The sequence below is a fragment of the Equus caballus genome, chromosome 5 (assembly GCF_041296265.1).
Source record: "Equus caballus isolate H_3958 breed thoroughbred chromosome 5, TB-T2T, whole genome shotgun sequence".
NCBI lineage: Eukaryota > Metazoa > Chordata > Mammalia > Perissodactyla > Equidae > Equus > Equus caballus.
The window spans coordinates 14934770-15223127 of NC_091688.1; the positions used below are offsets into that span (position 1 = coordinate 14934770).

Sequence of the window (288358 nt, forward strand, 5' to 3'; positions counted from 1 at the left end):
TTCCCAATGTTTTTTAAAACAATTTTTATTTGTTTTTTCTGCTTTATAAATGAATGTGCTCACTGAGGAAAGTGAAAAAAGCAAAAAGAAGAAAATAAAAATACTCACTGTACAGATAACCACTTTTATATTTTATCACATTTTTTCTATGTTACTTTTTTAGGTAATTGTTCTAAAGTTCATACTGTTTCATATTCTCTTTTTTTCTACTTCGTAATACATCTCAAACACTTTTCTACATTATTAAACGTCCTTCTGTTGTATTTTCTAATGACTATATAACATTTCATTTTATTTACTCTAACTTATTTAATAATCCCCCATTGTTGGATATATAGGTTATTCTCTTTTTTAAATGTTATAAACATCCTTGCAATTATATCTTTATAAATAATCTTGATTATTTTCTGTGGATAAATTTCTATATGGATTGGGTCAAATCCATCACATTCTTAGGCTATAAAACATATTGCCAAGATGCCCTTAGAAGACACTGTTCCTCTTTGTATCCCCACCAGAAAACTTTTTTCTAATTTCCTCACACCCTAGTCAACAATGGGTGTTATCACTGCTTTTATCTTTGACTAACATTTTTACATACTTACAATCATACAATATTGCATCCTGCTTTTTTAAAATGTGTTATTTCACAAGCATTCCCATATTGCTAGGTTTCATAATTAGTTTCCATAATTGTATAACATATGACCAAGCAAATTTAATATACTTCACTAAACCACTTTTGTTGCATATGTAGGTTATTTTTCTCCAAAACATGACAACAAAGAAGATGCTGTAATAAGCATCCTCACGTAGGAAACTTTTTTCCAAATTTTATTTCCATGGAATAGACACTCAAAAGTGGAATTACATGAGCTAAAGGGTATGAAAAATTTATAGGTTTGATACATATTGCCAAATTGCTTTCCAAACGGATTTTAGAGTTGATAAGCACACCAGCAATATTTGTGAGAGTACCAGTTTCGAAGCACCTTCACCAGCACTGAATGCTACGATTTTTACCCCGAGTTGGTCGTTTAACAAAGAGGTATATACTGAGATGTTTTGTTTTGCATGTCTTTGCTAACAAGGCTGGCATTTCGTCGTGTTTGTTTACTAGCTATATCTTTGTAGAAAACATTTTGTCAAACACAGAAAATATCACCGGGTTCTTTGCTTTTTTCTGGCGCGCTAGAGTCAGTTCGCAGGTAAACAGGGGAAGAGATGATGCCAACCCAGTACCAGGACACACAGAAGTCACTGTGACTTCACTGAAGACAAATTCTAAGCGCAGAGGGCCACGCCATCCTCCCCCACCCTCATGGTCGTCCTTCATCAACCCTGGGGGTCCCTATTTGGGGACAACGCCAGGGGAAAAAGCAAGGGAACGCTGGAATGCCAGAGAGGGCACACAGTCCCCCTTCCCATCCGAGCTGGACCCCACTAGGCTGGGAGGACACGTCTGTCTAGTCTCTGGAACGAAATTCAGGATGGGGGTGTCGCGAGGACTAGGAGACAGAGAGCCACTGGGGTCTGTGGCAGGGGGGATGGGTTTCCTGCTCCTGCAGTCGGGCGGCGTCAGAGCATCTGTGGAAGCATCAGAGAACCTCCGCGGAGACCTGTCCCGGCGGTGGGCCTTCTGAGTTATTTCCTCCAGGAACTTGCGTTGAGAATTTGTTTGTGTGTGTCTTGTAAACAAAATAAGCAACACCCGTCCCTTCGCTGGTTAGCTCCGGGTGTCCGAGAGAGCGCTGCCGTCCACCACGCACGAGGTCGGGAACTGTTCGAAGTGCCCGCGGTTGCAGCGGGCGTGGCAGAGCGGTCTCTGGGGATCGAGGGCACGACGGAGTTGAGCGGACGCGGGAAGAACCGCCCGGGAGGCCCCGCCGGCGAAACGCGCGAGGCCCGGACGGGGCGGAGGAGGAGGGAAGAGCGGACTCAGGGCTGCAGGCCGCGGCGTGCGGGGGCGCGCACAGGGGGCCCGCGCCCCGCCACCTTCGCGCGCAGCCCCTGGCCGCCTTCCCCGGCCCGCCGCCGCCCGCTGCGTGACTCGCGCGTTCCGGACCGAGTACGGGCTGTCCCTGGCCCAGCCTCAGCCAGACGCGGGGGAGAGACAGCAAGGGCTGGGAAGCGCCGGCGGGAAAGGAATTGGCCAGAGGAGAAGAGGAGGAGGATAAGGATGGAGTCATCTGGTTACGGAGCGCGCTCGGTCCGGCGGAGAGAAGCCCGGGACCGAGAGCGCGCGAGGGAAAGACACCGCTGGGCGGCCCGGGCCTCGGGAGGGTCTGCCCCGCCCTTCCTCGCCTGTTGGTCCCAACGGAGGGGCGGGGAGGAGAGCCGCTGGCTGGAGCCAGAACCCCCAGACGACCGCGGAAACCTGCGGGCGCCGGGCGCCGCCGTCCCGGACCGCCCGCTGCCGCGGCCGAGCCAGCCGCAATATTTATACCGGGGCGCGAGCCCGCACCGCGGGCAGCCGGGGAACGGGCGCGAGGCCCCGCCCCGCTCCGTGCCGCCCCGCCCTCCTGCGCGGCCGGCTCCCCTGGGGCTCCAGGACCCCCTCTCCGGCCGGGGTCCGCCGCCCGCTGCCGGGTCGGGGGATTGGCTGAAGGGCGGGCCTCCCTGCGGAAAGCGACGTCACGGCTGCTCCTGCAGTGTGAATGAATCAAAATGCCTGGGTGACCGCGGCCTCCCCGGCGGCCGGCACGCGAAGGGTGGAGGGGGAGGGGGAGAGAAGCGGGCGGGGGAGGGAGGAGGGGAAAAAAGCCAGAGCTGCAGCAACGGCGTCTCCTCAACCCGGGATGTGCACCAACCCGGGAGAACGAGATCAAAGGGATTTGAAACAGACTGAGGACTGGCGGGGGGAGGGGGCCAGCCAGCCTGTGGAATCCTCCCGGAGAGGCGGAGGGTCCGGCTTCCACCGTGACTTCGGCGGCCTGGTTGGGTTTTTTATTATTATTTTCAAATTTCTGAATCCAGCTTGAGCAAGAGAGCAAGAGATCTCCGTAGACTGCGACTCGCTGGCTCTCGCTCCGAGATGATGCAGAGCGCATCTGTCCCCGCGGAGGGGGCTGTCAAGGGGCTCCCGGAGATGCTTGGTGTGCCGATGCAACGTAAGACTCCCCCCTTTCTCGCTGATTTAATTTGATAACAAGACAGCCAGCACCCTTGGCCAGTGCGGGGCGAGCCAGTTGCTGTGCGGAGCCTAGACCGAAGGGGCCGGGTGGGGCGAGGGGCCGGCGGCCTGGGGGCAGAGGCAGTCAGAGGGCAGGGGCACCGGCCAGAGTGTGTTTGAAGGCCCTGGCTCTTGGCTTTTGGGGCCGAAAGTGAAAGCCTTGCGGATCATGCTCGAGGCGAGCCAGGGGTACCTCACCCCGCATCCCCAGCCCCATGGCTTTTCTAGGAGCGTTGGGGAGAGTGCTGTCTGGGGACACGAGGGGAAGGAGCTGCAGGCCAGGCCTGAGGGCTGGGGTGGTCCCCCCAAGTCATTCTCCCCCTCCTCCTCGGGGCTACGGTCAAAGCTCCCAGTACCGCTATGCAACTTCACCCCAGCTGGCGGGAAGTTGGAGAGCGCGTCCCCCGCCCCCAGGGCTGGCGGCGCGGAAGCCCAGGCCACACGCTCTGTCCCCGCGCGCAGGGCGTGCGCGCCTGGTGCGTCTTCAGCTGCTGCTACCCGCTGCGCCCGCCGCCTGCGCCGCCAGGGACTGCCTGCTCCTAGTGAGAAAGTCCACTCGCCATATTCCAGCTAGCCGAGGAATGCAGGGGAGGGAGAAGAGCCGGGACGAAGTTGTGAACTCGGGGTACAGCCGTTGCGCAGGAGAGGGCAGGTTCTCAGGATGGCTTGAACTCGGAAGGGGAGAGACAAGGATGCGGGGCGCTTCAGTCGCCCGCCCGCCGGCTTTCTTTCCCGCGTCCGAAATTAGCAAGGCGGCTGCAGCTCGGGGAGTGTTTATCCTCAGGTCTCTGCGTTTGTGTGGGTGTGTGCGCGCAGGGGTTTTTTCAGAGAGAATCTGTCTCTGTCTCTCACTCCGGAACAGAGTCTCGGATGGAGAATCTGCGCCAAGCAGGTCCGGGGGCGTCGCGCGCGCGTGGCGGGCGCCGCGTGTGTCCTGCGCGTCAGGCTCGCGGGCTCTGCGGAACGCCCCTGGGCACCGTGGGGAGACGAAGGGTTCCTTCACTCCGCTTGCCAAGGGGCCGTGCTTCTGCCTGGGACTTCTCTAGTGGAGCGGTCGCTACACCCTCGAGGTTTAAGCAAGGATCGGCTCATCCACGGAGGTGCCTACCTTCGAACTAGGGCGCACGAGCGCGCCCTCCTTCGCCCCGGCTCTCCAAGGCAGGGTTTCTGCCCTGGCCGTGTCTCAAAAGGGCAGGCTGGCGAGCGTGCGTCCCAGGCTTCCCTGGGAAGTTTTTGAGAAGGGACTAGAAGAGGACAGCTTCACCCAAACCTATTTAGGTTGTTTCTTGATTCTCTCCTGCAGTTATCTTTTGTGTCTTTTTCTGTCAACTGTTAGCAAACAGTTCCACGGCTGCGCCATGCCTTGGGGAGTTTACTGCTGACTAAGATGTGTTCGTAGAGGACGTTGGGGGTTCACTGCCCCCTTACGCCCCCCCCCCCCCCACACACACACAGGCAGGGAGGGAGCGGGCTCTCAGCCCCTGCAAGAACCAAAACACAGACTCTGGCAAAGGGGCTCCAAGTCCTTAAGCTGACTGTGGCTCTGCTCGAGTGAGAGGGGTGTGTGAGTGGGCGCAAGGCGTGTGTGACTCCAGTCCTTGTTACGCCGTGCGTCTCTGCGTTTACAGTTGTGGTCCGTAGGTGGCCTGTTAGGACTGCAACCAAGGATGCTGTGCTCTGCTCCGACGGCCTTTCTTGGGATGCAGACACACTCTCTCAGATTGTCACTTTTTGCTTCTCTTACTCAGAGACAACTTTGATTTCGACGTCGGGAACGCGATTTCCTAAAATGCCTAGAACTCGCCTTCAGAGCTACATTGCGCCAGGGCTCCCAGTCTGGGTTTCTCCTGTGGAAAACTTAATGAGGTAGAGAAGGGGACTCTCGTCCCGTCGGCCCAGGGAGGCGAGGCCGAACCAGGAGCAAGTGGTCTGTCCTTCCTTTTGTCTTGCCCTGGTTCTGTGGCCTCGAGTGGAGGAGGCACCAGCCCAAACTGAGGGACCCAATGCCTCAAGACTTGGGGATTCCCATTTGTTTTCCTTTGGGGATGTGTGTGGGTTGCACTCACCCCCTTGCAGCGGATGTGGCCCCTGGCTGTTAGGGTGTTGGTGCTGGGAACCAAGTAGAGGTGGGGTGTGCTTCCCTCACATACACATACAGCCATTCATTTTCTGGGACATGGGGCCCAGTGGCCTAAGAACTCCATGTGGGGGTGGGGATGGGGGACAACCCTTGGGCCTCTGGGAGGAAGAAGGGTACTTTCAGGTCTGCCTGTGTTTAAACCTGGGCAGGGGGCCAACAAAAATTCTCTCCCACCGGGGTCCCACCAACCTGCCAACTGGAAGTTTTGAGTTGCCCCCCCCTCCTCCACACACACACATGTTGGGCTTCTTCACTATGAGCCACCACAAATGGAGCACTTGGGGCGCAGATCTAGGGATCCCCTAACCTCGGTGCCTCTGGTGCCATGGCCTCTAGGGGCATTTTAGAAGGAGTTTGAATCCAGTTTGTTTCCTCGGCAGTCAGAATATTCTTTTGCTTATTTGGGGATGGGTGAGGCGCATTCCCTCCAGGAAACCGGCAAGTAATGTAATAATTTCTCTCTCTTGCCGGCCTTCTCCCTTACACTCTGGCCCCCGCCGCCCCCACTGCTCGCTCCCGGGCAGACTCGTGGTCAGCGCGGTCGCCCTCCTCCTGCTTCACCCCGCAAAGGTTGGGGGCCGGGCCGATCCTCGTGGTTCCAACAGCCCCGGGGCGGCCCGATCGGGCCCGCGCCCTGCTCGGACTTCCCGGGACAAGCTTGGGGGTCTGCATCGGTTTGAGGGGCGTCGGTCTGGGCAAGAAGCTCGGGAAGAATCGGGCGGGAGGAGGCTGGGAGCGATCCTGAGAGCATCTCGGCGTAGAGAGGAGAGCACCACCCCCTTGCTCTCGGACCCGACAGGGCAGCCGGGCAGCTCCGCTCCCGCCTCGGGTTAATGTTTTCTAAGGAATACAAAACTCTGGCTTCTTGCCCTGAGTGGCAGGAGGTGGCACCCTCGGGGTCGTGTCCAGCACGGGCCTCGGACCCCCTTGAAAGAGTTCGGTGGTTTTTTCCGGCCGAGTGGATAGGTTCAGAAGGAGACCTCGTCCTAAGCTAGTGGGTGCCGGCTACTCGGCCCATGATTTAGGGTCGCGGATCTTTCCCGTTTTGGGCACCGTCTGCCTCCGCCCGGGTCGACTTCTCCGCCTTCCTCGGGGCTGCAGGAACGCCAAGGTCCGAGTCCGCACAGCGCCGGACCCCGGGCAGCGCTGGTGCGGTGAGTGCCTCCCAAGCCCGCCCCGAAGTTCTTTCCTCCCGGAATTCAACAATCTCCTCCCCACCCCCGTTCCCGCATCTGGGTCCTGCTGGCCCTCTTGCGGGCCAAGACGACTCTGAACCGTGCGGGACATACCGGGAGGTGGGCGTTTTAGCTGCCCCTTGCCCTCGGTTTTGGCCCATCTCCTACGTAGTCTCCCGGGGCACCGAGGGAAAGGACGACCGACAGCGGCGGCTCCCCGAATTGCTGGCTGGAGAGCGGGCTGACTCGAGCAGGAGGAAGGAGCCACCCGCTCGCTCGGTCCAGGCTGGGGGTGGTAAATGGGGAGCAGGCTTAAGGCGTCTCCTGTTCCTTCCTTGTCCCCTAAAATATCTACTTCTTGCAGCTCTTGCGAACCCCGACGCTGTGGGAAATGGGTATTTGATTTTGTATTTGGTAGAATCTGGGTGAAGGACTTCTCTGGGACGTCCCACTATCCTTTCTTCCCTTCCTGGGGCTCCTGCGGGGTGCATGGGGTAAATTTCCCAGCTCCGTTCGTGTCAGAATTCGCGGCCCCGATGTTACCACCCTCTTACAGGCCGTTTCTTACCTGGTGGAATGGACTCATTTCCCGGACCGAAAGTTTTCTCAAACTCTGGAGCAGCGATTCGCTGTTCTTTCCATTCTTGCCTTTTCTCGTGATGCCGGGGGTAAAAATGAAAAAATAGATATATATACACATACACAAAGAGAGATACTGAGATTCTAGCAGATTCCCATCCAGAAATTCAAACAGCAGCCCCCAAAACTGCAAACCTCCTTCCCCGCATCACAGAAATATTTTTAGGCGAGAGCCAACTTTTAAAGGTCAGACTGGCTGTCCCCGCTAGTACATTAGGGCCTCGCAGGTTGGGGATTCGGATTCTCTAAGCGCGAGGATCCAGCCCCAGTCTCGGGCCAGAGCTGCGCACCACCCAGAAAGCAATTTGGAGAAACCCGGGTGACCGCGGCAACGCCACGCTTGGGGCGGCAGATGGCCAAGGGCGCCCGCCAGGCGAGCGGGCTCCGGCCTCCTGCGTTCCACTGCCTCAGATCAGAGAGGGCAGTGAGGGTGGAGGGGAGCCCTCCTGGGAAGCCGCAGTCCCAGGGCGCTCAGGGCGCGGAATTGACGATTTAACCAGGACAGGAACAGGCAGGTGGGGCGGGGGAGGGGCGAAGGTCTGCATCGAGTGGTCCCCAGTGTCCAGGGAATACGGAAAGTTGGGACTGAGAAGAGGAAGGAAGACCTAACTTGAGTTGGTCGTGGTCCAGCCTGGCGGAAAACCAGAGCCAGGCGGGGCTGGGAGGGAGCGGCGTCCACGGGTCTGGGAGCGCGACCTGCGTGACCTCGCCGCGACCGGGGCAGAGGTCCTCCTCCGCCCCGCGGGCAGGGGCCGGCCTGGGTGGCCCGGACAACTGCCGATGAACCCCTTCAACAAGCGTTTGCTGCCCACCTGCCGGCGGCGCAGGGTGCTGAGCGCTCGCTCGACGCGCACCCTGGGATTTTGAGGTCTTGCCGATGGAGGCAGGTGCGGACAGGGCGGCTTTTCAGGGAGAGCCGGCTTTGCGCACACCGCCTCCCGCAGCCCAGGGTGGAGGTCGTATTTGCGAAGGGACCAAGGGAGGGACGGCCTCTGCGTCCACCGCGCACATCCTTCGGCATTCCTGCGCCTCGGCCCTTTCCCTCCATCCGCCTTGCCCGTTCCTTTGCTGCCTTACTCTCCTGAGCGCCACTGAGCGAGCTGGGATAGGCCAAGCCGGGGACCCGTTTCCTGCCCCTTCGGAGAGGTGGCAGACTTTTTCCGCGGGGAAAGGCGCGGTGGGCGCGAGCGCGGACAGCGCGCCCAGAGAGGGGAGGCCGGGGTGAAACCTCCCTTCCTCCCCAGACCCATTTCGCGCCAAGCTTTTGGGAAGACAAAACTAAACCCCAACGCCGGCGGCACGAGCCTTTCGGTGACTTTTTAACCCTTGGAAAGCGGTTCTCGCATTTTGGGAGCGGCTCCTGCGCACAGCCTGGAGGCAGCGAGCGGGTCCGCGCGCCCTGCTGGAGTTCGAGCCTCGGCTCCCGGCCCTGCTTCCAGGGCTTGGCGGATCTGGACGAGCGCGCGAAACGTGGCAGGCTCGGGAGCCGAGGTCTCTACCTGGGCAGCCGAGGAAGTAAATGAAATTCGACCCGGGGAGGTTGTTGATGACTGTGCGGCCGGGAAGGCGAAATGGCGCGGGCCGCAGGTTGCGCCCGCGGAACACGGGAAGCCGCGGCTGGCCTGGGACCCAGGCGCTCAGAGGTTGGCTTCTTCCAGGATGGGGTTTTTTCTTTTTTAAAACTTGTTTTTAGAGGCCAGGCGAATGTCGTTTAAAGGGATCTGAAGAGTGAAACTAAGCATGAAGGAGAGGAGTTACCAGGAAAGCCAGGGCGGGATGAAACCGGGAGCGGCGGGAAGTTACAGGAGGGAAGAGCAGAGCTAGGTGTGCCTGCCTCCCGACACGCCACAAACAAAGCGAGGTTAAGGCAAGAATGTGGGCTGAATGCTCTGGGGATTAGAGCGACCGACGCGAGTCCTCAAGACGTCTTGGAGACTGCGTTTTTAAAAATCGAGTCCTGCTGGCGGTGAGGTGGGGGTCGAGGGAGGCGGAAGACCGGCAAAGCAATTTCTTCCCATTGAGTAACAAAAACACGGCCACGGGAGCTTCTTGGATTTTGCACAGTGACCTGATGACCCCGCTGACCAGGTGTAGACAGCCTCAAGTCCTAAATATTTCCATTGTCCTAACTTCCCATTTACCTCGGATTTTAGTGCCCTTTCACTCTGCGCTAGCGTCAATTAGTGAGGACTTAGCCCCGCATTAGCAGACAGAACCCGGAGAGGCGCTGGTGCTGGGGAGGCGGGTGGCTGAAGAGGAGGGAAGGTCGCACCTGCAGTTGTCCAGCGATGGAAAGTCAATGAACAGGGGCTAACCTTTCTCTCTATCACGTTGTTGGGAAATCTCCTTTGAGCCCCTTGTTTTGGTCAGGGGTGCGGGATATTTGGTGGATTTCTCTGGCTGGGAAACTAGTCTCCTCCAAATTGAAGAGTCGTGGATGGCGGAGGGTTGGTGGAGTTGGATGGAGGGACCTTGTGTCATTTCTTTCAATTAGGGAAATTTATGGGGATTCCAGCTGAGAAGCTCTGGGCTGTACAGAGACCTGGAACCAGTTTAGCTGATGCGAGGAGGGAAGGGGTGCTGTTACCCACTTTGAGAAACCCAACGTTGGACAGGGACTGAAGGGGCCGTTTGCTGTGGCCGCACCAGATGCATTACAGTGTAGGGTTTGGGTTTGGAGATGGCGGCGATAGGAGGGTGCAGATTTAGTTTTGTAATGATTTTCTGCCTTTTCTCCCTTCCTGGAGTGAGTGTTAACAATGCCCATAACACAGATGTGAGCCAACAGCGTCTACAGCTTTTAGGAAAATTCCATCTTGGCTTAAATGTCTGCCTTCTGTCTCTCTTTCTCTTCTTCCTTTCTCCCTCCCTGCTTCCCTCCCTTCCTCTGTCTCTTCCTTCCTTCCTTTGTGAGGTCTTTGTGGGAGGAAGAGGGGTTTGTGCAGGAATTCATTGCACAGGGGTTTCGTTGGGGGTGAGCCGTCAGCAAGCTGCAGGGTGGTGAGGTCCCTCACTCTCACTCTAGTGGCCTGGCGAGAAAAGGGCCATTTCTGGGACCAAGACAGAAGCTGCCTTGGAGCTGGGCTATTGTTGTTTGTGGTAGGAGGAAATCAGCTAAAAATAGATGCCGCTGTGAGGTTTTACCTTTTTTAGTCCTCAATTTTGCAGAGCCCTGATCAAAACGGAGCACAAATCAACCATTTTGAGGCGCTGCCCTTGGGAGTAGGTGGACAGGTTGGGTATAATTGGCAAAATTGGAATTGATTCCCCCTTGGAAAATGTACTTTGGGTTAACTGTATTAGTGGCGGACAGGAAAATCATCTTGGGAGGCAAGTCCTGACTCCTGTTGTTATTTTGGTGGATTTCTTTTCTCAGATCTCCCCACTCCGCTCCCTCTGTCAGGCTGGGTTTAGCCACAGATGTTTTACTGCGGTACCTCACCCCCCAATGCCTTTAAAGTATAATTTGCTTTAATTATAATGTTAGGGGGTTAAAGGATTGGTTCGGGAATAGCTTAATAGAGACAAAACTTGCAGCCAAATTAATTGAAAGTTTCTTCTTATGAGGGAGAGGTTGCCAAACATATGGAATATTGCTACAGAATGAGACATCAGAAAAATACATTGCGAAGATTTAGCAATGATTAAATGTGAAAATGGAGTGGAAATAGAGATGTGTCCCCAGCATTTCCATACACTGTGATGGGTTTGTTTAATGTGATTTTTCTGGTTTATTTGCAATTACTGAGAATATTCAATATTCTACTGAAGATTACTAATTCTGTGTCAATATCTAATCTAGAAGCTAAGCCTATGCCTGCAAACACATATTTACATTGTGTATTTTATTTACTACAGGGACTCCTTCTATTAAATGTTATCCAAATTCAGCCTTAAAATGGTAACATCGAAATTATCTCCAGGATACTTTTGAATTTAATCTTTTATTGAAGAGGTTACTACTTTTCAGCTGTCTAGGCAGAAAAAGAACAAAGGAGATTTTCAAAGGGACCCCCAATCACCGAATGAAATAAATAGTACCTGGAGGAGAGGTGGAGGGGAAAGACAATGTTCCATATGATCATTTCTGATGTGAAGATTTCCTGACTTTTTTCTAGGTATTAGTCATTTGTCAACACAAACTAGAAAAAACTAGAAATTAGATAAGACGGTAAGATGTGTAGATTGATGTATTTTTAAAGCATTTAAGTGAGTATAATTATAGTAGAGAATATAATTTACCTTAAATGTAATGCCAGGTTTTTTTTCTATTAGAGTTTCCCCAATATTTTTGTGGCTGGCCCAGATCTCTATGTTTAGCGCTGTCATTGCCATCACAAAATGCCACAGAATTCAATGTGCCTTTTCTCCTTGTTTTAAAGAATTAATATGGGAATTTTGTGCTTCAGCTGTGTTGTTTATGAGATTCTTCCACTAGGTTACAAAGATCCCTTAAGAGGAAATTTCTAAAACATTTTGGAAAATTATGTTATGGTCTCTTCAAGATACATTGGTTTAAAATAAGGAAAAATATAAAAAAGGAAGCTATAAAATGTTCGGTAAAAAATGAATTGTCTTCAATAGGGAAATGGCAAATAAAGAGCCAGGAGGGAAAAAAACCCCAGACACATCTAGTCGTGATTCGTCATGTAAAACTGCATCCTGGGTCTCAGGCTGACCCTGCGTGTGGGCTGCAGAGATGAATTAGTCCTTGGTTCCTTCACTGACAATTATCAGGTGATTTAAAAGGGGAGTTGTGATCAGAAAACAGGATTTTATTGTTAGTGGTGATGGTGGCGACTTTGAATTGGGAAGTTTTAGTTTTGAAATACGTATCCAGTAATAGGACTTTCAATTAATTTAATTGTAGTTTAACTATACCTCTGTTATAATTCTTAGACTTGGATATTCCAGAACTTAGGCATGAGTTTAGGCAGCCACGGGGCCATACTTGGTCTGTCCTGTGGCCTTACGTTGACACACTTTAGAATTAGTCATTCTGAGACTAAATCCATGAGCCCCCACTGAGAGTATTTCCCCAGCCTGCCTTTTCAAAACCATCTTCCTGCTTACTCGCTCAGGGAGCCTTAGGTGAAGGAGCAGCGATGTCTGCCACTGGCTGTTGTCCCCTCCCCCCACCCCCATATGTGGCAAAGGAATGGAGAATTCCAAGAAAAACATTTGCATAATACCTCAATTGTATATGTGTTTCCTTAAAACCCCGTTTGTCTTCTCCTTTCAGTTTGTAGTCAGTAAAGAACCTTAAATAAATAAAATTACATATTTTCCGAAACATACATTGGTCAAATGTTAAGACAGAGCTCAAAAAACTACTTACTCCTGGGGTGAAGTTACCAGCAAAAGGATTTGGGGGGGGAACCACCAGATAGAGGTGGCTTTGGTGGGCACTGTTGGAAACCATGGTCTTCAGTCAGCTCCGGAATCTGTCCCAGAGAAAAAGAAGGTTCTAGCCCCAGTTTGGCTCCCAACTGTGTGCGCTTAGGGAAGCCCTTTTAAGTGCAGAAGTTCACTTTTCACAAGGACTCTGGGAAGAGTAAATGAACTTGCAGATTGGCAAGTACTTCACAAAGTTCAGAGGGCTGGTGATCTTAAAGACCAGGATCCCGGTCCCCATTTTGCAGATGGAGCTGCCCTGAGGGGGCCGGAGTGCTCCTGGGTATCCCGAGAGGATGGCCAAGCCGACAGGGAGTATTGTGGGGTCTGTGAACAGGGAGCTCTGGAAGCATCTCCCACGGATCCCAGCTCTGTAGCATGAAAGAAGCAAGGAAAACTTTGTCCAGGGCATTAGGTGTCAAGTCAAATTATGAAACAAAAAAAGCAACTGTATTTGTCCAAAAGGCAGTTAAAAAGCAATGCTCCCCAGGACTCCAGGATGGTGCATCAAAGTCCAAATTTTACAAAATATTAATCTGAGCTCCGAGCGTGGTTAAATGAAGATTATTCCTCTCAGTACAAAGTAACTTAATATTTTTAAAAATATTTAAAATTTTAAAAATATTACAGTATTCATCAGCATTATGGTTCCAATGGAAATATCTGAAATTCTAATTCATTTCCCCAGAAAGGTGCACTTTCTTAAATACATTTTAGAAGTCATTGTCAAGTGTGTTGGGTCTAGTGTTAGTCTCTTTAGTGGAAAAAAATTTCTTCCTCACCTTGTTTATTGATCATCTATGACCAAAGAGATAGAAAACACCATTTTTCAAAGAATTAAAATCGATCAAACAAACACACACAAACTGTCTGTGAAATGTGTGATGGTGGTCCCCGGTTCCTTGAGGGCAGTCTCTTGGAAATGAAGAAACTCGAGTGGGGGATAAATATGCACAATGCTTATTATATATCACCACGGGGGGAGGGGCAATTTGGTCTACCACGGACCACATCAGACCTTTTGATCTCTTCCATTTCCTATTTCTCAGCTTTCTGAAGCTTTACTCCTGGAGGAATTTGGGAATTTAAAATGGAATCTATTTCCTGATGGGCCGCTCTGAAAAATAAGCCCTGTGCACCCCCACTGTGGTACTTCAGTGACTTGAGGGCTGGGCATCATGTTGTGGGGTTTATAAGCTTCCTTGATGAAGAAGTAGATATGTCTACAGGCAAAGGGTTTTTAGCCATTTCTTATGAAATAAGAAATAGTCACTTGTCCATTAGGCATTTAGATGTCTCCAAGAAAAATGCCAGAAGCCCCCGATGTTAATTTGAACTCAGTGCACTCTTACCTGAATACATTACAGCAAAAGTGAAGTGAGGTTAGGTAGTTGGTGGGCCCCCCCCCCCAACCATGTCCTCACCATTCACATGGAGGGAAAGGACCAAGGTTTGGCAAATTTGCCCTCATTCTGTGGAGGAAAGAATCTGCCAGGTTCGTTTATTCCGAAAAGACCGAACCTTGTAATGTTTCGTTATCTGTGTTTATACTCTGGGATTATGTTGATTAGAAAGGGGTGTACATCTTCCAGGTGCTTTGGAACTAAGGGGATGGAGGAGAGTTTTGAGTGTTGTGTGCGTATGGGGAGGGCAGTGAGGGAGGGAAAAATTATGTTGGGAAATAATGAAGCATGAAATAATTTTGATACACTTTAAATATACAAATTCATCTGGTTGGTGACTGGCCATGACAGAAGGGAGAAGAGAGCTGACCACTGAGCTTGGACAAAGGTGTTATGAGGCTAGATGTTTTATACTCGCTGTCTGATGTGATCCCACGGCTACCCTGAGTGACTGGATATCCTCATTTTACAGATAAGAAAACTGAGGCTCAAAGAGGTTAAGCAGTTTGTCCAAGATCACATACATGGTAGAATCAGCATCTGAACCCAGGTCTCTCAGACTCTGATCCAGGATTTACTATAAACAATTTGGCAGACCTAAAGATATGAAGATATAAACTCTAAACAGAACTGAAAACTTTCAAATTCCCCAATAGTTTTCCAAAACAGTGTCTGAACAGAATGTTTCTACTTCCTCCTAGCTTCCTATTTCACTCACTGCCCACTCTCCCCACCACTCCAGGGTTGGACAGCTCCCGCATTCGGTGATGGCTTTCTTTCCACAGAGTTTGACTTTAGAAGAATTGGCTTTTTTTTTTCCAGAATGGTGATGCCTCAGCCTGTGTGTAAGGATGTGTGTGTGTGCCTATTTATGTGTATGTGTGAGTGTGTGTAAGTATCTGTGGCATTTGTGTGTTTGTGTACATATGAGTATGTGTATGTGTGTCTGGGTATATGTGAATATGTGTGTGTGTGTCTGTGTGTCTATGTGAATGTAGTATGTGTGGGTGCCTTTGTGTATGTATGAGTGTGTATGTCTCAGGGTGTGTCTTTGTTTATTGGTGATTGTACTTCCCTATGTGTGTCTATGTGAGTGTGTCTGTGTTATGTGTGTCTTTATGTATATTGTAAGTATGTGTGAATATGTGCCTTTGTGAGTGTATGCGAGAGTGTCTGCATGGATAGCAAGGGTGTCTGTATGTGTGCACACAGCTGCTCTCCCTGTGGACTTAAGTCTGTGCCTTGAGCCGTGTCACTCTGCAGGGCACAGAAGATTCTGGTGGATGGGCCCTGCTGAAGGAGAATGTATTGTGCCGCGTCTCTGCAGATTCCTTGGCTGTTCCAGGCGTGTTGCTGTGTTTTCATGCTGAGTTTACTCTTGTAGAGCCCAGCAGAGAGCATCACCACAGGACACTTGTGTGCAGATAAGATACAAATTTTCATTTTAAATGAAATGACTCCCCACGTTGGGAACTGAGTTTATAGATCCAATTTTATCTCAGTGACTCCAAGACTCTGCTCAAATTCCAGTTTCTAAAATGGAATTTCGTATATCAAATGCCGCATGAAATAAGTCGGGTTCACTAGGGATTTGGAAATCGTCTTGCCCCTTGGAAATTTTGGTTACAATTTTATTTCTGGTAGGAGACCTCTGTCCTGTTCAGTCTCTCCAAATTGTAAAAAAAAAAAAACAAAAGCATAATTTATTGGGTGAAAAAAATAAAGACTTTGTTGTTCTTTGAAAAATTTCTGGATAGCTTGCTTACATTTCACACTAATCTAAATAATTGCACAGGGTGCTGTCACCTGAAGTGTGGGGTCTGGGTTCACAAGTCTCCACCCCCTCACAGGCAGGGATGAATCTGAACGTGACAGATGCTGTCCACTAGCTGGCACCTTGCTGCTGGGTGGAGGGGACCAGGGGGACAGGGGCTCCTGCGTCCAGCCCTCCCCTGAGCATTGTGTCTGTCCCATACAACACATGCATACTCTGCCTGACGGATCTAAATCTGTGCCTCAAACATCTCCATTTGCCCAATTGTTAGGGAGTGCAAGCCCAGTGGCTCATGTGTCCCCTCGTCACTGTACACACAGCAGCTTTGAGACTGTCTCTACGACTCCATCTCTCCTCCACGAAATGACAGGGGAGAGCCACCCAGGCGAGGTGATATCTCAGACCCCCGGCTCTCAGGTCAAATTAGCCAACCTTAAGCACAGGCTGTTTTCAAATCTTGGTTCTCCCGCTGTGGGACCTCGGGCACTCTGCTTGACCTCTCAGAGGCTCCACTCCTCATCTGCAAAATGAGGGTGATAATAATACCTTCCTGACCAAGGTGTGTGGATTATTGAGGAAATATACATTCAGGACCTGGCCAGTTCATACCAGGCTCTTGACGCCTGGTTTTACTATTATTATTGGTATATTACGGATCTCTTAAACCATTTCTACATTATCTTTGTTTCAAAAAATGCCCCCCAGGGCTGGCCCAGTGGTTAAGTTCGAGCACTCTGCTTTGGCAGTCCAGGGTCTCGCCAGTTAGGATCCTGGGCACAGATATGTCACCGTGGCTCATCAAGCCATGCTGGGACCGCATCCCACATAGCACAACCAGAAGGACCTACAACTAGAATATACAACTGTGTACTGGGGGCTTTTGGGAGAAGAATTAAAAAAAAAAAAAAAGATTGGCAACAGATGTTAGCTCAGGTGTCAATCTTTAAAAAAAAAAAAAAAGACCCCCCCCCCCAATCTACAGTGGAATATAGCGGGGAAGATTTTATTTTTTAACTTAAAAAGCCCCCTTAGTATGTCTCTGACATTTTTGCCAAACCAGAGGACCCCAGTTTGGTCCCAAGGCCCCTCTCTGGGAAGCCCGAGTTTGGGTGGCCCAGCCTGACCCAGCGGGGAGCATCCCCTGCGAGCCGGAGGCTGAAATGGCTTGTCTGTCTGCTTTTAGTGTTGATCCTTAACGCGAGGCTGTCTCGGCTTCCCAGCCTCCGGAGCTCCGCACCGCCCTTCCCTGCATACATTAGCCTTAATGTATTCTCTCTTGAATACTCATCATATTAAGGCTCCCGGTAGATACCTTGCTCGAAATAAATTTTATGGGCATACATCCTCGCCCTCATCGCCGTGCATTTGTGGCCAGGAGGAGAAATATAGCCCTATCTGTCCTCCGAGGCAAGGCCAAGCAACCATTAGGTGGGAATGGGCGGCCCTCTGGCCCCGGAGGGGGCAGGCGCGGGGAGGGAGCGGGCCCGCCGCCAGGGGCACGCCCAGAGCCAGGCCGGAGGAGCTTCTCCGCCCCGTTCTCCAAGGGTTAATTTGCCTCCGCCGGGTCGGTACCTGGTTCCTCGGCATCCAGCCGTTTGCTCACACAAAGACCCCGTAGCCGGCTACTTCACGGCCCGGGGTCTGGGGCGGGCACTCGCGGCCGGTGGGCACAGGTCCCTGCGGCTTCGGCCCCGTATGTCCACAAACCACGTCCCTGAGCAGGAGGGCATCTTGTTTAGGGTATCCTTCCCCTCCCACGCAAAATGATGCCAGAGCTCCAAATGCGCAGGCATCCAGAAAAACCGCACCCCCTTGCCCTTTAGGACTCTTTTACCTGAGATGTCCCCCAATTTCCAAGTCCCCTAAGGCTGGGCTTGTCACACCACAGGAGCTCCTGGTTGTCCACCCTCACGCCTCAGAGTCTCACCCCCTGCTCGCGGATGGTCCCTGGAGAGAGGCAGATGTGTGGCTGAGTGAGCACCTACCTGGAGCAGGGCAGGCTGGCAGACAGGCGTGCCCCTAGGCCCTCTGCAGGGTTGCTGTGTGACCTGCCACTCTCTGAGCCCTGTAGGAGGGTCATGCCATCTTTGCAGAGATTCTCTAAAGGGTTCAGTAAGATCAAGACCATGAACGTGGGTCCCTAACTTTCTTCTCCCTTAGCCACAGCAACACAACATCTAATGCCTGGTTCCTAGTTATCTTAAATAACTAATAATAGCAAACCCTTATTAAACACCTACTGTATACTAGGGCCTGTCTTACTTGTATTGAGTCCTTCGCTGTTCACAACAATCCTACTGGGTACTATTGTCATCATCACACCCCTTTTACAGGTGAGAAAACTGAAGTAGAGAGAGGCAGAGTAATTTGTTCAAGGTTGAAAAGCAGAGCTAGGATTCACACCCAGGCAGTCTGGCCCCAGCATCCACAGTGTTACCCTGTGTCCTGCCTGGCCCCTCTCACTGGATGGAAATTCCCGTAGCTATTGTGTGCCTAGCAATTTGCTGGGACTCCCTGGTAAGTACTTATTGGTCGAACACTTTCTTTGTCAAGGAGGAAAGCTTTTGAGATGGAAAAAAATCCCATATGCACCGGGACAGGCAGCAGGTTCTAGACCCACACGCAGCCACCTCTGTGTGACTCCTGGTAGTTTTTATGCAGCATTTTGGTCTGAGAAAGGGGTCAAAGGGCAAGGTGTCTCATGGGTCTAACTTTCAGGCAAATGTCGTTGGCTGCCGAGGCCATGAAGGCAACAGGCTGGGGTTGGGGTTTAATTGGGTCCAAGATTGACCCTTGTGTGTACAGCGCAGGTGATGACATTTAGTGAATGTCCCTGTCTGTGAGTTTTAGACACAAATGACTTAGTACTTGAGAAAGCTTTCTCTCTACGTAAGTTTAAGTGTGTTCAAAAATTTTCCCCAGTGCTTTGAGGTTAATTCCCTTATGTTAACACTTTTTAAAATTATATCAAACCAACAAATATGATGGGAACTGAGAAACATGTATGATTCGTGAGAGACTTGGTTTTACTACTTTCATTGACATTTTGGAGCATGACAGAGAAACGAGTGAAGACCTGTTTCAAGGTGACCTTCTTAGGGAGGATTTCATCAATGACTGATTCAGCGATGAACATCCGTGGTTCCCCTGGTGTGTCAGACACTGTGCGCAGCAGTGAGGACCCAAAGCAGGGGAAGAAACACTGTTCCTCTTTCTTTCTGCCTTCTCATGGGGAAGACAGTGTGTGAGCAAACAATTAGCAAAGTGCTATAATAACCGAGGTGAGAAAGCACGGGGCTGCCAGCCTCATGACCTGCTACATCGGAGGCTACCTAGGAAGCCAAACGCCTATACTTTTATGTTTTTGTTCTTAATATTTGTTACCTTCTCATTTTTTGGGGAAGAAGTACAAGGAAAAAGGGCCAGAGATGCTAGCACTATTTGTTCATCCAGCCATGGGAGCCTGACCATTTTGTAGATTTGGAAAAGACTTCAGTGACTCAAAATACTGTCAACCCCCTAAGCAAACCCCAAAGATGGGGTGGCAGAGAAACAGACCTCGGATAGGAAGTCACCAGGGACAGGAACAGGGTGGGGCAGTGGTTAGGGTTCAGTTGTAGACAACCGAATCCACTGTCATTATCTAAGTAGAAAGTGATCAATTATCGAGTCTTAGGTGGCTTTCAACTCCACGAGCCAGCTCTGGACCGAGCTTCAGGGAATCACTCCCAGCCCCCAGATTTCCCCACCTCTGCCCTGATTGATCAGGTCATCACAACCACAGACCCTCGCAGCCTCCGCCGTGCTCCGCACCAGCAAAATGGGAACCCGCCCCTCGGCTGTGCCTCTGTTTAACTCAGTTCTGAATTCAGGTCTCTCCTAAGTGCAACTGATGGGCAGACTCTAACTCACATTTGGGACCTGAGCTGCAAGGGAGTCTGGAAAAGCAGTTCCTAGTTTTCCCGTCTGCAGTACAGGAAGGCACATTCGGAAGGGGTGTTATCAAGCCAATCCATGATATCTGTTGCAGTTCACTAAAATACTCTCAGGAGATTCTCTCAGAATATTGAGATTCCCCCGCAGACCTGGACGTCAGTCACTGCCCACCCCCGACACAAACCATTTGCTTTTTAGGCTAGATGGCCTCTCAGTGCGTGCCTAGCCAGGGCTCACTTTGGGGGCTGATGTTTTTAGCACAGATTCCACCCAGTAGTGAAAATATCATGGAAACAGAGGTGAATGTTGTCTGGCTTTCCTGGCCGCTGGGCTGTGGATTGCAGCTGGCATAAGTTGGGTTAGCTAATGCTGCTATCCTGTGGTACTCTGAGAAACAGCTGACCCTTCTGGGCCAAAACCACCCAAGCTATGTTAGCAAAGCATGGATTGGATTTTAGTCCCCACTTGCCCTCTTGACCAGGCACCTCGGTGCAGTGTACAGCCTGCACAACAATATGTGGCATCCCTAGGGGTTTGGGTTTTGTCCTTTCCCACCACGGGCAGAATGGGAAGGCATCCACACAGGGCCTGGTTTTATCAGCAGTGCCGTCTGGAAGGCTCTCACTGCCTCTCTCTCCTCTCCCCACAGAGATCCCCCAGTGCGCCGGCTGCAACCAGCATATCCTGGACAAGTTCATCCTGAAGGTCCTGGACAGACACTGGCACAGCTCCTGCCTCAAGTGTGCAGACTGCCAGATGCAGCTGGCGGACAGGTGCTTCTCCAGGGCCGGGAGCGTCTACTGCAAGGAGGACTTCTTCAAGTAAGTCGGAACCGGACTGCAGCCTCCCTCTCCTCGCCTTGGTCTGTCTCGGCCTCTCCCCGTGCAGTTGAGGGGGGGAGCTTGAAGTGAGGTGGGGTGAGGAGGGCAGAGGGTTCATCCAGCCGGTGGGTGAATCCTTGTGCTGAGAGGCTGTTCCTCATCCAAGTCCCCCTTCTGATCCTTAGCCCCATCACTGTCTGAGCCCAGGGTCTTGGCCTCACCTGGGCTCTGCAAGGGGCAGGGGTGGGCAGCGGGTAGAGGGCAGGAACCAGGCTTCTCCAGCACAACTGACAAAGGACCCTGGCAAATCCTAGAAGGGGACGCTCTTCCTTGGTGAGTTGGTGCCTCAGGGCGCTCAGCTGTATTATTCCTGAGGGTTTCAGAGCGGGTGCTTTGAGGTTCGTGCCTGAATCTAGAGGAATCTCTGTAGCTGTGTTTCTCTAGGCTGCTTCAATGGCCTCAGAGGCGTGGAAGAGTTGCTAATGGGGGTCAAGCAAGGCTCAGTCAGTGTCATTGCTTTTAACGGGAACATGACGAAGAGGCCATTTCATGTGATGGTTAAGAGTCCAGACTCTGACTGGGTTTGAACCCTTTTATTAGCTGTGTGCTCTTGGTCAAGTTACTTAACTTCTCTCTGTGCCTCAGTTTACTTATCTGTAAAATGGAACTGATAACAATAGTTCCTACCTTAGAGGGCTGTTATTGTCTTTGAAGAAGTCAGTATATGTAAAGACCTTTAGAACAGTGCCTGGCACCTGAGTGTCAACTCTTTAGACTGACCTCGAGTTTTCATTCTGGAGTTGGGTCCGTCAGAAAAAATCCTGTTGGAGCTTTGGGTCAGGGTGAGGGGACCTCCCAGAATTTTTTTCCGCAGCCTTTAGTCTGGGATTCTCTCCCAGAATCTATGACCCAAGGCACTTAGGTTGGCACCTCAGCTGACGTGGACCAGCTGGCCACAGCAGAGCCAAGAACAGGAGGTGGGGGTCGTCCACCAGTGACTCTGAGCCCAGTGTGGGTGGCCCATGGGGTGCACGGAGCAGGGTGGGACTGGCGAGGCGGCTCGCCAAGGCCTAGAACTATTTGGCACAAATGAGCAAGCCCCAGAGAGATGGTGTACGTGCTTCAGAGGCTGTGTGTTCTGGAGACAGGGAGGAGAATGGGGAGAAAGGGCGTCCTGGATACAGAACGCGATTTCTCCCAAATCCTCCCCAAGGGTTAATTGCAGGGGGTGGGTGATTTGAATTTCTGAGGATTCTCAAACTTCATTAGTCCAGTATGAGTTGAAAAGCACATTAAAGGTAATCTTGGTAACTACTTGTGTTCAGAGGGCAGCTTTCCTTGTCACTATCGCACTTTAGTCAAATGTGCACTGCTCTCTCCGTATGTGCGCATGTGCCTGCACACACGTAGGTGTGTGTACGTGTGTGTCTGTGCATCTGCGCTGCCTGAGGGCAAGGGTGGTAGCTAACACAGGCACACTCAGCAAGTCCTGATGGTTCCAGTCGGGGGACTGGCCTTCGGTTCTTGCTCTAGGCCCTTTGTGTCTGCTCCCTTCTCCCAAGCTTCCTTTTACTTCCCACCTCTGACCCTCGCCTTCTTGCCTGTATTCTGGCATTTACGCACTTCCGTCCCCTCCACCACATGCTTTCTCGGTCAGCAACAGAGTTTACCTCTGCCTTCCTCCCTCAGTGGTGCCCTGGCCAGGCACCAGCAGCTCCTACGGGCCCCACAATGGGGTGAATTTCAGTGTGTGTGTGTGCGCGCGTGTGTGTACATGCGTGCACTGTGTACCTCTGTGCACAAGTGAACATGAACATGTGTGTGAGGAAGGCGGGAGGAAGCGGGTGGGCAGGCCTGGCCTTGGGGGTTGGGTGAGCTGGCCCTGCTTCCGGGGTCAGCGCACCGTCCTCCAGTCTGTCCCTGTCCCTTTGGAAAGCCTCGGTGAGCTCCTGGGCAAGGCAGGAGGCCCACTGCCTTCCTGCCCATCTGGGGACAGGTAGGTGCTGAGATGTCACTGGGCCAGAACTCTGGCTGGTCCAGCCTGTGGGCTGCAGGCAAACCCATTAGGGCCGCAGACCTAGGGCTCTGTCACCACAGAGGCGCCCGGCGTGGCCCTGGGCCCATCTGGTGTTTGGACCTTGACTGGCTGGCTCCAAGTTTGGGAAGGGGAGGGGGCGGCAGCACGGGTGTAGGTTTGGGTTTGGGAGAAGTAGTCATAAGGAAAGAGGGTCACTCTGGGCCCCTCCTGGGCTAGGGAGGCTGGGCAGGCGGGGGAGGGATTACCACAGGCCTACAAGCCATATACCCAAGACCAGAAATAACAAGGACAGTTACCCAGGCTGCTGCCCCCGACCCCCTGCCTCCATGGCCTCCCTATGCCGTGGATCCTTCTGGGGCCTTGCTCAGCGTTAACCTCCTGACTGATCCACCCACCCCCTCTAGCCCACACGCCTCCCCTCCTGACCCCTTCTACCTCACAGCTCAGGTCCTGACCCCTCCCCTCAGCTCCTCCAGCAGGGCTTCCTCTCCCACAGAATTTGCCAGATGCCTTAGCTCCATCAGAGCCTGCTGCCCTGGGCCCAGCCTCCCTTCCACTCCAAGCTCACTGCCTTCCTGGGGTACCTGACACCTTCCAGCAGGGTCCCCCTTTCCCAGGCACGCTCTGCCTTTTCACACATCCACACCCTGGCCCAGGCGATTTCACTGTCAGGGGGGTACTGTCCACCCTCTCAAGGCCTCCCCAGCCTCCCATGGCGGTAACGGGCTCCTCAGTGGGCGGGTGCCCTGCGGAGGCACCGCCATCCTCTCCCTCTCTCGAGGGGCCTCCACCTGAGCTGCCTTGCTTTGCTCAGCCCTCGTGCACCTACTTTGACCTTCCTCGTTGGCTTGAGGACAGGCGCATTAGTTGTTCCTTTTTCTGTTCCCGGCACACGCACCTGGCCCGGAGCCTTGCCCAAAGGCCGTCGCTGGGTTTGATGCAACAAAAAGTAAATCACACAGTGAACTGACAACGCACCTTGGTGACCAGTTGCTTTTGTACATGGCACGGTGTCCTGTGGGTCCCAGAGGCCCAGGCTGCCTGGGAAACGCCCAGGCTGTCATTCGGCCACGGTTGTTCTTGTTCCCCGGGACTGCTCTGCTTCATAAAATGCGCCCCTCTGGGGCTGGGTCCTTTTGTGAAGCAGGGCACCTGGCTACAGATTCCGTGCTGGATCCAGGTCAGTAACTCTGTGACGGTGCTGTGTGGGGAGAAACTGAAAGCTGAAGTGATTCACCCCATTGCCAATGGAGGGCCCATCTGACAAGGAGACGGGGCAGGTCTGAAGCCCCCAGGGAGGACCCTTGGATTTCCAGGCAGTCAGCTCTTTGGGACCATGGCTATTTGGTTCAGGAAGACATGGTTGGGACAGCAGTCACAGCTCGAGGTGGGGACAAGGAGGGAGGGAGTTGTCCAGGGTCAGAGTGGCTTCACCTCCCATCCCTAAGGGTCCTGGGACCCGCTGCCTGCTTAGGGCTCAGGTTGTGACTTGGCCAAAGAGCCAAGCAGTCTGCTGCTCGTTGCAGCTCATTCAATGCCGCCAGGCACCTGCTTGGAGAGGGCACGCCGGGGCACACGTGCACTGGGACGCTGCAAGCAGAGAGAATGTGAGGCAGGCCGGGAGTGGGCAGGGCAGTCCCTGGAACCCCGGTCCCTCCCTCGTCCCACCCGAGGCTGCAGGGGTCACCTGTGGTGGCCTTCTGAGAGGGCTGGCAGGTGCCGCGTGCTTGAATCCACTCGTGAGACCTCAGAACGTTTTCAGCCGTGGGATATGGAAGATGCCTGTTCAGAGCCAGGAAGGATGCCTTCTCTGTGCTCCTGGAAGAAAAACAAAAAGGAGAAAACAGGAAAAGCACTGTCCTTTTCTGGTACCTGCCCCATAGCCCTGCTCAGAGGCAGAGGGTGGGGTCCCTGACCTCACTCATTGGCACTGGGGTGCTAAGTTCCAGGGTCCATATTTTAAATCTCTTTGCCCATAACGAGGGGCAGAGCCACTGCTTAGCACAACTCCATGGGGCATCCTTGATTCCTGTGTGACGTTTTACGAATCAAGACGGTAATGTGAAGAGTGCCCCTGTGGCGGTGTGTACTGCCTCAGAAGTCGGGGAGGCCCCAGGGACAGCTGGAGGTCGGCCTTCCACCAGCCTTCAGCCCAGGAGACATGGAAATCCTGGTGACGGGCAGCAGAGGGCGATGTTGGTGTGTGCACAGACAAAGAAGTATTGTTGGAAGGTTGTACTCTGTGGTTGTTGCATTTTTCTTTCAGGGCTGTCGAATTCTGTCTCGCTCATTGATGTCAGCTGATTTTTGCTGGTTTTGCCTCTTGGGTCCTTGGCTCCCCTTTCTCCAAAGGAAATACAATTCTGAGGCCCCGGTTGATTAAAGCAGCGTAGTTCCAAGGCTATTACAATTTGAATCCCAAGTTGAGAGCCAACAACTCCTTGCATTGCATTTGCTGAGCGGGTCCTTCCTGGACTGTGTGCCCAGCATGCTACAGGTCCCTGCCTCCTTGCAAAGGGACCAGGGCCTGGGGAGAGCAGGGGTCTGCGAGTAGGGCTTCTGGGTGTCCTCCTCATCACTGACTGGGTCCTGGGAGGAGCCCAGTAGCTCCCTTACTCTGAAGTGTGGTGAAGACAGGACTGGTCCTCAGCTCCAGGAACTGGTTCAAGGGCGGGCTCTGTCAGCACCAGCTGAGTGCCCTTAGGCAAGTTCCTTAACATCTCTGAGCTCCAGTGTTCTCTTCAGGAAAAATGGAAATGCTACTAGTGCCTGCTTTAGAAGATCTGGGACATGGGAGCATTTACCCAAAGGGGGTTATTTTATGGGCAGAGTGGTTTGGTGAACCCAGAAGGAGCTTGGTTGAATTCCTGTCCTGTCTTTTACCAGCTGTTTGTCAGCAAACAAGTGTCTAGGCCTTTCTGAACCTCATTGCCTTATCTGTTATGAGGCGCTCATTCTGACACACAGAGTTGCTGTGAAAGGAGAAGATGACGTGTAAACCTCGTCCAGCGCAATGCTAGAGGCTCTGCCAACATCTCCGGTTTCTGGCCCTGACTGTGGCCGCTTGACTTCAGCCCTGAGGGCTAGCTGTCAGAGCTCTGCTCAGGCTGGGCCTGCACGGGCTTCTCCTGGACACCCCACCCCTGACCCCCCTGGGCTCTGAGACCTTCCTGTTGAGATGACCTTTAACGGCCTAGAACTCCTCAGATGGAGGTAGGGGTAGCCTGGTGGAGCAAGGAGGGCACACGGTATTGTGCTGGGGATAAACCACAGGATAAAGATGCCATGTTGATTTACATGAAGATTTGGGAAATAAAGCAGCGATTGTTATAACATGAAAACAAACATAGCTATAGAATCAAAGAGAACGCAACATTCCTACAAATTTTTAAGGTAAAGCACAGCCTTCCAGAACATTCCAGGTTTGTGGGGAGCTTCAAGCTGCGCCCCTGGCCCCCAGGGTCCCACCTGCCCATAAGAGGGGTCCTGTCGGGAAGAGTCGGAGGCATTCTGAGGGCGACTGCCACTCCAGGGGGTCCTGTCTAAGATGTCATGCTTCTCTGGGGGTGTCTCCCAGCCTGAGGCCCTCACCCCACCCAGCAGGCAGAGATGGGCACTGCGGGGACCAGGAGGGAGGGCTGCTGTGCCTGTCAGTGGGAGCACTGTCCCCTCCCCGCCAGTCCATCTCCAGCAGGAGCGCTGTCTGTCGCCAAGGGCAGGTGAGCGGCGTCCTTGGAGCTGAGCTGAGCTGCTGATTTATCCCTGCGGTGCAGAACAGCCTGTCTCAGCTCTGGTGCGCTCGGCGCCTGGCCCAGCCCCGGGGTGGTTCCGCCCTTGGCCCTAGTGATGGCTTCAGTGACCAGGGCCTCCATCCCTCAGCTGGGCAGATGCCCGCAGGACTCCGGGTCACAGCGGGAGAGGCCCGCTCAGCACCTCTGCGAGGTGGGCTTCTTAGAGCGAGCGGGCGTCGGGTTTGAACCCGGGCTCAGTGTGCATCTGGGGCATGAGACCTCCCTGAGCCTCACTCTCCCATCTCCAAAAATGGATGAGAATAGAAATATCCCCTTTTTTGATTACTCTGAGGACTGAGTAAGATGGAGGGAGTAAGTGCTTAGTAGTTGTGGTTATTAGGAGCTCTTCTTGTGAAGGTCATGACAGCGTATCTACGTATGGAGGAGGGAAAAAGAGAGCAGGGGCCTGGGGCAGAGGCTGCTGCAGAGGCCTCGGGCAGGACAGCAGTCCTAGGGGGGAGGTGGGGCCTGGGTCCAGCGGCAACGCAGGTCGGAAGGTTGGAACAACTGTCCTCTCGGATGAGGGGGTGAGGAGCGTCATGAGTTTCTGCACAGGATGCCATCCCTCCCTGTAGGGTCCAGAGCTCGGCAGCAGCACCTGCAGCACTTGGCCTTCACTTCCCGGAGCAGGGTCCCAGCTCTGGCCAGAGGGCCCAGCCTGTGCTTGTGTGGCCACCTCTAGCCAGCTTGCACCCTGTTGCCCCAGGAAGAGGCCCCTTCCGTTTGGGGGTTGGTTGTGGGTCCAGTCTGGGGCCGGGTTCTTGCCAGATCACTTGTTATTTCTGATGACTATACACCTGCTGGGCCATACACACATACACACACGCACACTTGATCTAGCAGAATGCGCTTGAGGAACTCACAGGGGGTGGGTCTCTTTGACGTGTGACTTTCCATAATTTCTGAATAGTTTATAGTCTAATTCCCTCGCTAAGCAAATTAAACCTTTTAAGGTAACGATCCGATGGTCCAGATAGTGGCTGTGCGTGTGGACATTTGTAAGATTCAAACACACTGGTGGCCCAGGCCCACAGTCATTTGCAAAGGCCTGTAATCAAGACAGAAGCAATTACTTAGCCGAGCGGTCTCCCCTGGGACCTGCGGCCATATATCAGGCGGTGATGAGGCCAGGGATGTCTGTCTGCCCGCCCCGCCCTGGAGCGCCCGGTCCTCGGTGCCTGCCCACCCTCCCGGAGCCCAGCCTCGGGCGAAGGACTCCTGACCTCCGAGAAACCTGCATCTCAGGGACTTTTCTGAGCTGAACCTGTGGGGAATCTGGAACCAAGTGATTGCAAGTCAGCCTGGGAGTCAGACGGCATCTGGGCTGTGGAAACATGGTCCCCAAGCAAAGAGGGAGCTGGGTGACGTGGGAGTGGAGGTGTGGAGCAGCTGTTCACCGCTGAGGCTCCACCTCCTTCTCTCTCCTTCACCTCCCGCCCCCCTGGTGCTATTCAGGTACCAAGTTATGGGCTCCCACGTCCCAAGTGCCCTCTCTTTCCATTCCCGCTGCCTCTATCCTCTCTCAGGTCCCTGTCACCACGTCTCTGCCCCGCTGGAAGCTTTTCCAAACAGCTGTCCTGCCCCCTGTTTCCTCTCAGCCAGTCTATGTCTTCCTGCCCTGAAACCCCTGAGCCAGCACTCAAGGGCCCCAAATCTGGCTCCACCTCATTTCCTGCTGATTCTCCGGCCAAGGTCCCGCTAGAGCCAGTCTCTGGCTTGTTGCTCTGGGGATCTGTCTGTGCCCCTGGAAGCCCCACTTGGGCAGAGTGGGGTTCTGTGATGGGCGTTTTGGGTGCGCACAGCGGGCTAGCGGGCTGTAGTGTGGGGGGTCCGTGCTGCTGCCTGTCACAGCACCTGCCACACCACCATTGAGAATGAGTCCTGAGGTCTTGAGGGACTCAGGAATCAGCCATCAGTCTGCAGAGGCCCCAGGGGGGCCAAGAGCATCCGTTACACAGGCTTTCTCAAAGACTGGTCCATGCAATGGCTGCACCGGGGGCATCCGTGGGGGGCTTGTTAAAAGGGTGGGTTCTGGGCTCAGAATCAGAAGTCAGGGAAGGCTTTTCTGCTTTTGGGCAAACATCCCAGGTGGCTTTTCTGGGCAGGGTAGTTTGGTAAGAGCTGAGCTAACACCTTGGCAGAGAAGAATTAGCCTGGAGAACAGAGGGCAGATTAGGTGTTGGGGGGAGAGGAGTGAGAGGAGGGAGAGTGTTGCTGGGCCAGGTGGTGGATTGCTCCCAGCCTGTCTGGGAAAAGGGACTACTAATGCTACTGGAAAAGCTTTACAACCGGTGACCTAGTCCAAACCCCTCATTTAATACAGAAGGAAACTGGGGCCCAGAGAGGGGTAGTGACTTGCTCAAGATCACACAGCTCATTTAGTGGCAGACAAGGGGCTAAAACCCAACCCTCCACGTCCCTCAGCCTTGCTCCCCTCCTTCCCTGATGGGGGTTGATTAAGCTCCGAGTAAGGGCCGTTGTGTGGTTTCTATGGGATAGCGCACATGACGTTGCCTGGTGTATTCAACACGCTGGATGCATATTTACAAAAATCAAGGGAAGTGGGCTCTGCAGGAGAGGGTTGGGTCCTCCACATCCCATTGCCTCTTGGGAAGCAAATCAACCCCCAGCAGGGAAGGAGGGGAGCAAGGCTGAGGGACGTGGAGGGTTGGGTTCTAGCCCCTTCTCTGCCACTAAATGAGCTGTGTGATCTTGAGCAAGTCACTGCCCCTCTCTGGGCCCCAGTTTCCTTCTGTGTTAAATGAGGGGTTTGGACTAGGTCACCGGTTGTAAAGCTTTTCCAGTAGCATTCATCTCAAAATAATGTTGAATGCTCATTAAAAAGAAAAACATTATATTAAAAATCCCAAATAAAAAGCAGAGCCCTGTGGCAGTTCTGGTGGACCTGGGAGGTCTCTGTGTGAGTGTGTGCATGGCAGCGCCCTGTGTCCCTGCTCCCCGAGGCTCTCACACTCTCTGCTGTCAGGCCTTCTCCAAATACGGCCCCTGTCGATGGCTGGAGGAGGCTGACCATTCCCGGGCAGAACTTTATGTGCCTGTGACATGGCTGTGGTGGTGATATATGTTGGAAATATTGGTACATACAGTAACAGTAAATATCAGCAACTTACCTGTCAAGTGTGGTGATAGATAAAAGAAATACACGTAGGGAAGTGTCAGCTGGGAAAAAAATATACGGCCTGCAGTAAATCACCGCCAAGCAATTAAAGCATAAAATTAAGTCATGAAGTATTTTGTTTCCTCTGCACAGTGCACTGTGCCATGGCAGCTCCCATGCACCAGAGGCTGGTGTGGGCCTGGGCCGGCCTCCACTGACTGCCTTCCACTGGTCAAGAGTAAGGAAGGACATTGGGTTCAAATCCCAGCTCGACTGTTTATGGCTGTGAGGCCTCTGGCAGGTTACCTACCTTCTCTGAACTTGCTTCCTCATCTACAAATAGGGAGACGTGGGTCACTCATTAGTTATTCACCAGATATTCACTAAACACACAACCTGGGCCAGACACTGCTCCAGGCACTGGATTCAGCAGTGAACAAAACAGATACAGGCCCTGCTGTCATGGAGCTCGCCTTCTAGAGAGGGAGACAGACAATAAACAAACAAGACATGCCCAGCACATCCCTTGGACATGAGTACTTTGGAACAGGGAAAGGAAGTGCTGGGGGATGTGGTCAAGGAATGCCTCCCAGAGAAGGCGACATTTGAGGGGAGACCTGTGGAAAATGCAGGAGTGAGCCATGCAGTTATTTGGGGAAAGAGCGCTCTAGGCCGAGAAGCCAGTGTGGCTGGGGCGAGTGGACAAGCAGAGCGGCAGGAGACGAGGCTGGAAGGTCATGGGGCTGGATGGTGTAGGGGCTTGTTGGCCATTTATTCTGAGTGAGAGGGGATCCACTGGAAGGTTTCGAGCAGGGGAGTGAGATGGTCTGACTGCGGATCGCTGGGACTACTGTGTGGAGAAGAGACCTTGGGCAAAGGCTGAAGCCAGAAGACCCCTTAGGGGGCCGTCATGGGCCAGCGGTGATGATGGCCTGAACTAGGGAGGTAGCGATGGAGATGGCGAGAAGTGGGCCAATTTGGGTAGAGCCGAGAGGGTTGCTGACAGATAAGATGGGGGTGACCAAGGCTTTTGGCCTGAGTAATTGGAAGGATGAAACCACTGTTCTCTGAGACGCAGAAGGCCATGGGAGGGGCAGACTGTGGGGAAGATCAGGAGTTTGGTTTTGGACATCTGAGTAGAGAGGCTGAGGGCACTGGGATACACCAGTCTAGGGTTAGGGGAGAGGTCTAGGCTGGGGATGGAAGTGAGTCCCCAGGGTGGGGGGTGAGTAGATGGAGAAGAGGTGTGGGAGATGGAGGAGAGGCTGCCAGGAAGAGGGGAGGAGCAGACCCAGGAAGAGCTGGTCCTGAGGCCAAGCGAGCGCAGGGTTCTAAGGAGGAGGGAGAGAGGCGATAGCGTTGACAGGTCAGGGAAGAGGAGACCTGACCGCTCAACTCAGCAACGCTGGGCTCATGGTGACCTTGTCCAGTGCAGTCTGGGTTGTTGCTAAGCACCCTGATTGGAGGGGGTATTATTAGTCAGGGTTCTCCAGAGAAACAGAACCGACAGGATGTGTGTGTCATTAGAGATGTGTGCATGTCTCTCAATAAAGAGATTTATTGTAAGGATTGGCTCTCGTGATTGTGGAGGCAGAGAAGCCCCAAGGCCTGCAGTCAGCAAGAGGGAGACCCAGGAGAGCTGAGAGCCGAAGTTCCAGTCCAAGGTCAGCAGGCTGGAGACCCAAGAAAAGCCAACATTTCAGTTCAAGTCTAAAGGCAGGAAAAGACCCACGTGGCAGCTTAAGGCAGTCAGGCAGGAGGAGTTCTCTCTCACTTGTGGGAGCATCAGCCTTTTTGTTCTATTCAGTTCTTCAACTGATAGGATGAGGCCCACCCATATTGGGGAGGGCAGTCTGCTTTATTCAGTCCACCAGTTCAAAGGTTAATTTCAGATACACTCAGACTAATGTCTGATCAAATATCTGGGCACCCTGTGGGCTAGTCACATGGACACATAAAATTAACCATCAGAGTGGATTCAAGAGAAGAACGGGAGCAGGGGCATTAGAGATCCTACATATAGACCCCTCTTTTGAGGAGTTTTGCTCTAAAGGGTGGTAGAGAAATAGAGAAATGGGTGGTAGATGGAGGGAAATGTAGGGTCAAGAGAAGGTTTTTCAAAGTGGCAGAAGTAATGGCATGCCTGGACGCTGCTGGGTAGGAGCTAGTAGAGAGGAAAAATTAACGATGTGGGAGGCAAAGGGCACAGCTGCTGGAAGGCTGATCTGATTAGGGAGAAGGAACGGCCTCTGTGCCCAGGTGGGGGCCGGCCTTGCGCAGGTGCAGGGCGGGTGCAGCTGCGGGAGCGGAGAGGGGGCGGGGCAGGCGGGGCAGGCGGGTGGGCGGAGCGGACAGCGGGACAGCGGGAGCGCGATGGACGGGGCTCCTGAGAGCTGCTTTTCTCAGGAAACGGGAAGCCGGGCCTCCAGCTGAGACCGAGGATGCGGGCTTGAGAGAGAGACGGCACCTGGGAGGGCGGGAGAGCGCGTGGACCAGGGAAGCGGACTGTTTCCCAGGCGCTCTTGAGGTCCCGATCATAAATTTACAGTGAGCACCGTCAGCCAGGTGGTGTGTTGCCCTCGCTGTGTTCAGACCCCAGTGCTGGGCAGGGGGTGGAGGGTAGAGAGCGGGCAGGGAGTTGAAGGTGTGTGCAAGGGAGGGGTCAGTAAGATGGACCGAAGAGTGTCTCCTGGGTGAGGAGGCACGCGCCGCCGCCAGGGGAGTGAGGGACGGTGAAAAGGATTAACTAGTTGCAGGATAGTGGGAGTTGGGGTGCTGCAGGGAGCGAGCTGGAAGGACAGGGTGTGGTGGCTGGACGGTGGAATAGTTGGAAATTATTCCCAGAGGAGCTGCAGTTCCTGGTGACAAGGTCTGGGGCAGACCATGGGAGTGAGCGACTCAAGAAGGTAGAGGCCATGACCTTCAGGAGAAGTCAAAGGATTGAGAGGGCAGGGCAGGAAGGACTGTGTGTGCATGTTGAAGTCACCACGGGTTATGGCGGGAGGGTCAGTGAGAACGATGGTGAGCCAGGAGCTAAACTCGCCAAGGATGGGGGCTGATGTTGGGGTGGCAGTGACTGGCCCAGGAGGGTGGCAGGGTTGTGGCCCCGGGGGCTGGTGGTGACGGTTAAGTGAGGTTAGGTACACACAGGGGCACGCAGTAGGGCTTGATAAATGGGAGCTGCTTTATTAGTTGTGTTTTAATGACCAGAATATGGTCCCTGGCCTGACTAGAGGACAGAATTTAAAATCAGGAATGTGCCAGAACATCTGTGGTATAGGATTTATGTGTACCTGTTTCTAGAAGGTATGGTGCCTGCAGGGCCTGCCTGCTGCCCTTTCTGTAGGATCCAGACACCCCCCAAGTTTGTCCCTGCACTCAAGAGCAGTCCCACCAGGCCTGTCACGAGCAGCCCTGGTGGACAGATAAACAGGCAGATGGGAACTCAGGCTGAGCACTGGAGCAGAGCACTGGACCAAGGACACAGGCCTGGCCGCCTTCCCAGGGCCAGGGGCAGCCCCAGAATGTTGGCTGTGACGTCTGGTGCATTTCCACAGCGAGCAGGCCCAGACCCCGCGGAAGGGTGGTGAGCAGGGTCAGTCCGCGTGTTGGGGTGGACACCCCTGCGGTGAAGGCTCCCAGGATAGCCCCTGCGGTGCGGGGCTGGGAGCCTCCTGCGTGCTGGCTCAGAGCAGCTGGGGATGCTTGAGGGGGCCAGGGCCCCTCTGCCCGAGCTCCATTCTAGGGTAGGGGCACCATGGTTGTCTTCTCAGTGGATGTTTGCTGCCTTGATGCCAGCTGTGTTGGCAGAAGCACCCAGTACAAACCCTGGTTCCCTCACTTGTTGCCTGTGTGAGCTGCGGCCGGCACCTCACCAGCCGAGCCTCAGTTTCTTATCTGTTAGAAGGTATCCTAACACCCACCTTTCCAGTTTGGGCGCTCAGGAAACATCTGTGGAATGAGTGTGGTGATGACAGCAGAGTCGGATGGAAAGTTTCTTGTTTTAGCAAACTGCAGGCCTCATTTCAACCGGGTTCAATTCCCTCCTTAGAAGAGCCCTCCACAGGAGCTGCTGTTGGTTTGTGTTGACTGTCCTCTCCTGACTGCAGTTAGTGCATAAGTTCATCCCTTGAGCGGTCGGTCTTGGTTCACTCACCCGTGGGCCTTTGTTGCCTGCCTGCGGCATGTAGGCGGGGGTGAGAGAACTGCCGGTGATGTTGGTCTGAGGAGGAAAGTAACGTAAGCCATTAGCAAGTCCTTCCTTGCATTTTCTTTGTCGTTTGGATTGGCTCCAGCTGCTCTCCCTGGGGAGACCAGCCGCCCCTGGAGGCCTGGCCAGGCAGGGCTGACCAGAGAGATTGTCCTTCTGGTGAGCGAGGTCAGTGCGGTTTGCAGCTGAGTGGGCAGGGCCCTGCACACAGTAGGCGCTCAGTGGTAGGATGAAGGTGCCTGGAAAATCCCTCAGAAGCCTCTTCCTTGGCCGGTGTCCAGCCCCGCCCCTGCCCCAGCATCCTCCAAATTTGGTCAGGTTGGTTAGACTTATTGCCTCTCTGTATAGCAGCCAAATTCACAGCTTTACCTCATTCTGGACCAGGGAATTGTAACCATGGCCATCTCATTCTTGCCTGTTGCAGAACAAGTTGTGTGGCCTCTCCAGGCCGTGGCTTGCTTGTCTGTGACTCTGCCTGGTCTAAGGTGACTTCATCGCACATACACTCCCGCGAGACAGCACCTTGTTCCCAGTCCCCTGGCTCTGACCAGAAGTGGGGGTGGGGGTGCCCCTCAGGGCTGGGCGATGCTGGGGGAGCCCTGAGAGCCAAGGGGATGCACACAGTCCCCTCAGCGAGGGTCCCCTTGGCTGTGCTCCAGGGGAGAAAGGTAGTAAGGAGCAATGTCCACTTACCATCGGTATAAATCCCACAATCAGGAAAATTGCTTCAATTGCTAAAAAACGCTGGTGGGAAAGTCCATTTATTTTTCATTTTTCTTGTGCACTTGCCACCCTCGTGCATGAATCACTGTCGGTATGTAGATTAAATTTATACCCCCGTTATCCTTCATGTCTCTGGGGCTCTGGTGTCAACTGGGTTTCTGGTTACTGAAAGCCACTGTCTGCTTTTTAGTGGTGAGAGGGATGTGGCCCTCTCTGTGGGAGAGGCCGATGGAGGGCCCGCGCTCCTTCTGGAGTCTCCCCTCAGCCCTCCGCCTCCTCCCCTCCCTGCCCCCCTGTTTTGGCCGCAAGATAGGACTTGCTTTTTGGAAAACCCTAGTTCTTCTCTGGAGATGCGTCTGCTCCAGCATTTGCAGCAAAAGACTTGGACACTCCGGAGTTTGCGTGGCTTATTTGGGAGGCTTCGCAGGGAGCGTGCTGAAGGCATTGTCTCATTTCCGACACCTGCTTTACGAATTGGCCTGGACTGGATAGAAAAAACTACATGTATTTAGAAAATACACTCTAGTACCACATATACAGGCTTCCTTTCTCTTTGTCCCCCAAGCACACACTCACAAACACACTCACTCACACACACACACTCACAGGTTGGGGCTGTGTGCCTGCCTGCCTTCCTCTTTGATACAAGTGACGTGGTTAGATAGCAGTTTCAAAGAAGGCTGGTTCTCACCTGTGTTCTGGGAGGGACAGAACCATCTAGAACTGACAGTATACTTTGTTCTCCATCCTCAGATTCAGCCATCTCTGTGCACATCCTGTAAAAGCATGGTTCTTTATTCACTCATATATTTGTTCAACAAATATTAACTCTTCATTTGTGGGTTCTGGACCCCTTTGACAATCTGATGGAATCCGGCCGCACTCCTGATGCACGATCTTGAACCACTCGGCGGTGGTTTACAGTGTCCGTCCTGAGCCTCACAGACCCAAGAGGCCTTCCAGGAGTCCAGAAGTCTGGGGTCCTTTGGAGCCAGATCCCTCAGTCCCCCAAACCCAACTCCCTTCTCAGATCTTGTCTCAGAGAGCAGTCCCCTGGGCCACGCTCCTGGCTCTTTCGGGGTTACCCATCTCGTCTTAGACACTCCCCCACTTCTCTCTGTGACACCGTGTCCCTGGGAGGGGGGACTTCTGAACCGCAGCTGGCCACGCCTGCTCCAGGCCCCTGCAGCCCCCCAGCAGGTATCATTACTGCATAAGAGACCCATCATTCTGCATTAATCTGGGATTCATCATGATAGCCATGACCATAATTAATTTATTTGGTATTAATGTGGATGAAATATGTACTGTCCTTTCAGGGGAAATCAGGCTGCCTATAAGCATTAGTTAAAAGGACCATTAAAATCAAACCTTCCCCAGATCCATTAGGCGAAGCCTTTCATCCTGAAGAAGATAAAGTTCTGCTGTGTGAAATGTCATGAATAATTAGGTTGATTGCTGTTTTAAACTCTGCCCCTGCCTCCCCAACCCCTCCCGCCTCCCTGCTGAGCGGGGAAGGCTCACCTGCAGTGGGGCACCCCCTTCATTGCCCACGTCTACACTGGCCGCAGATTCCCCTCTGGCCTCTACGGCCACTGGTGTGGCTCTATGTCTACGGCCAGAATGGGGAGAGGGGCCTAAATGACCGCACTGGACTATATTTTCAATGTGTCTGCTTCTCCTCCCTTCCTGGCCTCGGCCCAGGGTGGCAGCAGGTGCCTTCCTCCTGCCTCTGTCCTGGTCCAGAAAGGTGTAGACAGGGAGAGGTCTGAAGCAGCATTTTTCAAACTGAGGTCTGCAGACTCCCTGCCCCGAGTGGCACAGGGGCGTGAAAATGCAGATTGCTGGGCCCACTCCAGATCACCCTGTCTCCGGGGCTGTGCATGGGAAGGGGCTCCGGGGGCTTTGGTGTGCCAGTCGGAGGGGCAAGGCAGGAGAGAGAAACCCTTGGGAGAGCCCTGCCCTCCTGCCGAAGTGAGATTTCTCCAGAGCTCCAGTGTGGACATTGGCACCTGTGGGCCCAGGTGGATTCCTCCTGTGGGAGCACGTGAAGAGGTGTTTTGCTGGATGCTGTAAGCACAAAGCCCATGGACACATGCAGTTGCCCTGTGGGGCTGGTCCTCTAGGCCTGACCATAAAGTTGAAGGAACCAGGAGGCGGAGGGTGGAGCAGGTTGCTCAGAGGGACTTAGAAACTCCTACAACCCTGGGTGAATTGATGGGGTGTTCATCAGGCAATTTGGAGCCCTGGGTTGTCAGCCTCGGAAAAGGCCCCGGAGACTTGAGTTCTGATCCAGCCCCTTCCTTTTGTGGTTCAAGAGCCCAGAGCACAAAGCAATCAGGCTGGTTGGAGGCAGAGGGGACCAGATGGCAAGCACTGGGTGACCCAGGGGTTGATGCCCATGGACATGCTGGAATGGTGGGATGGGAGAGGGGCCAATGGGAAGTCGGGGGAAGCCACATACCCCCTGTGCTCTAACCCTTTCTTGCTCCCCTGACAGGCGCTTCGGCACAAAATGCACGGCCTGCCAGCAGGGCATCCCCCCGACCCAGGTGGTCCGCAAGGCGCAGGACTTCGTCTACCACCTGCACTGCTTCGCCTGCATCATCTGTAACCGGCAGCTGGCCACAGGGGACGAGTTCTACCTCATGGAGGACGGGCGACTGGTGTGCAAGGAGGACTACGAGACGGCCAAGCAGAACGGTAACCAGCACTGCCCTGCACGGTCCTTCCTCCAGGCCTCGTTCAGGCCGGGCTCTCTGCCTGAGGCATCCTTCTGCCTGAGTCCCAGCTGTCCTGCCTCCTCTGAGAAGCCTTCCCAGATTTCTACAGGGAGAGTTAATTCTCAACCGCCCCATTAATCAGGTCATGGCTCCTGAGAGCACCCTGTCTCCCTTACTAGCTGGTGGGCTCAGAGGCAGCCAGGGACCTTGTGCTCATCATCTTGCCTGGGGCAGGGTGGGGAGGGTGTTCTGTCTACACTGGACGCTTGGGGTTGCGCCTTAGTCCTGTATATCGGGGTGCCCTTTGACCTCAGCACCCCCACACCTCACAGGCTTCATCAGCAAGAGCCCTCGCACTGGCCCCAGGTACCCTTATGACGGTCCGCTGGTGTTTCAGTGAGCTGTGCTCTATTTCCTTCTCAGACTGCGGGGCTTCTCGAGGGCAGGGACTCAGGGGGGATGACTCCTGTGTCTCCTGAGGCCCTGGATGTGGGAGCAAGCGTTCGGCCACTCTCCACAGGCAGGGAGACTCCAGCTGAACCCTAGGGCTGCCCACCTGCCCACCACCCTTCCCCAGACCACCCGAGGGCCACTGGCCACAGTCTGCAGCAGACACCCCTAGCACAGGCAGAGGCTGGTGTCAGGCCCCAGCGCACAGCAGCCTCCCCTGCAAAGCCTGCCTGCACAGGCGCAGCCCCGGCAGCAGCTGCTGCTGCCCTCCAGTGCCATGCTCTTGGGCAGCCCCGGGCCTTTCCCGGGCCCGGACAGGGATCAGATCCCCCAGTCCCCCCCAACTCCCCTCAGGAAGGCCCAGTCCAGCTCCCCCCTCCTGCAGCCCTGCCTCGGGCTCCACATGCACAGCTGGGTCCACAGGTGTGTGCCCTCCGCCCTGGCTCCAAATTCGGCAGTTGGCCAGACTCAACCAGGAACTCTCAGGCGCACAAACTCACAAAACATCAGGGTCGTTTGCCTTTGACTAGAATTTTTATCAATTCAGGGTGTTCCTGCGGAAAGTCGCCCTCGTTGATAGCTCTGGGCTTGATGAAAGAATTTCACGTATCTCCTTCCAGATCTTTCCTGGGCCCACACACATATGTTAGATGGATCTGATCAATACGTGGCGAAATTAGTTTTTCTCTAAATAAATGCAGTTTACAATCCAGCGTGTGTGGTGGTGGGGAGGCCCTTTTGGGGTGGCAGCGGGAGCCGAGCTTGGCTCTGGGGGGAGGTGCGAAGGGTGGCGCTGCAGGGGTGTCCGCGTCAGGGGCTCCAACTCTCTTCTCCTACCACCCCCACAGCTCTGGCCTTTCAGGGTGAACAGGCCTTCGGTCGGTCTCCTCCTCTTCCCAGGGCCTCTGCAAGCGCATTCCCAGGCTCTTTGCCTTAATGTATTAATCTGCTGTGGTTCCTTAAAACTCACTCGATGCTGTTGCTTTGGAGTCAATTATGATGTCACAGAAGATTAGGGCGTCTTGTCAGGGATAAACCATCAAAGCAGATGGACTCAGAGATCCAAGCTGCCTTTGGAGCTCTGATGCCCTTCACCAGAGATACTAAGAACACATGGCTTCCCCCGGGGCCCGCGGCAGTTTCTCATTGTCCAAGGCTCCTTTAGACCCTGAACATTCGCAGCCTGGCATCCGCTGCTGCTGTGGATGGTTCAAGAGAAGCTGAGACTAACTGGGGAGGCAAGAATGACATAGTGGGGCTAACACTTTCATCATGGATTATTTGCACCATAGCAGACCTCTGGAGGACAAAGGACAGACACTGGATTTGGCATCAGAGCCTGGTGGGCATCTCTGTTCAGCTGCTCACTAACTGGAGGGTCCCCTGGCAAGTTGTGTAACTAGTGGAACCTTGGCTTCTCAGCTCTGCTATTATCTCGGGGGGATAATAGCACCTGTCACATAGGGCTGTTTCCTGAGGTTTAAATAGGCCGATGCTTGTGCAATGGGATTTTAAATGCGGGTGAGAGCAGCGTGGAAGTGGAATGCAAACAGGGAGATGAGCTCTGCTTTAGGTTTCCAAGTAGCTGAAGGTTACACGGTATTTCTGATGTGTTCCTCCCGCTCCTGGCTGCCAGCAAGGCAGGGGCCCCTCCATCCTGTGAAATCTGGGTGATCCGCGATGTCTGCTGTGGGGCATCCCGCTCCGTCTTCTTATGTTTTAATTCCTGCCTGCTAATCCAAACCCTCTTTCAGGCTTACAGTTCCCTCCCTTGTGCTACACAAAGGATCTAATATCAGCTATTTGGACCTTGGTGTGAATGATTTTGTTCATTTGTTACATCTCCTTGGATATTTGCATTTTCAATATAATGAGGTTGCATTTTATGCCAGGGACCAGGGCTAGGAGACCCTGCATAATTCAAAACTAACATATTTTAAGACTAATTTCCCCATAGGAATTAATATAAAAAGTAGGGGGGGATGTTTTCTGGGAGCACATAAATCCATAAGCCGTGAAGTGTATCTTTGCCTTAATGTTACTTTTTATTTTCTCAGCACTATCTCTAATACTGTGCAGAAGGCTCTCTCCTAAATTAACAGCCCAGGGTATCATGGTCTTGCTTGGCCTTCCTCATAGTGTTTTATCACATTTAACTTCCGTACCAAAGTTATTGATTTTTGGGTACATTTTTCAGCACGAGCACTGCCACCACTACTTAATGAATACTTGGATGACATTGTTATAGGATATAAAAAAGATTTTAAATTATAATAACAGTGAATGTTAAAATAACAGCATAATGGTCTCCATAGTCTCAAGAAGAAAGTCCTGTGCACAGAGACAGCCGTGTGGAACCAGTGGGCCACCAACTCAGGACGACAGGTGTGTGGCCCAGTGGCGCTGCCATCTGGCTGTGGTGAAAACAATTTCTAATTCACTAGGCCAATCTCTTTTGAAATTAAGCAATTCTTGATGAATTAAACTTCTTTTGGTGGTTTCATTATTCCAAAGTTTATATATGAAGACTGTAGAGGTATTTTCAAAGTGCAGTATTTCATATTTGCATCAAACGCTGTCACGCTATAATCTCTGCAAATATGGGCTGAAGGGACTGATTCCTTCTAACAGAATTTAAAGTGAAGAATGTTGGAGGTCTTCCTCGGTGTCTGCTGCAGCGGCTCTGGAACCCTTCTGCTTTGGTTCCAGGACTCCAGGAGGGAACTGGGTGGCAGGGGTGCAAGGATGACAGTGGCTTTCCTGAAGAAGGAAACAGCTGGAGGAGAAGAGAGGACTTGGGCCTCGTCCCCTCTCCGCTGTGTGCGTGACCAGTGCAGACTCGGGCTGCACGTGACTTAATTCCTACAACATGCTTCCCCCTCAAGGCAGGCGATGTTGCCCAGGCTTCAGAGTGGGGAAGTAACTTGCCCATGTCACTCACTCAAGAATGTTGAACCCAGGTCTTCTGACTCCAAGAAAAACCCTTTAGAATTGTCCTGATGATCATATGCATGTAGAGCTCTCAGATACATATGTGCTCTCCAGGCACATAGGAGGCACTTAATAAGTGTTGGCTGTTATTATTGCTGTTCCTCAGAGAGGGTTTTCTTGAATGGAAAGGAAGGAGAAAAGAAAGAGAGAAAGGTAGGAATGTAGCAGAGGCAGTTTAAACGACACACATAGAGGAGCCCAGAGAACGTAGAGAGCCAGGATGACAGTTGTTGGCTTGACTCCTGGTGACCGCAGGGGTTGGAGAATGCAGAGAACGGAAGTCTGAGTGCTGGGAGAGGACACGACCACTGACCCCTGGCTCTGTGCTCCTGAACCAGCCAGGTGCCTCTCCCTGTGCCTGACTCTGCCTGAGAACAAACCAGCCTTTGACTAATAGGAACTTGAGGCTTGTCTGCATAGAATTCATTGAAGACTGTTGATCAGGCAGCATGTTGTCCTAAACACTCTTCAGTTTTTTTCAAAAGTTTTGGCTATGATCTACAGTAAGAAACTCATTTTACGTTTCAACTCAGCACACATATTCATACAGCAAGCACTCAACAAGTTTCATGAAACAATACTTGCCTTCATCTATCCCATCCCATCCCATCCCTCCATCCCATCCCATCCCATCCCATCCCTCCATCCCATCCCATCCCATCCCATCCCTCCATCCCATCCCACTCCACCCCATCCCTCCATCCCATCCCATCCCTCCATCCCATCCCATCCCTCCATCCCATCCCATCCCTCCATCCCATCCCATCCCATCCCTCCATCCCATCCCACCCCACCCCATCCCTCCATCCCATCCCATCCCTCCATCCCATCCCATCCCTCCATTCCATCCCACCCCACCCCATCCCTCCATCCCATCCCATCCCACCCCATCCCTCCATCCCATCCCATCCCACCCCACCCCACCCCATCTCATCCCATCCCACCCCACCCCACCCCATCCCATCCCATCCATCTTATTTTCCTCATTTAGTTTTTGATCCACTAAATTGACTTTACAACCCACTAGTGGGTTTTGACCCATAATTTATGAACATTGCTTAGACGACTAGTGAGTGTGCAGGTCACCCCTACTCTGAGTCCAGGGAGGCCATGGCAAAGGCAATGAGGCCATGAGTGGGACCAGGGGAAAATGGGACCTCCTGAAGGGAGGAGGGGCAGGGGCATCTGGGGCAGTCCAGAGCACAGATTTCATTCTGGCTTGTTCACCTTCACAGCCCTGGTAATAACTCACGAGGATGTCCATCCAGAGTGTCGTGACAGGGAAATGCATGGAATTGTACACCTTCGGTCTGATGGCAGCCCCGTGTATCTGGGCTGGCAGGGGACGGGAGAGGCAGGAGCTGCGGGAAGAAGTGGGGCAGTGGTCCTCACTTTTCAGTGCTTCGAGAAGGCCTGTGGTGTGGGAGTGGGCTCCATGGGTGTTGGGACTGCTCCCCTCTGATGTTCCCCATTCCTCCCCACTGCTCTGCCCATAGCGGGCAGGATTACCTGAGGGAAGGGGGATGAGACCCCGCTGCTTCAGACAGGCCAAGCCCAGTGAGAAGTGGTTCTCATTGCAGACGACTCAGAGGCCGGAGCTAAGCGGCCCCGGACCACCATCACAGCGAAGCAGCTGGAGACGTTAAAGAATGCCTACAAGAACTCCCCCAAGCCCGCCCGACACGTGAGGGAGCAACTTTCCTCGGAGACGGGCCTGGACATGAGGGTCGTCCAGGTGAGACACCAGCTACCCCAGGCTCCAGGACTCCTTTGCTGGCTAGGGTCCCGGGCCCAGGCCACTCCTGACAGGCCTGGGGCCAGAGCAGGGATGGAGGGTGTCCTGGGCCGGTCACTGCGCACAAGGGAGGCTTAGGGAGCGATAACGGTGTCACCTCATCAGCGCTGTCACTGATCCCCTTGGAGAGTTGGACTCAGGGCCATGATCCCAGGAATTTTCCAGAATCAGAGACAGATTTCTGATGCCCAGGCAGAGGGAGTAGTGGGCATGTCACACTCCTGGCCCTGACATCTCCTGAGGCTTCAGTCCCTGTCTCCAGCCACCTGTCGTGGGGACCTCGGGGCTTTGGGTTGGTGGTGGACACCCCGAGTGTGTCCCTGTGCTTGTGTGGCAGGTTTGGTTTCAGAACAGAAGGGCCAAGGAGAAGCGCCTGAAGAAGGACGCGGGGCGGCATCGCTGGGGCCAGTTCTACAAGAGCGTCAAGAGGAGCCGGGGAGGCAGCAAGCAGGAGAAGGAGAGCTCTGCCGAGGACTGTGGGGTTAGTGACAGTGAGCTGAGCTTCCGAGGTGAGCAGGGCTGGAGGGGTGAGGCCGAGGCCTTAGGAAAGGCCCCTGGGAAACAGTAACCCTTGACACTCAGGAGGGATCTTTCTTGAGGCCTTGACAACTCCCTCCTGAACACGTGTTCTTCCCTGCGACTTGCAGTAAAGGATGGGGGAAATGGTAGTGACCCTTCAAGATGGGACAAGGAGTAGAGAACAAGAGAGCTCTGCTGCTGAGAGTGGAAGCTGGGTTCCGGGGACCACAGGCCCCAAGGCCTCCCCTCCTCTCCTGCTGACTGGGGGCTCCCTCACCAGCCCGTGTAGCTGTGAACAGATAGCTGTCTTAGCCTCGTGCCCCTGGCCCCCTTTTGCATTTCTGCCCTTTGCAGGGGCACTGGCCTCCCTCCTGTGATCCCCTAGAGTGACCCCGTTCTCCCCTCGTGGTGGTGGGGAGGACATGCTCAACAGGCCCTCGGCCCTGGGAACTGAGTCCTGTGAGTGCATGTGAGGTGGGGACTGGGCTCATTTCTGAAATCCCTTCCCCTACTGCTCACTCATCCTGTCCCCTGCACATAAGCTTTGCAGCATGCGCTACACTCAAATTTGTGCATCAGCAAAATTGCAAATTACTGCATGTTTTGGATCTTTGGGTTGTTTGCAAATAGCCGTAACTGTTCTCATTTGTTGAGTGCTCAAATGTGGAAGGTCTTCTGTTGTCGGGGGAAGGGAAGAGTACTGAGCTGGGGCTCAGAAATCTGGTTTCCAGTTGTGGCTCTGTCAAATGGATTCACTTCTCTTGAGCCTCAGTTTCCCCATCTATAAATGGGGAATAACCACATCCTTGCCCATCTCACAGTGTTGTTATGGAGATCAGTGAACACAACTGACTATGGATGTGTTTGGGGAAAGCTCAGCACATTTTTACACTTGGAAGACATGACTGTCCCCACAGTGGCTCCCACAGAGGGCCCTGGTCATACGGGATGATGGGAATAGGCAAAAGGCCAAATAATGGCCCTTTACAGAGGAGCTGAGCCTTCATCTTCCCGCCCCCTGTACAGGGCATGAGCTCCCTTCCCCGCTTTTCATGTTCATGGGTGACCCGGGGGCAGGCCTAGGGCAGGTTGTCAGCAGGGATCAGGTGTTGAAGTCTAGTCTGCAGAGGCCTTGATAGGAATTGATGCCCAGGCCCAGGTGGGAATAGAAAAGGAAGTGTGTGGGGCAGAGGATGGAACAAGCCGCCTGCCAGGAGCATGATGCCCTGAGAGGATGGTAGCTCAGCCTAGAGCTCTGCCCTGTGAGGCCCTGGGGAGAGCTCAAGGGCCTCATGCTCACCTTCAAGGCCTCTTGGCGGGGTTGGGAGAGCCACTTAATCTCATTTGAGCTGCTGAAATCGACGTCTGGAAGATACAGGATTACGTCTTGTTTTGTAGCTCCTTTCTGTTGAGTGCAAGTGGGTCCCCAGGTTGACATATCATTGGTGTCTCCAGGTAATTATATAATCCTTTATTTCTTAAGACTAAAACTGCTCACCTCTGTTAGAGAGATGAATTCTTCCAGGTGCAAAGATTCCATTAGATCCCCTTAATGAAATTCTTCAAGAAACAAGAAGGTCCGTTTGCCTTAATCAAGTCAATACTTGGTCCCTAGTGAAGAGCTTATTTGATAGAGAAACCAAGTCCTTTGATATTGAACTGCTTTTCCAGGTAGACCAGGAGGATTTGGTACACATATCTAAGAGTGGTCCTCAGCTCTCCTTACATGTGGGCCTGCCTATTTCCCAACCAACTAAACCAAACACTTTTCATAGCTTGAGAGCTTTCAGATTAAATCTTGTCAACACGTAATTTCCATGTGATGTGGCTAACACATGACCCACCAAGCCCCAGGCATTCATATTCCTCAGTATAGCTAGAGTATCATAGCACATCAGCCACATGGGACCAACAAGCTCATCAAACATTTGCCCAGCCTTCTGGGACCTGGGCGTTTAGTCTTTGCAGGTGTTCCTTCTGTTTTTCCCCTTGATGTGGGTCAGTCTCTGGATGTCAGGCTGATATGCTGGTGTCTGACTCATGCTTGGCAGCAAGGCAGCTGCCATGCTGTGGCTTCCTTCCCGGGCATGTGTATTCCTAGGTTGTGAAGAGCAGGGGACCACCAGAGTCATGGCAGCTGACAATAAATCTCCGTTCTTTTGTCCACAGAGGATCAAATTCTCTCAGAACTTGGCCACACCAATAGGATTTATGGCAACGTGGGGGACGTTACAGGCGGACAGTTAATGAATGGGAGCTTCTCCATGGACGGGACAGGACAATCCTATCAGGACTTGAGGGATGGGAGCCCCTATGGAATCCCCCAGTCTCCATCCTCCATATCGTCCCTGCCATCCCACGCTCCTTTGCTCAATGGGCTGGATTACACGGTGGACAGTAATTTGGGCATCATTGCGCATGCAGGGCAGGGAGTAAGCCAGACGCTGAGAGCCATGGCTGGGGGACCCACCTCTGACATCTCCACAGGAAGCAGTGTAGGCTATCCCGACTTTCCAACTAGCCCAGCCTCTTGGCTTGATGAAATGGATCATCCTCCTTTTTAAACATCTCTCCTCCCCAAACTACCAGTCCTTCTGGCTTGAGAGAATATCTTCAAGGTCAAAGGAGACTTTCCTTTCAAGGATCACAATGCACCAATGTGAATTTCCATTATTTTCAATGGAAGTCCTTTGCTGATCCCTAGGAGGTTGCGAGACTGCACTAGGGCGTTGTTTTCCTGGGGAAGTGGTGGGAGAGCAGCCTCCTCTTAGAACACAGCACAGGGGCGTGGAGCCTGGCGCGCTAGGGTGCTGGCTTGTTGGCTCCCTCCCCCGCCCTGCTTACAGGCTTTGGCTGCCCGGTGCTTGGTGGCACGAGGTGACTGTCAGGCCACCCTGGCCTCTGGGAGCTCTGCTCTGACTGGTGTGTCTCCTGAGATGCCTCCCGAACCACTGCTGTCACCAGAACTGAGATTCCCAAAGTAGAGGCATCACATCCCTTGAGTGTAACAAAGTGATTTCTGGACCACCGTTATTGAACTCTTAATTTTCAAAATAAAAAAGTCACTTATTAAAGGTCCGTGAAAACTTTGATGGCCAGTCTGATACTGAAAACATACTCCCCCCGCTTTTCTTTTTTCTCTGTGAAAAATAAGACTTCGTCCCTATCCAGAAGTACAAGCCAGAGAATATTTGTCAGTTTTGGTTTCTAAGAAATCCCATCCATATCACTGAATCCCTGATGGCAAGAAGTGGTTTTCATTGCAGGTGACTCTGAGGCTGGAGCTGAGTGGCCCGTGGTGCACAATGTGCCTTTTTAATTTGCTCGTATCATTTATTCCAGAAGACAGGCTGTGGGTTACAAAATGATCAAAGCTAAAACACGGAGAGAACAGAACGACAATCAGTGAAAATGTTTGTAGACACCTTTGGATTCCAGACTTGCAGTCTGTTTAGCCAAATCAGCAGATACCAGTCTCCCAGATTTCACCGTCCGGTAGGGTGAAAGGATGCTGTGAGTCTGTTTTGAGGGAGTTGGTTTAGCCGAGTTTGCAAGCCCACCCCCACCTGCAGCTAACCCTCCCCAGCCCCTTACAAATGAGAGGTTTCTCTGCTGTGCCAGCTGGCTCACTGGAGTGCAATCTTGGGCTCCTCCAAGTACCAGCAATGCTTTTTGGCCTCTCTTGCTTGGAAGGAATAATTTAGGGAGCAGCCCTAAAATTGTCCAAAGGGTTCCAAGTGGTCCTTGGGCTGCACCTCTCTGGGTGGCTGGCTGACTCGTGCCAGGCCCTGTGGTGCTCCAGTCCTGCGCTCAGAAGGGCAGAGCTCTCCAGCCAAAGGCAGCACAGAGACTCTCGGCTTGTGGGTTTGCAATAGTACCTCACCAAGCCGGAGGCCAACGCAAGGCCGACCCCTGCTTTATGAGCTGCCGCCCCCGTGACAGACGGCACTTCTGTGGGAAATACTATCGTGAATGGTGTTACAACTCCCACTTTATGCACCACGCACCTGTCCATCAGGAAGTGCTCCTGTGCACACTGGAGTTTAGCTGGTGGCATTTATTCCACTCCCCTTGGGAAACTGTGGTTTGCTTCTTCCGGCCTCCCATTCTCTTAAACAAGTTCAGCAGAGTAGGAAAGGGTAAGAAGGCACTGCCCGTCTTCACATGAAACGATGGGGCCAAAGCCCCTAAGGACCCTTCCTTCTGTGAATGGTTCGTCACCTTTTGAGGACTGAAAAGATGTAGGCATGTGGTAGGCAGCCTCTTTGGCTGCTGTATCTTTTGTAAACTCTTTTCCAGGCCTTAACTAAGGTCCGTTAAGCTTCTTTAAAATACATAGTAAATTCCTGGGATCAGCCTTCAGACCGTCTTTTCTCTGATCAATTTTGTACTGTACCCTTATTTTTTGATGTGCTGCAGTTGTCATGACTTTTGCTTCGGGAGCCTGCAAATGTAGACTCTTCTTTTCTTGAGGTTCCAGGTGTAGATGGTTCCAGGTTAAGCCAATTCTGTGCTATTGGGAATTCCTCGATAACGTGAGCATGGTGGGTGAGGATGGGGACACAAGCGCAAGATAAGAAGCCATGTGAAGGGAAGGAAAAGCAGCTGTCTTCTCTGAGGACAGCTTCTTCAACACACTGGTCTTAGCAGGCTGCTTACAATACATGGGAGAAAGACTGTGCTGGGCAGTGAACCAGTTAAAAACGGTCCCACCCAGACCACTGACTCGGCTGGGTCGCTTGGCGTAGTATCTCGTGGGATCTCGGAGGCACTCTGTAGTTTTGGCGAGTGTAGCAGGAGAGCAGGCTCTCTGAAGGGGTGTGCCCCTCCGCGTAGCACTGTTTTTTAAGATCGACTGAAGTTGACCAGTTTTCGTTTTTGTATGCGAGTTAATCATGCTCACTCCCTACTCACTGGTGGGAGAAGGGGAGGCCTTCCTCAGTCACATTAATAACAGAAGTCTCTTGAGGAACTCAGTGAGCAGTGCAGCTGATGTTGGGAGTAGCTTCTTCAGTTTGGAGGGGTGGGCTAGCCAGAAGAGCTCCTGAGAGGGCACTGGCTGGAAAGCCAGGAGGGCCGGATTGAGGCTCCCCAGAGCCACCTCCTCAGAAAGCAGCTAAACACTGGCGCCCCATTTAGAAGCACAGCCACAACAGGTCTCCCATTTTAAGTGGATCTCCTTGCAAGTGGGGTTAGCATTACGGATGGGCCAGTGCCACCAATGAGCCAGTGCATGCCAAGACTGTTCCTTGGCTCTTCTGTGGCTCCAAGATGGAGAAGAACAAAACATTACCGTGAGATTCTCTTCCCGACGCTCCTCTGTTGCTCAGGCGTCTATTACTGAGGTATAAGGTGCTATATGGGAGCTGTTTTCTCCCTTGCAAAAATGACATGGATCAATTTTAAAAATGAAATGAGACCTTCTAGAGTCATTTACAATATTTGGACCTGTCTTTGGCTCTAAGAGAGCAATTAACTAGCAACCATTATCTGCAGTACCTGGCTGATAGACCTTAGGGTAGGAGGCTTCTGAATCCAGGAGCAAATTAATAATAATAATAATTAATAATAACCCCTGCCCCAAGATTCCAGTGGTACCTGGTATAAGCAGAAAGGGGACGTGTGGGGCTATGGAAGAATCTATATTTGCTGAAAAGCAATAAAACCATGAAGGAAATACCAAATGCAAGCACTAAGCTGGCCCACTGGGTAAATCACATTGTTGGGAAGCCCGGTTCCTTTCAGGGACTTGCTGTGCAGCCTGAGGCAAACTCTTTTCTATCTCTGTGCTTTCTCTTTCTTGCCTCATCTGATAGTTATGAATATAATGTAAAATGAAAATCAACTACCATATGATAACATTATTCCTGCAAACTAATACGGTAAAGCATCAGGGAAAGAAGACATTATGACATAAGAAAAGCATTTGGCAGTGTCTTTAAAAGGTTTCTTTTTTTTTTGCCAATGTAAAACATGAAATCTAATAAGATCACTGGGGGCCATTAGATCTTCATAATTAAGTTCACTTTGCAAGAAGTCTAAGAAATCTGTAGAACAAAAGACATGACCATCTCTGAAGCTCAAGCTGGTTATCTTCTAACAACCGCCTCCTCACAGAAGAGGCTTCACGGCTTCAGCGAGGCTAACCACTGGGGGCCATGTGACCCTGCGCTGCCTGGCGCCCACACTCCCACACCTCCCACATGCCACTCCTGACAACTTGGTTATAACCATGGAGATAATGACCATACCTCCTCAGCCAGCAGGGGCTGGAAGGCCTGAGGAGGCTCATTTTTAAACATTGCACTTTAAAAATTGGAAACGGTGAGATGAAGACAAATTCAATTAAGCGGAAATGAGTTTTGTTTTATTGCCTGCTGCTGAAGGGCCGTGGGCACGCTGAAAGCTAAATCAAAAGCACATCACTGGCTCTCTCTTTCTTGGATTGGTCCATTGGCCCTTTTTGCAGGAGTTGCTCCAACTGGTCTAACACGGTGACTGGAGCCAAAAAGAGAGAGCATGGCAGAGTCATCCCACCCACACACGGCTTGGTAGGACCACACTGAAAGCACAGTTTCATGCTGCTAGCTCTGGTGAGGAGACAGCTGCAGGTCTGGGAGGTGCGCCAAGCATTCCTTCGCTTGGGGAGGCAGAGCACAGGTGGACAGAGAAGGACACCCCCATGCTCATCTGCTGCCCACCTAGAGACAAGAATCATTTGTACTTCCCCACTCGAGGACTGTGTTCAGCTGAACGCCAGGTTCGGGGCTGCAGGATCCCAGAAGCTGCTCTGAACTTGAATTCAGACCTTAAAGCCCCAGATCCCCTAAGCTCTGGATTGTTGCCCTCACCCTTCACCGTGTAAATTTTGTACAGTTAAAAAGAAATGGTCTCATTTCCTGAAAAAAAAGAAAAAAAAAAAAAAAGGACCCACCCATCCTTATTTATTGCCATGTGACTTTGGAACACAGATCTGGTGCGTTTGTTTGTATGTGCCTCCTGTGTGTTGGCATGAGATGTGTATGGTAAAACTATGTCAAATAAATATGGAAATTCTTTAGACGCCGATGTGTCTTGCTTTTCTTTTGGTTCTCTGGAAGTTTTTTCTCTTGACATAAATAGAATAAGAAGCTGAGGTAACATGGGATCCTTTCATCATCAGGAGGAAACCCCAAATACAACTCTGAATGCCAGAACTACTTACAACCAGGAAAACCAGATCTGCTCAATAAAGGGCTGATTAGAGGAAGTTCTCTGATCTTTCTAATAGCAATTTTCTGGGGCTGAGTCCTCTGCTCTGAGACTTAGGGAATGGGCAGAGAAAACCCTCTGACCACATCATTTTAGTCACTCTTTGCCCGGTTGCATTTTTAAAGTCCTTCACACTTACACATGTTCCCCCTAGAGAAAGTAGGCGCAAGTGTCTCTATTTGGGTGAGAGGTGGACAGAGGAATAGAGACACCTCATCAGTCGTCAGGGCTCCTGGACAAGCTTTGCCAGGAAAACCTCCATTCAGGTTTTTTCCCTGCACGAGGCTTTATCAGCGAGCAGGACCTGAAGTTTAGCTGGAATGGAAAGAGCAACACAGAGATTCTTTCATTAAAAAAAATAAATGAAACTCATAGGATATCTTTAGACCTCAGGTTCCATCCAGGGAAAGTGAGAGAGGGCTTTTTCCATTAGTGATTAGTTTTGTTTGGTTGAAGAGAAGATCCAAATGGAGGTGCCCTGACCAAATGGTAGCTACCAGCCACACATGGCTCTTTAAATTTCAGTTGATTAATTTTAAACTACAAGTTTAGTTCCTACACTAGCCATATTTCGAGTGCTCAATAGCTACATGTGGCTAGTGGCTACTGTATTGGGACACACCAGATATAAAACATTTCTATCACTGCAGAAAGTTCTATTGGACAGTGCTGATAGAGACCGGCTAAGGAGAATGGGCAGAGAAAACTCATCCATCCCGTTTAGCTCTCAGTTATCCTGGAGTACTTGGTGAAGTATTCTGAGATCCCTTAGACAGTAGTAGTGCCACTTCTCTGCCATCATATTTTGTGTGTGGCACTACACACAAGAATGACTTGCTTAGGTACAGAGCAGGGGCCTGGGTGCTGGGCCTCTGAGTTCTCAGTCTAAGGCTACCATCAGGTTGTGCTGACTCTACGTGAGTCCTAGACCCACTTTTGCCCCATAGTCTACTCACTAAACAGAAAGACACCGGCTCCCAGCAGGATGTTCAGTGAGATTCCTGGAGGGCTTCAAGGTCTTTTAGGGGACACCCAAATCTCTGCTATCAAGGAAAGGGGCTGATGGTCCTTTGCCGTATCATCTTCTGTGGTCAATATTTTACTAGGTTGAGAAAGCCAAAGGACTTTACTGGGTTAGGCACCAAGGAAGGGTGAAGATGAGAGCATCGGATGGGAGTGGGGTGTTGGTAGAGGAACACAGGAGGTGCTGTACGTGAGGACTTAGTTTTTCTTCACTAGCTCAGTCCCTGGCTGGTGGTTAGGGAAATTTGCAAAGTGGCTGTGAAGGGCTCCGTTGCTCCTAAATGTACTCATCTGAGTATCCGTGAGGCACTAATAATGGGGCCTGAGGATTCTGCCAGTATATGCACTGTACGCCATGACTTTAGTCTTCCATTCTCAAAGCCCTCACCAGCAGCCTGTCTATATCGAGTCTTTGTTGTCACTCATAATTGTTTTGAGTACATCAGTCTGACAATTCACTGATCCTTTCCACTTTGTGCATACAGCCCCACCACAATGCAAATCTAGGAACTTTCTGAAATTATAAAATGTGTTCTCGGCTCACAAAGGAAAGAGATGATCTGGTCCTCTTTTTGGTTTGGTCCCTAGAGACCAGCTCCTGAGCACTGTGATTCTCTTTCTGACAGGAGCTTTTCAAAAGGACAGCTGCTTAAAGAATAAAGAAAGAAACCACTGGCCAGAAGAATGAAATAAGACACAAACTCAGGAGAGCAAATGGCGGCTCAACACTCAGTGTTTTAGTGGAAAATTCTCTTAGCCTTCTTTCTTTTTGGGCCAGGACTCTACTCAGCGAAAATCAGAAAAGGGTAGAAAGAGACCAAAGGCAGGTCAGTGTGACATACATTTTAGCCAATGGCCAGGCTAGAAGTAAAATCCTAAGAGAGGTTATCCTCAATGTATCTGAATGTATTTCCTTGGATTTGATAGTTGAGACATAGCTTAAAAATTATCCCTTAGAGTCTAAACGGACAATTGTTGCGTCCCTTTGCCACACCTCTTGAGAAGAATGCTAGTTCAGTTTTATCATTGGAACTCCTGGTGCCTTTCCTCATCGGTCCCCTGCCGGCTGTCGGGGGTGGTGAGGGATGGGGCTCAGTCTGGGTGCTTGTTTGGGTCGTGGCTGCCTCAGGGGAGTCAGCGATGGTCAGCCCTGCTACTGGGGCACAGCGTGAGCTAAGAGGAAGAAAAACACCAATGTTTATAAAATGGGGCCAAATCATTAGGAAGAGAGAATTTTTTATTATCATACTTGTAAAAGGAGTAATAAAAATAACCCAACCAAACGATTAAATAAAGGTCTTCCAAATGATAGCCCCTGCCCTAGGAGAGTACATCCTAGCCTTTCAGAGAAAGTGGGCGTGGGCTTTTGCATGCAACGTTTGTCTCTATGACTTTTTCATTCATTTTCTTCTCTCATTTTTATCCAATGTGACTTCAGGATTTTCCTTGAGAGACCTTTCCTTTGTGATTCTTCCTTTGGCCATCTCCCCCGTTAAACACAAAAAGTGCATTTAAGTATGTTATTAACTGGAATGCTATTTTGTAATGAAATGAAGAAGTCATAGGCTGTCCCTGACAGGATGCACGCTTCCCTTCTCACGGGAGGGGCTCCTGGGGTGTGGCTCATTCATCCTCCAGGTTGTTTAGCAGACCTCTGAACCGGCCAGAGCTTTCAAGGCCGATGTAGGCTGGGCTGTCTCTAGAGCCGGGGAGAGTGTTAAAGATTTATCTTTCTCTCACGTGCTTGCCAGCCTGGACCAGAATCTCCTGTTGGTTGGGAGGAGTTTGGGGATTTTGGAAAGACTGGGACTTGCTTCATGAAAGATAAAATATAGGTCCAAAAAAGTGCTCTTGGCATACACTTGGAGTTGGAAATAAGCAGTTTTTTAAAAAGGCCATTAAAATGGTAAATAGGTTTCAACAGATGGCTTCAGCACAGCAATGGAAAGCCCAGGCAAGGACTTTGGGGTTAAATTTCCTATTTTGGTCAGCTGGGACCAGCTTATTATTCCAGAAGAACAAACATCTATAAAGTTGACAGCTCCCTCCCCTTCTCTAAAGTGGAGCCCGTTAAGGTTGCCTGCTCACCGGCCAGCTAATGGGTGGCTGCCTGCAGACAGTGACCTAGGGAATTGAAAGTCACTTTTTTGACACCTGTCAAACTGCAGGCTTAAAGCTCACCCAGGGTGGAGGAATACGATAACCAAGAACCTGTATTACTGACGGGCCGGGACTTTTATGCTCAATATGTGTGCTGGCTTTATTATTTTTTTAGAATCATTTTAACATTTAATGCTTCTCAATTAAAGTGATTTCCTGGAGTGGATGCCAAGCTTCGTTGAGGATGCACATTAACCACTCTCCGCATCGGTAGTTAAAGGCACTGAGGGATTTAAACAGCAATCCACAGGTCTGTTCAGTCAAGGTTTGGCAGAATAAAGCAGATTATAAACAATAATATATGTCGTTCTCTTCTTTTTTTGGAAGGGTTCCAAACTCACAAACGGAGCTAAAGTGCTATAAACATATCCAGGACTAAGCTTTGGGCTCTACAAATGTACTCCATGAAAGCCACAGGCACTGGCGGTGCCACTTTTTATCCTGTGTGTGTATGTGTGCACGTACTTTAAAAGAGCTTTTTATTACACAAAGTGTCCATCAACTGAACTTACCTTCTAAATATTAAAATGGAAACCAGGATTGCTACGCAAGTGAGAGGAAAAATAAATTCTGGCTGCAGTGCGGGTGATGCATTTGTTGCTGCTGCCTAGGGCAGCCCATCGAAAGGCACCTCTCTGTTCCATAAGGCCCTCACGGTTCCTCCTGTTCAGCTGCTGCATTCAGCAGTGTTAGGTTCAAATGGTCATTTTCCCAACCATAAGAGAAACCCACACCGAGTGCCTGCAGTTCCACCTCAAGGCAAATGCATGTTCCGGGGGCAGCTCCGTGGACGCGCCCCACCTGGTTTGTAACCTCAGTGTTCTCCTGCAAACTCACGTTCATTCCTTTTAAGACACGTGGGAAGAATAGCAGCAGGGAAGGGTCGGTCTCCAGTACAAACCAGCGTGCGCCTGGTGAACATCCCCATCTGGTTTTTGGGGCTGAGAGGCTTTCCGCTGCTGGAGGAAGGAATTCTGTCCTCAGAAGTGACTCCAGTACATGACTCCCAAAAGAAGGGAGAGTAAAACATGTAAAATAATAAGATTTATTTTATAATTGTGCCAAGAAAAAGTGATATAACAAAACATAGGCAAGAAAATTTTGAAGAATTTATATGTAAAAGTAAACACAGTAAGAAATAAAAAGCCATGAACTCCCCGTAACTATGATATCTACACAAGGATCAAGCCTTGAAGTTCTGCTTTTCAGGGAGGAGCATGACAAGAATATTTCAAGGATAAGTGAGTAAAGATGAGGTTAAATAGCTTTTCCTGTTCAATCCTTTAGTGTAATGCCAATTAATGCGTATTCGAGAAATTGATCATACTGGGTGCATGATAAATGTTAGGTGATAAGGATAACAAGGAAGCTTTTTTTTTCTTCAGTCTGATAATCACTATCCTTTGACCCCAAATCTGATGAAGGAACTGTGGTTACTGGAATAATTAGAGATGCTCAAGGTAAAGCTCTAATAATGATCATAAAAATTTTTCAAATCACGCGATTAGAAAGGACTGCAGTGAAGGCTTCTTATAAGGAGGATGTGCAGTGCGCACAGGCAACATCCGTGAAGGGGCTCGGGAACGCATCTCCGAGTGCGGCTGACTTCGTTTTCACTTTAGCTTATCCTGATAATGTGGTGCAGGAAAACTTTTGGCCTTGGTATCACAAAAGGCGTGGATCATCACCTTGATTCTGAAAATAATAAGATGACGTATGTAGAAGTGCTTTATATACAATAAAGTCTATATAAAGATGGGCATTTTTATTCTTTCTATTTGTGTGACCTTGGACAATTTGCCTAACGGTTCTGAGTTTCAATTTCCTCATTTGTAAAATAGAGAAAATGACAATTATTTCTAATTTTACAATTATTCTGAGGTTCAATTAAGATGTATAAAGTCCTGTACAAAAGTATCGTGTAATTACTGTTATGTCATTGAGGTTAAGACATCTTGATTGTAAGATACATTAATTTATGTATCACTAAGAAAGAAAATGCTGTCAATTCAACTATGACATGCCATTGTTTGTAAAAGATGTCCAATTTTGGACACGTTAAAATGTGAAAAAATGTGTGCTTTAGAATTGGTCAAATATAGTGTTATAACTAATATTAAAACATTTCACCCAAAATTTAGGAATTGGAATTTGAAATTCACTCATGCTCAATTATGTTCATTACTAAATTGTGGCTGGTGGGTTACACACCTATTCTGAGATAAACATTTATTTATGAAGGGGATCTTTTAAGGACTTAAAGTTCGATGAAAGCCTTAAGTTTCAACTGTTCAATGTTAAATAAACACTTCAAGGTCTTCCTGGTTAACTGAAGCACGTGCTGGCCTGGGCACTGGCCCCTTCCGCAGCCCAGGCTCAGCTCAGCTGCAGCCACACACCTGGCTCATTAATCCTCAGAAAGGCCGTACTGGACACGGAATAACAACCCATAGCCAAGTAGTTAAACCTGGCAGGAAGCTAAGAAATACCTATTTAATAGAAAGGTTCACTGGATTATGGCAACCTTTTAGCTGGAAAATGCTGAAACATTAAAAAAATAGATAATAGATACGATTCCAGATATTATGCTTTGGTTGTTACTTTTCTACCTGACAAGCATAAGAGAGAACAGTGTGTGGCCAGTTGGCTGACTTCTTACATCTTTATTCAAGTCACAGTTATAATAGGTTTAAAAGATTTAGTTAGTTTTTGACTGGTAATTTATTAATTTCTGTGAGACTTTTCAAGATACCTCATGCCATAGCTTGAGGTAGCAGTGTCTAAGTACTTTTAAATATCCATGATAATGGGAACAGGGAATGACAGCGGCCTAGAACAATGCCTGTCATTTAGTAGGCTCTCAAGAAATACTTGTGCATGGAATGGAGGAAGAGCTGGGGAACTTCACATGAGTCTGCGGTCTCATAGGAAGGACTGAGACTCAGCAGACTTGGTCCTAACTGGGCTCTCCTTCTACTCTGGGATCTTGGGCCATTTAAGTAAGCTGTTTCTGTCCCAGATTCACCCTCATTTAAGTGGCATTAATATTTGCACTACCAATTTATAGGGTTACAGTGGAGAGATGATGAAAGCATTGTGAAAAGTGAAAAAAGCTAAATGCATATAAAAAGCCATCACTAATCACACAGTATCGAACACTCGGGCTCATTTCTGCCCTGCAGCAGAATCAAAGGCCAAACAGGTCTGGGTCCAACTTTTTGGCCATTGCCTCTTTAAAAATTCCCCAATGTGGTGATCAGTGATAAAACTGTAGTCTATGTATATTGTTGAAATTTTGTCCAATGGTTAAAAAAAAAAGTGCTTTTCCCATTCTTTCCAATAGGCATGGCAATACCCCATATATCATCTGGCAGAAGTACTTAAAAACTATGAAAATTGGGTCAGTCAACAAAAGATTTCTCATACCTGAAACACAGTAACAAGGAGCCAGAAAGAAGGGTTCTAAATGGGATTTATAGGTGGGCTTCAAGACATCATGAACTCCTCCAAATTCCATGCACACACTATGCTCCAGGGGAAGCGGCTCTTAGTTTTTCAAAGTGACCTGGAACTCCCCAAGAGTTAGGAACACTGATTTAGTAGATTCAAGCAAGAGTTTTGAAGATAACAGCAGCTCAGATACTTTTCCTTGCCTCCTCTTTAAGGTTTGTTTATATGATCTCTATTTAGTCCTCATTTTTCACTAGTGTGTAGCAAGACTACCACGAAGGTAATCAGGACCTCTTAGATTAGCTGGTAGAGGGCAAAGTAAACGACTGTCATGAATAAATATTAAACACAGAAAGAGTTGTTAGTGTTGTTCTGATCACAATATCTTCAGGAAAGAAAAAAAGAAAAAGCAACAAATTTCCTTTTTCTCTTTCTTAAAAACAGGAAAATAGGGCTAGGTATGTTGTTATGTGTAGAAACACATCTACAAAGGCGGCTGGAGGACAAGACAATACAATAAATGTGGAATTGAGAATGAGGTAGGGTAGAAAGGCAATATATAAACAGTCTAGAAAATGCAGGTGGTAAAGTGACAGAAAGTAACTACTCATAGTATTACTCAACCACTCTGACAAAGGTCTTTAGTTATCCACTACTTTATGACTCCTCCAATGCCACTTGTTTCCAGTTTGAGAACACAGTGGTGACTGAATTTTTAAAATACTCATGTTGGCTAAAAATAAAAAATCAGAAAGTTTAGGGGCTGGCCCGGTGGCACAGCGGTTAAGTTCACACGTTCCGCTTTGGCTGCCCAGGGTTCGCCACTTCAGATCCCGGGTGCGGACATGGCACCACTGCTCAAGCCATGCTGTGGCAGGCGTCCCACATATAAAGTAGAGGAAGATGGGCATGGATGTTGGCTCAGGGCCAGTCTTCCTCAGCAAAAAGAGGAGGATTGGCAGTGGATGTTAGCTCAGGGCTAATCTTCCTCCAAAAAAAAAAAAAAATCAGAAAGTTTGAACCAAAGATGAGGTAAACTGAATTCCAATCCCACTAATACTAAACAAATAAAGCTGAACAACTATTTTGAAGTTCTTAATGAATTATGACCAGCAACGAACTTTCAGAAAAAGGTTTTCTATGATATTTTAAAATACTGATTGGCTTGAACATTACTAATCTGTCCAGGAAAAAAAACTCATGAATAGCAGAACCAAACTTAGATTAAATGAAAGCATGTCCTAGTTTCATCCTGCTGAACTACATGAAAACAGGGTTCACCGTGTATCTGGGGAAGTTAGCTGGCTTTCTGCTGCAGTAAATTTGCATTCTTTCTTGGTGGGAACTCCTGCAGCTTTTGGCGATGGAACTCATGATCTGGCTGAGTGTGACGCGCTACATAATAATTCAGTAATTTAAGGGGAAGGAAAACAAACCACAACCCAGTTTTCTCTGACATTTATGGATGAAATCTTCCTCTTAAGGCACAGGGAGATGCTCCAGAGATTGTTATATGATAGTAAGGGTTTTGAAAATTCAGATCCTGGTGACAAAAGAATCGAGATTTGGAAACTGATTTTAGAATGCACTTGAAAATGTTAAGCTGACTACTGCTTTTAGTAATAGCTTTGAATGTAAATTTGAAACTTTTAAAATAAGATTAATAAAAAGTTGTATTCTTTGCTTAAAAACAATCTGTATAGTTTTAGATGTGGCAAAACAGGCTATAAAAAACTTTCTAAGAAGTATCAAGGTCAGATTACAAAAGAGAGATGAGAAAGGAGCTCCTTGACAGCTTCTTGCTCAGATAACTACCCCGTAAATCTGAAACGAATCAGCACTTTTTGATTTGCTCATGTCCTAAAAATGTACAAAGTACTACCAGTTAAAAGCTGCATGAAACATCTTGGTCACTTTTACTATTACTAATGAATAAGGTTTCTTAAAACACCTTCAATTAAAGTGGAACATGAAAGAGTTTAGCTAAACAATAGGTTGCAATGTAGCTGGGACTGTGGGACAAGAACAAGATAACAAAGAGAAGACTACTAGAAGCACAGTGGCATGTCACTATGTGCTAACACACACGTCGCTTCCACAGATCATTAAGACGTCATTTAAAAAATGAACAGTCTTGGTGAATGGTTTAGGTTTACATCTCAGAAAACAAGAAGTTAGGATAGAAAAATCACAAAATAAGCAGCATTAACCTGCCTCATTTCTGCTCTGAAGGGGCTGTTCCAGAAGGACTGCTGAGCTGGAGCTAGTGAAAATCTTACCCACTGCTGAGGGCTCCACTAAGCAAGTTTATTACTTGTTATCTTAACAGTGACATGTTAGAAAAGTTATCCTCTAAATGGTCATCTTTGCATTGCAACTTGTTTCTTACTTCATTTCTTTTCCTACGACAACCATCTACTTTCCTTATATAATAACAAATGTCAAGGAATTCCCCCAGATGGAGTTCTTGAGGCTTAAAAGGGAAAAATGTAGGGAGCCAGTTTCAACAGGCATAATTGTCTGTCCTTCAAATAAAAACTGTGGCATACTTGTCTATGCTTTTAACAAAAAATAAAAACTCTCCTGGTATCCAGAACTAACTTGTATCATACCTAAGCATTGGGGCATTATAGCGATTTCATAGTAGACCCAAAGAGGCCTAACAGTTTGGGCCTGAGATCCTTTACCAAGACTGCTGCCATACGCGACAGGGACTTACAGCCAAATAAAAGAGCCCGAGGGAAATTCCTCCCTGTTCTGTGAAGGTGGGTTTAGGGAATCCTGACCTAACCAGTGAATTCTCCAGATTGTTTCAATCCTAGAGTGAAGTCACTGAATCTTATTTTAGATTTAAAAAAATTTTTCCTTTTTCTCTCCAAAGCCCCCTGGTACATAGTTGTGTATTTTCAGTTGTGGGTCCTTCTAGTTGTGGCATGTGGGATGCCACCTCAGCATGGCCTGATGAGCGGTGCCATGTCTGCGCCCAGGATCCGAACCGGCGAAACCCTAGGCTGCCAAAGTGGAGCGCGCGAACTTAACCACTCTGCCACAGGGCTGGCCCCTGAATCTTATTTTAAAATGTCCAAGGTTTTGAGTAAATCTGGTTGTTCTTGACTTCTATACCACTTATATGACAAAATTCTGCCCTTTCTCTCTTTTTCTTTCTTTTTTCTTAACACCCTTCTTTGTTCCTGTCTTCCCAATTCTGTCTGCCCAAAGATTAACTATTGTAGCTATCTATTCAGACCAGCTGTACAAAATGACTCAAGATCATTTGATCTCTGCCATATTGGGATTTCACGAAACTCTCCCTAATTATCAGTGTAGTACTGTTGGTCATATTTTGCTTCTGTATGTTTTTTAAAAGAGCAGCCATGTTTAATATTGTGAAATACGATGTGTCTCCTCCTCTCCCCACCCTCTAGAACAGTGATAAATTTCAGAGCGTGCTCAGCAGAATTGGATTGTATTATGCACAGTACACATGATCATCACCAAAACTGTCCTCGCCGGAATGCATGCAAGGAGAATGAATTGCTGAGACTTCAGAATCCCAGTTTCTCAGAACTGATTTTATTAGTCAATGTATACCAAAGATGGGTGGTAAAAGAAGTATTATTTTTGCAGGTTTCTTTCGTTATTGAAGCCCTATGCTGTTATAGACTGTGGTTTTCCAGTCTTCTGATTAAGCTTTGCCAGTCGTGTGCTGCTGCAACACCAAAGAAACCGCTTTGCAACCTGTCACCTCTTCCGGCAGGCAGCCGTCCTGGTCTCGGAGAGTGGGGTCAGCGCCAGACTGGAGCAGCAGCTCCACAATGTCCAAAAACTCACAGGCAGCAGCTGATGGGAAAATGGACAAATATGAAAATCAGGTTACCACGAGACAAAGAGAAACGACGATACTTCAGCAGGAAGGCAAGTAAGATGCAATAAGGAAGCCTGAACACCAGTGGCCGGAGGGGGATGAGAACTGTGCCTTTACAGCGGATCTGCAAGTGTTAGGAAAAGCAAATTTACCTTCTTGGTAGCCCAGATGCAAACAAACAAACAAATACATTTTTTAAATTGTGAGGCTTTTGGACTCTATTCTTTTTTTTTTTTATTTTTTTATTTTTTTAAAGATTTTATTTTTTCCTTTTTCTCCCCAAAGCCCCCCCGGTACATAGCTGTGTATTCTTCGTTGTGGGTTCTTCTAGTTGTGGCATGTGGGACGCTGCCTCAGTGTGGTCTGATGAGCAGTGCCATGTCTGCGCCCAGGATTCGAACCAACGAAACACTGGGCCGCCTGCAGCAGAGCGCGCGAACTTAACCACTCGGCCACGGGGGCAGCCCCTGGACTCTATTCTTAAGGATGGGAAAAGAACAAAATAGGAAAAGAACAAAAATAGAGTTTAAGAATCTATTTGACTTTGATTAGAATAATGTTAAGTTTGTAGCCATCAAAAGGCTAGAAACACCGTCAAAGTCAAATAAAATAATTGTTTTGTCTTTGAAGAGGAGGTAAGTGGATAACTAACTAAACTTTAAAATTTGTGAATAAAAAGAAAGCTGGCCTAGTAATCAAACCATCCCTCTACAGAATTTTTAAAAAATAAAAATGGCAGCAATCACACGAGGCACAGGAAGGGGAAAAGGACCTATATACATGGAGACTTGTTATGAAAATGGTGTGGTACTGCCCCAGGAGGGACAAAGAGACCAAAGGGCTAGGACAAACAGTGTCCTTTCTTTTGCACACATATGGCTACTGGATTTAAGACAACGCTGGCATCGCAGATCAGTGGGAAACAAAGGTCCATTAACTAGATGGCACTGAGACAAGTGGACTAAAGGCAAAAATAGGCATTTCACACAAGGTGAAACATAAGTGGCAATAAACATATGAAAAAATGAGCAACCACATTAGTAATCAGGGAAATGAAAATTAAAACCAGGAGATATCATTTCATACCCACCAAAGAGGTGAAAATGAAAAGCACCGACAATGCCGAGCACTGAGGAGGACTCAGGGAGTCTCCCGGCTAGACTGCGGACAGTGTGCATCAATGCAGTCGCTTTGGACGACAGTTTGGCATTACACGTTAAACCTAAACATATGCAGACCCTCTGACCCGGCAACTGTGCTCCTAGTTATATACTTTATAGAAAGCTTTGCCTGTGTTCTCCAGGAGATATTTGCAAGAATGTGCATAGCACCACTGTTTGTAATAGACCCCAAATGTAAACAAACCAAATTCCCATTGAGAATAACATGTAAAATAAACTATTGCTTACTTATACAATGAAACCCCATAAAACATTGAAAACCAGTGCACTACAGCTTCACACAACATGAGTTTATCTCCAAAACATAATGTTGAAGGAAAAAATCAAGTCAGAAGAATACACTCAGTATTGATCCCATTCAGACAAAATTTTAAAAACAGACAAAACAAAACACCATTGTTCAGAGACACAAATATGGATTGAAACTGTAAGGGAACTCACTAATATAAAACTTGGGATAGTGCTAATCTGGAGGGGGCGGTGTGCAGGGAAGGCCGTGTAACTGAATGGGTGCACAGGGGGTTTCAAAGATACTCGTACGGTTCTATTTTCTAAGCTAGGTGGTGGGTACTTTTTTTAAAGGTACATTTTAAATTCTTCACATACATTTTATATACTCTTTTGTAGTGTGATATGTTACACAACAGAAACAACAAAAGACTTAAAAAAAGGGAAAGAAAGAAGGGTAAGGAGCTTGATGCAATGGCCTTTTTACTGAGTACGTATTATACCAGTCCTATCAAGGATACAGGTAAGACTCCTGCTCCGGGGAACTTCCTAGAAAACAGCTGGGAAACTAATAGGTAAATCAGCAACTCTTAACACAACAGAGTGAACTGTGGCAGACACACACACACAACTGCAAAGGTGGGGGGGGGGTGCAGAAAGTTGAGGGATCAGGAAAAACGCAAGTAGCTGAGCTTTGAAGGCTAGAATAAAATTCCAGGTAAGCTAAGAAAGATAGGCATTGCAGAGTGAGAAACCACTAACAGAGGCACGAGAGCACAGCAATGCTCGGAGAATGGTCTGCCGGCTCAGAGAAGCAATACGGAGCCTGGATTTATGGCAAACTATATAGGGTCTTGAAAGCCATTCTAAGATGTTTGGTTTTGAATGTCATGCTAAGAAATTTGGCATTTATGCGGGGAGTGTCATAATCTGGCCTCTGTGCTGGGATGATAATTCTATAAAGAGTGACTTGGAAAGCCTAGAAATTTGTGGCGGGTAGACCAATTAGAATACTGTGGTAGTACTTTAGGGGTCTTGAAATTAGCCAGTGTCAGCAGGCATATAAAGAAGGGACTGAATAAGAGAACCACTGAAATTCAAGTAGGCGGGATACAGCAAAGTACTGGGTGTACTTTAAAAAAAGTTTGTGAATACCAAATTTAACAATTAATGAAGCTATGTTATATTTGTAAACATTTAATTATATTTTGCAATTTTTTGCTTTCTGGAGCAAAAGTATTTTATTTCAGGTTACAAGTATTTTTTATTTATTTAAAAATTATTATTGAGGTAACTGATTTACAACACTATAAATTTCAGTGTACATCATTATATTTCAACTTCTGTATAGACTACATTGTGTTCACCACCAAAAGTCTAGTTGCCATCTGTCATGGTACAAATGTGCCCCTTTACCCCTTTTGCCCTTCCTACATCTCCTTTCCTGGTAACCCCACCCCTCTCTGGTATCTACAAGTTTGTTCTCTGTATCTACAAGTTTGTTCGCTTGTTTATCTTCCACATATGAGTGAAATTATATGGTATTTGACTTTCTCCATCTGACTTATTTCGCTTAGCATAATACCCTTAAGGTCCATCCATGTTGTTGCAAATGGCAAAGATTTCATCCTTTTTAATGGCTGAGTATTCCATTGTGTGCACACACACCCACCCACCACATCGTCTTTATCTATTAATCTGTCAATGGGCACTTAGGTTGTTTCCAAGTCTTGGCTATTGTGAATAATGCAGTAATGAGCATGGAGGCGCATATATATTTTCGAATTATTGTTTTTGTGTTCTTTGGATAAATACCCAGAAATGGACTAGCTGGATCATATGGTAGCTCTATTTTTAGTTTTTTGAGGAATCTCCATACTATTTTCCATAGTGGCCACCTCAATATACATTCCCAACAGCAGTGTATGAGGGTTCCCTTTCCTCCACATCCTCTCCAACACTTGTTATTTCTTGTCATTTTTAATAATAGCCATTCTGAGGGTAGGAGGTAATCTTTCATTGTAGTTTTGATTTGCATTTCCCTAATAATTAGTGATGCTGAACATCTTTTCATGTGCCTGTTGGCCATCTGTATATCTTCTCTGGAAAATTGTCTGTTCAGATCCTCTGCCCATTTTTTAATCCGGTTTTTTTTTTGTCATTTAGTTGTATGAGTTCTTTATATATTATGGATATTAACTCCTTATTGGATATACGATTTGCAAACATCTTTTCCAAATTGGTAGGTTGTCTTTTTGTTTTGTTGATCATTTCCTTTGCCACGTAGAAGCTTTTGAGTTTGATGTTATCCTATTTGCTTATTTTTTCTTGGTTTCCCTTGCCAAAAGAGGCATATTCCAAAAGATATTGCTAAGACTGATGTCAAAGAGCATACTGCTTATATTTCTTCTATTTTCTTTTAGGAGTTTTATGGTTTCAGGTCTTACACTCAAGCCTTTAATCTATTTTGAGTTAATTTTTGTGTATTGTGTAAGATAGTGGTCTACTTTCATTCTTTTGCATATGGCTGTCCAGTTTCCCCAACACCATTTCTTGGAGAGACTTTCCTTTCTCCACTGTATGTTCTTGGCTCCTTTGCCCAAAATTAGCTGTCCACAGATGTGTGGGTTTATTTCTGGGCTCTCAATTCTGTTCCATTGATCTGTATGTCTGTTTTCTTCCAGTACTATGCTGTTTTGATTACTATAGCTTTGTAGTCTATCTTGAAGTCAGGGAGAGTGAATACATCCAGCTCTTTTTTTCCCCCTCATGATTGCTTTGGCTTTTCAGGGTCTTTTGCTCCATACAAATTTTAGGGCTCTTTGTTCTATTTCCATGAAAAATGTCCTTGGGATTTTGATAGGGATTGCATTGAATCTGTAGATTGCTTTAGATGATATGGACATTTTAACTATGCTAATTCTTCCAATCCATGAGCATGGAATATCTTTCCATTTCTTTGTATCATCTTTGATTTCTTTCAAGAATGTCTTACAGTTTTTCCTACTGTACAGGTCTTTCGCTCCTTGGTTAAATTTATTCCTAGGTATTTTTATTCTTTTTGTTGCAATTGTAAACGGAATTGCATTCTTGATTTCTCTTTCTGCCGCCTCATTGTTAGTGTATGAAAATGTAACCAATTTTTGTTTGTGGATTTTGTACCCTGCAACTTTACGGTATTCATTAATTATTTCTGATAGTCTTTTGGTGGGTTCTTCAGAGTTTTCTATATATCAAATCATGTCATGTGCAAATAGTGACAGTTTTACTTTTTCCTTTCCAGTTTGGATACCTTTTATTTCTTTTTCTTGCTTAACTGCTCTGGCTAGGACTTTCCAATACTATGTTGAATAAGAGTGGTGAGAGTGGGCATCCTTGTTTTGTTCCTGTTCTTAGAGGGATAGCTTTTAGTTTTTCACCATTAAGTATGATGTTAGCTGTGGGTTTGTTGTCTATGGCCTTTATTATGTTGAGGTACTTTCCTTTTATACCCATTTTATTGAGTATTTTTATCAAAAATGGATACTAAATCTTGTCAAATGTTTCTCTGCATCTATGAAGAGGATCATGTGATTTTTATTCTTCATTTTGTTAATGTGGTGTATCACATTAATTTGTGGATGCAGAACCATCCTTGCATACCTGGTATAAATCCCACTTGATCATGATGTATGAACCTTTTAATGTAATGTTGCATTTGACTTGCTAATATTTTGTTGAGGATTTTTACATTTGTGTTCATCAGCAATACTGGCATGTAATTTTCCTTTTTTGCATTTTCCTTGTCTGGTTTTGGTATCAGGGTAATGTTGGCCTTGTAGAATAAGTCAGGAAGCATCCCCTTCCCTTCAATTTTTGGAAAAGTTTGAGAAGGAGAGGCACAAAATCGTCTTTGAATGTTTGGTAAAATTCACCAGCAGAACTATCTGGTCCTGGGATTTTGTTTTTTGGTAGATTTTTGATTACTGTTTCAGTCTCCTCATTAGTAACTAGTCTATTCAGATTCTCTACTTCTTCTTGATTCAGTTTTGGGAGGTTATATGATTCTAGAATTTATCCATTTCTTCTAGGTTATCCAATTTGTCGGCATATAGCTTTTCATAGTACTCTCTTACAATCCTCTGTATTTCTGTGGTATCCATTGTAATTTCTCCTCTTTTGTTTCTGATTTTATTTATTTGAGGCTTCTCTGTTTTTTTCTTTGTGAGTCTAGCTAAAGGTCTGTCAATTTTGTTTATGTTTTCAAAGAAGCAACTGTTAGTTTCACTGGCCTTTTCTATTGTCTTTTTAGTCTCTATTTCATTTATTTCTGCTCTGATTTTATTATTTCCTTCCTTCTACTGACTTTGGGCTTCATTTGTTCTTCTTTCTCCAGTTCCTTTAAGTGTAGTGTTAGATTGTTCATTTGAGATTTTTCCTGTTTCTTAAGGTAGGCTTGTATTGCTATATACTTTTCTCTTAGTACTGCTTTTGCTGTATCCCATAGATTTTGGTATGTTGTGTTTTCATTTGTCTCCAGATAATTTTTGATTTCTTCATTGATCCAATAGTTGTTCAGTAGCATGTTGTTTAGTCTCCATATAATTGTGATTTTCCAGCTTTCTTTTTGTAGTTGATTTCTAGTTTCATATGATTGTGGTCATACAAGATGCTTGATATGATTTTAATCTTCTTAAATTTATTGAGGCTTATGTTTTTCAACACATGGTCTATCTTTGAGAATGTTCCATGTGCACTTGAGAAGAATGAATGTGTACCCTGCTGCTTTTGGATGGAATGTTTTATATATATCTATTAGGTCCACCTGGTCTAGTGTTTCACTTAAGGCTAATGTTTCCTTATTGACTTTCTGTCTGGATGATCTATCCATTGATGTAAGTGGGGTATTAAAGACCCCTACTCTTATGGTGCTGCTGTCAATTTCTCCCTTTAGGTCTGTTAATAGTTGCTTTATATAGTTTGGTGCTCCTATCTCAGGTGCATATATATTAATAAATGTTATGTCTTCTTGATGGACTGCCCCTTTTATCATTATATAATGTTCATCTTTGTCTCTTGTTATCTTTTTCGGCTTGAAGTCTATTTTATCTGAGCATCACTACACTGGCTTTGTTTTGGTTGCCATTTGCTTGTATTATCATCTTTCATCCCTTCACTTTGAGCCTATGTTTGTCGTTAGAGCTGAGAAGGGTCTCTTGGAGGCAGCATATTTTGGGGTCTTGTTTTTTAATCTATCCAGCCACTCTGTGTCTTTTCTAAAAATTAAGGTAACATTGGTTTATAACATTATATAGGTTTCATATGTACCTAATTATATTTTGACTTCTGTATAGACTACACCATGTTTCACTCTGTGTCCTTTGATTGGTGAATTCAATCCATTTATATGTAGGGTAATTACTGATAATATGAAGACTTAACACTGACATTTTGTCTTTTGTCTTCTGGTTGCTTTATACTTCCATTGTTTCTTTTTCCTTGTGTTTCTGTCTGCCATTTCAGTTTGATGGTTCACTGTAATGTGTCTTCTCAGTTTCCTCTTTTTTATGTTTCATGATTCTGCTCTGAATTTTTGCTTTGTGGTTACTATAAAAGATAAAAGATCTCATAGATGAGACAGTCCTTTTTTTGCTGATAGGATCTTATCTTCATTTGCCTATGCAAGTTCCATCTTTTTCCTTTTCTTCTTCTATGTTTTTGTTGTCACAAAGTATCCCTTCTTGTATTGTGAGTTTGTTACCAAATGGAAGTGGTTATAGTTATTTTCAATGCTTTCTTTCCCTTTAACCTTTATGTTATAATTGTTTACTAACCTATTCTGATATAAAATTGTAATTGTCTGATTCTGTCTATTTATCACCTTGCTTAAAGCTTCATATACCTTTGCCTTTTGTTTCAGGTAGGAGAGCTCCTTTCAACATTTCTTGTATGGCAGGCCTAGGGGTGATGAACTCCTTCAGCTTTTGTTTGTCTGAGAAAGCCTTTATCTCTCCTTCATATTTGAAAGATAACTTTTCTGGATAGAGTATTCTTGGCTGACAGTCTTTATCTTATGATATTTTTAATATACCATTCCACTCTCTCTTGGCCTGCAGAGCTTCTGCTGAGAAATCTCCTGACAGGCTAATGGGGTTCTTTTGCAGGTTATTTTTTTTCTCGCTGGCTGCCTTTAATATTCTTTTGTCATCATTGACTTTTGACAGTTTCAATATAATTTGTCTTGGAAAGGGTCTTTTTGTGTTGAGATAATTAGGTGTTATATTAGCTTCATGTCTTATATATCCAGTTCCTCCCCAGGTTTGAGAAGTTCTCAGATATTATTTCTTTAAATAAGCTCTCTGCTCCCTTCTCCCTCTCTTCTTCTGAGATATCCATTATCCTTAGGTTGCACTTCCTAATTGAGTTGGATATTTCTCACAGAATTTCTTTCGGTTTTTTTTGTTGAGGAAGATTGTCCTTGAGCTAACATTTGTGCCAATCATCCTCTATTTTGTATGTGGGATCTCGCCACACCATGGCTTGATGAGTGGTGTGTAGGTCTGCACTGGGGATCCAAACCTGTGAACCCTGGGCTGCCAAAGCAGAGTGCATGAACTTAAACACTACACCATCAGACCAGCCTTTGTAGAATTTCTTAATTTTTTTTAAGTCTTAGTTCTCTCTCCCTTACACTTGAATCATTTCTAGATTTCTATCTTTGAAGTTGCTAATTCTCTCTTTCATATGGTCTGCTCCATTTCCAATGCTTTTTACTTTCTTCTTCAGCTCCATTTATTGAGTTCTTCAGCTCTTTTTAGAGTTTCTGTCTCCTTGGTGAAGTACTTCTTTTGTTCACTAATTTTATTCTTGAGTGCAGTGAACTGTCTTTCTGAGTTTTCTTGTAGCTTGTTGAGTTTTATGACAGCTCTTTTGAATTCTCCATCAGTTAGATCACAATCCTCCATGACTTCAAATTCGGATTTTGGAGAGTTGTAATTTTCTTTTTGTGATACTGTGTTACCAAAATTTTTCATGATGCTAGAGAGTTGTTCCTCCGCCAGTGCATTTGTAGTAGCTAATGCCTTTCTTATTTAGGTAAGGCTTTATTTACTTTGATTCTCAGCTGGTTCTGGTTGTAGTTGAGAGCCAACACTTTCCACCCTCCACTGACTCTGCCAGAGGTGTTGTCATGCCCTTGCTGTGCTGCCTGTACCTCCAAGGTTGTTTGCCTTGCTTGTGCCTTTTGTTGTGATCATGGGTCTTACCTCTGGGGTCACTGGGCTGGTGAGGACCTCTGCTGCTTCTGGAATCACCTGAGTTGTGGGTTTCCCCAATGTGGCAAAGGGGGGAGAAGGGAGGAGCAGGAGCTGGGATCAGGAGTACCGCTGCCACATCTGGAGGGGTTGTCTGGTCCACAGGTGCTGCTACTGGGGTTGGAAGAGCTGAGGTTGTGGGTACCACTGCAGCTGGGGGGCACCAGGGTCACAGGCTCCACTGTTGTTGCTACAAGGTTCTCCATGGTCTCAGGCACTGCTGTGGCCAGGGGACTACTGCCATGCACACTGCCTCTGATGCTGCTCCTGGGTTTTCTGGGGGTGCTGGCACCAGTGCTGCCAGGGACACTGGGTTCACGAATGTCACTGCTGCTACCAAGTGGACCAGGGTCACACCACTGCCATGGGGGGAGCACCTGGCTTGCAGGTGTTGCAGCGGTTCCTAGAGCCTCTGGTCTTGGGCACTGCTGCGATTCCTGGAGACTCCAGTCACCAGAGGCTCCAGGAACCTCAGGTCACAAGCACCACCACCGCTGCTGGGAGCACTTGCATGCAGCCTCCACTGCTGGGAGGGCCAGGGTCATAGGTCCTACTGCTGGGGCAGAGAGCTGGGTGATGGGCACCACTGAGGTTCTTGAAGCCTCTAATTGTGAGTGCCACCACAGTTTCTGAAGTCTCTGGTCTCAGGAGCCACTGCTGCTACTCCCCTGGTTCCACTGCCTCCACGAGGTCCCATCCACCCACCTTCAGATGTATAGATGTATGTATTTCTCAGGTTTTTTGGTGTGCTGTGCAGAGGATCCTTTTGTTGGTCTATGGATGTCCTACTGGTTGTAACTTAGAGGGGAGAAACAAAGGGAGCAACTCACTCTGCCACGATGCTAATGTCACTCTCAAATATTTTTATAGGTTTTGAAAAGCTCATAGGCCCTAGGCCTGTGATCACAATGTTAACCAAATAAAATGACCTGAGTATTTCTATACTTGATATGAAACCCAGACACGATAAAGAAAATTACTGATAAATTTGAATACACAGATACCTAAAACTGATAAATTTTAACACATAAGAATTTTAAATGGCTATACCATACACACACAAACACTATATACAAAGGTAAATCATAAACTGGGAAACACATTCACATACACAAGACAGACAAGAGCTAATATCCTTAATATCTAAAAAGCTTTAACAAATCAGTCCAAAAGAACAATGAGCAAAATAATTAGACGATTCAAAGATGACACCTATGTTTCTAGTCTGAGAGACCACACAGATGCTGGTGACATTATCTCTAAAATAAGGAACCAGAAGGCAGAGCATGAATTTTTGGAGGGGAACAGAAGTAGAAAATTATGGAGGAGAAAAAATAATCTTGGTTTGAGACACGATAAATACATAGTACTAGGGGATATCTCTATTGATAAGTTTAGCAGGGAGGTGAAATTTGAATATGAAAAAGAAGCCATTCCATACATATTGCTATCTCTTTTTTTCTTGTACTACATGACTTTGGAAGACATGTTTTGGGCTCAGTTTTAGCAAATTTTCTGTACACTCTGTTAAATATATTTATATTACATGACCACCTTGGCCAAAGAGCTACCTACCTAAGGTAGTCTCCCTTTTCATGCTGGAGAAACACACTTAAAAGAGGCATAGGGATTATTGAAGATTCCTAATGGTGTCCTTACCAGGAGACACATTTATGAGGCTGGGAAATAAAAAGCTTAAGAGGCAAAAATTGTTAATGCTAGCTATTAAATTTCCACTTGTATTTTTGACTATAATTTACATTTATCCCCTTTGGATTATGCCAGTTAACATATAGAGTGAGACTCCCTGGTTTTTCTTCATTCCAGTTTATTGAGGTCACATTCACTTAAAAAATATTTTATGAATTCTGACAAAACAAAAAGTATAACTATCACTACAATAGAGATATAGGACATTTCCATCACCCCAAAAAGTACCCTTCTGCCTCTCTGCAGTCAATCCTCTACCCATACCCACAGCCCTTGGTAACCACTGATCTAATTTGTCTTTACAGTTTTGCCTTCTGCAGAAATGGAAATCATATAGCATATAGTCTTTTATGTCTGGCTTCTTTTACTTAGCACAATGCTTTCGAGATTTATCCACGTTACTGCAAGTATGAGTAGTTCTTTCCTTTTTATTGCTGAGTCATATTCCATTGGATGGAATGTAGGCATCTGGGTTGCTTCCAATTTTTGGCCATTATGAATAAAGACCTTATGAACACTTGGATACATGTCTTTATGTAGACCTTTTATGCTTTCACATCTTTTGGGTAAATATCTAGGAGTGGGATTACTGAGTCACATGGCAAGTGAATATTTAACTTTATAAGAAACTACCAAAGTTCCAAAGTTTTGTATTCCCACCAGTAAGTATAAAGTTCAGCTGCTTTGCATCCTTGGCTGCACTTATTATTATCATTAAAAATCTTTTTAGTCATCCTAGTCAGGTCTATGGTACCTATTAGGTACTATATAGTACAGTCAGGTATTCTTAGTGTGGTTTTTAATTTGCATTTCCATAGTGTCTAATGACGAAAATATTATGCTTATTTACCAACCATCTATCTTTGGTGATTTATCTGTTCAAATCTTTTGTCCACTTATTAATTGTGTCCTTATAAAGTTACAGTTACTCCTTGTCTATTCTGGATGTAAGTTTTTTTCCCAAATATGTGTTTTATAAATATTTTCTCCCAGTCTGTGACTTGTCTTTTATTTCTTAAGAGTGCCTCTTGGAGACTGAAAGTTTTTAATTTTGAATAAAGTCCAATTTATTTTTTCTTTTATGGTTTGTGCTTTTCATGTCCTATATAAGAAATCTTTATCTCAAGATCAAAGATTTTCTTCTAGTTCTTTATGGTTTTAGCTCTTATGTACAGGGCTCTGATCCATTTCAAGTTAATTTTTGTGAAGGGTACAAGGAAAGGGTTGAGGCTCTTTATTTTATTTTGTATGTGTACATCCAACTGTTCCAACAGTATTTGTTAAATAGACTATCCTCTCCTCTATTGACTTACCTTGGCTTTTCTGTCAAAAATCAATTGACCATTTGTGATTTGGTCTGTTTCTAGGTTACATCATATTTCATTGATCTATACACCTACCCTTACACCAATAGCACGTTGTTCTGATTTCTGTAGTTTTACAGTAAGTTTACAGTAAGTAATAATACACAGAACAAAGGAAAAAATCTCAAGAGAAATTTAAAAATATCTGGAACAAAATACAAATGAAAATATAACATCAAAATTTGTGGGATACATTGAAAGTAGTACTTAGAGGAGAATTTATAGCACTGAATGCATACATTATTTTCACCTTGGAAAACCAGAAAACGAAGAGCAAATTAAATCCAAAATAAGCAGAAGGAAAGAAATAATGGCAATTATAGCAGAAATCAAAGAAACTGAAAACAGGAAATCAATAAAGAAAATCAATAAAACGAAAAGCTGGTTCTTTGAAAATATTGATAAAATCATTAAGTTTCTAGCCAGGCTAACTAAGTAAAAAGAGAGAGGACACAAATTACTAATATCAGAAATGGAAGAGGAGACATCACTACAGGGCCAATGGACATTAAAAGGATAATACAGGAGGGGCTGGCCCTGTGGCCGTGCGGTTAAGTTCGCCCGCTCCGCTGCAGGCGGCCCAGTGTTTTGTTGGTTCAAATCCTGGGCGCGGACATGACACTGCTCATCAAGCCACGCTGAGGCAGCGTCCCACATGCCACAACTAGATGGACACACAACGAAGAATATACAACTATGTACCGGGGGGCTTTGGGGAGAAAAAGGAAAAAATAAAATCTTTAAAAAAAAAAAAAAAGGATAATACAGGAATACTGTGAACAACTCTATGCCCACAAATACGATAACCTAAATGAGATGGACAAATTCCTTGAAAGATACAATTTGCCAAAACTCATACAAGAAGAAACACAATCTGAACAGGCCTATATCTATTAAAGAAACTAAATCAATGATTAATAACCTTTCAAAATAGAAAATACCAGGCCCAGATGGGTTCACTGATGAATTCTACCAAACATTTAAGGAAGAAATTATGCCAATTCTCTACAATCTCTTTCAGAAGGTAGAAGCAGAGGGAATACATCCAGAATTATTCTATGAGGCCAGGATTACCCCAATGACAAAAATCAGACAAAGACATTACAAGAAAAAAAAACCCTGAAGACTACTGTTTCTCATGAATATAGATGCAAAATCCTCAAGAAAATATTAGCAAATTGAATTCAACAATGTATAAAAAGAATTATATAATACAACCAAGTGGGATTTATCTCAGGTATGCAAGCCTTGTTCAACACTTGAAAATCAATTAATGTAATCCATTATATCAACCAGCAAAAAAAGAAAAATCACATGATCATATCAATAGAAGCAGAAAAGGCATTTGACAAAATCCAACACCCATTTGTGACGAAAATTCTCAGTAAACTGGGAATAGAGAAAATTCCTCAACTTGATAAAGAACATCTACAAAAACCCTACAGCTAAAATCATATTTAATGGCAATAAACTCAAAGCTTTCCCACTCAGATCAGGTACAAAGCAAGGATATCTCCTCTCACCACTCCTTTTCAACACTGAACCGGAAGTTCTAGGCAATGCAACAGGACATGAAAAGGAAATAAAAGGCATATGGATTAGGGAGGAACAAATAAAACTGTCTTTGTTTGCAGATGACACGATTGTCTATAAAGAAAATGAAAAAGAACTGACTAAAAAGCAAAAAACCCCTCCTGGAACTAATAAGCAATTATAATAAGATTGCAGGATACAAGGTTAATATACAAAAGTCAATTGCTTTCCTATATACTAGCAATGAACAAGTGGAATTTGGAATTAAAAAGATAGTATCACTTATATTAGCACCCCAAAAATGAAATACTTAGGTATAGACCTAACAAAACACATACAAGATCTATATGAGGAAAACTACAAAACTCTGATGAGTGAAATAAAAAAACTAAATAAATGAAGAAATGTTCCACGTTCACGGATAGAAAGATTCAATATTGTCAAGATGTCAGTTCTTCCCAACCATAATCCCAGCAAGTTATTCTGTGGATATTGACAAACTATACAGTTTATATGGAGAGGGAAAAGATCCAGCAGAGCCAACACAATATTGAAGGAGAACAACAAAACTGGAGGACAGACGTTACCTGACTTTAAGACTTAACTATAAAGCTACAGGAATTAAGATAGGGCAGTATTGGCAACAGAACAAATACCTCAATGGAACAGAACAGGGAAGTCAGAAATAGACCAACATAAACACAGGAACAAAGGCAATCTTTGACAAAGGAACAAAGGCAATACAATGGAGTAAAGCCTGTCTCTTAAACAAATGGTGCAGGGACAACTGGACATCCATATGCAGAAAATGAATCTTGACAGAACTTACATCCTTTACAAAAATTAACTTAAAATGTATCACAAACCTAAATGTAAAATGCAAAAGTATAAAACTCCTAGAAGACAACATAGGAGAAAACCTAGATGACCTTGGGTATGACAATGACTTAGATATAACACCAAAGGCACAATCCATGAAAGAAAAAATTGAGAAGCTGGACTTCACTAATACTAAAAACTTCTGCACTGTGAAAGATAATGTCAAGAGAATGAGAAGATAAACCACAGACTGGGAGAAAATATGTGCAACAGACACATCTGACAAAGAACTATTACCCAAAATATACCAAGAATTCTTAAACTCAACAGTAAGAACACAAACAATTCAATTAAAAATAGGCCAAAGACCTTAACGGATACCTCAACAAAGAAGATATACGGATGGCAAATAAGCATATGAAAAGGTGCTCCACATCATATGTTATCAGGAAATGCAAATTAAAAGAACAATGAGATACCGCTACACAATCGTTGTTATTATGGGCCTTCAAGTTGGCTCTGACTCCTGGCAACCCTATGAACAGCGATGTCCACAATGTCCTGTCCTCAACAGCCCTACTCAGCTTCTACAGACTCATGCCTATGGCTTCCTCTGTGGAGTCAATCCATCTCATATTTGGTCTTCCTCTCTTCCGGTTGCCTTCTACTTTTCCCAGCATTACTGTCTTTTCCAAAGAATCCTGCCTTCTCATAATGTGCCCAAAGTAGGACAGCCCAAGTTTTGTCGTTTTTGCCTCCAGCAACAGTTCAGGCTTAATTTGCTCTAGGACCCACTTGTTCATCTTTCTGGTGGTCCAGGGTCTGTAGAGCTCTCCTCCAACACCATATTTCAAATGAATCATAGAAGTGGGAATATGAGGGTGTGGATAATCTCGGCCTTAGTCTCTAATGACACAACCATTAGAATGGCCAAAATCTGAAACACTGGCAACACCAAATGCTGGTGAGGATGTGGAACACCAGGAACTCTCACTCATCGCTGGTAGGAATGCAAAATGGTATAGCCATTTGAAACAGTTTGGCAGTTCCTTACAAAACTAAATATACTCTTACCATACAATCCAGCAAGTGTGCTTTTTGGTATTTACTCAAAGGAGTTGAAAGTTTAAGTCCACATAAAAACTGCACATGGAAGTTTATAGCAGCTTTAATCATAATTGCCAAAACTTGGAAGCAAACAAGATGTCCTTCAGTAAGTGAATGGATAAATAAACTGTGGTACATCCAGACAAGGGAATATCATTTAGGGCTAAAAGGAAATGAACTCTCAATCTATCAAGGGACATGGAGGAACTTTAAACGCATATTACTAAGTGAAAGAAGCCAATATGAAAAGGCTATATACTGTATAATTCCAACTATATAACATCCTGGAAGAGGCAAAGCTATGGAAAGAGTAAAAAGATCAGTGGTTGCCAGGGGTTGGGGGTGGGGGAGGGATAAGTAGGCAGAGCACAGAGGATTTTCAGAGCAGTGAGAATACTCTGTGTGATACCATAATGATGGATACATGTCATTTTACACTTGTCCACAGAATGTACAATGCCAAGAGGAAACTGCACTGTAAACTTTGGACTTCGGGTAATTATATGATATTAAGATACGATTATATTTCAATGCAGGCTCATCAACTGTAACAAATGTGCCACTCTGGTAGGGGAGGATGGTAATGAGGGAGTATGAAATAACAGAAAAAAATATATTTTGGTCTCTGCCCCCGGTTCCTGGCACAGAGCTCCTAAAACCCTTGTAATCTCCTGGATCATAGGAGTATCCTTTGTTCTCATGAGGTGACTCTTGGTGGTCTCCTGGACAGCTTCACGATGGGAGCTGGTTACCAGAAAGATCAAGCCATGATTAGAAGCTTAGAACTTTTAGCCCGAACTCTCATCTTGTGGGATGGGGAGAGAAGCTGGAAAATGAGTTAAGGATTGATCCACAAAAATCCCACAAGTACAGGGCTCGGAGAGCTTCTGCGTCGCTGAATGCATGGAGGTACTGGGAGGGTGGCGCATCTGGCAATGGCATGGAAGCTCTGAGCTCCTTCCTCCATACCTTGTCCAGCTCATCTCCTCCACCTGGGTATTCATTTGTATCCTTTATCACATCCTTTTATAATAAACTGGTACATGTGTTTCCCTGGGTTCTGTGAACCATTCTAGCAAATTATTGAACCAATGAAGGGGTGTGGAAACCCCAATAGGTAGACGGTCGGTCGTACAGCTGACACCCTGAGACTTGTGAAATGGCATCTGAAGTGGGGGAGGTGCAGTCTTGTAAGACTGAGTCTTTAATTTGTGGGATCTGATCTACCCAGGCAGACAGTGTAAAATTGTAGGACACCCAGCTGGTGTCGCAGAGAATTGCTTGGTGTGGGAAAACACCCCACATATTTGGTTGCCAGAAGTGAAGTGCGGTAGTAGTGTGAGAGTAAAGGAGAAACACAGAGGGAGTACATTTTTTCTGTAGAGGGGGGCTATGCATGCATGCGGAAGTCTCTGTACCTCCCCCTCAATTTTGCTGTGAACCTAAAACTGCTCTAAACGTTTTAATCAATCAATCAACCATTTGTAATTGGGTCTACTTTAGGCTATCTTTTTTTATTTTTAATTGGCACCTGGGCTAACATCTGTTGCCAATCTTTTATTTTTCCCCCTTCTTCTTCTCCCCAAAGCTCCCCAGTACATAATTGTATGTTCTAATTGTAACTCCTTCTAGTTGTGGCATGTGGGAGACCGCCTCAGCGTGGCCTGATGAGTTGGTGCCACGTCTGTGCCCAAGATCCGAACCGGTGAAACCCTGGGCCACTGAAGCAGAGGGTGTGAACTTAACCACTCAGTCACGGGGCCGGCCCCAGGCTGTCTATCTGGTTTCATTAATGTATACACCTATCCTTACACCAATACCACCTTTTCTTGGTTTCTGTAACTTTATCGTAAGTCTTGAACTCATCTTTGTTATTCTTTTTCAAAGTTGATTTGGCTCTTCTGGGTCCTTTGCTTTTCCATATAACTTTTAGAATCAGCTTGTAAATTTTTACAAAAAGTCCTGCTGGAATTTTGATTGGGATCACACTGAATCTTTAGATCAATTTGGAGAGAATGGAGAGTAAACAACATTGAGTGTTGTGATCCACAAGTAACAATCTCTCTCTCCAATGACTTAGATTTCTCTTAATTTCTCTCAGTAATGTTTGGGAGTTTTCAGTATACTCATGGATTTATTTTGATATATCTCTAGATATTTCATGTTCTTTTGAGGTTACTGTAAACAGTACTTTTTAAAATTTCAATTTTGAATTGGTTCACTGAAAAGTATAAAGAAAAAATAATATTTGTACACTGACTCTGTGTTTTTAACTTTAAACTTCCAGTTGTTCATTACTATAGTGTATAGGAATATGGTTGATTTTTGCATATTGATTTTGTATCCTGAAAACTTGCTGAACTCACTTATTAATTCTAATAATTTTTTAAAAAAATAGACTCCTTGGGGTCACCTATATAGGTGGTTATGTCATCTGTGAATAAAGTAAGTTTTACTTCTTCCTTTTTGATCTATATTGCTTTTTATTTCTTTCTTTTGCCTTAATGCACTGGCTAGAACTTCCAGTACAATGTTGAATCAAAGTAGAAAGAGGGGACATCTTTGCCTATTCCCAGACAGAAAGTATTCAGCCTTTCGCCATTAAGGGTGATGTTAGCTACCAAATTCCTCAGGTTGAGAAAGTTCCCTTTCTATTCCTATTTTGCTGTGCGTTTTTTGTTAATCATGAAGAGAAAGTGAATTTTGTCAACTGCTTTTTCTACACATATGGAGATGATCATATACTCTGTTTTTGGTTTTGATCTATTGATATGGTAAAATACAATGATTTTCAACTTCCAAACCAACTTTGCATTCCTGAGATAAACACATTTGATTATGATTTATTATTCTTTTTGTATATGTTGGGTTCAATTTGCTAACATTTTATTAAAGATTTTTGAATGTCTATTCATGAAAGATATTGGCCTGTAGTTTTCTTCTCCTCTAGGGTCTTTTTCTGGTTTTGGTATTAGGGTAATGTGGGCCTCAGAGAACGAGTTGGGCAGTATTCCCTCTTCCTTTATTTTCTGGAAGAGTTTATGTGTAGAATTGGTATTATTTCTTCCTTAAATATTTAGTAGAATTCACCAGTGAAGCAATCAGGGCCTGGAGATTTTATTGTGGGAAAGTTTTTAGCTACAAATTCAATCTCTTTAATAAATATAGGGCTATGTAGGTTATCTGTTTCTTTTTGAGAGAACTTCGGTAGTTTGCATCTTTTAAGAAATTTTTCCATTTCCTGTAAGTTATCTAATTTACTGGTATAAAGTTGTTCACAATGTTTCTTTATTTGCTTCATAATATTTGTAGGAGCTGTGTTGATATCTCTCTTTCATTCCTGAAATTGGTAATTTGTTTCCCCTCTTTTTTTTAATTGGTTTGGCTAGAGGTCTATCAGTTTTATTGACCTTTTCACAAGTTTTCAATGGTTTCGTTGATTTCTGTTCTGGTTTTCTATTTCAATGATTTCTGCTCTTCTTTTTATTATTTTATTCCTATGCTTATCTTAGGCTTAATTTGCTGTTCTTTTTCTAATACTTTCTTCAGGTGGAATCTTAGGTCACCGATTTGAGATCTTTCTTCTTTTTCCAACGAAAGCATTTAATTTCCCTTAAAGCACTGCTTTAGCTGCATCCCAAAATTTTGACAGGGTGTTTTCATTTTCATTCAGTTCAAAATATTTTCTAATTTCCCTTGGAATTTCTTCTTTGACGTATGAATTATTTAGCAGTGTGTTTAAGTTTCCTACAATTGGGGATTTTCCAGGCATATGTCTATTATTGATTTCTAATTTAATTCTGTGATGGTCATAGAGCAAACTTTGTATGATTTCTTTTGTATTTGTTGAAATTTGTTTTACAGACTAGAATATGATCTATCTCAGTAAATGTTCCATGTATACCTAAAACAAGGTGTATTCTGTTTATTAGGTGGAGAGTTCTACAGACGTCAGTTGAGTCAAGTTAGTTGATAGTATTGTTCAAATCTTTCACATCCTTGATGAATTTTTATCTACCTGCTCTATCAATTACCAATGTATTGCTTGACAATGGATTACTTTTGTCTTGCTTTTTTGTATCTCAGAATTTTTGACTGAATGCAGAAGACTGTGTGTAGGAGGACAGTGGAGGCTAAAGTAAGTAATACTATTTACACTCGGAAATAGGTATGCTGCTTCTTCTGCCATGTCATTAGGACGGGTGTTGAGTCAATCTAGTCAGCAGTTGAACTGGGTTTGGGTTTTGTCGTTGCTACAGACAACTTCAGCACATCACATGCTTCAAACTCCTCCAGTTGTGCGATGCTGCTACCTATGTTTAGTGTGTGGCCTAGGGTGCCAGAGAGTTTTCTCAGTATTCTTGCTTCACCCTCAGCTTTCAGTAATCTCTGCATGTCTATCACGGAGGGGGTCTCTCTGCACACTCTCTCTCCTCCCCCACTGATAAGACTGTTGTTGCTTATGACTCAGGGTGGGGCTCATGGTGGGAGTGGGATGAAGTTCTTTGTCTATTTGGGCTGGTCTCAGTCTTGGGCAGGCACTCAGGGGTGGTAATTTCTCAGTGTTCCTGCACCTGCCCCCCAATGTCAGTCAAACTCTGCCTCATATGAGGGAGGGAGAACATGTCCTGAGTGGGCGTTTCCTGCCCTGCCCCCAGTGGTGAGAGACCTCTGCTTTGTGTTAGTGCAGTGTCCTGAGCCCAGCGGTTCCCTGTCCCTCCCGAGCAGCAGACAAGTTTTGCTTTTACTCTTCCTCAGAAGCAGTGGGTATCTGCCTGGGCGCACGGCAGGGGAGGAGAAGAGGACAGAGAAGTTTTCTGCTTCGCCCCAGTGGCTTAAGGATTTTGCTTCATATGAAATAAGGGTCCAGGGAAGCGGCAGGGTTTCATGTCTACGTGCCACTGAGGAGTGCTGTCTCTGTTCTCAATTACTCTTATGAGCACCCAATTAATGAAAAAGAGCCTGTGAGGGAGGACTGCTCTTGGGTGTGAGGCTCCCAGTTATTCTAAAATGTCATACTAGCTCACTTTAAGAATTTGTTAATTTTAGTTGTTTTCTTCTTATCTGCTTTTATGGTGGCTGCCTCTTTCCTGGGTGCTTCACCAAAGGTGAAACAGTTTGTGTGTCCTGTAGGGGCCTGTCACTCTTTGAAATCCAGTTTACTTTGCTGCCAGTGCAACCTCTGCTATCTGATGGGTTCAAGAAAAGTTATGATTTTGTAAATTATCTGGCCTTTTCTTCTTGTTAGTGGGGGAGCAACATTCTCCTGCAGGTTTCTCCATCTTCAGTGGAAGAAGAACTCTCTGGGAGTTGGGTTTTAAGTGAGTTAGCAGTGATATTTCTTCTTTGGATCTCTGCTGGTACTCGGGTAAAGATAAAGCAGCTTCTCTGGCTCCCTTGACTGTTTTCACTCCCCTGGTGGGTGCCTCCAGCTCAGGGCTCCCTGGTTATAAGCTGTGAAGTGGGCACGGAGCCGACAACCAGATTGTGATGAGTTATAAACTTGGGACAGCTTTGATGATCCTTTATAATACCCATCCTGACAAACTCAGATGCCAAACTCTAATCCATAATAGCACAGGCTCAGAGGTGGTTCTAAGCGAACAGAGGTGGAGGGCAGACATTTTTCTGAGCTAAAATCAGACCGTCTGGGAACTCTATCTCTGCCTTCAGTGGTGTGGGATTTCTTAGAAGGCTACCAGGATTATAAATGTCAAATTAATATCTGATGAATGAATGAATGGGGAGTAGGAGGAAAGGGAGAGGGCGGCAGGAATTGCCTCTTCCAGTCCTGGGATGGGTGTTGATGGGCGGAGACCGTGTTTTTGGGTATGCCACAGACAGAGAGGAAGGCAGAGCAGATAGCTTTACCATGGCCCAGGAGTCAACAGAAAGCATTTAGGATTCCAACATCCCTTCGAGAATTTAAAATTATCTCCCCAAATAATACAATGAACATTTTTATTTTACACTTCTGAAAAGTTTTACCATGAATCACTGTACACCAAATTAGATTCCAATGGAAGACAGTCTCTTACAAAATATAACAAAGTCAAAGACACACTGCCTAGTATCAAGTAGCTGGGAGAAGAGGATATTTATTCTGCATAGAACTAGCTACATGACATTTATATTTTGAAAAATAATCATTTAACCTTTCTGCCGCAGTTATCAGTTTCCACTTATTGTGAGAAACACTTAGTTAGGTTTTAAAATTGGGACTTTTAAAGCAGCATCAGAGGAATAAATTTCCCAGCGTGTAAATCCGTAACACAGGAATAATAACTACCATGGTCTGTCAGATCACACAGCTCAAATCTAACCCTGCACTTGAGACTACCAAGCATGAAGATCAAGGCTAAATGGATGTGTACCAGGGCTGAAGACACTAAGCTGGCCAGCTCAGACAAAGGGGCATTAATTTCAAATATGTGCTGTAGGAAGTGAGCCTTCCAGCAGTGAGATATGACATAATCTGTGAGTACCAACCCGGGAACGGAGCTTAAATTTTTGTTTCACATCTAGAGGACGACAGCCGACCAGCTGAGAAAAGGCTAACTGGGCTGTATAACAATCTCCTAACAAATGTGAATGAAACTTTAGCTCAAGTCTAACTATAAAGTGAGATTTAAACTTGGAATTTAGGGTTGCAAAACCTTACTTCAGAGGAAGGGACAAGGTATTCATAAGGAAAGGAGTTTTATTAACAAATGCCTGGGGTTTATGCAAAAACAGACTGATGTGAGAGCATAAGCAATCAGGAAGTTGTAGTAGAGAGAAGAAAAGGAAGAGAAGAGATTTAAAGGACAAGGGGAAGCCACACAGGTGAATCTTACCCGGTACAAGGAGGGCACCTGCAGTACCTCTTGGAGAGTCACTGTTGAGAGGCATCAATTAGGTTTACGGTGAGCATAGTCCCTACTGGCACATATAGGTGCCTAACCAAGTTTTCGAAAACATATGCTTTGTACTCCCAATTAGATGGTGAGTTACTTGACTGGGCGTTTTGTTTTTGTTTTTTTTAATATTCTCCTCTCCATCTAGCACCATGCTGGGAACTTAGTATTTGCTCAAAATTCATTAGTTAATTGATTTCTCTGCCTTTGGCATCTTCAGTGAAGCACAATTCACAAGGCAGAGTCGTCTTTCAGAAATGTGTGAGCTGCCCATCCCCTCAAAATGGACAAAGGCAAAGAAGATGAGAGAGGGATGAAAAAGAAAGGGTGCTAACATTTTACCAAATTAATGAGAGGATAGCTTGGTGCCCACAATGTGCTGGGAAGTACAAAAACAGTCATAAGCCCATCTCGGAAAAGCTTGAGCAAGTCTATAGGGATTAGAACAGTTGCTGAATTTATGGTACCCTGGGAACCTCTATTTGTCAAGTGCCACAGAGGCAGCCCTGACACTGGCACAGGTGAAGATGAATTTTCATTCAGAGCAGTGAGCCTTCTGACTCCATTAATCCTCAGGGTTTTGATGATGAATTTCTTTCTTTTTTTATTTTATTTATTTTCACTCTAATGCCTCCTCCCACTGCCCTGTAAGAGCGTGGAAGGAACAGAACAGATGGTGCTTTACGTGGAAGACCGAGGGCTCATGAGGATACAAAGCCTGCCCACTCTGAAATCACATGACTGCACGTGCAAGGAAAAGCCTTGATTTCCCCTGGGAGACACGGATGCAATGATGTTAGTATTCCTGGTGGAGGGAGAGGAGAGGAGGGCTAAGAGGCCATTTACAAGGAAGACCACACTAATACTGATAAGACTCTTCAGCAAGGACCACGTTTAATCATAAAATCACAGGAGTACCAGTATCTGAAGATTCAAAAACATCAAAGTAAAACAGAGGCAAATGAGGGCTTAGAATGTTGCTCTACAAAGCTGATTTAGAACGAACTGGTGAGGACGCACAGTAGAAGACTGGCCTCTAGTTAACCTGCCGTTGGCTCTGACCCAGTTTTAATCGGAAGAAGCTAGGATTTACAACCTGCTTAAGGATGGAGTTTGACAACTGCTATAATCAGAAGAGCTGTCAACACAAGGACAGCAGTCAAACCAAACCGTAATTCATACAAAATAACAGCTAAGCCCCCAAGACATCCCCAACGTTGTCTGCACTCACTGGATTTAACTATACTTATAGTTTTATGAAACTTCCAAGAATAGGTTAAGGGTTGTAAAATCAACTCAAATCAAATCAACAAGTAGCTATTGAGTGCCTATTAAATAAAAAAGGTTAAATAATATTAAGTGACTAAATGGATAAAATATGCCCAGCAGATTCCCCAGGAGATAGTAAATGCTTAATAAATGGTAATTATCATTATAATTACAAGCCAAACTGTTTTGATGACCTTAAAAATGGCAAAAGTCTAGTGATCTTGTAAAAAAATCTAAATTAAAACTGAATCACTCCTAGAAGTGATTATTAAACTTAAAATATTTATTTCACATAACATTCCTGAGTTGTTAGAATATTTTAGTTTTATATATTTGTAATGCCAAAACCTCTAATGATATTATTTTAGTGTTTAATTGTCTTGATTATAATATATATGGTATTTGTTTTGTTCTTTCTATGATAAATAATATAATCTGAGAGACAAAGATAGGAGTTGTTTTACTAGATCAATTTTGGGCAGGATACTCAAATCAGGGATAATTTTTACTGATGTCTAAACTCTCAGTGAACAGAAACAAGAATAGAAAGCACGTAGGTGGACACAGGTATCGACATACATGTTTACTCATGAGTACATTTTGACTCACTCACCAAGGTGACCAACGATAAACAATTTTCATTTATTTTATTTCTATTAAAGATTATCTTCTGCAAAATAATGTGTTTTAAAAGGATACCAGGACTCTAATTAGTGATGAAATTCTGAAAAGAGGACTAGAAGTGGAACCAGAAGACCTGGACAAGTGTCTAGGCTTTGCTACCTACAACTTGTGTTACCCTGCCGAGGTCCGTTCACCTCTCTGGACTTCAGTTTTTCATCTGCAAATGTAGGAAAACAGGGCCTAGCTCAGAAATTTGTTGAAAAGCTTAAAAGATTATATATATAAAAACAGTAACACCACCACCTTATGTCTGTTCAGGTTTGGACTTTTTTTCTGTGTGTAAACTTTTTTTTCTTTGGTGAGGAAGATAGTTGCTGAGCTAACATCTGTGCCAATTTCCTCTATTTTGTATGTGGGACACCACCAGCATGGCTTCACAAGCGGTGCTAGGTCCATGCCTGGGATCTGAACCTGCCAGCCCCAGGCCGCTGAAGTGGAGCATATGAACTTAACGACTATACCACCGGGCCAGCCCCACGTGAGCTCATTTTTAGCAGGGCTTCCTTCTATAGGAATTTTGTGCTGCCTTAGTTGAGGATGTGTCCCTCAAGAGAAGTTTAGCATTTGCTTCTGCCAGATCCCTCAGGCATGACCAAACTAGTACTCTTATCTTAATTTCCTGACTTGAGGATTTCTGAAACAGAGAGTATAAATGTAAACCTCAAACATGGGTCAGGTGGGGCTTTTTTTCCCAACGAGATTCTGATCAGATAAGCTACTTTGTCTTCCTTTCTTACATTTTATTCTTCTAATCTAATTTGATTTTTTTTTTTTTTTTTTTACTGAGGGTCTAGCCCTTTAAAGGTCCTAGCTTACATGCAGGGTCTCAGTTTCAACTCCTCATTACTTCTGGCTCAAGAAGCATAATTTCCAGGGTTTGCTGACATTGAAACCCAAGCCCACAGTTTTCCCAGATTAGACAGTGTTAGCTCACAAATTTACCACCATGGTTACAAAGTCCTTGTTTATTGGGTGAGAGGTGAAGGACACCCAAAGTCTGGGGACATCTCTTACTTTAAAAAGGATGTTTGGTATATTTTATCCAGCAAATAGCAGGCACTCAATAAATATTTGTTGAATGAAATATAATTAAGAAGGTAAGTCATAGTTACAGTACTAATAGAGCCTATGATACTTAGATTTAAGATAATTTAAATTTAATTTTCGAACAGGTAATATATGCATATGGTTCCAAACAGAGAAATTATTAAAGGGTTTCTAGGAAAAATTTTTACCCTATGCTTGTATTTTAGCCCCACAGTTCCTCTTCCCTTAGGCAACCAACATTAGCTTTTCGTGTATCCTTCCAGACATTTACTAGCAAATATGTACAGATATATTCATAGCAGCACACTGTTCTATACCTTAATCCTTTTACTTAATAATATATCTTAGAGATTTTTCCATATTAGTACATAAGGAAAAGACAGCTTATTTTGAAGTTAGTCAGAAAGACTTTTTGAAAAATCCCAACCTTCCTGCTCTCTAGAAATGCATTTTACATGGCAAACTCAAATGGACATATTCCCACATCCATAAAGGCATTCACCCCTAATGGCTAACTAGGGATGACAGTGACTCATCCACATTCTCAAGGGCACATTCAGTCTAGTTTAGCCGTTTCTATAGCTTCTGCATGGAAAAATAAAAGGAAAACACAACATGCCACAGAGAAGGCACTAAAAACTGTCTGAATGAGTGGATTGAAGAAGGAATGAGCGGAAGGAAGGAAGAACTGATTCAGCAGAGCGTGTGGATGCCCCGGCAGGGGTTGTCGTTCTGAGCTGAGCAGTGAACTCTGGACCTTATGACAAACACTGCGGAGTAAAAGAAAGTTCTCTCCTCGAAGCCAGGCACCAGAAAAAAGAGGCAGCCCTGCATTAAATGCACTGAGGGCCTCGCCGTCACTGTGAAGAATTCCTTCTCTCTCCTTTCTGACTATCTGTGGTTGTCTGACTTGTGCCTGGTAGTCCCAGATTGCCACCACAGTTGTGGAAGTGGCTGAGAAAAGTTTTTTCTGGGTTAAAAATCAGGGTTTAGAATAACCGGCTCTTAGTGATATCAGAGGAGCTATATGAGAGAATCATATAAACATGTTTGAGGAGTGAGAGATGTGAGTGCCGTGAAAGGAGGCATGGGAAGGCGCGTCGTTTTTCTCTCCTTTCCTAGCAAATCTAGAGACATGGGTTTGAATTCCCGCCTCCTTTAGGTAAGTTTATTAACTTCTTTGAGTTTTGGTTTCCTCATTTATAAGGCGGGGAAAACAGTAACTTCATTAGAGGGCTGTTTATAGAAAGGAGCCTAGAGATTATTTTACCTGTATACTGTACCACATATGCACATTTTTAATGACCCATCTTTCAGAAGCATTTGGTAACAGAAAATACGTATGTATGTATATATGTGTGTGTGTATATATGTCATTTTAATTAACAAATATTTTAAGTATGGCATACAGAAGAATATAAAGGCTAATAAAACAAATTTTTGGCTGTTACAAATAACGCTGCGATAAGTCTTCTCCAGCGTGTCTCACTATATGCCTGCTCAGGAGTATTTCTAGGGTGCACACCTACAGTTGGAACTGCTGGGTGGTAGGGTGTGTGTACTTTCAACTTCACCAGATCTTGCCAAACTATCTTCAAAGTGGCTGCATCAGCTGGCACTCGCATCAGTAATGTATGAGAGTTGCTCCACACATCCTTACACTAATATTTATAGACATTTACATGTTGCCAATCTGACCAGCATGAAATTATATCTAAATGTTTTAATTTGCATTCCCTGATTACTGTTGGGAGACAATTCTCCGGGGAGATTCTCATGTTTCTGCACCTCTTTTTTTTTTTTCTGCTTTTTCTCCCCAAATCTCCCCAATACATAGTTACATATTTTTGCTGTGGGTCCTTCTAGTTGTGGCATGTGGGACACCGCCTCAGTGTGGCCTGATGAGTGGTGCCATGTCTGCACCCAGGATCTGAATCAGTGAAACCCTGGGCCGCCACAGCGGAGTGTGCAAACTTAACCACTCGGCCACGGGGCCGGCCCCTCTGCACCTCTTGTGAGCAGACGTAATGACAGCTTTTGTTCTGAACTATTTTTTCAAGGATGTTGGTTTAGTGAATACCTTGGACAACAAAGGTAGTGTTTCCCTCCAGAGTAGAGGGCAGGTTTGTTTACTGTCCAGTATAATAAAGATAATATGTTCTCCAGGACAAAGGTTGGGCAGGTTTGCTTGCAACTCATTATGAAAGACTGGAGTTCCCTTAGTTTAGGATCCTGAGCTATGACTCACTGTGGGTGCAGCTTCTACCTGGGCATCTCCACATAGCTCCTATGGGACTCAAGGGGAAACAACACAAACAGGAAGCTCATCTGCTGGCCGTGCTGTGAATCAGTCTTTTGTCTCTGATTCAGGAGCTTTGTGTCCTTTGCCAGCATCCATGAAACCGTGTTAGGCTAACTTGTTAGCTTGAAAGTAAGGTATAATTTCAGGTTATTCATAGTTCTTGACAGTTATTAGTGAGGTTGAGCACCTTTTCTTATTGTTTATTGGCTATCTGGCTCTTCCTATTTGTGAAATGAATATCTATTTTTTTGGGTCTATTTTTCTATTTGACTGTCTTTTTACTGACTGGGTAGAAGTTCTTGACATATTCTGAATAATAATTTTTACATAGGTTATTTGCATTTTAAATATCTTTTCCCAGTCTGTATCTTATATTTTTACTTTGCTTATACTATCTTTTGTTTTACAGAAGTTTGAAATTTTAATGTAGTTATTAATTTAAATTAAGATCTGTACTTTTGTGTGTTTTGTTAAGAAACCACTCCTTACCCTATATATTTGTCTACAAGTTTAAAATTGTGCTTTTCCCTATTTATGTTTTTAATTCACCTGAAATTTATTTATGTGTGTAGGGTGAGTTGTTTTGGTTATCTATTGTTGTGTAATAAACCACCCGAAATCTCATGGCTTAAATACAACAAGGCATTGTTTTCTTTTTCACAGTTCTGTGGGTTGACCAGGTGGTTCTTCTGCCTCAAAGAACTAATTTTTGGTTTTGCTGATTTTCTCTGTTGTTTATTTCATTTGTTTCCACTCTAATCTTTATTATTTCCTTCTTTAGGCTTCATTTTCTATTCTTCTTCCAGTGTCTTAAGGTGGAAAATTAGGTTATTAATTTGAGATCTTTTTTCTTTCTTAACATAGGCATTTACAGCTATAAATTTCCCTGCAAGCATTGCTTTAGCTGCACTCTCCAAGTTCTGGTAGGTTTTGTCTTCATTTTCATTCATCTCAAAGTATTTTCTGATTTCTCTTTTGATTTATTCCTTGACTCATTGGTTATTTAAGAGTGTGGTGTTTAGGGTCCGGCCCCATGGCGGAGTGGTTAAGTTTACACGCTCTGCCTTGGCAGCCCATGGTTTCGCTGGTTTGGATCCTGGGCGCAGACATGGCACTGTTTGTCAGGCCACGCTGAGGCGGTGTCCCACATGCCACAACTAGAAGGACCCACAACGAAAATTTACGATTATGTACTGGGGGGACTTGGGGAGAAAAACCAGAAAAAAAAAAAAAAGAAGGGTGGCAACAGTTGTTAACTCAGGTGCCAATCTTAAAAAAAGAGCGTGTTGTTTAGTTTTCTCATAATTGTGAATTTTCAAATTTTTTCCTGCTTTTGTTATCTAATTTCATTCCACTGTGGTTAGGGAACACTTTTTATTGTTTCCATCCTGTTAAACTTATTGAGGCTGTTTTATGGCCTGCATATTGTCCATCCTGAAGAATGTCCCATGAGTACTTGAGAAGAATGTAGATTTTGGTGTCATTGGAGGGAGTATTTTAATAATGTCTGTTAGGTCTAGTTGATTTATAGTTGTTCAAGTCTTCTATTTCCTTGTTTATCTTCTGTTTAGTTGTTCCATTCACTATTTTGTCTTTTTTATTTCTTTTTTTTTAAGATTGGCACCTGAGCTAACAACTGTTGTCAATCTTTTTTTTTCCCCCTTCTTCTCCCCAAAGTCCCCCAGTACATAGTGGTATATTCTAGTTGTGAGCGCCTCTGGTTATGCTATGTGGGACGCCACCTCAGCATGGTCTGATGAGTGGTGCCATGTCTGCACCCAGGATCTGACCCAGTGAAACCCTGGGCCACTGAAGAAGAGTGCGCAAACTTAAACACTCAGCCACGGGGCCGGGCCCTGTTCCATTCATTATTGAAAGTGAGGTACTGAAGTCTCCAACTATTAGTTTTGAACTGTCTATTTTGAGTTTTTTCTTTGGTGATGTTCTAGGGTTTATCATACACATCTTAACTTATCAGAATCAGCTTCCACTTTATACTAGCTTAATTCCAATGACATACAGAAACATTACTCTCATAAAGTTCCATTCCATTTTCCCCTCTTTTGATGGCAGTACTGTTATACATGTGATATCTATTAATGTTACAAATCCAACAATACATTGTTACAGTTACTTTAACATCTGTAGTCATTTCCTTAGCCCGTTATAACTTTGCTCTCACTCATCTCCTTTGTGCTGTTATTGGCAAACACACTATACTTCTGTGTGTTATAGGCCCGGGAAGAAAGCCCTCCGACTGGGAGCTGGGAGGAGAGGGAGCCTGTGCTCCTGGCTGCAGTGTCCTGGAAGAGAGCCGCTGCTCTGCTGGGCCGGGAGGGGAAGGAGGGAGTGATCGTCTTTCAAATGCCACAGACTCTTGCCTTCTCACCGAATTCTCACAGATTTTCTTGAAGAATGTTTCTTCATTTGCTGTTTGTCCTTAGGACCATTTCTAGAAGCTTTAGGTGACTGTACTTCAGAAATTAATTTTCACTAGTTTCACAGGGGGGCAGGTCAGTGGAGCTTCTCACACCCGCCACACAGGAGTTGATCTCGGCCTTCATTGCATAGCTTCAGAATAACATCTTGGGCTGGCCCGGTGGCGCAGCGGTTAAGTTCGCACATTCCGCTTCTCGGTGGCCTAGGGTTCGCCAGTTTGGATTCCAAGTGGGGACATGGCACCGCTTGGCACACCATGCTGTGGTAGATGTCCCACATATAAAGTAGAGGAAGATGGGCACGATGTTAGCTCAGGGCCAGGCTTCCTCAGAAAAAAGAGGAGGACTGGCAGTAGTTACCTCAGGGCTAATCTTCCTCAAAAAAACAAACAAACAAAAAACAAAATAACATCTTGATATTTGGAAGAGCAAATCCCTCTTCCGTATTTTTCTTCCAAGTGCCTTAGATAATCTTGGCTCTTTGCTCTTCCATGCAAATTTTAGGACAAGCTTGTTAAATTCCACCAAAAACCTGCTGAGATTCTTATTGAAAATTCTCTGAATTTGTAGTTTAGCCTGGGGAGGATCCATCTTTACAACTGAGTCCTCCTATTAACAAGGATTATTTCTCATTTAGATTTTTTTTTAAAAGTCTTTAAAAAAAGTAATGTAATTTTTTCTATGAAAGTTTTGCACATCTTTTCTTAGGTAAAGTTCTAGGATTTTGCTGCTATTATAAATAATATCTTTAAATTTTTTTATTTTCTACCTTTTTATACCAATGTTTAAGAACATAATTTTAAAAAACTGATCCTGTATTCAGCATTCTTGCTAAACTGTATTATTAGTTTCAATAATTTGACTGTAGAGTCTCTTGGATTTCTATGCAGCTATTTATATTGTTTGAAATGGATGATTTTGTTTCTTTTTATCCATCCCATGAATATTTTATTTCTTTTGCTTTTCTTTTTGTGTGGTCTAGAATTCCAATACAATATGAAAGAGAAATAGCTATGGTAGGCATCTTTTCCTTGTTCCTGATTTTAAAAGAAATGCTTCAAACAATCCATCTTTAATAATAAGGTTTGTACTAAGTTTTTGATATGTAACTTAATCAGGCTGTGGAAGTTTCCTTCCATATCTAGTTTATTAAGAGCTTTTATCATAAAAAATAATATTAGCTAATATTTATTTCATACATACCAGCTGTCAGACATTGTTCTAAGAACTTTACGTGGATTAACTCATTATATGTTCATAACAAATCTCTCAGGTTATTATCCCTATTTCACTATGCGTGAAGTTAAATAATCTGTCCAAGTTCAGTAGTAGAACTAGAATTTGAATCCAGAAGTCTGGCTTAAGAGCCCAGAGTCTTAATCACTTTTCTATATTGCTTCTTAGAATGAGTGTTGAATTTCCTTAAATGCTCTCTTCCTGCATTTAATTTGACCATACGGTTTTTCAAATAACTTGCTAATGTGGCAAATTATATTAATAAATTTTTAAAATGTTAAATCATCTTTAAATTCCTTGGATAAATTCAACTTGATCAAAACATATCATTCTTTTTAAAATACATAGATGGATTTCATTTGCTAATATTTTATTTATGATTTTTACATATACATTCAAAAATGAGACGGACTCACAATTTTCCTTTTCCTGCTGGTTTTGGTACTCAGGTTATACTAGCTAAGCTCATAAATGAGTTGGGCATGCATTTGGTGACATTTCACTCTTCATTTATCAGGCTGATAAATGTCATTAGCACAATAGTTAGCCCAACAGTTTAGACTCCTAGACAATCCAAGCAAATGCTAAGTAGTGGACAAAAGTGCCCAGGGGCATCTGGGCCACTTATTTACAAAGGGCAGTCTAGAATGGCTGAAACTCACAAAACAGCCTGATGAATTCCCTCGCAAAAGGTCCGAAGGTGTCTGATCCCTAATCTGGTCTAAATATTGATGGCTGTCTTTTATTCAACATATCCACACCCAAATAGAACAGAAGTAAGAATACTTTTACTAGTCCCTCACAGTCTACAAATACTTCAATATCTTTTATCTCACTGCAATTACCCCATAGCTCTTTAAGAGCCATATTATTTCCTCCTTACAGATTATCCTGTATTTTAAAGATTATTTAAGTGAACATTACTTAACTAGGCTAATCAGTTAGTAGGGGAAATGAGTTAAAAAATCAAATCTATTTTTCTTCACTTTGATTATATCAAGAAAGCATTTCTTACAGGAGAAGATTCTAGCTCCTACAGTGACAATGATTGGCATCTTAGTTGTTACCAACAGCACCAAGAATGAAATAATAAATTTTCAAAAGGGAGCTGGCAGAGCCTCCATTTCTGTTGATAGTATAGAAATACTCAATTTACTATGAATGTGCTCATAAGAATTATAATATATCTCTAACTTTAGAGGTTATTAATCTATTTTTTAACCAAAAAGTTACTATATCTCTACTAGAGGCCAGGCATTTTTCTAAACACTATGTAGGGTTAGACAAAGTTGAGATAAATAAATAGAGAAAAGTTTCAAATACGATTACTAATAATTTAGAAATATCTTACCATAATGTAGAGCTGTTTGACCCTCATTGTCCTATAAAAGAAACATAATAAATTTTATAAGTTTTAAGTTATTGCAAAAGTATAAAAGCACATAAGCTATAGCAAATATATCTGATATACCAAAGTTCCATAGGTTTATCAGATACAGGAAAAGAAATCAGTTCTTTGAGCCTCACAGTAACTTCTGCCCAAGCCCTCCATCCTGGAGAACGGGAGGATGTTGAATGGTACCTTGTGCACTGCAGCAGCTATAGCAGAGGGACAGGGTAACCAGATCTGCAGATACTAAACCAAAGGGAACCCATTAAAATGTGGCAGTTTGATTACCCAATTAGTGGCAGAAAAACTGACACTGTACATCATTTATCTTGGCTAGCATTATAATATTTTTCTAAGCTTATCCCCAAATCTATGTAAGAAGTCTGTGATTTATAGTAAGAGTTAGCAGCTTTTTAAATCCCTTTTCAAAGATTTACAAATTCCAGGCTCAGAACATTAGGTTTCCTAATCAGATCAAATATCATAAAGAAATGTGATTTCAAAGCACATAAAGTCCTAGAAGTTGTTGAGAAAAATCAAAAGTTCCCACAGACTACTTAGGAAACTCCAACAGTTCAGTTAACTTTTTTTTTCTTTTAAAAATCAAGATATTCTAACTATACTAATTATAGCACATGAGTACTTTTTGGCAATGCTACTTCTTAAACTGAGAGCAGGTGATCACACTACATGAGCAATGAATAACAAAGATTAAGTACAAGTGAAAAATAGAATTTAGTAATTAATTTGATATGAACTCAGTAACATGCAAGGCGATTATGATGCCCCTGGTAATTAAGAATACATGCTTAACCATTATTGTGAATAACTGGCAGAGGGTGGTATTATGACTTACATCAACTATTCCTGGACACACCATAGTCTACCTTTCCCACTTTCTAAAAGCTGAGTTTGGGGGTTGGTTCTCAGAACTTTTTGGCTATTGTTCTCTCTATGTAATCCCTTCAGAAGAAAACTAAAAAGCTGCCACAGGGAACATATTTCTGGTTCAGACAGGTAGTAAGAAGAAGTTTGGTAGGGGTGACAGCTGGTGGGGGTAGGGAGACAACTTTGAGGCAATATAGTTTGATTAAGTTGTCTTCCTACCAGGAAATGGGAGTTCTCAGTGGATCTGGACGGGAGGTGTGGGTGGAGACATGAAAAAAATAATTTTAAGGGACCCTGGAGTAGGGCAGACTTGGCTGAGGTGCAACAGTGGCTAAGTCTGGGATGTCCATTAAGCATCATAAGGATAATAAACTCTAAGAGGAGTAAAAGATGGAAAACAGCACCAAGAAGTCAGGAAGAGAGACCATTTTTGCCTACTTCTTTTTTTTTTTTTTTTTGCATATAAAAAGGTCATTTTGCCATATTTTTTGTTTGGGTATCAGTGCCCTTTAAAACGCTATTATTCAAGCACAAATGATCATGTTTACAAAGTATTTACAATTTCAGTCTTCTTCCTTTATATTTTAAAACACAACAGCTATCCGGTTACAACAGTTAAAAAAAATCATAAAGATTGCAGAAAAGAAAGCATCTGCCTCATTAGGCACCAAATCTGAGCAAGTACCTGCTTGTTTCTTGTCTTTTCCAAAGCAGTCCCTACCTTGCTCCCTGTGCCCTTCCTTTGCCTTGCCCTTAGGGTTAAGGACAGGTAGGGGAAAAGAGCTGAGGCAGCTACAGTAACTAGGATCCAAGTGATGCTTCCGAGGGTGAGCGCAGCAAGGGCAAGCTGTGCTCCAGAGCATTTTGACTTGCCTGGCTGGAGCCAAGGGCAATTTCAGAAGAACTGTACTGCCCATTATGGCTTTAGACTCATATCTCCTTTGCCAGTTTCCAATCTTAATCAGTAAAAGTGTATGTGTGTCTGTAGACACACACCTGCTGGGTTTATACATTCACATTTATAGTTTAAATGTCCAGACAGAAAGCAATTTCAGAAAAGGCTTAATCTATTACTATTTCAGGACTCTACTTATGCATCCATCACGCAAGGTTATATTTTCTACAATTATCCATCTTTAGAAGGTGTGGTTCTCTTGCTATTTGTGCATAACTTGCTTGTTTAATTGCTGTGTTCATAATATACTCAAAGTTCAGTTTCTTTTGATTTCTAATTGCTCATCTTCACTAAGGAGGTGGAAGCATAATTAATTTCTTTTAATTACTTTACCAATAAATACTAAATCTGGATCTCTAGCTCAATTTTCAATTAATTAATTAATTAAAAATATTTATATTTATTGAGCTCCTATTACGTCCCAGTCACTGTTGTAGGCACTTGCTCACTGAGGTGAGCAAGACAGAAAAGGTCTTACATTCTACCGGTAGGGGAAGTAACAAACAAACAAATATACTTAATAATAGGCAGTGATAAGTGCTCTGAAAAAAACCAGCAGAATAGAGTCCAGAGTGATGTGGGGTGCTATTTTAGATAGGGAGGACAAGGAAGGACTCTAAGAGAAGGTAAGTTTACACAGAGAACTGGGGAAGATTCTAGGATAGTCATGTAACCCAAGCTGAGCAAATCAGCACCCATTATCCTCCTGGTCTAAAGTAAGCACGTCACTCAAGCCAAGCCAACTTTAGAGTTTTCTCTCAGGATTTTAAAAAAATGCAGCTAAGGGATGGAAATGTGTGTACAGAGAAGGTCCTTTCCTCTTTGATCAAAAGAAAATGGTATAGTGAAATAAGACAGACACAAGAGGACATTATTCCACTCACATGAAGTACTTAGAGTAGTCAAATTCATAGAGATAGAAAATAGTGGCTACTAGGAGCTGCGGGAGGGAGGAATGGGGAGTTACTGTTTTAATGGTACAGAATTTCAGTTTGCGTTGGTGAAAAAGTTCTGGAGATGGATAGTGGTGATGTTTGCACAACCATGTGGATACACTTAATGCTATGGAATGCCACACTTAAAAATGGTTAATTTTATGGATTAAAGACTTGAATGTAAGACCTGAAACCATGAAACTTCTAGAAGAAAACATAGGCAGTATGCTCTTTGACATTGGTCTTAGCAGCATATTTTCAAGTACCATTTCTGACCAGGCAAGGGAAACAAAAGAAAAAATGAACAAATGGGACGACATCAAACTAAAAAGCTTCTGCACAGCAAAGGAAACCATCAACAAAACAAAAAGACAATCTAACAATGGGGACAAGATATCTGCAAACCATATATCAGATAAGGGGTTAATATCCAAACTATACGAAGAATTCATACATCTCAACAACAAAAAAACCAGCAACCCAATTAAAAAATGGGCAAAAGATCTGAACAGAGATTTCTCCAAAGAAGATATACGGATGGCCAAGAGGCATATGAAAAGATGCTCAACATCATTAGCTAGCAGGGAAATGCAAATCAAAACTACAATGAGGTATCACCTCACCCGGGTCAGAATGGCTGTAATTAACAAGACAGGAAACAACAAGTGTTGGAGAGGATGTGGAGAGAAGGGAACCCTCGTACACTGCTGGTGGGAGTGCAAACTGGTGTAGCCACTATGGAAAGCAGTATGGAGTATCCTCAGGAAATTAAGAATAGATCAATCATGTGATCCAGCTATTCCACTGCTGGGTATTTATCCAAAGAACTTACAATCACAAATGCATAAAGATACTTGCACCCCTATGTTCATTGCAGCATTATTCACAATAGACAAGACTCGGAAGCAACCTAGGTACCCATCAAGGGACGAATGGATAAAGATGTGGTATTTACACACAATGGAATACTACTCAGCCTTAAGAAATGATGAAATCCAGTCATTCGTGACAACATGGATGGACCTTGAGAGTATTATGCTAAGTGAAATAAGTCAGAGGGAGAAGGTCAAATACCATATGATCTCACTCATAAGTAGAAGATAAAAACAACGACAAACAAATACATAGGAATGGAGATTGGACTGGTAGTTACCACAGGGGAAGGAGCGATGGGGGAGGGTAAAAGGGGTGATTAGGCTCACATGTGAGGGGATGGACTGTAATTAGTTTTTGGGTGGTGAACATGATGTAATCTACACAGAATTTAAACTATATTACGATGTACATCTGAAAGCTATGTAATGTTATAATCCAATGTTACTGCAATAAAAAAATAAATAAATTTTAAAAAAGGGTTAATTTTATGGTATGTATATTTTACCACAGGTTTTTTTTTTGGTAAGGAAGATTCACCCTGAACTAACATCTGTTGCCAATCTTCCTCTTTTTGCTTGAGGAAGATTGTCCCTGAGATAACATCTGTGCCAATCTTCCTCTATTTTGTATGTGGGACGCTGCTGCAGCATGGCTTGATGAGCAGTGTGTAGGTCCATGCCCAGGATCCAAACCTGCGAACCCTGGGCCGCCAAAGCAGAGTGAGTGAACTTAACCACTATGCTACCAGGCTGGCCCCATTACCACAATTTTAAAAAAAAGAAAAGAGAAAGTAAAAGGTGTGAGCCAAAAATTGCAAGTGGCAATGCTGCTCACTTCTTGGAGAAAACCAGTCTGCAGTAGAAGAGAATGAAACATTCACAAAGAAAAAAGCAGCAGTGAGAGATGGAGAGAGAATAAGAGTCTCTGGCTCTTGTCATTCCAACTCCAGCCTTGACTTCTTGGTTAGGTGAGCCAACAACAACAAAATGCTCCCTAGACAAACGTGATCTTCTTGTCACTTGCAAACCAGAGCTCTCACTAATACAGAATGCAAGGCAATTTATGACCTGATCCTGGTCATCTTCCTCCCAATTCCTTGTCCTCCCAACTTTGTGACTGCTAATTCCCAATAAAAATACCTATCTGGACTCCCACAGCTGTAAATGCTCTTCACTCTGCTTGAAAACTATCCCCCAACCTTTAAAGATAGTGTCTTGCTCTTTTCTCATATTTTAAAATTCATCTTTGATATATATGAACATTTTAAAAAGACTTATAGTCCCTGTATTTCTTTTATTTGAGTTCACTGAACGCAGACGTGATGTTCTCGTGCTGCCTGAGATCTGCTTATTGTTGATTGCTTCCTGTGTGCTTTATAATTTTGGACTGTAAATTCATTTTAAGTGGGGTTTTATCTGTGAAAAATTCTGTGCTATGTTCCCTGGATTGAGGGTCTGTCCGCCAGAACGACTTTGCTTTTATTTCTGCCAGGCACTGCAGACAGAGCATCAGTCTGAGATCCCGATGTCAGTTTCTCAGCTTGGAGATTTCCAAATACTTAAGTCGCATAAATTGAAAAACAGCAAACCTCTCTCCCACCCCACCTCCCACTCCTGGGCTTGGAGCACAGGCCAAGACAAACTCTCCACGTCAATTCTGTGTTGATGGCAGATTCTTTTAGTCTACTTTTCCCCTGATGGTGGTTGGTGGTCTTTGAGATCTCTACCGCATGGGAATTGAGATTAGCAAATCCTTTCATGGCAGCCCAGTGATGAAATTTATCACTTTCCTTTTAAAGCTTTGGGTTTTTTTTTTAAACTTTAAGGCTTATTACTTTGTTTCTCAGCTGTGCTTGTTTTGGCCCTTGGAAAGTTACCTTGCTTTTATGTAAACTCTGCTATGCATTAAAGAGATGCTTGTTATATTTTATTCTGCATTTCTGGGTATCGTATGCTGGGAGAATTTTCAGGTTATTTAGCGTGTAATCTTATAGGAAAAGGAAATCCCCTCAACCTTTAAGACTCACTTCCTCTTCTTCAGGAAACCTCACTGACTCCTCAGGTGGGGTTTAGGTGCCCCTCTTTTCAACTTCTCTGGCAGAGTATACACACTATACATACTTATCTGTCTCTTCTACTAAGACTGTAAACTTCTTGTAGGCAAGTACCACGTCTTTCATCCAGTGCTTATCACAGTGTCTTGCATATAGTGTGTGCTCAATAAATGTCCATGAAATGAGAGAATGAATATATTACTTTAATCTTTCCACATCAGTTTACTCTTTTTTTTTTTTTTTTTAAAGATTGGCACCTGAGCTAACATCTGTTGCCAACCTTTTTTCTTCTTCTTCTTCTCCCCAAAGCCTCCCATACCTAGTTGTATATTCTAGTTGTGAGTGCCTCTGGTTGTGCTATGTGGGATGCTGCCTCAACATGGCCTGATGAGTGATGCCATGTCTGTGCCCAGGATCTGAACTGAGGAAGCCCTGGGCCACTGAAGCAGGGTGCACTAACTCAACCACTAGACCACGGGGCCGGCCCCATCATCAGTTTATTCTTTAATCCTTTGAACTTTTTCCTTTTCCTGAACTTCTAAAAATAAGTTCCCACACACTTCCTACAGTGTGGAGTATCATGCCAGATGTAATCATCCAATGAGGTCCTAGACAATGATGAACAGTATACTTAGTTTACAGTTAACTAGGTACAAAATCACTACTATTGTCAGTTTGACTCCTAGATTCTTTTTTCTTCAATATATGCACATAACAAGTTGGTCTCTCTTGAATATATACAGATTATTTCTCTCCTCACATTTATACTTCACTAATCCTTTATTTTTGATCATGTAACCATTTTATTAATAATTATTTTCTTTAAGGACTTAGTTTTCTTCTATCTCCAGATTCGGTACTACCCTATATCAAACATAAGTATACTTTTTTATTCTACAAAATGAAATATTGATGAATAATTAATATTTTTCTCAGAACTGATAAACAGGAAACACTGTCTATTTTATCCCTTTAACATTAAGCCATTAATAACACTGCTGTTTTCTGTGCATAAAACTCTGTAGCCAAGTCCTGATTTTTATTCCTACTGCTAAATGCATTTTACTAAACCGAATCAAGAACCATATTTTCAAGTCAAGATATACATATTTTGCAGTCATGGAAATAACATGCTTCCTGATGTTCTCTACGAGGATAAAATCCTCCTGAATGTTACTGGATTTCTTTTTTGTGGCCATGGAACTATTGATACTGTAATTCAACTCAGACTTGACCTACCACCTTTACCAACGTTAGTTCTGCAGATACAGTAGTAAGCAGCACAAAGCACCAAAAGAGTAATAACAGGCTGCATAGAGGGGACGGATTTTCCCATGTGGCTAATGAGAGATTTTGTTCTTATCCAGTAATTTGATATTCAAAATATAAATTTTATTTTAAAAATAGTATTTCAAGTGAATATATGATAAGGGAGGCACTCAAGAAAATTGTGAGGAATTAGAAGTAGTGATAAAAATTATGAGTAATATAATTTTGAATAACATTTAACATGATTTTTAAGCTTAGAATGTATTGCTTCTCTTTATCTATAAGATCTGCAACTCTATAATAGAATATGATTAAACTAATCTGATAATTTAGAAGTTTGAAAATGTACTTTATGATTATTTGTCTAAGAATTTTTCTAGAGACCTGAGTTAAGCCTTCAGTTGAAGGTTACAGACATTGAAGAAAAAAAGAAGTAGGTATAGTAACACCTCACTTGATTGGCATCTTTAGCAAGTGAAAAACCTGTCAGCAGGTTTTTCAAATAACTGCAACATTACCCTTTGAGCATGCAAATATTAAAAACACCACACATATATACCTTCCAAAGTATCTTACTTCTTCTTATTGTTCTACATGAAGAATGTGGAAGAAGATTTAACCTTTCCTTGATTATTCAGAGTTAATATCATGAACTGGTGATGTCCCTCTATGTCTGGCACCAAGTAAATGTCTGGGAACATGAGTGAGCAAAACCTCACTTATTATACATGCTATAACATAAAGGATGCCCTCATGGGGTCTTCATCAAGGTATATACAGCTATTTGGCTTTCACTAAATAGCCCTAGATTACTTTTGCTTTTTGTTGAGTTTGACTTTAGTCTTTTATTTTTAAGAGCTTTTCCTCAGTCATAGGAGTACCAAATATCCTTTATTACTGTCAGTGTGCCTAGACTCCTGACATTTTCTACTTCTGCTGAGGGCTGGTAATCAGACAAGTAAGTTGCTCCAGTTGTGTCTAAAATTAGGAAACAGTCTTTGAGTGATGGTCTCACAACATGATTGGTGGTAAGCTTTATCACAGATTGGTGTATTTTATTTTATCTTGGTTTTGAGCTATATTCTCAATCAGTGACTTTCAATATGTGTATATTTTTTACACTATTGAAGCTTTTGTGCAAATGGAATCTGGAGTGACGAGAACTGAGGCAAATATCAAAGTAGCACAGCTTCGGCTGAGAAGGGCAGTAACGTGGAGCCCCTGAACGCCTGGCATCCTTGCCTCTCCACCAGTTGCCAGCATCATCACCGGAAGTTTGAAAATCACTTTCTAGAGACTTGAGAAGGCTGGGTAACAAGCTTCTGGATAAATTAGATGTGACTGTTTCACTTGCTCTCATTCTGTCTCTGCATACTTGTCTGATCCTCCACAAAATAGTGGAACATGACAAGAAAATGACTAAAAAGAAAACAACCAAAGGTAGCACTTACTGATCACTCATCCCTTTTAAGGGAACCGAGCAGATTCACGTCTACAGAAATATTCTCAAGAACAACTTTGCTTTGGGAGCTAAAGCTAAGATGACTGCATTGACTTCAACATGTTATGAAAATTGCTGGAGAGAGAGGGAGTGGTGTAAAACAGGCACAGTGTAAGTGAGCAGTTGAAACTAAAGAACGGATAATGTATGTGCTGTGCCCACATGGTGGCCCTCTAATCATTCAGACTCATGAGACTACCACTGAACACACCTGGCACCAGTTTATACAGAAGGACTTCAGACAGAAACCTTTCAGAACTTGCCATCAGGGCAATGTCAGACTGGAGTCCTTGCAGTAATTCATGTGACAGCTTGTTTAGCCACCCAGGAACTATCTTCTCTCTAGGAGACACAGCTCAGGTACAAGGAGAAGAGATCCATACTGGTGGATATGGGGTCTATCTTGGCTTAGAAGCCCTGCTGCTAACTATCAAATCCACTGCCTCAGTACAAAGCTCCATCATGTCTACACGGACTAACGCCGTCACTTTGCGTGTGTCCCTCTCCCTCCTCCCACTGCGGGCCACTCCAATCTATTCCTCAGACGGCAGTTAGAGTGACCTTTTCAAAAATTAAATTAGACCACGTCACTATCTTGGTTTAATATCCTCCAATGGTTTCCCATTGCTCTCAGAATAAAGTCCAAAACACTCACCATGACCTAGGACAACAGTTTTTAAACTTTTTGGTCTCAGAGCCCTTTTACAGTAAGTCTTCAAAATTACTGAGGAGCTCATAGAGTTTTTGTTTTTGTTTACGTGGTTTAAATCTATCAATATTTACCATATTAGAAATTAAAGTTGAAAAATTTAAAAACTATTACATGTTACTATAGGTAATTTTTTAAATGAAGGTATATTTTTCAAAAGAAAAGAAAACATAAGAAGAAGAATGGCATTATTTCATTTTTGCAAAACTCTTTAATGTCTGGCTAAATAGAAAATAAGTGGATATTCATATCTACTTCTGCATTCAATCTGTTGTGATATCATGTCATGTGGTCTCTCAAAAATGTCACTGCATACTCATGAGAGAATGAGTGTAAAAAGGGCAAATAATGTCTTCATATCATTATGAAAACAGTAATGACTTTATGGATCCCCTGAAAAGATCACAAGGACTCCCAAAGGTTCCCGTGCCATACTTTGAGAACCACTGGGCCTAAGAAACCCTGTGTAATTTAGCCCTGCCTAGCTTTCTAATCTGATCTCATAAAACGTTTGTCCTGCTCCCCGCACGGCTGGCTCCTCCCTCACCCTTCAAGTCCCAGCCAGGCATCTCTGTAGAGGAAGTCCTCCCTGACTACTTGCTTCAAAGAGGTCGCCTCCTATTGTTACTCCTCAGTTCAATTCCTTGGTTGTTTCTTTCATAGCATTTATTACAACTGTAGTTTAAAAATGTATTTATCTGTCATCTTCATTTGATTACGAGTTCCAAAAGGGCAGGAACCACATCTTACTTTTGACCGTGATATTCCTAGCACCTAGCATAGTGTCTGCCACACAGCAAACACTCAAACACTTTACTGAGTGAATGAATAAATGAATCATGCATTTGTACAAATATTTATCTGCCAAGGATATTCACTGCTTACATTTATTCATTAACAGATATTTACTGAGTACCTACTATGTGCCAGGCACTGTTCTAAGTGCAGTAAAAAAGACAATCATCTCTACTCTAGTTTTGAAGGAGGGGGATATAGAAAATAAAGTAAGTAAAATCCATAAAATGTTAGAGAACGATAACCACTATAGAGAAAACTAAAGCAGGAAAGGAGAGAGGATGCTGGAGGCAGCATAGAATGATTTCAATTTAAAATAAGGTAGTCAACATAGGCCTTACTGAAAAGATTACTGGGAGTGAAAAACCTGAAGGTGGTGAGGGAGCAAGGTGCATGAATATCTGGGGGGAAAGCAACAGACGGAGCAAGATAAGCAAGTACAAAGGCCCTGAAATGGTTAAATGCCTGGCATGTTTCAGAAACTAAAAAGGGGCCAATGTGTGGCTGGAGCAGAGTGAGCAAGTTAGATGAGTAATAGGGGATAAGGTGTGAGAGGCAATAGAGGGCCAGACAGCAAAGGGTCTTGTGGGCCATTGTAAGGATTTGGGCTTTTATTTTGAATTCAATGGGAGGTCACAGGAGGGTTCTGAGCAGAGCAGTAACTTTATTTTCTTTATGGGTTAAGAGGATCACTCCGGCTGCTAGGTTGAGAATAGACTGAAAGGTGGCAGGAAGACCAGGTTGGAAGCTTACTTCAACCACCCAGACAAGAAATGATGGGGACTTGGGCCAAAGTGCTAGCAAAGACAAAGCGAGAAGTGGTAGATTCTGGACATACGAAGGTAGATGGAATAGGATTTGCTGATAGATTGGATATTAATGTAAGAAAAAGAGAGAAGTTAAGGATTCCACCAAGAATGGGGCCTGAGCAAGAACCTGGCCTGAGCAACAGGATGTAATTGCCATTAACTAAGATGGGAAAGACGTGGGGAGAAGCAAGTTTTGTGGGTAAGATCCAGAGTTTGGTTTTGGACATATCAACTTTGGGATGTCTATCAGACATGCTAAGATAGATGTCAAGTAGGCAGTTAGATATCTAGGTCTGAAGTTCAGGAGAGAGGTAGGGGCTGGAGACATAAATTTGAGATTTGTGAGCATATAATTAAAGCCCAGAGACTGGATGAGATTACCAGAGGATTGGATACAGAGAAAAGAAGAGATCCCAGGACTGACTCTTCCACTCTGAGACAACTCTTTCATACTTCCTCTGAAAACGTACTGTGATTGCTGAGCAGCCGTGGGGTCCACTTGAGATGAGTGGTTATAAACCTGAAGTGAGGACAGATGCGTATTTACCTCCTGTCACCTTTAGCAGCATAGGTACAGGCATGGAAGAGTAGGAGAATTAATTTAAACACCTATTTTCTGAAAGCCTACTACAAACCAGGAAGACAATGATAAATAAATCAGTTATAGTCTTTGCCTTCATGGAGTTTAGCATCTAGCTTATATATTGCAAAAGAGAACCACCTAAACATCTTAACTGTAGAATGGCTACAGTATGATACACTTGTATGACAGAATACTAGGCAGCCATTAGAAATTATGTTAAAGAAGACTATCTATGGATATGAAAAGACGTTCATGATAAGTAAATAAAGTTGGTTATAAAACCATCTACAGTATGATCTCATTTTTGTTTTTAAACTATGTTACCTCCCTATAAAAAAAATAAGGAAAGCATCAGAAGTGGTAACAGGGGTTATCTCAAGGGCAAGATTATGGATGACTGAAATCTTTTTCTTTATACTTATTTGTATATTGTAAAAATTTCTAAAACATATTGATATTACTTTTGCAATAAGAAAAAGTTACTATTCTCTCTGAATCTGAATACCAACTATATGTTTACAAACATTTTTCAAAGATTCTAATTATTATGTAGCTATTTCCAATAAAAATTCAGCAAACCAATTAAAACCACGGTTACTTATAAATGGCTCTTCACAATTACAAGCGTGACAGGGTTACCTTCCATGCCCCTGGTCACTTCTTGTTTGCCATGTTCCTCAGATCACCATGCCTAATTTGGGGCTTTGGAGTTCAGATGCTGTGGGCTGAAGTGTTCATATGTTTAACGTGAAATATTGAGATTTTTGATCTTTCAACTCAGAGCATGTCCACCCAGAAATCAATTAGAGCAGGGACCTGAACATAAGAACCATGACTCTAATCACGAAATTGATTGCCAAGTGGGGAATAGAAAGACAGGAGGACGACCAAGTTGTCTTCTAATTCTATTATCTTTTCTGTCTTCCAAGAGTACTAGAGAAAAGGAGCAGGCTTTAAAAAGAAGACATCAAGAATTTTCCTCAGTTCTGAACTGTTTATATGTCTAAGTACATTGATGTGGTCTAAAGAATAGATATTTGGGTAAAACAAGGAAAGGATGACTATTTAAATTACTACTCTAATTAAACTGTAGTCTTTAGGGACCGATACGTAAATTCTTCTCCTTTTATTATCTTTTGTATGCCTAGCACATAACAAGCACTCAAGAAATGTTCAATTACTGAACTCTTTATGACTCACTAACTAGCCTGTTCCGTTTTTAATCACTATTAATAGTTATTTTAAATCAACTACTCTATTATAATATTCTTACTATTATGAGTATGATGCTTTAATAAAACACATCTTGAATCTGCAAAATCTTTACCTCTGTTATTCCTCTGAGTGTTAAAGTGAAATTTGCATTAAAGCAAGAATATGACCCCAAACATTTTTTCTTGGTAACCTCAAGTAGGATGTAGGAACCCAAACCTTAGTCTTTATAAACATTCTGTTTTAAAATATATTACAAAGAATAAATGGAATTGAATGTCAAGAATGAGTAAGTGAAAGCTTTTACTCATCTGGTTTACAACTTATATCAGCTAATTTTTCTAAATTTAAGTTGATTAAATTTTTTGGTTGTTTCATTTCAAATGACCACACCAGAAGAGGGCTGTTTGTCATGGTTATTTATGGTTTTCCTTTCTGTTTTAGCTTAAAAGAAATGTTCAAATTTAATAAATATAGAGTTATTATAAACAGCAGCAAAAACAATTCCAATAAATTCAAATTGGTCATACATTTGAAATCTTTGTAAGGGATTATGCATTGGGCAAAATAAAAATACTCAGTTGAATTAAAAATAAACTCACATAAAGTTAAAATATAGAAAAATGCAACCATGCTTAAAATTCAAACTACAAAACAGAGAAATGTGTAATCCCTACACCGTAACTAGATATCGTTTCTATTTCCAAATAAATAATAAAAATACAGGGGCTGGCCCCAAGGCCGAGTAGTTAAGTTCGCGTGCTCTGCTTTGGCAGCCCAGGGTTTCACCAGTTCAGATCCTGGGAGCAGACATGGCACTGCTTATCAGGCCATGCTGAGGCGGCGTCCCACACAGCACAACCAGAGACACCGACAACCAGAACATCCAACTATGTACTGCGGGAACTTTGGGGAAAGGAATAGGAAAAAAAAAAGACTGGCAACAGATGTTAGCTCAGGGGCCAATCTTTAAAAACAAACAAAAAAATAATAATAATAAAAATACATAAGGCAAATGAATAACAAAATAATACAGGAAATTTAAAGACCCAGATTCTCAAATAAGAAAAGGAAAAATGTGCTGATGATCACTCTGTGGTTCTTTACTGTTACATTACCTATAAGCAGGAGAATCATGGATGGCCCCCTCCAGCTGGCCTGTTCCTGTTCTGACTTTTGTAGGACTCTAAAGTATCATGCACTACTCTGAGACTGGAGCCACTAACGAGGAGCAGCCAATCTTCTTCATAACTTTGGGTAGAACCTGAACCTTCACAATCCTTACTTAACACTTCCTCTCTCTCATGCCCCTTCATGCTTTACCTTGTACTATTTACGAATACGTCTGTGTTCTCTTGCTCTTTTAAAGGTAAGAACCATGGCACAGTTTAACTTTATAGACCCCTATTTTCCTTCATCCCTTGTATCTAGCACAAAACTTTACATGAAATAAAAGTTAAATAAGACTAAAGAAAAATAAACTACTTGCAGGAAAATCAAATATAGTTATACCTCACTAAGCCAGGCACTTGATTTTTTACATTCTCAAGTACTTGGAATACGACCCAAAGTATGGGGAAAAGTGCTGATAAGGACCATATCGAACATATTGTGAGTAGCTGGCTCATTGTATAGAAGCATTCTTCTAGCTGTTTTGAGACAGCAATGAAAGGCCAGTCCTTGCCTATGAAATATGAGATGCAACAGGAGGAGAAGAGATATGGAAAGTGAAAAGTGAAGGAAAGCAAGGAGTAGAGAGCAGAAATAGCAAGAGGGCAGCAGAGCCTAATGGTAATTAGAAGAAAAAATGGGGGCAGCAGTAGCAGCAGCCAGCAGAAATTAGAAGCTGTGACAGAGGTGGCAAGTTGCAGACACTTCAGGCCACGGAGAATAGCCGGCCATAAAAAGCGTTGGGCTGCATGCCAGCCAGTAGATTTTCGCAATCTCAAGAGGGAAAGAGAAGCTTTAGCTTCACACCATCTATAAATACCCATGGTGTAGTATGATTTAAGAAGGAAGCAATGAAGTACAGAATATGTTTTAGAAAAAATATTTCATAGAAAAAGTTAAAAATAAAAAGCAGAATGTAACTGATCAGCTATTTGACACCAACACTAACCTAGAATGTTTAACTTTCCCAAAGGTGCTAGACAGTTGAGAGTTTATTACAGTAAGGAAAGAAAAAGGACCAAACACTGGCTGAATAGCTATTGTTGGATGGAAATTTTACGTTCCTCATTTATTTTAATCCTCACAACCTGCTACATAAATATTTTTATTCCCATTTTCAAGCTGAGTAAAATGAGGCTCAGAAAGATTAAATATAACTTGCCCAAGGTCCCAGGCTCTTTCTGATATCAAAATACGTGTTTTCTCAACCATAATAGGCTACTGAAAAGGGGAAGGGGGAATCAACACAAATAAATACAAGTAAGGAGAAACGAGGTTAAAATTGTAATTTTTGCAGGTTAAACACAATAGGTAGCCTATGTTACAGTCTCACACACAGCAAGCTTGCGTAATTCCTATTAACCATAATCTCAAACATCACAGTCAGAGAGTGACTAATCTCACTCTTAAGACTACACACTCATCTCCACTTCTCGATTGACAGCTGTACTTTTTCAAGTATGCATATTTTGAGAAGCTTAGTCTATATATTTTAAAAAGTTTAAAAAGTTAACTTACTAAAATGGTCTAGCATTCAAAGTTATGTACATAACTGCTTTCTCTTCTGAAGGGTGTCTTGCTTTCTGCATTAGTGTCCTATAATTCTATAGAGTAAAACTCACACCTCAATCCACTCTATTCTAAATCCCTTGTATGATAAATAATCAGACACAGTGGAGAAACCTAAGAAATGATTCTTTCTGTTCATACTATTCACTCTTTACTTTCACAATGAAAATTTTCCTTTTGCTAGGTCCACAGAACAGTTCCCCATCCACAGAAGATGCTATGAAATAGGCCCTTTCATTTGCTGCTGGTAGGAGCATAAAGTAGCATAACACTTAGAAACAGTTCATTGCCTCTGGTTTAGCATTTCTAGAATCTATTTTAAAAAATACTTCAAATATTTCAAAAGCTTTACGAAAGAAGAGTTCATTCCAGTATTATCCAGAATAACAAAAAACTGGGAACAATTTAATGTCCAACAATATAGGAAAAGTTAATAATACATCAGTTGAGTTGATTATTAAGAAGCAATTTAAAATGATGGTCATACAAGAGAGCCAACAACATACAAGGAGAAAGGAAAGTCTCTTCAATAAACGGTGCTGGGAAAACTGGAGAGCCACATGCAAAAGAATGAAAGTGGACCATTATCTTACACCATACACAAAAATTAACTCAAAATGGATTAAAGACTTGAATGTAAGACCTGAAACCATGAAACTTTTAGAAGAAAACAAAGGTAGTACACTCTTCGACATCGGTCTTAGCAGCATATTTTCAAGTACCATGTCTGACCAGGCAAGGGAAACAAAAGAAAAAATAAACAGATGAGACTACATCAAACTAAAAAGCTTCTGCACAGCAAAGGAAACCATCAACAAAACGAAAATACAACCTAACAATTGGGACAAGATATTTGCAAACCATATATCAGATAGGGGTTAATATCCAAACCATACGAAGAACTCATACATCTCAACAACAAAAAAACCAACAACCCAATTAAAAAATGGGCAAAAGATCTGAACTCACATTTCTCCAAAGAAGATACACAGATGGCCAAAAGGCACATGAAAGGATGTTCAACATCATTACCTATCAGGGAAATGCAAATAAAAACTACAATGAGATATCACCTCACTCCTGTCAGAATGTTTATAATTAACAAGACAGGAAACAAGTGTTGGAGAGAAGGGAACCCTCATACATTGCTGGTGGGAGTGCAAACTGGCGCAGCCACTATGGAAAACAGTACGGAGATTTCTCAAAAAATTAAGAATAGAACTACCATATGATCCAGCTATTCCACTGCTGGGTATTTATGCAAATAACATGAAAACATGAATGTATAGAGATACATGCACCCCTACGTTCACTGCAGCATTATTCACAATAGCCAAGACTCGGAAGCAACCTAGGTGCCCGTCAAGGGACGAATGGATAAAGAAGATGTGGCGTACATACACAATGGCATACTACTTAGCCATAAGAAACAATGAAATCTGGCCATTTGTGACAACATGGATGGACCTTGAGGGTATTATGCTAAGCGAAATAAGTCAGAGGAAGAAAGTCAAATACCATTTGATCTGACTCATAAGTAGAAGATAAAAACAACAGCAATCACATAGAGACAGACTGGATTGGTGGTTACCAGAGGGGAAGGGGGAGGGAGGAGGACAAAAGGGGTGATCAGGCACATGTGTGTGGTGATGGATTATAATTAGTATTTGGGTGGTGAACATGATGTAATCTACATTGAAACTGAAATACAATGATGTATGCCTGAAATTTATATAATGTTATAAACCAATGTTATCACAATAAAAATACATATATTTTAAAAAATAAATACATAAAAAAGAAGAAGACAAAAAAAACGATGGTCATAAAGTACTTATAACTTAGAAAATCATCCCAATATTATTAGGGTAATACAGAGGAATAAAAAATGTTTTTATAATAAGATCTCAACTACGTAAAGCAAGCAAAGAAACAAAAAAAAAACCCCATGGTATACTGAAAATATTTTTAAAAATCGACTACAATGTAAATAATAGGTATAGGTCTACACAGTCTTTTTCTTCTTTTTATGTCTGTGTATATTCTAAGATTTCTATTATGAGCAGGTACCATCTTTATAATGGAAAAATAAAACACCATGAATTTTTCAAAGTTACATTCTTTACAATATAGCAAAGTCTGGCCTGTAGCAACTCCCTGAAAACTAGCTGGAAATTTGGAATCCTGAAGCCAAAACTTTAGAAATCCATTTGAAGTTGAGAGATGTGGTAAGTATACCAGGTGAGAGAAACAGGTATCAAATGCTGACAGGCTAGATCAGTTGAATGTAGCAAGATGAGAGAATATAAGATCCTGTACTAAGGACCAAACAGTCACAAACTATAGTGTGGAGGAAACACCTTAGGAGAAGCATAAATAGAAGACACAGGGGCTTTAGTAAGCAGTAAGCTCAGTCAGTTTGATGTAGCTACTCAAAAACAAATTACATTTTAGAAATGTATTAATAGTTGGATAATGTTCGAATGAGGAATGGATAATGTTAGAAGTGACAGGACCTGTGGCAGGCAGAATTCTAGGATTACCTCCAATGACCCATACCCTTGTATAAACCCCTCCTCTTGAGTGCAAGTAGGACCTGTGAATATGATAGAACACACTTCCAGGATGGAGGACAGAGATAGAATGGAAAGAGCTGGCCCTAGAGAAGCAAACAGCCATGTTAGTCATGTTGCGAACTGCCTACAGAGAGGGATGTTCTCTAGGAGCTGAGGGCCTCAGTCCTACAACCACAAGTAAGTGAATTCTGCCAATAATCTGAATGAACCTGGAAGAGGACATCAAGCTCCAGATAAGAACCCAGCATGGCTGGAACCTGAAAGACCCTGAGCAGAAGACCCAGATAAGCCATGCCTCAACCCCTGACCCATGCGGCCTGTAAGACAATAAACATGTACTGTTTTAAGTTGCTGAATTTGTGGTGATGTGTTATGCAGCAATAAAAATCTGATACAGTGCTATTCTCTGTTCGGGTCAGATGATTCTTGCAGTGTTTGTAGTATTGAATCTGGGTGAAAAATATCGTAAAAGGTATAAATAAAGAGCTTGAAAAAGGCTTTGGTTGGATGGTGAAATAATTTTAAATCATGTCATGTTAGGTATGAAAGAGAAAATATCTGAAAACAGAGGAATTAAGTTTTCTTTTATATGGTTCCACACATTGTAGAAGCAGGAAGTGTGTGAGAAAATTAAAGGAGTCAGATATTTAATTTTCTAATAGAAAGACGTTTCTAAGTGTAAAAAAGCTGCTTTAAAATTCCTTGAACTCCCTATCCCTGAAAGTTTTCACACTTAGAAAGATGACTGATTAGTAGGCACAGTATAGAGAGAATCTAAGCATTTCTAAGTGGTCTGATTAATAACCTTTAAAGACTGTCTCTTTCTCAGGCATTTGCATCTTTAAATACTGTATGTAAATAAAAAGGTACTTTCTATTACAGTTCGAAAATATGCAGTGCCTGGTATATTATAGGCAGCTAGTAAATATTTGTTGAATGAATAAATGAACAAATGAAAAAATAATGAAAGAAAGAGGTGAAGATATTAATATGGTAAGACCTAATTATCTTTTAATTTTTGGGGGGGGTAAAATTAAAAATAAAACCTTGATGATAATGAGGGAGGCAGCAGCTACCTCTGGAAGAAAGAGCTACAGTAGTCCCCGCTTATCCGCAGTTTCGCTTTCGATGGTTTCAGTTACCATGGTCAACCACAGTTCGAAAATATTAAATGGAAAATTCCAGAAATAAACAATTCATAAGTTTCAAATTATGCACCGGTCTGAGTATCGTGATGAACCTTGTGCCATCCTGTCCGGGATGTGAATCATCCTTTTGTCCCGTGTATCCATGCTATAAATGCCACTCACCTATTAGTCACTTCGTAGCCGTCTCAGTTATCAGATCTTCTGCAGCAGTACTGCAGTGCTTGTGTTCAAGTGACCTTTATTTTACTTATTAAAGGCCCCAAAGCACAAGAGTAGTGATGCTGGCAATTCAGATACAACACAGAGAAGCTGTAAAGTGCTTCCTTTAAGTGAAAAGGTGAAAGTTCTTGACTTAATAAGGAAAAAAAAGTTGCACGCTGAGGTTGCTAAGACCTACAGTAACTTTTATTATAGTACATTGTAATGATTGTTCTATTTTATTATTAGTTATTGTTGTTAAATCTCTTACTGTGCCTAATTTATAAATTAAACCTTACCATAGGTATATACGTGTAGGAAAAGACAAAGTACCTATAGAGTTTGGTACTATCGGAGATTTCAGGCATCCAGTGGGGGTCTTGGAACGTACGCTCCATGGATGCAGGGGGACTACTGTATGTTTTTCTCTAGCAAACAAGACCATATAGGAAAACGGAAACAGCCCTGGACTGTGAGTTGAAAGATCCACTTTTAGTCTTGGTGCCACTGCTCTCACTACTCTTGGTTAATAAGGTAAATTGTGAAATGATTAATCCTCAGGTGCAGGCCGAGTTGGGAGGCATGTTAAGGCAAGAAGTGTAGGATCAGGACTGAGGGAACAGGAAATGCTAAGAATTAATAATCCAGAGAAATTTCAGAATTTGAGGTCTTGACAGGACCTTGAGGATGCAAGGTCCAAGATATTAGTGTACAAGTAAGTTAAACGGAGTATAAATGAATGTTGCCTGGGTTGAGAGGTTTCACAAACTGAGGCCGAGACTGGTAGGTCTCAACGTGAACGCTGAAGTGCCTGAATACGACAGCACAGGATAGAACGGAGAGAGAAATTGTGAGCCACACTCTTACCCCTTCCATTAACTACAAAATTCAGTCCAAAAAGCTATCAAGCTTTAAACAGTATATATATTTTTGATATACAAACATTGCTTATTTCTCGTCAGCTATATTCCACAACCTTCTAAAACATTTAGTTTCTACATTTATTCCACTGCTTATAATAAAAACTTATGACAGACTTATTGAACAATATATCAACACATAAAACACAAATAAGCTTTCTTTTTGCTCTTACAATTATTCATTTTATTTTTTTAGTTCTCAAGTTAATAGAACAAAACATATATATGGAATCAAAAAAATATTTGAAAATTACCCTTACACCATAAGAAGACTGTTATTCCTATCATTTATGGGTGAAGAGGCAACATATTTTCTGAGTTTTTTAATCTGCTTTAGGATGTTGCATGAGCAATGTCACTCCCACTTAACTTATTTTCTAACTTATACTTAATTTTAATTAATTCATTTCTTATGTGAAGTCAGCTTTTAAAAATGAGTCTAATTCTTCAATTAGTATCTCCTCATTTATGAGTGAGCTTCTCTTTCATCTCATTTTCCCCTGAAATAAAAACACTTCCTATTCTTTTTAGCTCCTCTTTTTATCCCTCACTAAGTTTTAATAATACCTCAAATTCTCTTCAGCTTTTCCTCTGAATGTCACTATAAAACTGATTTTTATTTTTGAAGTCAAGTCTTTAAGCTTTCTTAAAATCATATCAAATATTTTCCTATTTGTATTCTCCTCATCCCCCATTCCCTCTCTCCCAAAACTGAGTAATTCTGATATGATCAACCAGGCTATATAATAATAGTGCAACCAAAACTGTTTCAATCCTCCTCAGTGACACCTAATTTTAATGTGTCCTCTTAGCACTCCTTAACTCACCCCATTACGGAACCCTAGTGCAAATCTTCCTTTTGGTATCTGGGAAATAAATTCATATCTTCCACTGATGTAAACTCAAATACAAATCCTTTATCAATTCATATCTGAGTTGACACAACGGTGTCTTTGCCGCTATTCCCCTCTACTGCCTTTCTCCCTAGTAACAGTACGCTGTCACTGGATTAATCACTCTGAAAAAATCCATTATATTACTCCTTTTTAAAACACACACACACACACACAGGTCCAAATTCCTTAATCTGAGCATCATAGCTTCCATGTTCCGGCTCCACTGTATCCAATTATTCTTCATTACAAACACGTATTGGATGAGCGTTTCTGCTGCCTATCTCTATCCCCACCTCATGGCCATCAAATATCACCCAGCCTTTACAGTTCACGATAGGCCCCAGTTCCCTCTTAGATGTCTCTGATGACTGTGGCTCATTCTAATGTCTCCCTTTGCCCCCATTACCACTCCCAAAGCACTTTCAGAGTTCTCTCTCATTATGGCACTTGACTACATTGTGGCTCATAATTGTTCTTGTTATTTAATGAGCTTCTTATTGTCTCAACAGTAAGCAACCTGAGGGCAGGGACCATGGCTTATACTTCTTTTGTGCCTCCTAGTGTCTCGTAGCAGGCAGGTCATGGAGTGAGTATTTAATAAAAATATCTGAGTTGAATTTAACAGTTTCAGGGTTGTTAGTTTTCCTCTGTTTGTCTTGTTGATTTCATTCCTATGGTAGTCTGTGTGCTAAATTTCTAGTAATTACTCTCTTAACAATGATAAACAATTCCATGAAATATACAGATGAGTTGAAGGTATCTATTCCCATATAAAACTAAAATAATGAGTAGGTTTATTCTCAATCTAGACATTTTTATTTTATTCTATGGCTTACATCATTTGTTAGGCATCCCTTTAATCTGAGTGTTTTGACAGTGATCTGCTAGGTATTAAAATTTCCTGATAATGCACTGAGATATCACTTCACACTCATTAAGATGGCTATTGCCAAAAACATAGAAAATAATGGGGCTGGCCCCGTGGCCAAGTGGTTAAGTTCGCACGCTCCGCTGCAGGTGGCCCAGTGTTTCGTTGGTTCGAATCCTGGGCGTGGACATGGCACTGCTCATCAAACCACGCTGAGGCAGCGTCCCACATACCACAACTAGAAGGACCCACAACGAAGGATATACAACTATGTACCAGAGGGGCTTTGGGGAGAAAAAGGAAAAAAATAAAATCTTTAAAAAAAAATTAAAAAATAAACATAGAAAATAAGTGTTGACGAGGATGTAGAGAAATTGGAACACTCGTGCATTGCTGGTGGGAATGCAAAATGGTGTAGTTGCTATAGAAAACAGTATAGCAATTCCTCAAAAGATTAAACAGAATTACCATATGATCAAACAATTCCACTTCAAGGTATATACCCAAAGGTAATGAAAACAGGTACTCAAACTGGTATTTGTACATCCACGTTCATAGCAGCATTATTCACAATAGCCCAAAGGCAGAAACAACATAAATTCCATCAATGGATGACTGGATAAACAAAATGTGGCCTATACCTACAATGAAATACTATTCACCCTTAAAAAAGAACGAAATTCTGACACACGCTACATCATGGATTAACTTTGAAGACTTATGCTAAATGAAATAAGCCAGGCGCAAAAGGACAAATATGGTAGGATTCCACTTATATGAGGTACCTAGAGTAGTCAAATTCATGGAGACAGAAAGTAGAATGGTGGTTTGCCAGGGGCTGGGAGGAGGAGAGCATGAGGAGTTAATGTTTAATGGGTATAGAATTTCAGCTAGGGAAGATGAAAAAGTTCTGGAGATGAATGGTGGTGATGAAGGCACAACAAATGTGAATGTACCGAATGCTACTGAACTGTTCACTTAAAAATGGTTACAAGGCAGGGCTGGCACCGTGGCCGAGTGGTTAAGTTAACGCGCTCCGCTTCAGCGGCCCCCTGGGTTTTGCCGGTTTGGATCCTGGGCATGGACGTAGCACTGCTCATCAGGCCATGCTGAGGCGGTGTCCCACATAGCACAACTAGAAGGATCCAGGACTAAAATATACAACTATGTACCAGGGGGCTTTGGGGAGGAAAAGGAAAAATAAAATCTTAAAAAAAAAATGGTTACAAGGGTTAATTTTATATTACGTATATTTTACCACAATAAAAAAACTCTTTTCTGATAACGGACATAAAAAAAAAAAAACCCACAAAGCCTCCAAAATCGTATGATGTGTTAAATTTGTAGGGCTTACCTTACTTTTTATTCCTTTCCCTCTGTTTACTTTCTGCTTTTTTACTTTTTATTTTGAAGAGCTATTGATTACGAGTTTAAAAACTCTCTTTCACATCTAACTTAGTTCTGAACTGTCTATACTAACACAAATACAAGTGAAGGGAAACCTTAGTGGCCTTGCTGTCCTTTGCTACACAGGGAGATGCTTCATGGTGCTTTAGAAGAAGCTGTACTCTAACTGGTAGTAAGGGCTTCAGGTTTATTTTTTCAGCTATAGTGAAGTCACTCTAGAATTTCACTAGAGGCACTGTGCTGGGGGCACTTTTGTGACTTTTGGCTTTAAAGTGATTGGTGCTTTTAGTCTAACAGTACTAGCAGGAAAGCCTTGGTAAAATAGCTTTAAGTTTTTTTATTCTATTTGATAAACCATCATATATTTGTATGTGTCTATATGTGATTGTTTACTAATATTCATAACCAATACAAAGGACTGATAAAAAATTTAGGAAGAAGAACTTATATTTTTATATGCTTTATGTTTGCCAGGAACTATGCTAGGCATTTTCACATATATAATCTAATCTTCACAGAAACTATCTGAAGTATGTATTATTATCCTAAATTTACGAAAGTAGAAATGAGACTCAGAGATTATGTAATTTGCCTAAGTCACACAGTTAGTAAGCAGTACAATCCTGACTTGAACCTGCATCTTTCTGACCCCAAAACCCACACGAAAATGTCCAAAAATCTATTAGAAAATATGGATCTGGAGTTTAGGAGAGACGTCTGAACTAGAGATAAAGATTTGAAAGACATCAGGTCAGAGAGAATAATGGAAATTAAAGGTGTTAATGGTAATCTTGAGAAAGTATATAGTGAGAGGAGGGGTGACGGGCGAACCTGTTGTTTAAAAAGAGCAGACAGAAGAAACTGAGCCTGATAAGGAAGGATCCAAAAAAGTGGGAGGAGAACCAAGGCTGATGGCAAGGGAGGAAAGTATCAAGGAGATGGCCTTGATCAGAGGCTAGCTATACAGCAAATGCTCAAACGCTGCCTGAATGAACGGGCCCAGGGTGCTTAACCCCGGGAGGGAGTATTGAACAGGACAGAGACCAGAGTTCCTGCCTTGGGATCAGAAGCTAATACTCTGGCTGACAATCCAAAGTTCCGGATGTGAAGCTCTGCTTTAGCTAACTTCTTAGCCTTCCTGAATGTCATGTACCTGACAGAACCTTTCCTGCTTAGCTGGATTCCTGGTTCTGGTCCCCACAGCCAGCCTTGTCCTGTGTTATCTGTAGTTTTGAATGCTATATAGAAGTGCTAAATATTTGAAGGTTAATATTGGATGCTAAACGGTTGGGGAGGAAGATCCTTTAACAGGAAACAAGTCACTGTAAAAATAACAGTAAGTGTTAATGGTAACCGTGACAATAATTACATTCATGAGCCTGACTAATTCTATCAGAACGATATTGCCCTTTTTCCCCACAGATATATGTACAAATATGTAATATACATTTGGTAATAACACCCAGATTTATTGAGTCCTCATGATTTTTATTATAAACATACTACTATGTATATTTCCACTTTAAATTATTTATATTTAACTGTACAGTAACTACGGTGTCTCTAGACCTCCTAGCAGACCAGTTTTTTCCTTAGAGGATGTGGATTGATCCCCACCCTCCACGCGCATACCTTTGGCTGTTCTGCAAAACATTAAGGTAAAAATTGCTTAAAACTTCATTGTATTAAGAAACCAGACAATGAGTACTTTTCTAAAAATGTGAATATTCTACGGGCTAGACAAATCCTAACGATGAAGTGAAGACTTCCTTCAGTGGAGCACAGCATTTAAAACTGTGGAACAGTGTCCCAGGTATTAGAAGTTTGCCTCATTTTATGCAAAAGATCCTGAGAAGTCAGGTGCATCTCAAATCATACTCTAAACATGATGGGGAATTATGGTGCTCGTGTACAAATCCTTTTAAACAGTATCCTTTTACACTTGATCTTCGCCAAAAGGCCAAGGAGCAATAGAAGCATCTTTGTATAGTGTGACAATATCTTTTACTTTATCAGTTTGGAAGGCGAAATGGTGCAGTACTGTATTTCTCAACCTTTGCATATTCCCGCTCTTTTCAGATAAACACGAAAATCTCATGCCCTTTAAACATTTTATATGGAAAATTTCACATACACACAAAAATAGAAAATATGAACTTCCATATACCCATCTCCCAGACTCAACAACTATAATGACCTTACTGTTTGCTTCATTTATTCCTTTTTTTCTTACTGAAATAATTTAAAGCAAATTCCAGACATTATGTCACTGCCGCCCATGTATCTCAGTATGAAACTCTAAAATGGGGGAATTTACTTATATAATTACAACATGAAATTTTCCTGATTGTGTTTTTAAAATGTCTTTTTACAGTTGATTTGTAGGAATGAAGATCCAAACAAGGTTTACATGTTACATCTGATTGTTAGATCTCTTAACTAATCTTCCATGTAGAGCTGACCCACCCTCCCTTTTTTTTTAACACCACTGACTTACTATAGGAACATTTAGTTGCTTAGCAGAATGTCCCACAGTCCAGATTTGCCAATTTACTTTCTTTTGATGTCATTACAACACCATCATCTGTATTTTTTATAGGTTTTATTAGATTTGGGTCCAAGTTTTTTTGTAAGAATAGTTCATAAGCAGTACTCTGTGGTTCCTACTGAGAGGGCGCCTTGTAGAGCAGATGGTATTTGAGACAGTGGGGAAGGAAGTATGCGTGAGAGATTAAAGGTGAACGTTACAGGCCGAGAAAAAACAAGAGCAGAGACACAGATGGAAGTAGGTAAGTAAAGTACGTGATGTGTTCAAGGGAAGACACTATCTACACTAGTCAGAGATAGGTGTTCAGTACTATTCATGGCATTGTATACACAGGTTCCATTCCATTTGGCCCTGCTGAATCAGCATTTCTAGGGAGAGAGGCTCAGCTATCTTTATTTTTACAAAGTTCCTAAGAAATCCAGATGCTTTGCCAGGTCTGAAACCCACCAGTCTGGAGAATAGTGTACATATAAGTAGTCTGTTCTCGGTCTATCAAACTCTTTCTTGTGTCAGGGATGTTTGTCATGATTTAGAGCAACTTCTCCGCACAGAAGCCTCAGTTTAACTACACCTCTTCAGTAAAGTCTTACTTGATCACTCTGTTCAAAGTAACCAACCTCCTTGCTTATTTCTTAGCAGTTATGTGATATTGTCTTACTTGTTTATTTGTTTTTGTTATGTTTCCCTCATTAAAACGTATGCTCCCAAAGAGCGTGGACCTTGTCTGTCTTGTTCACTGTGGTAATTTCAAAGCTTAGAAGAGGCCTGGGTACAGAAAAGGAGCACATTAAATATTCACAGAATGAATGGATAAATTTGGCAGATTTAGGAAATTCTTTTGGAACACTCACGTAGTGTATATAGAAAGCAATAAAATTATCCTTTAAGCTTGTCTTCACTAAGAATGGGATAGTAAGTACCTTCTTTGAGAATTTCTCCTTGTCCTTTTGGATATTTTGTTTTATGATAGCTCATGTCACCTTAGTGATGAAAAGGAAAAATTTGGGACAGCATTTCATAGAAGATAACTGCAACTCTGAACGTCTATCTAATCAGTTCAATAATAATTTCCAAATGTACTTAATGGACTATTAAATCAGTAATTAGAAATCAAATTTTGCTACGCTGCAAAAGATGTCAAAATTATGTATGCTCAGTCTAAGATATTTTAAAATTAAAATTTTATTTAATTAGCATTCCTCAGAGAAAGATATTTTAAAATTAAAATTTTATTTAATTAGTGTTCCCATAATCCATATTAAAATTTATTTGTATCCTGCTGACTTATAAATGGGCAAGGCAGGATCAACAGACAGAAAGAGCTCATGGTGGTTAACAATTCAGTGACATATGACAGTTAAGAACAACCAAAAAAAAACAAAACAGCCCAGCAAAAAAAATTATTTAGGGTTTAAAGAGTAGGAAAAAATATGAATAAAGTGAAAAAAGTTTTAAATAAGTTGTTTTGTGGAGTGTTTGGAAACAGTCCTTCCTTTCACCCACACTTCTGCGAGTTAAAGTTAATGGATTTCTATTGCTTTCCTATTGTCACTATTGCCAAATGCTTTCATATGGATAAGGCAGATACCTGGTTATTTAAGGAGCAGGATAAATGGGCCAAGACAGCTTTCCCTATCCCCAATTCACCAGGGAACGTTTGAGAATTCCACCTGACATGAGGACAGCACTGTGCTCTTAAACAATCTGCAGTTTGATCCGATTGTTCCCCAGTGGGGGAGGTAGGCCACAGCTCACTCAAGAGTCATTGATTGGATTAACAGCCTAATTCCCAACAGATGAATAGAATACTGATGTCTTGTCAGCCCAGATCACAAAAGGAAAACACAATCTGCTTCTACAGCTCAGAGATTTAACCCTGTATTTACCCTGAAGCTACAATTTCAGTTTTCAGTTCTGTAATTTCTTCAGAACTGTGTGCCTATAAATATTATCAAATGGTGATTTTTATCACCATCCACACACTTTCATCCTCTTTTAGGGTTATTTTCTTAAATGTTTAAAAACATGGACAGATTTTTACTTCAGTTTTTACTGTCCACATTAGTCCTGCTGTCTAAATTCTTTCCTGGGTTTCCTAAAGAAATATTAAATAAGCTGCTTTCTTTGGGGACCCAATAAAATAAGACATACCCTATGGTAAGAAAAGTAACAAAATCCATACAAAGATAAAACTATTTTAAGCTATTTTTCTAGCATAATCAACTGATTTTATTAAGGAGAAGGAATGATTGTATTAAGCAGAATAGAGTCTCAATCAATTTTAGCTTTAGTTTATTCCCCTACTCCACCCCTACTTCCAAGCCCTACTGTGATTTAATAACTTTTGTGTTCGGCTGTACAACTAAGAATCCAATAAAAAGGTCTTAATTCTAATACAGGTTTTAAAAATAAGAACAAAAGACTTCATTCAAGTCACCTGTGATTTAGAATTCTATAATAAAGATACATGCAACATCTTCCATAAGCAGTAAAACAAAGATGCACTATTCCAGGCAACTTCAATGATGCTTTATTTTGTATGCTTTCCTGCCTATAACCTGCCAATCTAACAAGAAAGACTGATTTTAGTCTCTTGTGAGTAAAAACAATGATGGTAGTGGTGGCACCGAGCAGTTTACATGTGTTCTCTTATTTAATCCACCCAACAATCTTATGAAGTAGGTATTAAATTATCTCATTTCACAAATGAAGAAACCGAAGCTTAGTTAGGTTAAGTAACTTTGTCTGAAGTCACATGATTTCTAAGTGGCAGAGCCAGAACTTAAATTAGATCTCTGGCCCTAAAGCTTATGCTCTTAAACACAACTACTGGGACTTTATGGGTTTCTCTATGTCTTCATATTCACGTGGAGATTTTTCAGTATTCTGAGGTGTCAAAATTAAGATTCAGCGCTCTCAAAATCTGTTATTATTCCTTTGGGAAAACATCTCAATGTGGACAAATGTGGCCTCACTGGCTTTTCTTTTTTTTTTTAGGACTTTTTTGTTTTTTTCAAGGATTTCATTATAATCCCCTAAAATTAGCCATGTCAACAACAGAAATCTTTTCTTGCCCATGGCTTTGGAGTCATATTCAGCTTCTACCCTTTTTCCTCCTCTCTTACATTGTCTTTCATCAAGTGAGGCTGATGGAGTTTTTCTGTACTGTATCTCTGAGTCTTTCTTTTTCCACAGTAATGGGTCCTATCCAGGTCCTAACCGCCTAACCCACTAATTCCTAAGGAGCCTCCCTATTAATTCATCTGGTCTCTTGTCCCTTTTGCAAGCACTGTCCTAGGCATACTAGTCTTCTATTCAAAACCTTGATGCATATTCTAATTGTCTTCAAGTCAGATAAAAATTTCTAAGAATTTCCTTAGCCTTGAATAGAATTTGACATATTGTTATGGTTTTAAAAATTAACATTGTACACATAGGAAGCTTAGATCAGTTCAAATATGAGAATATATTATATAATGAATACAGATTGTTTATGTTATTAGGTATTATAATATTACATTAGATTATAATCTAGTTCTTTATTGTAAACTATGCTTCCATAATAGCCATTAAAGGACATTTTGGAAAAATAGTTATAGGGAAGAGAATACATTTTTTGGAAAAAGCTTGAGTAACACCAGTTTTAAAAACCATTCACAAAATATGTATGGCATAAAAGACCTAGCCTCCCATAGATCTTTCTTAATTCAGACATGCTTTTCTTTCTTTTAAGAAAATAAAAATTTACACTTGTATATCATTTTACAGAATGCTTTCATATATAGTAACTTATTTGAAACTAACATCCTGAAGTAAGTAGGATAGGCACTAGTTGCTCCATTTTATAAACAAGGAAACTGAAGTTCAGCAGGGTTAAATGACTTGCCCAAAGTGATACAGTTAGCCAAACAACACAATGAGGACTTGAACTTCAACTACACAAAAGGAATAAGTAAAGAAGTGGGAAGTTTTGTGATTTCAATGTCTAATTCCCACTTCTACAGCCCAAGCAATAGTTATCATTGAATTTGGATAACAATACATTAGCTACTAATATTTTAGCTACTAAGGTCCCTCCTCTACCCCCAAATACGCTGTCAACGTTCATCAGTTAAGCATGAAGAAACCTGAACAAGAGGAGAAAGGACAGTCTCAGTCACTGAAAATGGTAACTTTAGACTAAAATGAAACAATCTAAAACAAGTTTTTAGAAGATACAAATATCACGAACACATCCCAAATCAAGACAGGTCCTACGAGAGGTTCCCTAGTAGCTGGAAGACCTTTAGGGGGATGACCCCCAAAGCACTCCTTTCCTCAGTGTTTGAAAGCAGGGCAAGAGAACGCACGAGGCGGCCGCACTGCCGCCTTGCACGTTAGAGACTTAGCAGCACTTCCACGGAGGCTGGAGACGAGATGCTCCACTGCCACAGAGGACAGCTCACGAGCTCGCGCCATTTGTTCTGTTCCTTCATAGCGAGTGAACTCAGATTCAGAAGAAATTTTTATAGCCTTCAATAACACAAATTGAGGAGGCAGAAATCTTTGCTCTGGATGGTCAGGCACACAGCTGACAACGCTGGAAACCATGGTAGGCACGTCTACTATGGTAGGCACGTCTACTAACCCATCTTTAAAAAACAATACCTTGAAAGGCAAATTGTTTTTAATAATACCTGAGGTTTTCACATTCTACATCTTTAGATTTCTATCATGTAAGACAAAAAGAATATTTTAGCAAATATTCTAAAATAAGTGATATTTATTCTTTCAAAAAATAGTAATGTTAACAATGTCAAGCAGAAACCAAAAACTAAAACCGACCTAAAATCCAAGCAACTTTAACAACACGGCAAATCAAATCAATGGTGTATCCTTTGTGGTGAGAGAGATACACTTGTCTGATTGTGGAAACCAGGTTAAAGACAAGGGCTGGGACAGTTGTGCCTCAAACAAGCAGACTGCAGGTTTTATAAATACATACAGAAATAATTAAAATATAAGGGGTTTAGAGGGATTAATCTCCTTTAAATAATCTCTGCCACAAAGCCTGTAAAGACACTGCTGGCACCAGGCCCATGTGAGACCAGCTGTCGGATATCAGAGCAGCAGAGATTAACTGCTACCACTTCTGCACTGCCCTCCTTCACGCAGCCTTCTCTAGACTCCATCTTCAGCCTCACTGCACCACAGGGAAAGGTCAGCAGAATAAGCCCTGGGACAATACAGAGCATAACCATTTGACTTGATTACCTATCCTCAGCTGAGGAAAAAATCAAAAAAACAAAACAAGAAAGTTGGAGTTGGAAGGGAATCACAAAATGTAGGGCTCAGAGGACCCTGGGGAAATGCAAGAGGCTCCAGAAAAGTGCTGATTGCCTGATTCCATTCATTTAACCCACGGCAATTTCAAAGTCACCTTTAATTATTTTCAAACTGAGTTTTAAGCAATGCAGATAGTACTCTTCCTCCCAAAGGAAGCACAAAGCAAGTGATAACTCTTTAAAAACAGTAACATTTACTTTGTTTCAAAGCTAGCCACAAATTCAACAAATATTTTTAAAAGGTGACAGTGCCAATGAATAAAATGAGAATATTTATAATAAACAGTATTCCTTCAATCAGATACATTTGGGGGGGGGGCTCTGTATTTCTATTTTATAGTATTTCCATGACTTTAAAAGGAAACCATTAAAAAACAGACAAACAATAGCTTTGAGGATGACATGAAATCAATGTATGTAGAAGTTCTTTTAAAAATATAAAGTGTTATGCAAATATAAGATATACAAATATATTATTTTATGGAAAGAATTTATTCAGATGGAATTTACTTGGACTGACAGAAGAGAACAGAAATGTGAAGCAGAAGAACATTATGCATCCCTACAAAGCACTTAGACACTGCACGAACGGAGACACCTGTCCTCAGGGTCATATGTATTCTTCCCCCAGGAGACAATGAGACTGGGTGCTGGACCACCCTCTTTAAACAGGGTCTGTCCAAGGTTTCCAAGCCTTTTTTATTCTAATTTTGCTCCTATGATTTTTAGATGTAAACAAATTTCTCTCTGCTATAATTTCTTCTTGTTAAAAAGGTGACTTTTTTGGTCTTGTATTTAATACCTCACAGGAGCATTTCAAGGACAAGCAAATAAGTAGTATCTGTCTAACTCTCCAAACTCTAGAGTAAAAGTAGGCTATTACATTAATTCCAAGTATTTCAAAGGAAATACTGCTGATATAGCCAGAGTGAAATATTCTGGATAACACAGTTATCATGTTTCTTACACAAAAATGATCAATTTTCAAAGAATGAGAACATCAAATATAATTTACTTTTTTGTTAACGAGTAAGAAAGTGCTTTCAGTTTTTACATGGTTAAAGGGCAGAAATTCTTGTTAAAAAGAAAATTTTAAATATCAGGATACCAAAAACAACAGCTTCATTCTATTATGCAATGGGTCAGAGAAAAAATTATGTTCAGTTTCTCTTATTTTTTTTTTTAAGATTTTATTTTTTCCTTTTTCTCCCCAAAGCCCCCCCGTACATAGTTGTATATTCTTTGTTGTGGGTTCTTCTAGTTGTGGCGTGTGGGATGCTGCCTCAGTGTGGTTTGATGAGCAGTGCCATGTCTGCGCCCAGGATTCGAACCAACGAAACACTGGGCCGCCTGCAGCGGAGCACGCGAACTTAACCACTCGGCCACGGGGCCAGCCCTTCTCTTGTTTTTTTTTTTTGGTGAGACAGATTGGCCCTGAGCTAACATCTGTTGCCAATCTTCCTCTATCTTGTATGTGGGATCCCACCACAGCATGGCTTGATGAGTGGTGCTAGGTCTGCACCCAGGATCCAAACCTGCAAACCCAGGGTTGCCAAAGCAGACTGAACAAACTTAACCACTACGCTACGGAGCTGGCCCCCTAGTTTCTATTCTTTTAAATAATACATAGGCACCCATACTGTTCTCTCCTGCACCACCTCTAAAATGAAAGCTGTCTTCGTATCATTTCCCCCCTTCAGAGTGTTTTAAAGACTACCAGTGAGGAGGCCAAATGTCAAACACATGCCTGTCCACTTAAGACTATATTGCTATCCATCAACACATTTTTCACACATCGCAGTGCTCTCAGATATTAATAACGTTCACACTAAATGATTTGATTCAAATTTTGAACCAGTGATCCAGAGTTATGTCTTCTTACAGATTCCCTACCAGTGGTTCTCCAAGTGTGAGTCCCAGGCCAGCAGTATCAGTTTCACCTGGGAACTTGTTAAAAATGCAAATTACCAGACTCCCCAGACCTACTGAACCAGAAGCTCTGGGGGGTGGGGCCCAGCGATCCATTTAACAAGCCCAGGTGACTCTAATGCTAGTCAACATTTGAGGATCACTACCCCATGCCGGCATATTCTCTGTAAATGAGCACCATCTTTTGGACAAACAGAAGTAAATATCATCTGGAGTGAAATTATTAAACGTAATAAAAAGTTTACGAAAATATTACTTTAAATGATTTATCTTTTCCTTAATTTTTAAATTTAAACCTACTTGACAGGATTTCTTTTCAACTTCCAGTGAAGGGCTGCCCATCAGAGAGACCATTATAGTCTGGTGCACTGTTTTTATGGTTCTGTAACATAAACTGACATTTATTGGAGCTCCACCTAAGATTTTTCCATCAACGAATGTGTTGGATGAGCAATAACCAAGTATGCTGTGTTGGGCAAATACCTACACATAAGGACACTTTTCAAAGCCATCAGGCAAAGGGGGTCAGTTGAATTTTTTTTACTGCACAGGCTAATGCTTTAAGAGTGTCTTGATGGAATCAAGGAAATTGGATTGTCCCCCCATTTGCTGGGCTAAAACAAGCCTTTTTTATTTATCCCATTAGAGGAACACAAGAGAAACCTTTTAAATGTCACTAAAAATTTCCCTGCATTGCAAAACCCAGTCAAAAGGGTTTCAATTTTCTCTGAGAACTCTTAAGTAATGCAGTATGTCAAGGTTTAATAAATTGTAGGTGGGGACAGTTTTCGTTACAGGCAACTTTTTTTTTTTTAAACAGGTGCTTAGACATGCTTAGGCTTCTCTCTATCGAGAGAGGTCAGGGCACTACCTCAAACAGCAGAGTACTCAACTTCGGTCCAAATAACAAATGAATGAACCATAATGAAATCTGTAAAATATTTGAAACAAATTTTAAGGACACTTTTTAAAAAGAAAATATTTTTAAACGTACTGAAAGTGATCGTTAATCTTCTTATAAGCAATATTTTTCTGTTGAGCTTCTTGAAAAATTTCTTAAAGAATCTGGCTTTGAACAAAGCCAACCCCCAAGGAGAGCACAGAGATGAGGCACCAACAGTCTTGCAACAGAAAGAGGGACTGCACAGCAGGGGGAGACACTGTGTGTTCCCAACCTGTAATCGGGAAAACCCTCACATTTTGTAACTTTCAAAACACTACAGAAACATCAAGTAATAAAAACAAGTTGATTTATATGTTGTATGGATTGTATACATCTTTAGAAACATAATAAGGAAGTAGTCTGTATCTACCTTCTATGACCATATACTTATTTTGGTGTATTTGTTGAATAGATATAGCCATTAAACATTCTGTTTTTTGTTGTTGTTGTTGACCTTTCCTGCTTCAATAAAATATTATAAGTACTTCCAACCACAGAATAAAATGTTATAGAGGGGGCCGGCCCAGTGGCCGAGAGGTTAAGTTCGTGTGCTCCACTTCGACAGCTCAGGGTTTCTCGGGTTCACATCTTGGGCACGGACATGGCACCGCTCATCAGGCCATGCTGAGGCACCGTCCCACATAGCACAACCAGAAGGACCTACAACTACAGTATACAACTACGTACTGGGGGGCTTTGGGGAGAAGAAGAAGAAAAAAAACAAAAAGAAAATTGGCAACAGATATTAACTCAGGTGACAGTCTTTAAAAAAAAAAAATGTTACAGAGGAAATACCAGAATGGAGGACTTTAAAAAAAAAAAAGGCTATCCATTAATGAGGGTGGTTCCTTTCCTGAATCATCATCTTAATAGAAATATTTTTAACTATACTCAAATGAGAATTGTGTACCTTACTCTATCCCCTAGCTCCCCATACCAAAAAAAAAAAAAGAGAGAGAAAAGAAGCTATACCAAAGACAAAAGATAATATATCTATCATTTTGAAATGGAATAATTAATAACTAAATTATGTCAACTATTCCTCTCTTATTACCTGTTTTTTAATAAAAACACTTTTAGCTCACACAAAAGCCAGATGGTGTGGGGTTCAACAATGAGCTGCTAGGGCCACTTCCCTAACTGCTGTGTCCTGAGTCTACCCCATGATCACAGCTGTTCCAGAGGCAGCCTCAGGGAAGCACCAGCTGACATGTGAAGCAGGCTGGGAAAAGAAAGACTACCCTTTTTCTCCTGTACAATCAGCTATCCCTATACTTTCAATAAATATGCTTTAACTATTAATTAAAATTAGTATTTAAAAGCTAGTATCCTGTTTTATGGAAACTCCAGCTTTATTACTTAAATTCCTAATAATGCATTTCATTATTAGTCATTCTATCCTTTATATATAGGGAGAGGCGGTTTTCCTTTTTTAGCTGCTTTTTAGCAATAACAACTTAAGCTCTAGATGAAACTCTAAGTTGTTAGGCCTTGAAAGTTGAGTGGTTGTAAGACTTCCAAATACTGTCAACACTGGTAAAAGAACTATCAATTATAAAAAGACAAACTAACAAGCAACCAAAGGGAAAAGAAGTCGACAAGGGAGTAAGGCTGTATATTAAGAAATTCTATAGTGAATATTTAATCATTAAAAGACCCTGCTATTGGCTTGACTTTACTGCTGTTTTCATAGGAGAACCTATGCTAACTCCAAATCCTGACATTCAGGTGAACAGAAGAGTTGAGAAGACCCAGTGGTCTCTGTGCTGGCATGCACGGATTCTTAGAGTCCTACGACACCCATGGAAGAGATTCATCAAGTGTATGAACCTATTAAAACTGGCAGCAAAAATTCTACACACAAGTCCTTTCTCTCTGGTGTTTGTTGCTTTCCTCATATTCTTCCTAAAAATGCAAGAGATAACCACTGTATGGTAGCAATATAGATTAAACAGGTTTGGCCACAAATTGGTAATTGCTGAAACTGGGTGATGAGTACATGGAAGTTCATTATATTACTCTAATTTTGCACATGGCTGAAGTTTTTGAAATTAAAAGGTTATTTTTTAGAAACTGCTGTAAAAGAAATTCCTAATGGACAAACCAATTCCTGATAGAGGACTGTGGAATTATATCTGTCAATCTAAGTGAATTGCTAATATAAGTGATAATTGTATCTTTCCTTAGGTCGTAAGTTAAGTCAAAATGAAGGTAAGGAATTCGGAATTCTATAAAATACGAGTGTAGTAAACATAGGTATGGAAATCTTTCATGCCACAACTTTCAATGATGCAAGTTAGGTTACTTTTGAATTCCTTATTCTGTTTCAAAATGTCAAAATTTGACACAAAATCAGGAAAAAAGAAGAGAGAAAAGGTAACTGGTAAAGCAAAGACTGCTAAGACAAAGAAGGTGGAGGTTTGGTGCTTGAAGGGGAGGGGAAAGGGGAAAGTGAAAGGAATAAAGTGGAGGGTCTAATCAAATCACTCTAAAAAGCTCAGCCTCTCAGAGTTAACCTTGCCAATCAGAGTGAGCGGGAGCAGCAGCAGAAGCATGTTTGTGCACATTAAACTTCACATGTGTCCTTGAACCCAGGGTGCACTTTCTCCTCTCAGGCAGCCTGAGAAGGCTTCGTAACGCTCACCCTTAGAGAGAACCTTGAATTCCATTAGAAAGCACCACAGGAAGGAGAGACCCTCAAGTGGCAGCTTGAACCACACAGACAGCTCGTAACCTTTACTGATATTAAAAGTGAGCTCAAGGGATTAAGTCTGCAAGTCCTGGAAAATTAAAAAGTATGAACACACTGACCAACGCCTTTATACCAACAAGAATACAAGATATCTTTAAATCTTCTTTCCTTTTTTTTTTTTTTTAAAAAGGCAAATATTTAAAACAATGACACAGTCAAGTCTAGTTAACTAAGTCTACAATGAAACTCTATAACTGGTCTGGCTAAAACCCAACTAATATTGTAATAATATTTACATCCATGTAGTGCTTTTCTATAAAATCATTTACCCATCTGACGGCCTAGCACATTTTACACACAAACTACACTTTAAAAAAAAAGGAAGAATGAAGGTAAATACCTTGTGTTTCATGTCACGTCTACTAAGGTATTATAGTTCTCTTCTGTACTAATGAGAAGACCCTTATATAACGTACAGTTTTAGTATTACGTCTAGGCAGACTTAGGTTCAAGACATGGGAGCAATTTCTAATAATTAGAGCTTTCTAAAATGGAATAGGCAGGGCCGGCCTGGTGGCATAGTGGTTAAGCTGGCGTGCTCCAGCTTCGGCAGCCTGGGGTTCGCAGGTTCAGATCCCAGGTGCGGACCTAGCGCCGCTCATCAAACCACACTGTGGTGGCATCCCACATACAGTGGAGGAAGATTGGCACAGATATTAGCTCAGTGACAATCTTCCTCAAGCAAAAAGAGGAGGTTTGGCAATAGATGTTAGCTCAGGGCCAATCTCCCTCACACACACGCACACACACAAATAAAATAAAATGGAATAGGCTACTTTGCGAAGTAAACATAAATGTTCAAATGGAGGCTAGCTGGATTAACTACTTTTCGGAAATTTAGCAGAGAATTCCTGTATTAGGTGGGAAGTTGAACCAGATGATGTTTAAACTCCTTTCTATCTTTTTTACAAGATTTTACAATTATGCTTTATTCAAGGTCACAGTTAATGGCAGAATACAAACTGGAATCTAGGTAACTTGACTGCAAACCTAGTCTTTCCAAACACAGGGTTATAAACCCTTCAAATGTCTTCAGGCAGTGAATGTAAGAGCAAGGTTACCTGGATCAGGGAAGCAACAGTGAGGTGATGGGGAAGTGGAGAACTCAGGGCCTGTCAACAGAGGGCAGTAGCTACTCAGCTCTAGCTGATTGTGGCCATAGGGGAATACGCCCAGGATTGCTGTATTTTCAGATTCTTCGAGAGAATCCTAAAATTTGTACTTTTATGTAAAAGTAATTGGAAATTAATTACAAATAAACTATGGATAACATGATAGGTGCCAAGCAAAGACAGGTCTTTGGGCTGCGTATGACCCATGCCAGTTTGTGACTGTGAGACTTTCCTCAAAAACTCCATTTCCAAACTTTTGATTTTTAAAAATCCTTCTCTAGATTCTTCAAATTTATCAACATCCCTTTTGAAATACAAAAATCTAAACTTTATGCTTTACATTAATTAGTCTGCCATGTATATAACAGTACTTTGCTCTGGCTTTTAGAGATTATATTCCTGTTCTATGGAGGCAGCATTAAGTTGGCTTCCGTGAGATCAACACTACATTGCAGTCTCATTGTTCACCTATGGTCCACAGTAACCACCACATTTTCTAGAAATGATATTTGTGCATAATCAATCTCTATACGTGTGTATATGAATATGACCCACAAATATTCTACAGCACTTATAAGAAAAGAGCACTTTTCTTTGAAGAGTCATTTTTTCCCCTGAATTATCTATTCTCATCCTTCAGGCATTATTAACCACTCTGTACCAGCTTGATCATCAAGAAAGTAAGCCTTTCTTAAATGGAATAGGCAGGGCCGGCCTGGTGGCATAGTGGTTAAGCTGGCGTGCTCCAGCTTCGGCAGCCTGGGGTTCGCAGGTTCAGATCCCAGGTGCGGACCTAGCACCACTCATCAAACCTCAGCCTCTCAGAGTTAACCTTGCCAGTCAGAGGGAGCAGGAGCAGCAGCAGAAGCATGTTTGTGCACATTAAACTTCAAGTGTGTCCTTGAACCCAGGGTGCACTTTCTCCTCTCAGGGCCTGGCCTGGTGGTGTAGTGGTTAGGTTTGTGCGCTCTGCTTCAGCAGCCTGGGATTCGTGGGTTCGGATCCCAGGCGTGGACCCACACACCACTCATCAAGCTGTGCTGTGGAGGCATCCCACACATAAAATGGAGGAAGGCTGACACAGATGTTAGCTCAGCAACAATCTTCCTCAAGTAAAAAAAGGAAGATTGGCAACAGATGTTAGCTCAGGGCCAATATTCCTCAACAACGACAACAAAAAAAGCACGCTTGACCATTTCTAGACTTTAATCCTGTTGACTCATTTGGGAGCATTTGGTGACTTTGTAAAAATCCTTCATCCTTAATTTGTTCTCATACTGTGACATTTAGGAGAACATTCTAGACTCAATAACACTAAACACAGCCACCAAATATATTTTATAACATGCATACATTTAAATGATAAATCTCAGATATCATCAATGAGCCATCATTTCAACATTCAAACAAGTTAGTTCCTTTAAGGCAGATAACTGATCCATTTCTTGAGTTCAAGGAGGAAGAATTGGCTGACTTCTTAAAAAGTTATAGAATTATAGAATTAATCCAACTTTGAGGGCACAATCAACTTGAAAGTGTAGAAAATGTTATGATTCAGCTGTAGGTAGCTAAGATGTTCAGAACCTTTTAAGGTGATGAAGGTGGTTTGCCTGGGGATAAAAACCAGTTCTTTTGTTTTCAAGCTCACGATAGCGTAAGATGTCAACAATTTCTAGTTTACAGCAACAGTAAGAGAGAATGCAGCCAGGGGACCATTAAGAAGGAGCAATCTACTATACCAGGTCATAACATTCTGACAGTGTCCTATAATTCAGTTAGATGTAAAAATAAGATGACACGGGGTGTTCTCTGAACTCAAAGTAATTCGAACTTGATTCACACTGTACTGTGAGCCAGTTGTTCATTCTCAGATACAAACTTAGCAAAAGAAGTGACTATTCAATATAAAAATGACACAAAAAAATAACTTATTAAAAAAAATTGTGAGCTGTGAGGACAGGAACATGGATTAAAAGTCACACTGAAGGGGAAAACCTGGTGAACAAAATGATGTCTACATATCAGAATTTCACTACAAATAAGAAAATATTAAGGACATGAAGAACTTATTACTATAATCCTCATAAAGTGTATCTGATGGCTGTGAATTCTAAAAGCACTGAGTCAGTGTGACAGAGTATGATAGCAGCATAATGCAGGAAAAAAGCATGGAGTCTGCAGTCAAAATACTGAAGTGTGAACTCTGGTTATCCTACTTACTATTACTAGCTTTGTGTCCTCAAGCAATTCACATAACCTCTCTGAGCTTTGATTTCCTCAACTGTGAATTAAGGACAATGCCACACAAGACTCCTGTAAGGATAAAATGAGCTAATATATAAAAATGCATTTTGTAGAATAGAAAAAAATGACAAAAATATTTGATCTTTAACTATTGGTTTAATCATCTTTGTTCACAATTTTCAGACTTCTTTTGCATTGACATTTGTCTTTCTTTTTTAACCCAGAAAATTCTGCCTACATTTTTTTGGAGAATTAGAGATTTCTTTGCATAAGGAGATGAATACCTTGTTTTATTAGCCAACAAATATTTAAAAAAATACCTCCAAAGCTCCCAGGACTTAAATAACATTAAAGTCTTGGTACAAAGTAAGGACTAGACTTGGTCTCTACCTTCATAATCCATTATAGGGGAACTCTTCTTTAAAACAAAACTTTACCCAGAAGCCTAAGCTAAAAATAGGTAAAAGTTGAAAAGGGAAAGGAAACTTCCAGGAGCCTCTGTGGGGATTCCCAGAGTACTCTGAAAACCACCAAGCTGGTAGGTGGGCCTCCGCCAACGTTTGTGTGTACCTGGGGCAAGAGTACAGATGGAGATCTCCAGAACCCCTTCTTTTCCCACCCCTGGCTCCATCCCACATCACAAAGGGCCTCACATACACGAGTACAGATACTTCAGTTCCCATGTCCAGGCTCAATCCATTCCCCTACCTTCCCTTCACTTGCCCCTTGGCCACCCTTCAGGCCTAAGGGCAGACAAACCAGCAGCAAGATCTGCCCTGGGGTTGGATCCTGGAAGTGAGCTGGGCCATTTGGACTGGTCTCTGTAGAAGCTAATTGCATTCCTGGTGGAAGATATGATTTAAAAGTACAAAGTGGATGTAAATTTTATATTTTGGGAAGGAGAAAAGAAAAGATGGAGATATGACTATCTTACACCTCAGCTCCTTCTTCTTTCTACTCTGGTCATAAACAAAGACCTTCAACCACAGTTTTAAGAGATTCTCTATATTTCTTTCAACCCACTGTTTTAAAAAGTACGTTAAAATAAGAAATTGCATTTCTAAAAAAATAAAGAGCTGTTTGAAAAAGATAAGTAACAGCTACATGAAACAAAATCAGTCCACTGCCAAGATATTTGTCAAGAGCAATAAGTCACTTCAACGTGGGCATTGTGGTCTCATAATGTATAACCTTCATTTAAGAGTACATCCAATTTATCTTTAGAACAAAGTCTGTAGCATCTACCGCTCAAGAATGTCTATCTGATATATGTGTTACAGCATATTTGTTTAGGCCTGCCACATTCAAACAATTCTCTACACAACAAATAAGCATATTGACTGGATGTGTCAAGAAAGTCATGAAGCATTCAAATAACCTTGTTAAGATCCAGTTTTCCTAATCTAGTTTCTTTCCTTGTCTTCTTTTCATAAATTTTTAAAATACATTGTTTCTTTGAGGCATTATTATTTCTATTCTAAATCTTTATTCTTTGTTTATATCAAATACTTAGTAAGTGATATCTCAAGTAATGTGTTAGGAGTTGGAAATAAAACATATCAACATTTTTACTCTCAAGGAGCCTACGGTCTTACGAGTGGAGCTAATTATAGTGAGAACGATAATTTCTCTCACAGATGCAGACCAAGTACAGGAGCACAGAAGAAGGGTCTGAAGGGAGGCTGTGGGCGAATGAAAAGGAGGGGAGCTGGGCAGAGTCTTCCCAAAAGACATGATGCTTTAATGCAGAAAGCACAGGGAAAAGGGTTGTGTGTGTATGTGTGTGTGTGCACACATGTATGCAAATACATGTGCGTGTGTTTCAGGCTGGGGGAATATTTATCTACAAGGGAATGATCATTTTTCAATATTTTATAATATTTACTGAATGTGTACTATATATCAAACATTATGGAAGAGACCACTAGGAATATTAAAGAAAGAGAAAACATGATTCCTGCAATCAAAGAACTCATAATCCAACTGGAGAGACAACACGAGGTGGACAAAAAAGTAAATACAATTAATATAATAACACTAATTAAACTATTGGAGAATATTCTATGTATATATTGGCGTTTTCTTGAGAACTGAGGTTCCCTTTCTTTAATTTCATCCTCCTTAGTTAGGAATTTTTCTACCATGCTTTCTAGAACTCAGAGTAGACAATCTCTGACTATATTTGCCTTCCAAATGACCCATTAAAAAAACTACACCTTTGTTCCCTTTTGCCATCAGAGAGGAGTTGTTTTATTATTTATTTTCATGTGTACATGAACTTATAGAAAATATGTGAGTTTCAAAACAAAGGGCAGAAACTGTAGAAACATGCTGGAAAATGACCTTCTGTTGGACTGCCTTGTTTATTTGTTCTTTTCTAAAAAGCCTCAATGTTTTCACTGAAAAATTAGCAATCAGAGATTGTTTGTTATTGGACAACAGATTTGAATCTTGACGTTGCAGCAACTATGTGACTAGATTATGTGGAAATTCATTTCACAGCATCATCATAAGGAAAAAGAGAGACCAAATATGTAGACATATCTTGACAATTATTTGAAAAATAGCAAGTGCTCAGCCAACAGAATTATATCTAAATTTGCATCCCTCCTTTAGAACCGCAACCTCATAGCTGGAAATTCTAAACAGCTGTTACTGATTAATCACAGGAACGAATGTGTTTAACCTGATTGTTTCTGTCCTAACTCCTACTTGAGACAGGTAGCACCAAAGGACCGGTAGGTGAATACAGGGTTTAGAATTACAAATCTGACACTACAGAATTACTTGCAGACATTTTATAATTTTGAGATTCTCATCTTCCTAATACCCCCTCCACCCCTGACTCACAATTTCTGGAGTTGAGGCTTATTTTTAAAAACATCTATAGTTGATTCTGGTGATCCAGGTTTTGGAACTTCTGGGATATACAAAGTGAGCTACCAACTTCACAAAATGAGAAACACTGGATAACACAGTTTGGTCATAGAGATGGGGCTTTGAGAGTCAATCATAAAAGTTGAGAATTGATTCATTGATTAAAAAAAAAAACCACTAGAGGTTTTGATCATAGAATCGTTTAGGTACTGAAGTGGCATTTAGATAATGATGTTTAAGGAAGATTAATTTGTCTTAAATAGGTAGGATCAAAAAAGTCACATTAATAAGTTGCCACAATAATATACGTATAGAAGAATGATAGTTTGGACCAGAGACGTGGCAATGGAAATGGAATATACACTATAGAGCTTTTCATACCTTACAAGGCCGACAACTGTAAATCTCAAGAGTTCTTTTCCCACAGTCAGATGGTAGTTGAGTCTGAGTGGCAATAATGTTATTAAATGATGAGTGAAATGCCAAAGTCTTGTACTAATGAAGTAATTATTGTTATTATGGATAAACAATAATACAATGCATAAAAGAACAGCCAAGCTTTTGAAAACTAAGCAGAAATTAAAAGTAGGAACAGAATGGGACAGAGGGAAACCTTTCCTGGTAACACACTAGCTTAAGGGTTTTATTCCACAAGGTTTTTTATTGTTATTTTTCATTAAGAAAATATTGCTATACATAAAAAAGTAGAGACTCATTACTGATATTGAACCATTGTTAACATTTTACCATCTTTTCTTTCTTTCTTGTTGAAGTAGGTTAAAGAAATTACAGACATGATGACATGTTGTCCCTAAATATATCAATGTGCACCTCAAAACAAGGAAAATTCCTACACAACCACAATACCATTATCACACTTAAAAGAGTTAACAGTAACTCCTTAATGTTAACGGAATAAGATCCTCTTAATTTTTACAGTTACATGCAAGTCAAGACAACATGGGCTTGTGTTATATTCTTCCCTCAAAGCAATTCTATACATTCTTTATGAATTATTAATGGTAAAGTTAGCTCTCAAGATTAACCAACTTTGCAAATCCTTTGGATCTTACTGGAAATGTGATAGAAACTCCTCTGTCCTTTAAAAAAATGTATCATTAGAGAATGTTCATTTGATAACAAACAGAAGTCACTTGGAGTTTCATACATAAGACTTCCAAGAGTTTTGAGACTATCACTTCTTTCCAAGTGTCATGGGTATGGATTGAACATCAGCAAGAACCATGGCATGCTCAAGACTTTGCCCTTAACAGAACCAAGACCTCTGGCCACTGTCAGATAATCTGTCACTATAAGCTACTTGTATCCAAGCCAGATATTTATTGCTATTGATCTGCCTGGTCCTAGCAAAAGACTTTTGTTCTCCCAGACCGGGACTTTGACCTCAATTAAGTTATGAATTTCAATCCGATAGACTGCTCCACTTACCCTACTGCTCTCCCTGACTGGATTAATTAGAATTAGCTAGGCCGAGAGTCACCCCAAGCTCCTCATGGATCTTGTTATTTTAATAATAAATAAAGGAATAGCAGCAATGTACAAGAAGTATTTTGAAAGATTGCTCACCTAGGAACATCATTCAGAACCTGCCAATATCAATTTCTCTGACTTTGATTACCTCATTTACTTTTTATTTCTTTTCCTTCCTTGGAATTTCCCCTTTTATTTCAGCTTTCTAAACATGTTCTTTGCATAGAGAAATCAAAGAACTTGCCATTTTAGCTCTTTGCTACTATTTTAGGGTTTCATTACAGAGTAACTCATTGAAGCAATCATTTGCAAAAGTCTAACTTAAAACATTCAGTAATCTCAGAGCATCAAGGAAAAACCCTAGCATCATGCAGCAAAGATACTAGTCTTTAGCTAAATGCACTCTCCCTATAGCTGGTTAATGCATTAAAAGCAGACAAATCAGAATGCCACTGAGAAGCAATAGCCAACCTTGCAAAGAATACAAATATGCAAATATATTTATTTTTAACCCATAACCCATTGGGACAGATTACATATTGGCCAATGAGAATTCTAAATCATGCTGATGTCAACAACAGTCAGTGGGATTGGGATTTGCCAAACATACTGTTCTAGCTTTATGACTTACCCTCTAAATATAAAAAGTTATTTTAAAATGTAAAGCATATTATATAAGAATGTTCATGTCCCGCGACATAGTATTTGGTATTTGATACTGAAATTGTAATATTTCTAGAAAGCATAAAGAGAATCTTAAAAACTGTATACATTATCAATTGATGTTTCTGACGTGGTAATGACCCTTTTACTTCTTTGATTATTGAAACTTTGTGTTTTGATTGGCTCTAGGGAACATAAAGAAAAGATTTAATTAGAATGTCTAAGTATAGTAGTAATTTCAATATGAAAAGTAATGCAAAATTAAAGCACAAACTCTGCTTTCAAAAAGCCAAGAATTCCACGTATATTTGGAAGGCACATTCTGAGCATAAAAGGATACGCCATAACATTATAAATCAGTGATTTACCAAGCCTTTACAAATAGAAGTGTTCTTATCAAATAATCTTGTAGGAAAGAAATAGGTACACATGAAAATGATTCCTGTAATAAAAAATAAAACAATTATGTATTTTTAAAGTACAGCTATTGGATTTCATCTCCATTCCCCCACATCCTCCTCACTCCCATACACACACTCAGTTGGGTTCTGCAGATTATGTACAACTTCATTCATTTCAGAGAAGCGTTTTAGATCCTCCCACGGAGAGGTTCTGAGCTCACTACTGGTAAACCTTTCTTCCTCAGCACCCAAAACCTATAAATAATCTAGGAAGAAAGTAAAACTGGTATGAGGGCTGGACTCTTTACAATGTGTGAGAGAACCGAGGTTTAAAGAAATAATTTGAAGGCAAAGGCTTTTTTCATAATAATCTACTCAGCAGGAAAAGAAGATCAAATGGCAAAATGTATTGTGTTTCGGCAAAGAGCGTCTGTTTTCACACCTGACTTTCATTAAGCTGCATATTCTTAAGTGGAATTAAAACAATTCTCCAGCAAATCATACAGGTGATTTAACACATTAGCCCAGACTTTTCAAATGACCCCTTAATTAGGGTCACAAGGACAATGTATGAGGGAAAACAGGAAAACTTAACATATTTACGCCTTCACTTACAGTTGAAATATTTGAAACGTAGACAATGACATAACATCATATGAATGATATGGGAACTACATTGAAGTTTAAAACATTAAACATCTCAAACATTATTTGAAAAACTTATAAACAGTAAACAGTTTATAGCAACAAAGAAGATTAAATATTTAAGAATAAATTTAACAAGAAACGTGCAAAACCTATATGAGGAAAAATTTTAAATACTCTAAAAAGACACAAAAGTAGACTTGATCAAATGGAAAGACATCTCCTATACTTAAATAGGATGACTCAACATCATGAATATGTCAGTTTTCCCTAATTTATAAATTCAATGCAATCCCAATAAAAACACCAAGCTATTTCATAAAGTTACACAAATTGATATTAAAATTCATATAAAACAAACACACAAGAATAGCCAAGAAAACATTTAAAAAGAAAAACTATGAGGGAGAAATAGCTGTTCCAGACATTAATACCTACGATGAAGCCTCTTTATTAAACAATGTGGTACTGGTACATGAATGGAGACCAGCTGAAAAGACCACAAAGTCCAGAATTAGACCCAAATACATATGGAAATTTAGCAGATGATAAAGGCGGCATCTCAAATTACTAGGGGATGCACTTCTAAATACATGATGCTGGGACAACTGGAAGCCATTTGGAAAAGGACAAAATAGGTCCGTAGCTCACACCATATATTTAGGGATCTAAAGGTAAAATGAAACCATATAAGTACTAGAAGAAAACACAGGTGAATTCCTCTTTAACCTTGGTATAAGGAAAAGCTTTTAACCATGACATAAAATCCAGAGGCAATAAAAAAAAGACTGAGACATTTGACTACATAAACATAAAAAATTTTTCTATGACAAAAGATACTATAAACAAAGTCAAAAGACAACCGAAAAACTGGGGAAAATAGCTGCAACATATACCACAGAAAAAGGGCTAATACCCTAACATACAAAGAATTCCTGAAAACTGAAGTATAATAGGCCAAAAACATGATAGAAAAATGTGAACAGACAATGCACACACAAAAAAGAACATAAAAAATGGCCCTGAAACATATGAAAAATGTAACAACTCACATACTAAACTAAACTAAAACAACATTGAGATACCATTTCTTTACCCAATTGGCAAAAATTTGAAAATATGAGAGCACACCTTATTGACAAGGCTGTAAGGAAAAGGCACTCTCATATATTGTTAGTGGGAATGCAATTCGGTACAACCCCTCTGGAGGGAAATTTGGCAATATCTAAACAAGCTACATAGGCACTTACATTTTGACAGTAATTCCACTTTAAGGAATCTGTCCTGAAGGCACAGGTCCAACAATATGAAATACATATGCACGAAGTTATTAGTTGCAGCATTGTTTGTAACTGAAAATACTAGAAATGACCTAAACGCCCATACTTAGGAAAGTGGTTGAATAAACTACAGCACATCCATGCAAGGGAGTACTATGCAGCTATAAAAAAGGGAGGAAGATCTCTATGAAACAATATGGAGTAGCTTCTAGGATATATTATTAAATGAAAGAAATAACAATGCAAAAGAGTATGCCATAGTATGCCATCTTTCATGAAAATTAGAAGAGGATATGTGAAAATGTACATGTATCTGCTCATTAGTGCAAAAGACATATGGGAAGGATAAGCCAGAAACAAAAGAGACTGGCTACCTATAAGTGGTGGTAAGAAAGTAGTGGAAAGAAGAGGGGGAAGTGGGTTTGGAGTAGCAGGGATGAGAAGGAAGTGACAATTTTGTGTATATCTTTTTATATAGCTCTAACTCTTAGAACTACAGTAATATTTCACATAACCCCAAAATCAACAAAAATTAAAACCAACCAATATATGAGGAAAAACCTAAAATGGTATACAAACACTGGCAAATGAATCTGACCAGAATAACATGATCATACTGAAGGGGGCAGGGAAGAAAAGGACTAACCTAAGTAACTTTGGAAAACATATCTTGACTGGATACTGTAAGGCTAATAGCAAAACGAACTGTGCATAAATGTTTTAATCTAGTTAGTAAATGTGTTTCACATAGGTACGGGTTACTAATTCTGAAACTACTTTACGTGTACACTAGAGTTGAACAGAATAAATTATGAGAACTGAGTTTTTCATTGTTGGGGAAAAAACTACAAATAAGAAAAGGTTAAACTAAACCCTGTTGTGTTGGGCTGCTATTGAAAGTTATCAGGATAAACACATGGTATTCAACACACATACAGACAGATACAGAAATATAGTGTAGGTACAGGCATGGATTCACATACATACATATATTTCCTAGCTCTATCTGCTGAGAGAACCAAGAAGCAATGACATTCCAATAGAAATGAGCATACCCAGTGCCCAGATCTTGGTTTCTAAACACCATTCTTCAATAAAAGGAACCAAACATCCTTGGAGAAATGGTTGATTCCAGGGCTGGGGTAGGGAAAATATAAGATGAGCCTGGAGAGGGGGAAAAGGGTCACTTCCTCCTTACAGAAGAATTCCAATTAATAAATGCATAAGAAAAGAGGAAAATAGAAAATCACCATTAAGAAAACACTGTAATAATAACTGTTGCAGACAAGATCTACTGATGGATGGTAAAATCAGTGGCACATGTTTGAGGAAAAACAGGATTTGCATAGTCTCAAAGTATGTCCCTCAGGATATTTATTAACTACAAAGGAAACACAGTAACTTTACAGCAGAGAAACCAGACACTACGTTAACAAAGTGATCAAAGTCAACATCACAGTAATAAGACTTACAACATTATGAACCCCTGAATACATGTACTGAGACAGGCATATCACTTCTGTGATATTCTTGCCAAAAATGCATAACTTAATTCCAATCAAGAGAAAACAATGGACAAATCTAAACTAAGGGAGATTGTACAAAATAGCTGATCCACCCCAGTCTCTTCAAAAGTGTCAAGATCATGAGAGACATAAAAAACCTGAAGAACTGTGATAGATTGGAGGAGGCTAAGAAGAAATAACGACTAAATCCAAATTGGGTATGCTCTGAAAACATTTTCAACAACAGTAGGAAAACTGTTGAAATTCAAATAAAGTCTGTAGTTTAAATAACAGTATTATCCAAAGTTAATTTCCTGGTTTTGACAATTGTATTATGGATATGGAAGATGCTAATATTAGAGAAATCTGGGTGAGGAGTATACAGGAGCTCTGTGCTGTTTTTGCAACTCTTAAGCTATAGAGTCTAAAATTATTTCCAAATAAAGAGTTAAAAAAAAATCTAGCATAAACTGCTCATGTTGGTGTTAGGAAAGGCAGTCTCGTTTGAGCAGTCTATACCCCCACCCAGCCATATAAGAATGGGCCTTGGGCCTGGAACACTTCCTTACCAAAAGACGAAGAGCCACACAGCCTACGACGGGCTTAACACCCGTGTGGGAATATCTTTCCTCGTTTCAGGTTCAATAAGTACTCTTTGATCTCTGCTTAAGGCGTGTATGTCATACGGCACCTAGTCAACACATTACCATATCCGTTTTCCTCTGGTAGGGGACGGGGTTCCCTCCAGGAGAGGCGTGTGCAGAGGCAAACTGCCCTGCATCTGAGACCTGCGGCCATGGGGGACCAACACCCAAGACAGAAGCTGATTTTGCTCTATGTTTTAAATGGCAATTAAAGCCAATACAACAACGAACGTAACTCAACTGAAGCCACAATATTAGTAACTAATTAGACTAACTTCACTCAAACACAGGCAATGACAACTATATTATTTGGTTAACAGTGATTTTAAGATACATTTCAACTTTAAAAATGTTAAAATGGAAAAAATTCATCTTAGAATTGATTTAATGTGACAATTAGATTAACATCATTCCAACAAGAATGCGATGGCCTCAAGGTTCTCTGCCATCATAATAATTCTAAGACTCAAATTTTAGCTCTTATGATTTATAACTTTTCTAGATACATGTCAACTATATATATATTTCTAAACGGGTTTACAAATGTATAAAAGAATCTAAGAATCTGAAAAAGTAAATAATTTAAATATTTTTGATAAATTTACAAAAAAGATACACACTTGGGGCTCGCCCCGTGGCCGAGTGGTTAAGTTCGCGCGCTCCGCTGCAGGCGGCCCAGTGTTTCGTTGGTTCGAATCCTGGGCGCGGACATGGCTCTGCTCATTAAACCATGCTGAGGCAGCATCCCACATGCCACAACTAGAAGGACACACAACAAAGACTATACAACTATGCACTGGGGGGCTTTGGGGAGAAAAAGGAAAAAATAAAATCTTTAAAAAAAAAAAAGATATACACTTGCGTCATTTATTCATATATTCTACATTTTCTTAAACATCTAACCTTTTCACTCTAATTTAAATATTTACTTTAATAATGCATGTCTGGGAACAGTGTCTCAATATACAACAAAGAAAAGGCAGTAAAGAGAGCAGGCAAGCCTTTTCTATCTCCTAAGGAGGATCTTTTTAAAGGCAGACAAAAAAAGAGAAGATCAACACATGTCTCCAAAAATTAGAAAATGAGATACTCAGTGATATTTATGTATCTGAACACTAAAAAGAAGGGAAGAAAGGCAAATCTAAACTAAAAACTACTTCCTTTTGGGAGAAAAGTTGTAGAAAAACTGGAAGAATACCATAAGCGACTGCACGGCCTTGTTGAAAACAAAATCTCTTTGAAGTCTTATTTTATCTAAGTAATTTGTGTGCATTTTATATCCTATTCCATAATTACATATCTATATTTGTTTACGTATCAAATGATTTTCAGAGATACTTCTAAGTTAAATTATTTGTATTCCCCCAATCTTCAAGGAAAATGGATACTCTGGAAAGATGCACCACCTTTATCTCATCGTTTCTCATATATTCTCGCATATACCAAACGCCCCACTGCTGCCAGGGATGTAAAGCCCTCAGTTTGATAAGCTATAAAGAACAAAACAATAAAAAACTTTTTGAAAAATACTGAATGACATGGGAAAACGGTCACTGCATAATAATAAGTGAAAAAGAAGTACAAAAACCATATATATGGCTGGTCTCGTTCCAGGTAGGATGGAAGAAGATATAACAGAGTGACTTTCCCAGTGCAACAATTAACAAAAATTGGGTAAACTGAAAAAAGCTGTATTTATAAAGACATTTAAGAGTCATGGAAGTAAAAAGGACTGAGACACTAAACCAGAGAGCTGTTCAGAGGAGAGCAGGCTCACTCCTGCTGCTTTCTCACCTGGGGGCATTTGCTGATTTGACACACAGGCTGAGGACTGAGAGTGAGTCAAGTGAAACGATGACACTGAGGAAAATAAAATCAGCAAAACTTTTGGAGGTTGTGTGGGGTTGGCTCAATAATTCAAAAACTTCAGAGGTCCCAAACACAACGTGCTGTTCTCCCACATGGTTTATTTTCTGAATTCAGGGGCTGTGTGGAAAGCCAGAGTTTCTGAAAAAGCACACAGGACTCTTCTGTCGTCTTGCAGTATTTGAGAGACAAAGTCGTGCTTGAGGAAGCTGGCCTGCCTCAAACAACAAATCTCAGCCTGAACACATTCACCAAAATTTGGAAGCAGCGTGAGGCAGGAAGCTGGAAAACAAAGCTCAAAGCAGAAAGAATAAGACTGAATCTTCACCAGTCTTTCAAGAAAGGGAAGCAGAGACCCACAGTGTCACAAGCAAAAGACCTAAAGCTTCTCCCCCAAGACATGCAGAAAAGCAGAAGTGAACTAGGTCCGGGTAAAGCTCCAACCCTCCCCAACCTAGCTCAACCCTCAGCAGCCTGAGGCGACCAGCCACTCAACCCACGGATCTCACAGAGGATAAAGGCTGCTCTCTCGGGGAAAACAACACTGACTTCAGTCTCTACAGTCCTTTATACATAAGGTGCAAATACCATAAAAAATTATGAGACACAGCCCTTCCTCTTCCTTTCTTAAACAGTTCAGGTTTAAAGCCACAAGGTAAGGCTGAGTGAGGTAAGTGTGTTTGTGGGAGTGGGAGGGTAAAGAACAGGGAAGTTACAGTGGTCCAGAGCAAGGTATTAGAGCCTAACTGGGATGAGGAGGGCGTCCACCTGGAGTGGCAGCAGCCTCGTGTGAGGTGTCAGGGCTCAAGCAGGATGAGGAGGATGTCCACATAGAAAGATTGCGCAGTACAAAATGTTAGAGATCAAGTGGAGTGAAGAAGACATTCTCACAAAACGCTGGCAAGGTATTGAATGTTGAAGGCTAAGCTGAGTGAGGAAGGCACTCAGATGGGAAAGCAACCTGGCTCAGGGTGTCAGAGACCAAGAGGAGTGAGGAGGGCATCCTCCAGAGAAGCAGTCTGAGCAAACTGTCAGAGCTTCCTATGACGAGGGCATCCACACAGGAGATGGGGTAGCAGCAGCAATGAGAGATTGATTACACACTGGGAGATTGATCAAATAAGTAAATACGATAAGGTAATGGAAGCTGGGTTTCTCACTGCCAGAGAAGAAAGTTACAAATACAAAAAGAGAAAACTGAATGAATGCTGTGGCATTGAACTGGAAGTAGACAATTGGTGTGAACTTATGGTATATACACACACAAAGATGTAAGTGTGTATGTGTGTGTGTGTATGTGAGAGGATCTGGGAAGAGTGAACAACAGCAATGAACACACTTAGTGTTCAGATCTTGGTTTCTAAATATCATTCTCCACTAAACTGAACCAGCGCTCTCTGGAGAAACTGCTATTTCCAGGGCTGGGAAAGGGAAAAGTTCAAGATGAACCTGGAACTTGTTATGCCAGAAAGTATGGAACTTCTAAAAGAATTATGGGCACATGTCAAAAGGACACAGAAGCCAGCCTGAAGTGGCTTCCATTGGCCAAATCTGGAATAATAAGAGCGCAAAATTAAATAATGACAATAATGCACTGAGTAACGTAGGGAATCATAAATCCAACCTGATGCAAATAAAACCATGAAGAAATTGAAATTTTATGAGGACAGGATATTTACGTAGCCTCCAAGTATCTCCCCACAAAACAGTAATGAACTAAAAAGGGACAAAAGTAATTTTACTGTGTAATTTTACAGACACCTTAACCAAGGGATCAAAATAAACAACATCAGTAATGGAGTCAATTGAAAGTATGTGCCATCAGATAGGCACAATGAGAATACAGTATCACTTCTATGAAATCCCTGCTAAAGATACACAACATAAACATAAGAGGAAACATCACACAAACTCAAATTGAGAAACCTTCTATAAAATAATTGATCTGTAATCTTCCAAGGTATCAAAATCATAAAAATCGAGGAGAAACTGTGTAACTGTTGCCAACTGAAGGAGATCTTTAGTTTCTTCTTTTAAGCTCTTTTAGACATGATAACTAAATGCAACGTGTGATTCCAAACTGAACCCTTTTGTTATAAAAGACATCCAGGGCAAATTGGCAAAACCTGAATGATGTATAAAGATTAGACAGTAGTAATATATCAGTGACAATATCCTGATTGCAATGGTTGAACTGTGGTTATATAGTAGAATGTCCTTATTTGTATAGGGGTGATGGGGCATAATATTGAGAAAACACTCTTCTAGTTCAAGGTTTAAGATTCAACATACTCTTATTGTTTGTATAAATTTGAGATTGCTTCAAAATAAAAAAATGACTTTTAATTGAGACATGCGAATAAGCAGGAAACTGTGATCCATAAACAAAAGAAAAAACAGTCAAAAGAAGCAGCTTCAAAAATGATTCAGCTATTTGAATTAAGAGACAAGAACTTTAAAATGATCATGACAAATATGTGAAAGAAAAATGAGGAAAAGACGGAAATTTTCAACAGAGAAAGGCAATAGGTGAAATTAACCGATCGTCATTCTAGAACTGAAAAATCCCAAGGTCTGTAATTAAGAACTCAATGTGGAGTCTTAACAGCAGAAGATAAGATTAGCAAAGACAAAGACACGTCAACAAAATTGATCCAAACTGAAGCACAGAGAGAAAAACTAAACAGCAAAAACAACCCAGATGAACAAATAAAAACAAAACAAACAAAAACAATAAAACAGAGTACATGACCTGTAGAATTCCTGTCAAATGGTCTAACATACCAGAACTGTAATTCCAGATGAGAGAAGAGAATGGAGTAGAAGTCATATCTGAAGAAATCATCACAAAAAATTTTGTACAGTCAACAAAATCTATGTCAAAATGTTCAGCAGACCCCAAGTAGAGTTAAAAAACAAAATAAAACAAAATACAGCCCCAACTGGAAAACGAAATATATAGGGAAAATCTTAAGCGCAGTCAGAGCAAAAAAGGCATTATCTTAGAGGAATAAAAATAAGAATTAAAGGCAACTTCTCAAAAGAAAATATGAGAACTAGAAGACAATGAAATGACAACGCTAAAGCGCAGAAAGAATAAACTGGCCAACATACAATTCTCTATCAAACAAAATTATCTTTCTAAACTATGAGTGAAATAGATATGTTCAGAGAATTATAGCTGAGATTATTCACCACTAGAAGCCAATACTATAAGAAATATTAAAGTAAGTTCTTTAGGCAAAGGAAAAATGCTACCAGATGGAATCAGGAAAGTGCAAGAAGGAATGAAAGAGCATCAGAAAGAGTAAATGTGTGAATAAAGACAAAAGACTATTGACTGTTTAATGTCGAAACCATATCCTCTGAGGTATGGAGCAAATACAGAAGTAAAAATATATCACAATTATAGCAACACAAGCAGGAAAAAAACAGAATTATACAATTTTAACATTTTTATGCTGTTCAGGATACAGCAAAAGTATTAATTAATTAGTTGATCTAGCCAAAGGAAAGCTGATGTGGCTCCATAACATTGAACAAAGCACACTTTAAGGCAAGAAGGATTAATAGATTAAAAATGGCCATTTCTCAATGATAAAAGGGCCAATGCAACAAGAAGATAAAATAATCTTAAATTTGTATCTAACAATATAGTTTCAAGATCCATAAAAATGAACACAATCAACAGGAAAAACAGATAAATCATAATTGGAGATTTTAACACAATTCTCTCAGTAAGAAACACAAAAAAAACAGTAAGAATACAGAACACTTGACTAACACTATTAACCAACCTCATCTAAATTATATTTGTAGAAGACTATACCAAATAACTGCAAAACACACAGTCTTTTCAGGCAAACGCAACATTCCCCCAAATACACCATACAGAGGGCCAAAAAGCAAGAGTTAATTTCGAAATATTGAAACTCTCCAGCGTATGTTCTCTCAACATAATAGAATCAAACTAGAAATGAATATAGAAAGATAACTAGAAAATCCCCAAATGTTGGGCAATTAAACACATATCTGGACAACAGATGATTTAAAGAAAGAAATCAGGGACCGGCTCCATGGCTGAGTGGTTAAGTTCGCGTGCTCCGCTGCGGGGGCCCAGGGTTCGGATCCTGCTCGTCAGGCCATGTTGAGGTGGCGTCCCACATCCCACAACTAGAAGGATCTGCAACTAAGATATACAACTGTGTACAGGGGGGATTTGGGGAGATAAAGCAGAAAAAGAAAAAAAAAAGAGTGGCAACAGTTGTTAGCCCAGGTGCCAATCTTTAAAAAAAAAAAAGAAATCACAGTGGAAATTTAAAAATATTTGACTAGAGGATAATAAAAATATATAAAAATTTGCTAAATGCATTTAAAGTAGTGCATAAAGACATTTCATGTTCATGGATCAGAAGACTTAATATTTTAAGATGGCACCACTCCCCAAATTGATCTGTAGATTAACACAATACCTATCAAAATCTCACTTGCTTCTTTTGGAGAAATGGACAAGCTGATTCTAAAATTAATATGGAAATTTAAGGGACTCAGAATAAACAAAGCAACCTTGAAAAAAAGAAGAAAGTTGGAGAAATCACATTTCTCAGTTTCAAAATTTACTACAAAGCTACGGTAAACAAGACTGTGCAGTACTGGCATAAGGGTTAACATATCAATCAATGGGACAGTAGTGAGGATCTACAAAGAAACCTCACATTTATGGCCAATAGATTTTTGACAAGGGTGTTACAACAATGCAATGGAGGAATGAATAGTATTTTCAACAAATGATGTTGAAACAACTGTACATCCACATGTAAAAGAATGAAGCTGGACACCTACCTCACATCACATCACAATTAATTCAAACTGAATCAAAGACCTACATGTAAGAGATAACACTATAAAACTCTTAGAAGAAAAAGGCTTAATCACTATGATCTCTGATTAGACAACAGTTTCTTAGAAATGACACCAAAAACACAAATGATGAAATTAAAAATATAAATTGAGCATCATCAAAATTAAAAATTTTTTGTTTCCAAGGACAGTACCAAGCAAGTGAAAAGACAAGACAATCCACTGAATGGAAGAACATATTTGTAAATCATATATCTGATACGGGGCTTGTATTTAGAATATATAATAATGCTCACAACTCAGTAATAAAGAGACAAATGATCCAATTTTAAAAATGGGCACAGGCATTGTTAATAATAACAATCTCTTCGAGATGTTTGAGGGACAGAGACCCCCATAGAATTAGATGAAACCATGAAATTACCCTAGTCCCTGTTCTTTATGAGGGTCTTTCCTAATGGTGGCTGGGAAATTAAGAGAAAAATGCTAAAAACAAAATAAAAGATGTGATTCAGGCAGTCACCTCATACATGCCCCTACTAACACCATTACCTAAGCAAAGCCCCCAACCTACTCCCTTGACTCACCCCCTTCCGGCTTCTGTTGTGACATATTTTCCCTCTGAAGTCACCAGTGTTGATCTTTTCAAAGCTGATTTACCCAGGTGAGTATCTCAGAACGATGAGAGGATGGTAGCATGAGTCATAAATGATGATTTGCCTCAAAAGGGCTTGCCCTGAGTCCATTACATCCCTCAATAGATTTTGCTTCTAAAGAGCCTTACTGTGCTTTCCATGGTCTTTTTTTCACCCAATTAAAAAAAATGGGCACAGGATCTGAACAGACATTTCCCCAAAAAAGATAAAATCAAGGCCATATGAAAAGATGCTACATCATTAATCATCAGGGAAATGAAAATCAAAATGACAAAGAGATACCACAATGAGATACAGTAGGATGGCTATAACCAAAAAGATGGATAATAACAAGTGTTGACAAGGATGTGGAGAAACTGGAGCTCTCATACATTGCTGGTGGAAACGTAAAAAGGGGCAGCCTCTTTGAAAAACCATAAGCAGTTCCTCAAAAGTTTAAACACAGAGTTACCATATGACCCAGCAATTCTACTCCCAAGTATATACCCAAGAGAAATGAAAATACATGTTACATGTCCGTGTTCAAGAATGTTCACAGGTGCTTTATTCACAGTAGCCAAAAACTGAAGGAAAAAAGAAAACTAAAAATTAAATGTCCATCAGCAGGAGAATGGATAAACTGTGGTATACGTACACAGTGAAATGTTACATAGCAATTAAAAGAAAGGAACAAACGATATATGTAACAACATGGATGACTCTCACAAATGTCACATTGAGGAATAATAAGCCTGACCTAAAAGAATATATATTATATGATTCCAAATATTTGAAATTCAAGAAGAGGTAGAACAAATCAAAGGTGATAGAAGTCAAAATAACAGTTACTTCAGAGTGGGAGTGGGAGGACTGATATTGACAGGAGGTAGGTTAAGGAAACAAACCTTCTAGTGGTTCTGGAAATATCTGAACTTGACAGGTGGTATTTGCACAGGAATGTATGTATGTGTGTGTGTGTATTTACTCTCTCTCTCTCTCAAATGCATTAAGTTGTATCCTTAAGATTTTTGTACTATACATACCTCACTGAATGTATTTTATATCCCAATTATTTTAATTAATGAAGGAAAACTACTCTATGTACAATACTGTACCAACTATTTTTAAAAATGTTATGTACACGTAATTAGAGAAAATAAAGATGAGAACAAAATGTACTCAGATTTTACAGTAGAGAAGTTAAGGATTTGGGCTTTGAAGTCAGAATGACATGTTCAAATCTAGACTTTGTCACTTAAATGCAGATAATAATAAATCTACATTATAGGATTGATATGATGACTGAAAGAGACAACACACATAAAATGCTTGGTACATAGTAAATACTAAAAAACTTTTATATCCTACCTCTCCACACACATGTAATAGAATTACACATGCTTTTAATTACTCCTTTATACTTTTCTCACCTTTTTCCTGCGATGATGGAGACCTCTGAGTTAAAATCTACAGAGTGGAATTCATCCTATGACAGTGCAGCCATGGGAGAGCTCTGACCAGGCCGACGACATAACAAGCAGCAATGTGGGGAAGACTCTGCCGGCAGCAGCGTGCTTGGTGGCCTTGGGCAGGAGGGGCAGACTTGGCCTGGCCGGCAGCAGGACAGCCTTGAGGTAGAGGGGTTATTGTTGTCATTTCAAGCCTCCCAACACCCTGGAGAAATCTACAATTGTCATTATTCCCATTCTTTTTTTTTGAGGAAGACTGCCCTGAGCTAACGTCTGCCATGAATCCTCCTCGTTTTGCTGAGGAAGACTGGCCCTGAGCTAACAGCCGTGCCCATCTTCCTCTATTTTATATGTGGGATGCCTGCCACAGCATGGCTTGACAAGTGGTGCCATGTCCATACCCGGGATCTGAACCTGCGAACCCCAGGCTGCCGAAATGGAATGTGCAAACATAACTGCCGCACCACCAGGCTGGCCCCCTTTTTAAAAAAAAAATATTTTCTATTTATTTCATAAAACTGTATATGTATATAGAATTTCTTTTTCTTTCAGATTCATTTATTTATTATTTCATTCCACAAGCACTGTTTTGTTATTGAGGTATAACTGACATATTATATTAGTTTCAGGTGTACAACATAATGATTCTATATTTGCATATATTGCGAAATGATCACCACACTAAGTCTAGCCAACATCTCATGTTTTCCCATGTTTCTGAAATCTTTTACAACACAGATATTCACCAAGGTATTCACTGAGCGGGCATGTTGCTCCATGCCATTATATAAACCACAGGTTTACGTAATTCATAAATCACCAAGTCCTGAAACATCAGTACCGCTCAAAGACAACATTCTCCTTTTGAACTGCTTAACATTCAGTACAGGGCGCAGACACCTAACACCACAGATGCTCCTACTCCCCCCTCACCCTGTTTATTTCCTTAATGTTACTTTACAAATAAATCTGAGAAAATCTAGCAATAAATCTTCAGCATTCAAATACTTTTAAATGTGCTTTTGGGGATACTTTTAATCTTTCTCCAGGGCTTGAAAGATCAAAAGGGTCTGTGGGGTGTCTGTGTGTGTATTTAACCCATATTCTAATTTCAAATGTGGTTAAGAATCTAACTCCCAGAGTTGAACTAAAAATCAATACCAAGCAGTGCAAGAGACAAAACTGTGTCCACAATACAGCCAGATAACAAATGAAATCTATAAAGGATCTTCCTTAGAAACAAAATAAAAAGTTCCAATTCCATCAGAGTCACAGAAGGTAGAAACTGCATTGCAACAGAAGTATACATGAGATATACTGAAGGGTAAAAATGACAGGAAAACGCAGAGTGGACTTTGACATATCTCTAATTACTACTTTGTTTCAGGCTAATGGTAAAAATTAGTCTTCAGATAGCTGATAACATCAGCTTGTCTCTGCTGGGTTAGTACCAAGATCTGTGGCCAAGCAAATACTTCTAACAAAATTGATTTTCTTTTTGGCAACCAATAGGCCAGTCAATAATAATGTTGTTTAAGGAAGATTGAGTCATGAGGGAGAGGAACCTTTCCTTCCATTTATTATGTTTGTATTGTCTATATTTGAAAAGAGTTTTCAATAACGAAATCAAAGAAGAAATTACAAGGGGATAGCTATTCTGAGAGCTAATCTCCAGAAGCCCTCTGACTTGGAAGCATGCTAGCAACCCAACCCAACAAAGCCAAAAGCCTTCCCTTAAGCTGGATCATCCAGATTGGGATCGCCAATACCAAAGGACAATCGAGGCGAGGGGCAGTATTGTGGTCATGTGAGCACAAAAAGGGCAAGAAAAACACTGGCCAGGCATACAGTCCCAAGTGATCCATCCCAAAATCCTACACAGAAGTTTGACTTTGCATTAAAGCTGGTATTCAGCCAAGAGTGTTCTATAAAGCCACATAAGGCAGTTTCTGGATTGTCTTACATTACCGAAACAAATAGAATACAAGAAACCCATAGGCAAAAACCTCAGGCTATGCCTAACTTGGGGACATTTCCCTCCAAAATACCCCCTAACAATCCAAACCAAATGAAAGGCACAAGTCACCAATAGTTTGTTGTTTCTGTTTTTGTTTTTTAACTTAGTGATGGTGGTGGTGGTGATTGGGGGAAGCAAGGGTTGGAAAGATGATTTCAAAGTTCACACAGAAAAATAAACAGCAAAAGTAACAGGAAAAATTCTGAGTAAACAGTGAAGGAACCTATCCTACCAGATATTAAAACATATTTTGAAGCAACAGTATTTAAAACAGCATAGTACAAGTACATGAACAGAAAAATAGAGCAATGGAATAGAACAGCAACAGAAGTAGACAGGGGAAGTGAGAATATGAAAAAGAAGACACTTCAAATCAGTAGAGACAAGATTATTCAACAAACATTACTGAACAACTGGTTAATCATGTAGACAAAAATAAAGTTGGCAGATCCAGACAAAAATAAAATACCTATTACATACATGTGTCACAAATTAATTCTAGACAGATCAAATAAACCATGAAATGAAGAAAGTAGTAGAAGAAAACAGGGGAAAAGTTTTAATAATTATATCACAAAGAAAGTGCTAATTTTCCTTAATATATAAAAAGTTCCTATAAATTAAGAAGAAAAATACCATCAATCCAATGGGAAATTGGGCAAAAGATATGAACATATGGTTCACAGAAAATAACATATAAACGGTTCTTAGTTACATGAAAGGATGCTCAATATCATTCTTAACAAGAGAAATGCAAATTAAAAATATGATATACCGTTTCTCATTCATCAAACAGGCAGGGAACAAAAAGTGCTATAACAAACTATTTTGGTAAGGGTGGAAAAATAGGAATTCTCTCATACATTGCTGGAGGAAGTATAAATTGGTACAGTCCATTTATATGGTATTAGTTAGATAAATTATGATACATCTCTATAAAAGAATATTATGCAGCCATTAAAAAAGATAAGGCAGCAGTATCTGTACTGATACAGAACAATCTCCAAGATAAAGAAAGCAAGTTATAGAATACCATGTGTAGTTTGCATCATATTGCTATTGGATAGGCTTGCATAAACATAATATATCCTGAAAGGACATACATAAAACTGGTAATAGGTACTGCCTCTGGAAAAGAAAATTGAGTGGCTGAGAAACAAGGATGGGAGAAAGAGTTTTAAAATATTAGTCTTTTGCATTTTTGGAGGTTTTTTCTCCTTTATATATAAACTAACTACTCAAAAAAAAAAATCAGTGAAATATATATATTTCAAGGCAAGCTTGTGGCCTAAGGCTATGATTTGACCTATGACTCAAAGCTAGGGAACTGGCCCAAGAAGAATGCAGACATGTCTAACAGGGAAGAAAGTATTTCTTCTGATAAAACAACAAGAATACACAAAAGGTTCTGGTAAATGCTTAGGTCCTTTCTGGTTCTCATGTTCTATTTTTCTAATTTTTTGTCAACTTCTTTACAAGTTAATATTACTTTATTCAATAATTACTGAGCACCTACTATATTCAGATATGTGAGACACTGGTGATACAACCAAACTCTGGTACCTCTATATGGTAGTGCTGAGGACACAGGCATGTACATAGCCAATCAGAACACAAGGTGATCACACTGCAACGATTCCTTGATGGGCTTAAGAACAGACAACTATAAAAGATAGGGGGGTGCCCACCTGGTTAGAGTGAAGGACGGCTTCTGGAGGAAACAACGTGTAAGCTGAGGCCTAGGAGGGCGAATGAAGGAGAAAGAAAATAGTATACACGAAGGCCAAGAAGTGAGCAGCATGTCCAGTTCTTCAGAACTAGTGGAGCTTAGCGTACCAGGGGTGGGGCATACACAGGAGAGTGCTAAGAAGTAAGAGGAGAGGCCAGCAAGGCCCAAATTGTGAAGGGCTTTAGCGGGCAAACTAAATTCAGATTTTATCTTAGAAAAATAAAAGTAAACAAGACAAGATTTGCAAATTAGCGTTACAGAAAGACTCTCCAGATGAAAAGTGAAAAATAAATTGAAGGATGTCAAGATTAGAAGCAGAGATATATTTCAGAGCTGCTGAAATAATTTAAGAAGCTTGAACCAGTGAACTGGCAATGCTGAAATAGAGAAGTGGACAGATTTAAGATATACTTTGGAGACAGAACCTATAAGACTTGAATGGGTGTGAAAGTGAGAGAAGAATCAAAGATGACTCCAGGAAAACTGGTTAGATAATGGTGCCAAATACAGTGGGAGTAGTTCTTGAGAGATGGTAGGTTCAGTGTTAGATACTGTGAGTCAAATGTCTGAGGCATATCCAAGAAGAGATAAACATTTCTGGTACTACTGGCTGAGATCTGGGTTGGTGATAAAGATTTATTCTATTTTCTCTGTGAAATAGGAGATAATCTGAGAATAAGAAAGACCATTAGATGTGCGAGGCAAAACTAAAGATGGATACCATGACTTATGATAATATCAGGGTTGTGTGATTTTTTTTTTTTCTAGCATTGCCCAGAGCCCAGGTGTAGATGTATAGAAGGCAGGCAACTGGATTAATCAGAATTAGAGCTTTGCCAAGTGGCCACAACAGCTGAAAAACAGGGAATGGGAATGAGGATGAGCATAATAGCATGAGAGCGGATGAAATGAGCTGAAATGGGAGAAGGTAGATCTGTCAAGGCACTAGGGATTTTCATAAGGTCAAATAAGAAATTTAGAATGAAATGAATTGGAGAGTGTAGTTACAACTGAAAAATTAACTCTAAGTGAGTCAAAGATCTAAACATAACATAAGAGTTAAGATTACAAAATTCTTAAAGAAAAGCTTTATAACATTGAAAAAGAGGGGAAAACCTTCATAACATTGAATTTAGCAATGATTTCTTGGATATGACACCAAAAGCATGGCAACAAAAGAAAAAAAGATAAGCTGGACTTCATCAAAATTTAAAACTGTTGTGCATCAAAGGATACTTCAACAGAGTGAAAGACGATGCACAGAATGGGAGAAAATATTTGCAAATCATATTTCTGATAAGGGACTGATATCCAGAATATATAAAGAATTCCTACAACTTAACAACAGAAAAACAAACCACCCAGCTGAAAAATGGGGAAGGGACATAAATAGAAATTTCACAAAGAAGATACACAAATGGCCAACAATCACATGAAAAGATGTTTAACATCACTAATCATTAGGGAAATGCAAATCAAAACCACAATGAGATACGACTTCATACCCATTAGGATGGCCATTATCAGAAACACAGAAAATAACAAGTGTTGGTAAGGATGTGGAGAAATTGTAACACTTGTGCATTGCTGATGGGAACATAAAATGGTGCACTCACTGTGGAAATTAGTACAGTGATTCCTCAACATATGAAACAATTACCACATGATCCAGCAATTTTACTTCTGGGAATATACTCAAAAGAAGTGAAGGCAAAGACGCAAACAGACATTTGTTAGCCATGTTCATAGCAGTATTAATCACAATAGCCAAAAGGTGAAAGCAACCTAAGTGTCCACAGACGGATATTTGCATAAGCAAATGTATATGTGGTATACATATACCATGCAATATTATTTAGTTTTAAAAAGCAAGGAAATTCTGACACATGCGACAACATGGATGAACCTTGAAAACATTAAGCTAAGTAAAATAAGCCAATCACAAGAGAACAAACACTGTACAATGCTACCTATATGAGGTATCTAGAGAAGTCAAATTCATGTGGATAGAAAGTAGAATGGTGGTTGCCAGGGGCTGGGGAAATGGAAAGATGGGAAGTTAGTGTTTAATGAGTACAATTTCATTTGGGGATGATGAAAAAGTTCTGGAGATGAATGGTGGTGATGGTTGAACAATGTAAATGTACTTAATGACACAGAACTGTACATCTAAAACTTACCATTTTAACTATTTTTATGTTATATATATTTTGCTACAAAGAAAACATAGGGGTAAATCTTAATGACCTTGGATTTGGCAACGGTTTCTTAGGTATGACACCAAAAGCACAATCAATATAAGAAAAAACAAATAGACTAGACTTCACCAAAATTAAAAACTTTCATGCATCAAAGGACACTATCAAGAAGGTGAAAAGATAAACCACAGAAAGGGAGAAGATATTTGTAAATCATATATCTGACAAAGGTCTAGTATCCAGAATACATAAAGAACTCTTACATCTTAACAACAAAAAGATAAATAACTCAATTTAAAAATGGGCGAAAGACCTGCGCAGACATTTCTCCAAAGAAGACTGCCAAGAAGTACACGAAAAGATATCAACATCCTTAGTTATTAGGGATATGCAAATAAAAATCAAACCATGATAAGATATCACTTCGTGCCCATTAGGATGGCTATTAAAAAGGAAAATAAGTATTGGTGAAGAAGTGGAGAAATTCCCTCACGTATTGCCGGTGGGAATGTAATATGGTGTAATTCATTTGGAAAACAGTTTGGAGGTTCTTAAAAAAGTCAAACATGAAATTACCACGTAACTCAGAAATTCTACTCCTAGGTACAGAACCAAAAGAAGTGAAAACAAGTGTTTAAGCAAAAACATGTACACGGATTGTTCACAGCAATTCTTCACAATTGCCAGAAGGTGGAAATAAGCCAAGTGCCCATCAGCTGATGAACTGATAAACAAAAGGTCATATATCCGCACAATGGAATATTATTTACTCACAGACACGAGGGCCACATATTTTATGATTCTATTTATATGAAATATCCAGAATAGGCAAATCCATCAAAACAGACAGCAGACTGGTTGTTACCAAGGTCTGGGGTGAGGGGGAAATAGGGAGTGACTGCTTAATGGGTACAAGCTTTCCTTTTGGGGTGATGAAAATGTTGTGAAACAAGACAGCAGTGATGGCCATACAACACTGTTAATAAAGCGGTTAATACGGTGAATTTTGGGTTATGTGGATTTTACCTCCATTTTTCTCAAAAAGCTCCCTCTTCATCATCACTCTTACCTGACAGTTAATATCAGCTCTATATTGTAGCAACACTGTGACTAGCTCCTTATGCCCTCGGTCACACGCCCAATGGAGTAGAGCTCTGCCCTAAAAACACAGAAAAAGATAAATGAATTTCTTAAGCCAGTTGTGGGGCCATATAAAAGATAAAATGTTTTAAGAAAGAGAAAGTAATATATAAAACTGTAGGTTAATTATTCTAAGCATGACTGATATAAAATGCTCAGGGAAGAGCAGTAGACTTTTTGAAATCAATTGGAAATCCTGAGTTCTACTTCTGGAATCCATTATGGACTAGCCCAATGACTTATTTCAGCCCTATCGGTTTCCTCACCCATAGAGCCGAGATAAGGGTAATACTAACAACAATAATACCAATAACTTTGGTTGAATGAATGAGTTATAAGATAATGCTTTGTAAGTGTTAAGTACTTTATGAATGTAACAGATAGTTTTCTTAAATTATTATGTTTACTTCTGGTGAAAGAAATCTTAGGGATGAAAAAATAAGTACTTAAATCTAGGTAGAAATCATACTCTAAATGTAATATATCTAAATTTACTCAAGTTTATTCCTTAAAACGTAAGAAAATTTAATCAGTTTGAAGCTAAGCATTTCTGTTTAATACCCCAAATTTACACTGTGAAATATCTCAAAAACACTAGTACAGTCTACTAGCATCTATCTTCAAACGCTGACTGTGAAAGCCACTTGTAAATCAGAACAGATGATTAACTGTTAGGAGACAAAGTACTAAACGTGAAAACGTGAGGCCTACTTGGTCCAAAGAATAAACAAAACCCCCAAAGCGAAGGGCTTTTCTGAAGAAATGAGTGATGTAGGGCTTAACACCACTTTTTGAGGGTGGTGGCGATGTTGTCATTTTTAAAGAATGGAATGTTTTTCCACTTTAAGTTGAAATCCCTGCTTTATGTCACTTTAGAAAAGATTTAAGTAGAAATAAGCTGGGACAAAGATGGCTTTAAAGTAAAAAAACACCTTTCAAGAAAGCTTTTCTAAACCCACTTACACTCTTTATCTTTCAGACTGTCTTCACACACCTATTAGTTCAACTAATTAAAGCAGGATCTATTCTTGAAGCAAACAAAAAAACCCAAAGTAAGACAATTTCTTCCCTACAATGTGTCTTTTTCTTTCATTTGTTCAATTTATTTTTATTTACCTGTGAATATATTTTCCAATATGCTTACACAAAATCCAAAGAAGAAAGGAAACAGAAAATTCAAAAACGTGGGCAAATCATTCACAACTCATCATCGTAGCAAAAGCATTTTGTTCAGGGTCCACTAGGAATTTTTGAAAATGGACACAATTCTAAAAGCCAAGTAAAAAATGTACAGAGAGCAGTTTTACCTATGTTACAATTTCTGTAGCTCTAATGTGTGCTAACCTGCTGTTACTACGGCACTAATTCCAAAAAGCTCCATATGAATAGGAGATATTTTAATAAGACTCTCAGAACAATTACCAATGTATAAAATATTCTATAGTTCAATGTAACCGTTTTACAGCTTTTATATTAAAAGAATCAGATAAAATTTCAAAGTCTCTACCATTTTTAGTTCTAATTTTAAATGTGCATTTTATGGCTAAGATAAGCTATTAACAAGAATTACTACAGAGTTAAAATGATGTGTGATATACTTACACAAGGCACATACCAGAACCACCTAATAGTTAAGTAAGAAAACATAATATTAACATATCTACACAAGATGTACAGATAATTTCTACTTCTCAACCAGGTTCCTGTTTAACCCAATAGGGTGCCATCAACTAATGCTAAAGTATAAATCCTTAGCTGTTTCGATGGGAAAGCAGACAAGCAACACATTTTACTGTTAATGGGAGTTATATTTTAAATTTCCCATATGTGGTGCCAAAAATTTACTTTAGGGGAAACACCTATGACTGGACCTCAGCAGAGATTTTCACTTGGGATATATTTTCCTGAAGGGTGGCACCACAGAGCAATGTTAAAGAGGATGAGGTGCTCTCAGACATTTACACTACGCTTTTTAACAGGTTTTTTGACCTGCGATGTAATTAATTTTTGTAACACATTATTTTAATGGTACACTAATTAACCTTGAATTAGAATGATTTTTCTGACAATGACTTTCCATGGAAGCACTGAAGATATCTACATTAAGACCATCAAATGATTAATATTTTTATACAGTATTAAGAAGCTCAAAAACAAGAGCAGGATGAAACATACTGGTAAATAAGCATAGATAAAATAAACCAGGCTTTGGAATTTTTGCCTTCAAACTGTTCTATATTTAAATGAACAAAGACCAGTACAACTAGGTGTCTGAATGTCCTAACTCTTTACCTCTTCAAATTATAAGGTTCCCGTAAACATGCTCTAATTTAAGATGAATTATTAGTTCAAGTAATAACATAACTAGTAAATTGCAGAGATGGTATCCTCATACCCATTTACGACAAAACCAGGAAATAAATACCTGTGGTTTCTTTCCTTTCTTTTTGTTAACCACAAACATAGCTGTACCAATACAATGCAATTATTAAATTATTTTAGATACAGGATTCCATAATCTCTCCTTCAGAAGGAAAACCAGGAATTAGGTGCATGTTAAAGTTACATTTGCTTAAAGACTTTATCCAAATTTAGGAATTATTTCACTATTTTTATAAATAATTGTTTTAACTCCTACGAATGATATAATCTCTTACAAATTTTCAAGTTAAATTTATTTTTACTGCTACTACAAAAGCTGACAATTCTTTGTTTGTCTGTTTCTAGTTTTAACAACTCTTCTGAAAAAATACCCCAGAAGTAGTCAGGAGAGAAGAGGGGAAAGCCATTAATAAAAGGAATCTTTGTTAGGCCATGAGAAGACCACAAGCACTGTTTGGAGAACTCTGGATAAATTCCGGAATTCAAATACAGTAAAACACCGCGGGGTAAAAAAGAGTTCTCATCTATTAACCAAGGGTGCACATACTGTCCCCTCAGACAGATGAATGACTCTAAAGTGCTTCGAAAGTGCAGGCTGGCAGCAAACCTATTAAGTGGTATTACTTTCACACCTTCTGGAAAATACAAAGTGGGTCTTAATATTTTAAATGCTTCTTTGATATCCTAAGTTACTTGTCCTTAACCATTTCGAATTTTTTTAAAGTTACATTTTCTCCTGGATATTACAAATTAAATGAAAAGAGACTGTATTTTTTTAAAATGAGTCTTGATGTTCTTATGGTATTTTGAGAACAGATACAAAGCTCATACACCATACATACAGAAGACAAAAATATGGCAAAGATGGTATGTTTAAATTTTTAAGAGTTGTCACTTGGCCATTCTATTAAAGATGATATGGTAAAGCACTGTCTAATTAACACATGAAACTGCAGACAGGTTGACTTGAATTTCTCTCTGCAAAAAAACTGGTTTCAACTTACAACTGTAGTAGAGATTGACATCAGCTACCAATACCCTGTAAGGTCTCCATCCCCTCTCTCCTATCCCTATGTCCTACCCTTTGCCGCTGTGCTGCTGTAGCAGCTGGCTACAGCGAGAACTCCCCACCTGCGACCACCAGAAACTACACAATGCCTCCTATTTCCACCTCTCTCTCAATAGTGAACTAACAATGTTTCAAAAACTTAAGGACAGGAGTAGGACTGGGAGGCAGTTTAAGATCTCGAGATACACCTAGCATGGAAGCCAGTGGCTACCTATGGGATAATTTATTTACCAGCATTAAAAGAAAACCACATGCCAATATGCGTGATACACTTTAAAATCACCAACTACTTGATCTCTTTCACTGGCCAAGTTCTAAGGTAAAGAGAAATGGTGTTGCTGAGTTATCAGGGAATTGAGAAGGATTTTAAACATACTACTTTTAAAAATCCCTTCATGTGGGGGCCGGCCCTGTGGCCTAGAGGTTAAGTTTGGCGAACTCCACAGGTTTGGATCCTGGGTGTGGACCTACAGCACTCCTCAGCCATCCCGTGGCAGCAACCCACATGAAAACTAGAGGAAGACTGGTACAGACGGTAGCTCAGGGAAAATCTTCCTCAGCAAAAAAAATCTCTTCACAAGTACTTACTAAGCCATAATGTTAGTGCCTTAAAGGTGAAGGAATAAGCAAGGGAAACACTACTCCATCCTGCATAAAATAATAACAACAGCATTAATAATAAGTTGCCATGAAAACAGCCCAGAAGTCCATCATAAGACAATGGATAAATAAATGACATACTTATCTTAAAAGAAAAACCAAACCAATACTGAATTTTAGTTGATGTGCATGCTGAAGCATTTAGAAGGAAGTGTATTATCTGCAAAATACTCTGAAATGCATCAAAAATAAGACAGATCGATGGATGGATAGAGATGGATAGTGATAAAGAAAGCATAGTAAAATATTAGTGGTAGAATCTAGGTGATAGGATATAGATGTCCACTGCAAAATTCTTTCAACTTTTCCATTATGCTTAAAATTTTTCAAGTATTGAAAAAAATCAAACAAAAATTTGTACACCCATGTTCATAGCAACATTATTCACAATAACCAAAATATGAAAGCAACCCAAGCGTCCATAGACGGATATTTGGATAAACAAAATGCAGTATACTCACGTAATAGAATATTCTTCAGTTTTAAAAAGAAAGGAAACTCTGGCACATGCTATAACATGGATGAACCTTGAAGACATTATGCTAAGTGAAATAAACCAGTCACAAAAGGACAAATATTGTATAATTCCATTTATATGAGATATCTAGAGTAGCCAGATTCATGGAGACAGAAAGTACAACAGTGGCCACCAGGGGCTGGGGGAAGGTGGGAATGCGGAGTTAGTGCTTAATGAGGACAGAGTTTCGTTCTGGGAAGATGAAAAAGTTCTGGAGATGAATAGTGGTGATGTTTGCACAACAATGCAAATATATTCAGTGCTACAGAACTATACATTTAAAAATGGTAAAAATCATAAATTTTATGTTATGTATATTTTACCACAATAAAAAACAAACAAAAAATAGTTGCCAGAGCTCATAAGATTTCAACTACTTTCACTATTTTCTGATTTTGTATTAAATATGAGTTTCTGATGTAAAGTATTACCATAGGCTTGATTTTTAAACAGTGCTGACTGTATTAAAGCAAATGAGCACAATTTGACAATTTAGAATGCATTTCTCAATTATTAATGTGAATGAACAAAGTTCTTTCAAATTAATAGTATAGTCAGCTACACAACCAAAATAAAATACACTCAAACAGAGAAAGTTAAAGAGGATGGATTTTTTTTCCTTTCTCAAATCTTAAATAAAAGCATAAATTTAGCCTCAGTATATTGATTCTGCCTCTTAAACCTTCTGATTCTTTGTTAGGTTAATACTCAGTTTCGCCACATTTTACAGCAGTTTCTCAAGCCAAAAGCATGTAAATTCTATTCTGACATGAGCCACAGATTTAAAACAAGGCAAGAAGGGAAAGGAATGGAGTCAAGAGAAAGGTGATCTCCTTCAAAGCATTTGAAAAAAATCAATAAACATACGGAAAATGGTATAACAATTATACCTTCAAAAGGACAGAAATGAAAGAACTAAAGAAGCAGCTCAATTAAAGAGGAATTTGAGAGTCATACGATAAGAACCTATGAAAAACCAATGAACTGTTTAAAGGCTTTTGGGGGAACTGATGACAGAGAGCTGCTTCTTCAAATATTATTACACTGCTACATTTGTTCTAAAGTTTAAATTAATGGAAAGATTTAAAAGACTTTAAATACGGTACCATCAATAAGCATGTATTTAGTGTCTACTGTATATGTCACTCATCTGAGAAATAATGTGTCTGACAAGAATAATGCAGCCATAATTTATATCTGATCATTGATAAGAAATGTTCCGCTCATATCTTAAATATATCTTACAAATTATTTAAATCATTCTTTACTCTTAAAGGACATTTTCTTGGAAAAACTGTAAATATTTGGCCCGTGTGAAGAGCTTTTTAAATATGGCTCAAAGAAAAACTGAACCACCACTTAAAAAATTAATAGGCTTTGAGATCTTCTCCTTCACATTTCTCTTCATATTATCTACCTCAATTTGCAAACGTTTCTGCAAATGGCTAAAATATAATAAAAGTTGTAATTTAAATAAAAAATGAGTACATATAACACCATAATGCTATAAGCTTGGACCTTGAAACATCTGAAATACAGTTTCCTGAATAGTGAGTATAACTACAAAACTTTTTTATATTGTGTGAAATACAGACAATATCCTAATTACTACATCAGTAGGAAACACCAAGTAATTTTTTAAAATTAGAAATACATGCCTTACTATATTAGTAGTAATTACAACTTGAATAAATAAAAAATATATGCCAGGAACTATACTTATGCATAATAAAATAACTTCATTATGAAATATAAGTATTTTATTTAAAAGACACTTTATATATAATCATGTGCTATGATAGTTACAGATACAAATACATGCACTTCAGGCAATATAATAATTCTGTTTATTTCAATATGTGGGAATACAAATGTGGCTTATCATTTTATGACTATAATTAAATTTCTTTATATGCTCATAGCAAATTTTAAGTGCAATAAATGTAAATTTTAATCATCTAAGGGCAAGACAGAAATTGGATTGAAACTGCTGGATGAACATTTAAAGAAAGTCCTAGATGATCCCAAAGAATAGTAGGCAATCAGTAGTGAAACATCTGAAGTTCAAATATCAGACAGATAAACACAAATAAGAACTGGATGTCCTTTCAAAACTGGAATTGCTACTCAACTCATTATAGTAGGGAAATGTCTTTCTTCTGATAAAAGGTTAAAAGTATTTAGCTAGAAACTTAATTTTGAGGTTATATACTTTTAGTCCATCATCAAGGTTTACCAAGTTGTTGTTTTATTTGCTAGAACTTTAAATGTCATGAAGCAGTACCATTTATTTTACTTAGGATGTTAAGTTTGATTCTAATTTTAAGCTCCCATCTCCCTCAAGTTCTTAAATTAATTCGCACAAATTAATAAAAGGGCTTGCTATCAGTATTCAAAGCCCAGCCTGAGTTGTCATGGCTGAGAGGACAGAAATCTGCTTGGAGCAATGAGAGAACCCAACTGAATTCTTGGCGTCTCAGTCTATGAATGTGTAAACACTTCATCTGCTCATGGAAACACCGTGTTGCGGCAGGCTGGGGGTACAGGTAGCTGCCTGGGTAACAAACGGGAAGACCTGGGAAGCTGTACTACATCAAAGCAACAGATGACAGAAGCGGCACGTTTTAAAAGGGTTCCTTTTATTTTTCACCAAAAAAATGTGGTATTTAGTGTAAGCTATTCGTGTTCTGACCTTTACTTTATCCCTATCGCTGCTGTCCAACGGTCTCTGCGAAGGTCACGTGTGGATCTCACTTTCAGTACTGTTTTATAAAAGAAATTGCCGCAAATCAGAGCATAACACTAGCAGAGCCAACTGGAAATTTCTTATCCTTCTTAAATCCAGTGGTGAAAAGAACACTCTTTCAGACATGCATTTCCACCTAGTAGTTGTCTGTATTTGAACAAATAATATGAACTAGTTCCTGCTTGTAAAATGAAGACAACATCGACCTCAGAGGGTTGTTGTGAAGATAATATGGTAATAAGTGAAAGTACTCTGTAAACTATAACACACACAATATAAAGCATTATTATTTGAAAGACGGAAAATTCTAATAGGGATCATAAAGTACATACATAATACTTTCCAGTGAAAAAGTGACCTTGAAAAGTTAACTGGGCTTCCAGTTCCAGTGTAAGGAGCTTAGAAGTTGTCACTCCATCTAAACAACCAGCAGAAAGCTGACAGACTGAAAAATCAACTGTTCTTCTTGGGTTCATAAAGGAGGGGAGGAGACAGGGCCACGACTGCCCCACGACTAGAGTGACAGGGGAACTTGACTTCCCAGAGAAGAGCCTCACAGGGGGAGCCACCGGAACCAGAGCCAGGTAGGAAAACCCGACTGTAATTGACAAGCTGCTGGAGGCTCAGTGGCGACAATGCTGAGAGCTAAAGGCTCCAGGAGGATCTGGTGGTAGGGTGGACTCCTTAACATTGGAAGATTTACCTCCAGGAGCTTGACCAGGTTCCCACAGTAAACATCAGAAAAAAATCTCCTTGGGCTTCTGGTAGATGGAGGGGGAAATGAACCATTTTGAAATACAGTCGTGCTTTGCTTAAAGACAGGGATACATTATGAGAAATGCATTGTCAGGCAATTTTGTGAGTACGGGAACATCACAAAGTATACTTACACAAACCTAGATGGTATAGCCTACTACCCACCTAGGCTATATGGTACTAATCTTATGGGATCACCATTGTATACGCAGTCTGTCCTTGACCAAAACATGGTTACGTGGTGTCATGACTGTGTTCCAGAACGCTTGGTTCTTCTTAACAGGGCCTGCCCTCATGGCAAAACTAGTTCACCAGTGCTTAACCTGCTGGGGTGTTATCAGAGCCTAATAAAGGGCTTATTAGCAGACTGAACATGGGTGAGGAAAGAATCTCTGAGCTAGAAGATGTATCAATAGAATCGTCGAAAACTGAAAAGCAAAGAGAACAGAGACTGAGAAAAATAGAACAGTATCTCTAAGAAGTGTGGGACAATTACAAAAGGCATAATATACACAGAATGGGAATACCAGAAGGAAAAGAAAGGAGAAAGGAATAGAAGAAACACCTGAAACGATGACTAAATTTCCCCAAATTCATGCTAGACACCAAGCCACAGACCAGGAAGCTCAGAGAACACCAAGCAAGATAAATGCCAAAAAAACTACACCTAGGCATATCATTTTCAAATTACAGAAAATCAAAAATAAGGAAAATTCCTGAAAGAAGCCAGAGAAAAAAAATCTTACTTATAGAGTAACAAACATAAGAATTATATCAGATTTCTCCTCAGAAATCATGCAACCAAGAAGAGAGTGGAGTGAAATATTTAAAGTGTTGAGGAAAAAAACCCCACCAACACAGACTTCTGTATCCTGAGAAATTATCCTTCAAAGGTGAAGAAATAAAGACTTTCTCAGACAAACAAAAATTGAGGAAATTTGTTGCTGGTAGACCCACTTTGCAAGAAATGTTAAAAGAAGTCCTCTAGAGAGAAGGAAAATAATATAGGTCAGGAAGTTGGATCTACATAAAGAAAGGAAGAGTACTGAAGAAGAAATAAGTGAAAGTAAAATAAAAACTTTAAATTTTCTTATTTTTCACTGATCTACAGGTAACAGTTTGTTCAAAATAACAGCAACATTTGATTATATGCTTATGTATCTATCTTATGTATACATAGATATGTATACATACACTTTATATATGCTTATATAGAAGTGAAAAGAGTGACAGAAATGATACAATGGACAGGAGGGAGGAAGTAGAATTATTTTGTTATCATTAAGGAACACTACTTGTGAAATGGTATCATGTTATTTGAAAGTGGACTTGGATTAGTCATAAACGTATATTGCAAACTCTAGGGCAAACACTAAAAAAGGTTAAAAAAAAGGCTAAGAAATGAGAGAAAACAGAATACTATAAAATGCTCAGTTAAAACCACAAAAGGCAGAAAAACAGTCAAGAAAAAACAGGATCAAAGAACAAGGACAACAGACAGAAAACGGTAAGAAATATGCTGGATATTAATTGAACTATTTCAGTATTCCCTTTGAATGTCAATGGTCCATAGGTATCAATTAAAAGATTGCCAGAATGGATCAAAAACACAACCCAACCATATGTAGGCTACAGGAAACCCACTTTAAATATTAAGATACGTATAGATTAAAAGTAAGTGGATGGAGGAAAATATACCAACTAATACAAATAAAAGAAAGCAGGAGTAATCTTATTAATTTCAGTCAGAACAAACTTCAAAGTAAGGAAAGTTATTAGAGATAAAGAAGGGCATTACATAATGATAAAGGTGTCAGTTCTCCAAGAAGACATAACATTTCTTAACACGTATGCAGCTAACAATAGAGCATCGTTCATTGCTGGTGGGAATGCAAAATGGTACAGGCATTTTAGAAAACAGTTTGGTGGTTTCTTATGAAATTAAACATACTCTTACATACAAACATATGATCTTGCAATCACACTCGGATTTTACCCAAAGGAGCTGAAAACCTACGTCCACACAAAAACCTGCATATGGATGTTTATAGCAGCCTGAAATAATCCTCATGTCAAAGAAACACATTTTGGGATGACAAATTTTGTTCCCCTTCAGTATACTCTGATGTTCGCGCAAGGACGAAATCGCCTAATGACGCATTTCTCAGAACATATCTCCATCATCAAGTGACACGCGACTATAAATGTTTTTAGCCACTGAAATTTTGAGTTGTTTTTTGCTACAGCAAAAGCTCACTAATACACACTGTACAATCCATAGCTTAGCAATGAACAATATTTACATAGTCACAAAAATGTAATTATATTATAATCATATTATAATTAACTATATTACATTTTTATTATAATTAATTATACAATACACATTGATTCAATAGAGATTCAATCAGAAATCTGAAACTAAAAGTTGTGATATAACTATGTTAGGAGGGTGGGGAGTGAGTTTGAGGGGAAGATGAGTAAAACAGCCAAATCCTAATATAACAGAAGAAAATAATGTCTAAAGTTGGAAAAATCAAGAGATACAAGTATATTATTTAGAAATACGTCAATAAATTGCAAAAGAAACAACTAAAAGGACTGAAGGTTTTGCCTCAAGGGAGCTAGAATCAAATGTGAGAAGGACACAGGGAGGGAGTACTTTTTTGTTATATGACTAACAGTACTATTTGATTTTCTTGGAACTATCAACATGTATTAATTTTATAAAAATCTTAACTCACAAGCACAAAAATAAAAAACAACGATACAATCAAGGGAAGATCATGCCTGATTTACTAAAAATTTCTGATCCTGAAAAGCAAAAAAAAAAGAACTCTAGTTGGAATCAGAAGACCTGGTTTTATTATTTCACCATCTGGCTTCTACTTTTCTCTAGCTACATCTTTCCTGGCTCTGTCTCTTTTAATACTTAGGGGAGAACAAACAGCATTACTGGTCCCCCCTTACTGTAGAATTATAGTCTTATATTTTCAGTTCCAGATGTCACTGACAAAAAATTACAGGAAAGATGCTGCCTAAAAGCGAGATAAGATAATATTAAGGGCTAACCTGTATAGAGAGCTCTCAATTAATACATAAGTTGATTATTTATCTGCTCTACACATTATCTACGATCACTGCATGTCCTCTTCTTAACAGGTGCCACCTTTTGGTCATCTCAATCATCTTTTACTGCATTATCAAAGAATGAGAAAAATGATTAAAAGTAAACTAGTAAATGTTGCTCCTTTTTTAACAATGATAATTCAGGGACAGTTTAAACTCGGTATGTGAATGATTTTACTCACAAAACAAACAAATTAAGTAGTAATATATTTTACAAAATAATTTAGTATAAGATCCCTTTACACAGTGGGCCCACATTTAAATTATTGGATTTACCAAAATTCTGACACAGTTTTCCAGAAAAATATTTACTGAGCAAAGGACAAAACACCTATCTAAGGTACAATGATAGAAGACACTAAAGCTATTTATAAATATTTTTATATTACCTATAGATTTCGCTTATTATGTTAATAGTCCTCCCTTTAATATGAACAAATAGAGTTATGTGCTGCAAGTTTCAGCTAGTAACTTCTACAACAGGGACTGAAATATGAGGAATGCAGACACAAAGTATCTTAACTGGGTTTATTCTGATATACTCTTAACCATATTGTACTTTGAGTTATAGTTCATAGGCCTGCCATGTAGAGGTTAAGTTGGCATAGTCTGCTTCGGCAGCCTGGGGTTCACAGGTTTGGATCCTGGGCGCAGACCTATACATCACTCATCAAGCCACGCTGTGGTGGGTCCACACACAAAATAGAGGAAGACTGCCACAGACGTTAGCTCAGGGTCAATCTTACTCACTGAAAATAAATAAATAAATAGGCAGTACCGTTTAAAAGAAAAAGAAAAGCAAAAAGTATTGGGGCAGAACAAGAAACCACAGGAAAACAATGAACAGGGTGTGTTTTTCATACCTCTTCATCTTTCATATTCACATCCACATTTTTCGATTTGATGACTTTGGTTATATGGTCAATGTTGTTTTCCCTGCAGTAATCAAATATGTTTTTGTCTTCTTCCCTAATTAGAGTAAAAACAGAAAAAGTGCTTACCAGGTAATATATAAAAGTTACATATTTTTAATACAACCTGTTTGCTGCTTACAAACATTAATGGAATCTGTTTTTATGAAGACTTTTACATGAAAAATAATGGATTTTCGATAAGATAACACATGCAACCTCTGAAAAGACTAAAGCTCTTAGTAACAATGGTAGGGAAGAGCTTCATCTGCTTTAACGAGCTACATTAGTCACTAATATACCATCTTGAATAGATTTTCTCAGTGCTTTCTCTCCCCAGTTACCTTTACACACCGGCAGCACACATTTCCTCTGACTCACAATTTTCAATTGTAGCACTGCAGTAAAAAGGTCACTTACTATTGTCTGTGCAGAGGTATCAAAAGATGAGGACACAGCTTACTACTTGTCTCACAGGATAACAGAATGATAAGCTGCTTGCTACCCAAGTGTAAAATAGATATACTAAAGTAATTTTCTTAAGGGTAAGATAATTATAGCATCACAAAATTCAGAAATCCTTCATGAGCTAACAGAAACAAAGACTGGGAACAAAAACTGGGAAGCATACTATGTACCCAGCACTATTCTAAGTGTATCAAGGTACTAATTCATTTACTCTTATCCAACAATTTCGCTTCAGACAAAGAAACAGGTAAGGAGAGATTATATGACCTGCGAAACGGCACTGCATTTATCAAAGGTAGAACAAGAGCTAGGATGCACTCAGATCAACTGGTTTTGTATACAGTACATTTTTCTATCATATCAAGCTACATCTTGACTAATCAGCTGTCATATATACCAGAAGCTAACACAGAAGTTCTTAATATAAGGTCTATGAGTTCTCTAAAATGGTATAGAGAAGTATCTGTGTAAACGCACATGCAGTTTTGAGTGTGTTGTATGTGTGTGTGTTGGAGGGGAGCTTCAATTATATTCTCAAAAGGATGGAGACTCCCAAAAGGATCAGTAATTTGGAATATTAACAATGAAACCATTCTATACGTGAACAAGCATTTTCTGGACAGGCATAAAAGAATGCAACCCGAGTTCCAAAAATTATAACTAGTGTGTTTTATAACGTGTACAAGGCCATAGCTTCCCTTCACCAGAAATTAACGCACCTGGCCCAAGGAGTTAATTCCAGTGAGAGGTAATTAACTTAAAACACACTATGTTGGCATTAACCACCTAAGCTTTCTCTATGCAGCTCATGTATTTAACTGAGCACCTACTATGCAAGGCACTCAGCAAGATTCTATTGACAACAGATAAGAATAAGCAAGAAACGTTGCATTCAATACATGTACAGTATAGTTGAGATGATAAAATCTATCCACCATTAACATCAGGCAAAACTGGATCTTTAAAAAGGCCTGTAAGAGTACAAAGGAGAAACAGCCTGCTTCAAGCTGGAGGAAATGAGGTAGGCTTCCAAGAAGAAATCATGTTTAAAAGGAATATATGGTCTCTTGAAAATGTCCATTTTGCAAAAGAGAAAATGCTTTCCCAGATCACTTATTTGGAAAGAAAACGGAATAGTCTGAGGCCAAAACCCCAGAAAGGAGAAGTCTAACTTTTGAAATTAAAGCTGCATATAATACCACTTTAGCTGTATTTAACTATCATAAAAAACACACTATCCATGAAAAAGTGCATTCAGAATTCCCACTTGGGAATAACAGGGATCCATTTTCCTCCAACCCAATAGCAGAGACCCTTCTAATTCAAGCAGCAGCAACTTCAAGTGTAAGAGAAAGGACTGTGTCATTTTAAATCATAACGAAAAAATATACTATTCACCAATTGTTCTGAATTTGAAAATAATGGGGAGTAGGTGGTGGAGCACAGAAAGACATGTAAGGAGGACTCTTGGGATGTGAGTTATCCACACCCAGTAATATGTAAGGGTTTTTTCATAGGTGAGAGGACCTTCTGAGTGGTTCCTCTTCCTGAATCCCAAATGTGTGTGCATACCTACACCATAAGCTGTAAAAGAGTAAACACAGTTAAAACATTTAAATTTTTAATTTTGCTTAATATATTTTCAATGTTTCTTATACACATTTGTATCAATTATTTTATTTTGGCATGTGAATTTTTTTGAGGGCGGGGGCATTTTTTCATCTGAAAACCTGTTTATCATCTGTAGTTTATTTATCATCACTAAATATGTCAGGCACATAGAGGTATTTATTAAATATTTCAAGGTAGAGTACACAATGTAAATTAAATACCAAAAATAAATTCAATAAGGTCACCACAAGTGTGCTACAAAACTGAGTGACTAATATAAAAAAAAACTAAGTGATACTCCTGCACTTAGTTGTTAAATATAGTTATCTACCCCGACTCCAAGTTTTGACTATCTTACTTGCCAGCAACCAAGCTGTCTTTATACAATGTCACCACCTAGTGGCCAAAATGGAGAAACATCTGGAGCAACATTTTCCCACATCGCTTTCTTGTCCCCTAACAAGATTAGACGTACAACATACAAATCAAAATCTCTTCTCCCCTTGCGGTGCCCTGTTCGTACAGCCTTCCAGAGGCAATATCTCCCTCCATATCCATACTTAACTTAAACGAAACGTGCAAATTAATTCAACCATTACCAAATATGGTAGAGCCTTAAGAAATGTTAGTGCCTTTCTACATCTTCTTACTTTATCTTCCTTTCTTATGATTCTTGCCCAATTATCTTTCTCCCTCTCTTTGCTGAAAGTGAGTGATACAATTACCATATCCATTCTCTAGAGACGAGTATAGCTATGTTTGTGGTGCTACCCTCAAGGATGTCCCACATTCCCCTTAGCACAAGACAGAAAGTCTCTCTTTAGATTACTCCAAATTTTCTGAAATGGACAGAAAATACATTTATGTATCTGAAGGAAAAAAATCACTGGCTTTCTTTGAAATTTTTTTGAAATATAAGGACACATTCCTACAGAAAAGAGTGATGGCGATTAAGTATGTTTGTCCTTCTACAGGAAGAGTAGATCCTTGCCTACTCCTAAAAATGCACCACTGTCTACAAAGATCGCATTTTCCTATCAAAAGAATATGTCAAATAGTTAGGTTTCATGGCAAGCCACCTAAAGTCCATTTAACTACTATTTCATCTACCTCATAGAATTAAAAAACACATTTATGGGAGTAGCTCAGAAATCTAACTATTTAATAGGTACATTCAATAAACATTTCAATTCATATATTTATCAAGCAACTGGCAATCAGATACAAAAACAGTATTCCAGTAAAAAGTCAATAAAACATTATTTATTGAATGAATGAAAACACAAAGAGTAAGACAATACCTACACAAATATAAACAAATGCCACTAATTCCTCACACTAAGGAATGTATACTTGGGGCTCTGGGGGCACACAAAGACCTGTAAAGGGGTATGCAGGTACGGAAAATTTTAAGAGAATCAATTTCAGCTCAACTTCTAAATAAATGCATTCTTTCTCAAACTGATCTACCTGAAAACGCTCCTGTGGTAAATATTTCACCCCCATTCTCCTTTTCAACATCCCCTCTGCACAACCACTCTGCTCCTTTACAAAAGCAAGGCACACAGCCCTCCCCCTACTGTGGTCTATTTCCTGGAAGTATAACCACAAGACTTCACTAACATTTAGTGAATGATTATTAATTAAACCTGTTACTCTTTTGCTTAAAAGTACTGTTTAATATCCTAGGAAAAGTTTGGGGAAAAAATTAACCCCAGGTTGCACTGCCCCAAGATATAAAATATTCCATGGTACCAAATAAAGGGAGAATTTTGGTGAAAAATTGGCGTTGGGAAGTCTCTCATAACATAGGTCAGATGACAAAAAACGTGAAATAAACAAAACAAAAAACAAACTTGATACTGAACTCTCATTCTAACAAAAAATAATTATTTTTAAAAGCCTTATCCATCTCATTAAGGCACATTTCCAATAAAATTTTACTTATGTTTAATAATTATTTAACAAAATTTATAATGTATGTTGATCAACTGTATAGAAATAATAATTACAATGACAACTCAAATGAGAAAAAATTTAATGCTTAAAGCTTCTGGGTCAACAAAAATTAAAATTTTTAAAATTCCAACTTATATACATAGTTTTGTTACAGAGAAGTATGATAGTGTGAAAAGACTACACACAAACATATTACTTAAGATAAAATGTGGGAGAAGTAGAATAAAAGGAGAAAAAGGAATGATATAAAATTTCTGTTAAAGATTTTCTTCATATATTTTTCAATCAAGATCAGAATTTTATTTATTTCAATTAAACTTTTTATTTCAAGACAATTGAAGATTCACATGCAGTAGCAAGAAATAATACAGAGAGTTCTTGTGAAACATTTGCTCAGTTTCCCTCAATGATAACATCTTCATGTATTCCAGTGGATACATCTAAAAAAGTGATCTGTTTATTTTAAAATTTCAATACTTACAAAATGCCAGAAATTACACTCTTTGCTGTGATTTAAACTTTTAAATAAAAATTTTAGATGCCATCTTAAAAATGCAAAAGGGAACATAGTCTTCCAAAATTCTCTTAGGGACTACAACAGCAAAAAGTGTTTTTCTGACTATCACTGTTATAACCCAGTATTAAAGCAGAGACCCAGAGCAAGGAGTGGACCACTCAGCTGAGGATGATCAGAGAAGGCATTCCAGAAGAGTTAACATTACAACCTAGCCTTGAAGGATAAACTGACTGCCCAGTGAGGCAACTGAAGGACTCTGAAGAACAGAAAGAAAAGGAAAAGCATTAACAAAAAGCTGTTCAGGGGAACTACGAGCAATAGGTTATGGCAGGGTGTTGGGAGACAAGGGGTAAGCCGAACACAGACCACAGCGCCTTGGCACACCGCATATAACGTAAGTCACAGGTTATTTGGGGAACAAAATAGTTATCCACCTTCCAAACCTGGAGTAAAGGGAAACAAAACTGCCCTTTTAAAGCTAAACAAACTGAACAAGCTACTAATGAGAGGAAAAAAGAATGTCTCCTAGATAGACTGGAAGAGCTACTTGACTCAGACACCAACCTAACACATCCGAAAAAACAAAAACAAAACAGAGACAAGTATCAGTAGCAAGAGGTATGGTTACCAACGAAGCACGAGGGGATGGAAGAGTCAGCGAAGCCAACTTTGAACACCGACCAAAAGAAACAGTCTGAGGCAAAAAAGCCTTCTGAGGTATTTCTCTGCTGGGAGACAGTTTGTTCAAGGTTCATTAGGACCTTGGGTAAAGCAACTCTCAAAACAATTCTCCTTCTCTTGCTTTATTTACATGTGCACAAATGGTCATCCATTAATTTGTCCTTCTGGGTTCCTCCACGCTCGGACCAAGGGTCCCAGGGTACCTAAGCACTTGGATCACTGCAAAGATAGAGGCCCCTCGGTAAATAAACAAACTTGCTAGCTCACGCCTCAGTGCCAGGTAAATTTTATTATTGCTGCTCTGTCTCTGAGGGTCTGCTCATCTATGTGCCTTTTGTCTAAATCTTTGAGGCTGAAGAATGACCCTGATCTATGGTAAATTCACCAAAGAAATCATTCTGTGAAGCTCCTTAGGAGCCAGTGTTTCCAGGATGAAAGCCTGCACGCTCCTTAGAAAATTCAGTAGTACTGCTGGTGAATATTACTTCTTCGTATGAATTTAAGTTCCTAATTTATTTGTTAGATATATGGACAGACGTTGTCAGTCTGGAAGGTAAAGGTTGCTATCTGTCCAAATATAATGTTAAGAAATGATGTCATCTCACTCTCACTTGACTATGATTTCCAACATTCTGCAATGTATGCCAAATACAAAGCCCAGAGTTTAATGCTGATTCTTTTTTACATAAGCTTTACATAGAGATATATTAAAAAATCTTTATTTTATATTATTTCTATATATAATCTTTGTATAACTTTTTTTTTGGAGGAAGATTAGCCCTGAGCTAACTGCTGCCAACCCTCCTCTTTTTGCTGAGCAAGCCTGGCCCTGAGCTAACATTGTGCCCATCTTCCTCTACTTTATATGTGGGACGCCTACCACAGCATGGAGTGCCAAGTGGTGCCCTGTCCGCACCCGGGATCTGAACCGGCGAACCCCAGGCCGCTGAGAAGTGGAACGTGTGAACTTAACCGCTGCGCCACCGGGCTGGCCCCTGTATAATTTTTAATATGATTAAACCATCAATATTTTAGAAGTTGAGATAAAATGTCTACATAGAAATTAAGATACTCTCTGTATTTAAAAAAAAAAAAGTACGTTTTAATTCACAAATATAAAAATATTATACAGGTATATTTTAATTTTACTTACAGCTTCTTCTCTCCCTGAAAGAATGAATCTTTTCTTACACAGGGGATGTTAATGAAGCAGGTGTAAGCCTTATCTGGCAGCAGCAAAATAGGCAGTCCACTCCTAAAGCAAGGATTAAATAGTAGTCATAGCTGTCATATTTAGAACATTAAAAATCCTCCCGTTGGGGCTGGCCTGGTGGCGCAGTAGTTAACTTCAAGTGCTCCGCTTCAGCAGCCTGGGGTTTGAAGATTCAGATTCTGGGTGCAGACCTAGCACTGCTCGCCAAGCCATGCTGTGGCGGCATCCCACATACAACAGAGAAAGACTGGGACAGATGTTAGCTCAGCAACAATCTTCCTTAAGCAAAAAGAGGAGGACTGGCAACAGATGTTAGCTCAGGGCCAGCCTTCCTCAAAAAAAAAACCCAAAAAACAAAAAACCCACTTTTAATATCTAATTTGAATTTTAGATGTTAATGTCACCTAGTAGAAACAGTTTTCGAATCTCAATCTTACCACAGACCATAAATGAGTCGACACTACGATCCTCAGGTAAAATCTTACGGATAGCACCTCCTTTCTGAAGCACCTTGGTCCTACACCCTGAAGGAGGCAAAACTCTGCTTGGGCAGGAGCCATGCTCAAGAAGCCCAGCTTCAGATCAAAGCACTTCAGAAAGTGCTTTTTTGTTGATTGTTGTGTTGTTCTTAAAATAATTCTTGAAATCCTAGGTGACAAACAGACATTTCAAAATTGTTTACTAACTTGCCATATATCATTGATCCTAAAACACAAATTTTTTCCTATTCTGACACCTCTGATGAATCATAATCTGTAGTATCTCACAGTTAATTAGCGGCGTGTTTTTTTTCTTAACAGTATTTAAATAATGGTGTTCTAAAACTAATGCTGTTTTAGAGTTGACAAAGTAGCAATGTAGGTTCAAAATACACAGTGCCAAGTGGACAAGGCGATGCATGAAAGAATTCACACACAGCGCATGGCAGTCCTCCCACTCAGAGCGCTACTATAGCTGCGGTGGTTTCAGTTACAGGAAATAACCAGTTCCTTTTCCCCCTTCCTATTATGTGGTAATGGCAACATCTTCTTGCCCCAAATAGTAAAATTTTTAGACTGAGTTCTCTATACAGTACATTTACTTCTAGACCAGAAAATTCTTAAAAGCCTCAAAAAAAAGTTTTATGTATTATCTTTTTTATGTTGATATGGGTCCCTTCAAATGAAACCACTTACATTTTAACATATTTTTCTCACATTTTTTTCAAGTAAGCAATGACAAAGGAAGATCAATGTCCCAGGTATTTCTTGTAGATAACTTGTTATAAAAGAAAAGTTATTTAGCCATGATTTATAAAGATACCAGTTACTAAAAATGCATTTTTACCTCTTAAGACCTGCTAAACTCTAAAAGAGTTGACTGAAAATTTCTGACACTTTAAATGCCTATAAGAAAAAACAGTTCAATTCTGATCAATCCCTGGAAAACCGGTGGCCACATCAGACAAATCTATAGAATCCCTCGGCTAACAGGCTCCACAGAGCTGAGTTACATTCTCAACCATTAAGGTAAGTCCAAAATCAATAAAAACAATTAATCCAAAGGAAACATCATCATCAGTATATCGACAAATGGAAGACTAGTCTCTAATTTTACCAGTGAAGCACATTTTAAAAAAACACTAAATGGAAATGAGATTTAATTAAAAAATTTAAACTGAAGATACTCACTATGTTAATATAACTACTATCAAATTCAATTTCATTAATTGGAGATTACAGTGATTCCTCAAACATCTCAGGAGCAGTACAGTACAGTAATTAAAGCAGAGTTACTAACCATCTGACCTTGGGCAAGTAACCTAACCTCTCTGACTCTCAGTTTTCTCATCTGTAAAATAGGGATGTTAATAACACATATATCTCACAGGATCATTCTGAAGAGGAAGTGAAATAACATATATAACACATGGTGTATGGTTACTAGCATATAATAAAGAGGCCAATAAATGTTAGCTGACATTATTACTACCTGACCATTTTAGCGTATGTTGTAAGCTGGAGTCATTTCTCATACCTTTATATAACACTATCAACCAATTCGTCTAACAAACATTAATTAAACCTCCAAGGAAATAAAAATAAGCCAATGTGGTTAGAACAGAGTGAAAAGGCAGGCAAGGAAATTGGCATTAGATGAGATGGTGAAGTGAGGGGATCTGTAAGGCGTGTTAAGGATTTTTAAATTTTATCCTAAGTGCTATGGGAAATCATTAAAGGGCTTTAAGGAGAAGAGTGATATGATGAGATGTGAGTTATAAATCTGGGAAAGAGACAGCAAAGGAAGCGAGGAAAGCAGTTCTTAAACCAGTCTGTAGTGTCCCAGCCAAGAGATAATGATTGTTTAGAGGGGCGACGGTAATGTAAGAAACATGAGCGTGGCGATAACGAAAAGGAGATGAATTTGGATTACTCTGGAACATGAAGAACCAGGATTTCTGCTATGTTAGGGGATGAGAGAGAGGGAAGACCAATACGACATATAGACCTACGAAAAACATACTTTACACAAAATACTGTTAGAAATACTTACCTAACATATATATAAAATTTTATATCGGGTAAAATTTTAAAAATAAAACCATGTAATTAATGTAATAATGCCTTTCTCACACAGAATTCAAACTTCAATAAACACCATTTATTAATATGTACAATGCAATCAGCAAAGTCCTCATAAACTGAAAATCAATGAAATGAACCAAAATTGCTTGTGTTCAGTGCTGAGAGAATAGCTGATAAAAAGTAAATGAGAATTACACAATGCTAACATCTATGCTAACATTTTAAAAATATCTTTCTTTAAATATATCTGTAAAGCATTTTAAAAGAGGAAAATACTTATTTATATTATTTTTAATACATATACTACCTTTAATGGATATAATATACCCCTATCTACATACATCTTAATACATGCATGCACACATACACATGCTCAACTTTGTAACACCGCCTAGCATTTCACAGGTACTACAAACAGATAAGGATATAAGAATGAGAGAAGGAAAAGACTAGAGAGAGGGTAGACACAAAAGAGAGAACAAAGTGGGGGAAAGGAAGAGGGGGAAGAAAAGGAGAGAGGAGGAGAAGAAGATGGTTTTGGTTGACAAACGACCTCTTGGTCAGAAAGGGCTGCTGATCTGCAAACAGGTGGCTCTGCCTGTATGCTTGGTTGGCATCATGACACAGAGCACACAGGAGCTAAATAAAGCATGTAAGAAAAGGGTGGATATGAGAGCCAGGAGACTCTTACAACCGTTACTGTTTATGTCAAGACCTGCTTGTCCCAAGGGACCCATTTTCACATAATCTATAATTATCTCTTTGCTTTAATCGCCTTGTCATTCCTGAGGCTCTCCTGGGCACTGGAAGAGGAAAAGCTCATTAACTAAACCTTTTCTCCTCTCTCCAGCCACCCATGGCTTTTAATTGCTTGGTGTGTTATTATCTAGGAGTGCAACTGGGATCATTTTCATAAGAAAGGGAGGTAGAGAGGAGGAAGGGAGCCATGATTCCCTGAGGTATGAAACACAGACAAACCTTTGCTTTCTCAATTATTTATGCCAGCTGAGGTTTTACAGGCTGAATAAATCCATAACTCAAGTTCATTCTGAGCAGTCAGATTCTCAAGGGGGAGCTGCCCACTTGCCTAGACACACTTGTGTAGTCCTCAAAGAATAACCAGAATGTAACAGGACATATGTCATCCAATTTATCACCTATCACCAAAGTGTTAACACAATGTTGATCATAAGCAATCTAGTGAACTAGGGAAGGATTTCACACTACCACCAGCCAAACAGATGGAGGGAAGCAGGATAACCTTTTGGTGCTAAGGGCAGTGGTGTCAACAGGACAGTAGTGTCCCAGAATGACTTAGCCTACTGAAAGTATAAGAATCCAAATACTCAATTTTTAAAATAAAAAATATGTATAACACATACTCTTAAAGTTTCAGAGTCTTAAACAGATTTGTTGAAAACAGTTGCTATCTAACAATGTAAAGCTTGGAGTAAATAAATAAATGGAATTTAATATCATGGGATTTTATAAATCTCTTACAATAAAACAATATATGTTGTAGCTTTTTCTCCAGTCGTACTTTTCAGGAAAATCTCAGAGTACAATTTATGTGCAAGTGACAGGCTTTTATGCTTTTATTCCAGTTCATCTTTTTACCAAAAACACAAAATTAAAGCATAAAATAATCACTTACATTCTTCCATTTTATAATCAGGACTAGAGAGCAGCCAATGAAAAAATATTTCTAAAATATTTTCCAAGTCCATTATTGTCTAAAAATTTTAACTTTATAAGTCAATGATGAAAGCATCTCTTTAAAATTCTACAGGCTTTTGTGTCTGACCACAGCAGTGACCTCTGGTATTTTCTGCCAAAACAGTTCATTTGTCTCACAGAACAACTAATCAATTCCAGAGCCCATCAATCATTTTAGTTGTATCCTGGTCTGGTCTTGCTTAGAGAAGGTCCAGATGGCTGCCTGTGTAAGTGGGATTAATAAAATTCTGATAGATTACATAGCATCAAACTATAAAATATAACAGGGACGATCAAATCTTATTGCAGTGTGGGATGGATACCATACATGCTTCATTTATTATATTTTTAATTTTTGCCCTAATTTCTCAATTTATGAGCCAATCTCTAGATAAAACCTTCTCAGTATACAAGTCACCAAAAGCGATTTCTTGTTAAGTGAGTCAGTATATGGAGTGCAGAACCATTTGACTCTTTGCAAAGCCTTATACTTATTAACCCAAGCTTTTTCTGTCCATCGGCAGAATAAATGAAACACAACTGATGTCAAGCCTAGAGTAACTGTCCATGAGTTACAAGATTTGTTATTCTCTTGCTTCTATAGTTCCAAACACAGACCTAACAGCACTGACTCTCCTTTCCCTGTTTTCCATTTTCTTCTGTGAAAGCAAACAGTCTGTAACTTATTCTATAACCACACTGACATGTGATTTTGCCCCCTAACATCAGCCCGTGCCCTGGTCTCTGCTGTGGGGACTCTATGCTAAGTAACAACACTAATAAAGCTAACAGTTACACAGTAACTTATTTTGTGCCAGACACTGTTCTAGAATGCCTGTGTGTATGTATTCATATGAGCCACATAAATGCCATATGAGAAAGGTACTATAATTACTCCCATTTTACAGATAAGTAACTTGTCCAAGGTCACAGAACTAATAAGTGGTGAAACCAGCATGCGAATTCCGGCAGTTTGGCTTCACAATTTTTTGTACTTATTTAGCCTCACACTGTATCCCTTCCATTATACTACAGAACAATTAACTAGCTTCAGAATGAGAAATTGGTGTCAGGGCTCTGGAATATTAACAGAGATCTGTACCTATGACATTATATTGTCACTTTCTGTGACAGAGTGGAAACAAAGGTCAGACCAAAACAGGCAGGGAGCAAGCTCAGAACTGGCCCCAGTGGCCCTTGGCTCAAGAACATTTACAATAAAACTAAAATGGGCCCTTAACTCATCGCCTACAATGCAAATTAGTCAGGAAAGCTGCCACAACAACGGAGCCCAAGCCTTATGGGTTTATTGGATACTGATTTGCCTGATCTTTAAAAATGTGAAAAAAAAATTAGAGGTTTATACATTAAAGTATCCAAAACAGACCTTCAAAATACATTTTTTATGTTCTTTTTAAAAACGATGGTTCTACAGAAGAAAACTTCTCCTTTCATCCAGGTTTACCATTTGATGTTTCTAAAACTCCAAAACCTACTGTCACTTTCACCTCAACTGAACAAAATTCCGCCAAGAAACTGCAATTAACCTCAATTAAGGCACAACTTTCTCTTGGAAAAATAAAACACTGGATACTGTATTACACCAAAGTACACACAAAATCTGATTGTACAAATTTCAACAAATGGCCTGTTATCACTGTTGCAAACTGCATTTTTATGCTTAAGAAAGCACAGGGACTCCATCTGGGCCTTTCCTGGAATAATCCAATGTTTCAGCACAGAATAATTTTTATTTACACTGGGATTCTGTTCAATTACATACGAATTCTCTAACATAAGAAAATGACTAGTTGCTGTGATTTCTGATCTACTATAGTGGGAGCAAAATTACTGTTCATAATAGTTAGAGGGCTTTCAGTGGCTCTCTCACATTCTTGTTTCTTACTGTTCCATAACTTAACGATATGTTCCAGAATACAGACTTAGATCATATCATAAGAAGACTAATACTTAGATGACTTAATGAACTCAGGCCAAGACTAACCAGTGTGCCCACAGCAGAGGTTCACATTGCATTTGATTAACTGATAATGCTCGTTAAACCTGCATAAGGATGCCAAAATACTAAGAACAGACCATTTTCAAAAGTAAAGAAGTTGAGAAGCACAAATATCCACAATATCTTGTCTGATAGATTCATAATAAATGTGTGTTGAGTTGAATTAAAATCTCTATGAAAATAAGCTACATTATTTTGTTATTGTTTCTCACAATCAAAATTCTAAATATTGATTTAAATCCAAGAGTCATTTCTTCAGGAGTTGGGTAGAGGATAAGCAGATACGTTAACTCTTTCAATGCAGTTCAACCCTATCTTAGGAATACCTCCAATTACCCAGCTGTCCACTCTCGCTTCAGCTGGAGCACACAGGATGTGCTTTCTGTTCTGAGAGCTACTGCCAGCAGTCACGTCACTGGACATTCCAAAAGAAACTATATTCAGCATGTCATTTTGAAAAATACTAGAGTCTGAGTATCCTTAAAGAAATCAGCACACAAAATAAAGAACATTACTATGTACTGATAAGTGATTGATATTGTTAGAAAGTTAAGTAAAGTGATTTTAAAAAAGCAAAGTCAAGGGGCCAACCCAGTGGTGTAGCAGTTAAGCTGGCGTGCTCCACTTCGGTGGCCGAGGGTTTGCAGGTTTGGATCCCAGGTGCAGACCTATGTAACGCTTATCAAGGTATGCTGTGGCAGGCACCCCACATATAAAATAGAGGAAGATGGGCACAGCTGTTAGCTCAGGGCCAATCTCCCTCAGGAAAAAAAAAAAAAAAAAAGGATTGGTGGTGGATGTTAGCTCAGGGCTAATCTTCCTTAAAAAAAAAAAAAAAAGGCAAAGTCAAGGAACTATCTGAATTTATTTATCTCACTAGGAAAGGAAAGTAGCCTATACATACTTTTTAATTGTTTAGGAAAAGAGGTGAGGATGGGAATATCACAGGAAAACCAAACCAGCAGCTCTCTGCTGTGATAGGGCCACCATTTAACTCCATGTGAGCAACACTCACTAACTGTCGGCTCCTCGAGGGAAGCAGCCATGGACACTTCTCGAGTTCTGGGTACTTTTACTGGATACCTACTAAGCTCTGGGAAGTTCTTCAGATACTGAGAATACAGAGCTGGAAAAAACTGATGTTTGGCCTCCAAAAACTAAAAGTTTAGTGAAAAGAATAACGTTTTGGTTTTTTTACAATGATAATTCAACATGGTATGACGTGATAAATGCTATAACAAAAGCGTAAACAAAGGACCACGGGAAAACAGAAGGAATGACTAACCTCTCCTCCTATCATGTAGAAAAACTACCCTAAAGGTTTACTGACCTGATTTGAACATTTAATAAACTATGATTAGGAGGGTTAAGGTTCTAAGACGCCATTTTTTAGAAGACTCTAAAGACAAAATATACAATTAAGAACCCCCAAAATACCTCTTAATATATAAGGATTGAGGGGAAGGAGGGTTACATTCAAAATATTTTTTAAACTATGCTTCCTCAAAATTGAGTGGGCTCCTCAGAGTTCTCAGGGTCCCTACAAGTGATCAGGGTGGCAAATGTACTCCAGGCCAGTAGCAGCCCTAAAAGGTACCTTTTTTTCTCCTCAAATCTCCATCAGCCTTCCCCTATCCCACCCCAAATAAACATTTAATCTAAGTAAAAATGGTGTGCTTGCTATGCAAATAGATTCAAGACAGGATCCTCGGTATTAACTGACTGGTCATTAACTGGAAACTATGAGTGTTTAGTTTTTGCTTCATAGCGGTATCAATAACTTTCCTCCTAGAACGATGCTGTAAGCTCTTATCACCACTTCTTTATGTGGTAGATAACGTCAGCAAACTCTTCTACAAGAGTGGAGCATACATTTTTGGTACAATTTCCTCTGCACTCTATGAAAATAGATATTTCCCCCCCAATATATTTAGGTGAACCCAATTTTCCCCTTGAAAATTAGAGCCTATTTATTTCATGTTAATAAGTAAAGTTTAGATAACTCAAAAAGAATAAGAGCAAGAGAGATTCCTATTTCTTGTTTTTGTAAAGCAACAATCTTAGAAAAATGTGTACATGACTTTAAAGCAAGACAGAATCCTTTTCCTGACGTCCACAAACACAGTGCTGAAAGAAAACGATGACCCTAGAAATTTTATACATAACATACAAAATTTAAGACCTTTGTTAAACAATACAAAATAACCTTTAATAAACTTTTAATCACGGTTAAAAAACCCCATATAACATAAAATTTACCATCTTCATCCCTTCCAAGTGTGCGGTTCAGTAGTGTGAAGTACATTCGCCATTGTTGTGCGACAGAGCTCTAGACCTTTTTCATCTTGCAAAACTGAAACTCTATACCCGTTAAATAACAACGCTCCATTTCCCACTCCTTCCAGATCCTGGTAACCACCATTCTACTTTCTATTTCTATGAGTCTGACTACTCTTGATACCTCATCTAAGTAGAATCAGAGAGTATTTATCATCTTGTGACTGGCTTATTTCACCTAGCACAATGTCCTCAAGGTTCATCCATGTTCTAGCATGTGTCAGAATTTCCTTCCTTTTTAAGACTGCATAGTATTCCATTATATGTACACACCACATTTTGTCTATCCATTCATCCGCTGAGGGACACTGGGTGGCTTCCACCTCTTGGCTACTATGAATAATGCTGCTATGCACATGGGTGTGCAAATGTGCCTTTGACATTCTGCTTTTAATTCTTTTGGATATAGAGCCCAAAATAAAAGTCTTCAAAAGAAATAATATTGTTTTGAGGAAAACTAACAACAACAACAAAAATCCACAGCTTTAGATTATCTGAGACACAAAACCTTGCCCCACCAACTACTTATGTGGCGGGAAAAGTTACTATCTGGCACTGATCCAGACACTTAGTGATTTTAAAGATTATACACCTAAAAAATTCTTTCCTGACATTCATTATCCTACTAGAGATACTACCCAATCAGCTCCATCTTAAGTAAAAGTTCTTCACAAGTGGAAGTTTTCAGGACTAAAAAAATACACACATACACATATATATACACATATACATGTATGTTTATATCCCTATTATCGAACATCAGAACAGAAATTACCTGATGATTTCTTCGTGATACAGAGAACTAACAACTGGCCCACCAAAACCAGTATTTGCTGCTTTTCCTTTCTTCTCTGGTGACTGTGGGAAAAAAAAGAAAGGGTGGAAAAAAGGCATATGGATTAAAGCAGTGTGTATTTAAACCAGTTAAAAAATACTACTTTGCTAAGGAATAATAAATAGTTGACCGTCCACCATTTCTCCAAGGCTCCAGTAACAATTTCAAGACGGCATCAGACAGGCAAGAGGACTCTCAGGTCAACACAGCAGTGGAATGAGTACCCAGGAGCAAGCTGAGCTCACTCCACCGCTGCCTTCTGGGGCCAGCTAACAGCCATTTCCCTACTGATTATAAGATGTAAACCATGTTCATTGTGGAAAATACGGATGTTCAATACGGAAAAATGAAAATAAAATGTGAAATATAAATACCAGACATGAGTGTGATCAGGAATATCATACCTAGATTAATAAAATTAAAGTTCCTAAATCAGAAAGAAACTAAACCATAATAAAACTTCAAATTCAACCATAAAGAAATTATTTTTAGGTGACAATAAGGAAGGAGAAAAGATGGAGAGGAGAGAGGAAAGGAAGTTGAGATCTAAAATAAAAGAAAAAAGAAGCAAACTGTATGGAAACACCCTCCAAAATCAAGTATTCAATAGGCCTTGGCCCTCCTTGTTCTCAAAAAAGCACAAGGTTAAGATTAAATTTAGAAATAAGAGTCTTCCAAAACATGTAATGTGAAAACAGCAAACTTTGATGTTGTTATCACTTGAAAGGATCAAACTGGAACCTCTGCAAAAGCCCACATCTCCTGCAATACAGACAGTTTTTAGGCCAGGACACCTTGCAAAAACCAAACTTCTCACTCTGAACATAAATATTATCTTAGAATCAAGATTAAATATTTTTATTGCTTAATTTGACTGCAAAAAGACTAATTTCACTTCAAAAAAAAATACAGGCAATCCCCATACACATGGGTTTTTTTCTGTACTTGAAAGAAGGGATTTTATTTGTTGTTGTTGTTGTGCTTTTCCTTTTAGTCTGTGAAACGCTGGGTTAAGGAAAAAGATCTGGAGGCAGCGTATTTCATCAGTTCCTAATACCATCGGGAGAACTTAACTTTCAAGAAATGGTGAAAATTTTTGAGATGAATCAAGTCAGTTATCAATTTATGACAGAAACTAAGATACAATATCATAAACAACAACTACCGTCATGATTAAATGACAAAGTTTATAAAGTACACTAATCTCACGCTGGCAAATAAGAAGCACTAAGTAAACGCCAGCTGCCTCTATTCTCTGAGGACCATTCTTAGAGAACAAGAGCAAAGAATTTTGGAGATGGAGAACGCTTGTCTTTATACCAAAAAAGCACAATCCAAGGGAGAACTTCTTTTATTTAATCCAATTATATTCTAAATAAATATTTCATTAGAGTGATAAAGTTGAAACACACTTGATGCTCAAGAGATGCTTGCTAAATGAATAATAAAACTGGAAATGAGAAAACTAGATACCAAAGGAAAAAGAAAGAGACAAAACCAAGTACAGAGTGTTGAGCACAGCTTCCTGAAAAAGAATTGACTCCAAGAAGATAACACAGAGAAAATCCAGGTAACCTTGGGGTTGGCAATGACTTTTTAGATACAACACCAAAAGCACAATCCATCAAAGCAAAATTGATGCTAGTCTTCATTAAAATTAAAAATGTCTGCTCCGTGAAAGACACTGTTAAGAGAATGAAATGACAAACCAAAAACTGGGAGAAAATCTTTGTAAAGTACATATATAATAAAGGATTGGTATGCAAAACATAGTTGAAAAGACTCCTAAAACTCAACAACAACAAAACAATAGAAAATTACAGGCCAATATCTCTGATGAACATAGAACAACAATCCTCAACAAAAATATTAGCAAACCAAATTCAATAAAACATTAAAAGGATCATATAGCATGATCAAGTGGAATTTATTCCAGGGATGCAAGAATGGTCCAACATCTGTAAATCAATCAATATGATACACCCCACTAACAAAATGAAAGAGAAAAATCATATGATCATCTCAAGAGATGGAGAAAAAAGCATTTGACAAAATTCAACATCCATTCATGATAAACTCTCAACAAAGTGGATACAGAAGGAACATGCCTCAACATAGTAAAAGCCACGTGTGAAAAGCCCACAGCTAACATCACACTCAATGGTGAAAAGCTGAAAGCTTTACCTCTAAGATCAGGAACAAGACAAGGATGCTCATTCTTGCCACTTTTACTCAGCATAGTATTGGAGGTCCTGGCCAGAGCGATTAAGCAAGAAAAAGAAATAAAAGGGATCCAAACTGGAAAGGAAGAAGTAAAACTGTCACTGTTTGCAGATGACATGATACCAAATATAGAAAACCCTAAAGACTCTACCAAAAGACTGTTAGAACTAATTAACAAATTCAGTAAAGTTGCAGGACACAAAATAATATACAACAGTCTGTTGCATCTCTATACACTAATAACAAACCATTAGAAAGAGAAATTAAGAAAACAGTCCCATTTACAATTGAATCAAAAAGAATAAAACACCTAGAAATAAATTTAACCAAGAAGGTGAAAGACGTGTACACTGAAAACTATGACACCGATGAAAGAAATTGAAGACGATACAAACAAACGGAAAAATACGATGTCATCATAGATTGGAAGAATACTGTTAAAATGCCCACATACCCAAAGCAATCTAGAGATTCAATGCAATCCCTATCAAAATTCCAATGGCATTTTTCACAGAAATAGAACAAATAATCCTAAAATTTGTATGGAACCACCAAAAAACATTGAGTAGCCAAAGCAATCTTAAGAAAGCACAAAGCTGGAAGCATCACACTTCCTGATTTCAAACTTTACTACAAAGTTATAATAACCCAAACTGTATGACATTGGCATAAAAATAGACATATAGATCAATGGAACAAAATAGAGAGCCCAGAAGTAAACCCACACATATGGTCAATTAATTTATGACAAAGGAGACAAGAACATACAATGGGGAAAGGACAGTCTCTGAGAAAAATGGTATTCGGAAAACTAGACAGCAACATGGAAAAAAATAAAACTGGATGACTATTTTACGTCATAGAAAAAAATTAACTCAAAATGAATTAAAGACTTAAACATAAGACCTGAAAACATAAAACTCCTAAAAGAAAACACAGGCATAAGTTCCTTAACATTGGTCTTGGTGATGAGTTTTTGGATCTGACACCAAAACCCAAGGCAACAAAAGCAAAAATAAATAAGTGGGCTTCTGCACAGCAATGGAAACCATCAACAAAATGAAAAGGCAACCTACCTAATGAGAGAGAATATTTTCAAATTATTTATCTGATAAGAGACTAACATCCAAAATATATAAAGAACTCACACAATTCAATAGAAAAAAAAATCCAATTAAAAAATGGGCAGAGGATCTGAATAGAGACTTCCCAAAGAAGACACACAGGTGGCCAAAAGATACATGAAAAGGTGCTCACCACCACTAATCATCAGGGAAATGCAAATCAAACCCACAACGAGATATCACCTCACACCTCTTAGAACGGCTAAAATCCAAAACACTGACAACACCAAATGCTGGCGAGAATGTGGAGCAACGGGAACTCTCATTCACTGCTGGAGGGAATGCAAGATGGAACTGCCACTTTGGAAGACAGTTTGGCAGTTCTTACAAAACTAAACACACTCTTACCATATAACCCAGCAATCATGCTCCTATGTATTTACCCAAATGAGTTGAAAGCTTATGTCCACAAAACATGAAGGTTTACAGTAGTTTTTTCATAACTGACAAAACCTAGAGGCAACCAAGACGTCCTTCAATAGGTGAATAAACAAACTGTGGTACATCTACATGAAGAATGTCATTCGGGAATAGAAAGCCATGAACTACTCTAGATTAACGAAGAAAAAAGAGAGTAAACTCAACTAAGATCAGAAACGTGAGAGGAGACTTTATGACCAATGCCACAGAAATAGAAACTATAAGAGACTACTACGAACAATTAATTATATGCCAACAAATTGGATAACCTAGAAGAAGCAGATAAATTCCTAGAAACATATAACCTACCATGACTAAATTATGAATAAATAAAAAATCTGAAAAGACTTTCAACGAGTAAGGAGACTGAATCAGAAATCAAAAATCTTCCAACAAAGAAAAGCCCAGGATGAGATGACTTCACTGGAGAATTCTACCAAACATTTAAAGAAGACTTAACACCAATCCTTCTCAAACTCTTCCAAAAACATTAAGAGGAGGGAGCCTTGAACCTCATTTTATGAGGCCAGCATTACTCTGATACCAAAGCTAGACAAAGAAACTGGAAGAAAACTACAGAGCACTATCTGAGGAGTACTGATACAAAAATCCTCAACTAAATACTAGCAAACTGGACGTAACAGCACGTTCCAAGGATTCTACACCATGACCAAGTGGGATTTATTCTGCACACATAAGGATGGCGTGATTCAGCAGATGAAAACCAGTGTCAACACACCACACTGACAAAATAAAGAACAAAAAACTGCAGGATCATCGCAACTGATACAGAAAAAATATCTGACAAAATTCCACTCTTTCATGATAAAAACGCCCAAAAAACTAGGAACCGAAGGAAACTACTTCAACATAATAAATGCCCAAGGTGAAAATCCCACAGCTAAAGTCATATTTGATGGTGAAAAACTGAAAGCTTTTCCTCTAAGATCTGGGAACAATGCAAAGATGCCCACGCTTAACACTTTTATTCAACACAGTATTGGAAGTCCTAGCCAAAGCAATTAGGCAAAAAAATAAATAAATAGATAAAAGATATCCAAACTGTAAAGGAAGAAGTAAAATTATCTCTGTGCATAGACAACATGATCTTACATGTAGAAAACCTAAAGATATACACACACACGCACACACACACGCAAAACTGTTAGAATAAACAAATCCAGCAAAGCTGCAGGATACAAAATTAACACACCCAAATCATGTCATGTCTGAGGGAGACAGAAAACAAGTTTTCTAAGATTAAAAAGTGATCAGTACTATGGAAAAAAATTAATGTGGGGAAGAGGGTTATAATTTCAAATAAGATGGTCAAGCAGGGCCACATTGAGAAGGTTATTTGAATAAAGACTTAAAGGAAGTAAAGAAGTGAGTGTTCCAGATATCTGTGGGAGATTGTTCCAGATATAGAAAACAGCCAGTACAAAGGCCCTGTGGTGAGAGTATGCTCAGAATATTAGAGAACGTATGTGTTCATATTCTTTGCTGGAGGGTAATTAATATATTTTAGGGGCCAAGACTAGAGGCAAGAACACAAGTTTGTTCATGAGACAATCATAGTTTCTATCAGTGTTACTTACTGAACCTCTTAATGTGAAACAGGCAAATTACAAGAGATACCTGTGGTCTGCTTGGCAATTATCTGCTGTGAAAATACATACTAGTAATTAGAAGTTATATGGTATTTTGGAAAGGAATGAGTATAGTTCTTTTTATTTTTTAATTAATTAATAGCCTTTATTTTTTAGAGTAGTTTTAGGTTTACAAAAAAATGAGTGGAAAGTACAGAAAGTTCCTATATACTCTCTTCCCTCCAATTTTCCCCTATTATTAACATCTTGCACATTAGTGTTGTACATTAAAATTGATGAGTGAATATTAATACATTGCTCTCAATTAAAGTCCATAGTTTACATTAGGATTCACTCTTTGTGTTGTATAAAAGGTTTCGACAAATGTAGAATGACATACACCCACCACTACAATATCATTTAGAATAGTTTCACTGCCCTAAAAGTCTTGTGCTTCACCTCTTCATCCCTTCCCTCCCTCTGAAGCTCTGGCAAATACTTATTTTTTTACTCTCTCCAGAGTTTTATCTTTTCTAGACTATCACAGATATTCCATATATTCTATACACTATCATAGATATTCAAAACACTTTCATCGCCCCAAAAGAAATCCCTGAACCCATTAAAGCAGTCACTCCCTAGCCCCTTCTCCCTCAAACCATGGCAGCCACCAATCTGCTTTCTGTCTCCACGGATTCACCCATTCTGGATATTTCATATAAATGCAATCATACAATATGTGGCCTTTTGTGTCTGGTTTCTTTCACTTAGCACGTTTTTGAGGTTCATCTACATTACAGCATGTATCAGCACGTCACTTCTTTTTATGGTTGAGTAATATTCTATTGTTTTTATATATTCTATTTTGTTTCTCCATTCATCCATTGAAAGACATTTGAATTTTTGTATTTTTTGGCTATTACGTTGCTATGAACATTTGTGTATAGATATTTGAGTACCTGTTTTCAAATTCTTTTGGGTATATACCTAGGAGTAGAATTGCTAGGTCATACGGTAATTCTATGTTTAACGTTTTTAGGAACTACCAAACTATTTCCCACAGCAGCTGCATCATTTTACATTCCCACTAGCAATGTAAGATGGTTCCAATTTCTCCACATCCTTGCCGACACTTGTTAATATTTGCCTTTTTTATTAAGGCCATCTTAGTGTATGTGAAGTGGTATCTCATTGTGGTTTTGATTTGCATTTCCCTAATAACTAATATTCCAAGCGGTTGTGGGCTATTCTCTTTGGAGAAATGTCTATTCAAGTCCTTTGCCCATTTATTAGTTATCTTTTGTAGTTAAGTTGTAAAAACTATTTATATATTCTGGATACTATATCTTTATCAGATACATGATTTGAAAATATTTTCTTCCATTCTGTTGTTTTTTCACTTTCTTGATAGTGTTTTTAAAGCAGGAAAGTTTTCAATATTGATGAAGTCCTATTTATCTTTCTTTTCTTTGGTTGCTTGTGTTTCTGCTGTTATATCTCAGAATCCATGGCCAAATTCAAAATCCTTAAGATATATCCCTATGTTTACTTCCAAAGAGTTTTATAGTTTTAACTCATATTATTTAGGTTATTGATCCCTTTTGAGTTAACTTTTGTATATAGTGTGTTTTTGCATGTGTATACCCAGTTCTCCCATCATTTGTTTAAGTGACTATTTTCCCCCCATTGAATGGTCTTGGCACGCTTACTGAAAATCAATTGACCATAAACGTGAGGGTTTACTTCTAGACTCAATTCTATTCTATTGGTCTATGTGTCTATACTTATGCAGGTACCACAGTTTTAATTACTGAAGCTTTACAGTAAGCTGAAATTCCAAGTGTGAATCCTCCAAGTTTGTTCTTTTTTAATATTGTTTTGACTATTTGGGGCTCTTTGAAAGTCCATATGAACTTAAAGATTGGCTTTTTCATTTCTGCAAAAATGGCAATAGGTCACTTTGGGTAGTACTGCCATCTCAACAGTACAAAATCTCCCAATCTATGAACATGGAATGTTTTTCCATTTATTGAGGTATTATTTTGTTTCAGCAATGGTTTAAAGTTTTCAGTGTAAAATCTTTCACCTCCTTGTTAAAATTATTTCCTGGCATTTTATTCTTTTGAATGCCATTGTAAATGGAACTGTTTATTCTTAGTTTCCATTTTGAGGTGTTTATTGCTGGTGTATAGAAACACAACTGAGTTTTGCATGTTGCTCTCGTGTCGTGCAACTTTGCCGTATTAACTCTCATAATTTTTTTGTGAATTCTCTAGATTTTCTACGTATAGGATCATGTTATCTGTCAACAGAGATAGTTTTACTTCTTCCTTTCTGATATGGATGCTATTTACTTTTTTCCTATCTAATTGCTATGGCTAGAATTTATAGTACAATGGTGAACAGCAGTGGTAAAATCAAGCATCCTTGTCTTATTCCTGATCTTAAGGGAAAAGCTTTCCTTTTTTCTTAGATTTTATTTTTCCTTCTTCTCCTCAAAACCCCCCAGTACATAGTGTATGTTTTAGTTGTGGGTCCTTCTAGTTGTGGCTCCTTCTAGTTGTGGCATGTGGGACGCCACCTCAGCATGGCCTGATGGGTGGTGCTGGGTCCTTGCCCAGGATCCAAACCAGCGAAACCCCGGGCCGCCGAAGCAGAGCACGCGAACTTAACCACTTGGCCCCGGGGCTGGCCCCTGGAAAAGCTTTCTGTCTTTCACCACTGAGTGTAATGTTACCTGTGTATTTTCATTAATGTCCATTATCATGGTAAGTAAATTTCAACTTCATTTTTAAAAGCTGTCTTAACTGGTATAGAATTATAAGTTGATAGTTTTTTCCTTTTGATGTTGCCCCACTGATTTCAGACTTCTGAAAAGAAGTCTGCTGAAGTTCTTACCTTTTTCCCTTTGTATCATGTTTTTTGTCTGAATGCTTTTAAGAGTTTCTTTTTTCCATTGTTTTTCAACAATTTGATTATGATGTGTCTTAATATGGTTTTCTTTACATTTCTTCTGCTTGAGGTTCATTAAGCTTCTTGGATCTATAAGCTTATGGCAGTGATTCTCAACAAGAGAGATTTTTCTGCCCCCCATCTTCCCCAAGGATATCTGGCAATGTCTGGGGCAATTTTTGGTTGTCACAAGTGTGTGGTCCTATTGACATATAGTGAGTAGAGACTAGAGTTGCTGCTAAACATCCTATAATGCACAGGACAGCCCTCCACAACAGAGAATTACCCAGCTCCAAATATCAAGGGTAAAAAGGCTGGAAAATTTGATTTATAGTTTTCACCAAATGTTTAAAATTTCAGCTATCATTTACTAATATTTTTTTCTGTCTTCTTCTCTTTTGCTTTTTCTCTTCTTTCTGTGACTCCAATTATACATATGCTACATTGCTTGACATTTTCCCATAGCTCACTGGGGCTCCATTCATTTTTTGCGCAGTCTTTTTATGCTCTGTGCTTCATTTTCATTAGCTTCACTTGCTGCATTTCAAGTTCACTAATATTTTCTCATGCAATGTCTGATCCATTATTAATCCTATCCAATGTACTTTACATTTCAGATATTATTTTCTTCCATCTCTAGGAGTTCCATTTGGGTCTTTTTCTATCTTCCATTTCTCTTTCCATTATGTTCATGTTTTTCTCTACTTTCCTGAATATATAAAATATAATAGCTGTCTTCATCTCTATTATTTCTGCATCTGTTTCCATTGACAAGCCTTTCTCCTGGTTAAGGTCAGATTTTCCTGCTATTTTTGCAAGCTTGAAAGACTTGTAAGGCAGGCATTGTAAATTTTACACTGTGCTGGATTTTGTTGTGTTCCTTTAAATTACGTTTGACTTTGTTTTGGCATGAATTCAGTTATCTGGAATCAATTTGATCCTTTTGAAACACACTTTTAAGCTTTGTTAAGGCAGGAGCAGAGCAGCCTTTAATCTAGAGCTCAATTTAGCCTCACTACTGAAGTGAAACCCTTCTGAGGCCTCTACTATATGCTCCATATATTACATTTTCTTTCCACTCTGACTAGTAGGAAACGAAATATGCTCAGTCCTGTGTCAGCTCCAGGAATTATTTGGCCTACTGTTTTCTTCCCTTTCTTTCCCCCAGCCTCTTAGTTCCCTCTGACACACACACAGATTAGTATTCAGCCAAAGAGACCCCCCTCAGATCTCTGGAACTCTCTCTCTCTATGCAGGAACATCCTCTCTAGTACTTGGCCCTGCGTTTTCTGGCTCAAATCAGCAAGACAGCCAGGCTCTCTGGGCTGCACCATAGTCTGGAAATTGCTTTCAGGCAATTAGCTGAGGCAACTGTAGGGCTCATTTGGTTTGTTTCCCTTCTCTCCTAGTTTTACACTACTCTTAGTGCAATGACTGAAAATCACTGTTTCATCTATCATATCTGGTTTTCTTCCTGTTTTAGACAAAAGAGTAAATCTCATCCCTATTACTCCACCATGCAGAAGTCCCATAAACATTAATTTAAAAACCAGTATAATATTCCATGAAGTAATGTACTATAATTTACTGAACATTATCTGGCAGTTGTCTATTTAGGTTATTTTCACTTTCTCACCATAAACAAAGATATGATGAATATCTTTGCACATGAAGCATAATATAGACTCAATTAAAATCTTTAGGGAAAAAAATTGACTCCATAATTTGATTATAGTGTATTCTAAATATATTTCTTCTTCCTGGGATTAATTCCTGTTTCAGAAGTAACTGCACAAAGCATGCCAGAATGCAAGTGACATCTTTTTTGGGGGGAAGGAGGGAGATTAGACCTTAAGCAGAAGTAATATTTTAAAAATAATCTGCCATTATCAGATTGAATTCAGAAGAAAGCTGCCAAAGATGCATTAGTTTTCCTCTCCATCCACTTCATCTACAAGAAGGGGTAAACTTTGGCTACTTTACCCTCTTGATTTCCAGTCCAATGAAATGTTTCTCATAGAGGCTTAAGAAGTTTATTCCATTTCTCCCTACTCAAAATCCATTAAGCTATTTTTATGTTGCATCAGCAGTTAAAGAGGGAGACTCCAATTTGGCAGCCAATAGGATAAAATTTGCCAATTCTTATATTGCCTCAGACTATATTATTTGAGACACTGAAATGTTCCTTCACTCAAAGGGAAAGGATAAGTTGTTGGCTGAATCTTTATCACCTGAGTCAGATTCCACCTTACTCAGTTGCAGGGTCAAGATTTAAAACCTTGTCAAACTTTCTTTTCCATCTGAAAAATAACTATTTCAAAGATTATCAGGCTAACATATGCAAGGAGGGGGCTTCTTGTTTCCACATACTACTGTTTTTGGCTTCTGTTTTATTGGGTTTTTTTGCTTAACGTGTTTATAGGTCTAGCTGTACGACTTCTGGTAAATTAACCTCTCTGCCTCAGTTTTCTTATTTGTAAAAATAGGAATAATAGTACTTATCTCATATGGGTGTTTTAGGATTTAAAATATATATGTAAAACAGAACAGTGCCCAACACAAAGTGGACACTATGTACGTTAGCTGATATAATAATAATAATTATTAGCCAAAATATAGCCATTTCTCCAAAGTGAAAGTGTCTCAGCAATACAGATACAAGATGTTTTTATGTGGGGATTTACAATATTGGCCCATGAGTCTCTATCTAATAGCTTTAAACTTCTAATTCTCCTTATAAAACAACAAACCCCAAAACCAACCAACCAAAAAACTTAATTCTGTCAATAAGAAAAAAGGTGGGGCTGGCCCTGTGGCCGAGTGGTTAAGTTCACACAGTCTCCTTCAAAGGCCTAGAGTTCACTAGGTTGGATCCTGGGTGAGGACCTACACACCACTCATCAAGCCATGTTGTGGTGGCATCCCACATAGAAGAGCTAGAATGACCTACAACTAGGATATATGACTATGTACTGGGGTTTTGGGGAGGGCAAAAAAAAAGAGAAAGGTTGGCAACAGATGTTAGCTCAGAGCCAATCTTCCTTACCAAAAAGCATACCTTAAAAAAAAAAAGAAAAGAGGAAAGGAAACTAGGACTTAAGGAGTGTCTTCCAGGTGCTTTGCACTTTATATATATTATCCAATTCCAACTTCAAAACAATTCTATAAAGTTGGCATTTTTACTGTATTTCATTTAATCTAGTAGATCATCAATTATAAGAAGTACCATTGTTTTCTGTAATGCTAAGAAAGAAAAAACACAGCGAATTAAATATAAAACACCATCAATTTTAAGACACATCAAGATTTTTATTTTATTTATTTATTTTTTTGGTGAGGAAGATTGGCCCTGAGCTAACATTTGTTCCCAATCTTCCTCTTTTTACTCGAGGAACATTCTTGTTGAGCTAACATCTTCCTTTATTTTACGTGGGATGCTGCCACAGCATGGCTCAACAAGCAGTGCTAGGTCCACACCAGGGATGTGAACCTGCAAACCCCAGGCCACGAAAGTGGATCATGTGAACTTAACCATTATGCCACTGGGCCAGCCCCTAGAATTTTTAAAATATTAAAAACTGAATAGTTGTCTGCCTTATATTTGATGACTATATATCCATTTTATAGATTAGAAAACTGAAGATAAGAGAAGTGAAGTACCCAATGCCACACAGTAAGTGACAAAATTGAGATTCAAACCAAGATCTTCTGATATCTAAAGCTGTACTTTTTCTATTAAATTGTTACTGCTCCAAGCTACTTTAGAAACCATTATTACATATTTACAATATTCTGAATTAAAATTTTGTTCCATTTCTTGTGCATATTTTTTACAATTTTTAAGTGAAGTACTTCATTAGTTCAAGAGGAAATTTTAAAATTAAAATAAACATAGAACTCTTTTTTCAGGCTGACTTATTATGATAAATTATGTACAATTTAATCAATTAGTCTAATACTATAATTCTAAGCCTTTAAAAAAGAACACTTAAAATAATCCTTTAAAAATATTCATTGTAGTTTTTTTCCTGAAACATGAAGAGTTATTCATTTCCACATACAAAAGAAAGAATATTAATCTCATCTCACCTATTATCTGTCATTAAGAACATTAAAAAAAACCTTACCATGAAGATATCGTTGGTTGCTGTTTATAACAGTAAGAATTACAAAATTTCTCAAGAAAAGTAAACTCCATAAATCTATGTTTTTTAACCTTAGTTTCTCTTAAAATTACAAACATACAGCACAGTTAAAAAAAAAAAAAATCATCTCCTAAAATCTTAACAAGGGACATTTAGTAAGGATGTCAATTATTAAAAATATTACATAAGTGCTTAAATTACTATCAGAAAATAATTTTTAGACAAAAAGAAAGCAGAAGTAATATATGCAAGTAGATATTTTATCCAAACCTCCAAATTTCAGCATTTCCTAATATTCTTTGTATATATACACTAGCTAAAAAAGTGATGCAGTTTTTTACAAGATGAAAGAACTGAAGAACTTTTCTTTTTTTTACCAAATACTTTAATCTGCATCGCTAAAATATATGAGAGAGAATTTTTTCAGATAATTAATATGGTCAATAAAACTCATAGAATCATAGACCCCTTATAATCCACTAAGTAAATTTTATCACTCTATACAACAAGACAAGACAAAAAGTGGTAAACTGCTCTTTTACCACTCTATAACGGAATTTAAGAATAAACACATTAATTTATCTTTTTATTTTCCCAGCTATTGTCAGTAGTCTTGGTTCTAGGGTACTTTAAAAGTAAGGTACAAAAGATTATCCCTTGTACATTTTCCCAGCTTCCATTGTACAACACGTAAGGCACTTTGTGAAGTATTTTTACTTGAGTTAATGCTATTTTTAAATGGCTCTCATGGACAGCTACCTTCAGGTTATTATGACTAACTTTCTACAAATGTAACAATGATCAAGATTTAAATGTTCTTGGGAAAATTATTCTGAATATAGTATTTATCATATCTATTCAGAAATCACAACTTTTTAGATTTTAAGCACAAAAGAAAATCATAAAGACCAACAGAGTCAAATACTTAAACTGGCATTTCTGTAATAATGTAAAAATGAATAAGAGGGAATTATATTTTAAGCATATAAAACAAATGGCTAATATTTCTATAATATTATAAGCAATATATCAAAATGATCTCATATATAAGAAAAATATCAAGACCCAATGGATAAAAAGACCATGGTTATGAGCAGGCAACAATTAGATAATTGAAGTTACACAGAAGTTTAGGGTTTTATTCACATCCATACACATATATATCAATGTTATATCAATACTTTGGGAAATGTTCACCTCCCTAATCATTTAAAAAATGTAAATTAAAACAACAAGGAGCAATGGATTTTAAACTAATTCCATTAGGATAACAAAATCATCCAAGTTGGTAAAACAGTAGTGAAACAGGTACTAATAATAAGTTAATGCAGTGTAAAATGCTGTTACTCTTTTGGAAAGCAATATTGCAATCCTACCAAATCCCATAAAAATATTAGCACACTTTCATTATTTTCACCACTGATACAGTTTCTGAATATTATAAGAAAAAAATACAATCCTGAATGACGGTAACTTTGTACAGGATTTAATCACAATCCTTTCTGTTGTTCATCTTTACATGAAATTAATGTTATGGAATTTTTAAGATGGAAGTGTGGATCAGGGTAGATTTTGGGGTCTATACCTCTCTTTTCTGTTGTTTCCACGAAGTACTTAAAAATCTGGTTGCTGGGATAGTTTTAAGATCCTTGGCTCTGGTGCCTCTCCCACTTTTATCTGGTTCTTCTTTTTCTTTGTCTTTATTATCCTTATCCCACTTGATTTTGATTAAATTCCCAGCAGATTCCTCTCAGTGTGAGGTTTTGCATTGGAAGGGAGCTTTGGCTGGTTAATTCTGGAAGCTCTAGAGCCTAGGCAGTTCTACAGGACCTCACCATGAGCCCTTTGCACTCAGACACGAATTGAAGTGTACAAAAATCCCTCTAAAATTTACCTGCTGGCAATTTTAAGATTCTGCCAGTCAAGTCAGTCAGACTCCCTACTGCTTCCTCTTACTGAGATGCCAAAGCTACACAAATCCTGTAGCTGTTGATGGTTTGTCCCTATTTTCTCTGATCAACTAGTTTTGTCACAGACATTGCCTAAGAGCTTTTGGTTACACTGTCTTGGTTATTCTGTTAAGGAATCATTTGGGAATATTCAAAAACTATACTACAGCTACTGCCATCTTCCTAGAATTCCAATAACCGTGAATGCTTTTTGATGGAATGCATGAATGGGGATACACAAATGAGTAGATTAGTATTGCTAAACTAGGTGTGTTTCCATTCCATTCTCTTTTCCATTACCTTTGCCTGCGTTCAACCAATTATCCTAATAGGATGGATGATTTCATGAAAGAGAAGTGTAGAGATTGATCAGGCAAGAGAAGGTTAGTGAACATCTGTCATTTGTGGCTTACCAAAGTCTTTTGAATACTATCTCAACATTTCAACAGTTCCCATATCATGAATCCCAATTTTCCAAAGCAGAATCTTCAAAAACCTCATTTCTCAGACTCCCTTACAGCTAGGATATGTAGGCTCATGACCTAGATTCCATCAATCAGATGCACAAACAAGCCACTTGGATAAAGAATGGAGCAACACACACCATGGACCGACAGCAAATCACACTTCTTGATTCACAGCTCAAAATTTCATTGATATGATCCCACTAATGAAAGTAGTGTGTTTGAAAAAAGCAAAATTCAAGTAATTAAATCAAACATATGAATTCATATTTTCATTGGAAGCACACAGGAGAATATTAATTAATGCCATTAGGAAATTCACAAGTGAAAATCAATGCTATCTTATGGATGGACAGCTCTCATGAAATGTAGCATCTATTGCTTTGTGATTGCTACTTTTACAATACATATTTATATATATGCACCTCTACATTCATCACAGCATTATTCACAATAGCCAAGACTTGGAAGCAACCCAAGTGCCCATCAATGGATGAATGGATAAAGAAGTGGTATACAGCTACAACAGAATACAACTCAGCCATAAAAAAAGGACAAAATTGTGCCAGTTGTGACAACACAGAAGGATCTTAAGGGCATTATGCTAAGCAAAATAAGTCAGAGAAAGAAAGACAAATACCATATGATTTCACTCATATGTGGAAAATAAACAAACCAACACACAGATAAGGAGAACAGACTGGTGGTTACCAGCGGGGAAGGAGGTAGGGGGAGGGCAAAAAGGGTAAATGGGCACATACGTATGGTGATGGATGGAAACTAGACTTTTGGTGGTAAACACAATGCAGTCTACACAGAAGCTGAAATATAATAATGTGCACCTGAAATTTACACAATGTTATAAGCCAATATAACCTCAATAAAACAATAATTTTTAAAAAATACATATTACGAATTCATTAGATGTGCAAACTTGTGGGCCGAAAACATTTAACAAATATGCAAAGATTAAAATTATTTGAATTTGATGTTTGCTATAGGCTTTTATAGACATTCTTTATCAGATTAAGAAACTTCCCTTCTATTAACATGTTAAGAGTTTTTTTATCATAAATGGATAGCAAATTTTGTCAAATCTATTTTCCCCTCTGTCAAAATGATCATAGGAATCTTTCTCCTTTTTTTCTGTTAATATGGCAAATTACACTACTTTTCAAAAGTTAAACCACTCTTGCATTCCTAGAATTAACTCTACTTCATTGTGACATGTTATTCCTTTTATTTGTCAATGGAATTAATTTATTAATAAATTTTTAAGGGTTTTTTCATCTACATTAATGAGAGCAGTTGATTTGAATTTTCCTTTTTTGTATCGTTCTTGCCAGGCTTAAGTGTCAAGTTTATTCTGGTCATACAAAAAGAAATGGAAAGTGTTCCCTCTTTTTCCATTTTCTGGCAGAGTTTGTGTAAAATCGGCATTGTTTCTTCCTTAAACAATCGTATACCAGCGAAGCTACCTGGACCTGAGGTTTTCTTTCCAGTAAGGTTTTTAATCAAAGATTCGATTTCTTTAATAGACATGGAACTATTCAGATGTTCCATTTCTTATTCAGTCAGCTTTGGTGAACTGTATTTTTTTGAGAAATTAGTCCATTTCTTCTAAATAATCAATTTATTTGCCTAAAGTCGTTCATAGGATCTACTTACTAATTTCTTGAGAGTGTGTGAATTACATTGTACCTCAATAAAAAAATAAGCACCCAAAAGAGTATAAAGTTTAGAGATAGTAGGTGAAGGGATAAAACAACCTATACCCTAGCCAGCCTGTAAGCTCATTACATTATCACAAAAATTAATACACATAATGATCACCCTGGGAGGTGAGGAAAATGATGAAATGTGTTTAGTAAACTATGTTTAAAGAAGCTAGGAACTTATGATCACATAAGAAAGAGTTTTAATCTAAAAATATAAAAAGGTTAGCTATTTAAAAGAATATGTTTGACCCATAACTAGAATATACAACTACGTACTGGGGGGATGTGGGGAGAAAAAGCAGAAAGAAAAAAAAAAAAGGAAGGTTTGGTTAGCTAAAAACTCCCCGTATAGAACAGTTCATTGTCCAGATCTGAAGTCAAGGAGGCCTTGCTCTAACAGGCAATCTGCAGTCTAGAACCACTAGATAAGATCTTGTCCCATCACTACAATCACAAAATCGCATTAATTCTGGATCATGCAGGGATTTAACGAGTATATACACTTTTAAAAAAAGTAATACCAGCTTAGAATTATACTTCCTAAACTGTGGCCAATATGGTACTAATCCATAAAGAAAATGTGCTCATAATTAATTCTTCAGAAATATAACTACAATCAGTGAAACTTCAACTCTTTTTCTGCTATTCTTCTCTTACTGCTGTCACGACATTCAGGTGAGTCTTCTAAAAAATAAAGAAGGCAATGTAATTTCTTAGTTTTACAGTTTCAAAGTTGATAGGTTTATAAGCAAAACCTTCAAAAAGTTTCAGAAGCTCTCTTCTCATTTTCTAACTCCATATAAAGGCCTGGCACGACTGCCCTGGGAAAGAACCTGGGCAGTGAGCAACTGTATTGGACAGCAGCAATTACATGCAAGGTTGGAGATTAGAAGACCATTAATGTGTGTGCAGTAATTGCTCTGGTATTTTCTGTTACTAGTAAGGGTCAGCTCGAAGAGAATTCATGGCAAACTTCACCTTGGATGCAGCTGGTCCAGGAACTCCACCCTAAGAAAGCACGTGAAGAGTGTGAACACACCGCTTACAGGCACAGCGGGCATGCAGAATACTCCTTTGATAAGAGATTGATAAAGCATGAAATAGGAAGAATATGCAATTCTAAAAGATATTTCCACCTATACCTTTCAATTAACTATGACGAATATCAGAAAAACTCACACAATGACTATGACTAAATGTTTATCTTTAGCAAGAATCCAAATAAATTATCTTTCCTAACATCACACTATAACAAAAGCTTACTCAGTATTTGGAAATTATATTGAATAGAGAGCCTTGGAAATCTGGAAACTCTGGAAATATCAGAAAGACAACAGAAACAGCAAACTTATCCTAAAAACAATAGGAAGATGGTAGACTAAACACATACCCTTGGCTCCCTCTCCCTCCGTATAACATACTGGAGCAACTCAACAAGTAAAACAAGCCTGGAAGAAATTATGGGTGCACCTCAAGGGAGAGGGTGCAGGGGCCAAAGGGTGGGAGAGGAATTTACCCTGGCAGTAAAACCTGAACCTTCAGGGGCCCAACGACCGGATGAAGACAGATTGCCTTAGCAAGTAGAGAGAATACATATATGGTCCTACACATGGTGAATCCTGCTTACTCTTGCAGTGCTAAACCATCCTAGTAGGTAGGCAGAACTGTCTCCAATTTCTTTGTTCCAAACAAACCAACCTTTTCTCAGCATTCACCTGCGGAGTCCTAAGAAAAGAAAGGTCTCTCTTACTCCATTTCATCTTGTCTCAGTAGAGAGATCAAAGGCTGCTAGCTCACTGGCCCACTAAACTAGAAAAAAAATTACAGGGGCTGGCCCCGTGGCCAAGTGGTTAAGTTCACATGCTCCGCTGCAGGCGGCCCAGTGTTTTGTTGGTTCGAATCCTGGGCACGGACATGGCACTGCTCATCAAACCACGCTGAGGCAGCGTCCCACATGCACAACTAGAAGGACCCATGACAAAGAACATACAACTATGTACCAGGGGGCTTTGGGGGAAAAAAAAAATAAAATCTTAAAAAAAAAAAAAAATTACATCGCTTTTGCCTGTCAGTCTATTATTCCTCAAAAGACCTCAATAATCAGATCAGTAGTAAGGAAACCCACAACAAACAAAATTTGCTATGCCAAAATTTGTCTCTTTAACTTGAGAATTATTTTATATAAGTATCGCAAAACCTGCTTTCTTTTGTTTGCCGTTAGCTTGGAGTATTGTCTTCCATCCCTTCACTCTGAGCCTATGTTTGTCATTGGAGCTGCGATGTGTTTCCTGGAGCCAGCATATTGTTGGGTCTTGTTCTTAACCCACCTTGCCACCCTGTGTCCTTTTATTGGAGAATTCAATCCATTTACATTTAGGGTGATTATTGATATATGACGGCTTAATGCTGACAATTTATCACTCATTTTCCTGTTCTCCTGCATTTGCTTTGTTTCTCGTCCGGTGTATTTTGGTCTACCAATTGAGTTATGCAGTTTTTTATGTTGTGTTTCTTTGTTTTCTCCTTACTTATTATTTGTGCCTCTCTTCTGCTTTTTTGTTTAGTGGTTACCATGAGGTTTGTATTCAAAATCTCATAGATAAGATCCATTTTCTAATGGCCTCTTATTTCCTTAGACTAAACCAATTCAGTCCCTTTCCTCTTCCCCTCCTAAGTTGTTTTTCTCACATCTTATTCCATCTTGTGTTGTGAGTTTGTGATCAAACTGACAAGATTATCTGTGTTTGGTATTTTCCTTCTCTCTATCTGTAATGCTATTCTTGAGTGTTTGCTAACCTGTTCTGATGTATAGCTACAATTTTCTGATTTTGTCTACCTATTGATCTCCTTACTCTGTGCTTTATAACCCCTTTCTCCCTTTTTCTTTCCAGGTATGAGGGCCTTCTTGAGGATTTCTTGTGTGTGTGTGGTGGGGGGGGGGTAGTCTCATGGCTACAAACTCCCTTGGCTTTTATCTTGGAAAGTTTTTATTTCTCCATTATATCTGAAGGATATTTTCACTGGATAGAGTGTTCCTGGCTGAAAGCTTTTGTCCTTCAAAGATTTGAACATGTCATTCCAGTCTCTCCTAGCTTGTACGGTTTCTGCAGAGAAATCCACTGAGAGCCTGATAGGGGTTCCTTTGTAGGTTATTTTCTTCTGCCTTGCTTCCCTTAACGTTTTTTCTTTATCATTCACTTTTGCCAGTTTCACTACTATATGCCTTGCAGTAGGTTTTTTTACACTGACATATTTAGGAGATCTGGCAGCTTCTTCCATGTGGATTTCCATCTCCTTTCCTAGGTTTGGGACGTTCTCTGCTATTATTTCTTTGAACAAGCTTTCTGCTCCATTCTCCTCTTCTCCTTCTGGAACACCTGTAATTCTTATGTTGCATTTCCTAATTGAGTCAGATATTTCTCAGAGACTTTCTTCGTTTCTTTTTAGTCTTAGTTCTCTCTCCTCCTCTATCTGGAGTACTTCAACATGTCTATCCTCGATTATGCTGATGTACCCCTCTGTGGTGCCCACTCACGCATTCAGAGAATCCATATTCTGTTTTCTCTCTCCCATTGTGTCTTTCACCTCCAATATTTCTGATTGATTCTTCTTTATAGTTTCAATCTCTTTAGTGAAGTAGCTCCTGAACTCATTGAACTGTTTCTCTATATTCTCTTTTGACTCATTGAGTGTTTTGATGATAGCTATTTTGAATTCTCTGTCATTTAGATTACAGATTTCTGTGTCCTCAGGACTGATTCCTGGGTACTTGTTATTTTCTCTCTGGTCTGGAGATTTAATGTAATTTTTGATATTGCTAGAGGGCAATGCTCTGTTTTTGTACATCGTGGTATTATTTGGTCACAGTTACCACCTATCACCACTGGGTGGGGGTCAAGAGTCGTGTATTCTGAGCCCTCTACACTCTGCTGAGATCTCAGGTGCTGGAACTGGTACTAGGCGGGTGGAGGGAGGGGGCGCTGTCTTCTGTGTGCTCTCTGGGTTTTCTCGCTCTGCCCTTGCTATCTGCTCACCTGGGGTGTTGGCTTGATGAAGTCATCCCCACGTTAGCTTTCACCTCGGTAGGGGCTTTCCCCTAGGCTGCAAGGGCCCTCAGGGATCTTTGATGTTCCCATGAACAAATGTCCCCTCCCCTGTTCCTTTCCTCTCAGAGGCCTCCCACAGTCCGGTGTCACAGTCTTTTGGGGAGGGAGCAGTTTTCTCTTACCCTGTTCCACCTCCTCCGAGGGGGGTGCTAGCCTCTCCGCCCTCCGTCGACTGCTGTGTGGGTCTCTCAGATGTCTTTTGCGTTGTGCTTGGATGTCCTCTGCTGGAGCATGGATGTCCTTTTCATTGTGTGGTGAAGGGGAGAGATTACCAGGAAAGCTCACTCCACCATGATGCTGATGTCACTCTCACGTGAGAATTATTTTAGGCTATTTTTAAGAAACTAAAGACTCAGAAAGTGTTTCTTGTTGCCTCCCCTTTCGCTGCCTAAAAGAATTCAGATTTTAAAAAACCTGTTGCAGGAAGCAAGCTATCACCTTAGCACAACATGAACTAGGTGTATAAAGTTAGACCCACTGCAAGACAGGGAGGAACAGGGAGGAACCTAGAAAAGTCTGTTTGTTGGGCTCCGCTCTGCATCCTTCTGTTTCTGTGTGACCAAACAAACACTTTTCCAAACATTTGCTCCTTTTCACCTACCTGTGAATGCCTTCCTTCCCTTTGAAGTCTCTGACTCTTTCCACCCCCAACATCTTCTTTTGTCTTTAGCTGAGAATGGTATTTAAGGTGAGAGCTTCAGCCGTTTCAGTGAGTTACTTAAGTTTTCCTGGGTTTATCTAATGTATACATGTTATTAAACTTTTGTTTTTCTGCTGTTACTCTGTCTCATGTCAATTTAATTCTTAGACCAGCCAGAAGAATCTAGAGGATAGAGGAAAATTTCTTCCTCCCCTACAGTACTTACACAACCTAGATGGTAAAGCCTACTATAGTATATACATCTAGGCTATACGCTACTAATATTATGGGACCATCATCATATATGTGGTCTGTTGAGGACCAAAATGTCATTATGCAGTGCATAACTGTAGTATAAAGCACTAAAAATAATTCATATTATAAAACTCTAAAATTATTCATAACATTAAAATACTGAAGTGACAAATCCATCAGGCAATCTGGTAGTATAACAGAGAGCTTAAGATAGTCCAGTTATTCAAGAGAAATTTCTAATATTTTAACAATTTGGCTCCAGTCCACCTTAACATTTCCAATTTTGAAATCATGGTCAATAATTTAACTTTTTTGCACTTTATAACTATAATTTACCGTCCTATTTCCCAACATTTCCCCCAAATTATATCTGTACAGTTTGTTAAGGGTATCCTTGGACATGAGAAAACAGCAGTTCACAGAGCCAGAGAGTGAAATGTTCAATCCTAGCTTAGCTAAGGAGACTAAACTCCTATTAGCTAGGACTCACAGCTGGTGAACAGTTAATGAATATCCTGATGATGACAGCCAAATGAGAAGACGACTTGTCCTTTGTGACTATTCTATTCTTAATAGAAAGGTCTGTTTGCTAGGGACTAGGAATCTTACAAATAGCTGGTAGTACATTTAAAATAGCTCACACATTCATTTTACATTAACTAGAACACACACAGTAAGAGAACTTTAGCACTCCATCTGGTAATATATGTGCAATGCCAAGATCCTCAAGTTTCATGGCGAAGAGGAAAAATTTAAGTCAATTTGTTATTTAATTCATAAACTCCTCTTATTCAGAATCCTACTAAATGAGGGGTGCTTGTGCAAGGTAGACTGATACATATCTAGTTATATGTACACAAAACTCTTAAATTTTACAAAGGGAAAAACACACATGATCACAAGAAAACATTTAAACCTAGTAAACTGCATGTGTTTACTCAAGATGCTATTTTGGGGGTAAAAGGTTAATTTAGTAAGCTTTAACTTAAAATGTAAGATGAAGCCATTAGCATGTTATTCTATTTATATTCAATTTTAAAGCAACAAACCAACAACATAAAATTGAAATGTAAATATAGCATACTCAAGAGGGATTTCCTGAGACTATTTATGACCATATTTCTATGAAAATATTTACTACACATTTGATTTGGAGGCAGTCTCCTGCAATGGGGTTGTAACTTCCATAGCAATTAACAGATCTGGAGTCATTTCTTTTCAAAGTGCTCATACAATATTTTATGATTTAAAACAAACTTTCATAGACTATGTAGTTAAATATAAATAATAAGCATTATAGTCTAAGATAGTGATTTTTAAACTACATTGGCCAAAACATCACAATTCCAAAAGGAAACTCATGAGGTTATTTTTTAAGTTATTATTAATTAACAGCCTAATCTGGGTCTATCTTATCACTTCCAAAACTGTCAGAGGAAGGATACTTCCAGGCTATATCAAATAATGTCCAAGAGTTTTATAAGCCTAAAAAACCCCCACTAATCTGAAATAATTTTGTCCAGTACAGTCAGTATTCAACTCATGAGCTAAACCTGGTAACCTAATTGTCAATCACTCCATCTTTACCTAAGTGGGCATTCCTTTGCCTGAATTTGCTAAGGATTGTTCCCTTACAGACTAGAGGGATAGTTTTCCTTCTGACAGTCCATCCTGGCTAATATGAGCTCTGACAGAATCTAGTAAATAAAGTCTACCTGACCACAGAGCTTAGGCAATAGAGTGTACCGGATACCAAAGGTTTATGAAAAAGAGTCCTTCAGAGATTAGTAAAACAAAAATAATGTAGTTGAAATTACAAGTTTAAAAGAGAAAAGATCCTTGACAGAATTGTTTCTAGTTTTACATCTTGATAAGTAAAGTACAATAAAATCAATGGAAAAACTGAACATTTTAAATATTTAATGATTATTTAAGAATGTGTTATTTACACTTGAGAGTGTATATTAGAATGTTATTAACATTTCACACTCAGAATTTGAATAAAATTTTAACAGTTTTCTGTAAAGACATCAGACCTACATATTGCCCTGAAATTTCCTATAGCAATCTAAACGATTAATTGAAAATGTAAGCACTAAAGATACGTTCACACTATTATAACCTACCTCTTTATTCTTTCAAGTCAAGTCATAAAAGTTAGTTGTTCCATACCTGAATTATTCTAGATCAATATCTAAACTTCTTATAATTAAGTTAAAATCCTTATATTAATAATTCTCAAGTAATGATATAAGGACTGCCAAGTAGTGGGTTTTTAAATATACGAATGAATTATAAAATTTAAAAACAAAGTAATTTTTTCTTTTAAAGAACTGTAAAGGGTAGTCTAGTCTCTCCTCATTCCAGACAGAACTTCACAATGCAGCTAAAAAGAACAATCTAGCCCTAATCTACCTATCCATATTCTCATAACCAATGACCCATACACATTAAACTTCTCTCCATTTTCTAAACATGCCAAACTCTCTTATGCGTCTACTCCTTTGCACCTGCTGCCTCTACCCAAAGTACAATTCCATCCTCTTCCTCCTCTAACAAACCTCCTCAAATCATACGACCCAGCTTAACGGTTACCCCCATGGCTTTCCAATGGTCAACAAGCAGACAGTCATTCCTGTGATTCCATTGCCCTTTGTTCACAATACTATTAGTATTCTTCACACTCCACCACAATCAGTTTAAATATTTTTTCTCTTTCACTCAACTTTGACCTCTCTGAGAGAAAGGATTATGCCATATTTACTTCGGTATCCCCAAATCTAGCACTAATGCCAGACAAGTTGATGGAATGAAAAATAAGTAAATGAACAAACAAACACATTATTAAATCTTTCATTGTAACTCAGTAGCTCTATCATAGTGGTAAAAGGCAAATTATAGGAATTTAATATTTTGTATGCTACTCTAACATCCATGGAATTAGAGAATCTCATAATTGGGAAGAATGTTACAGAACATTTAGAAAGGAAATAAAGCATTAATATAATGAATAAAAAATAAATAATACAAGTGAATGACCACGTCCTTACATTTAACCATTTTCAAACATTTCAAAGATGAGGCATCATCATATTTGTACAGTAACAAAAATACCAAGTAGATAAAACTAATTATCCTAAATATCCTTTTATCTAAGTCTAGCCATAGAAAATAGTTCTACTACCTAATCTGGATTAATATAGACAGTATTTTAAATATCCTAAATAAAAATTTTCAAGTTCATAGGCTTTTGGTGGTCACCAGCAATCTATCAAGCAATCTGTAGGTGGTCTGGCAGTTTGATTATAAAGCTTACTCAACAAGAGCCCGACACACTCCCAACACTTGCTGGTTTTCTTGACTTGCTGGAGAAAGAAATTAATGATTTATTACTGAGTATATTTAAATTTTAAATAAAAATAATTTATTATTAAAACAATTATGATGAATCTTCATTAAAACTGACCTTTACTTAGTCGTTTGCCTATGCAAAAAAATAACAGACCATGGATATCAAAAGCTTAAGAAATACTTTCTAACTGGTCCAGAAAACTTGCTGCTTCTAAGTCATTTATTTTTATTTTCTAGTAGTTATAAGCAAGACTATTTAGTTTTTACTATTGAAAACAGAAAGCCAAACATCTACATAGAGAATACCAGTGATAACTTAGCACAAGAATCAGCATAAAGGAGGTAACCCTCAAATACCAAGAAACCTGCCGTCCATTTTAACTGGACCACCGTGTCTCAGAACGGGCAAGAAAGGAAAAGTCTCTTAACTGCCAGTTCCTTCCCATCTCCTGCCTCTCCTCAGTCAACGTTTGACCCCTGAACTTCTGGGCTTGCCACCTAACCCCTCCAAACAGCTGCTGGGGATACAGCTTGTGCCACATACACCCTGCCCCATCACCTAAGCCTGGAAGGAGCAGGAGTGAAAGCTTCCATAAGTCTGGTCAGGTAGGAGGTCCTGATCAGGCTGGTCCTCACAGCAAAGGAAGCTAAGCGGCAGGTGGTTTTAGGAGGCGAAGACCTTGTCTCCTAGAAGATTGCTGCCAATTTACACCTCCCTAAAAGAGCATGCCTGAGCTGACTTCCTTGTCCTCTGCCAACAAGACTTCTAATTCAATCCATCAGATGAAAAGTAGTATACACTCTCTTATCTTGTATTTCTTGATTATTAGTGAGATCGAACATCTTTGACTATTTACTGGCATTTGCATTTCTTCTGGGAATGGCTTATTCTTATAAACTTCAGGTATAATTTCTCATCCTTCCATTAGGAGCCTATAATTAAACTACAGGATTCTGTTACTCTCAGTTCTGCCCTATTTCCTAAAGTTACTTGAGGTTACCCATAAATCAGATACTTAAGGTTATCAGTTAGCTTAAATACAGTACCATAAAATCATTGCCGGTTATTCTGTCCACAGCTATAACAGAAGAGGACAAGGAAAGAACATGACAATTTCCTTATCCCATTTTCCACAATTACATTTCACATGGTCAGGGAAACTTCAGCACATAAGAATAAAGTTTGCATTTCCATCCAGTTTCCAGAGATCCTCGAAATCTGGCCAGAATGCTTCAGTGTCAGTCAGAACAAAGACCTCTGCTTGCCATCGTCTCCGTCCCTAAGCCAATCAAGCTTCACTGCCAGTGTCCAGTTCAAATTTTCTTTTATCACTGTAGGGCTTTGATCATAAGATAACTATCGTCAATACAGAACCTGTTCCATACAAGGACAGGCACCAAGAAATTCAGACCCAAATTTGCGATAACATCTCTTTTTCCTCTTATGCTCCTTTTTCCTTTCAAGAATTACCCTGATTGTTTTTTTGATTTGATTTCTTTATTGCACCCAAGGGTCAATCCATCAACCCACTCTCTCCCCCTTTTCATCTTTGCCACACTCTGAACATTGAAAGACCAACAAACACATGAGAGCTTTTGACTGTAAAGCTGTAAAGTTAGTGATATTTTGGGTCTCAAATTAGAAATTGTGTCAAATAGCTGGAAGTCTTACTTCACACGCACTGTGATGTGAATAAAACTGCACAGCCTCCAGAAGATGGCTCCTCTCTAGCGAGACTGAAAACAATGTAGTATTCAGACAGTATTTTAAATCCAAGCCTTTGTAATATTTTTAAAAAATGAATGTATTTATTTTCAACTTGGTTAACAAAATCTAATTCACGCAGCTGACAGATTTGATACATATGGGGAAAAACTGTATTTTCCAACTCTAAATTAAAGGAATATGACATAGACTTAACTAAATCAGTCCTGTATGATTCAAGGTTTGCTATAGTGCAGCCACAAAAAGGAAATGTATTAACTTTTCCCTCTGAATAATTCCTCTATAATTTCGACCTAGTCATTTATTCAATACAGCCTACCATGTGCTATGTTATCACTCACTAATATCCCCAGCAGCACTAACATTGCATCCTATTTATTTTTTGGTAGCATATTAATAAAATTCTTGCCTCTGTTAGATATTATGGTTGGAATAATAAAAATAATTTATATTTGCATTACACTCCATAGTTTATAAACTCTTTTCTACATACATAATCTCAATGAATTATAATCTTTCTTCAACAACTTTAAAACACGACAATACGCTACAAATCTCCAAAAGCAAATCATGTCACATATTATAAATAATATTTTTAACAATAAAAGATCAATAGACATATAAACAAATTAACTTGCCATTCCCTTTTTTACCTTGCTCCAAAAAAACTCCACATTAACACTGTTGGTTCATTTTCCCAATTCAAGCTTTTAAAAAATACATACTAAATTTCCCTATATTGTATTTCAATCAATTGGCTAAGCTGAGACTACAAGGTCATAAATAAAGTACCCGATCATAAATTTCTCAAAAGACATAAAATCAAAGACACCCAACACCTACAAATTAAATGCAAAAAACAAACTAAACAATGAAAAGGAATTGTTATATGAAATTCAAGTTGATCAGTTAACCAGTCTATTCTGAACAGACTTAGTCTTTACCCTCTGTACTGATATTAAGATTATAACCATGCACCAAATCATCTTGCTCTAGTCTTTCCATTTTATGTTTTCTTATAAATTATGGAGCTATGGGAAAAAAGTCAATCACCTTTCAGATGTTTGACTGCAAAAGCACTACTTAGAATAGCAATGATAGGAGTTATTTAAATACAGGACTCTGCATGAAATGAGGGTTATCTGTAAAAGAGCACACACTAAACTAGGGTATATATTACAACATTTCAATACCTAGATGATCTCAAGCCTCCCATGATTCTATATTTACACAGCTGACGAGGAACTCCAGTATACAGAAACTAAAAAAAAGAAAAAAAAAGGCCTAGAAAAGACAACAGCACAGTTTTTACTATTTCATACAAACCAATACTACAACCACAACATCTTATCATATCCAGGCAGTAAGAGGCCACTTTGCTTGTGCTCTCTATAAAATATACTTTAAAAGAATAGGTAAAGTTAATTGAATTGATTTTTAAAGCACATGATTGAAATGGCATTTAAAACTAAATGTCATTGCATGGAGATGGGTTAAAATACTTACCTGTTCAACTTCTTGTTAAAATAAACCCACTCCCTAAAAGCATTATTTGAATAGAAATATATCCTAAGTTTTCCAAAATTTCAGAGCTTTTTACATTAACCTACAAAAACAACTTAAAAAGAAATTTGGGACTTAAGAATGGTTGCCCTGTTCGTTTTGCAGTTGATATTTTCTGATTCCTAAATGATACAAATAATTGAAAATTAATCTGTCATCTTGGAAGGAAGGAGATAATTGACACTTCACTCTTTTCCAATAGGCATAAGGTAATAAAAAGGCTGTAGATTTTATCTAAGCATAAAAATGACCAAACAGAAAACAAGTGTGGTTGGTAGAGCAAATTATTCAAGATTCATGGTTTTCAGCCTCAGCAGAGGTTGATACCAATGTGTTTCCTCAAAAAACCTTTCTCGCACACGTGCATGCACGCACAGGCACACACACTTGTAAACACACAAAAAGTTTATATCTCTAATTACTAAATTTATGCATTTAATGATATTATTTCTGATGTGCTGAAATTTTAATAACTTATATATAGATAGGGCAAGGCCTGATCTGAGGGGTTCCAACTACAGTGTCAAACAAACCCTTCCTTTCAGTTAACATATTCTCGACTGGGGTCATTTGGGTACTAAATATGTTAACTCTTCATTACTTCATCATTCAGAGTTGATTTCTATGGTTAGGTGACACCTGGCAAAAAGCTAGACTATGAAAGAATGCTACACACCTCACTGATAGAAAAGAACGACTCATTGCATCAGAAGATGACAGCATCATGACTTAAGGCAGACTCAGCTCAAGCACCCCACCAGGCAACCCTGCAAACTCTGGATAAAGCCAAAGGAGGTTAGGGTTAGCCGTGATCTAAAGGGACACATCCCCAATTTAAATTTCCTTGGAAGACAGCACTAACACAAGGGTATATATGTCACCAATAATTGTAAAAAATCATAAAATCTTCTAATTCAGTTTTTTTAAGTCGTACTCCAATGAGAAAGTGACTGAACTGGATGATTTATGATTTTACATTGATCAGCAGAAATGCTACAGGAAGGAGGTAAAAACTAAGTGACTTGGTATCTTGAGTTTACTGGGAAAATGACATTCCAAAGTATGTCAATTCTTTACAAATTTCAGAAGATGACACATAATTAATCATTATTACTATAAGATTTCAGCGGGATTACAGCATTAGTTTATGCTAACTAATGCAGGCTGAAAAAGCTCAATAAATCTTAGCTGAACTGAATCTCAAAGGACAAATTAACATAGTCACCCCTAGTTTTACAACACAAATAGATCTGAAAAGAAAACAAAGACTATAGCTCTTGCAAGCATAGAAATCTGGTACAGTCCTAGAGTAATGAACAACAATATAGAATAATTCTATGCAATAAAACATACAGAAGAGAAATGCTCCATGGACTATAAAAAGGAACATGTAGAAAGACTACAAAGATTAAAACAGTGATAAAAAGTCAGCTATTGTACAAATATTAGACATTTTAAACATTCAATCTCCCAATCTAGAAAACTTGCACATGATCCAAATTTGGGGAGACAGGAAGGGAAATCAACTTTAAAACTTACCATTTAGGCTTATAATACAAAATTTTAATATCCCAAAATGTTAAGAATTAAAAAGCTTTTAAAAAGGAGATATAATAAATTGTCCAAGCATTTTTTTTCAAGTAAGCAACAGAGACAGGATTATCTGGGATGCAATGTTAATGCCATATGTAGACACAACTTTGCTATTTTTTAGGTTTTAATGTGTCTAGTTTCTTAGTAACACTGAATTCCCTTTGCTATAATTATTGATGTTAAACATTAAACAATAGCAGGTAGTATGAAGGAGATTTAAACATACACACACATAACAAATTAACAAACTATCACCACCAAAACAGAAGTTCTGGTTTCACTTGATTAAAATATTTCTATAAAAAATAATTTTATACCTGCATTAAAAAATTAATGTCTATATTGCGATCTGTTTATATATGCATCAACAGCTGTTCTCATACATACTAAAGATAAAATTCTGAAATTAGAAGATTCATTCCATGCTGAGATTTCTCTTCACTGTAAATCTAAATATAAAAGTAATATTTCTACATACTTCCAAAGACTAAATTCTTACCGACAACATTACGGAGACTTTGGTTTCAGAATAAAGAATAAACAGAAAGACTATTTTCCTACTATTTTACAATTTCCAATTTATTAATGTTTCTGTTAATATTCACTCATATCCAGTAAGAAATACAAGAAGAAATAACACTACGTTGTCAAGGAAGAGTACAAACCTATAAAGCCATCCTGAAATAAACTTGGTGTATATTTATCTTTAAAAAGTTATAAAAATGTGAGGCTGGCCCTGTGGCCGAGTGGTTGGGTTCACACGCTCCACTTCGGTGGCCCAGGGTTTCGCCGGTTTGGATCCCAGGTGCCAACATGGCACCACTTGGTAAGCCATGCTGTAGTAGGTGTCCCACATATAAAGTAGAGGAAGATGGGCACGGATGTTAGCTCACAGCCAGTCTTACTCACCAAAAAGAGGAAGATTGGCAGTGTATATTAGCTCAGAGCTAATCTTCCTCAAAAAAAAAAAAAAAAGAAATCATACAAAACCAGAACTAGACAACAAACTATATTATAAAAAATATATATATACACTTTTTGAGTATAGAACATATTAGAATAGAAATAATACATTCATTAAGTTTCTGATATATAATTTTACTGACTTTTCTACAACTGTATTTTTAAAATAAATAGGGAATAAAAAATTATCTTCCATTACTGGATTTCAAAAAATTAACAGATTTTCAGGCCCTACACTTAAAATGGCCCAGTGTTATAACTACTATATGATGAAAAAAATGCTATGATAAAACCTAATTATATGTTTAAAAGAGTAGGTGGGGCACTTAAAAAAACAAACATCTTCCCCAAGTATATTTTCTTTTTACTTAATTTAAAATTAAAGATTACTAGGAGTTCCACTAAAATTTTTTTCAAATATATCCAACATTTGACCTAAGGAGAAAGTGGAAACTGGACCACAACAACACTCATTTACTCTATCTAGGGCCTGCTAGAAGAAACGTCAGAACTCAGACCGTCATATACTAAAATCGGAACCCGGCTCCAAGACAGCCTAAGGCCACCAACACCAAGGAAACACTTTAAGTTTATCCCAGAGTAATTTTACACGAGATTTCTGATACAAAACTATGACATCATTATTTAAAGATGGAATGTGAGTCCTGAAAGCAATCATAAGTCTTGTTTAAGTTATACTAAATTATTTTTTTAATAAAGAATGAAGTTGTCACTCAAAGTTTTTGCATACACATTTACAGGTATATATATACACACATACTGCTTCCTTTCTTCAACTACCAAATATAACAGGAGAAAACTCAAGACAAGTAAACATGTGGAAGGAATGTGAAAATACCCAATGAATATATCAGATGAATATCTATCTGTCAATTCCCCTCTGAAGCTAACCAAAACATTACACATTTTTAACCACAAATAGAAACCACTGGATTAAACTGGCAAACACACACACATGAGCATTAGGAAAACCATATTTTCTAAATACTGTGCAGCCCTTAACAAAGTCAGTAAGGTAGACCATTTTACGTTTTTACTAATACACCACGCTTTTTTGTATCGAAATTAGCTGCATATGGAGGCTAATAAATTTGACCCAAAATACATTCAATCTTTGCTCCTAACAACAAAACATGTTATTAGAGCTCTGGTATTAGAACAAATGGTTTTTCAGTAGAAAAAATAATCTCTTTATAATTTTGGAACTAGATAAAATGCAGTTTCAATTACTAATTCCTAATTAATACTCAAGTCATTTTTTTTTGTTGTTAAAATAAATCTGAAATAACCCATTCCAAAAGGAACTATTCCTAGATGATTTCTTCTGCCATGGCTTTCATGTCATAATTCAATTAGTCTACTCAAATGTGTAATTGCTTTACTTACAAAGAAATATATCCTCTTCTATCACATAAATAAGAAAGTTTTAAGAATTCTTTTATAAAAGAAAATTTTAGTTACATGGGATAAATTTTCTCCAAATTCTCTAATAAATTTAGATTACCAAATCAAATTTATGTTGCTCATTTTTCTTAACTTACATGAATTGGACTTATATGAACTGAACTTATATGAATCTTTTCTCATTTTAGTTCTCATCTATTATTACATGGATACAACACTTTTGGATGTAAAGATAATGTTTTTTACTGAAAGTATACCTTATCTTTCATTAAAATATTATATTTTGATTTATTAAACGCAGCTAAAAATTTTAAATTTCTAACCTTGCAGCTATTGTGATGTGTCTCTATAAGGGAAACATAAATACAAAATAAGCACAACGTAAGTGTATTTATCTTCACGAAAAATCATAGTAACTTTAAACTGTGAAACACTGCCCTCTATAGTCCACTGAATTAAAAGACAATTCGATTTACCTAAATCATAACGATATAATCCAGCCAAGGAATTTTGAATTTTTCTGCCTTGTTCTTGAAGCAAAATTCTTCTGCTTTATACAGTTCTCTTTTCAAAAATAAGTTTATCCTAGAGAAATGCCTATTTCAAATATTCTTCAACCTCCTTTAAAGTCTCTCCTCTCCTTCTGGCTCACCTAAAACTCAATTTGCAGTTAAATATGGCATTAGTTTCATAAAGTTAATTCTACATAAAGAATACAGTATTTAACTTAATTAATCCAACCCAATTAATCCAGAGAGAACATATCTAAGAAAACATGGACACAACTCATATAAAAAAGGAACAAAGAGAGTGAATTCAGAATTCAATCTATACAAGGTTTTAACCTGATTTTCTTTTAACTTGGCACTATTATAATTGGGAAAGCTATATAAAGCAAAAACAAGCAGAAGTATAGCACACTCAGGTATTAGGGTAATCTAGCCAAACTGTATTTTTGAATATATGGACTCAAACTCTTCATCAACCCTCCCCCTGCACCAACACAAGACAACTGCTAGATCAGTTCAACGTTATTGATCATCTTCTGTTTCAGATATTGTGCTGGTGCAGGGAATATAAATATGGATAAGCTATAATCTTAATTCTGGAAAAGTTTACAGTGTAATGGAAGAGACAGATAACTTCAATTCAAAGGGCAAGTACGATGAAAGCACGGACCACAGAGAACAGGCACTTTGCCCATCTCAGTATCAGTATGGTTCAAGGAACAGGGACGATTCCTAGAGGTGAAAATATCCTCAACTTAGTCTTCAAGGATGAGCATAAATTAATCTAGTAAAGAGAGAGGGTTTTCCAGACAGAGAAATCAACTTAACTAGATCAGAAGCTGTGAAACAGCAAGAAGTAAGGCAGTAGATACTGACATCCGTGCTTCAAAATAACATGTGGGCCATAAAAACAACAAAAAAAGAAGCCAGGACCTTACCCCAGGAAGTTTTAAGTAAATCTGGGATGAAGCTTGAGCATTTCTATTTTCAAAGCTCCCTACATGGGATTCTGATGCATAGCCAGGATGGTGAAATGATACCCTAAGGAAATATAAGCAGTCTGATAGCACTGCAACTTGAAGGTGGAGGAGGGGAAGGAGGGGAGTTTGAAGTATGGATATGAACCAGATTACGGTGGAACATGTAGAACATACTAATTTAGCCTAAATTTGTAAAAGGGAATCACTTTTAAACTGGCAAAACATGGTCAGATACGCATTTCAGATAAGCCATTTTAGAAGCAATGTGAAGGACAGAACTGAGTGGGACCAAACTCAAAATAAGGAGAACACAAAGGAGCTTTGCAACAGCCTAGTCAAGAGGTGATGGTGTACTGAGAGAAAGGTAGTACGGATGGAAAGAAAGTGATGGATGCAAAATATTTAGAAGGTAATTTAATTGTTTCTCACTTGAATAAACTAGGTATACAGCAGTGCCATTAAATAAGATAGGGAATAAAACAGGAACACACGTGAGGGCAGGTGAGGAGGATAAAGAGCTGACGAGTTCTATCTTGGACTTTTGAGTCTGAAGGGCCACTGCAACACTAAAGCAGAAATGCTCAGCAAATATTTCGACACATGAACCAAAAACAACATCAAAAAAGTAGAGCCCCTCAAGTTGAATCCAGCTCGTAGATGTGTTTGATTTGGCTCATATTGTGTTGAACTTTTTTTTTAAACCTCATTTAAAAATCACGAGATTTCACATAAAAACCTACAGTCCATATCCGATCTGGCCATACTGGGCACTCAGCAATAACCAGCTGCAGCTAAGGTCCAAATGCCCTGTTTAAATAGGGCATGCACTTCCCTGTAAGCCACAATCCCTACGACTATGCGTAAATTCCAACCCACTTCATTCACTTATGTTAATGGCCTGGCCTCTGCAGGCATTTCACCTTTTTAAAATCTATTTTGCGACCCTGGTCTAAAAACCCTGAGCCCCGATGAAGATCACAGAAAAGGTCAGGGCTAAAAAATAAATTTAGAATCAGCATAGGCTTTAGTTAAAAATGCAACAATAGTAGGGAGAAACATCAACATAGGCTGAATCCTTGGGCAAAACAGTATTTACTCATGCAGACTCTGTGCTTTATGATACTCCTATCACGTTAAAAGTGGCCTCTGCCACATTCAAATCTTAATTCAAAATTCACTTTCCCCATGTGTGTATGTTTTAATCTCTTCAGCGACATTGTTAGTCCTTACCCATAAATGCTGAGTTTTCTCCTAATTTTTAGGGTAGTTTGTTCAGGAATTAAAATAGCATCCTGCATATTTCATGCTCTAAAAATGCCAGCTGAAATAAATAAAGTAATCCCCTAACACTGAACATAAGTTATGCCCTGAATCTTGAAGAAACAAGAGAGGAGCCAGAAGTGGGCTGGAAATACATACTCAGAGAGAAACATAAAAGAATTAGTTACTTGAGAAGGAAATCAGAATAACCTAAGGACAGCCTGGTAGGTACCTTCTAAGGCATTGTTCTGTGCTAAACATCGCAGGCAGTATGGTTGGGATGAAAAGATGAACCCAACATGGTCCTCAGCTTTGAGGAGCCTCTGGGACAGATGCAGACTATCAAGTATAAAGGTTAGATGCAGTTCTCTCTGAGACGAGAGTTTTAATACATGAGAAAAGGTAACAATCATTCTCTAGCATAAGGCAGCTAGAGAAAAGAAACCCAATTCAATACCAATGCCTGATAGTCGACAAAAATTAAATATGAATGATGAGGGAAAAAATCAAAGAAGATAAAGTTTTGGCAAAAATAAACATATCTGGGGGCCGGCCCTGAGGCCTAATGGTTAAGGTCAGTGTGCTCCGCTTCAGCTAGGGTTTGGTTCCCAGGCATGGACCTACGCCACTCATCAGTGGCCACGCTGTGGTGGTGACCCACATACAAAATGGAGGAAGATAGGCACAGATGTTAGCTCAGCACGCATTTTCCTCAGCAAAAAGCCACACATCTGCCTAATTATTTTTTTAAATATAAATTTCAAAAGTGATGACTACCTTTATAGGTAAGTACACTATATTTAAGAAATTTATGTACTCTGATGTTCAATGAAATTTTATAGGTAAAAGATAAGGACATGACACTATAAAAAACCACAGATAATAGGCAAGTTTTGCGAAAGGCTAGATGGCTACTGGACAGCTTGATAACCACTATTTGGCTATCAGAACAAAAGAGAGCAGAATGTCAGCTCCCCCAGCTATGCTATTTACCTTCAGGGACATCACACAAATATAATACAATGGATGCTGGTTCAAGAGTCATCAGACCAGTAAGGTGAAGAGAAACAGTTACTAATAAGATTCCAAGTAAACAAAAGTTTTAAAGATCTAAAGAATCAAAAAAAAACGGCAAGAGACTAGACAGTTAATGAGAACCAAGGTATTAACAATACTATTGAAACACAGAGAAAGCCCTAGAAATTCCTGAGAATAAAATCCTATCTTATTTATAATGACCTTTGCTCCCTCTGGTGGTCACAAGAGGTTTTACCAGGTGTGAGAAGAAATGGAGGTACAGGGCAGACAAGTGAAACTGCAGGAACCATACAGACTAACCTTCATCTATATGTCAGACAAGTAAGTGCTCAGTTTACAGAGAACACTTTTCTAAAGAAAGAATTTAGAGTTTAGTGTTACAGAGGCAGCAATGCAGAACTACAGAAACATCACAGGGGGATAGATACTTCTAGGAAATAGAACTGAATGAGTATGATGTATGAGGCAGGGAACTTCATGGAGTTTTATTTCACACTCTTTCCATACTGTCTGCATTTTTATTTCCATACGCCTGTATTACTTTCATTAAAATATTATTAGACAATGTAAAAGAATACCTATCTCTTTTTACAAGTTTACAATCGAAGAGAATACTTCCCTTCTCATTCAGAGCAAAAGCCATAATCCTTATAACAGACTATTCCATGTGCCCCACCCTATCTCATTTCCTATTTCTCTGCCCCACATTCCCACAGACCCACTCAGTCCTCCTCACAGTTTCCAGAGCACGCCAGGCATGATGCTGCCTTGGGGACTCACACTGGCTGTTCCTTCTATACAGGATACTCTTCCCTAGATAACCGCATGACTCACTCTTTCACTCCTTCAAATCGATGCTCAGTGTCACGTTCTCAGTGAGCCTTCCTTGACCATCTTATTTAAAATTGTAACCCCAGGTCCTATACACCCTATTCTTATCCCCTGCTTTCTTTCCATAGCAACAGTCACCCTCTAATGCCCTATATTTACTTCTTTGTTTTATGACTTATGCCTGCCAGATGGTCAGCTCCCTGAGAGCAGGGATGGTTCTCCTGCGCTCTCTGCTGTGTCCCAGCCCCTAGAGCTATAGCTTGTGCACAATTAATGAGTTGAATGAATATCAATAATACTCTAACAGATGTCCAAAAAAAGTACAAAACATCTCATTTTATATTTGGCTCAACATGAAACAGTAATCTATCACAAATTAGGATAAAACCTTGATTATATATTTAAAACACATGACATTAGTCTTTTAAGTGAGATGTACAGAGATCATTAATGTGCTTTTTTTCCCTAATGCGTAGGGCCAACAGATACCAAATAAGCTCAAATGAAATCATTCTGCTATTAGTACTCAAAACTCTTTACAGAGGACCCAAAAGAAATAGTAGTCATCACACTATGCACTTTGAAACAAGAATCTTCTCAAAAGGGCCATAGAAAATATCAAGTATTAGCTAGGAATTATGGGAAAACATCTAAAACTTTATTTTGGAAAATGTCTTCTTCTAGAACTGTTAATATATTCATCAAAAACTAAAAATAAAACTCCCATATGATCCAGCAATCCCACTTCTGGGTTTATATCCAAAGGGAAATGAAAACACAATTTTGAAGAGAGAGCTACACAGCATTGGAGCATTATTCACAATAGCCAAGATATGGAAACAACCTAAGAGTCTGTCAACAAATGAATGGATAAAGAAGACATGGTACACATATACAATGGAATGTTATTCAGCCATGAGAAAGAAGGAAATCTTGCCATTTACAACAACATGAAAGGACCTCGACGGCATTACGCTAAGTAAAACAAGTCAGATAGAGAAAGACAAATACTATATATCACTTACATGTGGAATCTAAACAAGCCAAACTCTAGATAGCAGACTGGTGCTTACCAGGGGCTTGAGGAGTGGGGTGGGGGGGGGGGGTGGGGAAGGAAAACAGTCAAAGCATACAAACTTCCAGTTATAAGATGAATAAGTTCTGGGGATCTAATGTACAGCATGGTAGTTGTAGTTATTAATATGGTATTAGATACTGGAAAGTTGCTAAGAGGGCCAGCCCCCTGGCTGAGTGGTTAAATTCGCGTGCTCTGCTTTGGAGGCCCAGGGTTTCACAGGTTTGGATCCTGGGTGCTGACCTAGCACCGCTCATCAAGCCAAGCTGAGGCAGCATCCTACATCGCACAAACAGAAGGACCTACAACTAGAATGTACAACTACGTACTGGGGGGCTTTGGGGTGAAGCAGCAAAAAAAAAAAAAAGATTGGCAACAGATGTTAGCTCAGATGCCAGTCTTTAGAAGAAAAAAAAGTTGCTAAAAGAGTAGATTTTAAATGCTCTCACCACAAAAAAGAAACAATAATTATATGATGTGATAAATGTGTTAACTAATGCTGGTAATCATTTTGCAATATATAAATGTATCAAATCAAATCAACAGGTTGTACACAAACTTATACAATGCTATATGTCAATTACATCTCAATAAAGCTGGGGGAAAAACGTTAAGAAGAGGTTTCAGGTGGGCCCTAAATCCAATGACGGGTGTCTATCTAAGAGGAAGGAGAGGGAGATTCGGATCCAGAGACACAGGGAAGAAGGCCATGTGAAGACAGAGACATGGAGTTATGCTGCCAGAAGCTGGCAGAGGCAGGGAAGGATTCTTCTCCAGAGCCTTCAAAGAGAGCTTGGCTCTGCTGACACCTTGATTTCAGATCTCTAGCCTCCAGCACTGTGAGAGAGTACATTTCTATTGTTTTAAACTACAAAGCACCGGTTTGTGGTACTTTGCTATGACAACCCTAGGAAACTAATACAGCCTGAAACATCTTGTCCCAGAAAGTAAGAAAATGCTCAAAGAATGATGGGGACATGTCAAAAGGACACAGGAGCTATCTTAAAGGGGCTCCCAATGGCCAAATAAAAAATAATGATATAATGGATTATAACCCATTGAATAAAATAGAAACCCGTGAGTATATACTGATATAAATACATCAATGCTGGGAGAAGCAGTCCACTGTAAGCTCTGAGGATCCTTACCCTTTTTATTCAGTACGCCCGGCTCTGACCACTCTTTACCTGGGCCATTTCTCAGGGTTGTGTGTGCAGCAAGCCACCTTCAGGATGAGGTAATGTCTTCCCAACCCCTGACAAAGAGCAGGCTTGCTTCCACCTGCTATAAAAGTGGTTAGTCCCAAAAGCTCAATGCTCCTTCCCTATAGCACACCCCACTGCATATGCAGGAATCCATCTAGGCCCACCTGCATCATCCCTCTGGGACTTGGGGGACATGAGAAACTGATGCAAATCAAATGAAACTCATGCAGTTTGCCATGCCATGAATAATAAAGTCCTTTGGCTCAGACCCAGGAGTCTTGTACTTCTGCCAGCATCTAAGAAACAGTAACAGATCAACTTATTAGCCTGCAAGTAGGGTACAATCCTAGACCTTTCACAGTTGTTGACAATGAATAAATAAATAAATGAGGGAGAAGAGAAAGCCTATCTTTACAGTGGAATGACAAATAATAAATATAGAAGAAATGATAGAGTTAGAAAATCATTAATAGGTGGTAAAACTAGTGGGTGAAATCTGATTAGGAAAAGGATATTTACATAGTCTCAAAGTATCTCCCCACAAATTGCTCATTAACTACAAAGAGAAAAATAAGAATTTTACAGTAGAGAAATCTGGCAGACACCACCTTAAGCAAGTGATCAAAGTTAACCAATACTGGGACAAAGAGACATCATGTATCTCCTGATATAATACACTGAGAAGCATACAGTTCTGTGATACTCCTCCTAAAAATGTACAATCTGAATCTAATTATAAGGAAACATCAGACAAACTCACACTGAAGGATGTTCTACAAAATAATTGGCCTATATTCTTCAAAAATATCATGGTGAAGAAAGAAACAGAAAGGCTGAGGAACTGTTCCAGATTAAAGGAGACTAAAGAGACATGACAACTAAATGCAGTTCATGATCCAGGATTGGATGACGGATCAGAACTTTAAAAAATAACTACGAAGGACATTTTTTAGATAAGTGATAAATTTGAATATGGACTATGGATTTGACAATAATATTCACTCAATGTTAATATTCCTGATTTTGAGAAAAGAGAATCATTGTACACTGTTGGTAGAACGAAAATCGATACAGCCATTATGGGAAACAGTATGGAGGTTCCTCAGAATATTAAAAGTAGAACTCTCATATGATCCAGCAATCCCACTTCTGGGTATACATCTAAAGGAAATGAAATCAGAACCTCGAAGAGATTTCTGCACTCCCATGTTCATTACAGCATTATTCACAACAGCCAACATATGGAAACCTGTGTCCATCTATAGATGAATAGATAAATAATATGTGGTATATATATACAACAGAATATTATTCAGCCATGAGAAAGAAGGAAATCCTGCTATTTGTGACAATATGGATGAACCTAGAAGATATTATGCTAAATGAAAGAAGGCAGACAGAGAAAGACAAATATTACATTACCTCACTTACATATGGAATCTAAAAAATTAAAAAGTCAAACTCATAGAAACAGAGAGTAGGATGAAATTTACCAAGCACTGGTGGTGGGATGTGGAGATGTCGGTCAAGGGGTACCAAGTTACAGTTACGTAGGATGAATAAATCCAGAGATCTAACATACAGGTATGGTGACTACAATTAATAATACTGTATTCAATACTGGAAATATGCTGAGAGAGTAAATATCAGGTGCTCTAACCACAAAAAAAGTGGTAACTATGTAAGGAGATGATATATTAATGAGCCTGACTATAGTAATCATCTTATTATGTATATGTATATCGAATCATCATGATGTACACCTTAAATATATACAGTTTTTATTAAAAAAAATAAATATATATATAATGCCCCGCAGGGACTCTGAGCCCCTTTGAGGGGTTCTAAAAAAGAATTTCAAAAGAATTCATGACACCAAAAAAAAAATTCCCATTTTTGATAATTACGGTGTAATTATATAAGAAAAGAGCCTTACTTCTTAAGAAGTATTGAAGTATTTAGTGGTAAAGGAACATGTCTCCAACTTACCTAAAATGGCTCAGAAAAAATTTATTTTTATATTTGTTTATATGTGTGTGTGTGTGTAGAGAATGCTAAAGCAAATGTAAACTGGTGTATCTAGATAAAGGCCATCCAGAAATTCCTGTACTACTCTTGAAACTTAAAAAATCCTATCAGAATATATTAGTGAATAATAATGTATTGTGTACTTGAAATTTGCTAAGAGAGTAGATCCCAGATGTTCTCACCACAAAAAACAAAAACATGGTAACAATGGGAAGGGATGGATAGTTGAATGGTTTGTGATAATCATGCCACAATGTATACATATATCAAATATCAAAACATCACGTTGTACACCTTAAATATATACAATTCTTATTTGTCAAAAAAAAAATAAAAATAGGGGCCAGCCCCATGGCCTAGTGGTTAAGTTCAGCACGCTCTGCTTCAGCCACCTGGGTTTGATTCCCAGGCGAGGACTTACACTACTTGTTGGCAGCCATGCTGTGGCAGTGACCCACATACAAAATAGAGGAAGACTGGCAGAGATGTTAGCTCAGGGCGAATCTTCTTCAGAAGAAAAAAATAATAAAAATAAATTATACTAAAATAAAAACTCACCCTCCACCTCACCCAAAATAACAAAATAAGTAAAGGCAAAAGAATTGCCTTGTTTATATTAGACACTGAACAAAACATTCTTGAAATAAGATGAAACATGACAGCAAATACAGTCAAAGGGTTGCATTTTAAAGCATTGTTCATTTTATACCTCAAGGTTTGATTTAAAAAGTCACCACCTTTACTTGAATTTTTAATACATATACATACATATAAGTTTACATGTTATATATATAATAATATATTTTAATATGGACTATGGATATATATCTAAAATGTCAGCTATAGAACAGATAGCAGAGTGGTTAGAGTGGGGCTCTGGACTCATAAGGACAGGTCCAGATTCCAGGACCATCATTTATTAGCTGCCTAATCTTAGGCAGGTACTAAACCTCTCTATGCCTGAATTTTCTCATTTTTAAAATGCAGCCAATAATAGCTTCTAATTCTTAAGATTCTTATGAAGATTTCACAGAATAAAACGTGTAAAGAGCTTACACATTCAGCACATAGAAACAAATATCAAAGAAAATGATTCTTTAACCTAAAAGATAATGAACTGAATACCAAATCTCTTGAGATTGAGGTTATGACCTGCCCCATACCAGTAAAAACAAGGGGAAAAAAAGCTATGAGTCAAAGGGGACCAGCTCAGTGTTTAAACTAAAAATTAAAATGTAAATGAAACATAAAATTCCTCTTTACAACTAGATTATGATGTTAAAATATTTTTAGAACAATGTATTAAAGAATGATCTTGATTTGAAAGTGCCTTTGGTTCTGTTTAATTTACTCAAGTTTACGTTCAATAGGTGAGATTTAGATATTTTTTTAAAGCATCCTTAATGCCTGTTTGGATTTCCATAAAGAAGAACTACCTAACGCATGGACTCTGCAATTTGCAGAGTCACAGTTAATAGAATTTTATTTAGTAATTAAGGTATTGAAGGCAAGAAATCATAAATTCTGTCATGTATCAGAAGTCATAAACTCGAATGCCTACATAGGCCAGGTAGCGGAAACGGTCAGGTGTAAATCAACAGGGAAGACCTGAGACCACCGTGACTGGATCTGGAGAGGGAGTACTCCCCTACAGGCATTCAAATTCAAGTTCTGTTTTATTTTTTAAACCTTGCACCATAGGTGTTCAGGCTGAGTTCAGTTCAGAGGGGCACCTGTTTTGACCACTGAATTTCAGATTTTAAGTCCTTGAGATATTTATGATATATATTTGTATGCAAACGATGTTTTATAAAAGATATTAACAAAATAGAATCTTTCTGAGAATGAATACTTATGCACACCAAAAACATCAGGAAATGTTTCAATGACTTCCAAAAGACAGTCATATCATTAAAGATGTCCTAAGTTGGGTCTCTCTCTCTCTTTGTACGCATAATTAAGACATACTTTATACGTCAGAAATATATAACCTTTAAGTTTCCTTACAACTCTGACATTTTAAGATTCCATGATTGATGGAACAAAATTCTTTCATACTGTAATAAATACGTACCTATGAACTAATTTAACTATTACAAAAAAACCATTAAAAATTGTTGAATTCTGGGGCTGGCCCCGTGGCCGAGTGGTCAAGTTTGCGCGCTCCGCAGCAGGCGGCCCAGTGTTTCGTTGGTTCGAGTCCTGGGCGTGGACCTGGCACTGCTCATCAAACCACGCTGAGGCAGCGTCCCACATGCCACAACTGGAAGGACCCACAACAAAGAATATACAACTGTGTATTGGGGGGCTTTGGGGAGGAAAAGGAAAAAAATAAAATCTTAAAAAAAAAAATTGTTGAATTCATTCACACTGAAACATTTGGCTTAAATATTTTTTTGAGGAAGATTAGCCCTGAGCTAACTACTGCCAGTCCTCCTCTTTTTTGCTAAGAAAGCCTGGCCCTGAGCTAACATCCGTGCCCATCTTCCTCTACTTTATATGTGGGACGCCTACCACAGCATGGTGTGCCAAGCAATGCCATGTCCGTACCCAGGATCCAAACCGGTGAACCCTGGGCCGCCGAGAAGCGGAACGTGTGAATTTAACCGCTGCGCCACCAGTCTGGCCCCAGCAACTTTCATTTTTGACATGGTACCAAAGCAGCCTGTTATCTCACTGAAACACCTGTCAACAAGTTTTTTAAAAACTTTTCAAATAAAATAGCAACCCTGCCTTTATTAAACTCTTTCCAGATGTTCTCCAATAAGCATACTAGAAAAAGAGGGTACGTTAAGTGAATAATATCCAATGACCCCAAAATCCAAAGTAATCTCTCCTTCCACTGGATGCCCTAGACTTGTGTTATTATTGTTTTATCCTACTATATTTTGGTATGGTTTATCTTCTCTGATATACTTTAAACTACATTAGGGCAAAAAGCATGTCTTGTTCATATTTTACCCCATCAATAAGCATTTTGTGTTTGCACAGAAGGTGCTCATAAAGAAAAATCCAAAAGAAACCTACCATTTCTCAAGATAATGATGCTCTCACGTTAAACTCTTTTGAATTCTAAAATAGTTTTTTCATGATGAAAATTATTATGCTTTTATTTAAACATTCTCTACAATTCAGAGAAGTTCTCAGGATCCGTAGCTGGTTATGTCAGTATTTAAGCAATCATATTTTTAGAAAGATAAATACTGCAATAACTTTATAATCTTTTGATTTGAGAAAATATAACTTGAAGAATCTTACTTAAGCCTAAGCTGAGTTTTAAACATTTATTTGAGAGAAAGATGATACGTTTTTGGAAAGTATTCTTTACAATCATTGAGTCTTACCTGAGGATTCCACCCTGGATCTAATTTCTTAACCGCTGCGATATACTCCTGCATCGCTTGGCTGGGGCTCGAATCGCCAAGGGCTTTCCAGGCTTCCCTATAGAACAGAATACCCAAAATGACCTATCATTAACTACAAACAGCATATTTCTTTGTATGACTAAAAAAACCTGACATACACATTTTAAGGGTGTGGGGATACAGATATAATAAGTCTTGGACGAGTAGCCCTCTTTTTTTACATCTATGTTGGTCTACAGCAATAAAGTCCTTATCGTCTCACCAAAGGAGCTTTTTTAGACTTTTTTTCCTAATCACCCACCCTCATGAAATTTTAATAACATATATATTACATATCTGTTGAATTTGGGAAGACAATGAACTCACAGTATTATCTAAGATTTTATAACTCCCCAAAACCCAACTTTCAGCGTGGTTGAGAACAGACCAAGAAAAGCAGTTCCCATCTTACGAATTAACTGTGCTCATGGCATTTTGGTAATATGGAAATCAACCATCACACAGAACAATATTCCCTGGGAAAACACTTCAAATGTCTTATTTAGGATGTAAGAAACACACCTTCCCCTTCTGCTATCTCATCTACAAGCTGTTAGTAATGGATCCTGAGTCCTCAGGGAGGGAGTTCAAAAGTGAGGGTGGAGTGGTGAGAGCAGAGAGAAGAATACTAACGAGTAAGAAGGTAGAGACTTCCCGCAGTGTAAATACTAAGAGTAACATTTCAGTCCTGAGCCTGTTTCTGAGTCAGTCTTTTCTTCTCTTCTGCAAGATGCAAGGAGAGGCTCCTGTTGGGTTTTTCCCTGCCCATTCTTTCTACTTCCAACCAGGAAGCAGATCCACTGATCCAGTGTAAAACAGACCTCAGTCCCAGTTTCTTCACTACCCTCCTCCTCCTATGAGGAATATAACATCTTTCTGAGGTTTTCTAAATTTATATTTACTGAATCTCTTGACAGTTACTTGTATATATCCTAACACTTTACCCCTTTTCCAAACAGAGGAAATTTAACATCAAAACTATTATCTAAGTATCTAGACAATATTCAGATTTCCCTGATTTCCCAATAATGTCCTTTCTAGCTTCCTTCTCCCAGACCAGGGGCCAAACAAGATTCACACACAGCACTGAGTTTCATGTACCTTTAGCCCTTTTTTGTCATCCATGATATTGGTTTTTTTTAAGAGTCCAAACCAATTGTTTTATAAAATATCCCTTAATTTAGATTTGTCTGATTGTTTTCTCACTTACAGAATGTTCCTGCCAAAAATGATTAATCATGATTAGAACGAGGTAAACACCTTGGCAGGAAGCAGCAGACAGGTGACACGCCCTTTACGAGGCTCCACTTCAGGGGCACGTGGCATCAGTTTGTCCCACCATCAATGAGAACACTGAGGACTTGGCAAAAGCAGTATCTCCCATTTTCTTCTTTGTAATTAACAAGTAAACCGTGCGTCAGACTGTGTAAACATTGCTTCCCATTTAACAGTTTTAGCACCCATTGATTCTTGCCTGAATTATTACTACAGTGTAAAAATCTAAACTTTTTTAAATTGCTGAAAAAACAGGCAAGCACAGGAAAAAAATAATGAAGTTAGGAAATAAATTAAAACAAAAAACTCACAGTAAAAGTTCCATCAGGTATTCTCCACAACAGTAATTAAATGCCCGAGAACTATCTGTTATCACCAGCAAAGAGAGCTCGCCCCACAATGGAAACCAAAGCCCGGCTTCCTTCACGGAGCGCGCCCCACGCACACGAAACATCAGCGGAACTACACCGAGAGCTTAAGGACATAACCGATTTACATCCGGGTTCAAGCTCTGCGTCTCCTTACAGCCGGGTAACAAGCAGTTCCCAGACAGCTCGTCCGGGGGCCGCACTGTGAGCAACACTGCTCTAGAGTGTGAAGATAGGATCCATTTTCAGCATCGCTTCTATACTTTTAATTCCAGGGCTGACACTCCTAAGTCCTTCCTTCTAAACCTAAGGTTCCCTACTGTATGCAATTTCTCTTTTTCACTTAGACAAGCTAAGAGGAAATAAGGCCTCAAATGATAAAAGGGAACCTCTGAATTATAAGTAAAAAAATTGGAAGGGCATAATCTTTTTATGTATTCAGGAAAGAAGTGGACTCAGTATCTGTTTTTTTCCCCTCCTCTCAAGCGGTTATTATAAGTACTTCTTTACGGTGGTGTGGGTGGGGCAAGGAACAGAAGAGCATCAGAGCCGAGAAGATAAAATTGGGGCAGCGAGAAGAGCGCAAAGTGGGGGTTTACCCTGCTCTCCTCCCTTCAAATCCTCCTGGCCTTCTTCCAAAGACCCCTCCAGAGGGGAAATGTGGTGACCCATGAGGGGCCGAACGACAGGAAAGGAGAATCTCAAGCAACAGCTCTTACGGTCACTCTCCAGGAAGTTATACGTACGTAAGGAACGCACGTCATTGTGAACTACTTATGCACTAACATCATGGCAGAAGAATCCTTTAGGAGACTTAGCTAAAAGCGGATTCTTTTAATCTCTCTCCCAATTGCCTGTCATTAGCACAGTCTACAGCAGAGAGATTAATATAAAAATAATTCTTTAATCTGCTCACTACTTTCTAATTCCTAAACACCTAAATCATTTCCAGCGACCTCATTAGATTCCAAGAATTTCTTACCATTTTTGCTTCCCTTCAAAATCAAAGAAGCCTGGTTTAGGAGTATTGCAATTTCCAACTTTGACCTAAATGAAGGGGAGGAAAATCAAGAACTTATTTTTCAAAGAAATGCCAGAGAAACTTTTTATTTTCAAATTTATTAGGTATACTTAGTAACCATAGGTTAGAAAATATTTGCATCTATATAGAAAAACAAAATTTAACATTCTTTGCAAAAGCAAACAAACTTTAAATATAGGCTGCTTTCGCTTACTGCATAAAACAACTGTTATCTAATACTGTAACACATTAAAAAGTATGGGTGACAAAACACTTGCATTCCTACATTAGAAACTATTATATAAGACAAATTATAAACACAGATTATGCAATCCTTATTACCATTTATAATATAGAAGAATTTTTAAACGTGCAATAAACGAGCTTTAAAGTACAGTTTATCAGAATCCATGATATTGTTTATTTACGCTGATTCTCATAACTCTATCAGCATTTTATATCTCCCAAATTCCAGGATAAAGCACACTACTCTTAAAGTGCCCCATTATGAAACTAATCAATATAAATTTAGATGCTGAAAGCCGTGCAAAAAAATTTCAAGGGTTTCTCAACAAAAATACAAATTCTAAATATTCCACAATCTTCTCCTCTTTGTGGCCAACACTTACTTTTAACCCTCAAATAACATTTGTAGTTAAATTATACAGTAATTATTTTCATTGTGTATAAGCATAAATGAAACTCACACAGTGCCGAATTCACCACATGGCCCATTCCCACTACCAGAAGCACCTGCGCTTCTGATGGGCTCCCCCAGCACTCGCTCTGTCTCTCTTGAGAGCACTTTCCACTTTCACCTTGTGTTAGAAAGTTTTGTGTAAAGCCTCACCTTTCTGTTAGAACACAGCCTCTAAGAAACCATTCTTAACTCACTCATCACACCTAATACAGTGTCTGACGTTAGGTAGTAAAAAATGTTTGTGGAATATAGAATGAATGTCAGGGACGTGTTCAGCAAAAAACCTATTTTCCCTAATGCTCAATCCCAGAGTCTGACCCCAATCTACTGCTCAGTAACCTTCCCACTACCTCCTATTACTCTGACACAGTTGAATTTTGCTAAAATCAAACAGATGCTCTACTCACTGCCTGGGGAATTTTTATTCTGAGTTTTGCTCATGTTACTCCCCTCACTTGAAAAACCTTCTTCGTCCCTCAGTTTCTCAAAATGCTACACCTCCTTTCAGTCCCACTCAAGGTTCAGACTCTAAGAACCCTTCGGTCTAGAACGAGCTCATTTATCTCTGAATTCGTAACAATTATCTCTATCACTTGCTTAGCAGTTAATCACATGGTCCTCTGGTCATTATTAAAATGCACATTTATACATAAGCAGCCCTGTTATGATAGGACAGAGGGAAGAAAGAGCGAGAGAGCAGGAGCTGCATTTCTTGAAGAATCGCCATAAACCCAAAGCTTCACATATGTGATGTCAGACGAGCCACACAACAATCCTGTTAGGTTTGCCATTACGAACTCATTTCATAAATGTGTATAGAAAAGCTGAGTAAGGTTGTCACAGCTCACACATTAGTAAATACTGAACTAGTAGTCAGGATTTGAATCCAGGACTGTCTAAAGTCTAACATTCCTTTACTATAGCACTCTGTTCTACATGCTATATAGAATCCAGGCTTCAGTTCTGGCATCTCTAAAATCACTTGAACTACTGGATTGTTAGAAATATGAAATGAGAGAACAGATTGGTGGTTACCAGGGGGAATGGGGGAGCGGGAGGGTGAAGAGTAAAAGGGCACATGTGTACAGTGACGGATGTTAATTAGATTTTGGGTGGTGAACACAATGTAGTCTTCACAAAAAAAAAAGAAATATGAAATGAAATCAACTATTAGACATCATTAAAAGAGTAGTTATTATTATTTTTGTTTTTTATCCAGATACCAGCCAGTGGCAGAAACAAATACTAATATCTACCCTCCATTTCTCCTACAGTAATAGAAGTCTCAGCCAGACACGGTTATCTAGCTAAACAGTACATGTGGCCGTGCCACTTCCGCCCAGATTCAGGGGACCGGATGTGTGTGAAATGATATAAATATGTTCCTTAAGAAGAAAGGGGGGCTTGTCCTTCCCTGTCCCTTTGCCTTGGCCAGAATATGCATGTGGTGATGGTGAGCCACCCCCAGCCATGGAAAGAGGATCTTAGGGCAGCAGTTCTCAACTCTTTGGTCTCGTGATCCCTTTACACTCTTAGAAATTGAGGACCCCAAAGAGCTTTTGTTTATGTGAGTTATATCCATAGATGTTTGCCACATTAGAAATTAAAAGACGTCTTAAAAATATGTATTAATCCATTAATAAACTCATTACATGTTAAATAAAATTTTATGAAAAATAACTACATATTCTAAAGCAAAAAAAATTTAGTGAGAAAAGTGACAGTTTTACATTTTGCAAATCTCTTTCATGTCCGCCTTAATAGAAGGCAGTTGTATTCTCATATCCACTTCTGCATTCAATCTATTGCAATATGTTGTTTTGGTTGAAGCAGATGAAGAAAATTCGGCTTCACAGAGATACGTTGTTAGAAAAGAAAGAAGCATTTTAGCAGTGTTTTCAGATAATTGTGGGATTTCTCTTTGATCCCACACCAACACTCAACAAGTGGCAGTTTCTTTAAGGTTAGTTGCAATGTGGAGTCTGAGGTCATATCAACGAATTTTCACACTGTTCCATTAAAATCCATTGGTCTGACTTGCACTTTGAATGGATCTTTGACCCACACGTAATTTGTACCATCATTCCATGCAATGTTTGGAAAATATGGTTCACTGCGTTATGCAGACCTTCCAAATGTTAACACATTTCATTATACAATAGAAAAGTTCACAAAATCATTAAAATCACCACTGATCTCAGCAAAAAAAGGATTTGAGTATTAGGAAGCTGTCAAGCTCAATGACAGATACATATTTTCCAAACTTCTAATTTTTGCTCAAATGCTCTCACTGGTAACAAATAGTGTCAGTTGTTTTCCTTAAAGTGACAGGCTCACTTCCTTTATTTTCAAGAAACTGTCTTTCAAATACTCAAATTTGAATAAGCATAGTTTATCTGTGAGTTCTATTAAGTAAAACGATGTTTCATGAAAAAAGTGGATAGCTCAGCTTGCAACTCAAAAATTACACAAGTGCTCTTTCTCAAAGTAGCCAACGTAATTCAGTGTGCAGAAGTGCTTTGTGTGGACCCATTTCATCACACATGATATTAAAAAGACTGTACTCAAGCCTTAATATTTAATTAAAAAAATCAATAATTTTTACTGCTTCATCAAAGACATTTTTAAGCGAAACCGGCTTTTTTTTTTAGTAGGTGGCAGTAAAATATCGGACTACTAGTACAGTTTGCTGCCACTGCCTTAATTCATGCCAAATGTATCAACAGTTTTGTCCACCACGACAGCACAGGAAAAAGGCAAATAGCGTCTTCATATAATTATGAAAACAATTTTGACCTTGTAGCTCCCCTGAGAAAGTCTCAGGGATTCTCAGGGGACTGTAGACCATAACTTGAGAACTGCTGCCTTGGGGCATGGCTGAGCTAAAGACAGAAAAAAACTAAAGCCCCTGGATTGTCTCATGAAGCAGAACCACCACCAGCCCCAGATCACCTGCCTCCTGACCATTATGTGAAATCAAAAGAAAAGTTCAGCAGCTGACCCTATATCCTGACACAGAAGCTTTCGTATTCCCAAATTCAAAGAAGAGTTCCGGATGCAGAAAAGACTGGAAAAATAAACCTACAGGATTTTAGGACCTCACAAGCAACATTTTCCAAATTATTAGATAATGAATCAGAAGCTAAAAAGGAGAATTATAAAATGTACCACTTTAACAGAGCATCTAAATTGTTCTCGCTCACGTATATATAACATACCTAGTGCCCTTGAAACAGAGTATTTCCACAAAGGTTGCTAATGGCAAATGCCACTGAATTAAGTGTCCCCAAGCTACAGGAGGAGGACACGCTGAGCATCCTCACTGGTGCTAGTGCTGAAGGCCCCCATAAAATGAAGCCAACAGGAGTGTGAAATTTTCATTGTCCGACAGTTTTCACAGACGTCAGTCAGTCATCTCTTGCTGGGAGAGTGCAGGCTAATGCACAAAGGACAAAAAAACCTGTTAATTGGTGTGATCTTTTGGACACATCACTAAAAGATGATTTTGGAGCCATAGGCTTATCTGAGACTAAAACAGCTATTATGTTAGGTAAGTTTAGGGCTCTGCCTGAGAAAATAAGGGCCATATCTCAGGTTATTTTTATCATCTTCCTGCTGACAACCTTACCTCATTCACCCTACAAAATAGGGTGCTATTCTGAAAACAAAATGCAATTATTTTATGACAAATTTTGATCCACCATGCAGGAATTACATTGAGCTTTCAACTTTATTATTTTCTCAAAGATGCTATTTTTAATATTGTCTCAGAATTCTATTAAAAATAGTTAGAAGAGATTGATGAAAACTGTGTCCCAATGTGATATCTAAGTAAGCACAATCGTATTCTCTAATAATGAGGAATTTTATTTCCAGTTACACAATATCTCTAAACACCCTAAAGTGAAGGTCTTGAAAAGCGGATGCACACGCCTCTTCCAGACTACCTGGATGAAGTGGGGATACTTGAGTTCACTGATAACTCAGAAATCAAATACTTAATGATGACACAAATATCAATAAATAAAGATATGTCCTAGAAAGAAAAAGAATGTTCTCTAGGGCATTTGGAGAAAATTAGTCTTATACTGCCCAGAGAATCATCAGTCAGACATGTTATGGGCCTTAGCACAACGCTCAATAAATTCTTGTTAAGTAATCGAAAGTCTCATTTTAATGCTATTAGGATAGGGTAAATGACCAAAGAGGAAATAGATGTCCAGAACTTTTGCAAGGAAGCAAATTCCAAGGCCAACTCAGAGGCAATTTTCATTCAACACTATGACTTAGACCATTTGAACCTAGAGCTGTGTCTCTCGGGTCACTTAACTAATATTCCTAACTGACATACACCAATCTCCAAAAGAAGGTTCGGCTCTATCCAGGATGGTATATTCGGTGAAGAATACAGAGGGACCTCACAACTATTAAAAAAAAAAATACAAGGGAAAATAGATACCAAGAGGCAAAAGAAAGGTTAAAAATTGTTTAATAAAATAAAACGGGCTATTACCCAGAACTTCATCACTTCCAGTTGGTCCAAAGAGCTGGAATTTTCCTGAACTGTCAATTAACTTTTGTCAGCAATTTTTCACGTGTTTAAATCTAGACTCCTCAAGTAACTGTAAGTCTCTTGAAGGCAAGTATCACGACGTTTAGCTTCTCTGCATCCCCTGTAGGCACCCAAATGTTTTGCACATAAAAGATGCTGGCTAAGTTATTTGTTGATTATGATAAAGCAATTACTTTTCCTTCTGGTACCCAACCCAATGACTCTTTGAATGATAAATATCTAATATGACATTATTATTATTATTTCCATATTTCCAGGTAAAGTTCAGCCTTAGACACTGAGTCAGGAACTACAATCTAGTTGCAGTTCTGATTTATCTGTATGACCTCAGGTAAGTTATCTACTCTCTTTGGGCTTCCCTTTCCTTTTCCGTAAAACAAGGAGACTAGTTCATCTGGAGTTTAGCACTCCAACATTTTTTATAATTGTATCTAAGAGACAGAAGCATACTCACCCAAAACATTAAGTTTAAGATATTTAGAGTTTAAAAATCACAATAATAAAAGTAATAATAATTTATTTTGTATTGCATCACCGTTTTTCTTACAATCATATTATTCTCCTAGATCTCAAAATATCTTTTCAACATTACCGCATTTACTTCCATACGACCCTTTGGTAAGAGTGAACGCTAAGTCTTACGTTATCATCCTCATTTTGTAAAGATGCTGAAGCTGGTAAAAGCACAAGTGCAAGGTCACTGAGCAAGTCAGAGAAGACAGAGAAAAACTGTCGTTCAGTGTCCAGCTAAACATCCCTCCCAGGACAGCTGACAGGTCCTCTCCAGGTCCTGAATGATGCCGATTCTCAGCAGACGATGAAAAACCAAAACACACACCAACTTCATTACACCTAGCCATTAACCAGGCACGCTGGTCAACAGTTTTTGGAGGAAAGAGGCCTCTGGTCGCTCTCCCGCACCCGCCCCTTCCCGGCGACTTTACCTGCTTGTACCTGGCGTACAGGTACAAGAGCTGCTCCCTGCTGGCCACCTGCATCAGGCCCTGGAGGTGCGCCGCAGCCTTCTCGAACAGCTCGGCCAGGCTCCTGGACGCCTCGAGCTCGGGACTCGGGAGGGACTCCACATCCCCGGAGTCGTCCCCCGAGCTCAGCTCTCCGCCGCTGTCGCCCGTGGTGGCCCCCGCGGGCAGCAAGGGCGAGGCCATGTGTCCGCCCTGGCCTCCTCGGGCGGGCAGAAGACCGGCTCGGGGCCGGCCCTCCGGGCTGGGTGAGCCCGAGCTCCACGCGACCCCGCGCTCCCTCGCTCCGCGCTCCCGCCGCCTCTCCCCGGCTCGCAGGGCAGCCTCCGCCGCCCGCCGCTCTGCCCCGCGGGCGCCGGTTCCTCGGCTCCCCCGGCCTAGCAGCGCGCTCGGGTCCCTCCGCCCGCGATGGGGTCGGGGCCGCGCGGCCGGAACGCCGGGAGGGCGGGCGCGGGGTAGGCCGGCGTGCGCGCGGGACGGGGGCGCGCAGGAGCGGCGGGCGAGCGCGCGCCCGGGGCTACGCAGAGCCCGCGCGGCGGCGCCTCGGCGGGCACCCTCCTCTACCCGGGGCTCTGGGGCCCGCGCCTGGGGGACGCTGCTCGGAGAAACTGCCCTCGGCGGGAGTGCCCATTATCCTCCCATCGCAAAGACTCGTCCCAAACTCGGAACGCGTCCTCGGGAGGGGCCACCGGGCGGGGGAAGGAGGCCGTCTATTCGGCGGTGTAGCGATGGGAGCGGAGTCGCGGGAAACGTGCCGCGGAGGACTAAGGTTCCGCCTGCGCCCGCCTCCCGGGCTCCTGGGTCCCCAGACAGGCCTGGGCTCCCCGCTGGAGAGTTTGGCTCTAACTTGAATAATGGATGAAAAACTGGGAGATAGGCCGTCGCCGCCCAAACTGCGTGAGTGCTGGTCGAATCACTCCTCTCCGTGCTTGCGTTGCACACCTGCGGAACTCCCAGCAATCAGAGCACGGAGAACGGGCTTTCCGGGGACGCCCCCCAATCCCCTGCCCTTAGCAGGATTCTGCTTCCAGACTTCTAGACGGCAGCCTCCGAGTTCGGGCTTCGAAAGTCAGCCTTTGCCGCTGTGCTTTGCAGACCCTGGAAAGTGAAACCAAAACGTACAAAATAGTTCTGCCCTAAGGGAACTTACAAAACTATACAAAAACTATGATATGATTATAATGGTTAGCATTTCTTGAGTGGTTGTGTCCTAAGTGTTGTTAAAAACAACACTACTATATCATTTAGTACTCAAAACACTGTAACGAGCACCCTCAGAATGGTACCCAGAAAGATGTTCTACAGGTTGGTTATTGACGCTTTGGGGTCAGGCTTTAGACAGGTGGAAGAGCAGAAGGGTAGACAGGATGCGAGAACACTGAGAAAAGGCAGGAAGATGAAGCAGCTTGGATCAGGATTCGATAGACACTCCTTGTGTATCCAGAATGTGCCACTGTGAGTGTCTGCTCTCAAGGGACTCACAGCCCAGTCAAGGGATGCCTGATGAGCAAATTCTTGCGATTAAAAAGTGATGTTATTGAATCCCCCACTGTTTAAAGGACTTAATTCTTACTAGTTAAGGTAGGTGCAGTTATTTCTACTTTAGATGTTGGAAATCAGCACAGAGTGGTAAAGTAACTTGCCCAAGGTTGCACAGCTAAAAAGTAGCAAATCTGGGGCTGGCTCCGTGGCCGAGTGGTTAAGTTCGTGCAGCTCCTCTGCAGTGTCCGAGGGTTCGGATCCTGGGCGCGGACATGGCACCTCTCGTCAGGCCACGTTGAGGCGGCGTCCCACATTCCACAACTGGAAGGACCTGCAACTAATATATACTACCATGTACGGGCGGTGGGGGTGGGGATGGGGGGAGGGGGGTTGGGAAGATAAAGCAGGAAAAAAAAAGATTGGCAACAGTTGTTAGCTCAGGTGCCAATCTTAAAAAAAAAAGTAGCAAATCAAAGAAAAAGTCAAAATCGTAAGTTGTTTTGGTCAGAGGTTAGTTCGCACGTGGGCTGGTAATAGACAATCTGAAAGGGAAGGTGCACAGACCTTTATCTCTCTGTTTCTAGAATTTTTATTAGAAATGAGAATTGAATATCATCAGCAGCTTTTTAAGCAGCTCTGGAGATTATATTTTTTCTCCTTTAATCTTTTAAAGGAACTATTAATAAAGTTTCTCTTCTAATGAGTTATATTAATAATAATAAATGGAATTTAATGAATTATATTAACTAACTGATAAATGAATATAAATTTTAATGTATTATATTAATAGATTTCCTAATTTTGAATGATACTTATATTCCTGGAATAAATCCATTCTTGTCCTGGCATGCTTTTTTTCTTTTTTTAAAATATTTCTAGGTTCAGTTTGCTATCGTTTTCGTTAGTATCTTTACAGCCCTATTAAAAGATGACATTGACCAATAGTTTTCCTTTTTGTTCTATCCTTTCTCAGCTTTGTGTCAGGGTAACAGTAGCCTTGTAAGATATATTTAGAAGTTTGCATCTTTTTCTGCGTTCTGTAACAGTTTAAATAAATGGGAATAGAGCAAGCAGAATTCGCTCACACTGCTGTTGGGAGTGTAAACCGTACAACCACTTTGGAAAAATGTTTGGCACTATCTGCTACAGCTGAACATGAGGTACAGCAATGCTACTCTGTCCAGCAGGAATGCATACGTGCGTTCACCAACGTGAGCGAGAACATTCACGGCAGCGTTGTTCCTAACCGCCCCGACCTGGAGGCTCCCAAAGGCCCATCGGCAGGGGAGTGGGGAGACTGTAGTGTGTTTACACCAGGGAACACTGTTCAGCAGCCAGCGTGAACTCAGCACGCTTACACGCTATGCATGGATGAATCTCATAAACGTGACGTAGGGCCCAGGAAGCTGACATGAAAGACCTCCTACTGTATGCTTCCACTCAAATAAAGCTCAAAATCAGGCAAAACTGATCCGTGGGGTTAGAAGTCCAGAGAGTGGGCAGCCTTTGGGGGTAGTGACCCGAAGGTGCATAAAGGGGGCTTCTGGATATTGGTGATGTTCTGTTTCTTGAGCGGAACGCTGAGTACACAGGTGTGTTCATTTTATGCAAATTCACTTAAAATTTATGTACTCTTCTGTATGTACATTAAATTTGAATGAAAAATTTAAAAATAGGTGAAAAAGAAAGAAAACAGAAGAGCGCCTGACGTTCAGAGGCTGGCCTGACGCTCGCAGCTCAGCCGTGTTATTCTCCTGTTGGATAGAAATAATCTCAGGAAACGCCGACCTCAGACAAGGTCACCCTGAAACCGTGATAAAATCAGACAAAGCAGAGCGCTCAGAAGTTCATCCAAGCACAGACAAAAACAAGATCACTCTGCCAACCACAAAATACCAAACACCCTTTCTCTTGGCCAAAGTGAATGACGACGACTTCCTTACAAATTCCAGCTTCGTTCTCATGCTAGTCTTCTCTCCCTCTAGGTAAGATTTATTGAGATGCCCAGTTGTGGAATTGCCCTGGCTTTCTGACAGCATCCAATGGAGAGCAAATTCCTGCTTCCTTAGACTGTTCCTCAAGTCACCAACCAAAGCCCAAATCCTATCATTGGCTCTTCCTTAATCCCTTCTTACCGGCACATCCCATCCTTGCCCATGGTACGTGTTCTTCCTCGCTGTGGCAGATAAATCCACCTAGGACATAATCTTCTATGAAACCCGCAGCCTTTCATCTAACACTTTAAGCTCATTAGGAAGACTGTAGGATATAGGCAGATAAGCAGGTAGAGAAAGATATTTGACTGTATTAGCTAATTTGCGTAATTTTGAAGTTCATTTAACCACCTTCGAAGAAAATAACCAGCAGAATTATGCCGAGTGCAAAAACAGGAATCACAGCAGTAAAATCAGAGCTCTGGCCGCGGAGTCTTTGTGAAACTTGCATAATGAGCAAAATTCATGAAGAAAAAGGTCACATCCTTGAGTTCTCAGGAGTAGTTAGATATTTCCTACTAAAAATGAAGGGAAGGGGCTGGCCCGGTGGCGGCACAGCAGTTAAGTGCACACGTTCCGCTTTGGGGGTCCAGGGTTCGCTCCTCCGGATCCCAGGTGTGGACATGGCTCCGCTTGGCAAAAGCCATACTGTGGTAGGTGTCCCATGTATAAAGTAGAGGAAGATGGGCACGGGTGTTAGCTCAGGGCCAGTCTTCCTCAGCAAATAGAGGAGAATGGGCAGCAGATGTTAGCTCAGGAATAATCTTCCTAAAAAATAAATAAATAAATAATAATAAATAAAAATTAAGGGAAAAAACATGATTAATTTTGAGGCCACCTCCGCAGAGGCTGTTTGATGATCGTGAACAGCCTAACTCAGCATAAGTAACCAAGGCTTCTAGGGGATGGATTTGTGGATTTAGAAAGACTGTATGGTAGAATCTTCTGTAACGCTATTTATCATTATATGGATACAAATATAAGGGTAAAGCCTATGCTACAAAGAAAAATAGGATTAAATAATAAAAGCCTTGCATACTCTTAGATATCAGCCCCGAAGAAGTTGCATTGTGTTATAATGACATCATCCTTGCTGTCAAGTACCTTCTGTGTTAGTTGAGAAACAATTTCAGGACCCATGAAACAATTAGAAAATCAAGTAAGACAGTAAAATTAAGTGCTAAACCTTGTGGTGCACATTGAAGTCAAATAATGATGGGATTTTTTTAGCTGGACACCCTCTCCGTAAAAGTCCTCCGTTGAGCCCCGTTATTTTTCCAGAAGAGGCCCTTTAAACATTGTGACTTGCATTAGGCCTTATGTTTAGCTGGACGACCGAGTGCATGTAACACCCTCTGGGCCTTTTATATCGACTAAAACACGCTGTGCTCAAAGTTCATTCAATGGAAAGGGAGCTGTTAGTCAATTGGCAGAAGCTAATATGAACTATTTGCAGGTGCATTACAAGCAAAGATCTTTAAGGAAAATATCCTTGAACTTGAAAGTAAGAAACAAAATTTTCTTATCCTTCTCAGTAATCTTTTTCAGCACACAGTTATTGGTTTGAAGAATAAAGGGGCCAGAAAACAAAAATGTAACCAACACATTGTTCCTTCATTAAATATAATTTCTTTATATGAAAAATGAGTTCTGTGAGTTTGAGCCTCCGGGTGGTTCAGGATTCCAGATGCCCATCATCTTGCTGGGTACTGGCTGAGTGGAAGTGTAATATACATATCGACCACATGATGGCGACATCGAGCCAGGTTTGTTTTCCACCAGGGCGACAGGCTTGCTCAATTATTTTCGTCCTTTGGGTCTTTATGCTTAGGAAAGACACAGACCTTGCGCGTCGCATGGCACAATGAATGGAACAATTGGTTATGTAATTATATATTTATTTTAAACGTAGCCAAATCCTAACTTTGTTTCTTTAAACTGAACCGAGAGGGGAGAGGAAAACAGGCTTAAAGATACACTTGGTTAAAAAGAAAAAAAAGTTCTGATGTATCATTCTGAATGCCACAGTAAGAAATAGAAGTCACACAGCGTACAGTGAGGTAAACTTAGCTCTGAATCTATGTCATTACCCACTTTTGATTGTTGCTGCTTGTTGTTTCAGCTTTTGCTTGGATTTTCTTGAGTATATGGAAGTTCACACTTCAACCATTCTTGTGCTTCTTCCAAATATTTTGGAAAACTTTAAATTTAAAATTGACATTCTAAAATACACAATAAAAGATAAAATGTTTAGCATGTATATCTTGACACGTGTTTATTAAAGTTGAAAAGACTTAGCAAATGAAAATGTACCAAAATTTTGATTTCTTATATGCTAAATTTTCTTTAAGTTTGCATTCATCAGAATATCCCTTCTTTCTGATATGGATGTCCACAGCTGAGCATCATCCCGGAAGAAACCATGACTTTGATGAATTTTGTGGCATTTGTGCTTGGAAGAGTTGATCAGAGATTAGTAATCAAAAGCCAGGGATGGTTTTTGTCATCAAGAAAATCTACTCAGGCAGGCACAGTCAGATGTAAACAGCTTTTTATATTAAGCTTTGTATATTAATATATTAAATATTTATATTTAAGCTAATTTATATTAGCTTGAAAATAGGGAATAACATTCAAGTAGTTTTGAATGTAGTAATTTTTTCCAAAAATGTCTTTAGATTAAAAATTGTTACCCATTTATTTTTCTGGTTGAAGTCTGATTATAACTTTTTAACTTTCACCTGTTGAAATGTCAAATGACCATGTATACCTTTAGGCCATGATTTCGGCTGCAGAATTACACTTCTCTTCCTGCATCTCCCCAATGAGTCACGAAAATAGTAACATTTATTCAGTAGAGTGTATCAAGCACCGTTCTGAAATAACAGCAGTGTCAACCTTAGCAATAGAGGTACCATCCCGCTCACATGCTTACACATATACATCAGTGGCTATTTTAATTGGCCTGAATATTCGTGTTCCTGCTTCTGATTTGTTTTTCATGATGACAACTTTTTTTAATCAATTGTTTATTATTAACATTTTAAAATATACAGAAAAGTTGAAGGAATGGTCAATGATCACCCAACTATCTTTCTCTTGGATTCAACAATTTTTAACATTTTGCCATATTTCCTTTATCTATCTATCATTTTTTGATGAACCATTTAAAAATCAGTTGCAGACGTCATGATACTTCAAATTCTAAATACTTCGGTATATATCTTCTAAAAATAAGGAAATTCTGTTATAAAACCATAATGCCTTATCATATGTGAGAAAATTAACAAATAACATCTAATATGCAGTCCGCTGTATTCAAATTTCCCTCATTTTTCCAAAAAGACGTTTAAATACACGCACACACACACACAAGTACACACATACATGCATTCAAATTACATAAGACTAGAATACACAGATATGTACTATGTAACATTAGTGAAAGCATATAAAAGCCAGCGCTAAAGTTCAAAAAGCCTTGGTCAAAAAGAATCAGAGCACTTTATAGGGAAGGTGAGCAATCAGGAAGAATTTGGTGATTGACCATGTGCCAATGACCATTTCTGATTCTAAGGGTATATGGGTACATCAGGCATCAAAGGCATGGAGCCTACCTTTGTGCTTAGTGTACCCAAAAGCATAACACATCGGTATAAGACTCCCGAAATTTCTTTTAATTGATGTGTTTTTAAAATGATTCAAAGAGACATAATCTCACATAAAATATTATGAAGATAAAAATGAAGTGTATTGGTGGTATTTTATCCTAAATGTGTATTACCTCTAAACAGTAAACCAGCTTTCGTGTTAGTCATCTTACACAGATCATGCTTTTTTGAAAGGGCATGTTATCAATCGTAAGTAAAGGTAATATTTGAATTGTTTGGTTACAGTAAGTTGTCACGCGCTTTTGCTTTTAATAGATCTGTTTCAATTCGTGTTTCCATGCACGGTGCAGGGTGAGTTGTTTATGAAGAGACAAGACAGAGAAAAAGGGATGAGAAGGAAAAGAAGTCTTGAGCTGCGCACAGACCCATAGAGTGACTGGGGGACAGGTCTGACGCACCAGAAAGGGGGGTAAACCATCATCTAATTAAGCACTAAATGATGGCCTGGGGACTGTTACTGCTGCAAGAGTCCAGAGGAGGCCTGTCAGTGAGGACTGGCATTGAGAGGGAGGCTCCTGAGCTTCCTGGAGATGGGAGCTGAGGCTTGAGGGACAGATGGTCAGATTTGAACAGGAAAAAGGGAGCGAGAAGGACATTGCAGGTGAGGGAAACCATGTGAGAAGAGCCGTCATGGCCCACTGGCAAGATCGTGGTCTGAGCTAAAGAGAATTGATTGGGAAGCTGGGAGGCAAAAGGAAAGATAGGGCGTGAAGTGGTAAAGCTGTGGTGGAGCAAATCTTGCGTGTCTCAAAGGGAGCAGTCTTCCATCTGTAAACTACTTTGCCCCGGAAGTGATTTCAGGGCGCCATGGCAGTCATAGTACAAGCGTAAGAGGAGAATCTTGAGGTGACAACAGGTGATCATATTGGCTTAGTTAAGGGAATTGAGAATAGGAAGGAGAGAAATGGTGACTTTGACGTTACCTCAAAGGCTACAATCCGTCTATTAAAGTGGATTCAGTCAATTGTTTTCCTTCTTTCTTTTTCCTTTATCCCTCTGTTCTTCATAATATTCCTGGGACTCCATTGCTGAGTATTGACTAGAATAAAATTGTATTAACCTTTGTCATATTGCAGTATAGTTATCCAAAGCGTCTATTACAACGGAGTAGTTGAATGTATTCTAGTAGCTTCCTACTAAAGCCTTTACAATTTGTCTGGAGCCCAAGCTTGCCTTCCCTGACAGGTCCACCCTGGCAGGTGCACAGCCAAGAGAATCCCCTCTAGGGGGCACCATTCACCCGTCGGAGAACTCTGTCCCGTTAACATTGAAGGTGTTGATTAGTTGGTGAGTAGGAGCTGACATGAAGAATTTGCTGCTGATATCAATCAGAACAGGACAGGTTCAGTGGCAGCAATGAAAACCCCCAAACCTCAATTGTTTACCCCCAGAAGTCTTTGATTTCGCCCATGCTCTGTTCCTCTGCTCATCAGAGTCATCGGGGTCCCATGCTGACAGGACCCATCTTGACACTTGCTTCCACAATCTCTGAAGCAGCAATAAAGGAGAGCGTAGCAAATTGCGCACTGGCTCTTAAATATTTCGCTCAGGAGCAACATAAGTCACTTCCGCACACATTTCCTCAGCCAAAGTTAGTCACATGGTCATACCTAACTTCCAAGGGGGCAGAGAAGTGCCACTTTACTATGTTCCTGGAAAGAGAGGAAAGCCAGCTCTTTGTGAAACATCTGCAATGACATTCACTATCTTGCTCTTTTTTCCTTCCTTCTTCCCTACTGTTTGTGAAAACATATTATATTATTTAATGGAAAACTCCCTGCAGGGCTGAGACACTTGCTGAATGATAAGAGATGAGCTGCCTCATGCACATTATTCTTTTGAAAGGTAATTCTATGCAGTATTTTATAGGACTAGAATATAATTTCTGCAGATATTGCCCAATTCAGAGACCATCTGTAGTTTATGGAAAATATTAACTGTAGTGAACATAATTGCACTGAGACACGTCAGCAACATCTTTCTCTTTTCCATGGAAACCAGGGGACATTTTGCAATTTATCAACAAGTGTGCTGCCAGATTAGAGTTGAAGGCTTGCTTCTAACTCATTGTGCTTGTCCAGGCATGGCCCAATTATCTCTAATGCATGGAAGAAATAGCTGTGTGTTTCCCACTGTGCCTCTTGAACTTCAGCGGCAGGCTGAGTACTGAGAAATGTGTTATATTGTCACCTTCCTGCAGGGTCAGTTGAGGGTTTTCTGTTTTTATTATGGGAATGACGAGCATGCCTTAGCAGTTTGGAGGAGCTAGTTATCTGATACCTTATGGTATGTCAAGGGCACTGGCTTTGACATAGAAAGAGATTTGCACAGGCTTGCCACTCATCCGGAGTATGTTTACTTACTTTCTGCTTTTAAAATGATTTCCCATTTTGTTTTGCATTTTGCCTCCTGTCCGTTTTTAATTTCTCTATCTCGGAATTCCTTCTAAAGAGTGTTACATGTTGATGAGGAAGGTCGTGGCTGAAGGCTAGTAAGACCAACCTTGAGGTGTTTTTCCAGAAGGGCAGAAGTCAGGTCTGTCTTATTTGCCAGTGAATCCCATTGCGTGGGATGATTCCTGGCACATGGTGCTCAATATGTATTATTAATTTAATAAATGAATGAATGGCAGATAGAGAAGACATTATTGGCTCACCTGCGTAGTAGTTCTCTATTTTTCTTTTGACCAATAACAAAAAATTGTAAGCTGCTGCACTGGAATGAGAGATGAAGAGAATTTTTCCATGTTAAGCCAACAAATCCACAGTTTTGCTCTTCAATTATTTTAGTTGCTAGATTGTTTCCATTCCACACCACTCCCTAGTCACACCCAACTTTCCAGGCAAAAGTTGGGTGTGAAATACCAACTGTTTTTAGAATGGACATGCTTCTTGTTACATGGTGTTGTCTCCCTTAAAAAGATAATTTGAAGTCCTAACCTCCAGAACGTCATAAGGTGAACTTATCTGGAAATAGGGTAGTTGCAGATGTAATTGGTTAAGATAAGGCCATAGTAGAGTAGGGTTGGCCCCTAACGCAATATAACTGGTGTCCTTATAAGATGGCCATGTGAGCACAGAGACATACAGGGAGAAGGCCATGTGACAACAGAGGCAGAGACTGGAGTGATGCAGCTGCAAGCTAAGGAATGCCAAATACTGCCTGCGAACCAGCAGAAGCTAGAATAGGCAAGGAAGGATTCTCTCCTACTGGTTTCAGAGGGAGCCTGGCCCTACTAACATCTTGATTTTGGCTTGGTAGCCTCCAATCCGATAAATTTCTGTAGCTTTAAGCTACCCAGTTTGCAGTGCTTTGTTACAGCAGCTCTAGGAAACTAATACACTCCTCATGCCCACATGCTTTGCTTCCTATGTCTGGTCCTCACCCCATTGTCCATCGTGAGAACCTCCTTAGTATCTCTTTTTGGGTAAAATCTCTAAATTGTCTCCAAAATATTAGACTGGCTGACTCCCCTCGCACCGATGTCTGTTGTGGCGTGGACAGTGACGCACAGGCAGGGAATTCTGAAGAGACTGCGCTAAAGGAATCGAGGTTAGTTAGAAGAAGTAAATGAGTAGGTAAATTAAATGAGTAAATTGGAGGAAAGCATAATGGTCATTGAGACCTGGTTGGAAAATAAGGGGGTAAGCCAAGAATGCAAATAGAGCTTTTACAAAAAATACTTTCGAAAGGCAGGGTTAAGGCTCCAGGAAGGGCTGCACCACCTGGGTGAGCAGACCCCATTCCTGGTTTCCCTGGCAAAGAGGCTTCCTCCCCTTGCTAATGATACTTTCATGAGAAAACTACTTGCAACTGAAATAACTAGTAACTAATAACCCATAGGCAGAGCCATACAGGGTCTAACAGTTCCACTTGATTAGAGGAAAGTCTGAGGAGTTTATGGAGGTTTGTGCCCCAAAGAATGAGGTCATGAGATGAAGATTTTGAGTTATACATAAAAAGTAAACCCATGTTTGAATGTACTTTGAGGGGCCGGCCCCGTGGCCGAGTGATTAAGTTCGTGTGCTCTGCTTCGGCAGCCTGGGGTTTCACCGGTTCAGATCCTGGGCGCAGACATGGCACTGCTCATCAGGCCACGCTGAGGCAGCGTCCCACATGCCGCAACTAGAAGGACCCACAACTAAAATATACAACTATGTGCTGGGGAGCTCTGGAGAGAAGAAGAAAAAAAAAGATTGGCAACAGATGTTAGCTCAGGGCCAATCTTTAAAAAAAAAAAAAAAATGAATGAATGTTCTTTGATTTAAAAAAAAAAGAAAGAGAAATCGAGAAAAAGAAGCAGAAGCAGGGAAGAAGGGAAGGAGAGAGAAGGGGCCTGCTGGGGATGCCTGTTATTTTTCTCGTGGCCTTTTGGTCAAGTCAATTAGATAATAAATTATGCATAACCATTTCTACTGGGGTTAAAACACTTATGGTGAGAAATGATGGATGTTCTGGTGACCCGTGTAAATCTGCTTGGGGTCGGAGCAGTTGTTGCAGCCTGTTGCTGAAATTGCTGGCCCCATCCCTGTTATCGCCCAGGAGGGCTGGGCCCGGCCAGAGGAGGGAGGGACTTAGGGAGAGAATCAACACATTCCTCTAGCATAGTGCTTATTACTTGGAATTTTAGTCATCTTTGTTGAAAAAGCAACGAGTAGCAATCAATTCAATGAGAGTGAGTCGGACAGACAAAACAGAGAGACATACTGTCTCGGATGGGTGGGGAGCAAAGGGAAGAAGTCGCTTTACTCAGGGGGAAGAAGCTAGAAGCAAAGCATGGGGTGAGCCTACCAGCTGTGCTGACCCCATCACTTGTCACTCCACAGGGAAGCCTGGGCAAGGCAGCTGCAGCTGGTCAGTGCTTGTGGCCCCTAGGGTTCAGGAGAGCATGGGGGCAGGGCGGGGGACCATGCTTGCTTCACCAATAAGCAGACTAAGTCTAGGCTTTGAGCACCAACAAATCAGGCCTCCAAAACATTTGGGCAGGAGGAGCATTTGACAGTTGAAGAAAAAAAAAAAAATTTAAATGGTCAACATCTAATTTGCTGGAGTTTATTTTATGGTTTAGAATTGTAAAACTATAATTTATATATTTTTTCACTGCTGGAGTTAAAGATTTCCGTGCAGCCATAGGTACTTTAGGTAGAGGAAAGCTGGGACTCTGTCCAAAGGAGTACAGGGGTTGAAGCCAGGGAATCAGTTCCAACAGGAAGGACAGAAGCTCCGGTGTAGAATGGGAACTGGGGAGGAGGGTGGAGCTGGGAGAAAGGGAGATGTCACTGTGGGAAGGCTAACAATAACAAAGGAGTAGCACCGTGAGCACGTGGGAGACGATCTGGAGAAATTCTGGAGACTGAGGACAGATGCTTTCAAGCCATTTGTGTGGGTGGGTGGGGTCTATTGAAAGAGAAGTGAAATGACGAATGGCAGCAGTTCAGCGCTTGCCCTTGATGGCGCTGCTTGCCTTCGAGAAGATGTCACGGGCAAAGTGGGGAGGCTCAAGGGCACCAGCTGAGGAAGGAAGAGCCTGAGAGAGCAGGCGCCCTGTTCCGGCCTGAACATGAGGATGAGCCCTGCCCCCGGCCCAAGGCAGAGGCAGCCGTGTGTGAGGGCACTGCCCCAGAGGCAGGCCCGGGGGGAGGGAGGTGGTCTGGTGGCTGTGCATTATCTGAGGGGTTTCATGAGTTATTTCAGTTGTGGGTGGAGTAGCCGGTCAGGGAGAGTCAGTGCAGACGTGCCCACAATACGACAGCAGTTATGAGCCATCCCAGAACTCCCTCCGCATTTTCAGCCAAATCACTTTTGTGCTATTATTAATTGGCATCCCGCCTATCCCTGAGGCTGACGACCTGGGGAAACCTTCCTGTCACCCAGAGTAAGGATGAGTGCACAGAGCCATAGCTGACACTCAAGAGATGCTGACTTTGTAAACTTAGCGGGTGCAGACTAATTAGACTGTGCAAGGGCTGCTCCAGGTGAGTCAGCTTGACCTAACTTAATCAGGAAGTGATAAACTGCCACTGGGGAGAGAGCCCAAGAGAGCCTTGCTATCAACTCTGGACTCTGGCTTGGTTAGCTCAATACCTAGTGGTATTACCTGATTTCTTCTCCTGTAACAGTTGTGCTTGTGTCAGTGTAACCTGGATGTCACCAAGTCCTCTTCCCTCCTGAGGCCGCTTTTGCCTTTGGTATTCACTGTGGAAACATGGTTGCCCTCTTTAGTGCATGCGCCTCCTCCGGCTCCGAAATCCTGCTCCCAGCTCAGTCCTTGCTGCTTGCTCTCTACTTCCCACTGCAGGTACCCAAAGCACAGATATGGCCTGTCTCCTTCCTGTTGCAAAACACCACTAACACAAAGCAGTTGCACATAACAGACTTTTCTGAAGACAGTGTGGCTAATGAGAGCAGACAGAGCTATTATAGCCTGGAGCAGGAAATAATTTCAAATGCCACATCAGACATCATTGTTCCTAGAAATGCATTGGCCATTCCCTCCACGGGGAATTTCTCTCTGACTGTGTCCCTCCTCGGCTGTCTCAGGATGCCCCAAAGCCAGAGTTGCCCCAAAAGAGATGAAGAAATATCCCATTCTTCTCTTCCATCCCTTATATAGATGGAACTACCATTTATTAAGTGCCGGGGACTTCACTAACTGCTTCTATTATCTCACTTAATCCTCTCAACAACACTCTGGTAGACACACTTATTTTACCGGTGAAGGAACTCAGACTCAGAGACAGTAACTTGGCCAGGGACGCACAGCTGAGATCTGAACCCAGCTCCATCTACTCCAGCTCATGCTCTTTGCTGCTCCATTCGCTGCCGTCTTGCATAGCCTAATTCTTCAGATATTCCTGAGGTCATCAGAATTCAAATCTATTACTCACCCCTTAACTCAGCAAAGCTTTCTGTACAGTCAGGTAAAAATTTCCCTAACATTTTCTTCCATGCAATTAAATCGGCTCCCCAAGAGCTCGCTCTCAAAAACAACCCTCCCCCTCCTGAGATAGTTTTCATATCCACTCTGATCCCCTTTCCACTGAATTGTTTCTCCTCATTTGTGCTTCTCGATAACTTTGTGCTGTCTCTGCTCCCCGCCTCCCAACTTCTCTGCTTTGTCAGCTTTTTTACAGAAAAAGCCTCATTTAATACAAGGGACTCAGATGCATTTGCCCCACTTCTTTCTTGAAGCAGGTGAATCAAGCCCCACAGAAAAGGCAACAGCAGGATGTGTGACTCCTGTGCTCCGTCTCTCAGATGTGTTCTCCAGGGGCCATGGGAGAGGCCCTCCCCACCCTGAAGCTATATTTTCTTCCTCCTATCTCCTTGGCCTTCTTGGCACTGAGCTTGGCACTCCATTAAGCCAGGACACTCAGTCTTTCTGAATCCTCATAATTCTTAATTGTGTCCTTGCCACCAGTTGGGATCACAGCCACAGATAAGAGAGAGCATTGATTCAAATGGAGCTATAAAGTGAACACAGTGGTTCTCCCCTTTGACCTTGCTCTGAAAGACAGTAGCAACACGAATCCACAGTCCAACAGAGACCTCAAACCAGGGAATGGTGAGAAGTGACAGCTCTGCTGCCCAAACCGATATATAGTCCTGTTCGGAAGCACCAAGAGATTAGGATTCGTGAGCCAACTGGGAGATTGTTTTGAGCACGTATTTGGCATGAGGCACGCTATCAGGGAAATATTTTTAAAAATGAAGGAAACAAAGAAAGATACTCCTGCACTGATGGAACGTACAGCCTATTTCCAGAGACCGGCTATAAAAGATAGTTATCCATTAATTACCTGTAAATGTGTTAGGCAGACACCAAGGGCTATGAGAGCAGGCCAGGAGGGGCAAGGACATCGAGAGGACAACTCCTGTACAAAGGTGCAGGCAGGAATGTGAATGACATGTTCAAGGGACAATGAGTCATCACCCGGCTTTCTTTACTCTACAGCTGCCTCATAATAGCAGGTACATAACAGGTTATTATGTTTCTTTTAAAAAAAATGCAAAAATAAAGTGAGACCTAAATCTCAGCATAGAAAATATGCCTGTGATGTCAGTGCCCGGTGACACGGAGGAGGTGAGAACCCCTGAGCCCAATATGAACTCGAAGCCTGACAAAATTCTCACCCTTGTTTGCTGGAAAGTCCATGTATTTAGTGGTGGTGTATGGGAGGCTGTTCTTCGGATCACCTGAAAACAACCTGGTCAGACCTTACCTCATTTACGAGGCACAGGCGTCCGTAATTATTTTGGCTTTGTCGTAATTGATCACGAACTTTTCAGCTGTTTTAAAATACTTCAAAGCTATTTAGAGCCAGGAAATGTCTCTGTGAGGAAACTAATCCTGGTAACATTACCTACAAAAATGTCTCGGTGATGTCACAGCAGTCGCCGTGGGGGAGGTGTGTGTGTTGTAAGGGGCGTTTCCTGACGAGTGCCCTCCTGTGTTTCTGAACTTCCAGGTGTGTATTAATGGTGGGGGTTGTCGCGGTGTCTCCCCAGCTAGAACTGAGGCAGCGGCACCTCCAAGACATGAGCAGGAAGACTTTTTGCTTTTCTGGTGTTTTCTATGGAAGGTGTTTTTGTTTTTCCAGTATTTTCTATTGAGGAATATTAACTGCCTCTAACAAACCTTAGGGGAAGTTCTCTTTTATTTATTATCTTTTAAAAATAATTTTTAACCCACCTACCTTTCCCAAATGGTTACTATACATTTCCAGGGTACTTAGAAAGGAAATTAATTCTCACTTCATGATTTTAGCAAAACAAACATTACCACAGCTTGAAGGAACAACTACTTGAGACATTGTGTTCTCTTAGTCACAGGCAAGTACTAGGAAAAATTCAGCTAAGCCTCGCTCCGGTGTATTAAAATAGCCCCTTTCACAGCTCAGACTCACATTTCAAAGGGTGCCTAGGCGCAAAGCTAAGCCCAGTATAACCTAACCACAAAATAGCACCAAACATAATACATTGTTTTCCATTTTGTTTTAAACAACAGAAGGCAGCACCGAGCTGTGACCATGCAGAGGAGTGGTGACCAAACCCGAGCAACAAGGAGCTGGGTGACCTTGAGCAAGTCCTTGTGTCTGGGCTTGTCTGGGCCTCTTCATTTAGAAAATGAAGGGGAAATGGCATCGTGCCTTCACACATAATGACCAAATGGGAAAATGTATGCAAAAGCACTTTGAAAACTGCAGGTTTTTTCTATAACACTGAAAGGAATCATAGAGCTGGCTATTTCGGGAAAATGAGATATGTGCAAAGCTTCTTTTTTTAAAATGATTTTTATCTCTACCATTTTATGGGATTTAAATTTAGCAATTAGGGGCCAGCCCCATGGCCCAGTGGTTAAAGTTGTGAGCTCTGCTTCGGTGGCCCGGGTTCACAGGTTTGGATCCTGCGGGCAGACATACTCCACTCATCAGCCATGTCTCAAGCAAAAGAAAGAGAAGGATTGGCAATGGATGTTAGCTTAGGGCGAATCTTCATCACCAAAAAAAAAAAAAAAAAGGTAAGAAAAAAGAAATATAAATTTAGCAATTAGAGATTCGATAATTAATACCTTAAGAAAGTATTGCTATCCTATTACTGTGTCTCCTAAATGAACCATTTGTCTTTTCACTGTCATTTGTAATTTTCTCCATGGAAGAAAAGTATTTAGAAGACAAATTACCTGGAAGATAATGGGGTGAGATTTTTCTAAGTGTCTCCTGTCCTGAGACAAAGGGTTTTTCTGCTATAGCCAAGCACACCAGTTGAACAGTGATTTATTTGACAATATCATGCATTTTTTTCAAATAAAGTAAGGAAACAGAGAGTGTTCCAGCAAGTCCTATGGAGGAGGGGTTGAGGGGAGGATGCAGGAGAAGGAGGAGGGAAGAATATCGAGGGGAGCCGACCAGGAGAGGTACCAGGCAACCTTATCGGATACCTTCAGAATCGTCATCGGATAAACAAGCACCCTCGCAGCTGACTGGGGCATTTCAGCAAGTCCCCATCTGCCTGTGAAGGTGCCTGGGCTTCCACTGGCCCTGCCGCTCCTCCCAGTGCTCCACTCCTTTTTGAAGTCACATCAGTAGGAATGCGGCAGACACTGTTCTGTTATTCAGGAGAGAGAGCCCTTCCGGGTGAAGTCACGCACCCATCTCCCAGTGACAGCTTTGCTGCCTGGAGCACTATGGGTGGTAAGCACTCAATAGGCCACTGTCCCCACTGGGAGCTTATCCTCAGAGAGCTTAACTTCTAACTCTTTTTCATTTGAGGTGAGGCAACAGTGACCCCAACTTTACTAAATGAAATATCATTTCTCAGGGCTGGCCGGGTAGTCTACTGGTTAAGTTCAGCACACTGTGCTTCAGCAGCCCGGGTTCAGTTCCCTGGCACAGACATATACTACTTGTTGGTGGCCATGCTGTGGCAGCAACCCACATACAAAGTAGAGGAAGACTGGCACAGATGTTAGCTCAGCACCAATTTTCCTCAAGCAAAAAGGGGGAGATGGGTAACAGATATAGCTCAGGGGCAAATCTTCCTCAGCAAAAAAAAAAAAAAAAAAAAGAAGAAAGAAAGGAAATATTATTTCTCAGCTACTTTTCAATATTACTTGCCAGCTGCCTTTGCCTGTTTGGAGGAAACTCAGTTGAAATCAGCCCTGACTACTCCCTTGGATAGCTCTCAGTGCCTCCTCACACAGTGATGGGAGCCGTTGTCTGCTCTCAGAACCAGCCTAGATACAAAGGAAACCCAGAAATTCCCTTTCTACCTTGGACTGTGAAGGAAATGCTATGTCACTATGTAGAACTGAGAGGGCAGGGTTTTACCCAAGTATCACTTCCTCTACCCATCACCCTCTCTCACTCTAGCTGCTGAGATCTCATATGCACTGCGCTCTAAAGTCCTGATTCTTTGCCATCATTAGTGACCACAGCAACAACTCTGAGACTGACTTTTTAAATTGAAAGGTAGAGAAGGAAGTTCTTATTTGAGTGGGATTTTGTCTAACAATGGGCTATGAGTGAGAGTATGACACATTCTGTATCTTGCTAGTGTCAACGGATTCCTACACCTCATGAGCAAAACTCAGATAAAGCTTGAGGGGGGGAGGGAGTTAATTGATGACATTTATTGAAAGCTTGGAAGGTTGCTTCCTATAGTCATAACCTGAGCATCACCAACTGCCTTTTCTAAAATTAGTTTCTTAAACAAACTAATTCATTCCTCTTCTTCCCAGGTCAGCTAATGAAGACTGCAGTAGAGATAACATAAGAAATGTCACTGAGAATACAGCTTTAATGGCCAAATAAAATAAAAGCATTAGTTCACTGATGTATTTATTTGACAGATACTTGTCAACCATTGCAGGGGACAAATGAAGTATGGGTATCTCTAGGAACCCTAGGATCTTACGATCTAATTAGGAGAAAAAGGACAAAATAATTGTAATTTAAATATGTTCATTGCAAAAAAATTGGAAAAAGAGAAAAACATATAAAAAAAGACATTGTTATCCTTTTCATAGGATTCCTTATGGTATTTTTCTTCATTTTTTGTGCTTTAAAAAATAAACCTGCTGGGGCCAGCCCCATGGCCTAAGTGGTTAAGTGCACTCCACTTCGGTGGCCCAGGTTCAGATCCTGGGCTTGGACCCACACCGCTCATCGGTGGCCATGCTGTGGTGGCATCTCACATACAAAATAGAGGAGGATTTGCACAGTTGTTGGTTCAGGGTAAATCTTCAAGTAAAAAGAGGAAGATTGGCGACAGATGTTAGCTCAGGGCGAATCTTCCTCAGCAAAAATAAATAAAAACAAAAAAATGAAACTGCTACCATCCTATATATACATTTTTGTATTCTGCTTCTTCCACTTAATTTCACTTACCATGAGAAGTGGGAGAGGAAAGCTTTAACACCCCTTCCAACGTTACAACATATATGATTGATAAAAATTTAATATCATACGGATAAAGGCTCTTACAAAGTAAGAAAAAAAATGAAACACCTCAACAGAAACGGGCAAAGTACACGTGAATAGAGAAGTCACCAAAAGAGAAATGCAAGTAGCCAATAAAGAAATTTCAAATTTACTCGGAGTTCAAAAAATACAAAATAAATGAGATATTTTCACCTATCAAATTGGCAAACATTTTTATAATACGCAGAGAAATGGGCATTCTTTTATACTGCTGGAGGAACGTAAATTGGTACCACTTCTCTAGTGGGAAATCTGCAACATGCACCAAAAGCCTCAAAATGTCCACATCTTTCTCTACTGGAGTTTTTAATCCTCAAGAAATAAGCATTATAATTTACAATAGGTAAAAACTGGAAGCAATCTAAATGTTCAGGGATGTAGCCGTGATCAAATTATTGCATATTCATCAATAAAATATGTGCAGAAATCAAACATCATATTTTCAAAGAATGAATATCGCAATGTTCACAACATATTGTTACGTGAAAAAAAAGCTGATGATAATAGTGTGTATGGTATGAGTTCAGTTTTGTTTAAAATAGATACACATATTTATAGATGTAAGTATCATTATATGTCAAATAATTAACAATGGTCATTTCTGGGCCTTTCTAAAATATCCAAATTTTACATTGAGTTCATGTATACTTTTGTGATTAGGAATATAAGCAACTAATTCCATTTTTAAAAAGAGAGATCTAAAGGTCGAACATTCTGTGAAAGACCTTTTGATGTAAATTTTTATACAAATGAAGTCTTTGACTTCCCAATCTTCCTCAACTTGCCCAGGCATCATAATATCCTGTCTCAAATATCAAGAATAAAAATTATTGTTATTATTGTAACTACTATAGCTAACATTTATTGAGTGCTTCTTCTGTTGAGAAATTTATATGTATCATTGTATTTAATCCTCACAATTACCCTTGAGATAGAAATTATCATTATTGCCAGTTTACAGATGATGAAACCAAGGCTTAAAGAGGCAATAAGTGGCCACCTTGCTAGTAGGTGGTAGAGCTGGCATTTGAACCCTGGCAGTCTGGCTCCAAAGCCTATATTCTTTGAATCTACACATATATTCTTACTTTCTCCTTTGTAAAGAGAACCGAGAAGGCCCATCCAATTCATAAATTTAGTAAAATCAGGGTTATTGGGTAGAGAATGGGATATTTGTCTTTTCGAATAGGGGATTGTGGAATTTGACATGAATTACCTGGAACTTAGCTCTCAGGGCTACTAAAGACAACACCCTGATTGTCCAAGTTTGTGCAGCTAGAGACAGAGCTGGAGCCAAGTCCAAGGGCTTGCCCCAGACTCTGCCTGCCTCTGCCAGCCACTGCATGATGCCTCTCAGGGTGTCTGCCCAAGTCCCCGTTTCTCGTGAGCGTTAGGAAGGAAGAGGAGATGTTCTCCCCTGTGACTCAGTCTGGTCCTCTGATATCTCCATCACCCAGCTGGCAAGCACTCGTTCAGCCTTGAGGCTCTCCCAAAGCCTTTGTGAATCCTACTGCATTTCTAAGTATTCAGGATGCATATGCATCCCACTTTTCCACTCCTTCAGCTCCTTCGGACTCCAATTTTCCTCCCCTCAGATACATCACTTCACTGTTACAAATCCAGTTCACATTTCAGCACCTCAGCAATTGATTGCATTGTCTGGCGAGGCATGGGAAATTTGTTCTTAAGGACGACAGTCACTGTAAGAAAATATTAATGTTTCAAATCAGAAGCTAAAGAATCACATGAATTTCCAAAAGAGGAAGTCCTAATGGTTTTCTGAATGCACAAATGATAGCTTGTGAGAAGCTTTTAAAGAGCTTTCCTGCTAACTCTAAGGACCCAAGGTCTGCCTTTTTCTTTTTTGAGGTTTCTTAATGGAATCTAAACAGTTTCGTGTGTTCACTAGAGCAGAGAATTGAGTATGAAGTAGCAGGCCTTGAAAAGGAAGCCAGTGAATTGGAGCACAATTTGCGTGAAACACATTAGTTTTTTTCTGTTTTTCTTTATGGTATTTAAATGCTTCTATGGGAGGTGAGTATGACTTCCTAGAGTGTTTCCTTTTTTCACTCGGGGCCACACTAGCAGGGTCACCCCCTCCCACCGCTTCCAGGCGTCACGCCCGAGTTGCCACTTGGGGGCAGTCTGACGCCTTCCCATCACCATTTTCCCTCCTGCCTTCTCTACGCGGGATTCTTAGGTTATTGACCTGGTTTCTGGTCCCTCTTGTAATATAATGGTCATTACCAATCTCGGTAGTTTCTTAAAAAGAAACGAAGGGCCACATTCTTAACATGTTGAAAACAATACATTACACTCATATGGTTTTTCACGAAGCATTTGGAAGGACTGCTCTTCAAAAGAACCTTCTGACATAGGCATGATGGCCTTTTCTGGAACAGACAACTTGGCTTGGGGAGGCGAAGTCAATGTTTAAACCGTGAAAGGCTCTGATGCAGCAGAACCTGATTCTTTGTCCAGGCCTCTGTCCTCCAATCATTCTTAAATAAGAACTTATTTTGAAGGAAGATCATTTCTTAATGAAGATGTTAAAACAGTAAACAGCAGTAAGAATAATACAATAGAAAAAGAAAATCACATAATCACCTTTCTTTTCCAGTATCTACTCATAAAATGGTTTCAATCTCAAAGAAGAAAAAATTGCAATCCCTTTTCGAAGTTTAGTATAAATTCGCTTAAACATGGAATAGACAGCTTGCCCAGATCCTTTCCCTGCCCTTCCATCCACTCTAGGCAATTTAATTAATGGGCAAACAGCCCATGGTGGATTTTTCTGATAGAGTGGCATGAACGAGTGAGATCCATCCTTGCACAGAGCTTGTTGGCACACCGCTCTGGCTGCGTTACAGAAACAGAACAGAGTCGTATGGTTCCTGGAAAGTAATTGTTTGGCAGGGCTCTAGCCTCGGGTGAATCCATATAGAAAAAGTGCTCAGGCAGCCCTCACTGGGGCCAGGGCCAGGGTGGATGACAGAGTGTGTGCATTGAACATGTGTGTGATGGGGCGAGGGCCTGGGGGTGGTGGTGGGAGGAGACAGCAGGGGAATACTGAGAGACCCGTAAGAACGGCCGTAGATCATTCCTGCTTCCTCCGCTCCTGTAATCTGTTCGTTTAGCCATCAGATGTACACTGGCTATCTACTGCATGCTCAGCGCTGAGCAAAGAGTTTTGCTTAAGTGAGCACAAGAGATGAACTTTAAAAGGATTAAAAAAAAGTCCACGCCTTTGACAAGCTTCCAGTTCAGATGAGGAAGTCGTTTTTTTCAGAAGTTGTTTAACAAATGTTTATCAAGCTTCTACTCTGTGCAGTGAGGGTGTCTGATAAGCCTCAAGACTCCGAATTGAAATATTGATAAATTAGAGTGTAGAGAAGCAGCATTTAAAGCCCATTTTACTGACATGGTCCACGTTATACAGAAATGCAGAAGAGGATGGTTTTTAAAACCAACCCAAGATTGTGGTCAAGGTTAAAGTTTGAATCAACTAGAGAACAGTTCAAGGAATTTGCTGGAAGCCTTTCCAGCATTTTTTAAAAGGAATGGGCAGAAGGGCAAACTCCGATCTCGGACTTTAGGCCAATGAGGCATTTGCCCTGTTCCCAACATGAGGACTTGCTCTGAGAGAGGCCCCCCCACAGCCTTCATTTCAATGTCTCCACAAATATGAGCCTCAAGCACAGACAGGGTTATATAACTTGCTTAACAGAAATGTCCTCGGCACTGGGGTTGTGGATTCCACGTCCCTGTCCACTCCCAGCAAACAGCAGCAACAATCCTTCTGTGGATATTTTAAAGGGTCCCGGGACCTCCTTTGTATATGAAAATGTCTGGGAGACCAAAGCCTTGTGCCTGTGCTCACACTCCACACACACCGGTAGTAGTACCTCAGCCTCTTATTGCAGACGGGAGCTGCTCAACCTGGCCCCTGCTGCCTCCTGGTCCTCTGAGCCGGGACCTTCGGGTGCTACACCCGTGTGTGCCTTGGCTGCTTCGATCCATCATTTCTCCACACGTGAATTTGGCCGTGTGACGTAGATCCCGATCTACTCACCATCAAGCAGTGATGATAACAGGAGCCGGGAGCCGCAGCTGCCGCCACTAGGAGGAAAGGGCAAGCTTATGAAAGGGTGTTTCAGTTGCCACCTGGCAACGCCAGCGTGGCCCACCAGCTTTCCATGCAGACCAGGACCAGATGTCTACCCTGCTTGTTGCAAAAGCCTTCGAAAAGGCGCTCTGCAAAAGAAAGGTCTGCGCAGAGAGCAAAACACGCCTTGATTTCATCCAATCCCTAGCTTTGATTTGAAGCAAGTCGTTTCCTTCCAAGGTCCTTTTCAGCTTTAACTTCCTAGTATGTAAAAGCCAAAGGAAAAAAAATACCAGGCAGGAGCCATTAAGATTCACTGCCCTGTAGCAGAACCAAGAGATTCAGTATTAACATTTATAAAAATTGTATTTTTATAAAAAATTTTATAAAATGGATTTTAAAATAATAACTTAATTAATAATTAGCACAGCGCAGCATAACAGTTAGTGGTGGGAGTACCCTGAAGAGCCCTAGACTCTGAGTCAAAAGACTCGAGTTCCAAGCCACCAAAGAGGCACTGTGCTCTCCAGAAGCTGAAAAAGCATGATTTTGGAGCTGAGTTCAAATTCTGGCTCCATCGCTTGCTAGCTGTGTGATTTCGCGCAAGTTATTTAACCTTTCTGAGTCTGTTACGTCATCAGTAAATGAGAGTAAACAATACAGGATTGCAGTTTAAGATTTAGAGACATAGAGTTTAAGATCTATAAAGCTCTTGGCATGTTGTAGGAACTCCATTAATGTCAGTTTATGTAAGCAACTCTTCTAAATTCTCTCAGGGAAGGGAAACTAACATATTTTGAGTTCCAGCTTTGTGTCAGAAACTTCCACGACCTCGTCATTTAATCCTGATGAAGTGACTACTATTATCTGAATTTTAACCTAATTTCACTTTCTCCAGATGTAAAATGAACCTGATAATACTTTTCCTACCTAACCCAAAGAATTCTTATGAAGGTTAAAAGAATTTAACGGGAAAGGGCTTTACAAAATTGTCAATTTTTATATAAACGTGAATATAATAACTATTGTCTTATTTAATACTATTGATAGTACTGTTCAATCATCCAACATGCATTTATTCAGACCCTGCTATTTGGCCCTTTATTGAGAATGTGGTCTCTGTTCTCAGAGGCCTTATAACCAGGGACACCAAGATAACACCCAGCAGACCAATGGGAATAGTTAGAAACAGCTGAGTTGCCATCGTAGTAGAAAGTAGTTAAAAGAGAATGATCTGGCTTAAAGGATAAATAGATTTAAGGTGAAAAGATTGAGAGAAGGGGAGACATTTTATATAGAGGAAATAGCACGAAAACAGGAACAGAGGCAGAAAAAGTCTCTTTCGAGGCCTGTGAAGAAATTAAAATTGTGCCCTTGCCGTTTACGGGAACGTTAACTACTGAACCATTCATGCAGCAAATGTTCATTGAGCACCTACTATGTGCCAGTCACTGTTCTAAGTGCTGGGGATACAAGAGTAACAAATTAAAAGGTAACTACCTTAAGGAGCTTTTATTCTGGTGGGTGAACAGAATAATTAGAGTAATTTAATAAGTATACAGAATGTTAGAAAGAGATGAGTGCTACAGAGAAACCATAGTCGAGCAGGGTAGGGTGATCGAAAGTGAGAGGAGGAGATAGCAGGTGGCAGTAGGAAATAGAGTGGTCAAACTAGGTTTCATTGACAAGGTAACATTTGAACAAAGGCTTGAAGGAGGTGAAGGAAGAAGTCAAGGGATGCTCAGGGAAAGAGCTTCAGGCAGAAGGAACAGCTAGGGCAGTGGTCCTCAAACGTGGTCCACACCCAGACCAACAGCATTAACATTATCTGGGAACTTGTCAGAAATGCAAATTTTCAGGGCCCATCAGAAACTCTAGTGGGGCAGAGCAATCCCTCTCTAGGGGCTTCTGATATTCCCTAAAATTTGAGAGCCACCGAGCTAGAATGAAGGTCTGGTTTGTTTGTACCAAGCTTGTGCCAGCCTTGTTCAAGGCCAGCATGGCTAGAGTGAAGTGAGCAAGAGGGAGAGAAGAAGTAGAGGAGATCTGGAGAAACAATGGCGTGGGAGGTGAGGGATGGGGGAGACCCCGTGAGGTCTTGCTAGCCATTGTAAGGACTTTGATTTTCACACTGAGGGAACTGTGGAGACATTGCAGGATTATGACTGGCAATGACATAATCTGTCTAGAAGCATCACTCTGGTTGCTGTTAAGAATAGATTGCAGAGGGGCAAGAGTGGAAGATGGGTTTCCAGTAATCCAGGTAAGAGATAATAGTAGCTTGAGTCAAGATGGTAGTAGTAAAGGTAGAGAGAAGAGATGGAATCTGAATATATTTTGAAGAGAGAGTCAAGAGGATTTCCCAACAGAGTGGCTGTAGGGAATGAGAGAAAGAAAGATATCAAAGGTGTTTCTGGCTTGAACCACTGGGAGGTTGAGTCGCCGTCAGCAGAGATGGGGAAAGATGCAGTGGAAGCAGGTTTGTGGTGAGAGGCTGGGAGGTGGAAAGAGATTGGAAATTTAGTTTGGAGTATATTTGAGATGTCCATTCAACCTCCAAATGGAGATGTTGAGTGAGCAGTTGGATATATGAGCCTGTACTGAATTGAATCAACTTGTCATCGTTCTGAGTTAGATGGAGAATTAATTTCCACCAACAGCACTAAGAACTGATTCTGCTTGTTTCAAATCAAGGGTGATGTCAGAGTTCTTAGTCCTTTCAACGCTCATTTCTTTACAGTCCACATATCCAAAAGGGAGGTCTGCTTTCTCGACCAGCTAAAAACTCTCCAGGCTCGGTCCAACAGACTTCCACCACGGAAAGAAGATCCTGGCTTTGGAAAAAATGGACGTAGTGTGGAACTTAGCTCTCTAGACTTTTGGCGAAAATCAATTGAATGCTTTCATGCTAGATTTTGCATTCTTATCTGAAGTTCTACCTATGTGGTAATTTAAGGACGCTCTCCCCAAAGGAAAAAAAAAATATATGGGAGCATTAGCTAGCCCTGCTCAGGGTACACGACAAAAAGCTCCAATCATAGACTAGGAGAAAGTGCATGTTACAGACGAGCCAAACACCTCACTATAATTAACTGTTTTATCAGCTGCTTTGAAAACATATCATTGAGAATTTCCAAAAGAAAAAGACTTGGGTTTCCCAGCTGAGACTGTTTGGAACCTGGTCGCTGGGGTTTCCATAAACTAAACTATCATTAAACATTTCTAGCACTGAAGGGGGTCATTAGGCGTGCAAGCCCACTTGATTTAAATATCTATTTATTTTGGTGGTGGATCTCTATATAGATTTGTGTCCGTAAAGCAGAAACTAAAATAATGGCATTTATGGATATTAAAGATGTATTTTCTCAAAGGTTCAAACAATTAGAGTGACCAGGGCTGCAATAAGTGGTGGAAGCTCACACCCAATGATTTTGCGTGAACCATGATTCCTCGTTTGATTTCCCAGTTCGTAAAGATGACCAGGGACTGTTGGATTGTCCCAGAGAAGCAGTTATCCCCTTGTATTTACCCACCAGCCACATAACAATGCTCAGCTTTGTGTGGACATTTACAGCAAGAGGAGGCGGGCTGGGAAAGGTCCGGGATTGCCTGCCCACAAGGGCTGTCCATGAGGAAAACACTGGATTAGACAGCAATGCCTTTAAGGCAGAAGTAGGCCTGCTGTGGTGTCACGTCCTCCGGTCTTCAACAGAGGCCAGATGGAAGGGCATTTGACTCAGAAGAACTGCTCTATGCTGACTGGTGCCGTGCTGATTTTATGCCTCATCTTAACATCTTCTGCCAGCTTAGTTCTCAGACATACCCTGGGATCATATACCTGGGATTCTTGTGTAACCAGGTCCCTGAACTTGGATCGCCTCAACTCCACTTTGGTTTCAGAGACTGGATTCTAGTGTCCAGCCCCAGCTTCCCCTAGCACCAAACCTGGCCTGCCCTTGATTTCATCTTCACAGTCCCCCAACAGGCAGGTCGCCTGTCAACCCCTGACCCTGACTCACCGCAAGCCCAGAGGTTTCCCAATGCTTAGGCCCATCTCCCATGGTGCTTCTACTTGGGGTCCTTAAGCAGCAACTTCAGCTGCACCGTATCCTCACTTTTTAAGGTCAGACTCTGAAGCATCTTAAGTGTAGAAAGAAGGATTGACCAACACATGGCCCTCCAAGTTTTGCAGTTTGGCCTGTGGTCCCATTTTAGGGATGAGAAACCACAATTATTATAGTCGATGAATAATAATCCCACTTACTCACAGGAGCATTGAGAAAGCCTCCCCAGGCTCAGTAATTCCAGCCAGCCTCTGCCACCACCACAGGCGATGAATCACGGAGGCTGCCGCCAGGCATGTGGCATTTTGGGACCACGCACATATGACTTAAGACACAGGGTGGGGATGGGTGAGAGAAAGAAATAGGCGTGCCCAGGACAAAGGATTAAAGAGTCACCAGTCCTTTCCTTCCCTCCTGAGACCTCCTGAGAATGTTTTGTGGCAACAAAAATGTTCCCTTTGCCTGATTTTATATTTGAGAGTAGAGAAGAAAACTCAGTCAGTCTTCCGAGCATCCTGCATTGCCCTTTGCGCCCTCATCTGACACGCTCACAGGCTCTGTGACCCATTTACATAACCTTCCCCCAACGGAAAAAAGCAGCCCTTTCTTCCTGTTTCACCAGCACCCTAAAATCTCCCAATGCAGTTATCTTTTAAAAATGAGATAATTACATGTGAAGCGCTTAGAACAATGGCTGGCACCCATTCAGCTTTGAATAGTGCTAGCTATAATTATTATTTTTGTCTCTGCAGATGAATCCAGTGCATTTGCCTCCTCAAATGCCAATATCTCAACACCCCTGACACACACACACACCATGGGGTCTCATCTCAGTGAGAAAAAAAAACAAACAACCATAACGACAACAAAAAACAACTCGAAACATTAAAATCAGATACTGCCAAGGCATGCTATTTAGGTTGCTATTTAAAAATTAGCTTAAAACAAAACTATTCTTGGATGGGGAGATTAATTTTAAATGCTTAAATGATAACCAAATGTAATGTAGGGACCTTGTTTTGGGTCCTGATTGAAACAAGCCAACTGTAGAAAGACACTTTAGAGACAATGAGGAATACTTAATTACAGACTGGATATTCATGATACAAAGTGATGTTGCTAATTTTGGTTAGGTGTGATAATGGCATTGTGGTTACGTTTTCTTTAGAAGTTAATATTTTGAGAGATTCAGAGGTGAAATAATATGACGTCTGGGATTTGCGTTAAAATACTTCAGCAAATAAAAAAATAAAACAAAAAAGGGAGGATAGATCAAGTAAATATGACAAAAACTTCATAATTGAGTATAGGTGATGAGAATATGGCGGTTTAGTATATTATTATTTATTATATTATTGTCTCTACTTGAATGAATTGACCCTCACGCAAAAAAAAAGTTGCTGCCCAAGAGTCTTTAAATTTATGTTTTCGACGGTGGAAACGAGGCTGTGAGGCTACGACCTCACATATTAAGCAGCTGATAGTAATGGATGCGGTGAGGGGTGGCTGAAACCTGGACCAGAGGGGAAAGTACTAGCATCGGGGCTGGTTTGGGTGAGTTTGAATTCTGGATCCCTAGAGTCTGGGAGAGAGAGAAGCATAGCAAACTGAGACCAGCACTGTGGCAAGGACTGGGGAGAAAAGAGAGAGATCCAACAGAGAGAGGGTCTGCAGTAAACCACCTCTGCCTGGGGGGTGGCATCCAGGTCATTTTGCCCCCAGCCTTTCCTTGGAATGAGCCAGTCTCTTTTCAGCAGAGCTGGGCTAGTCTAGCCCCTGGCTATTCTTTCCTCTGGAAACAGTAAAAATTTGTAGGGAGTAAAAAATAGGAATTACTGTTTTCCCTAGATTCCACATGGCCCCCAAACGACAAGATTCTCTTAACAATGCTTTTGGGAATATGCACAGTGTGATTCTAGAATGCTCGGGAAGAGCTGTATCTGCTCCTCTTTACCTAAAATTCTATTTAAAGGGGGCAGGGTCTTTCATTTACTATTTAGAGTTAAGTTTACTGTGTTAACATTCTTAGGTTATGACTGCAGCTCATTCACCCTAATGTGAAAGAAACAAGATCACATTCTTCCCTCCCTTCCTGGTGAAAACCAGCGGACTGCAGAGGGCCCTGGGCACTGGGAGGATGAAGACAGACTTAAATTGCCTGCCTTACAACGTCGCTGAGCGCTGTTTACCTAAATCTACTGAACAGATGGAAGTGGATGGAGAGGGTGCAGCCTTGTCTACTCTCAGAAAACACCCGGATGGAGGCTAAGGGAGATGGTGTGAGAGGATATATTTCATCAGTGACTCAGATATCAGTGATGTCTCTTCTCTCCCAGACCATGTTCAGAAAAAATGTCGGATGCTGAACATATCCATAGCAGCCAAGGACACTCCTTGGGCGCCACCTTGGCGTGATCACTTTTCTTTGCCAAGTCTCGTTCTTGAAGTTCTGAAATGGATTGAGAGAGAGAGAAAGAGAGAATACCATAGCTCTGTATTTGCCTCTTCCTACTCTTGGATTTTATGAGAATTAATAAAATAGTGACTGCACCCGGCCTCTCGGAAAAAGACACCTTTGTGTGTAGTGGGAATGATGACATTTTTTTAACCTATTTTCTTCAGATATCTTTTCCATTAATCACCTGATTTTGCAAAGTACGAAGGAATTTAGTTTCCTTTCTATTTTAGTCCATTATATTATTTTCTGACTCAACTATATTTTTAAGGAAAAGCTAGGTCGTGTTCCCACTAGCAGGTCAATAGAGTAATGTTCCAAGTGGGTTGTAGCAAAATCATATTAATCTTTTACATGGAGCAAGGGGAAATATATCATCTCTTTGTCGATTTTCCAATTCCTGCAAGAAATGAGAAAGTTGTCAAAACACTGGACTTGTGTAGGCACTGAGAGAGCATTGAAAGAATAGAAGTTCACCCAGAAATGGTAGTTCCCCTTTTGTTTTGATGGCATACTCCTTCATTTCTTTGGGAACTTAACCCTCTCTACCACTCAGGTCCTGGTGAGGCTGTCAATCACGTTGCCCCATTCACTGGGGAATATGCTGACCCAGGTTGGCCAATCCAAGAACCTCATAACTCTAACCATTGTCATTAATACAGAGGTAGGCAAAGGCCCAAGCAGGCCAGCTGGGGCTGTCAAAAACTGACACTGCACAATCCAACAGAGCTTGTCTGCTCTGCAGTGAAGTCCTTGCTGGCTTGGATCCATGATGCAATAGACCCCTTGCTCTGAGGTAATTTCACACTCTTGGTGCCAAGCCAGTGGAGCTACATCCTGAGGGCCTTCCTGCCTGGGCTGTATGCTAGCCAGAGTGTAGTCAGGGTTCCCGTGGTTTGTCAAAGCCAGGCCTCAGACAAAACTTTTGGACCAGCTGAGATCAGGATGAACCAATCCGCCTGAGGACAGAGTGCCCTGAAAGGGACACTCACCAGGACAAAAGGAAGATTTGGGGCTGGTAACCTGGGCTCTATGCCAAGACCTAAAGATCCTTAAGATAAAGTAGCATCTTGATGGGTTTTGGCAGGTCACAAAAAACACATTTTACCCTCTTCCCCAGGGTAACAGATGCATCCAACGACACCGGGCTAATCAGGCAGGGACCATGCAAGGACTGTGCAAAAGAGAACAAGGATGCCTCGGGGTGACCTGAGGTCACCTCTAACATAGGATAGGCTGTCATAACTTTTAAGTACCTTCCTCACAGCCCACAGTGTTAATCCCTACCATTTACACCTGAATGCTTTGGAGAATAATTGTTTTTCCAGAGATAACCTGGTATCCAGAGGTGGAGGCAGGGCATTCTTTGGACCAGCATGTACTTGGCATGAGAAATACTCTGGGCCTTTCCATAGGACAGACCAAGAAATACAGGGATCCCAGCTGGGTTAAGAATGGAGTGCCTTTCAAATTGACTTAGTGCTGACGGGGGGAGGGTGACATGGGGAAAGAGTATCATTTTATTTTCACTGGAAGACATGGTCTACTTCACAGGAATAAGGCCACTATGACATTTTACCAGTTATATGTGAAGTCTTGTGTTGAACTCACCTGGCCCCATACTTCTACTTTATTCTTGAAAATACTCCTTAGAAATTGGCACCCAAGGTAGCCTTCTGTCTGGCCTGACCCTCAGTCCAGTTCTGTGTCTGTGTGATTCCTTCTTTGCACCCTCTATTCCTCCCGAGCTTCTTTATATAGGTCATGCTATCTCCCCCAGGGGGCAATGGAATGTATTAATAATAGAGCTCTGCAGATAAAGACTAACCCGTTGTTGGCGCTTTACTTACAGTGTGTTTGGAGCCCCCTTGCCCACCGCCCTGTCTCCAGAGGCCTTGCATCGATAGGCCCTGCCAGCAGTTATGTTGCCTCACTTAGACCTTTTTAATCTTGTGATGCTAATGAAGGCTTTATCCAATTTATGACATCCTCCTAATAAAAATGTTGACATGCCTGGCCCTTCTCCTCTTGGCTGGTGATAAACTAGTCTGTGATTCTAGTTGGGACTCATTTTGACTCAAGAGTTTCTTAGCCAGAGGTAAATTGTTTCTTTATAGCTATCCTGGTGGCCATCTGAATTTTGTAAGTTTAAATGTCCTCCTGTCAAAGAAAATATCCCAGATATAAAGTGTGACCTTGGTGTCTAGGGAGACAGAGAGTGGTGTCTGAAATGGATTACTTAATAGAAAAATAAAATCATATTCTCTTACTTGCGTTTTGCTTTAAGTCGTCTTTTGGACACCTAATAGCAAAAACATTTCAGAGGCCCATGGTAGGCATTTGAATTCCCTAAATGGAGCAATACTGAATGATCAGCTAGTAAATACTACTTCAGTGGATTCTAATGTAAGAAGGCAACAAAAACTCAGTTTTGGACTCTGCCTCCTGAAACATAGCAAGATAAAGCAGATTTAGGATTAAAAAAATACAGCCATATTCATTTAAGATACGCAGATAGAAATGACCAGGAGTTAGCCCCATGCAAAGGCAACATCATTCAGTGTATGGAGTGACCAACCGTCTTGGTTTGCCCAGGAATGTCCCACTTTTAGCACTGAAAGTCCCAAGAAACTCCCCATCCCAGGCCTACAAGGACATTTGGTCACCCTAAAGTGGGCCAAGTCACAGATCACAGGCGAGGGCCAAAATAAACAGGATATCCAGGTATTTTTATGGTTGATGCATATTATTTGTCTCAATATCTTTTTGTCTTAGTAAAAGAAGGGTTAAAATTCTCAACCTCCCACTCAGAATTGTTATAAGAAATTGCCTCAATTCATTGCTAGGCAATTTGCAAATGTGAGATGCTATAAAATTATAAATAATAGCTTAGAAGTGATTTTCATGCAGCTGGTAGACCTCACCTGGCTGACGCCAAGGTCTTGCTGTCTAACTATCAGAGCTTTCCCTATGGAGCAAATTTAGCCCTTTGTGAGTAATTTTACATTTCTTTCATTTCTGCTAATGCTAGGCCACCTCTCAGGACAATACAGGGCAACCTTGGCTCCGATTTTGTTTAACCCAGCTGGATGCAGCCAAATTATGGGCTTCTTTTTGGGTGGAGCATATTTTTGTGGGCTGTGGGAGACCTGTAATTCTTTTTTTTTTTTTTAATGCAAAACCATTTATAGCTTTGGGTGATGTAAAATCCACAGGGTGCCTACAACAGTGTCATGCAACCAAAGGGCTTTCCACAGGATCCATCTGGGACACCGCGGAGCCAGGGCCTCACCCAGTCTCGGTCCACCCACTCTCCACATCTCCCGCAGCCACTCGCTCCCAGACAGGGCAGCAGCCTGTGGAGCCTTTTACTTCTCTCTCTGCTTGTGGTTCACAGGTTTCAATTACCAACCAGGTTTTCTTTTCATCGAGAGAGCTATTGTTTGATGCTGTGTATTCATCCATCCGTAAGCACCTCAAATCGGTCTGACTTGCTGGCTTCAGAACCATGGCAACAGCATAGTTTTGTGCAGGAATCCTAGATGAGGAAGCAAGCCTCATTTTTAGGCCCAGCTCTGCCATGGCCTGGCTGACATACCACAGGCCAATTGCCCAACCTTACAGGACTTCTGTTTCCTCATCCATTAACTGAGAAGGTTGGATTAACTGTAAGGCTCTTTTAGGCTCTAAAGGTCTATGATTCAATACAAGAGTGCTAACTGGTGGGGAATATGGGAAAGAGAGGGAAGAAACAGAGATTGACGGGAAAGTCTAAGCAGTAGGTGGAAACCAGCACCCTGCAGAGGCGAGGTGGCCAGGGCCAGAGCCTTAGTCAGAGGGCTGATCTGCAACCGTTGAACAGAAGCAGCTGCTATTGATTCTAAGGAGTTTGCTGGGCTCTGGTGTAGTTTAACTTCTCTCCCACCATCACCCTAACTTTCAGTAAAAATCTACCCAACAATCTTCCACTGAGAGTGATGTGGAGGAAAGATGACCATGAAGTCAAAAAGGATAACATTAAAACCTTAGTTCTAAGGAAGCAACTCAGAAACTCACTAGTTGAAATCCATTTACGAATAGCTCATTTTCTCAACAAAACAACTGCACTTCTATAGATCTCAGTGGAAAACCCTGAATTTAGCAAACAGCCCTACAAATGCAAGTTCTTGGAAATTACCACACATGACATGGCTGCATGGAGAGGAAATCAACACTGTTGCCTGAACGGGCCTTTACTCTGGGCTCTCCAAGCCCCAGGTCCTTTGTTCCTTATTTTAGGGATCCAAGAATTCTACTTTACTGGGATCTGATAACTCCTATGATCATAAAGGATCTTATTAAGTAAAGCAGGCTCACAGGAAGATCGCTTACCACTAGATCTCTTTAATTCCTGATGTCATTGGTAGGCCTCAATTACTCTCTTTACTTTAATTCCTTGGGCATAGTCCACAAAGGAAAATAAAAATATACTTAGCGTTGTCTATTTTAGATTGTTCCATCCTGGGGTCACCAGAATCCCAAGGGTATGCAAGGTAGTAATAAACATCTGAGCACTGCTTTTGCCATTTTAAGAGTTGTATTGACAATTATGAGTTTCCCCGAGTCCGCCCTGTCGCCGAAGCTTTGAATGCAGCTCCCTTCACACCCACTGTGCTGAAGCAGCCGCATTCACTGATGCCAGGAATTTACTTAGGTCCAATCTCTGTTTACTGTTTTATCCTACTGCTAGCTGCATTTACAATCCTGACCCTCTAATCCTTCTAGATACAGGCATTTGATGTCTTGCATTTGTTCTCTATAATTTTTTAACTCTTTATCGTGAAAAATTTTACATGTATATATAGATATAGAGTATATATAGATAGAGACAGAAAGAGACAGAGACAGAGAGGGAAGACAGTGTAGTAAACCCCTGTGTACTCATCCCTGAGCTTCCATATTATCAACTCATTTGATGCCCAACTAAGTTTGATGTCCAGAAGAGGTCATTTTAAACACTCACTTCCTTTATACAATTAAATTATTTTTGCTAATTCTTATGAAATGAAACAAATAACAACAATGGCCAAAGTAGGATTGTAAACAGTGAAAATTTTCTTTTATTAAACTTCATATGTATAATCTTGCCAGTAAATAAGATAAAATAGAGGCTGGTCTGGTGGTGCAGCAGTTAAGTTCGCCGGTTGGGATTCTGGGTGCGGACATGGCACTGCTGGGCAAGCCATGCTGTGGCAGGCGTCCTTCATATAAAGTAGAGGAAGATGGGCACAGATGTTAGCTCAGGGCCAGTCTTCCTCAGCAAAAAAAGGAGGATTGGCGGCAGATGTTAGCTAAGGGCTAATCTTCCTCAAAAAAAAAAGATAAAATAAATTTGCAGTACTAAAAAAGAAAAAGATATATTTATTCAATAGTGTTTATACTTACCAGCAGTTTGAACTTTGATCCTTTGGTTACAGTCTGATATAATAATATTTTATGTACAAAATTGTCCAGTAACTAATAAATGAATATTAATAAAACTGAAATGTTTACAAAAGGTTCAGTTTAGGCAACTACTAAATCATAACACAAATATAATATTTTATTTTCTTGATTCATCCTTAAGTTTTAAAATAATTAACAATCAAGAAAGGAAAATAAATTTTAATTTAAAAATTATTATTAAAAATCAGTAAAATGTTTCGTGTAGGAACTAAAATTTCTGCTCACCAACAATAATATCTCACCTTGCAGTCAAGTCTCTGTTGCATTATTTTCAACTTTAAGTACAAATAAACACTCCCAAAGGTCACATGGAGTGGCTGAATTGGAGTAACTCAAGTTTTCTTTCTTTGACTTTTACAATCGCTATATTGTCCTAGTTAATGTCAAATCTACTTTTTAAAGGCAGTAACATGTGGTTCCACAGAGTTAAAGATGTGAACTTCAGCAGAAGTGACCTTGGATGGCTCCAAACCAGAACAGACTTTTATTCATGTTTTAGAATTCTCTGCAGACAATGCAAGCCTTCACTGTCTGCACGTGGGGTGAACGGCTCCCACCACCCTTGCCCTTGGCCCGCCTCTGTTCTATACGTTTTAACGCAGTCTGGGCGCTATGTTATGTAGTTGCCGGTGTCTATCTAGTAGTGGCTTGGAGGATCAAGTTCTTTCCATTTCTCTGGCTCCCCCCAGGCCCTAGTCTTACGATTTCTCTGTGTCTAGCACCCTTGATTTTGTTCACGTTATCTTTAGATTGGACCAGAAAAGTCAGCTTTGACAATTCTGCAAGGTGGATGATGTTTTTGGCCTTTCAGAAAGGACATCTCTTTAACAAAGCTATTTTTTCCTTTCTGCTTTCAGATGGGCCAGCTAAAATAGAAATTTGTTTCTTTTTTTTTTCAGTTTTATTAAGATATAATTGACATATACCACTGTATAAGTTTAAGATATACAGCATAATGACTTGACATATATATATTGTAAAACAATTAGCACAGTGAGGTTAGCTAACATCCACTGCCTCATGTAGTTCCAAAGAAAAATTTTTTTCTTTTCCTCGTGATGAGAACTTCTAGGATCTACTCTCTTAGCAACTTTCAAATATACCATTCTGCAGTCAGTCACCATGTTGTACATTGTACATTACATCCCCAGGATTTATTTATCTTACAACTGGAAGTTTGTACCTTTTGACCATCTTCATCCAATTCCCCCACCCCCTAGCCCCCTACTTCTGGTAACCATAAATCTGATCTCTTTATTTATATAAAATATATATATAAATACATAGTAGAAAATTAATATAAAAATATATAAGTATTTTATTTTAAATATATAAAAATATAAATTTTACATATGTAAATAAAATATATAAATAAAAATATGTAAAAATATATGTAAATATAAAGTATATATATTATATATATTTTATAGATCCCTCAAATAGGTAAGATCATACAGCATTTGTCTTTGTCTGACTTACTTCACTTAGCATAATGCCCTCAAGGTCCACCCACATTGTCACAAATGGCAGCTTTTCCTTCTTTTTTATGGCTGTATTCCCTTGTATAGATATTGTACAGCATTCCATTGCATAGATAAAGAAGTTTGTTTCTTTTAAGACACTATTGAAAGCTTTAAGCAGCCAGGGTATTCAAAATCCTACCTGATATCTCTTTTCCAAGGTGCTCTAAATCTCCAGCGGTAGCAGGCACATCGTCTGAGTCCCATGAGACATGGGAAACAATTTCACCCGTTGCTTTGCTACCTTCTAAAAATGTTGCCATGTTCTCCGGGAGAAAGGGGGCCCTAGCAAACTCAATTCAGCCACCCCACATTTTAACACCTGCTGTTTTAAATATTCCACGGGTATTTACCAGGACACCAAATGGAAAAGAGATTAACTCAGAGGAGTTTTGATAATAGCTGAGACATGGAGAAAACCGCTTAAGGCCCATGATGTGGACAAAGAGAGATAGGCAGGATAGACCAAAATAGGTGGCTACCTCAAGAAGGCTAATGATTTGGCCCCTCTTCAAGCTAATACTCTTTAGATATTTGTTCAATATTTATTGAGTGGGACAGGAACATTTTTAAATTTCTATTTGAGATTACTGTCTAGTTTGGTGGGAGTACAACCAAATTACATTTTCACCAGTTATATAAAAATTCTCTTGTGGACGTCTGCATTAACTTACACCATATATCCAATGTATTCAATTGATGTTTTACTGCTTACTTATTAATTGGTGCCCTGGGCATCTACCCAGCTGGGACACTCCTTAATCCACATTTTGATTAGGATAAAGGAAAAAGTAATTAGGAGCTCAGGGTGAGAGAGAATGATAAAGCCTGGTGGACTATGGGCTATTTCTTTGTTTTTTGTTTCTGTTGTTTTTCGTTGTCTTTTGTTGTTGTTTTAACTATTAGGCTCTACTTTTTGTGTAACTATACTTTTTAAGTACCAAAGCAGCCGGTTACATGACCACTGTTAATTAGCATAATGCTCTCAAGGTCCACCCACATTGTCACAAATGGCAGGATTTCCTTCTTTTTTATCAATCAGGTGAATGCTTTTTTCTCTATATCAATTTATAAGACCCACCAGCAGCAGTTTGCTTTCAACTCGCAAGGATTTGCCTGAGGGTTACATTAACTTTCTTGCTTTCTGCAATAATCTAGGCTGAAGATATCTTAGGTTATCTTAACATTCCACATAAGTTATGATGCTCCATTAATTGATGGCATGCTAATTGGACCTAAGGAGCAGAAAGCAGCAAGAACTACACATGCATGTCATAGAGTAGGAGATAAACCTCATGAAAATGCAGGGGTTTTTTGGGTTTTGAAGCAATATGCACCTGATTTTGGCGTGCTACTGGGACCCATTCCTGAATAACCCAAAGGCCGCCAGTTTTGAAGAGTGTCCCAAACAAGAGAAGATTCTATAGAAATTTTTGGTCTTATGACCCAACAGATCCAGCCATACTGAAAGTATCAGTGGCAAATAAGGATGCTTGCTTCTGGAAAGTTCTAATAGGAGTATCACAATGCAGACCCCTGGGTTTTGGAGTCAGAGCTATGTTCTCTCTTTCAGAAAACAATTCTCCTTTCAAGAAACAGTTCCCAGCTTGCTACAGGGCCCTGGTAGAGACATTTGGGACATCAAGTGACAATATAAACTGAGCTGCCCACGATGAACTGGATGATATCTGATCCGACAACTTCTAAGTTGAGCGTATGCTCAGCAGCAATCCGTCATCAAGCAAAAATTATACATATGAGATAGGACTCAAGAAGATCCTAAAGACACAAGTAAGCTGCATGAGCAGCGCCTTAGACTCCCGTAGCATCTAGTCCTGTGGCATTTCCTCCTCTTCCTCAGTACATGCCTATGGCATCAAGGGAGTTCATTATGGTCAGCTGACTGAGGGGGGAAAACTCAGATCTAGTTTACAAACGGTTCTACGCAGCATGCCTACATTAACCAGAATGGACTGCTGTGGCATTATAGCTCAAATCAGGTGCAGGCAAGACAGTTATAAAGTGAAATTTTTCCAGTGAGCAAATTGCAAGAAGTTCATTTGGTTATCCATTCTGTCAAGACTGAAAATTTGCACTGATTCAAAGAGAGTGGATGGGGAATTGGAGAGAACAGGAAGAGAAAATTGGTGACAGGAGGCTTGGAAAATGGTATAAAGATGGACATCTTGAAGTAGGCACAGAGTAAGGATATTTGTTTCCTTTGTATATGCTCACTGCAGAGAAGACTATCAAAAAGTCAAGATGATAAGCTGACCCATTCTGTGGATTTCAATCAGACTAGTGTTTAATGAATTCATACCCAAGTAGTCATGGCAACAGGGATAGAAGCTACTCATGGGCTCAACAATATGGACTTCCTCCCACCAAGGTTGATCTGGCTATTGCCACTGTTGAGAGCCTAACTTGCCAACAGTGAAGACAAATGCAGAGTTCCTGGGGAGACCCACCAGCCACCTGGTAGCAGATTAATTACATTGGACCTTTTCCGTTACAGAGGAAGCAGAAAAAGAATAGAGAAAATCAATGAAATCAAGGTAAGAGACAAATTGCTGCATTTTGCATCCACTGCTAAAGAGAAGGAAGCACAGCTCCTGGTTCTGCCCCTTTGGGTTCTGGAGGCAACACATTCCACACCTAGAAATGTTACTCTAGCCAATATACTAGGTGACGCCAAAGACTTCCAGTTTCTGAATAGAGCCCGGAGCAGGAAAGGGCTCTGCAGCAAGTCCAGGCCATACTGCAATGAGCCCCGCCATGTCAGCCACAGGAGTCACCAGGTCTTGAGTTGTTGGAGGTGTCATTGGTGGGTTTTCCCTAATGCAATATGAAGTTTATGGCAAGCTCCAGAAAAAACCACAATGCAAGTCTCTGAGATTCTGGAGTAAGTTGATGCCATCCACATCAGAGAATTATGTGTCCTTTGAGAAACAGCCAGAGCTGTTAACTAGGTGTGTAACTAGTGTGTAACTAGGTCCTGGTAGGAATGGAACACTTGACCCTGGGACATCACGTGACCATGACTCTGAAACTGTTAATGAGCTGGATTCTGTCACATTCACCAAATCATAAAGTCAGGTCAGCTCATACAGGACTGAGTCCAAGCAAGACTTGAAGGCATGAGATAGCTTCATGACTAGATGACATAGACCTCCATGTTAACTCCCCATAGTTGCACTAGGTTGTACCTATGGCTGTATGAGGGATCCCGCAGGACCAGCTAAAAGACCTGCCCACGCTTGGCTTATGAGTGGGTCAGATTGGTCTGCTGATATTTCATGGGGAAGCCTTGAAAGACTGTGGAGAGGGAAAAATCTTCCCAAGGGCTGGTGCAGTGATCAGTATATGTGGTCATCCAGTTTGTGTGGAAGGAAAAGTGGCCCAAAGTGAGAATATATGAAGATTCCCAGGCAGTGCTGTCTGGTCAAGAGCCTAGAAGGAAAAGGATTGAGTGATCAGAGACAAGGTGGTCTGGGGTAAAGGCATGTGGATGGATGTGGATGTGGGCACAAAGTATGAAGACCTTGCATCACACATTAATGCCCACGCTGGTACAGCCTTGAAAGTGAGTGCCTCCTTAAATTCTGCACCCACAGGGACCTCTCTTGGATTACCCTAGTCCCCACCCTGCTCAAAAATCACCATAGGCTGTTCTTGAAGCCTGTCCAGATTCAAGTAAAAGGGATATAGAGCCAACCTTTCAATAGGTGGAAGGTAGAAGAATGTACAGCCATGTTTTAAAACTGCCACATAACCTTGTGCTTAACATGGATGCTTTGATGGTCCATGTGAGTATTTTTCTTGGAAATGACATATGAAGAGGCTTCTATTCTATCCCAAAGTGTACCAATGGGCCCTTAATGAAAGCATGCTATTCTCCAAAGAGAAAAGTTTGTGATGGCCCAAACCCAAGTTGTAATAAGGTTTCTTTCGGCTACATCATTGATATATACCGGAAATGACTTTGTGTAACTTATGCCTTTGCTGGCTAAGTTAACATAGAGAACCCTCAGCTCACTAAGTGTTCAGTAGCATTTAGTTATTTTATAAGATGTTGTAACTGTACCCTCCAACAAGTTAGGTTAGTATGTACCCTTGCATGATAGCCAAACTCTTTAAAAAGTGTATAAATTAAAGTTTTTGGCAAATTAAATTGTTTTAAAGTTCTGCCTAATCCGATCCATTGGTTCTTTAGGAATATCAAAGAACACTGGGCTTAAATTTTTCTAAGGTTTCATATTATAAGTCATCTTAGGGAAGGGAAAGACCTGTATTGGCCTTTCTATTTTCAGTTGCACCATGGGGTATGAGTCACCATGTTCCAGCCCCAATAAATTAGCGATAAGAAGAAAGGTCATAGAAAGGTTATCAGGAAGCAGGGTTATCTGGTATATTTGCTCTGCTCTCCCCTGGCACCTCTCAGTGGTTGCTCTTGCCTGAGCACTCTCCTCTTTTCTGGCTGTCTTTTCTTTCCAGTATATGCTGTTGGAATGGAAGCTCAGGAGGCATTTGGCTGAGGGTTATTTGGAAAGGTCAAATCTAAACCACAGCAGTGACCAAGTGGTTAGTGGCAGCCCAGCTACGGATGTGGCAACAAGAGGGGACAAGTAGGGGAATCTCCGTGACCATAGAGGATGTGGTGGGCGTAAGGGACCGGGCACTCACTGTAGGGACAATCCAGCCAGGGTAACAGGTGGTGTTGCAGGAGGTGGGCGGAGTACACAGCAGGGAATTTGGGAACAGGAGATCCATGGAGATCCAGACATGCAGATAGCTCTCAGCATGGAGTTGTCTGGCGGCTCAGAGCAGACGTTTTGCATGGACCGTATGGAGTAGCTGGGTACTCAGCTTGGCTGGGCTTTTCTGGGAGGTCTTTCCCTGTCATCGTCCATCCTCATCAGTGAGAAGCTGTGGACGCCCCAATGGCTTAATGGGAGGATAAAATCCCAACAATTTGGTCCAGCACGTTGATCAGCAAGTGGGGATAGTCATAACAATTAAAATGATTTTTAAAATTAGGATTCTTTCCTTCCCTTGGGCCTTCCTAGCCTGCCCAGATGTCAGCACCTTAGTCACGGCAGTGCAGCTGGCTGAGCAGTCTAGAGATCAGCAGGCATGGAGTTTGGCCTGCAAGGCCTCATCAGAGTTCTTGTTTCTTTTCAGGAGGCAGCTATGAGGAAGCTGATGCGTGGACCAGGAAAGCAACACAGGCATTCTCAGCAATATTTGGGGAGAGTAGAGAAAGTAGAGAAAAGATTGAACTGACTGCTCTTCTGGGTGAGAAGAAATATGACCAAATATGGTATGCCCAGGCTGGTGAGGTCTGGGCCACTGGAGTAATATGGCTGTGCAGTGAATCCTGTCACCCAGACAGAACGTTGCTCCCAACTAGGTGACAGGTAGAGAATAGGTTATCAGGGGACTCAGGTACAATGTCCTGAGGGATCCCATGAGACCAACGACAATAGAGAGTGTATCCCTTCACATCTTATAGCTTTAAGAATGCTGTAACTCAAGGATCTATAAAGCCCTAAGTCCAGCAGAGGGACAAGTGGAGGGAGAGGCAAGTCTGAAAAGCCAGAGAAGAAAGTCTGGTGATCAAAGCAAGGAGGCAAACATGAGGCTGATATCCGGCGCTGAGTAGAAAGCTGAAGCGCTCTGGAAATACGTGCTATGCAGTAATGGGTGGGGTGCACACACAGAGAGGCAGACAGACAGATATCTGAATCAAGGCCATGAGCCAGAGCTGATTCTTCGGAGCTGCTTAAGGTGTGATGTTTGGTCAGGCCACTATAGTTAGAGGGACACAGAGGGACAGAACGGAACAAACGGCAGTCATTTCAGGGCTGAGTGTTTGCATCCGGTTAAAGACTAATTTCCTGTTCCAAAGATGGAATTGAGAACATGTTCTTTTCCCTCTAGACAAGGGGTCCTTCACAGGCAGATAAAGAGACCAGTTTAGGGTAAATACAAAAAGCAGGGTTACTGCTTCCTCCCGTAGTCTTCAAATCTGACAGACAAGCAACAGGTGTGCTCTAGCCCGGGGAAGAGGAAGGTTTGCTGCTCTTGCCCCTCCAGGCAGGGAGCAGGGCACCTCACGGAGGAGAGAGGATTGGCCATCCCCGCCTCCTACAGGCCCCCAGACAGCCTGGGTCCATCTCCCCCATCAGAGAAGAGACAAGGTACAAGGGGTTAACAGTAGCAGCTCAGATGGAGTTCATGTTCTGTTACCCTAGGCTTCCAGAGAGAGAACCAGAGATCGGCTTTCTTACGGGACTAACCAAATATAATCCTTGTCTTACTGACTACAGCCAGGTATTTTCAGCTGGGTCACCACGCATAGGATGACCACATAATTTATCACTCAAACTAGATACTTTTGAGACTGAAAGGGGGCCTATTACTTAGTTTGGCAAAACAAGTGTACACTTGGACATCTCTAGAAAATCGAGTCATATAGCTGCCCAACTTATACACCAACCTTTTCAATTTTATTACAAAAAGCTAGTCATGCTCTTAAATTCAAACATAACATTTGAGTCCAATGTAGGATTGCCAGATAAAATACAGGATGCTTTGTAAAATTTGAATTTCAGATATACAAATAATTTTTTAGTATAAATATGTCCCAAATATTGCTTGGTGCATACTTACACTACAAATTATTCACTGTTTATTTGAAATTAAAACTAAATTGGGGTGCCAGCCCTGTGGCCGAGTCGTTACATTTGCGTGCTCCGCTTTGGCGGCCCAGGATTTCGCTAGTTCGGATCCTGGGTACAGACCTAGCGCTGCTGGTCAGGCCATGCTGAGGCGGTGTTCCACAGCAGAACTAGAAGGACCTGCAACTAGAACATACAACTATGTACTGGGGAACTTTGGGGAGATGAAAAAAAGAAAGAGGAAGATTGGCAACAGATGTTAGTTCAGAGCCAATCTTAAAAAAAAAAAAACTGAATTGGGTGCCCTGTATTTTTATTTGCTACTGCCAACCCCAAAGTTAAACCACTCTATCACATGCTAATTACATCATCCTCCTTACAAGGTAAGCCTTTTACTTAACTGATTTAGGACATAGTCTCGTAGCCAAAAAGACAAAGTGGAGAGGACCGTCCCAACTAACCCAGTCCCCTGAGCTACTGAAGTCAGCTTCCTTCAATTTCTATGAACTAGGAATAGACAGGGACTAGGTCGCATGCCTGGGGTGAGCTGGGCCAGCAGGTGAGAGTGCTCGGCTGTGGGACAGGAAGTGGAGAAGCATATCCTCCCTGCTTTCTGCTCACTTTTGCTTGATCCCAGCTAGCGTACGTCAGAATCACCTGGGGAGCTTTCAAAACACACTGATGCTTGGACCTCACTTCCAACCAATTAAATCAGGATCTCTGGGGGTTGAGTCCGGCACCCACGGATTGCAAAACCTCCCCAGGTGATTTCAATGTTCTGATCAGAATCACTGTCCTAGGCCCTCACTCTGATCCCAGTGGCCTAGGTTCTGCTTACTTGATTCTTCTCCTTTGAATACCCTCCGTGTTGTATCAGCTATTTTGTAGTCTAGAAAATATGAGTAGAACACATGTTCCACGTCAGAATGGTGGCAGAGATGAGATTCACTGGAAGATTTCCTTGTCCATCTTGTCCGTGCAGGATCTTTTCTCTTGCTGGCTCCTGCATCCGTCCGGGCCTCCCGCCTCTCTTGCCTCTCTTCAGCTTTGGCATCCCCTGTCTCCTGCTCCTCCGCTCCCAGCACATCAATTCCCAGTTTGCAGCATCTCCTCTTCTCAAGCCCGTCAGTGGCTGGCCTCTTTAGCTTGAACTGAGGACCCCCTCCAAGAACTCCAGAGAGCTGTTCCTGCAGACCGACGGCACGGGCTGCTGTTTAGGGCTCCACCCCTCCTGGCTTTCTGCCCCAGGGAGGTCAACCCCTGGACTTTAGGCATAGAGGAAATCCAGATTTTCCACTTTCGGAACACAGATTGGTGGACCCTTTGAGGGTGATGTGACAAAGTGCCAACTTCCTTCCAACAAGCTGGCAGGAAAGCAGTGGATTGCTTTCCAAATGGAAGCAAGAAGGGCCTGGCAGTGGCACACTGCCCACGCATCATTGAAAATTGACTCTCCTGCTCTCTTTGGAATTTGACCCAACGAACTCAGGTGAGACTTGGGCAACCACCGGCTCCGAGCCCGGAGCAGGATACAGCAAGAGCGTCTGCATTATTCATTCACTGAGGCCCTCCCACGTGACAAGTGCTCTGCTATCTGCTGAGTGTACACTGGTCCAGAAGACAGATAATGTCCCTGGAGCCTGTGAATCTTACCATGTAGTCACAAATAATTCAAAATAAGAAGAATACAGAAGAAAACTGGGGTGGAAATACTGGTGCAGAATGAGGGCGAAGCCGAAGCTCCTGAACACACAGGGCTTTTTAAATGTAGTGTTTCAGCCAGCAAACAATCCACCACCCTGACCTTCTCAGAGGCGCAAGGCCACACACTCAAATTCTTCCATCAAACAATAAGCTAGTGCAAGCGGAGCTTTTTCTTAAACCCAGCTGTTTACACAGTGGCTACAAATCTGTTTAGAAAGATTGCCCGCCATTCACAACTGTCTATCGACCAGATGCTCCAGAGCATTTGTCTCTCCCCCCAGAATCTCAGTCAAGAGGAGGGAGCAGGTTTGAATGTCTGCAGCTCCTGGAACATCACACCCTCCGTCAGTCCTTGTCTGTGCCCAGAGGCTGCTGCTCTTCTCCCCGGCTCCCCTCTCAGAACAGTAATGATTTTAGTGGCATAACAAGGAGGGTTTGCGTTGAATTATTAAACAATGGGCATTGAAGATGTGTTTTCTTTGACCTCCCTCCTTCCAGGCAGTGTTTTCTTGTACGGAGGCAAAGATTTCCCTAAGATTGAAGCAGATTATGTCTTCCCTCCGATGGTATTTTCCAAATTTATTTAAAACCTCTGCATTTTAAAAACTGCTTTTCCCATTTGATCAACTTTAAAATATCGCATGCCCTCCTTTCATTTTTCTGAAATTCGACGTAAATATCAGAGGGAACAAAAGCACTGGAACAAAGCACTGCTTTGTTTTCAAACCAGGCCCACAACCAGGCCCCCTTGAGATGCTGGCGGGGCGCACGTGGGAGTCTGAATTCCCTCCCCCATCCTGTTCCTGAGAGTTATTGTTCTAAACGGTAGTATTAACATTTCCCATCGTCATCTGTGGGCAACATCCCGTTAGCATTTTCAGTGGTAAACACTTTCTCTGCAACATGAAATATGAGATGTGACTAATAAAATAATGCCTAGGCTTTAAACAAATAAACAAGAATGTATACAACCAAATGAGTGTTGTGCTTTTGAAATGGCTGCTTGGGGGTCAACACACGTTTCTAGGGCTAATGCCATTGCTCAAAAAAAAATTGTGGCATGCGCCTTTAAGTGTAGCACAGGGCAAAAAGCATGCGATTTTAAGACAGGTGATCTGGCTACAAACCAAGTTCTGCCAAATTTTAACTGTACCGTTGACATAGTTGCTTGACCTCTCTCAGCCTCAGTTTCTTCACTAGTGAAATGAGAAATAGGACACAAAAAAAGTATGTAAACTACACATCCCAGGTAGCCCAATAAGTAGTTTTTAATATAATCATCACTAATGACATATTCCTTTGAATTGCATTAAAAAGATCTTTGAGAGTGATTTTTTAAAAAATTCCTAGTCTTTTAAAGTCAAGTTGGGGCAATAAAAGTGGGTAATAAAGAGTTGGAAATTCTAGTTGTGGCGGGAAAAAAAATATTCGTTGCTAAAGTCATGAGCCTAAAATTTTATGTGGCTCATTAAGTGACTGAAGTCAACTCCAAAAAATGTTTCCAAAATGTTCTGGAACACCACGCTCTCCTTCGGGCTCCCTGGGTGGCCACTTTGAAGTGGAAACAACTCCTCTGAATGTTTAAGTAAGTTGTGTAGCGTGAAAGAAACTCTCTGCTTTATAGTCACTCCACATATCTGGACCCTGTAAAAAAAAAGGCTTAATTATCACGAATTGGCCTTGTCATTTCCTTACGTCCTGATGTATGTGTTCCTTTTTGAAACTGTGGTGTGTAGTAACCAGAGGTTTTTTCCCCTTTTTTGATGTCTTACCCTTAATTTCTGAAACTTTGTAACTAAACAGGAAAATTAGACCAGTCTCTGCTACCAAAAGCCACTGTCATCATTCCACATTTTCAGAGGACTTTCAGGTTTCCACTCTCCTTGTCTCACCCCAGATGCCTGGCATTCGCGATAGCAGTGAAAACAAAATCTGTTGCATTTTTGGAATGTTATTAATGCTTAAGCAGCCCAGGGATTGCAACAGCTAAGATAGCCATGCACACAAACACGTGCACTTTTTTTTTTATCCCGACAGCAAAGAATAAAATGTGCCTGAAGAACTTTGTCTGGAAGAGTCACCCAAATGCATTCTAATGCACTGATTTTCCCCTGCTTGCCACCCCACCACCACCCAGTCTCTATTTTCCGGTAGGAAAACCACGTTAGGTGTTAGACAATGATATTATACAATAGAGCTATAAATCCAATGTTTGTCTAGAATTTAAATGGCACTGCTGAACTCCACCCTTCCTCGCATTTTGACAACATCAGAAAGGCAGTCAGTGAGAGGCAAAATCATCTGTTAGTGTCTCTGAGTGGATTTTAAAATTACTCCCCCAGGGTCTTCTAGCGTTTTTAAATATGAAGGTGTTCATCCAACTGAAAAAAAATCTTACATCTATGAGCAATTTAAGATTCAGCATGTCTGGCAATTCACATTTTTTAAAGGATGAGAAAATGCAGCACTAAATGTGAATATTTATACTGTGTACGGGAACATCTGAGCTCTTCACTGCCATCTTGAAGACTTTAGGATGGAAGGTCTTGATCATGTTGGATTATAAAAACTCGTCCTCTTGTTCCTGAGACTTGAGGACGTTCATTTGATCATAACAAATGTGAGATCACAAATAAAGATGCTGTAAGTTCAATGGAAGAGAGATTTATCTGTAACACAGACAATTCTACTTCTCTAATAAAATCATAATGTGCCTCTTTTCATTTCACTAGAAGGTCCTATCCCTCTTTCCCCTTCCCCAGGCCTGATGGATTCATCCCCTATAGCCAGTGCAGTTAGCAGCAACAGGGTTGTGTGGATTTAGCTGGCATGGTCAGGAGATTGGTTACAGGAGAATTTAGCAAATAAGTAAGCATATTGAGGATAGTGGGAGCCAAAACTCTCACTGTTGGACAGATCTGTATTTGACTTACAAATACAGAAAGGAAGAAGTTTAGAATAAACCTCGGGTGCTGGGTTGGAATCAAAGGTATCTATGTGAACTCCTG

General features: G+C 40.8%; 2 protein-coding genes across 5 annotated transcripts; one reads left to right on the forward strand and one right to left on the reverse strand.

Annotated features, from left to right (window-relative positions):
- The first annotated feature begins 2532 nt into the window (after window positions 1-2532).
- LHX4 (LIM homeobox 4) lies at window positions 2533-45902 on the forward strand. The gene is made up of 6 exons (XM_001914825.6): window positions 2533-3110; window positions 20283-20454; window positions 36835-37037; window positions 42079-42233; window positions 42631-42802; window positions 44982-45902. The coding sequence occupies exons 1-6, from the start codon at window positions 3035-3037 to the stop codon at window positions 45374-45376; spliced, it is 1173 nt and encodes a 390-aa protein (XP_001914860.1). The 5' UTR covers window positions 2533-3034; the 3' UTR covers window positions 45377-45902.
- Window positions 45903-60247: 14345 nt separating this feature from the next.
- On the reverse strand, window positions 60248-240869 carry ACBD6 (acyl-CoA binding domain containing 6). Of its 4 annotated transcripts, XM_070267827.1 has the most exons (9): window positions 240175-240869; window positions 233919-233983; window positions 231234-231330; window positions 186698-186780; window positions 170789-170894; window positions 158596-158685; window positions 109351-109413; window positions 93019-93049; window positions 60248-60536 (listed from the first exon to the last, which is right to left on the reverse strand). In XM_070267827.1, exons 1-9 carry the CDS (start codon window positions 240394-240396, stop codon window positions 60382-60384), a joined length of 912 nt encoding a protein of 303 aa, XP_070123928.1. In that variant the 5' UTR covers window positions 240397-240869; the 3' UTR covers window positions 60248-60381. The 4 variants fall into 4 exon arrangements, with proteins under 4 accessions (XP_070123928.1, XP_023496418.1, XP_070123929.1 ...); XM_023640650.2 differs by lacking the exon at window positions 109351-109413; XM_070267828.1 differs by lacking the exons at window positions 170789-170894; window positions 186698-186780 and having other exon boundaries at window positions 240175-240630.
- Between the last annotated feature and the right edge of the window lie 47489 nt (window positions 240870-288358).

Excerpts from the sequence above, each read along its gene's own strand:
- LHX4 (XM_001914825.6), top strand. The coding sequence starts at position 3,035 with ATGATGCAGAGCGCATCTGTCCCCGCGGAGGGGGCTGTCAAGGGGCTC. Across the intron at positions 3,111-20,282 it reads GCTTGGTGTGCCGATGCAAC|AGATCCCCCAGTGCGCCGGC; the intron begins GTAAGACTCCCC and ends CTCTCCCCACAG. Across the intron at positions 42,803-44,981 it reads CAGTGAGCTGAGCTTCCGAG|AGGATCAAATTCTCTCAGAA; the intron begins GTGAGCAGGGCT and ends TTTTGTCCACAG.
- ACBD6 (XM_070267827.1), bottom strand. The coding sequence starts at position 240,396 with ATGGCCTCGCCCTTGCTGCCCGCGGGGGCCACCACGGGCGACAGCGGC. Across the intron at positions 231,331-233,918 it reads TTTGAAGGGAAGCAAAAATG|GGAAGCCTGGAAAGCCCTTG; the intron begins GTAAGAAATTCT and ends TCTGTTCTATAG. Across the intron at positions 93,050-109,350 it reads TGTATCTTCTTTGGAGAAAT|GACAATGAGGGTCAAACAGC; the intron begins GTGAGTTCAGAT and ends TTTCTTTTATAG.